The sequence below is a fragment of the Puma concolor genome, chromosome E4, assembly GCF_028749965.1.
Source record: "Puma concolor isolate L17-30 chromosome E4, mPumCon1.1.hap2, whole genome shotgun sequence".
In the NCBI taxonomy this organism is placed as follows: Eukaryota; Metazoa; Chordata; class Mammalia; order Carnivora; family Felidae; genus Puma; species Puma concolor.
Window position 1 is genome coordinate 30,206,557 of NC_141683.1, and position 233,190 is coordinate 30,439,746.

A 233,190-nucleotide genomic window follows, 5' to 3' on the forward strand; every position below is an offset into this window, starting at 1 on the left:
TGGAAAGTGAAAGAAGTCATTTTTTTTTTTCCTTTTTCTGACATAAATATAAGCCACTGTGGATAGAGGAGTTTAGTTGCAAACACCACAGTGACATGGGACAGAAGCACAGATTAATTCTTGCTGTCTGAGCATCTGGACTTGGAATCCCGAGGTGCTCGCAGGCCCGCACACCACACAGGCCAGAAGCACACGACCGAAGCTAGAGGCTAGATAGCCTCATGGGAAGAGCAGCTGGGATGCCCCAGCCCAGACACACACACTGCTCCCTCCCCAAAAGGACTCGGAAGTTTTCATTTGCTTCTTTTGAAAGCAAAACTGTCCTTTAACGAGATACAGATTTGTATTTTAAGCATTTATACACTTCCGAGGGATGACAGAACTTCACACTCATTTTATACGTGTGCTTTTCCAATGCCTGACTCCTAGGTCAGAGTATCACAACTACGTTTCTTTCACTGGATGTTATTCTTTATTACCTCTGTGTGGACAGGTTACAAAATAAAAACGCTCCTCTGCACTGCAGAACATCTTCCTCTGCCTAGTTAAGAACTATCGAGTAGCCAGATCGTGGAGCACCCTCTTAAATTATGTGTGGGTTCTAAGGCACTTTGGTTTCTATGTCCTTCTCCAATACTGCCTGAGTCTTATGATTATTTTTATTTCTGAAAATTACATTAGAAAGTATTGTGGAAGCACGGCTCTGTTCTGAGCTTTGAGTACCCTGTCAAAGGATCAAAGGTAGAGAGCCATGCTTCTGTTTAGCAATGGCAGATATTTCTTCAGGTATATAATTATTAATGAAGATTTTGTCGTTTTGTTATCAGGTCTTTTTTTTTTTTAATTGCTCCGGTCTGAATGAACAGAATCCTCAAAATCAAAGTGAAACTTACAGAGTAAATCAGGAACTGTTTTGGCTACGGTGAGTTCATCAGCCATTCAATTTCAAAGGTACAGAGTGTTAACTGTGGTACAATTTAATGATTCACCAAAGGAAAGTGATTTCACATGGACAGAATTAACGTAAGATGAACAGAAGCATTTATACACCACTAGCACAGAAAGTTATAGACTTTTTAACACTGCCTAAGTCAGTATTCAGATAATGCCTCATTAAAAGTTGCCTCTTCAGACTGTTACGTTTAAACATAGGTTAAGAGATAAACCATACGATGAGTTCACCCAAGTTCAAACATTAGGGGGAAAAAAACCACAGTTTATTCAGGAAACAGAAAAGGCGTCATTTGGTGCCATGCTTTTTATTCAAATGAAAGGGGAAAAACTACACTGTACCAGGAAATAGCAAACAGGACAGTATCTTACAGCACAGCATATCTTAAAAAAACCTGTAAGCAATGCTCTAGAGTGGACAGGTAAGCACACCATACGCCGTACATTGCCCAACAGTGTCCGTGAAACCATAATTAAAAAGCTGAATTTGGCTTTAAACAGCCAGATAAAAACTGTAACAGTCATTCTAAAACAAAACTGAAAAGTCAAGAGGAATGAAAAGCTTTCCAAAGCTGTGTCAAATAGCAGAATTTGACAGGCTGCACTGGAAACCATGACAAGTGTTTGGCAAAACCTAACTGAATAATCGTCATAGTAATTTGACCTCTAATGATGAAAGCACCAGTGTGTTTCAACAAGGTTGATGGAAATCTCCAGACTTCATGAAATGGCATAATTTTCCTTTGTATAGTTTTTAAAACATAATTTTTTTAAAAATCTGCAGACTTAAAGAAATATATCCATATTCCTTCTGTATTAATAAAGTAAAATATTATACTGAGAGCAATGAACTTTTGTAGCAATGTTCACATTCTACCTTTAGACATTATGGACATTCATTGTTGAACACACATAAATTTAAGAAAGGGTGGTCCTACTTAGTTTTAAACAGTCCCTCCACTATCTTGGCATCCAATTTTTAAAAATTTAATGGCCAGGTAATATCACAAAGAAGATGGATTTGATAAGGGAAATCTGATTGAAAAGAACAAATTTAGTAATGTAAAGTGCTTATTCTCCTTTTGACTATTATTTACCATATTTTGATTAGATTTACTATTTTTTAAACTAGTCTTAATCTAAACATGTATCTGACAATCATTTCCTTCTGTGATAGAAACTGTTGTCTGAAAGGTAAAATGTGCAATTCCCCATTCTTAATATTCATATATTATATACACAATATGTATACACCTAAAATATAAGAGTTACATATCCTGGTCTCTTACATGCAAACAGATCACAAATAGTTTTGAGCTACACATATATCTTGCACAGGTATTGGAAAAAAATCTGAAATTTTCTTTACAGTTTTAACAAATATACATAAATATAAGAACATAAATTACAGTAAAATATTGACAGCGTTTGAGAAAATGTTGATAACCCAGATGCACTGATGCCTAAAGGCCTTATAATAATAGAAAAGTACAGTTCAGGGACATCTCATTCCTATTCTCTTTTAAAATAAGTAAATACATCATATGAGATATTAGTTATTTCTCTAAACACCTCGATTAGAGAAATGTATATATTTTAGTCTCTACTTCCCACAAAAGAAAACAAACCCCGCATCTCATTTATGATACAATACTGTCTCTCCCCTCTACGTTTACACAGTTATCACAACACTGAAACATAACAGGGTCACATGATCATTCAAGTCTTTTCCTGAGAATGAAGTTTTTCCCCAACTAACCCTCCGATATACATTGTTAAAGGAACAAAGATCATGAAGAGAAGATTTCAAGTGTGTACTTTAGGCTGTTCCACTTGAAGAGAATAAAAAAAGAAAAACTCAATATAAGTAAAATAATGTGAAGCTATTTTAAAATTAAAATGTAGCCCTTTGTACATGTTTAAAAATCCTAAATATAATTTTTATGTCAGTTATAAATATAAGGGAAAGACCTCTCGAGAACTTGTGACAGAGGCCCTACATCTTCAGATTGAAAGACGACTCTCAAAGTGTCATTTACTTCTGCCAGCTTATAAAGTGACTTACTTTAAAAGAGATAGAAAGCCTTTTTTGTTAAAAGAACGATCTAAATTATTCTGAGTTGGCCAGAAGTGGTGTAAAAACAGCACTGATTTAATCAGCAATTTCTTATACACATTCTTGGTTAAGCTCATGTGGTTTAAAGCGAACCTACTAGCAGCTCTTGACAAAACCTCCTCTTATTTAACAGAGAAATGTTAATACTTGAGTGAATAATAAATACAGAATTGTAAATACTTAGAATAATTCTTGCAAATGCTCTAACACCATTAAAACATGAGGGTTATTGTGAAACTAAACACTAGTGTTTCTCTTAGCATCGTAAGAAAGGTGCAAGTTACCTCTGAAGGCGCATTTCCTACGCTCATGGTCTCCACATGAAACAAAATACAAAGGTATCTTAGAATAAACCTCCAGGAGAGAAAAAAAAGCAAAATCAACTATCTGAAGACAAGCATGTACATTAAAAGGTTTAAAAAAAAAAAAAAAAAAAGGAACAAATAAAACATACACTTTGTAATCTTAGCCGCATCTCAACCCTAAGTCCAACTAGTGTCCGTGAGAATTCAGTGCTTCAGTGTGTCTAATATCAAGCAGGTAAACCCGATGACACAAATCTCCATTTGTGAATCAAAACGTGTCCTTCATCACCTGGACTTGGACTTACCACCTACGTCAGCACCTTCTGCGCTCCAAAATACTGTGGTTTACATTCCAGTTGTTCATGACAACAGAGCTTAGTGTTCAGTTTCAATTAATAAAAGTCTTGTTGGCAATTAGAAAGATTCTCTATAGGCAGGAAAGATGAAGTGCAAATTTACCATAAATGTTCTGAAGCAGATACTTCCCAAGTCCTATGCTTTAGTGGGTAGGAGTTTTTTGGGTGTTACTGGTCTCTTGGTCTGCCATAGATGACTATGAATGGTAATGGCATCGACACTGGCAGATAAAGTTTTAGCAGGTATGTGGCTAAACTGTTTCCTGTCAGAATTATATTTGTAAAGTCCCTCAATCATTTTTTTAGTGATGGATTTAGGGCCTATCCCAGTCAGTTTATTAATTTCTTCAGTTTCTGGGCAGTAAGTATACAAAGACCTGAATTGGCAGCCTGAATCCCGGAACAAGATTAGAAAGTTGTTGGCATCTGACTTCTCCATTTCCTTTAGAATGAAACAAAACAAAACAAGAATAAAAACTCTTAAACATTTTGCTGTATAAAATTTATATAACTAATTCTGAATAGGCAAGATAAAATGTATATTATAAAAACAAACTACATTCTAATTAAAAATGTATGTGAACACATTACTACTGAGGTTCGGTTGGCTTTCTGTGAATATTATCATGTAGGAAACTTTTTGTTTGTTTGTTTGTTTGTTTATTTTGAGGCAGAGCAAGCGAGAATACTGAGCAGTCTCTGCACTGTCTGTGCGGAGTCTGATGCGGGGCTTGAACTTATGACCCATGAGCTCGTGACCTGAGCTGATATCAAGAGTCAGATGCTTAACCGACAGCCACCCAGGTACCCCTGGTGTAGAAATAGCTGCCGAATCTTGATCTTAGTCAAACAAGCATTAACAAACCAGGCACTGAGGATCTCCTTTGCAATACAGCCTCATTTTAAAAAAGGAAAATTATGTTATTTACATTTACGAAACATGAATGAGTGACTGGACAAAAAAAAGAATTTATAATTTTACATTATCATCCAAGTCCATCCCAATCTTAATGAAGCCTGCAGTCTTCTAGAAAAGTGAACTAATTCAATCTAAAATTAAAACGTAGTTACAGATCTTTTATATGCTGTCGAAATCCCAGCAGGGGATGAAGAGCATTTTCTCTTGGATTGATAGGAAAGATTCTTTTTTTTTTTTTTTTTTTTTTTTTTTTTAAATTTTTTTTCAACATTTATTTATTTTTGGGACAGAGAGAGACAGAGCATGAACAGGGGAGGGGCAGAGAGAGAGGGAGACACAGAATCGGAAACAGGCTCCAGGCTCTGAGCCATCAGCCCAGAGCCCGACGCGGGGCTCGAACTCACGGACCGCGAGATCGTGACCTGGCTGAAGTCGGACGCTCAACCGACTGCGCCACCCAGGCGCCCCAATAGGAAAGATTCTTAATTACAATTTTACAGTTGTTGCCAAATTTAATTTTTATGCAAACATGCTTACCTCCAGTATTTTTTTCTTCTGACCTTCATTTACTTTTCCAGCCAAACAGCAATGAGCTAAAGCATTTTGTATTATGTGCTTATTGGATTTTGCACTGGGTTCTTTGTAGAGCTTTGGTCCTGTAGTAAGAATTTAGAAGCAAAATAAAAATACCATTCCTAAGTGAGAAATACTACCATGTTTAAATGATACAATTGTTTCTATACTGAGGAAACACTATAACAAGAAGTCAAATTCTGTGTTTGAAGGCCTCTCCTGACCGGCTGTATACTCCATTAGAAAAGTCTTATCCACACAGGGATGTATCTTGAGGATATTCCCAAAGCTGCTCTGGGAGAGTAGTGCTGCAAATTAGACATCGCTAAGATTATCACACTGTCTGCGTCACCTTTCTCAGATCTGATAAGGTTACTGGTGAACTTCAAGCAGAATGGATCCATGAACAAATATACCTTTTAAAAAGACAAGAAAAAGCTACATCTTTTTCTTCTTCCACATATATTAGTTTTTTAAGCATTTGCTTTCTTTAACCAATGATACTCCTTGGTCTGGAAAGCACAGAAGCACTTTTTGCCATTTTCCTGGAACATTCCTACTGTGAAGGGAACTTTCTACTATGAAGTCTCCTCGCTTCATACTAACTAAACTCTATCCTGGAAGGCAGGGACTGTGCCTTACACTCAGTAGTGAGCTGAGAAACCAGTTTTTTTGGGGGGGAAATTAGCATTTACCTATTTCTGGGATATAAATTACTCCTACCATGGCTAATATCAAGCTGCCAATGGTTTTACAGCTTGCATAATTCCTGAAAATTTAACAGTTTAGCCCTACAGCAGGAGCTGGTCGGGCACATCGCTGCTACTCTGTAGCTCTAAGTTTGGAACAGCAAACCTGGTAAACATGATTGTTAAGTGAACCTAACATAGAAGCAGGGTGGAAAACCACGGAAATACTGTCCAATTCCAAGCATTAAAGGCCACGGGAGGAGGCTAGTAAAAGCCACTGAATAGGGAGGGGGAAAGTAACAGAGTGAAGTACACATGGAAAGTTGGCAAGTTCTAGCCTCCTTAGACCTTCATGGGGCTTCCATTTCCAGTGGGTCACCAGCAGATGGAGGCACTCTCCACTGCCCCCTGCTCCACCCCTGCATGTCCTTCTGTGCCTTTAACACTTCAGATCTCAACGGCTGCTCACATTTCTTCTCGTTTTCCCTCCTGCTGCACTTCTTTAAAAGCATCTTACCTACATTCTGTTCTTCAACTTGCTTTTGCTTGAATAACGCCTACCCAAACAAAGGCTGGAAGAGGACCTGATAGAGATATGTGAGGCTGGATGATCTCCTGGATCCAATGCATTCTTCTTATCTTTTAGAGCCCCTTAATACGTTTGAGCCCAACTTGGGGCTCAAACTCACAACCCCTAGATCAAGAGTCACATGCTCTACTGACTGAGCCAGCCAGGTGCCCCACCCCCCCTTAACATGTTTTAAAGATGCACAACTCTAGATACCTGAAATCCCGATGTTAGAGAGGCCTTTGTGGATTCTAGCCTTTTCTTGGTACTTAGGACCTATGTATTGCTGAATAGAACCTCTCTCAAACTTCTTCAGACCCAAACCACAACACAGAAATGGCCAGCATTTTAAAGAAGTAGACGGATGAGGTGTAAATGTTATTGCTAATTTTGTTTAGAAATTGATCTCCATTCATCTGGGACAAGTCACTACCTCCCTAAGTGCAACTGTATCATTGAAACTGAACTCCCTGTAAGGGACCATCTGCACTCAGTGTTCTTGATCATACTTTCCCATGTCTAGACCAAGAGATGAGCCCATGAAACGGTAGTATAGCCTGTATTTATTCTCATGACTGTGTTAAATTAAAATGTCTCTCTAAAAATGGACAGACACTAACCCGTGTATTCTGTTCCAGAAGCCACTGAAGAAGTTGTTGATGCATTTTCCCAGTCCTTTTCCCCATTTCGACTGCCACAACGACTTGGAGACAAGAAGCCTTCTACAGACTCGGATCTAAATGGTAAATAAAATATTTTTTATGTCTCAAACAAAAGAAGAACATTTGGGGGCCAGAAGAGTATATGTGACAGTTCATATCACCCAAATCACCCTGGAAGCTTACAAGTCAAAAGATGCTGTAACTGTCTTACTCATAGCTATACATCCAAGTGTCTGGACACAGCAGGCACTCCATAAGTCCTTGCTGACGGAAAGGATGAGTGTTTTCCACAGGAAAATTGGCAGTTACTGGCTTAGGATGGTAATGCAAAGATTAAAACTCAACGCTGATGCCTGTCACTACAAACACTCTCTTTATATATGGGTATTATAGTATAACGTAGTAAGATATGACCTTTAGTTTCTAATCTATATCTGACAGAGACAGTAATACAAAAGAGATCTTTCCTAAGTCAGGCAACCTACTTCAGAAATATTCTAAGGGGAAAAAACTATATTGCATGGGAAATAAACTAGAGAGGCTGGCACTGACATAAAACATGTACTATTTCTGCACACTGATTTTATCACAACCATATCAGCAATTACTGTCAATGTTTTACAGTTTATAAAAAGTACCTTATCAATGTCAGGAACTAAAATTCTAAAAGATAAAAAACAGTCAAATATGAATAGACCTCTTTATATGTAAATTTCTTTTAACGGAAACACAAATAGTCCCAGTCAGCAAAACTATAAAAATTTGTGCTATGATTCATTCATTATAAAATATAACATAACTGTGGGGAACATATTCTTTCTATGAAAAATGTTCACATTATGGATTTACCTTGGTGTCCTCTTGCCTGAATGCACACTCTCGTTATCACCTGTGTTCAGTGATGCCAAAGAAAGGCTAGAGACTGAAAAAACACGATAAATTCGTGATCCTGAATAAAAACAAAATTAGAAATTTAAAAGGAGCAGCTAGAAAAGAGTCTGTTCATTAGAGAACACCAGCATATGAAAATTGAGCTTCTATAGTTTTTTTTTCTTTTAATCTAAACACATGATATGCTTGCATGCATATATACACAATTTATATTAAATTAGCACACACAATTAAAATTAGCAATGAACTGGGGCGCCTGGGTGGCTCAGTCAGTTAAGCATCTGACTCTTGATTTCAGCTCAGGTCGTGATCTCACGGTTTGTGAGATCGAGCCCTGCCTTGGGCTCTGAGCTGACCATGTGGAGCCTGCTTGGGATTCTCTCTCTGCCCAACCCTCCTGCTTATGTGCACATGCACTCTCTCTCAAAATAAATAAATAAACATTAAAAAATAAATAAAATTAGCAATAAATAAAATTAGCTTTTAAGAAATAACAGTAAAACTAACTGTTGTTAGGATTTATTCCACAAGGAAAGTGGTAATATACATTGATACTTTAATCATAAGAAAAAAGTTAACAAAAGAGGTCTCTTTAAACAGTCAATGTTATGTTATTTTCCCTCAGTTTTAGAATCACTATGGGAATACTCTAAAATTCTCCAGTGTTTAGTTTTAATGCAAATTTTTTAAAATGTCTATGCATGTTAAATTTTAAGAAAAGACACATTCTCTAAGTTCCAAAAATTATAGATTTGGACGTTTGACCATTTCTGTCTTAAAGGAGGGACTCATGAACTCGTTTTTATATTCCTTATTATACCAGTGTGTTTCTACATATTTCCATGCACACAATGTTTATCCTTAAATGTACGAGTATAGAGAGGGTAGTTAATAATTCAGAGAGATTATATCTGAGGGCAGAGTTCCCTACTAGGTTAGTATTTAAATTGCATGTTTCAGCATTCACATGTGTTCTATTGAATATATGCATGCACACATAACACATCAAGTCATTAATGTGCTCATTTGCTTTGCTCATTTTGGTTTTCCAAATAAGGAGCATGCATCATCTCAAATAACGGATCCAATTTAGCATACCAAGGCACAGTTGAGTTAGTATGACAGAGCAGGCTGGTGTTTTTTTTTATGAACAGACCCTTCATGGTAAGCTGTGTTACCTGGAGGACCTTTTATTGGTGTTTTGGGAGATTCGATATGGTCTCTGTGAATAGATTTGGGACGCTGTTTTTTTTGTTTTGCTATTTGAGGACGGGGTTTAATTACTGTATCCATGTCTTCCATCAGCTTCAGTTGTTTTCGCCTCATATATTCTTGTCTGATAAATTCCCTGCGTGCTCTCTCGTCTTCCTTCTTCTGGCGCTCTTCCTCAGTTTTACGCCTAAGAAACCAAATGGTTAAATTTCTTATTCTGTATACTAAAGAAACCAGACACTGGAGAGTATGTGGTGTGAGAAGGGAGAATTATTATATTTCAGCACCTTGGGAAAAAATGGTTTGGTTAAAATATGCTTGAGATAATTTAGAATGTTAAAATATACATAAACATACCATAAGTAAATGACTGCTTTAAAAAAAAATATGTGTGTAAAAACCAGTGAAGTTATCTTAAACCAACATTTCTGGAGAACTTTACTTTGAAATGCCTCAAACTGAGGATAAAAATGTACAAGCAACCAATACTCTGGGAAAAGAAAGCACCAGAAATCAGCATTAATTCAGTTGTCTATTACCTTGTCTCTTCTTTCTTATGCTCCATTTCCGCTTCCAGCTGCTGCTTCCGAAGCTGAGTCTCCTTCTCCCTCCGTAGTCGCTTCTCCAACAAAGCTGCCCGTTTCATTGCCATATCATTTTCTGCTTTTTGATCATCCTAAGTAGGAATTCATTGAAAAACATGAAATGTTGTAGGCACCTGTATTCTTATTTTCAATTGTGGTCACATTTATAACTGAAAATATGAACTAACTATCCTATTCCAACCCCACCGTACATGGACACATTGCAGAAATTATGGAGGAAGAAATGAATTAAACTTACTTAATTACATGTTTTCAAAACCTATTAAGTTCACAAAGAACAACCATAAAAAGGAGATAAAGACAAGATTTTTTTGGACCCTAATAAATAACTTAAAAGTAGGGAGTTTCCCCTCAGTTTTTAAAATTGCATTAAAATTGGGCGCCTGGCTGGCTCAGTCAGAAGGGCATGTGATTCTTGATCTCAGGGTAGTGAGTTTGAGCAGTCCCACGTTGGGCGTGATTACTTAAAAATCTTAAAAAAAAAAAAAAAAAAACTGCATTAAAATTTTGCTTAAAATATATACTCAACAAAGAAAACTCAAGTAAAAGCACCAAAAAATTACCTACACAGTTCTATCACATAAATGATGGAATGGAAATGAAGGTGTAGATGTGTTTGCCCGTTGGACACTAAAGCATTTCCTCCCCTCTGTGTTCCTTTCTCTGCAAGGAACAGAGGTAACAAGGGTCTCCAAAATTAGTAAACTGTATCCAATCATGTCTATAGTCGTATTCTACTAAAAAAGTCATCTTGCATGGTTAAGAGACAAAATATGACTCATGTTCAAATTTCTAAACATTAAAAGAGGCATAAAGGGCAATCACCCTGAGATCAACTTTAAAATAAGTTACAAATTTCCAATATTAAATAACCAAAAGTAGAATTAGCAGTTGTAATCACTTCAATATTCTTGGGTTCTTATTCCAGTAGGATTTGCTGTTTCAATTTAAAATCTTTTTTTTTTTTAGATTTTTAAGAAACAAACCTAAGGAAAGATGTTGAAAATTAAGAAAAAAACAAAACCTAAAATACGCTTACATACAATGCCAAGTTATGTGCTTTTCACAAACTGGCAATCTTTGAAGAAATCCAAATAGCTGAACATTTTTTAAAAGGCTTTTGTGAAAGTGAGCAAGAGAGGCAGTGGAGCAAGAACAGTGTATCTACACACGTCTGGTGGCTGTGGTGAAAGGAGGCCTGTTCGCTGTGCTTTAATGTTACTATGGTCCACCAAGGGGAGCACCAAAGTGTATTTCAGGGTTAATGGCAGCTTGTAACAAAAGGGGCTACAACGAAAAAAGCTACACCCATCTAATGATAATGCCTAAAACTGGGAAGATTAGTATTACCTTAAAAAAGAACCCACAGCATACTTTCTGGTCATCATCAAATTGTTCCTTATCACTTTCTCCATCATATTTTTCAAGGGATACATCAGTCTTTTCAGGAGGTTTCAGATCTGAGAGGGAAACTTCAATCAGATTAACATTTTTTGGAGCAGCAGGTGGGAAAACAGGTTTAGGAGGAGGCTCTGAGGGTTGGTTCAGCTGGTCCTCATTTGGTGTCAGACGTACTGTCTCTGTGATAGGCTGCGACAGGACTTCAGAAACTGTGGACTCAAGAGGCTTGATCTCCTTTTCTTCTGGGTTATGTACATGCTCTCCCAAAGTCCCTCTGGGTTTCAATTCCTCCTTTTTAACTTCTTCCTTAGGTTTGGATTCCTTTAACTGAGGTTCTCCATCATCCCCAAAACACACAAACGACCTAGTCTGAATAGGAACTTGACTTGGTGAAAACCTCCGTAACCGAGGAAGACTATCCACAGACCGAGGGGGCGTCAGTGTTCGATTCAAAGGTGTTATTTTTAATTCATTTGGCCTAGGAGTCCTTTGATTCTTAACAGAAAAAGATGTGCTCTTCCTGTTGGAAGACTGTGGAGATGGGTGGGTAGGACGGGGAGAGTCTGACGAGAAGGGTGCGATGGTTGACGACAGGCCCGCCTGCCTGGAGGGTTTAAAATCTCGAATCTGTTTTTGTGGAGAGGGTTGAGGTGGTGAAATCACCCAGGACTGTTGCTCCCTCATCTGCATTAACATCTCCTGCTGAAGGGACAAGCGCTGCATTTCTTGTTGTAGGAAATGCAGAGATGAATTTAACTTTTCAATGGACTTTGTATATTCTAAGATCTCGCCTTCGTTTAAAGTTTCCTCTGAGGGGCTTGCCAGGTTCCACTGCTTCTCTGGATCAACGGGTGTGGTTGGAGACTTTAGCCATTTGGCTTGAGGATTCTCCATGCTTTCTTTGATATCTGCCAGAGACTTACTCCTCTGTCCATTAGCCTTTTGCAAATCCTTTTCTTTTGCTCGATCAGTATATACTTTCTCATCTTCTGCACCGGCTGCTTCCTCTCGAAGAGGGGAAATCCCTTCCCCTTTCTTTTTCACAACAGTAAGAAATGCTGTCCTTCCCATTTTCTGCCTCTGTTTAGTAAAAGCGGCTTCCATTTTCTTCTTCTGGGCTTCTATAGCACGTCTCTTTTCTTCAAGTTTCATCCTGAGATGCACCATTTCAGAGGCCAACAGCTGGGTAGTGTCCCGTCCTTGTGGAAGGCCTGTTTCTTCTGGAATTTGTCCCCAAGCAACCACGTGAGGGATATTAAGTTCAGAGCCCTCTGGTGTAGTTTTCTGAGAACTGCTTCCGCTACTTTTCCCATCAGTATGGTTCAGTTTCCTGAATTTCTGTTCTGCAAAGCTGGTCATTTTAACTCCAGAACTAGAAGAAGCACTGCTACCTGGCTGAGACTTGGTACTTACAGTACTTGGACAAGGACTCAAAGCTTCTCTGGGATTGCAGGTTCGAATATCATAATCCTGAAGAAATTTAGAGGCATCGTCCATGTCAGAGTCTAAGCTTACAGTATAATCTCTCAAAGAAGAATCTTCATCCATAGTTTCAGGGATGTCTTCAGAAGGAACATGAATTCCAGTGTCTACTTCAGTATTGTCAGTTATGGGACTCAAGGCACCTTTTGTATCAGTTATGTTATCAGGACTAGACTGATTTAGCTTGATGTTTGAATTTAGGACACTCATTTCCTGGTTATGAAGAAAGAAGCCATTGGCAATCTGATCTGGCTGAGATGTATGGGGAGATTTTTCAGTATCATGAATTATTTGTAATGCTTCTTCAATGCTTGGTGTCTCAATCTGATTGCCAAACTCATCCAGAAGTACTCTGTTTTGTAAAGCTCCATTTGGAAGCTTATAATGAATATTCTCATTAGAATTTAGTTCATTTGTATTAAGGGGCATGTAAGATTTGAGGTCACTGTGACAGTCTGTATTAAGTTCTTCTTCAATGCTTTCTGCTTCCTCTTCTCCATTTACTGGCTTGAAGGACAAATTTTTCCTAATATTTTTAGATACACGATTATTGTTCAGAGTAAGTCCTTCATTACTAATAGAACGAGTGATTCCTCGGTTTGGAGTGGATCTGTGTACAGTATTTTCTTTATCAAAAGAAATATCAAACGAAACTCCATGCACTGATGATCTAAAAAAAACATTGAAAGAGAAAATCCTTAAACACTCCCAGAAATGATTTGGTAATCCTTTAATAATTATTTGAAGTGAAACTTCCTTTCTTTTCCCATTTCTCATAATCCTATTGTCCTCAAGGTAAGCATAGGGCTACCAGGCGACCTTTAACAAATTTAGCCCCATTTGCCTGTACTGCCCTTTTCAAAATTAGGTACTAATTAAAAGCCTACTGCAACTTGGCTATCAACAACAGCTATCAACAGAATTAGCATTTCTCTCTTTTTTTAATTACTGAAGTATAGTTGACAATGTTACATTAGTTGCAGGTATACAATATAGCAATTCAAAAAACTGCACTTGTTGATAATGTGAATATACTAAAAATAATTCCCTCTGTTTACCTTTTCTCTTTGGGCCACGTCCCTATGAAACCATCAACATAGGACATAGATGAAGACCTTCTAATTCCTCCTTCAAATGCAAAAAAGAAAAAGTCATTGAAACTATGTAAAAAATTTTAACTTACAGCAACTTAACAGATTTCAAATATTTGCAGATTAATAGCACTAAAAAGTAAGTAGTTATATATGGAGAAGCAGATATCATTTTATTAAGAAAAGCAAGTACATCCAAGGGATACAGGTGTGCTGTTTTGAAGGGACACATACACCCCCATGTTTATAGCAGCACTATCAACAATACCCCAAGTATAGAAAGAGCCCAAATGTCCATCGATGGATGAACGGATAAAGAAGATGTGGTACGTGTGTGTATACACACACACACACACACACACACATATACACACATATATACACAATGGAGTATTACTTGGCAATCAAAAAGAATGAAATCTTGCCATTTGCAACTACGTGGATGGAACTGGATGGTATTATGCTAAGTGAAATTAGTCAGAGAAAGACAAATATCATATGACTTCACTCATATGAGGACTTTAAGAGACAAAACAGATGAACATAAGGAAAGGGAAACAAAAATAATATAAAAACAGGGAGGGGGACAAAGCATAAGAGACTCGTAAATATGGAGAACAAACTGAGGGTTACTGGAGGGGGTGTGGGAGGGGGGATGGGCTAAATGGGTAAGGGGCACTAAGGAATATACTCCTGAAATCATTGTTACAGTATATGCTAAGTAATTTGGATGTAAATTAAAAAAAAATTAAAAAAAGAAAAGCAAGTACAGAGAAACAGATCAACCTATTTGTGTGTATGTAACACTTCAAAAAAAAAAAAAAAGACTGGATATTTTTATTTACATTTATTCTCAATCATTTCCCAGTTAACCAAGGCTTTTTCAAAAATATTACCTGAGGCTGAAGAATGAGCTTGGGGGTGTGAATGTCTAGAAGGCAAATGATGATGAGAGTGTGTAAATGCAGCTCCTTCCCCACTGCAATGTAAAATAAATTAAAAATGTTTTAACATGTTTTAGTTCTTTTATATAAACTTTGCATAAAATGGCTGAAATTAGAAACATTATCACCTCTGATTCTTTATCCTAAATAAAAAAAATTAAGAAAGCAATATATTGTTTAAACCAAAGTAGCAGTGCATATATGTATCTATATTTTATGTCTTTTAGTCAAAGAGCCTGAAATATTTTCATACACACCTCAGTGTCCTTGTGAGGTGAAATATGGCATATTATTTTCATTTTACAAATAGAAAAACCAAGAAATGAAGAAGTTAAATGAAAGTCATCCATCAGTTTGAAATATCTTGGTCAAATTTAAATCTCTTGAAAATACAAGTGTAATAAAAACCCTTGCAAAAGATCCTGGAAGCCTCCCTGCTCACATACCTCTGTCTGTACATCTCTAACAATTATATCAAAATCAATATCGCGAGCTGCACCTTGAAGACTTCAATTCCTATAAAGATATGAAGCTTTCCTGTTATTTCTTCCTATTTAATTCCACCCTATTCAAACTAACACAGGGGATTAGGTAGTCTAGTTCTCCAATTAATAATGACATTTGGCCTAAATTTTTCTCCAAGTTTCAAGTGTGTCGTAGCCTACCATGTAGTCAAGTGCACAAGTTAAGCATCCCCACCCCCAATGAGTTGAGAATAAATTGGGGGAACAGGTTGTATGTAGTGACTCTGTAGATCCCTCAAATCACATTATCTTTTGGCTATTGTAAACTAAGAAGATGCACTAGTCAACCAAAAAGTTCAAAAGTAAACAACAATGAATGCTCAATCAGTGAGCAAAAAAAAGCTCACTAAAGGCAACAAGACCTGATGAACTTGCGTGCCTTTGTTCTCTCCAAAGCAGATGTTTATCTGCTTCCCTGTGCCTTTCCTCCCTGAACTGCAGACCATATTTTCTCTCAGTTTTGTCTGTGATCGTTTGTTAGGGACTATCAGGGAATACTCAATTGCCCCGTCGTGTTTGTTTGTTAACCCTGCCTGTAAAATCACCCAGTTTCTACTCTCCCTTACATCTATGACGGGAGGCTAATCCTGAATATACAAGTTGGTAATTAAAATATATTCACTCTCTTCTTCTCCAAATAATGGCTAAAGCGTTTTAAATTCCTATTAATTGTTTCACTTCCACATCTGCATAGAGACTTTTGGTCTGGTGTAACTGCTGAGCAACTTAGTAGCCAAGTGTGTGGAGTAGCTGCTACAAATGTCTTTTGCTTTTTCCGTCTTCGTTTGTTTTTTTTTTTTCCCCTCATAACTTCATTATTTAGAGGCAATCCTGTTTGTACATGTGACTGCATTATTATCAGAAAGTGTTGAAACTTGACTCCTTCCTGAAAAGCGGTTTATTTTTATTTTTTTTAGAGAGACAGTGAGCAAGCGTACAGGCAGGGGAGGGGGCAGAGTGAGTGAGTGAGTGAGTGAGTGAGTGAGTGAATGAGAGAGAGAGAGAGAGAGAGAGAGAGAGAGAGAGAGAGAGAGAGAATCTTAAGCAACATGGGGTTCTATGCCACGACTCTGGGATCATGACCTGAGCTGAAATCAAGAGTCAAACACAACCAACCGAGCCACCCAGGTGTCCCTCCTTCCTGAAAAATTCTACAATGGGAGAACTCCAGTGAACCACATGGAGACTTTGACAGGATTACTAGGATCCTAGACTGACAGCTACACAGTATCTCTTCAAGGAAAAGAATTTAGACATCCATCTGTAGGGAAAATGAGTAAGGGTAGCCACTCAGCTTATCCGAGAAACAGAAAAGAGAGTTTTCCAGAGGGTCTTAAGACATTTTCCAGGGTCAGAAATGTGAAAAGTGTCCAACTCAGATTCCTAGAAATAATAATTATGGGGTAATCGAGTCTTGAAGTGGAAAGTTTTAGAGATTTTATTTTTTTAATGTTTTTTTTTTGAGAGAGAGAGAGAAGGAAAGGGGCAGGGAGAGAGGAAGAGAGAGAGAGAGAGAGAGAGAGAGAGAGAGAGAGAGAATATGAGTGAATGAATCCCAAGCAGGCTTTGGTGCCGTCAGTATGAAGCCTGACACGGGGCTCAAACTCACAAACCGTGAGATCATGACCTAAGCCGAAGTCAGATGCTCAACTGACTGAGCCACCCAGGCACCCCATAAAGATTTTAAAGATTTAATAGTACAAGAGTTAGAACCTAGAATACTGAACGCCTTCTAAATTTTCAAAGAAAGGAAATGTCACTATGTAACCAACCCAGGAAAACAATGAGGAAATGAACACGTAGAAAAATGTTTCCCATGGGAAAAAACATGCAGAAGCTCCTAGATCAGCAATATCTTAACCTCTTCCTGGAAAATCTCAGGCATAGTTACAGAATAGAAAACTTAATGGAAGTAGTAAGACAATTCATAGTAGTAAATCAGAGGGTAAGGGAAGGAAAATGCTTTCTTAATTTGTAGGAAGTACTTCACAGACATCAGCCAGTTCAGAGGTAAGAAGCCCTCACAAAGGGATGAGGGTGTTCTGAGGGTTCTGTCAAGGTCCCAGTTTCACACTCATTTACACCCACTTGAGAGAGTGTGTGAGCAGTGGGTGACAGCTCAGTACAAGCTCATATTTTTACATTAAGCCAAGAATTCATAAAGTATTTTCAATGTCTTACTCATCATTTTTAAAATGTATTTTAATGGATTTGCTCGAATTTCTAAAACACCACAAAATACATCGATTTAAAACTTTAAAAAATCAGATAAATTAGGGAGTCCAAAGTCAATATAAATGTTAGGTTCTGATAAATACACATAAAAAGCTACTTATAGGATCTGCTGAAAAACATTTTTAAACAAACTAATGTCTTTACCACATGTTTGGGTCAGAAATCAGGATTATCCTGATAGTAAATTTTTACTTTGCTTTGAATTCAGTTCCTGATATTGAAAACTAAAACATTGCATATAAAGATTCAGTATTACAGTAAACATTTTATTGTGATCTTTGATTAGCTATAGTAACCAGCAAAGAAAACAAGAGAGAAAATTAATGTCAAAGATTTTAAAAAATCATTAAAAAGTTTTAAATACAAACAGAATTTTAAAATTTCCCCCTGAGGCCTAAAGGTTGCCTACATTTAAGCAGTTCTCAATTATAAACAAGTTCTACAGCGAAAGTATGGTTTTAAGCTGGTTATCTGAACTCAGAATGTATTCTCCCACTTTTCAGTGTGATTCATAAAAACCTATTTAAGAAACACTCATTTCTGCGTAAATTTCAATTACATTTAAGTTAAAACAGGCTATAATTCCGTAAGTTAATTAAAACTTATTTCAAAGTGCAACTGAAATTTTAAAAAGTAACAAAATTTTATTTTTATTTCATTAGCAAGTAGAATGGAAATAGTGAAAATAAAGTCACTCTGGAATCTACCTTGAAGTGAAGTCAGAACTACACGAACCGTCCACAATGTTTGTTTTGGCAGCATTCAAGACAGGAACTGAAGGCATATCGTTCATAGATTCAGCTACAACGAAAGATAAAAGCCTCAAAATTATGTACTTAGCATGTTCCAACATTATTTCATGAATTAATCCCAATTTTTCTTTATTTAAAATTTTCTTCTTAAATAATTTTCAAAGGTAAATTTTAAAACTCTTCCTAAACTGTTCTGGCTTAAAAAAAATTCACTTGATTAAGGCTAACTGATGGGGGTAGGGCAGGGAAGAGGCCTAACATAAAATAAATACAGATATTTAAAAAATAAATCTGAATGTCTAATTTTGCTGAAGCTCTTATAGAATCTGTTACATACAGTCATTTTTGTCCCTTTATGAAATAGCTGGTATTTTGGTAATCAGGAGACAGAATTTCACTGGTCAATAATTAAACCCATTGGTAGAGTTTACATTTTTGTAAATAACTCGGGGGAAGACTCCATTTACTTTCTGCCTTTGAAACCTAATGTAACAGCTGTTGAGTATTTTGAATAGTGGGCTTCACAGATAAAAATCACAGAAAGCAGGGGCGCAGGCCTGGGTGGCTCAGTTGGTTGAGTATCTGACTTCGGTTCACTTTAATGTCATGATCTCACATTTCGTGAGTTCGAGCCCCACATTGGGCTCTGCACCAACTGCCTAAAGCCTGGAGCCGGCTTTGGATTCTGTGTCTCCCTCTCTCTCTCTGACCCTCCCCTGCTTGTGCGTGCTCTCTCAAAAATAAATAAAACATTAAAAAAAAAAAATCACAGAAAGCAGTGTATGTGAAAATTCTATATTAATTGTAAAAAGTTGGGGCGCCTGGGTGGCGCAGTCGGTTAAGCGGCCGACTTCAGCCAGGTCACGATCTCGCGGTCCGTGAGTTCGAGCCCCGCGTCGGGCTCTGGGCTGATGGCTTAGAGCCTGGAGCCTGTTTCCGATTCTGTGTCTCCCTCTCTCTCTGCGCCTCCCCCGTTCATGCTCTGTCTCTCTCTGTCCCAAAAATAAATAAACGTTGAAAAAAAAATTAAAAAAAAAAAAAGTTGTACAAATACTGGTTATGATAATTACTAAAGACACCTGAATTCACTTCATGGCCTTAGGGAAGATCTCAGTTTATCTGTAGGTATTCTTTGATACAGGATGGCTTAATATTCAGAGTCTGCCTTAAGCAGCTTAGAGATGGAACAGATGAAATACTCTTTTTATTGCGTATTTCACAGAATTTTGCCTGAGATGGAAAGCTGGAAGCAAGCTCATTCTACTCACTAGAGTTACATGCCTCTCCCATCTTTTTTCCTTTTTCTTGATCTCCTTCTTTTAATTTTCTTAGAAGGGAGGATACAGGGAAGAAAACAAGGTAATGGCGAGAAAAATACCAAAATCTGGAGCCAAGGAAAGGAGCTAGGTAGCTGGGATGCACAGTAATCATGTTTTGTGTTTGGCAGGACACCCACTGGCAGCAGAAAGAACTGGTCCCATAGTTATGCTGGAAGAAAGTTCTTTTTATTTGTTTTTTGTTTATGTATTTTTGAGAGACAGAGAGACGAGCACAAGCAGGGGGGAAGGGCAGAGAGAGAGAGAGGGAGACAGAATGTGAAGCAGGCTCTAGGCTCTGAGCTGTGAGCAGAGCCTGACGGGGGGCTCGAATTCATGAATTGGAAGATCATGACCTGAACTGAAGTCAGACACCACCCAGGCATCCCTGGAAGAAAATTCTTTAGTGGAACTAAACTTATAATTTAGGATTCCTTTTTCCCAATAGAAATAAACCTCTGGTTTCATAATGGAAGCCAATGGAAAATCTGTTTGTTTAGAAAAATGATTTTTTTTGTTCTTTATTTCTAGGGATCTTTACGGTGACCCTCTTATTCCGTATTAGTTTCCTTATGTGCAATCAATACAGCATGATACTGTAATAATCATAAAACATACCAGGCTTTATATATAATATATATATAAACCTTTTTATGGTTTAATGGTAAATTCAAATTCTAGATTAAAGCCAAGCCATCATTTAAGTGGATTCTAGGGAACAATATTAAAAATTCAGAATCTAACGGGGAATAAAAGCTAGAGATGGGGATAAAAGATACAACAAGAAGTAGGCAAACAGCTGAAGCTAAAAGTTCCACCACACAAGGCTTCAAATTCAGAGCCGTTCTCTCCTACATCACCTGTATCTCAGAAAATTTACCTGTTTTATAACAATAATAGGATTCTCTCAAATAGAATAACCAGGTGAGGTTATATAAACTTTGTTTGTTTACAGGAACACTTACTACCTCCTTGTGGACGAACAACACGAGGCTGAACAAATGATGGCTTCACAACTTCAAACCACCAGAAGAGTTCTGCCATGAACACCAAATAATTACTCTACATAAGAGAGTTAAGAAAATCAGAAAAAAAAATAAGTAAAACTTGACCAAGAAAGTAACAATAAATATAATTTTATTGTTTTACTTATTAAAACACAGGTTTAAATCTCATTCATCATTGGACTAGATTTACTCTAGGTTATTAAGTCTGGGACAGAGTATTAACACTTTTAGGTAAAATTTATCACAGCTATTCAAAACCTCTTTGCTGCTTCTCTACATTTCCAGGATTGCAGTCCAATTTATGTGGCAGGCATTGATACCTCTGTGTAGAACTTTTAATATGTAAGATACTCTTCATCCAAAGTCGGTAAAAAGAAAAACAGCCTTTGACACCAAAGAGTGTCTATCATTTAAAAAAAAAAAAAAAAAAAATTAAGCTCTTTCCAGATCCCTAGAAATTTCTCCAAACCTTAATCAGGTATCTGTTGGCTTGATGATGCTAAACTCAACAGTAATTCAGGTACTAAATAACAAAAAGATTCTAGATTGTTAAAATTATTAATTTTGAAATACGTTATTTATATAATATATCTACCTAACTTTGAAAAGGTAATAGTAAGTTAACAAGGTCATTTGCCTCTAATGATTTATATTTGAAAACGTGAGTAACTTTTAAAATAGCTTAAAATTATAAGAAATACAAGAAAAGACTAAGAGGGTCCTCAAAAGCACATTTCTACTACAAGCTTATATTTTAAGATGTATATATCCTGAAAGCTATAAACCATGAAAAGTTATTTTAATTGTAGGCATCTGGCAAGTTTAAAATATAGCACTATACAAAATCTGTTTTTATAATACTTAAAATAGTATGCCTTTAAATTGTGGGTATTTGGCATCTTATTGTTACTACTGATTAATATTTAATGAGATCTTATTTCATATTAAATTTCAGTTTTCAAAATTATCATTGGAAATATCGGTGTTTTCCAATGCCTTGCCCTCCTCCTACCTGTTAATTATGAATAATCCTCAGAGTTCTATATACTGTCATTTAGAGTTCATCCATTCTCTGTTTTCTCATATTTAAGCTGGTGACTTTCAAATATCCGTCTCTTACCTGACAGTTCCAGAAGGCTACTATGTGTGTAGGAAGCGAGAGAAAGAGAAGAGTCAAGGGTGACTTAGGTTTTTGTCTTCAGTAACTTATAGTTTCCCATTTAATGAAATGGGAAAGATTGGGATAAATAGGTAGTGGAAGGAATTCTGAGTTAATACTCTTAGATGTTCATTAGACATTTAAGTGGACTTGTCAGGTAGGTGGTTGAATGCAGGAGTTTGGAGTGTTATACAATATCAGGCATGATTGGTGAAGAGAATTTGGTAAGTTTCCTACTTTCAGCATTTGCTTTGAACTATAAATTCCCAGAATATTCAAACATATACAATATATACTATTTTAAGCAGTCATTAAAATTTGATATTTTTAGAAAGGAAATGAGAATGCTCATAATCCCTAAGGCTATGTGTTGGATCCCATCCCTGCTTACCTCCTCAAAAACTTTACATTCTTAATTATATTTCTTTCTCCTATATATTTATCCTTCCCCTCAGCTGAATCCTTCCTACTTGGCTTTTAAACATGCTCAAATCTCCCACATGAAAAACAAAAGAAAACCTTCACTCAGTAACTCCCCATTCTCCGGTTTTTCCTTACTCCCATCTTCTTACCTCTTCACACACTTCTCTATGGTAGGCCTGTGCTAACGATCTCCTTTCATCCTTCCTGCTCCCTAATCCACTCCAGTCTGGCCTTCAGGTGCATCATTCCTCCAAAACAGCATTTGCTCAAGTCACCAATGATTTACATATGTTGCTAAATCAAACAGATTTTTCAGTCTTCATCTTACTTGACCTCTCAGCAGCATCTGATATTCCTGATGTCTCCCCTCTTTGTAAACTGCCATCCACGCCCATCAGCTACCAAATAACTCCCATCTGTACTTACATATGCAGTGGTCTACAGAGCATTCTCTTGGATATTCCAAAGGCACCTCAAATGTCCAGAACTGAACTAGTGATCTTCCCCACAAATCTGACCTTATTCCAGTCTTATCTCACTGAATGGCATCACTATCCCAGTATGCAAGCCAGAAATCTAGGAGTCCTCCTTGATGCCTCCTTCTTTCTCCCTCCACATATCCAGTTCATCACCAAAGCCTGCAAATTTTGCATATCCTAAATATTTTTGGAATCCACCTACTCCTCTCCATATTCATCATAATTACTCTGATTCAAACTGTTTCCACCTCTTGTTTAGAACACACTAGCTTTCTATTAAGCCAAACAAACTTTTCAAAGTATAACACCCCTTCCTCTACTTCCACTGCTCTTGGGAAACTGGTTATGGGCTTTAAGAAGGTACTTGATTGGGTCCCTTTTTAATTTCTCCAGCTTCATCTAATACTGTATTTTCCAGGGTTCCTCAAACTATCAGACTATAAAGTCTAGAAGGACAAAGCTCATGTTCATCATTACATCTTCAGTTTTTAAAACAGCGCCTGGGGGGCGCCTGGGGGCTCAGCTAGTTAGGCTTAGGACTCTTGATTTTGGCTCAGGTCATGATCTCATGGTTGTGAGATGGAGCCCCACATCAGGCTTCACTCTGAACATGAAGCCTGCTCGGGATTGTCTCCATGCCCTTTCCCTGATCATGTGCTCTCTCTCCCCAAAACAAAACAAAACAAAAACAATAAAAACCAACCAACAAACAAAACCAGTGCCTGGTACATAATAGATGGCCAATAAATATTTATTGAATGAATAAATATATAACAAAAGGTCACCTGGCAAAATACCAAACTGTTGACAGGCAATATCTCTGCGAATAAGATCACCATGATTTACAGTTTTTCTTTACACTTATCTCCACAGGGTATTTTCTAAAGCCAAAGTACAAAATTATATTTAAAGTATTGGTCCTAGGTTCCACTCTACTAGTGTATAGTTAACTGAAAGCTGTCTAGATCTTTTGGAAAAGCACTAAGTGTTCAACTAAATTGTCAATTGATAAGAAATTAGTATTTTAAGGACTCTGGTGTTCAGCATCACTAAACATGGGAGAAATGCAAATCAAAGCCACAAGGAGATAACTACCTCACACTTGTCAGAATGGCTATCATCAAAAAGACAAGAATAATCTTATCTTGGCAAGGATGTGGAGGAAAGGGAACCCTTGTACATTGTTGGTGGGAATGTAAACTGGTACAGCCACTATGGGATGCAGTGTGGCAATTCCTCAAAAAATTAAAAATAGAACTACCATATGGGTCTAGCAATTCTACTTTTGAGTATTTACCTGAAGAAACGGAAACCAGGATCTTGAAGAGAAAATCTGTATTCCTGTGTTCATTGCAGCATTATTCACAATAGCCAAGATACATACATACATACATATATAATATATATGGAAACAGCCTAAATGTCTGTCAATATCAGATCAATGGGTAGAGAGACTGTGATGCATATATACAGTGGGATATTATTCAGCCATGAGAAAGAAGGAAATCCTGCCATTTGCAACAACACTGATGTACCGTGAGGGCATTATGCTAAGTAAATAAGTCAGACAAAGAAAGACAAATTCTGTATGATTTCACTTATCTGCAGAATCTAAAAAACCTGAACTCAGAAACAGAGAGTAGAGTGGTATTTACCAGGGACTGGGCGGTTGGGGAAATGGGGAAATTTTGGTCAAAGGGTAAAAACTTCCAACTCTAAGTGAATAACTGGGAATCTAATGATTATAGTTAATGATACTATATTGTATACTCAAAAGTTGCTGAAAGAGTAGATCACCACAAAAAAGAAATGGTAATTATGTTACGTGGTGGAGGTGTTAACTAATCCTCAGCGGTAATCATTTTGCACACTTTAAACTTATACAATATTGTATGTCAATTATATTCAATAAAGCTCAGGGGAAAAAATACTTTGGTATTTTTTTTGGAAGATACCATGTTTGACCACAAGATGTCAGCATAGTAAGAGACAGTTTTCCCAGTAACTAGAGCTTAAAAAAAATCATTTCTTTCTGGATTTATGATAATTAAACAGCAATAAATCTGTTACCATATTCCAGGCATGATACCAAATTAATTTCACTTAAAAGCTTTTCTTTCCTTTTAGTTAAGACAGACAACTGTAGGGGCGCCTGGGTGGCTCAGTCGGTTAAGCGGCCAACTTCGGCTCGGGTCATGATCTCACGGTCCGTGAGTTCGAGCCCCGCGTCGGGCTCTGTGCTGACAGCTCAGAGCCTGGAGCCTGTTTTAGATTCTGTGTCTCCCTCTCCCTGACCCTCTCCCATTCATGCTCTCTCTCTGTCTCAAAAATAAAATAAACGTTAAAAAAAAAATTTAAAAAAAAAGACAGACAACTGTATATTAACATTCTTAAACAATGTAAACAATGCTAAAAAATTAAGATACAAAAAACACAGAATTTAAATTATGCTTTAACTACTCTCTCCTAAATTCTAATCACACTCAGAAGAAATCACTGTTGGGGCGCCTGGGTGGCGCAGTCGGTTAAGCGTCCGACTTCAGCCAGGTCACGATCTCACGGTCCGGGAGTTAGAGCCCCGCATCGGGCTCTGGGCTGATGGCTCAGAGCCTGGAGCCTGTTTCCGACTCTGTGTCTCCCTCTCTCTCTGCCCCTCCCCCGTTCATGCTCTGTCTCTCTCTGTCCCAAAAATAAATAAAACGTTGAAAAAAAAAATTAAAAAAAAAAAAAGAAGAAATCACTGTTAACAGTTTTGTGTTTATCTTTCTAATTGACCTTTTTCCATGCATTGATTTGCATACAAATACAAAAAAATTGTTTTTAATATATAAATTACATCATACTATGGTACTTTAATAACATCTTGGAGGGCTTTCTGAATCAATAAAAAATACCTACACCTCCTTCCTTTTAACCAGCTTGGCTATATGACAAAATATTTTAATTATGTCCTTCCTAAGATGAATTGTTTCTAACTATTCACCATAAACAATCCTCATACATGACTTCTGTGCATTTCAAATTTGATTAGACAATGGCACACTGGTGTCTAAAAGGACCATACCAGTTTATACATCCACCAAGAGGGGAAGAGAGTGCTCACTCCCTTTATTCTCATAAACACTTGTTATTAAAGTTAACCAAGTAACAAGGTGCCCAGTATCATAGACCAAGCAATCCCTTAAAGGTTTGAAGTCTTCAAATATTCAATGTAAGTCAAAGTTGTGATTCTAATAATTTACCAAAGAATACGGAAAGTGACCAAAGCCTTCTCTGCGGTTACTTTTTTTTTTTTTTTTAAGCCCCTTTATTTTACCCATCCTTCCACCTACCTTCCCTCTGGCAACCACTAGTTTGTTCTCTGTATCTAAGAGTCTGGGGGTTTTTTGTCTCTTTTTTTCTTTGTTCATTTGTTTTGTTTCTTAACTTCCACATATGAGTGAGGCCATATGGTACTTGTGTTTCTCTTTTTTATTTCATTTAGCACTATACCCTCTGGGTCTATCCATGTTGTTGCAAATGGCAAGATCTCATTAATTTTTATGGCTGAGTAACGTGTGTGTGTGTGTGTGTGTGTGTGTGTACACACCTCATCTTTATCCAGTCATCTATCGACAGACATTTGGGCTGCTTCCAAATCTTGGCTATTGTAAATAATGCTGCAACAAATATAAGGTGCATATTTCTTTTTGGATTAGGGTTTTCATTTTCTTTTTTAACAATTTTTTTTAATACAGAGAGAGACAGAGCGTGAGTGGGGATGGGGCAGAGAGGGAGGGAGACACAGAATCCGAAGCAGGCTCCAGGCTCTGAGCTGTCAGCACAGAGCCCGACACGGGGCTCGAACTCATGAACTGTGAGATCATGACCTGAGTTGAAGTTGGACGCTCAACCGACTGAGCCACCCAGGTGCCCCTTAACAATTTTTTTTTAATGTTTATTTTCGAGAGACAGAGAGAGACAGAACATGAGCTGGGGAGGGGCAGAGAGAGGGGGAGACACAGAATCTGAAGCAGACTCCAGGCTCTGGGCTGTCAGCACAGAGCCTGATGTGGGGCTCAAACCCATGAACCGTGAGATAATGACCTGAGCCGAAGTCGGATGCTCAACCGACTGAGCCACCCAGGCGCCCCAGAGTGTTTTCATTTTCTTTGGTTAAATACCCAGTAGTGGAATTACTGAATCGTATGGTAGATCTATTGTTTGAGGAACCTCTATACTGTTTTCCACCGTGGCTGCAATTTGCATTCCCACCGACAGTGCACAAGGGTTCCATTTCCTCCACATTCTCTCCAACACTTATTTCTTGTCCTTTTGATTCTAGCCAGGTGTATCTGTCAGTTATATATTTTAAATATGCCTGATGTAAGAAAATGTCTTTATATCTGGATCATGCCCAAGTTGATTTAAACATCAGGGCTACATGTTATTTGTTGGCAGTCCAAGGTAAACAACTTAAACAAATGTTCTTGATCTTATGTCACCATGTATTTAATGATATGATTTCTTTGTGATTACAGGGGTAGTATTTAAATTTTTTAACAGACAAGTTTAAGAAAAGGCATTAACAAAATATATATGGAAATAGTTATTCCCCAACTTCCATTTTGATCAAAATAAATTAACGTTTCTATTCTGATGCATCAGATAGTGGGGAGTGGGCACTATTTTTGGTCAATAGAAATAGTGGCTTATTTTGGAAATGCCTTTACCATTGGCTCTATCTTCTACCTGTGGTAATCCAGAAATGAGTGAAAGAAAAAATAGGTATCAGAGAATAAGAATTTAAAGAACCCCAAGGCACTAATCTTATGGTAAGAGGGGTCCATTAGCAGTTTCTGTTAAGGCTGACGCTGTGATTGGAATGATAAAAAAGCTGTTCCTCTCAGCCAGACTTAAAAAAAATCTATCATCAGATGATTTATTCCTAAAATCCTGAAACAGAAGTGGTCAATTTAGGTCTATAAAAGACATAGAAGAACTTTGTAGCTATGGGCTGCTGGGAATAATGAGGTATTGTGTCACATCATGAAATTCTGGGACAAGTGGCTGCTTTTTAACTCACTCAGGAAATTCTGGGACAAGTGGCTGCTTTTTAACTCACTTAGAAGCAGTTATGCCTGACACACATCTCTCTTCACTACTACAAAGCAAGTTCCACCGGAACAGGGATCTTTGTTTTGTCCACTTAATTATCCCAAGCACCCAGAATACTACTAGGTGCTCACTAAATAGTTCTTGAAAGAATGGCCGTAAGCAGTGGCCTGAGACTCACAGGCAGTGTGTGTATGATATTCTGAAGCAAAGCACACACTCATGAAATTGAAGTCCTTTTTAAAAGGTTCATTTCCAGACTATTTTCACATTTCCTTCCCTTCTTTCTTTCCCTAGGTTTTGTCTCAAGTCCTGGGACCTGAACGATTCCTTCTTCTGGACATATTCCATGGTCCTGTTGAGCGGTGAAAGTGACCAGAACCTCCTTTATGCTCCCTCCTTTATGCTGTACTGGCATCTACCTAAGACTCAGAAACATGTAGTGGCTTATCCTCCATTGTGCTAACATTAGGGCAATAGATCAATTTTGTACTATAACTTTAAGTTTAGCTTTATATTGTAAAAGAAACCTATAGCTAACAGTGTATTTAAACACACACACACACACACACACACACACACACACACACACACAGAGACATAAAATAAGCAGAAAAATAAAACTTTTTTCAAAAGCTCTTTTGACTAATATTACAGTTAATTTCTAACCTTACTATGCCATTTATATATCTAGTTATATTTTTTTTCCAAAAACTTAAAGCAAAACACCCAAAAAAACCCAAGAACAAATTACCTTTATGGATGAAGCAGCATACAGCATGTCTTCCAGGGTAAAATGGCAACACTGGTTCAAATATTCTTGGCAAAATTCTTGAATCAGCTGCAGATTATACAGGCTATCGGCCAAAGACATGGTTTCTTTCAAACAAATATCTTCAAATAGGAAAAGAGCAAGGTGATGACTTGGGGCTAATTTGATATTATACATTTCATATTCATTTTGTAACTAGTGGCTTAGAACAAACACACAATTACGTGGAATCTGGTTTACACACTCATACAAACACAGTGGTCACTCCACAAAGAGACTTAGCACTACCACACCTACTCAACTATCTTCCTCAGGGTGATACGTAAGGAGGTTCTTTAAGAGCCTTCGTTACTTACTAAATACTGTTACTGTTGTCTTAATATCTGTTACCATCTTTCTGTAGTCCAGCAAGATTTCACTGGAACACTTACCCTCTAATCTGACCACACCGGGACAATAAAAATGAATAAGAGCAGCTAAAGCACAGCCATCTGTACCATCTTTCAACAAATTTTCTACCAATGGAATGCAAGGCAATTGCTTGAGCAATGTTTGCTCCTTCCTATAACGAGCCTACAATAAAAAAAAAAAAGAGAGAGAGAGATGAAAATCAGTAACTAGCAGCCAACATACAGGAAAAAAAACCAGTATTGTAGATTATATCAGTAATACAAATCCAGAGAAATAAAAACTACTCACCAACATCCTTCTTTTCTAAATAATACCAAATATTACCAAAGTAAAATACAGAGCAACAGCATTATAGTTCCAAAGTACTTAATATAACATGATATTGCCAATTTATATGAAATGACATTTAGCCTAAACATTTAAATATAAAAGCATCACAAAATAGATTCTGAACACTTTGTATCCAAATTGTCAGTTCTGTCCTTTTGCAGATAATAAAATGCATTTATTTTAATGCTAGAATTTAGACCACAAGCTATTTTATGGGAAGAGCAAGAGTGCCACTTGAGCAGAATTGTAAGAATTTTCAAAATTGGGGAGCAGGTCTAAGAATATGATACTATTCCTACAGGAAATTTGGCAATAAGAAATATCACTTTGAGGAACTGGAATATCACCAAGATATTCTGGCTTGGTATCTGAATGTTAAGATAACATAAATGAAGTGTAGTAACTGTGGAACTGAAAAAACCCTCCCAAGTGAGGTTTTCTTCAATGACAGAGCAAATGTAAGGATTTCTGTTCCCCCTCAGAAAAACAGAAGAAATCTTTGTTTTCCAAAGAGTGCCTGGTGTGACCAGATACAACTTTACAAGAGTTTTCTAAAAACCGAGATGTGCTATAGAACTCAGTGGTGACAAGAACAAGCCCTTGAGTCAGATGACCTAGGTTCAAATCCTGTTTCTGACATTTACTGGCTCTGTGATCTTGGACAAATCATTTAAACTCTCATTTCTCAGTTTCCCCATAGGTAAAATGGGGATAATAATAGTACCTATTTCACAGGATCACTGAAGGAGGAAGTACGGTGACGCCCGTAAAGTGCCATGCACACTGCTGGGCACATAGCCAGCAATCACGAAAGGCTGGCCTGCTACTAGCATTAGCTCTCCTAAAGCCAAGAGAATAATGCTGATGACTTGAGGATGCATACCGAAGTACTTTATTAGGAAAATGTATGATTATATTGGTTACTGATATTTTAAGTTTTTTAAAAAGTAACCAAAACTAATTTTTCTTCTAACTCCATCTGAACTGGTCATCTCTACATTTTATAATTCAAATATAATTATGAAATAAAATACTTTTGTGAGAATAAGAACAGAAAAATAATTTACTGAAAAAGAATATTTACTATTAGGTGGTGAAGTGATATCCCTCAGCAAAGTATATGCATTAATGAAGAATTATTTATTCCTATTTCTGTCTACCCAAGATTCATGGAACATTTTTTCCTTTTGAAGATTTTCAGAGAGCTTGTTCTTTTTAATCAGTGCACACCAGGCATCCACACTGAATGGTATGTTCCAAACTCAGAGTACCTATATTCAGAAAAAATTTACATACATGCATTATATAAATTCTTCAATGGATTATTGATTTTAATATCCTTAGAAAACTCCCTTACTCTGCTGCTAGTAGACAGTTTAAAATTCAACCATGAAAAAAGAGGAGAGAGGAGGTGAAGGGAGAGGAGAGAAAGAAAGAAGAAATCAACCAGTAGCATCTTCTAGCCTTAAGCCACCCTTCTCACATTTGGTAAGTAAGCCACAGTTCCAGATCCTTACACCCCTTTCTCTGGCCAGCTAGAAACAAAATAGTCTCCCTCTCAGAAATCCTCCAAACTGGCTGGGCTCATTCCCAAACTTCCCAGATCTCTAGGAGTAGCTTGTTTTCAGCCTACAGTCTGAACTGGACTGAGTCGAGCGCTCAGGGTCATGAAACAAAGAAGTGAATTGTGTAACTTGTCCTACTGCTTGCTGCCAAGTAGCACTTCTGTACAAGGCACACACACAAAGCCTTGTGAGGCTTTAGCACTAAATGCCAATGGTTTAGAATAGACTATCAGGGATTTATGAGTGGTATGCTAAAACATTTTCCTGAAGCTTATATCCTAGAAGATGTATCAGGTAAATCAACTTAATCCTCAAGTCCTGTACAACTCCCATTTGCAGTTCATGAGAATCATAGAGTCTTTTGCACTTTATCTTACTATATGGCTTTATAAAGTTACTGCATGGAGACATTCTGTATTCTTTCTACAAACTGAGAAATTTAGCATTTAAAAGGGCATCATATTTTCTCTTTCAACATTATATTGTATTTCTAAGTTATATTTTTATTTCTGAGGGCATAAAATACTTCTTACGTGGTCTATCCACCCAGATTTAATCCTGAAAGAATCACCCTTCAGGTCAAATCAGAACTGAATACAGTTTAGGTCCAATACTGGTAGGACCACAGGGAATAAGTCACTTTTTATCAAACAAAAAATGTACCCTACAACTCAGGCTGAAAGTAAATGATTCCTTCAAAAATATTTTAAAATACAAAAAATTTACATATACAATTCATACTCACTTTTCTCCTAAAGTTATTAAAACTAATGAGAATCTCTATCCATACATTTTTTTTACACCTATTTACCGACAGTCTGTAAATATCAGTAGGACTACCAAAATAATGGTTACCTTAAACTATTTTTAAAGCTTCTAATCCAAATTTTGGCCAGATTTTTTTATCTCTTTATTTTACATTATGATCAAATACCATAAAATCCAATCTCTATGCAGCAACTAACAGAATTACAGGAAATGATTATACCAGCAAGACATAAACAATACCATTCTGTAATTACACTTCTGGAGAGCAAGTTGAAGTAGTTGGGCAAACTTACTGGAACCAGTTTCCAAAACCATTTGGAAGGAGACTTCAGAGGAAGCAGCAGGGAAAAAAGGGAAAGCAAAAGGTAAAGGGAAAATTCATCAGAATGGTTTTTAATTAACAAGTGACAGTAAAGTTTCTGAAAGTGGAGTTCCAAGTTATAGTTCTCATAGTATTTTTTAAATGTTAATTAATACTTTAAATATACAGGTTCCTACTAATAAAGACCTCCACCTTCTCCCCTCATCTCCTCTCCCAATACAAAAATTCATTTTTCAGATATTCAGGATATTCTGTATACTTTGGCAGCAAAGAATTTTATTTCTGAGTTCTAGAATCACACATCACATTAAAAAATAAATCCAGGGGCACGTGGGTGGCTCAGTCAGTTAAGCATCTGACTTCTGATTTTGGCTTAGGTCATGATCTCACAGTTCATGAGTTTGAGCCCTGCATCGGGCTCTGTACTGACAGTGCAGAGTCTGCTTGGGATTCTCTCTCCTCCTCCTTCTTCTCTCTCTCTCTCTCAGTAAATAAATAAACATTAAAAATAAAATAAAAATAAAAAATAAAACTGTATCACAAAAAGGCAAGTAGAAAGATTCTAGAGCTAGATTTGCAATCATTATCATTCTTAAACATTAGTAAAGCAAGTCTGATCAGGCAGTGTTTCTTTCCCAAGGGAAAAGAAGAAAGACTGTATCAGTAAATATACGAATAAAGCAAACCGCATTGCAGACTTGAAAAACATAGTTTCTTTCAACTATATGACAATTTCATTTAATTAATGGACGGAAGACTAGTTGGCAATTCTTACTAAGATTTTTACAGAGTCTCTAGGGCAAGTAGCTACTTACATAAAGAGAATATAAATGTTATTAATTTTACTATCTGGAGGTATCCCAAAGAATATAATTTTATTTCTTCAAAATGATAAATACAATAAACCCATAATTTCAGTTAATATGAATTAATAATTTGTGATTGTTTAACTCTGTATTTCCTAGCACAATTTCTAACAGCCCTGAATAAACATTTGTTGAATGAACCAAACTAAATGGGGTCTGAATTAAAATTCATATTCAACTTTTATGTAAAAAGTTTATCCTACAGGGGCTCCTGGCTGGCTCAGTCAGTGTGACTCTTGATCTCGGGATTGTGAGTTCAGGCCCCACACTAGATGTAGAGATTACTTAAAAATAAAATTAAAAAAAAAAAAAGTTTTTCCTACATAAAATTAACTGTAAAAATAAGACTATTTGGAAAATAATATGAATAAAGTATTTTCAAGAACTTCAAGAATCAGAAAAAATGTCATCTCAAGACTCAGAAAAATTCCAACTTTCCATAAAGAGAGAACATGTCCAGTAAGTTTTTCTTATTGCATCAGGAAGAATAACCTTAACAATTTTGTTGCACATATTTTAATCTGTCATTTAACCAGAAGTCTTTGGCAACTGCAGTTATGATAACCATAAAAAGTATAAGAGCAGAAGCAAAAAGAAGGAAGCCACTGATAATGTGTCAGGATTCCAACGGATAACAGAAACTTCAAAAACGGGTTTTCTTCTTTTTGAGACTAGAAAAATCCATTATACGGAAACTGATAAAAAGCAATTTATTGCCAATTATTCAAAACAGGAGAGGTGTAAAGGTTCAAGTTACTCCATATATCTTGTAAAATATTCAATGTGACTTTTCACTAATTCAGACTGCTCTGGCCTTCTTCCCACCTCTCCACTGACCTAATTTAGTGATAGCGATCGTATTCAAGGGAACAGGAAAACCATATGGATTGGCTATTTGAAGGAAATATGACTAAAAAAAAAAGTAAATATACTAAAAGAACAAATAAATATCTATGCTATTCATGGTTATAAACTCATACTTCAATAAGTTCAAATATACAGCAAAATTTCCTTGCTGAAGGACAACTGTATTTCTGAAGTGAATAGCAACTTCCCCTCCTTTTACTTTTCAGAGAACTAGGCAAACAGCAACTTCAAATCCTGTTTTAAGATGTAATTATGAGACCAAAACATTTTAAAAGGCCACAGACAACAAGTGAAAAATTTCTCATTTTTATTAAGTCCTTACTGATGACAGGGGCCAACCTGGGCAGTTCAGATTTTCTGGAATAGTTCCCATTTCCAGCATTCCTTTGCACTGTCTTCAACACACATATGTATAACTCATCGTAAATCCTGGTTAGTTGTTTTAGGACTTGCCATTAATACTCCCCAAATAGCTCTATGTCATCCTCCGGGTATCTATAACCTCTCTGGGATTTGGGATAATTCCTGAACTTCTTCTAGGTGTTCTCAAGCCACTTTGGGAGGATGCTGGTTTGACCGGGCCTTTCCTGGAGACCTCACAAAGTTGGAATTCTTTAAGGAGTTAGAGCTGTGACCTGTCACCTCATGACTCGTGAGACCGAAATGTCTTCTCTTTTGTACGTCTGAGAGCTATGCTACATTGCCAACAGGAGTGTAAAATGGTACAAACCCCTTGGACACTTTGGCACTAGCTACCAAGACTACAAATGCATTTACCTTCCAATCTAGCAATCCAAGTCCTAGGGTATTTACCCTGAAAATCCAAGAATACAGAAGGACATTATTCTTTGTAGTATTATTTGTAATTGCAAGATACTAGAAAACACTTAAATGCCCATAGGAAAGTCGTAGAATAAACTATGGTACATACACACAACAGAGTACTGTGCTGCTGCAAAAAAAGGATGAGGAAGGTATCTAGGGACTGTATGGAGTAATTTCCAGGATATACTGTTAATGAACAACACAAATTGCAAAAGATTAAATATATTTTGTTAGAGGAGAAAAAACATATATATATATAAAACAGTATATATATCTGTTATATATCTGTTACCTGTATATAAAACAATATATAATACTGTGATACATATATATATATATGTAGGTAACCAACTGGTTACCTACAAGGGTTAGCAGGGAGTGAGGGGTAGGAAAGAGGTAAAAGAGATACAGGGAGGGAGTAATACCTTTCTGATTATCACTTTTGTTGAGTTTTGACTTTTGGAATTAATATAATTTGGAAATCATATAATGTTCTATATATTCAAAAAAACAAAATTAAATCAACAGGATGGTGCAAAAAAGTCACTACAACTAAATGAAAACAGAAACCAATAAACCCAAATATATTTCAAAGGCATAACCCAAGCAACTTCAGAACACAGTATTTTGACCATATATTATCAATCTAAAGAAAGAAGAATTATATTGTACTACATGAGATGACGGATGTTAACCAATATGCAGTGCCATATGTCAATTATATTTCAATAAAACTGGGAAACATGTAAAAGCATTATAAGGGTAAAACAAACCAAAAAAGAAGAAGAAAAAAGAATTGCAAACAAATCTTAAACTCCTTAGTGGGTTTCTTTTTCACATTGGTATACACATAGAGACTCTGAAACTATTATATACATATTGTAGTATTGAGCAAATTAAAATTAGTACAGTTGACCTTGAACAATACAGGCTTGAAACTGCACAGGTCACTTCCACATGGGTTTTTCTAATAAATACAGTACCATCTTGGAAATGTATTTTCTCTTCCTTATGATTTTCTTAATAACATTTTTTCTCTAGCTTACTTTATCATAAGTATTCAGTATAAAACACATATAACATACAAAATATTGTGTTAATGAACTGTTCATGTTATCAGTAAGGCTTCCAGTCAAGAGTAGGCTATTAGTGGCCAAATTTCTGGGCAGTCAAAAGTTATAATCTGATTTCTGACTGCATGGGTGGTTGGCACCCCTAAGATCCTGCATTTTTCAAGGGTCAAATGTAAATATCAAAGTATGTCATCTCAAATTACTTACTGTAAAAGTAAAAATAATAACCATGAAGTTAAGAAACCAGACAATATCTTAACCAACTAATGAAAATCAACATCACCTAGTAGGGGCAAATGGGTATCATGTGCCTCTTGATATAATACTGTGAGAAGGACACAACTTATATAGCATTCCAGTCTAAAAAAAACAACCCCTCAATTTAATTATGAGGAAATATCAGAAGAAAACAAATGGAGGGATTTCTTTAAAAATGTCAAGGTCACGAGCAAAAAAGAATAGCTAAAGAACTAGTCCTGTCTAAAGACTATAGATATGACAACTAAATACATGACATGATCTTGTACTGAAAAAAAATTATAATGTACAATTGAATGCAACTGGGACAAGTGACGAAAGTGGAATATAGGCTCTAAGTCTGATCAAAGTATGATACTGACATTAAATCACTTGTACTTTGATTATATAAACAAACAGCCTTGTTCTTAAGAAATACACCTTGAAGTACGAAGGGGTAATGGGATATGATGTGTGCAACCCTCTTTCAAATGTTTCAGAAACATTTACATACATATGTGTTTGTGTATGATGTATATGTGTGTGTGTGTATACACACACATACATACCTGCATACACACACATATAGAGAGAGAGAAAAAAATTTTTTTTTTTTTCAACGTTTATTTATTTTTGGGACAGAGAGAGACAGAGCATGAACGGGGGAGGGGCAGAGAGAGAGGGAGACACAGAATCGGAAACAGGCTCCAGGCTCCGAGCCATTAGCCCAGAGCCTGACGCGGGGCTCGAACTCACGGACCGTGAGATCGTGACCTGGCTGAAGACGGACGCTTAACCGACTGCGCCACCCAGGCGCCCCTATATAGAGAGAAAATTAATGTGGCAAAATGTTAGACTGATGAATCTGGGTCAAGAGTATACAGGGTTCTTTTCTATCTTGAAACCTTTCAGAAGTCTGAAATATTTCAAAATAAATGTTCTTAAAAAGCTACATTAAGGGGGCACCCGGGTGGCTCAGTCAGTTAAGCACCTAACTTCAGCTCACGTCATGATCTCACAGTTCGAGAGTTTGAGCTCCATGTCAAGCTCTGCGCAGACAGCCTGAAGTCTGCTTTGGATTCTGTGTCTCCTCTCTCTCTCTGTCCCTCCTCTGCCCACACTCGTCTCTCTCTCTCTCTCTCTCTCTTCCTCTCCCTCTCTCTCCCTCTCTCAAAAATAAACATTAAAAAAAAATGTTATATTAAGTCTATACCAGTCCAAATCTTTGTTGAGTCTGTATCCAAATGTATCCAACAACACCTATATATCTGTTAAAGAAATCTGTTCTACAATGTTCTTAGGCAAAGATGAAAATCATAGTGCTAGCATACCTAACTCATATTTACATCTCTCTAGGGCAAGCCATCTTTGTAAAATATTGCTTGGAGAAAAAATATCACGGTACCATCTCTGAATTTTAAATATGTTTAAAATGCTAAGTTCCTCATTTAACTATACTAAATAGGTTGATAATACAACAGAGGCACATTCTAGATTGGGAAGTTGCTTTACCAGTAACCACAAGTAAATGACTATGAAAGAAAAATAGTATATTGGCAATAGGTATAAAGAAAGAATCAGCATTGACCACAGAAGTCCACACAAGAATAAACTATGATTATAGAATAGAATCTTAGGGGTAGAATTCCTTAAAAATGATCTAATTTAGGCAGGTGAAGTCTTCAAAATTATTTGACTGAAATAATGGTATGAAAAAGAAACCAGGTAAATAAGTCTAAGAATCAAATCAAATGATGTATCTGAGAATGATGTACTATATTAGAACTTTAAATGTTTTATATATTTATATATGAAATAGGCAACTTCATCAATTACAAAATTATAGGTTACAAATCAATGTTCCCCAAAGCATGCTGCAAATAACAGTAATTCCACAGGATGTTAGTAGAAATCATTCACAGAAGAGGTCAAAGATTAAATATATTTGAGAAACAGGCTTCTTATGTAGGCCTTCAATGTACTAAAATGGGTTGTAACATTTTTAAAGGGGCACAGACAAGGCAGCATTTCCCAAATGTATTTGACTTTAGACTCTTTCTTCTGGGGTGCCTGGCTGGCTCAGTCAGTAAAGCATGTGACTCTTGCTTGATCTTGGGGTTGTGAGTTCAAGCCCCACATTGGACATAGAGCTTTAGAGCTTACTTAGAAAACAAACAACAAAAACAACTGGATTTAACAAAACTTTTAAAAAGTTGATGTTATTTAAAAAAATTTCTTTCCAATAGTATCTAAAGTACTGTTTGAATAAAAAGAATTTTAAAAGTTGGTCATAGTTTTTAATTGCTAAGGAACTCGGGTCAAAGTGGAAATTCACATAGGCTGAGGTAATCAAGCAAAGATGTAGAAGCATTCACCTACTGTCTCACTGGGGAAAGTGTGGTCTATTTTGAGACTATACCTTTAAATGAAAAGCAACTAGAACTCAGTTAATTTCTATTCTCCAAAGGCAATTCCTTAACCCAGTTCCCACCCTTCTATAAAATATCTCACCAGTATTTCTGTTTTAAAAGTGAAGAATGTTGCACCGAGTAGACATGTATCTTTTAATACTGTGAGAAACAAACTTTACTCTCTATAGAGCTACTACTGTAAATTTAGGAATATAAACCCATGAATATCCAAATGGTCTACTTACCAATTCCTAAATATACATTTTACTTGTAACTTATGTTATTCCCTATGACCTAGTGTCCTCCTTTGCAAATATCATAAAACCTACTAAGGCCATGTTCAAGTCCCACATCTTCTAGAAAATCTTCTTAGGTATTCCACAGTTATCATAAAACTACAAGTAACATATACATATATGAAACTTTATGATAACCAACTGCTTAATATTTTCACTAACCTTTTGCTTTGAATTCCTTACTTTTACTAATATACTGAGAAGGAAAAATTTGAAAATCATTTTAGTCACAGAATTTAGAAGCCATTTAATTCAACTTTAAAATTTTTGCAGATAAAGAAAATGAGGCCCAGAGAGGTCAAGTGCCTCGGCAAAAGTCATGAATTTAATCAGTGGCAGAACTATTCTACTTTGTCTATACTCATTTTGCCATAGCACTCTGTACAAACCCCTTAAGAGAATGAATGTTGGGCTTAATGTCATGGCTATAAACTTTAGAGATCTTTTATGTAGGGTTGTCAGATTTAGCAAATAAAAATATGAGATGTTCATGCAACTACACCAAAAAATTTTTGTTTATCTGAAATTCACATTTAACTAGGCATCCTCTTTAGAATAAAAATGAATATTAGAAGCAAAAGAGCAACTTGAAAAAAAAAAAAGAGAAAATAACATTAGTAAACTTTTTAAACAAAACATTTTCCTAAAACATGGCACTACTTAAAATGCCTTCCTTTTAAGGACACCAACCAATCCAACAGTCAGAAATACACCATTAGCAGATTTAACAATCTAAAGAAATAGCTTTGGAATTCTACTTGTCATCCAGCATTAACAATATACAGTGCAAGTATCCCTCAACATATGTATATATTTTACCAGGAAGATGGTTGTAAAAAAAAAGTTTCATAAAATAGATTTTATTGAACATCTAAGTTGGGAATAGGTGGGCAAGGACAAAAAGTAAGAAATATCATCCAACACCATGGGCTCTGTCTATAGCTGGATAAATCATAGAAAACATGGCTAGCATCTGGGTCACTAGGCAAGCTAGCTTAAGTAGGTGGAAGGCATGGCAACTTCCTACCAATCGTATAGCAATAAGGAAGAGCAAGTCATTCTCTCATCCCTAAAAACAGGACAGGGTCAAGAATGTCGCTTTTGTAGGAATAAAAATCAAGAATGAAATGATTAAATTTCCAGCCAAATCAACTAGTTCAAATGCCAAAAATCTCACTGTTAGGTAATAGAGACTGCTTTCCCTAGTTTATGCTGTCACAGAGTGATTCTTCATGATGATGATACCTACTCTGCAGTAAGACTATGTAAAATTGACATTGTCAATTTCACATAGATTTCACAGAGATTCTATCAATGGGAAAAAAAAGAAAATTCATTTGAAAATAAAAACATGTGTTGTGCTAAGATAAAAATATGTATTAATCCACATATTTAAAAATGAATCACATTCATTCCTTCATTTACTCAGTCATTCACTTAACAAATATTGGTTGTGATGTTAATATGTGAAATTGCATGGGGAAGTGCTATTATAACACCAAAGTGGTAGTGGCGTCCGGGTGGTTCAGTTGGTTGAGCATCCAACTCTTGGTTTCGGCTCAGGTCACAATCTCATGGTTTGTGGGTTCAAGCCCCTCGTCAGGCTCTGTGCTGACAGTGCAGAGCCTGCTTGGGATTCTCTCTCTCTCTCTCTCTCTCTCTCTCTCCATCTCTCTGCCCCTCCCCTACTCATGCTCTCTCTCTCTCTCTCTCAAAATAAATAAATAAACTTAAAAAATAGTTTTAAAAAAGTCAAAGAGGTATAATACAAGTGGTGTCCAGATTCCATATAGCTTTTAAGAAAAGTAAGGCTTACTTACTCTGTTCGGAATACAAATGGCATTTTTCCCCCAACAGAAATAATGTTTATTGGGTCCTATGCCAGCATATAAAATCCCTATTTAGTTCATGATGTGTATGCAATACTATAGGATTTAATCATTTAAATAATCATGGAAAAAGGCCATTAGTATTATAATTTAGGATGATGCCATCTAACTTACTCCCAATTAGTTCCAGGCACAAAACTGGGGGCAGAGGTTTCAACTCCTACGGGATGAGAAAGAGAAAAGGAGGGAAACTAATAGGGAAGGACGGCAATGGCGGGAGGTGGGGGAGGGTGAGGAAGCAGGAGGGAAGAGAGAGGCAGAAGCTGGTAGAAGGCAGGGAAATGGAGTATGTGATCTGGGTGATGAAAAAAAATATTTCCATTCTCATGTACCTTTAGGGGGAAAGGACATCAACAAAGTTAGGATGAAGAATCAAGTACGGATAGTATTTTCAGGAGCTAGTCAGTAAGCTAAATGAGGGAATTCACTGTGATGCCGAAACATCAAGTTCTGACAAAATTTTAGGTGGTGTCCCACAAAGTTTTCTGTTGAAGTTGATAATACACAAAATAGCTTTCCCTTTCCTTCCTTTTTTCTCTTTCTCTTCTTACAGAGGTATCAGTGACCAGGAGCATTAGCCCAAAATGGATAGAAAAACTGTATATTAATAAACTTTAAATAATCCAAATTGGAAAATAAGGTTGCTGAATAATTATAATTTCTTACACCTCAATTCAAATGCTACACAACATGATTAAAGAGCTCTCATTATAACAAAAACACAAATTTTCAAAGAAGGAAACTCTAAAAGCCACACGAATTTTTAAAAAATGAATCCATATTAATGTTGCTTCTTTCTTCACAGAATAACCACATGTACAACTTACAATTACTGGAATATATTTAAAAGGCTGGTCTTAAGAGAAGTCATTGTAAGGCTGGTACACTGAAAATGTTTTCTGTTGTTTCATACGTTTTGCCAAAGGCAAAGTCATTATTTCTGCCAAGTACTCCACAAATTGAGTTCTAATCATTAACAATTTTTCCTAAATACCTCTACCCGATTAACCTTCATTTTGCACTTCTACTCACTTGGTATTTATGACCTGCTTTCTAGGGCACACAACACCACCAAAAAACAATTTAATGAACATATCTATTAATTAATATATGTATTTCCCAAACAACACATACATGTGAACATAGTCTCATAAAGACACCTTATTTTCTTTGAAATATATACCTTTTGACCTCCTGGAGCTTCAACTGTGTGATGTTCTTTCAATTTCTGTTCTTGTTCCATAATGTCTTTCAAATGCTCATTTACCTTAAAATATAAAAACACTAATTTGAATTTATATTCAAATATGATGATAAAATAACATGCACCTTGAAAGGACTGTGGTCAGATCTCTGATGTCAAATATCAGTACTATTCAAATGAGAAAGTTTCATTTTCCCAACCAGAAAAAAGTATTTTACAAGTGTTTCATTTGATATTCTGAAATTAATTCATTAATTTATTAAGTATTTGTTGACTACCTACTATATGTCAAGAGTTGCTTAGAGTGCTAGAGAAAAAAGGGTACTCAACAACTTCTAACTTTAATGCTTAGGAAACAATAAAACTTTATTTTTTTAATAAATTTTTTCTAATCTCTTATAAAAGAGATTAGCAAAAAAAATTACTTTCCCTAAAATTAATGTTTTCTTATCATTAGAAAACACTTTAGGAGGGGCGCCTGGGTGGCTCAGTCAGTTGAGTGTCCAACTCTTGATTTCAGCTCAGGTCATGATCCCAGGGTCTCGGGATCAAGTCCCGTATCGGGCTCTGCACGGACAGCATGGAGTCTCTTTAAGATCCCCTCTTTCCCCCCGCCCCCTCTGTTTCTCCCTCTGCCCCTCTCCCCCGCTTGCACTAAGAAAGAAAAAAAGAAAATAAAAGAAAAAAAACACTTTAGGGTTTTTTTTCAAATGGCACAAAGCATTATTTTATTTTATTTTCAATTCCAGTGTAGTTAACATACAGCATTATAGTTATACTAGTTTCAGGTGTACAATACAGTGATTCACCAATTCTATACATTACTCTGTGCTCATCAAGACAAACTTTTTTTTTTTTGGGGGGGGGGGGGCGGGGGAGGGAGGGAGAATCCCAAGCAGGGTCTGCACAGTGAGCACCGAGCCAAGGCTCAGAACCGTGAGATCATGACCTGAGCCAAAATCAAGAGTCATTTAACTGAATGAGCCACCCAGGCACCCTAAGATAAGTATATTCTTAATCCCCTTCACTTATTTCACCCATTCTCCTCTACCCCCTGATAATAATCTGTTTGTTTTCTATAGTTAAGAGTCTGTTTTTTGGTTTGTCTCCTTTTTTCCTTTGTTTACTCTGTTTCTTAAATTCCACGTGTGAGTGAAATCATATGGTATTTTCTCCGACTTATTTCACTTAGCATTATACTCTCTAGATCTATCCATGCTGTTGCGAATGGCAAGATTTCCTTTTTTTTAGTGACTGAATAATATTTTATTGTGTGTGTGTATATATATATTATATATATATATATACATATAAAAAACCCTTTGAATCAAGTTCTTAATCTGTAATTTCATAGATATGTCCTTGAACCATGAGCGGGTTTTAGTGTGGTCATAATGCCACAGCTAAATTAGATGAAAAAAATTTCTGTATGAGAACTTTTCTGGGAGAAGGTTTAATTTATCTCCCAAAGATTATTCAAACAGTCCATAATCCAAAAAGGTTAAGAAACAGTCTATGTACTGCATAAAATATTTCTTAAGAATAGTTTAAACAATTCTGGATTTTGAGCTAATAATTTTAAGGTCACTCTAATAATAATAAAGTTCAAATTTATTAATTCTGGCACTCTGGAAAACATTATGCCATTATCAACCACTATAACTCTAAACTAAATCAATAATTTTCTGAACTCTTCTATTGCCTAAAATTCAGTTCATTGGCTAAAAACAAATAGAGAATTTGAATTTATGATAAATTTAATGAACAATAGTCACTAAGAGTCTTCTATACTCATGATATTTCTAAGGGGTTGTAAGGAATTTAATCAACAAATTTATTTTGGTACGTGAATCTGCAGCATTCTAAGATTTCCTAGTTGCTCTCTTACTTAGATCATCGGTTTGGTTAAACAAAATAGAAGAGACAGCAGAATTAGAAAAGACCTAGGTTAGATTCAAAACCTGTACTTACAAGCTGTGACCTCAATAATTTCTTGATACTTCTGAGCCTTAGATACTTTTTAATAAAAGCTATTTCATAAAGCAGTTGGGATATTATGGCTCTAAAATGGTCCCCACTGATCCCCTGGAGTGTGGGCTGGACCTATATTTCTAACCAACAGGACACAACTAAGGTGATGGGATATCACTTCAGAGATCAAGTTACATAACATTCTAATTTCCATCTTGCTAGCCAACTCTGGCTGGCTTCGATGAAGCACGCTGCCAAACTGTTAGCTGCCCTGTGGAGAGGCCCACATGGCAAGCACCTGCCAACCTTGCGTTCAGCCTAGTGACAGTAAGAAACTGGGGCCCTCGGTCCAACTGCCTGCAATGGACACTGCCAACAACCACATGAACTTGGAAGTGGATCATTCTGTAGTCATACGTTGAGATAACACTACAGGTCTGGCCAATGCCTTGACTGCAACCTGGCCGGACTCAGAGAGAATGCAAGGAAGCAGGGCCTGGATCTGTGACCCACAGAAACTGATAATACTGAAATAATTAGAATAAATAGGTAATTAAATAAATAAGCAACTGAGAAAACACAGAGGACAGCAGAAATAATATATAAAATATACCAAGTAAAGTACATGATACATAGCACATGTTCCATAGATTCTTATAAACAATATATCCTCAAAGTTATACCAGATAGTTAAATCTCTATAAGGGCTTTAACAAACCTTAATAAAATACTTTAAGGTGATGTAATGGTATAAGTCATCCTAAATACTAAAATCATGATTATAAGAAAATTTTACATGTTGATAATTCATTAACTTTCATAATAGAATAAAAGAAAACTACAAGACATGTTGCAGACATGACAAGGCATGACATGCTACTTAACCTACTTGGGTACCCAAAACAGTTAAGTAAAATAATTAGCTTATTATAATAATTAGCTTTATGAATATAATAATCAGCTTATTAATAATTATTAATAATTAGTTCCCAAATGCTGGTTAGAAAGTTCTACTACTGAAGTTGAATCATGATATTTTTTTGTACATCTCAAGGAAAAAAATTAAAGGGATGTGATGGATTAGAGAGCTCATCATGACTCAGAGGGAGGTCACCATCTGAACAAGTGCTGAGGACTAGTGAACTAGAGAACAAAAAACAATATTTGGCTTTAGTAGTATGAATTAGGTAAAAATAAATTTGTTAAAATGATATATTAGATTTAAAATATCTATTAATTTAAAAATATACATTAGCTTTTCATTTTTTTCATTTTATTTATTTATTTATTTATTTATTTATTTATTTATTTATTTTTAATTTTATTTCAAGTGAGTTAATATACAGTGTAGTCATGGCTTCAGAGGTAGAACCCAGTGATTCATCTCTTACATATGACACCCAGTGCTCATCCCAAAAAGTGCCCTCTTTAATGCCCATCACCCATTTAACCCATCCCCCACCCATCTCCCCTCCAGCAACCCTCAGTTTGTTCTGTCGGGAAGCCTGACTGACTCAATCTATACAGCATGTGACTCTTGATCTGGGCGTTGTGAGATCCACCCCCACAATGGGTGTATAGATTACTTTAAACATTTTTTTTTTAATTTAAAATACAAATAGTAATGTGTATCCTTGCCTTAGTATAAGTCTAAAGTTATTCAGTATTTTACCTTCCTCGTGAACAATACAAAAACCTCAGAAAGCCTTTAAATCAAATCATACCCTTTCATCTCCATGCTTTTTCATTCAGAATTATAGTTTGCTTCTTATGGGCCTCAAAATGAGATATTATGATTTTTCATAATACTTATTTAGATTTACACAAATGTGTAACAATTCTGCTTTTTATCATCGCTTCCTACATCCCACCTCTTTTTTCTAGGTTCAATTTCTTTCTTACTGAAGTACAATCTTTTAGTAGTTCTGCAAAGGTGAGTAATGAACTGCCTTTCTTTGTTTGAACAAATCTTAGTATCACCTTTAATCTTGAATAAAAGGTCTAGAACCCTAAGTTCATTATTATTTTTCTTCAGCACTTTGAAGACTTTGCTACATTGTCTTCTGTGCGCAAATATTACTGCTGAGAAGGCTACTACAGTCTAACTGCCATTCTTTTCAGAGACTCTGTCTTGTATTTTTGTGGAGTTCTGCAGATTTATGATATGTATCGGTATGGATCTGTATTAATTTATCCTGGTTGGAACTCATTGTGATTCCTAATTTTGAAAGTTTATATCTTTCAATGGTTGTAGAAAATTTTGTATTTCTTCAAATATATCCTCTCTTCCCCGCTTCTCTCTGGTAATCTCTTTTTGGAATTCCAATTAGGAATTCCATTAATCTTGATTTCATATATTCCACCTCATCTCTCTGGGCTTCATTCTGGGTAACTTCCTTTCGGCAAGTAATTCCCTCTTTACATCTAATCTTCTATTTTAAACTTTTGATTTTTAATGAACGACATTTTTGATTTCTGAAGTCATTTTGGTTATTTTTCCGTTATGTCCCCATGGGGCCTTATTCTTTCCTATAGTTTTTATTCCATGTTTTATTTCCAGTCATTTAACCATTTATTTTTGGGGCCCCTGGGTGGCTCAGTCAGTTAAGAGGCCAACTTCGGCTCAGGTCATGATCTCACAGTTTGTGAGTTCAAGCCCCGCATCGGGCTCTGTGCTGACAGCTCAGAGCCTGGAGCTTGCTTCGGATTCTGTGTCTCCCACTTTCTCTGCCTCTCCCCCATTTGTGCTCGCTCTCTCTCTCTCTCTCTCAAACATAAATAAAATGTAAAAAAAAAAAAAACAAACCCACACATTTATTTTTTATAGTCTTTTTCAGACTGTCCTTACTCTCTGAGGTTCTTGCAATGTAACCCTCACTTCTCCATGTGTTTCATAATTTTTGATTGTCAGTACTTTTGAATTTGCAGCAAAGACTCTCCCTCCCCCGCTGCCTTTGGGTGTGGAAGTGAACTTTCAGAGTATTTTTAAATTTGCTTCTCTGACAGGTGTCAGAAAGATTATTACTGGCCTAGTACTAGTATTTTGTTAATTTGTTGCCTTTTCCCATTTTCCTTGATCATCAGCTGAGTGCTCATCTTCCTGCATGTTCAGTTAAAGAGGTCTCTTTCCCAGACCTGGAGGGAAACTCATAAACAGCCTAAGAAAATCATGATAGCCTCATTCTTCTTGCTAAAAGATGGTTTAGGTACAGGCAAAAGAATCTATCTTAGACAACAGGACCTCCTGGTGGGAGGACAATCTGAGGGCAAGTTTTCTTTGTAAACCAAAGAGTCCAGAAGACCCTCTCATCTTTGCTAGACATTATTGTGACTGGGTATGATCCCTGGAATCACTGGTGCCATTATACAACCACAAATGGAAACACTGTATAGAATTAAGAATAACAGAATAGAGGGGCGCTTGGGTGGCTCAGTTGGTTAAGCATCTGACTTCAGCTCAGGTCATGATCTCGCAGTCTGTGGGTTCGAGCCCCGCATCAGGCTCTGTGCTGACAGTTCAGAGCCTGGAGCCTGCTTCGGATTCTGTGTCCCCCTCTCTCTCTGCCCCTCCCCAACTAGCACTCTGTCTCTGTCTCTCAAAAAACAAAATAAAAACGATTAAAAAAAAGAGTAACAGAATAGAAAAGAAGGAAAGCCCCTATATTCTTGTTGCTGCTGTTGAGTCCCTAAATTAACTAACCCTGGATATGTCCCACCTTCAGATATGTTGCTATGTGAGATAATAAATCCTTTAAGCTACTTGTATTTGGATCTTCTGGCAGTTAAAAGCATGGCTGATGTGCTCCCTTTCACAGAGGGTCCAGCTTTCTGTGCATCTTTTGTGGGTCTAAATAGCGGTTGCAGTTCCTACTTCCCACAGCAGGCAAAACCAAGGCCTTTCCTTGCGTCCAAATGACTTTAAAACTCTAGCATATGCTTGACAGCCCAGTGGGAGAGCCACCAAAACTTCCAGGCCCCACTTTTCCTGGCACCTGAGGACTTCCTTTTCCTTCTTTAAAGCTCACCTCTGTAATATAAACTTTTCTAATTACAGTTTATCAAACATATGTCTAGGTGTTTATAAGCAGGAGGTTGTAGTCTTAATCCAACATGTTGCCAAAATCACTAACATTTTCTGTCTTGGTAATTTATGTGCTACAAAGCAGCTTTATAATTTACATGCATCTTGACATATTTTGATCAATTTACCAATTGTGTGGTGGGGAGAGTTAGGCAGAAAGAGGTGATGGAACTAAAACCTGGGACAGTTTATAAGTTATTCTGTTGTTTTTGGGGGGTGGTGTGTGTGTGTCTTTTTTTTTCTAGGTTAAAAAAGAAATACTTTCTAATTCACTGCTATGTAGTCACAACTGATCTATCAGTTTGGAAATGTCTTCATGATTTTTTAAAAAGTTTTTATCTAAATTCTGTTCAAAAAGCAAATCGGTCATATATTGATACTTTAAACCATTATTCATTCATTTATTCACACATTCAACAGCTATTTACTGAATGCTAGTTATGTAACAGACATTGTATTAAGAGGCTAGGGATACAGTGATATATATAAATCCAGAATGGTCCCTATCCTCATAGGACCAAAAAAAAAAAAAAAAAAAAAAAAAAAGGGCAAGAGATCCCCAACTCCACCCCGCCAAAAAGTCAATTTATTAGGAGAGCTGTAAATAGAGAGATAAGAAGAAAATAATGGGGGTGAGAGGGAGGACCTATTTTAGGAAGGCTGGGTGTGTCGGAGAAGGCCTCCATGAGAAGTAACTTAAGCTGAGACCTAAAAATGAGAAGCTGGCCACGGTAAAAATAGAAAAAAGAGTATTCCAGACAAAGAATAAACAATATAAGCTAAGGCGTTGTGGTGGGGAAAATCTGGTATGTTTGAGGAACTGAAAAAACAGTATGGCTGAAACATGGCAAGGAAAGGAGGGGTTACAAGATGAAACCGGAAAGAGAGGTAGAACCAAATAATGTTAAGGTTCATGTATTCATAACTTGTGGGTACCCCTGCATGAGTCAGTCATTTAGTACAATCTTGTCTTCTGTGATTTTGCTTATTTTTAAATTCAAATTCATTTTCTGCCAATCATGCTATTTTAGCCATGTTATTCTCACTTTTCTATGGTAGGTTTTTTATACCTATGGGTGTATTATCCAGAAAAAATGGCAACTGAGTTAGGGTAACCCAAAATAAGAGCCAAAAGGAACAAGGACATACTAAATCTGAGAGGCCAGAGTGAAGTCATGATGAGAAAATAAGTAACAAAGCTGGTGTTCGTAGATTGGAGCAAGAAAAAGTACACTAGGAGGTTCAGGTTGAATCAAATGTTTTCAACCTCTATCTAAAAACTGAATAGGATGGATATGGCCGCATAAAGGTGCTGAACATTCTTAATTAAGTGATTTCTTTATCCTTCTATAAATTCCCAAAGTTCCAAAAGGCCTAGCTTAATTCTGTAGCTTTACCTACCTCTTTTATTTATTACACATCATCTCTCTGCAAACACTGCACTAGTCTAGGCACCAAGACTAAAAAAAGAAAGATGGGCATTGTACCTATCCTCACAAAGATTATTCTACTTAGATTTCTTTTTAGTGTTCTCTTTTTTAAATGTGTATTTATTCATTCTGGGGAGAGAGAGACGGAGAGAGAGACAGAGAGAGAGAGAGACAGAGACAGAGACATTGTGCGCGCACAAGCAGGGGAGGGGCAGACAGTGAGGGAGACACAGAATCTGAAGTAAGCTCCAGGCTCCAAGCTGTCAGCACAGAGCCCGAAGTGGGGCCTGAACCTATGAACGTGAGATCATGACCTGAGCTGAAGTCGGGCACTTAACCAACTGAGCCGCCCAGGTGCCCCAAGATTATCCTAGTTTGTTTAAGCAATTAAGCAAAATAATTACAAACTCTCGGAAGTGCTATGATGAAAAGAAGACGTGTTGCAGCAGAAAATAAGACTTGACAGGTGCCCACTTCAGACAAGGTTGTGAGGAAAAAGTGCTGTCTAAATTGAGAAATGATGTGGGGTGCCTGGGTGGCTCAGTTAGTTAAGTGTCTGACTGCTGATTTTGGCTCAGGTTATGATCTCAAGGTTTGAGAGACCAAGCCCCACATCGGGCTCTGCGTGGAGAGCATGCAGCATGCTTGGGATCCTCTCTCTCCCTCTCTCTCTGCCCCTCCCCTGCTTACTCTCTCTCTCTCTCAAAATAAATAAACACTAAAAACATAAATACACTGAGATGGGGCAGCTGGGTGGCTCAGTCAGTTAAGTGTCTGACTCCTGATTTTGGCTCAGGTCATGATCTTACAGTTTGTGAGTTTGAGCCCCACACTGGGCTCTGTACTGACAGTGTGGAGCCTCTTGGAATTCTCTCTCCTTCTCTCTCTACCCCTCCCGTGCACTCTCTGTCTCTCAAAATAAATAAAAAAAATATTTATCAACAAAGAAAGAAACAATGGAATGGAAGCCGTGCAAAAACCGGGAGATGAGCTGCCCAGGAACGGGACACATCATGATCAAAGGCCCTGTGGGGAGGCAGACAGCTAGAATGAAGTGAGTGAAGTGTGAGAGGAGAACAGTGGCCCCAAGCTGAGAATGGAGAAATGCACAGGATGTAGGCCATGGTGCATTCTGCATTTTAAGTGTAAAATGAAGCCCCTAAAAGTTTTAATAAAGGAATGACATGATTCAAGTTACACTGTTAAAAAGATATTCTGAGATTTTGTTCTGATAACAGTGGAATAGCATGTATCACACTAAGCTCCCCAGAACAGCAGTTATAAACTGGACAAAGTACAAAAAAAGCAACTGCTGAAGGTATTGGAGAGCAATCAAAAGCAGACAGAAATGGGAAAGGATGTGACCTTTGAAAGGAGGCAATATGCTGAGTGAAATCTATGTTTTTCAAGGGCTTTCTCCTCAATTCACACAATGCACAGTGGATAGAAACAAGCAGAAAACTAGTTGTGTTGGATTGAAGAACTGAGGGAGAAATCGGAGACTGTCAGAATGGCTGGATATTGAGGAAGATCCTGGAAAAGAAGGAATCACGGTGGAGGGACACCCCAGTTGCACATCTAAACTGCCCTCAAATCCTTGGCTGAGCTCTGAACTATGCACGTGTAGGAAAGACTCAAAAGAGTCAAGGGGGTGGTGGGGGAGGGGGGAGGAAGGGGGGGGGAACAACTGCTGAGAGGCTGAAGAAGCTGCCTGCTACGGGGGAGCTGGTGTGGCACTCGAGTCCCACACCAAGGTAAACACCTTGGGTTCTCCACCAAAACTTTAGAAGGGTCACACATGATTTAGAAGTAAAGGCTGAATTTAAGAGGAGTACAGAGAAGTATTCACTCGATTTGTCAAGATGAAAGCCAACTCCCAAACCAACTCAGTATAGGGGTGGGGATGAGAGAGAATGCAGAGAAGTCCAGTGAATGAGAAAATAACTCTTTGGAGAAGTTCTGTGTATGGAGGAATTGGGTTGGGGAAGTTTTATCAGAATGGGAAACACTAGTGTAAGTCTGTATTCTTGTAAGAATGGTCCAATAGGGAGGGAGAACTGGATGATGCAGGAGAGTGAGGGAATCACAGTGTGGTCCACAGACCAGTAGCATTAGCATCACTGGAGCTTCTTAGAAATGCAGACTCTCCACCCCAACCCCAACCGCAACCCCATAAAGTCAGACCCTGCATTTTAACAAGTTCCCTGGGGACTGTAACGCACATGGAAGCATGACAAGAACTGAACAGAGGACCAATGACAAAGACAAGGGAAGAAAGCAGAGTTCTAGAGTAATAAGTAATGAGAAACTGGTCTTTGACAGGAAGGGGGAGGGGTCACTTTCTCCACTTTAAAAGCAGGAAAGAGGGGCGCCTGGGTGGCGCAGTGGGTTAAGCGTCCGACTTCAGCCAGGTCACGATCTCGCGGTCCGTGAGTTCGAGCCCCGCGTCGGGCTCTGGGCTGATGGCTCAGAGCCTGGAGCCTGTTTCCGATTCTGTGTCTCCCTCTCTCTCTGCCCCTCCCCCGTTCATGCTCTGTCTCTCTCTGTCCCAAAAATAAATAAACGTTGAAAAAAAAAAATTAAAAAAAAAATTAAAAAAAAAAAAAAGCAGGAAAGAAAGACAGACAATGAATACTGATGTGGAAAGGTTTACAGATTTGGTAGCAAAAAGAAAATTCCCACCTGATGACTTCCCATCTCTGGTCTCAAAAAAAGGATGAGGCAAGGTCCTCAACTGACCGTTAACAAGGGACGGGCTATGGAAGGTCTGAGGATTAGAGAAGAAAGGATGAAATAATTTTCAAGTGTGGGAAAGTGAACTTCTTAGGGACACACTTGTTGGCCTGGCAGTAAGCACTGAGTGTTTATCTGAAGTCTGTGCTTATAAATTTAAAGCGAAACTAGCTTCCTTGTGTAAATTTCTCCTTTATATCCATAGCTGCACCCTAGAGAGAAAGCAGGTAACTGAGCTCAACCAGGGTTGTGTCACATAAATCACAGGGAGAGAAAAGGAGGCAAAGTAACTGACAGTACTTGCAAGAACCTAGTTCAAAAAAGAAATCTTTTTTTTTTTTTTTAATTTTTTTTTTTTCAACATTTTTTTTAATTTATTTTTAGGACAGAGAGAGACAGAGCATGAACGGGGGAGGGGCAGAGAGAGAGGGAGACACAGAATCAGAAACAGGCTCCAGGCTCTGAGCCATCAGCCCAGAGCCCGACGCGGGGCTCGAACTCACGGACTGTGAGATCGTGACCTGGCTGAAGTCGGACGCTTAACCGACTGCGCCACCCAGGCGCCCCCAAAAAAGAAATCTTAACTGAGACTGTAAGAATTAACAGCCGCAATGGTTTGGAACTCATGATGAAGCTGAACACTGTTAACAGTAGGCGTATTTGACTAAGTGAAGGAATTATTTAAGAATGAGATGTTTGTGGGGTGCCTGGGTGGCTCAGTCAGTTGAGTGTTCAACTCTTAATTTCAGCTCAGGTCTTGATCTCACGGCCATTAGATCAAGCCCCTCCATGCTCAGTGCAGAGCCTGCTTAAGATTCTCTCTCTCTGCCCCCCTCCCTGCTCACACTCTCTCTAAAATTAAAAAAAATAATAATAATAATAATTAATAAAAAAAAAAAAAAAAAGAATGAGATGTTTGCAATAAGATGTGAAGGTTACATCCTGATGATTGTCCAGAGCTAAGGAGGAAGAAATCAAGGAACTCCAGGAGCAGAGTATTAAATGGGCTTTCTACCTTGATACTGATAACGATGATAAATGAAGTTTTTTACATTTAGCTTCTCATTATGCAAGCATTCAAGGAAGGATACCTGAAGGTACAATTTCTTTTAGATCTGCTCAGGTCTTGCTCATGGGTAAGGTTTCATTTTTTTCTGGAGTGATAGTTACAAACAAATGCAAATCAGGAGGAATTAACTACTCAATTTGGCAAAGGGAGTAATAAGCTGACAATTTAAGCATCTTCAGAGCATAAATAACTAATCACAGTTCCATAAAAATTTCCAAGAGAAATCTACAATCAATACAGTCTTATGCAACTCAGTCAAGCAAACCTAAGAATCAGAGAATAGGAAATAGGAATTACTTCATTATTAGATTCAAAAAATACTCACTGAACACCCACAGTGTATAGAACACTCTACTCTGAGTGCTGGAAATTTTCTAATAATCTGATATGAACTAAATCATTATTAAATGTAATTACAGATATTGTAGAATATACAGAAATCTATTTTCATCATTTTAACAGATTTTTTAATCAAAAGGTAATGGGAAATTTTAAGTAACTTAAACAACTTTAGCTTTCATTTTGATTTAAAACAAAAACAACAATGGAGTGTGCCTTAGTCTGTTCAGACGGCTGTAACAGCAATAATCACAGAATAGGTGGCTTATAAACAGAAATGTATTTCTCATAGATCTAGATGCAGGCAATTCCAAGATCAAGGGACGAGCAGGTCTGGTGTTTGGGGAGGGCCTGCTTCCTGGCCATCTTCTTGCTGTGACCTCACATGGCAGAACGAGCAAGGGAGCTTGCTGGGGCCTCTTTCATGTGGGCATTAATCCCATTAATGAGGGCTATGACCTAATCACCTCCCAGAACCCCACTTCCTAACACCATCACATCAGGGGTTGATTTCAACATAAGAGGGGTGTCTCAGTGGCTCAGTCAGTTGAGCATCCAACTTCGGCTCAGGTCATGATCTCATGGTTCATGAGTTCGAGCCGCATATCACGCTTGGAGCTGTCAGTGCAGAGCCCACTTCAGACCCTCTGTCCCCCCTTCCCATCCCTCCCCCGCTCACATTCTCTCTCTCAAAAATGAATAAACATTAAAAAATATATTTGAGAATAAGAACTTGGAGCAGACAAAACCTGCAATCTACAGCAGAGTGGCAATATATGATTAAAGATTGTACTTTTTCTGGTTAGGAGACTCATTTTTACTCAAGTGAGCATATTCCTACCTTGTTTATCCAGTACATGACAGCATCCTCAATATCATAGGGCAAATCCGTGGCTTGAAAAAAAGCTGAGTACTGTTGAGCACAGGCAATTACTTTCTCTATACTGACCATTTCTACGGTATAAGCCATCATTAGGGTATCTATCATGGCCAAATGAGCACTCTGAAAATATAAAACAAGAACAGAGTTTAAAAATTACACTTAGAAACTGCTATTTATATATTTTACAATATTAGTAACAATTCCTAACAAAAAGTAACAGAACTAAAGACTACAGAAGATAAGCCTTAACAAGAAAGCACAAATGAGAGATAAGCTAACTGAACCAAACAAACTTATCACTGAAATAATTAGTGAGGATCTTTAAGACACTCATTTTCTTCTATTCAGGGAATGTTCCTTTTCCTGTTTTTCCTATTTTTGATAATGTTGTAATCATTTACCCATAATACAATTTACAAACTTCAGAGCATCTTTGACTATGCTCTTTCCTCAAGCTTCATAACCACATAGTAGAAAAAGTTTATAGATCCTGCTTCTTCTAAAATGTCTCTCAAATCTGCCGTCTTCCTCTTTCTGACTGCCACAGTTCCCGCGCAGACCATCAACATTTCTCACACTTGAACAAGGCAAAGGACTCTCTGATTCTCCTGGGTCCAGCTTTTTCCTTATCCTATTCGTCCAGCAACCCAGGACCTCCAGTCTTTCCTTTGCCTTTTTGTGTTGTGCGTGTTTGCTTGTTTTTAAATACAAAAGTGTTGTTACACCCTGATGCTTAAAAGTTCCAAACATTACAAAATACATAAAGTAGAAACTACCCCTCCCGGTCCTCCTCCCCTAGCAATGTGAACAGTTTGGTAAGTATTCTTACAAAAAAAATTTAATGCACACCAAATAGATAAACATTTACATCGTTTCCTATTCGCTGGCATTATAAACAATTCTACAACACTGTATTTCCCCAGGGATAATTCTTCACTGTGGGGCTACTGGACCCAAGAGCAATCACATTTTAAGTGTTCATAAATAACCATTAATCTGCTCCCTAGAAAGTCTGAAGCAACCTTTATCTCCCACCAAGAATGTTATCACTGTGCCTGTTTCCCCACATTTTTTTCTTTGTCAACATTTGGTACCATTCACTTTTTATCATATGTGTCAGTCTGAAAAGTTAAAAAAAAGAAACACACACACCCTCATTTGACTTTGCATTACGCTGAATAATGATGAGCATCTTTTTACATGTTAAGCAACCAACTTGTATTTTGTCCCTTGGAAAACTGCCTGTTCATATCTTTTGCCTATTTTTCTCTTTGAGATGTTCATCTGTTTTTATTTCTTGATTTGTAAGAGCTCTTTATATATTAGGTATATTAGCTCTGTGTCATTCAGATAGCAAACACATCTTCCTAGTGTGCCTTTGGATTTTCAACTTTATTTGGAGTATAGTTAGCTACAGAGAAGTTCTAAATAGATACTTGGTAAAATCTGTCAATCTTGCTATTCTCCTTTATGACGCAGAACTTATCTCACGTTTGCAAAAGGTTTCCCCACCCCACAAATACAGAAATATTTTCCTCTATTGTTTTCTATTGCTTTAAATCTATCTAGAATTTGCTTTTGAAGATATTATAAACTAGGGACTAGTTATTTTTCCAAATCAGAGATTTCATCATATCACATTCTCTCATGAAGTCTACCTCATTTATTTTATATTAAAGTCTATACTCCTTAAACAGAGGTAAAGTACTTTAACAGCTGGTCCCTACCTATTACTCCAGCCTTTTAACTTACCATTTCCTTCCCCCAAATCACACTCCTTTCAAAATAGCCAGAGAAGGCTGCCATTCCCCAAATCTGTCACCAATTTTCAAGTTTCCATGCCCTTGCTGTTGCTGTCCTGACACTGGCCTGATTGTTATCTTCATTCTAAAGGCTTTTTCCAACTCACTTTCCAATCAAAATGACTCATTTTTCCTATAGAATGAGTACAGGTTCCTACAAAATAGTGTTTATACCTGCATTAAATTCTGACTTATCTCAAGTAGGGCATGAGCACTGGTATTTTTAAAAAGTTCCCCAGAAGCCAGGGCTGAGAATCACTGACTTCTCTCATCATAGTACAGTTACCCATATACAACCCTGTTTCCCTCGTTAGACAGTAAGACTCTTGAAGGCAAGGACATTATCTTAGTTATATTCATACTTCCTACACCTAACATGGTACCTGGCAACTAGTAAGAACTGAAGAAAGTTGGAAGGGAAGAAGCTAGTCTGGGGGGTCACCATAAGGAATGGGGAGCTAGCTTTACACTGGAGCTTAAGAAAGTGGTTTTGACTAGGAGGTAGTAGACTAGCCTATCAAAAATTTAGCACTACTTATAGAAAGGCAGATACTTTATCTTAATAACAACAATCATACAACCAATGGTGACTCCTACTTATTAAGTCTAACTTATGTACCAGATACTGTGCTAAGTATGTCATTAATATATTAGTTCTTTCATGTCAAATCTCTTCTGAAATAAAGCCGGAGATAATATACTTTCTACAACCCTCACAACTCTCTAAAGGAAATATCACTTACACATTTTATATGTGAGGAAGCTGAAGTTCAGACAATTAAATAGTTTGTCCAAATCTAATGGGCTCTTTCTATTGTATCATGCAGTTGGCAGAAATTAAGTTATTTAGTTAGGCAAGAAATATGTTTTGGAAATTCTAAATAAACATATGCACGAAAGAAAAATAAACATAAATAATTGTTTCAAATTCAGATATTTTCATGTTCTACTCTATCCAGTAAGTCTTTTCCAGACTGCTACTGCCCAGGTAGCCCAGTTATTCCTTCAGAGTCGAAGCGGCACACTGTTATCACTTCTAGCACCTCCTTTCACTCAAGTCATTTATTTGTATGTGTCCTCTCCATTCAACTCTTCTGGCCCTAGTGAGCAGACTGTCTTTCTCATCTTTGTTCCTAGCACAATGATTTAAGGAAGAAAGTTCTCAGAAATCAGTATTTGATAGCATTAAAAAGCATAATTTGAACAAAAAGGTGGGAAAACATTTCAAGAGCCACAAAACTATTTATGTACTCTTTACCAAGATTTTTTCTCTTGGCAATTTATTCTACAGACATAATTTGAGAGGAAAAAACAGCTATGTGAATGAAAGTGACCATTACAGTATTATATATAACAAAAAGGAAGGAAACAATGTTACAACCATAATGAGCTATTTATGGTATCCTGAACTATTTAACAATAGGGATATGCACAATACAATACTGAGTGGAAAAAACACCGTACCATAATAATGTTCAAGATACACACACACACCCCTATACATATACATACATATATGTATATACATACAGGTATGGATATATACATACAATATATATAAAAAGAGGAAAGGAAAAAGTGCAAAGAAAAAACTTACTTAGAAATTACCTTGTTATAGTATGCAAAACATAAAATCTATAGTTTACTTCAAAAATTAGGATGGTAAACACTAAGTATAATTAGTAATACATTTTCAAAATAAAAACATTTTCTCATATTGTCCTTATAGTTATGTCTATATGATAATCACCCACTTCTTTAAACTTTCAAATTTTAATATGACTTTTTTTACCTTTTAATTTTACAATATGAGGTACAGATAAATTAAAAACTATATAAAACAGAAAGTAATGAATCTAGAAAAGATCAGTAGTAAGAAAAAAATAATAAGCTCTAGGTCACAATCAATATACAGTAATTTATATGTCTAGATAAAGCACACATATTTAATTTCTCACCTAAAGAGTTAAGATCAGAATAACAACAACTACAGCTAACACAGATACTATGTGCCATGTAATATTTTCAGCATGCAATGTTTTCAGCACTTGTATTAAACTCATTTAATACAACAACCCTGTGAGAGGGACTATTATTACACCTGTTTTCCGGATGAGAAAATTATGTAACCTGTTCAGGGTTACTCAGCAAGGAGGTAGTGATGTAGGGATTCAAACCCAGAGGCCTGGCTCTAGAGCCCATAACCATCTCACATCCACACTGCAGACTCCTCCCAGTGCCCCACTCTATGGGGCTGCATACTGCAGCAGGAGGCAAGACAGAATCTTGCAGTTCCAACAGCCGTGGCAGAAGCAACAGTTGTGCACTGAGGCCACCGGGGGGCAGAGCAGAATATGCTAGGATCAGCAGTATAAAGACCGCTTACGGAATAAAAAGCAGTTCCAATGAAAAAGGAAAGGCTACAGAATTCCACTGAATTTATTGAATAGAGCTTAAAGTATCATACAAAGGCCAGTATTAGGTTCTGTATCTGTGTTACAAAAATCGTATTTTTGTTACCTCCAATCAGTGGACTCTACACAAAACAAGTTACATTTATGTATTAGAAATTAAAGTTAATGCTATTACACAGAGGCATCTGGGTGGTTCACTTGGTTGAACATCCACCTCTTGATTTCCACTTCCAGTCATGGTCCCAGGTCATGAGACGGAGCCCCGTGTGGAGCCTGCTTGGGATTCTCTCTCTCTCCCTCTGCCCCTCTTCCCTACTCATCACATGCTCTCTCACTCTCTCAAAAAAAAAAAAAAAAAAACAATTAAAAAGAAAATTAAAGGGGCACCTGGGTGGTTCAGTTGGTTAAGCACCCAACTCTTGCCAGCAGCTCAGGTTGTGATTTCATATTTTGGGGAGATTGAGCCCTGCCTCAGACTCTGTGCTGACGGCACAGTGCCTGCTTGGGATTCTCTCTCTCCCTCTCTCTCTGCTCCTTCCCTGCTCTCTCTCTCTCAAAAATAAAGGTTTTTTTTAAAAATATATTTCTTTTAACATTTATTTACTTTTTGAGAGACAGAAAACAGTTTTTTTTTAATATAAAAATAGCTATTAAATAAGGAGAAGCATTTAAGTGTTATAGGTGAGAAATTTATTAGTCTCAAAAATTAGTAAGATGTAAGTCCTAGTATTGCATGTCTTTTATTATTCTTATATCAGATTTAGACATGGACCTTAAAAAAAATTCCTAAGAAGAATCCAGGTCTTGGCCTACTGTGGTATAGTAGCTCTAAGTGCCCATGTCCAAGTAGTCCTAGAAGGGTATAAGAAGGAGCCAAGACTTAACAAATCAATCATGAACATGAAGTATTTGAATCGTTCTGCTAAAGTGATATGCACAGCATATACATATCAGACTGGGGTTTGTCAGAGTTAATTCCAATTCAGAAAATTATACTTTATCATTTATTTATAAAACAAGCTTACTGTAAGGTTCATTTATCTTTAATTAACATGGAGATAAAAGTAAAACAGCACTTATAACCCTACTGAGATACCACTACATATCCATTAGGAAGGCTATAATTTAAAAATCAGATAATAACAATTGTTGGCAAGAATGTGGAGAAATCAGAACTCCTATACACTGCTAGTGAAAATGTAAATGATGTAGCCCCTGTGCAAACAGTTTGGCGTTCTTCAAAAAGTGAAACAAAGGTTACCATTTGATCCTGTTATTCTTTTAGGCCTATATATCCAAGAGAAATGAAACTATGTGTCCACACAAAAACTGTTCACAAATATCACAATAGCCAAAAAGGTAGAAACAACCCAAATGTCCATCAACTGATGAATGGATATACAAAATATATACATTCTATACAATGGAATATAATTCAGCAATAAAGAGTGATATATAGAACACAGAGGAAACCTGAAAATAATATGCTAAGATGCCAATCACATACACACAAAAATACATATATTATTCCATTTATATGAAATGTCCAGAATAGACAAATATATAGAGATAGAAAGTAGTTAAGTAGATGCTTACTTAGGGTTGGGGGGATGGGTGGGTGGGGAGATAGGATGGGTGACAATAAAGGGTGTTAAGTAGATGCTTGGGTCTCTTTTCAGGGTGATACAAATTTTTTTAAATTGTGGAAATGCCTGCACACATCTGAATATACTAAAACCCACTGCACTATACACTTCAAATGAATGAATTATATGGTACGTCAATTATATAACACAAGCTATTGCCAAAATAAAAAATCAGATTAATTTCTGATGCTCTCCTCCCACGCTTTCAGTATAAATACCCCATAAATCACCATTTATGGCTTTAAGTAATCCATTCCATATGTTTGCAAAGTATCTTTATAAATATTTCAAGGTGAAAGGTGATTTATTTTTCTAGGTAGTGAAGTATTTTAGTATTTTAAGGAATGTCTAAGAAAGATCATAAAAGATCTTTAAAAATAAACTATATATATTTTATCTAGATTAGTTGGAGCCATAAGAAATTGAAAATAAAAAACTGCAAAAGGAAAATAGAATTTAGCATATTTATTTATTTTTCTTTTTATCATCAATATATAGATATTTCCTGCTTAAAGATAAGCAGAATGCAAACTTATGGAAAAGCAAATGTTATTTTTAATAATATCTAAAATAACTCATTGTTTAGAAAAATAAATCACCCTTCAACCTTGAAGTAGCCAGAATCTTAGAGATAGATGTCTATAGTTGATATGAAAATTGAAATTTTCAAGAAAAAAAATTATGCCTTTTAATTGTTTTTTTTTTTTTTTTCAACGTTTATTTATTTTGGGACAGAGAGAGACAGAGCATGAACGGGGGAGGGGCAGAGAGAGAGGGAGACACAGAATCGGAAACAGGCTCCAGGCTCTGAGCCATCAGCCCAGAGCCTGACGCGGGGCTCGAACTCACGGACCGCGAGATCGTGACCTGGCTGAAGTCGGACGCTTAACCGACTGCGCCACCCAGGCGCCCCTGCCTTTTAATTGTTTTAATGTTTAGTTTTGAGAGAGAGATAGAGACAGAGTATGAGTGGGGGAGGGGCAGAGAGAGAAAGAGAGACACAGAATCTGAAACAGGCTCCAGGCTCTGAGCTGTCAGCACAGAGCCCAACGTGGAGCCTGAACTCACTAATCGTTGGAGATCATGACCTGAGCGTAAGTCAGATGCTTAACTGAATGAGGCGCCCAAAAATTTATGCTTCTAAATCATAAGGTCTGTCCTCTGGTATAAGGAAATCTTCACATATCAAAAATCCAGCCTATCAAAAGTAAGTTGATCCAAAGAGCAAAAAGCACTAGCTTTAAACACAAAGTCAGGAATATACGTTGACCAACAAAGATTTTAGTTGTTATTAGGGCACTGTTGTTCCTGACATACTGATGTTGTACCCAAGCTGTATTAAACATGGTCAGGACCAAAAGTGCCACTGTTGCTCTGCTATCACCAGATGGAATGGTGAAAACGGCAGCTATGCCAAAGGAGACGATGTCCATGGGATTCAAAATACCCCTCTCATGAGATTCAACATTAGTTCTGCCCAAATTTAACAAATCGAGCACACAGCAAAACAGCTGAGAGTTCTCTATAATCTGTTTCTATAAGGGTAGTATGAGCATCTGGTTTATATTCTGTCATTTACATTTGGTGAATTTGACAATCACAGTACCCAATGGTGAACTATTTTCAAGATCACTTGAAGCAAACTGATACTAATCTTTACTGAAAAAGAATATATACAAAAAAAACAGTACGGCTCAAACATCTATTAAAAGCCCCTGACCAATGAAAGATATTATGTGTCCTGAGGAGTTCCATCAACTTCATCTGGAATACGTTTAACGTCTAACAGCAAGTATACTTTTGCTGGGTGGACATATAAAGGAACAGCATACCAGTAGTCAAATAAATATGGTAAACAAAGGAAATAGTTTACAGCAGTGGTTCCAAATCTGGCTTATCATCAAAAAATTACAAATTCCCTAGCCCAAACCTTAGAGATGGTGATTCTTTAGATCCCCAAAGAGGCCCCAGAACAACATCCTAACTGGAATCTTGCCTCCAACAGTCTCCACAGCCACAAGAAATTAACCTTCTACAGCACATCTCTAATCACAACATTCTATAAGCAAAAGCCTTCCATGACTTCCTAGAGCCTACCAGAAACATCCAAAATTATTTGATTAATGAACTTCTTCATGGTCTTAAAATAACCACTCATCAGGTCTCATCTTCTACTACATCTTATTTAAACCCTATGGTCTAATAGCATAAATTAAGAGCTATTTAAGTAGAGTGCCTGGGTTCAACCTGGACTCTGCCACCTACCATATGGTTTGGGGCAAAGTCCTCAATTTCTCTGTGCTTCAATTATCCTCATCTGGAAAATGGGGTAACAATAGTACAAGGCATTTCATGCTCTAAAAAGAACATGGTTTTATGTTAAGAATAGTGTTGGGGTGGACTACTCAAAAGCCATGCCATTTTGTAACCAGGAGGTAACCTGGATTGTCCAAGCAGACAGCTCATCCTGGCTGGAAGTAGCTGCAGTATACATTGAAAAATGCACAAAAACAACTGTAGAAATGCTTCTGGCACTCTAACTACAGCATGGCTGGTGGACGGTGAGATAGTGCTGATGGAGGTAGATCTCAGCTGGTAAAGCTGTATTAAGGTGGGCACAGGTGGCAATGCAACTGTCCCCAGGCAAGAGCTGCATCAGGCTGGGGGTGCACCTCTCTGGGAAGGAGTCCTGAGGGCAGGTAGTTATTTTAAGATTCAAATATGGAAGAACCCTATGGTTTCAGTTTTGAATTATAACCAATAAAGAACTCATGATTATATACATCTATTTTTCCTAGCCTTAACTTGAATAAAGGGCCTAGAAGCAATAACTACTAAAGTAGCAATAAATACGTTTGTGCCCAGATCTTGGTATCTAAATAACAGTTCCCCATTAAAATAAAACTAAAGCTCTTTAGAAAATGGCTGATTCCAAGTCAGAGGCAAAAAAAAAGAAAAAAAAATACAAAGTGAGCTTGGAATATACAGGCGTGTCAAAGAGAAAAAAATATTCAAAGACTGATGGGGAGATGTCAAAAGATTATACAAGCCAGCTTGCATGGGGCTCCCACTGGCCAAATATGGGCCCACATGGGTATAAAAAAGATTCATGACAAGGGCACCTGGGTGGCTCAGTCAGTTGAGCATCGGACTTCGGCCAGGTCATGATCTCACAGTTCGTGGGTTGGAGCCCCACATTGGGCTTTGTGCTGTCAGCGCAGAGCCCGCTTTGGATCCTCTGTCTCCCCCCACCCCCTGCCCCTACCCGGCACATGCTCTCTCTCTCTCTCTCTCTCTTTCTCTCTCTCTCTCTCTCTCTCTCAAAAATAAATATTTAAAATAAAAGATAAATGACAATAATGAATTATAATACAAGGAATTAAAAACAAAAAGCATCCATGAGTTCATGATGATAATCATTTAGGGAGAAAGAAAGACAAAGCTCTTCTTTACAGAATAATGCCAAGTAAGAAATGTAAAAGGAATGACAGTATTTTAAAAATCCCCATATTGCAACCACCAATGCTGTAATTAATTTGGCACAGATCATCAACAGACTATGAAACCACTAGATGGAGCATTACTGGGAACAATATGCAATCAACTCCACATAATGCTTCCCAATTACAAAAGAAAATATGGTCAAACTTAGTATCACCAATAATGGGACCAATTGACATGATATGCCTCCTGATGAGATTCAACTGAAAGTATACAACATGACATATGTAGCATTCATGCCAAAAAATTTCGATCTGAATCTAATTAGGAGGAAACAATCAGACAAGTCAGGATTAGGGTATAGTCTACAAACTAACTTGCTTCCATTTTATGGAATATGAATGTCATGAAATAATAAAACAAGGTGGGGGGAGACAACTGTTCTAGACTTAAAGAGAACAAAAACATGACAGCAAAAAGTAATAGATGATCTTTGATTGGTCCCTGGCTTGAAAAAGGAAAAGAAAAAGCTATAAAGAACATTTTAGGCATGATAATTGCAGAAATAAAAATATGGACTATGTGTTAGATAATATTATTGTAACATTTAATTTCTTGGTGTAATTACGGCCCTGTGATTATGCAGAAAAATGTTCTTGTTTTCATAAGATTCTGGAATGACTGTGTGTGTGTGTGTGCACACACACACACTAGCAGAGACTCTAGAAAGAGAGAGGAAGGGAAGGAAAGAGGAGAGAAGATAAAAGCAAATATGGCAGAATGTTAGTGTCAAATATTTTTTAACTTTTTAGCAAAACAAAGTTTTGCTAAACATAAAACTCATATTCATTTTTCACAGAAATCAGTTAAGTACATTTTATACATACATCCTTATATATGCTATGCCTAAGTCAGGTAAGGTCTAAAGATGAATTTACAGATCTTGTACTGATATTCTTATCCCAAAACATTATGTTTATAGAGCAAGCTCTGTCTGAGTGATATCTGGCTAAAACTGGAGCTGCTAATACATCCACAGAATAAGTGTTTCTGTTTACTTCTTTAATTCCTAGGTTATTGGTGGCTTTCTTCCCAAACTATACCTCATAAGGAATGTATTTCAAATGTTTATTTGTTCAAAAAAGAAGTCATTAGATGGGTACAGGAAAATACAAAACCTTAATGTAGTTCCAATTAAGCAATACTTGTCAGTCTTGTTGCTACCATCAGATACAGTACCTGAGAAAGTTTCAATAAGCCAAAAAAAAAAAAAAAAAAAAAAGAAAAAAGATTAAAAACTCAAGAAAAACAGCTTTAAGAATGAAATGCCTTCAATTGGGGTTTCAAAACAAATAGAAGCCACTTTACTGCAGCACCTGAATTAAGCATCTGACTTCAGCTCGGGTCTTGAAATCACGGTTTGTGAGTTCAAGCTCCACATCGGGCTCCACGCTGGCAATGCAGAGCCTGCTTGGGATCCTCTCTCCCACTCGCCTCTCTCTATATATCTCAACATAAAACTTAAAAAAAAAAAGAAATTCAAGCCACTTTACTGATACCATAAATATATGGAAAGCAAGACACAAATGTTTTTAGGTCACAACACTGTCCTGGCATCAGTAACATCCACATGAATCAGGTTTCTTTCCAGGAATCCTTCCAAGACCAATTTTATTCTTGTGCAATTTTAGATCTGAAGTGAAAATAAATTGTATTCCTTTTAGCTATTATTTTGTTTCATCATATACAAGTAATCATTTTTTGTGAGAAGACAGAATTACTCTCAGCAACTTTCAAATATAAAACACAATATTTTTTAAAAGTATAATTGACATAAAACATTAAATTAGTATAATGTTAGCTATGGGTTTGTCATATATGGCCTTCACTATGCTGAGATATGTTCCTTCTATGCCCACTCTGTTCAGAGTTTTTATCATGAATGGATGTTTAATTTTGTCAAATGCTTTTTTTGCATGTATTGAGATAATTATATGATTTTTATCCATTTTGTTAATGTAATATATCACATTGATTGATTTCCATATATTGAGCCATCCTTGCTTCCTGGGAATAAATCCCACTTGATCATGGTGAATGAGCCTTTCAATGTATTTTTTAATTCAGTTTGCTGATATTTAGTTGAGGATTTTAACATCTATGTTCATCAAGGATATGGGTCTGTATTTTTTTTTTTTTTTTTTTTTTTTTGGTAGTGTCTTTGGTTTTGGTATCAGAGTAATGCTGGCTTCATTGAATGAATGTGGAAGCAATTCTTCCACTTCTTTTTTTTTTGGAACAGTTTGAGAAGGATAGCTATTAACTCTTCTTTATTTTTTTTTTTTTTCAACGTTTATTTATTTTTGGGACAGAGAGAGACAGAGCATGAACGGGGGAGGGGCAGAGAGAGAGGGAGACACAGAATCGGAAATAGGCTCCAGGCTCTGAGCCATCAGCCCAGAGCCCGACGCAGGGCTCGAACTCACGGACCGCGAGATCGTGACCTGGCTGAAGTCGGACGCTTAACCGACTGCGCCACCCAGGCGCCCCTATTAACTCTTCTTTAAATGTTCAATAGAATTCACTTATAAAGCCATCTCACCCTGGACTTTTGTTTAAGTAACCATTTCTTATATCAATACATAGAGGGGTGCCTAGGTGGTTCAGTCTGTTAAGTGTCTGACTCTTAATCTCGGCTCAGGTCATGATCTCATGGTTCATGGGATCGAGCCCCACCACAGGCTCTGTGGAGCCTGCTTGCAATTCTCTCTCTTGCTTTCTGCTCCTCCCCCACTCACGCACATGCTCTCTCTCGTTTTTTCTCTCTCTCAAAATAAATAACCTTAAAAACAATACAAAGCTATGTTATTTTGAATTAATTTGTACAGAAATAAATTCAACTTTTTAAAAACGCTAGGAATAGAAGTCGGGCAATAAAAACCCATCATAATTACTAAAGTTTACTGATCTCTTATTATAGGTCAAGTACATTAGATGCTTCACAAGCACTATTCTATTTAATCTTCACAGTCACAGAAGGTAGACAATATTTTCATTCTTCAATACCAATAAAAAAACCATAGCTCCAGTTTTAGAACTAGTCCAAAGTCAAACAGCTAATTGTGCAAACCCTAGTCTGTCCTACTGTAGAAACAAAATACTCAATCACTACAATTCAGCCTCGCTGGCAGTGAAGCATTTGCCAAAAGTCACTGAAATTATTTCTGCTCCAAACTGTGGCATTTCTTTTTAATCTTAAACATCTATTCTTCAAAAACATTTTTGTGATTAACTTTTTATTTTGAGAAAACATGCAATTGTAAGAAACAACATAGAGATTCCATGGACCCTTTACCCAGCTTCCTCAATGGTAACAACTTCCAAGTCCATAGTACAGTATCACAATCAAGATACTGACAATGATACAATGAAACTACAGAACCTTCCATCACCAGGATCTCTCCCTGCTGCCCTTTGCTAGCCACATGTACTTCCCTCCTGCCCTTCCCTCTCCTTAAACCCTAACAACCATTAATCTGTTCTTCACTTCTACAGTTTTGTCATTTAAAGAATGTTACATAAATGGAATTATCCACTATGAAATTTCTGGGGTGTCTTTTTAAAACAGCATAATTCTATGGAGATTCATGTAAGCTATTGTATATATCCATAGTTTCATTCCTTTTTTACTGCTGAGTAGTATTCCAATAAGCCTCTTAAAACACTGATTTGAAATTACAATAATCAATACTTTTATAAGTGTGAACACATCAGCTTGAACTACACATTAACATGCAACACAAACTATCTCACTTATACCTTTAGAAGACTGCTAAATATAGTAAACTGAAGTACTAAATTATTTAATATAATGGGTAGCTCAATTTTCCCAATTTACCTTTCTTGTTTAAAGTTTTAGCTGAATTAAAGTTTTCACTCTCAAAAAGAAGAGCCCCAAGTTATAGGCACAGTTAAAATTAAAAAAATAGTGGGGCACCTGGCTGGTTCAATCCATGGAGCATGCGACTCTTGATCGCAGGGTCATGAGTTCGAGCCCCACATTAGGTATGGATCCTACTTAAAATAGTTTATTTTTGGTCAGTATTAATTTAATTTTTAACCTAACTAGTTCATACACAAAGTAAACGCCTGTGAGGGTCTTTCAGGAAAGGAAATAATCACAGGAGGCAGCTGCCCCAGAATACACCTTTGAAGGAGAACACAAGAATAAGACCAGAAATATAAGCCTTTCTTGTTTTCAACTTGCAGTAATATTTCAAATTATCAAAGAAGTAGTAATATGAGGCAGCCTACTCAGAGATACTCATATAAGCACAAATACACATGCATGCATGTACACACACACACACACAGAACTGCCAAACCATAAAAGTCTAAAAATGTTTTTAAAAATTTCACAAGTACTTATGTGGCAATGAATAAAATACACATCTTCTTTTCTGTGCTTTTAAATGGAATCATCAGTCAACTATTCCTTTTACCCATGAGAAAATTTTAAGCTAATTTCTATGCATTTCTTTAGTTTTTAGACAAAATATCACAGTATCCAGAAAGTTCCCTCTCACCACTAATCCCTACCTCTGACTAGATTAGGATTAGGTGCCTTCTGATAGGTTCCACAGCACTTAACAGTAGCAGTTTCCATAAAGTAACTGCCTAGTTTCTTGTCTGCTTCCCCTTCCAGATTCTAAGTGTCCTAAAAGCAAGGAATGTGTTCCCATGATGAAGCTCCACATTTAACACACATTAGTGATCACATTTGCTGAATGAATATGCATGAAACACGTATTATAGTAATGACTAGAAGACTTAGAAACTAGTTCCATGACATTGAATACAATGTGCTTGTCCATGGTACCCATTTTGACAAAGGCAATCATTTTATACATATATATATATATATATATATATATATATATATATATTAATGTTTACTTCTTTGAGAGAAAGTGAGCACAAGTGGGGGAGGGGCAGAGAGAGAGTGAGAGACGGGGAGAGGGGGAGAGGGAGGGGGAGAGGGAGGGGGAGAGGGAGGGGGAGAGGGAGGGAGAGAGGGAGGGAGGGAGGGAGGGAGGGAGAGAGAGAGAGAGAGAGAGAATATGCCAAGCACACTCCATGCCCAGCACAGAGCCCAATATGGGGCTTGATCTCACAACTGCAAAATCATGACCTGAACCAAATCAAGAGTCAGATGCTTAACTGACTGAACCACCCAGGCACCCCTTGCTGGAGACTATTACTATTTTTAAATCAGACACCTTAAGATATAATGCTATGCTTGAAAAATAATTACTATCATAAAAAGAATAAACACCACTCTACCTAAATCCTCTAGAACCAAGTCATTTTTCAGTCTAACATTCACTTACCATGTAGACTGGAACGTTAAGAACTTTAGAGGAGGGGCACCTGGGTGGCTCAGTCAGTTAAGTGTCCAACTCTTGATTTTGTCTTAGGTCATGGTCTCCCATGTTGGACTCTGCACTGACAGTGCAGAGCCTGCTTGGGATTCTCCCCTCCTTCTCTGTCCCTCCCCTGCTCGCTTGTTCTCTCTCTCATAATAGAATAAACAAACCTTTAAGAAGGTGTAAAAAATATACAAAAAATGAAAGATTCCTGGATGAGCTTAACAGCAGAGGAAGCACTGAAGTAAACTTGAAGACACATCAAGAGAAATTATCCCAAATAAAGCACAAGAAAAAAAAAAAAAAAGCATGAAATAACAAAAAAGAACAGAGCCTTAGTGACCCAGGGGACAACAGCTATGTAAATGTAGTACAAAAAAGGGGGGGGGGGGGGGAGACAGATATATTCAAAGAAATAATGGTTGAAATTCTCCCAATTTTGGTGAAAACTACAAACTCACAGATTCAAGTAGTTAAAAAAAAATCCCAAACAGAAAATCTCATTAAGGCATATCATAACCAAACTGTATAATAATAAAGAAAGAAATCTAAAAGTAGCTAAAGAAAATGGCACATACATACAGAAGAATGGTGATAAGAATAACATCTGACTTCTCTCAGAAACAAGGCAAGCCAGGAAGTAGAATGCCATCTTTATTGTTCTAAAAGAAAAAGTTGCCAATCTAAAATTCTATAACTAGCAAAAATATCCTTCAAAAATGGAGGAAGAATAAAGACATCTTTAGATAAGGAAACACTGAGAAAAGATGACATCAGCAGATATGCACTACAAAAAATGTTAAAGGAAGTTCTTCAAGCTGAAGGAAAATAATACCAAATGGAAACTAAAATCTAATCAAAGAAATGAAGGCACCAAAAAAGTTTACATACACACAAATATGAAAGATTTTGCTTCTCTAGTTTTTTAAAACTCTTGCCAAAAAAGAAAAAAATTCTAAGGTTTATAAAACCTGTACAAATCTCATACAAAGGACAAAACAGAGGGGTTCCTGGATGGCTCAGTCAGTTAAAGCATCTGACTTCAGCTCAGGTCATGATCTCATGATTTGTGAGTTCGAGCCCCTGTATTGGGTGAGCACAAACCCCGCTTTGGGTGAGCCCTGCTTCCCCCCCACACCCCCACTGCTCTCTGCACCTTGTGGGAACTCTCTCTCTCCCCCCTTCCTCTCTGCCTCTCCCCACCCCACATGTGCATGTGAACATACGCTCTCAACAAAAAGAAAAAAGAAAAAACTAATTGGCCTCCATCAAAATTTAAAATTCCCTGAAAGAAGACACCATTAAGAAAATGAAAAGGTAGGGGCGCCTGGGTGGCTCAGTTGGTTGAGCATCCAACTTCGGCTCAGGTCTTGATCTCACAGTCTGTGAGTTTTAGCTCAGAGCCTGGAGCCTGCTTCAGATTCTGTGTCTCCCTCTCTCTCTGCCCCTACCCTGCTCACACTCATGTCTCTCTTTCTCTCTCTCAAAAATAAATAAACATTAAAAAAAATTTTTTTTAAAGAAAATGAAAAGGTAAATCACAGATTAGGAGAAAATATTTGCAATAGATGTACAGTATTTGACAGAAGACTTGTAGTCAGAATATATAAAGAACTCTCAGAGTAATAAGAAAATAAAAAGCCCAATAAGAAAATCAGAAAAAGATTTAAACAGACACTTCACAAAGGAGATTTATGAATGACCCAATAAGCACATTAAAAAAAACACTAAATTACATTAGTTAACAGGGAAATGCAAATTAATTCACAAGAAGACACTAATTCACACCAGACTGGCTAAAAGTAAAATGATGATACCAAAACTGTTGGCAGGAATCTGGAGCAAATGGAACTTTCATACACTGCTAGTGGCAATATAAAAAGCATAACCACTTCGGAAAACTGCTCAGCAGCTACTTAAAAGTTAAATATACACTTACATAAATATGGCCCACCAATTCAACTCCCAGGTATTTACCTAAGAGAAACACAAATGTTCGCTCACCTACTTATAATAGGTGAAAAACCTGGAAACATCAATGTCCAACAACAACAGGTGAATAAACAAATTGTGATATTCACACAATGGAATAATACTAAGCAATAAAAGGAACAATCTACACATAATATGGATGAATTTCAAAAATATTAGCAAAAGAATCCAATTTTAAAAGAATTCATACATTATGCTTTCATCTGTATGATATTCTAGAACAGGCAAAAATAACCTACAGTGACAGAAAGGAGATTAATGGGATCCTGGAGTAGGGTGATGGTCCGAAGGGAAAGAGACACAAAGGAATTTGGAGGCTGATAAAAACATTTTATATCTTAACTGGAATAGTAGTTACAGGAATGCATACATTTGTCAAAACTCAAAACTATTTACTTCAAACAGGTATATTTTATTTTATTTAAACTATGCTTCAACAAGGTTTGTTTTTAAAAGGAAAGATCTGACCTTAGGAAGTCATTTAGACCTCATGGAGTTTCACCTTCCTCTGTTAAATGTGGATAATACCTGATTTATCCCCTCACAACATCACTTGAGATGTGTACCAAAGTAGTCAAAAAAGTTCTAAGTGATATAAAGATTTACAGTGTTTTTATTACTTAAGGTATTAGTCAGTATATGACTACGGAATTAACCTACAGAATAGTCTATTATTTAAAGATAATCTTCTAACTTCATTGTAATCATTTATTTTTATGTTTTCCCAAACAAACAGTATTATCCATTAATAGTTTAAGGAATTAAATTAGGAGATTTCTGTAACATCACCTTCACGTGCCTAGTCCATTAATAAAGGAGTTGTCAATGAGCCATCAAAGACATGTAAGCAGGAAAGAAACAACCAGCACCAAGATAATAAAACCCTGTCTTTATGAAAAAAACACTAGAATAGATTATTATATCCAAAAGATGCAGATTTAAGTACAGAATATATGTATTTTCCAAATGTCCTAACCATAGTGACCTGGGCAAGATTTATTTTTATGATAGTTTATACATGGCAGCTCAGGCCTGTCCACCACCACTCAACATAATTACTGCCACCTTATGCCAACAATGTAAAATGACAGCTATGTTCTTTCATTTGCTAACCAAGATGACATTCCTAGTATATTTTAACCAGTCACATGTGGTGTACTTCAAAGTATGTTTGTGCTTTACAGCTTTCCAGATTTGAAAGTTTCCCAGGCATATGTGATGCTGAGTCAAAAACTGCTTCAAATCTCAAATCTAAAACAAGCTACATAAAATACACTGAAATATGCTTTATCATATGAAAATAAGCATCAATAAAAGCTCCACTTAACCCTGAAAAAACTGCCTGAAAGGAAGTCTGTCAGCAGATTTCTTTCAGCTGGGAGTGTATGAAAAATGCTCCCGACAGTACTCACTTTACCAGAAAAAAAAGAAACACAACACAATCATAGCTGTCTCTAATTTGGCCCTACTACCCAGTCAGGCTTCATTTCCCAACACTACCTATGAGAAAGACAAAAAGGAAGGTCACGATGTCTTCCTTGGTAACTACCAATCCTAGGTTTAAGAAAATGCAAAGACAATTTAAGACAGAGAAACAACAGGGGAAGTTTCACCACATTTGAACATAGCTCTGGCAGAAACTCAAACAGCATAGTAAAAGCACAAATACCTTTCCTCCAACCTACCAAGTATCTAGAGGTCACCCACTTCCTTCTAGATGAATGCCCGTTGGCAAGCAGTGCCCAGACTAACATGGCATAGTGGTGGGACTAAATGATTACATTTTACCTAAGCCAGTCTCATGGCCTCTACACACAGACACTGACCAGAGCCCACAGAGCAACAGCTGTCAGAAAAAGCAAAGAGCTACAGATCTGGGAGGTACCTCACCAGCTAAGTTGCAGGGATGCTCACTTGAAAGACGTTCAAATACCTGAACCAGTGTGCTTAAAATGGATGCTAGTCAGCTACAAAGCTATTTTCCTTGCCCCCCCCCCCCAATAACCTGATGACATAATTCTCAAGAAATGCTCTTACCTACAACAGAACTGTCAAATCTTTACTCTGTGAACTCTAAGGTGAAGAAAAATGCAAAGAGATCAAAAGTCTCAAGTTTTATTTTACCCTCTTGGATGGCAACACATGACTAGCACAGCTTCAAAAAGTGGACAAGTACTGCCCATATAAAATGTCACCTTCATAATTTGGGTAGACCAAGATATATACAAATCCATTAAAACATTAATTTGTAATGAATCATTAAATATTGACATTATTAAACTTAAATTCTAATTTAGATCATTAAAATTCAACAAATGATGATATTATTTAATAATGTTATTTAATAAAAGATTAAAAATTAGTTTTCCTTGCATTTTCAGGCCTTCTCTAAGGCCTTCTTCTTATAACTATAGGGAAGCTAGTGGTATGACATAAACTTTGTTAAAGATGAGAAGGAAAAGCTTATTATACACAAGTGGTACCAAGACAGTATTGCAGGTGATAAAATGTCAAAATATCCCCCAAATTTCTGAACCTATGTGCTGCAAAAATTTTTAATTAAAAAAAAACAGTACTGTTAGTTTTTATTTCAAAACTACTTTAGAAAAATCTGTAAGATTACTATACATATATCCTGATGTTCTGTATTTATTAAACAGGTTGCTAAAATATTTTCCCTATCTGAGATAAAAAGACCAAAAAATGATTAGCAAACTGGGGGAAAAAATCAGAAGTAGGTATCATATAGATCAAGAAGACTCTGATACAACTCAGGGTTGTTCAATTTTTATCCTACACTTTTGACTCTTCTCCACAGTATCTTCTATTCTATGCATTACTTAAATATTTGTGTTTCTATCCATGGCCTTCTTTTCATTCTGAAATATCCCCTCCCTGGGAATTTTAACCCCATGGCTTCAACTAACCATTACTACTCAGGTGGTTCCCAAATCTCTGTCTTCAGCCCACACCTCATAGGGCATGTCTTCTTAGTGGAAGTCCTGAAGGCATTTTAAACTTAAATCTGTCCAAAACTAAATCCATGATCAATTATTCACTCTACCATAGCTATCTCCCCCATTTCAATTCCTTCCTCTCCTCTTTTCCCTATTTCAATAAAGGTCACTACAATATATACTCAGCCTGCTTAGCTAGGTAACATAGCCTCATTATTTCTATCTTTTAAAAATTGAACTCTGATCATGTCATTGTTTTGCTTAGAAACCTTTTGGTGTGAAGAAGTCCAAAACATCATCAACAAAGGATTAGGCAACTAAATTATGGTATTTTCATGCCACAGAGTATTGGGAAGCCTTAAAAATGAGTGTATGAATCTATATTCACCAATATGGAAAGATGGTTATGAAGCCTTTCTAGGCACTCTCCCTATCCCTAACAACATGGTTTGCCATGGCTCCTCCAGCCCTAACTCTACCTCAGGACTCTGCTTAATTTCCTAATTTGCTAACAAATAAATTCCTCCCATGATTTGTTCAGATTTCTGAGGTAAAGAATCTGATCAGTGCACTCATCATCTTATGCAGGGCAAGTGAGCAGAAGCCACAGGTCACTTACTACTCTTTAAATTTTATCTATGCTTACAAAAAATGGCTCTGGCCAAAAAAATAAAACTCTGTATCAGCTTTTATAATTAAAATATTTCTAGATCAATACAATGCAACTACATAATGAAAGAATATGAGCAAAAATTTAAACTATATTGTAACTGGATTTAGTTCCTAAAATACATCCTTAGTATTAATAGACCTAATTATATATCGTGCATGCTTCACTTCATGAAAACAAATTGGTAAAAATACAGGTGTTACATATGAAACAGAATTGTTAATTTTTTTTTTAATTTCACCTTCATTGAAGAATAACTGACATATAAAAGTGTAAGAAACTTAAAGTGTACATTGCGGTGATTTGATACACCCATATTAATTGTTATATTCTAACAACACAGCTGAACACAAAAAGCAAAGGTAGAGAGGGGCTACTGAAACCAAAAGTCTATACTCTTTTACTGATGATTATCTGAAAGTGGATAGACACTTATTATGTTAAAACGATAAAGTAGAAAGCTAACAATCTAATCACTTAATCAAATTCTATTATAAACTCCCTGAGTTCAGGAGCCTCCCCCAGAACACCTAATGCTGGAAACTCAATAAATACTCACTTTAGAAATAATTACAGTTCGCTCTATTCAAATCTCTAGGAAAACCAAAACCAAATCTCCACTGCTCTCTTAGTGGTAATTCTAAATGACTTCTCTTTCAAAATATACTTAACTCTTCATTTAAATGTTCACTAACATCTCTTATTCCTTCACTGATTCAGTTATCTTCTATGGCCCAGGTACTGGAAATAGGAAAAAATGATCAACATGGCCCTGTCTTTGTGAAGCTGATTCTGTATAAAAAGCATACTTTCTATTAGCCTTGCTTGGGTGGAACAACTGTAAAGTAGTAAACATTTTTCCCTATTAAGAACTTGATTTGAGGAACTGCACCTTGGCTCGAACACATATAAATAAACTGAAATCTATAATACACCTTTCCTAAAAATGACTTCTAGAAGTTTACAAAAACAGGCTTTAACAGATAAAGTTTTTTAGTACTTATAGTGTATCAGTACCATCTTTCTTCATTTATCACAGAAACAAAAGTCTCAATAATGGAGAAATAACAAATGTGGTAATCATTTCACAATATAGTAAAACCTTGGTTTGCAAGCATAATTCATTCTGGGAACATGCTTGTAATCCAAAGCACTTGTATATCAAGGCAAATTTTCCCACAGGAAATAATGGGAATTCAGATGATTCATTCCACAACCCAAAAATATTCATATAAAATGATTACAATACTGTAATGTAACACAAAATAATAAAGAAAATACAAAATATAAAGAAAAATAAACAAATTAACCTGCACTTACCTTTGTAAACCTTCGTGGCTGGTGTAAGAGAGACAGGAGAGAAGGGGGTTATTGTGTAGGACAACTTTCACTATTACTAACAGAATCACTGATATCTATTGGTTCAATGGAAATCTTTTGCTGCATGGGGGCCATTGTATACACTTGCACAGATGTTGACTACAGTACAGTATTAATAAACTCTTGTCATATACTGTATTTAATGTAACTGGCAATAAGGCAGCAGAGGAAAGGGTCTCTGTCTGCAGGTAGCCAGAATGACCTAGAATGAAGCTTACTCTTGCATGGTGAAACAAATAACTGTCCATAGGTGCTTTGAAGTGACAAAAAATACACTATTGCCAGTTGTGGGCACCTTCCAATGCTCTGAAAAATCACTGATTTCTGCCAAATGCTGCAGTCTGAGACCAAGCATCCGAGCATGGGAGAGGATCACTCACAATCCCTCAGAGAGAAAGAGAGAGAGAATAACCACTGGCTCAGTTGTGATCATGTGACATTCGCCATCATGTACTACTCATGTTGCAAGACATCGCTCATTTGTCAAGTTAAAATTTATTAGAAATGTTTGCTTGTCTTGCAGAACACTCACAGAACAAATTACTCGCAATCCAAGGTTTCGCTTATATACATATATCAAATCATTATGTTGTATACCTAAAACTAATACAGTGGTATATATCAATTACATCTCAATAAAAACAAGACACTAAAAGAAAAAGCAGAGATAAATGCAATATTCTATATCCTTTCAGATTATTACACAAGATGTTTCACCATGTCTCCTCCAACTAATTTTAAGTGTTTTTTTGAAGTAGCTTTATCATATAGACAAAAAATTTAAAATCTGAATCCTTTTGACTTAAGGAGAAGGAAATATTCTTTCTCTTCTGAGCAACCCCATCCTTTCCTTTACTCCATACCCAAGAAAGAGAAATACTGGTAAGAAATACACTCCAAAACACTGACTAGGCCCCCACATTTTGCAGGGATGGTGTATTTAAATATCAATGTCACCACTAGGTCATGCACTGCCTCTTCTCTGTTGGCTGCCCATGTGTCAGCAGTGCTCATGAGCTCAGGACCTGCTCCCTGTAAAGGAAAGGCCAGTCGTCCTTCTCTTGTTCTCTCTTCTCTATGACCAGTAAGATATGAAGATCATCTGTGACAAAAACCAAGTTCTCTCCCTCTTCTTTAGAGATTTTCCAAGAGAGCTAGAGGCAGCACCTGCCTGGATGCTATCTTCTCCCCACTCCAGCTCCTTTCCCCACCTTCAGTCCTCACTGCCTGTCCCTCCTTCTGCTTCTCACTCAAGTTCTCCCACTCCTTCCACCAATGAACAGTTCTCTACTTTTTCCTGCCCTCCCTGCACCCTTGCCCAGGCTTCTCTCTCTTATTCTCAGGTTCTTTTTCCTCTGAAACAGGCAGGATAGCCACTGCCCTACTGGAGTAATCAGTCCAACGTTTGGTTGTGACAGGAAAATAAAGGACATCTTATTATTACTTGGTTCTAGGCCAACATAACTAAGGACAAGAGCCCTTTCACTTGGGCCAGTGTAGCACCCGAATTGTGTACTGGGGGCCAGAACCAAACCTGAGCTAACACATTTTAAATGTTTTCTCTGCCTTGCTTTGCTTTTTCTGCCTTTTCTTTCAAGTATTTCTCTACAAAGCAATCTGAAGTCTTACTCAAAGGACAACATGAATGTTCCTCAGCTCCCTGACCAAATACTAAGATAACAGCACCCAACTCCTTGCATTTTCAACACTTAAGACTAATTTTTTCAAAAGAATATGCTTGGGAGAACTTTATGATAGGAGGAAGAAGCTTTTGAATGTTCTTACCTGTTAACTCACTGGTTCATCACATAAGAAATAGTGATTTTATATTAGCACATAGTACTATGTACTTACTAAAGTTCTCACACACGTGTCTTTTCTTTATAGTCTTTTCTCAAATTATTTTGTCTTACTATAATGTTACTATATTAAAATGCTGACAATCCTGAGAAAGGAAGCTTCTCTGCTATAATTACTATAATGGCTTTTAATGATTCTCTATTCACATTCTTTTCCTAAGTGCTTTCATTCAGTCCCATGGACTTCTAATGCTCATGACTCTCAAATTTAAATCTCCACCCAGGACTTCTGAACTTCAGACTCACATATTCAAGTACTGACAGCCAAAAGGCACTGAGAACTTAACATGTCTAAAATACAATTCCTGATTCTCCAGACGCTTCACCCCACGCTTCACCCCAGCCTTCTCGCTGCCCCCAACCTCACCTTCTACACCTATTGTCTACAAAGCAACCTGAAAGCACTTTTTAAAAAGTAAACAAGATCAAACTCATCGTCCTACTTAAAATCCTCCAATGATTTCCATGTACACTCAGAATAAAATTCAAACTTCTTATCGTGGTCTACAGGGCTCTACCTGCTTTGGCTACAATCTTTAACCAGGTCTCATACCACTCTCCCTATCAATCTTGCTCATGACTAACCTCACTGGCCTTCTGTTCCTAAAACATTCCAAACTCACTCCTACATCAAGGCCATTAACCTTACTCTATTCCTTTTTGCCTGGAATGTTCTTTTCCCAGACTGTCACATGCCCATTCCCTCTGGTATTCAGGTCTCAGTTCAAATGTCAACTTTCCGGACAGGACTTCTCTAACTACCTCCTATGAAAATATCGTGTTCTGCTTCTTCTAGCCCCTTCTTCTGGATTTATTTTCTTAACAGCATTTTAACTATCTGAAATTGTTGTGATTTGTTTAGCTTTTTACTGCTTGTCTTTGCTACTAAAATATCAGCTCTGTGAAAGCAAGGGCTTAGTCTGTCTTCTCATTACTGCATCCCATTGCCCACGCCAAGAAATTTTCAACAAATGCTTACTGAAACATGTACTTCATATTATACAAATTATATAAGCTTATGGTAAATAAATGCAACCCTAAAACTTCAATTCCTGAAAATGTTTCCTCCAGGAAATTCTCAGTTAGGAATCTTATCACCCAGACATGAAGTTTATTTACTTTTTGGACAACCTATCAATTCAGGGCCTTTGAATTTGTTCCTTCTGTCAGCAATGCTCTTTCCCCTTATTTTTGCCTAACCGGATCCTCATCTAGACCTCTGCTTGAATACATTCCATTTAAGGGTGCCCCTAACTATTCTAATTAAAGAGAATAGCATACAATTCCCTCAGATCACATTATCCTGTTTTTACTTTCTTCATAGTCCTTACCATTCTCTAAAGTTACCTTGTTTTGTTTACTTGTTTGACAGCTTAACCATAAAGTAAAATGTACAGATTCAGGCAAAAAATAATCAGCATTCTTACATTCCTGCAAGTTTATCAGAAGAACTTCCTGAAAAGAAACATCTCTGGGACAGCTTTGTAACATATCTCACTTTGTAACATAGTTCACTGTAACCCTCTTCAGCCACAAAACAGTACAGACTCGGAAGGAATCTGAGTATTATAAAGATTGTTTTTTTATTACAGAAGCTCATTTATCCAGGTGTCTGAACACAAGCAAGCATCCAAATGGCACAGTTGTTAAAGTTTTTTTTTTTTAATGATCGTCTATTCTTTTTAAATCCACATCACTGACATGAATTAAAAACAATTTGTTAAACTGCTATAATCCACCAAGCTGCAAAAATGGATTGGTATCACAGGGTTGAGGTGGGAGATCCCTCTGTTCAACACACGGGGGAGGGGGGAGAGGGACACCTACAGACAACTGCTATGAACACCCACTGCTCTATAGCAATGGACTATAAATATGCAAATTAGAAAAATCTACATTTCTATATCAAACCTGCTGAAACATCTCAATCTCTGTGCTCCAATTATATAAGTATATGTATAATTACATAGTAATAATTATGTATCATATATAAACTATCTTCTACTGTACCATCTACTGAAGCTTAGTAACCAACAGCAAATATATACTTATCTTTCTTCTTGTTTCAAAAGATGAAAAGTCCTAGCTAATATATGTTTAATCTTCAATAAACATTAAAAATTATTGCTGGCAGGTCTGTAATATCAGACAACATCCTAAGTATCTTAGCTTTTGCTACTTCGAATGAGTTACAAAGATGGCATTAATTACAAACAAAAAGAATATAAAACTTTCATTATTGCAGAGTGAATTATCAAAACATTAACTGGAAAAGATATATGTACTCCCATGTTTATTACAGAATTAATATTGTAAATACCAAGATACAGAAACAACCTACATGTCCATCAATGGATAAAGAAAATGTGAAATGTGAACACACACACACACACACACACACAATATTATTTAACCATAAAAAAGAATGAAATCTTGCCAACTGTGAGAACATGGATGGATTTAGAGGGCATACGCTAAGTGAAATCAGTCAATCAGAGAACAAATATCATATGATCTTACTTGTATGTGACACCTAAAAAACAACAACAAAAAAACAAGCTCACAGATATAGATGACAGACTGGTGGTTACCAGAGGTGGAGGGTGGGGAGTGGGCAAAATGGGTGAAGGGGGTCAAAACGTATGTACAAACTTACATGACTTAAGTTATGAGGATATAATGTATAACATGGTATCTACAGTTAATAATACTGTATTGTATATTTAAAAGTTGCTGAGAGTAAATCTTTTTTTATTTATTTTTGAGAGACAGAGTGTGAGCTGGGGAGGGGCAGAAAGAGAGGGAGACACAGAATCCGAAACAGGCTCCAGACTCTGAGCTGTCAGCACAGATTCCGATGTGGGCCTTGAACCCACAGACCATGAGATCATGACCTGAGCCAAAGCCAGGTGCTCAACCGACTGAGCCACCCAGGCGCCCCGCTAAGAGAGTAAATCTTAAAAGTCCTCATCACAAGGAAAAGAAAATTTTGTAACAATGTACGATAATGCCTGTTAACTAGACTTACTGTGGTTGTCTCACAATACATACAAATATCAAATCATTATGCTGCACAACTGAAACTAGTATAATATTACATATCAATTATGTAATAAATAATTCAATAAAAAAACAAAAAATATTTTAAAAAGTTTTCCATCATCTTTAGAGGCTAACTATGAAAAGGCAAACATATTAAAAAAAAAAAAGGAATGATTACAGTTTTTGAATTGAGAAATAAGATAGATATCAAGTGTCATTTCACGAAAATTAATCTGGCAGCAGTATACCATAGAGATTAGATAAAATAAATCTTAAGAAGGCAAGTCTACATACAAACTCTCTTCCCATATTTTCTCTCATTAAAACAGAAGCCATTGACAACGGCATATTAAAATGCAATTAAAAAATTTTGTTTACATTTATTTATTTTTGAGAGACAGAGAGAGACAGAGCATGAGTGGGGTAGGGACAGAGACAGAGGGAGACACAATCAAAAGCAGGCTTCAGGCTCTGAGCAAGCTGTCAGCACAGAGCCTGACAAGGGGCTCAAACCCACAAACAGTGAGATCACGACATGCACCGAAGTCAGATGCTCAACCGACTGAGCCATCCAAGAGCCCCAAAATACATTTTTAAGAAAAACATGGGAATGTTATTTAGTTTTCAATACCAAGACTGTCATTTATTGCTCTTCTCTAGAATAATAAAGGAATTACTGAGTTGGTTTTTTTTTTAATTTTTTAAAACAATTTTTTAATGTTTATTTTTGAGAGAGAGACAGACAGACGGCAAGCAGGGGAGGGGCAAAGAGAAATGGAGACACAGAATCTGAAGCAGGATCCAGGCTCTGAGCTGTCAGCACAGAGCCCCATGCAGGGCTAGAACTCAAAAATGGTGAGATCATGACCTGAGCTGAAATCAGCCGCCCAACCTACTGAGCCACCCAGGTGCCCCTAAATTGGCTTTTTAACGTGGGTTTATAATCCATTCATGGGTCATAACATAAAGTCAATTCAGTTAGTCACAACTAATATTTTTTCCAACTAAACTGAACAAAAATCAAGTCACAACTATAAATACTTTTGTTTCTGTAATATACATATAACTAACTAGACTATGGTAAATACATTTGCAGTAAAATGTACTTCTGTGAGTCACAGCCAAAACAATTTCAAAACTCCAGACCAAATGATTGCTAGGGTCTTTCGGCTCTAAAATTTTAGGGGCAACTGGGTGGCTCAGTTGGTTAAGTATCTGACTTCAGCTCAGGTCATGATCTCACTGTTCATGAATTCAAGCCCCGCGTCAGGCTCTGTGCTAATAGCTCAGAGCTTGGAGCCTGCTTCATATTCTGTGTCTCCCTCTTTCTCTGCCCCTCCCCTGCTTACGCTCTCTCCTTCTCTCTCAAAATAAACATAAAAAAAAAAAAATTCAATTTTACCCCTATAGCTAAAGTCAGTCTTCAACTGGGGAAAAAAATCAGTGAATGGCTTTTTCTTTACTTAACGTATAGCTACAGTTCTAATAGCAAGCAACCAAATATAAATGTTGAATTAACTATGCTAATTTAAACAAAAATTGGGACTTATTGAGAGGACACTAGAATAGTTCATAGAACCTACAGAAGAGCTGAACCACTAAGCTCGGAACGACAGACACTGAGCAGTTCCAAGGAACTCAGCAGCAGGGGCTCACAGATTTCTCTGCCTAGGGCACTGCCTTGGTATGACGGGGTAGTTCCAACCACCTACTATCACTGTGCTGTGATGTGCTCTCCATTTAGGGTTTCAGAGATTCTCAGTAAACAATCCAATCAGCCCACCATACACCAGGTATCTTCACCCTTAGATAAATCAGCAATGGCCAGGAGCAGGGTCAGAAGTATATACATGGTCTCTGGAGAATTAAAAAGTTGTCCATCATCCCATTCGTCTAAAACATCTGTTCTTTGTGGCCAGAAATTAGCACTTCATTTATTGAGCCCTTATGAACCTGACACAATACTTGGGTCAATATGATAAATATATACAATATGTATACTAAAACATTAAGTTGTGCACCTTAAATATATGCAGTTTTTGTCAATAAAGCTAGATAAAAAAGGGGAACTACAAAATATGTTTCAATATATAAAGAAGAAAATGGATTTGATATAAGAACAAAACTTGAAATACAATGAAAATATACTGAACGTTACAATATTTTTCATTTCACATGTTTTTAAAAACTTAGATATTGTAACTTCTATTTTTCTAAACCAGCATTATGAAAACGAATCCTAAAATATTTTTAAAATAAAAACAGTATTTTGCAAAGTGAATCACTCTATTTCTTAAAATATGTAACTTTATATGCCAATGGTCACTAAATGAGATACATCACTTATATAAGAAAAGAGTACCTGCTATGGTCTAGATGTTTGTATTCTCCCCAAATTCTTAAGTTGGATCCTAATGCCCATGGGAATGGTATTAAGCGATAAGGCCTCTGGCAGGTGATTAGGTCATGAGGGCCGAGCCTTCATGAATGGGATTAATACCCATATAAAAGAGGCCCCAGAGAAATCCCTGCCCTTTCCACCATGTGAGGACACAATGAGAAACTGGCAGTCTACAACCCAGGAGGCCTTCACCAGAACCCAACCTGCTGATCCTTGATCTTGGACTCTAGAGCCTCCAGAACTGAGAAAAATTAGTTTGTTCTTAAATTACTCAATCTGTGGTATTTTTGTTACAGCAGCCTGAACAGACTAAGACAGTCCCCTTAGTGACCAAAACAACCTCCTTTCCCCCCTACTACTCCTATTCTTGGGATTCCCCTTCATTGCTGCACAGTCTCTCACTGTTATGACATTGTACTTCATGCTGACATTCTCTGCAGACCTCCCCAGAATCAGTGCACATTATAATCGACAAGGACAAGGAAAAGTATGGCAGCACAATTTATCTGTAGGACAAGTATTGGGTTAGGAGTCAGGAAGACCTGGGAAGTATCTCTGCTCTGTCACTAACTAGCTATTTGATCATGATCTGTTCACTTCCTCTTTCTATACCTCTTTCAGAAGGAACTAAATAAGAATCGATTAGGGGTGCCTGCGTTGCTCAGTCAGTTAAGTGTCCGGCTTCAGCTCAGGTCATGATCTCGTGGTTCGTGAGTTCAAGCCCCGCATCAGGCTCTGTGCTGAAAGCTCAGAACCTGGAGCCTGCTTTGGATTCTGTGTCTCCCTCTTTCTCTGCCCTTCCCCTGCTCATGCTGTCTCTGTCTCTCAAAAATAAATAAACATTACAAAAAATTTTTTAAAAAAGATCTATTAAACAAATCCATCCATAAAGTTTCCTCACTTGTCAAAAGGAGATGATAGTAACTGCCCTATCTTTTCCGTTACAGAAAAAACAAAAATGTAAATGCATTATAAACTATTAAGCACCATAGAAACAGTAGCTTTTTTACCTGAGGTCTAAGTGACATATAATAGTATATTAGTTTCAGGTGAGGTGTACAACATAATGACTCAGTATTTGTGTATATTGTGAAATGATCACGATAAGTTCAGTTAACAACTGTCACCGTACATAGTTATGTGGGATTTTTTTTTCTTGTGAGAACTTTTAAGATTTACTAACTCAGCAACTTTCAAATACATAATATAGTATTATTAACTGTAGACACCATGCTGTGCATTACTTCCCCATGTCTTACTTATTTTATAACTCTAAATTTGTACCTTTTGATCCCCTTTGCCGCTTTTGCCTACACCCTACCTGCCACCTCTGGTAACCACCAATCTGTCCTCTGTATCTATGAGCTTCTTTGTTTTGCTTTTTGTTTTTTTAGATTCTATATACAATCTCACTTGTTTTCCTACTTGTTAGCCTGGCTGGACTTTTTGAAAGGCCATGTGGTATAAATGTTATAAACATGGCTTTGGAGGCAGCAGACACAAGGTTTAAATCCTACCATCATGCTTTATCACCTATTTGGCCTTGGGCAAGTTAATGCACCTTAAGGGTGTTAGTTTCCTCACCTAGACAACTTGTAGCCACTTCTCTCACATGTTGCATTAACAACTGACATTTGTCAAATATGCTCAATTCTGCTAATCCCTCATTCCATCCTCACAAATCTGCACCTTCGGTCCCATCCCAGTTCCACACTGCAGCTCTTTCAATCCCACATAACCCCTAGGGCAGAGATCATCCAACTTCTTCACCAGTGTCTAACCTAGTATACACAGTAGGAACTAAATATCTGTTAAATAAATGAATTCCTATCTGTCCTCATGGTACATATATAACATAAACTAAAAAAACAGCAAGATATTCTAACAAAATGCATATCAATCTTATTTCATTTTCTGTATATACAAAGACTCACTTTCATTTATGTACAACCTTTTTTTTTCCCCAATGGTCACTAAGAAGAAAAAAGAAACAGGACAAAACAGAGTCACCTCTATCTTTCTCATCAAAAATAAGAGATTTAAGATTTCTAAACTTGTAGCTGTCCCTTTACTTGTTTGTTTGTTTGTTTGTTTGTTTTTACCATCATTATATGAAAATATCAGGGTTCAAAAGCACCAGGAGCAACAGAGGATGGAGAAGCTAACTAACATCTAGACCCTTAGCCTCCCAGAAGAGAGTGAAACCAAGAAGCTATTTTTTCTCAGCTTCTAGTAGTTAATCACCAATTAATTAGAGTTGATACAAAGGATAAAATCTTTCTGCTGGTCCTATTCTAGCTTCTCTTTTCCTTCATTTCCCAGCTCTGATGAGTCAAAAATCTTCTCTACCTTAAAAATGCTTCTCCCAATCAAACTGTCTTCTGCATCTCAAAGGCCTCTGCTTTAGTTCAGGTCTCTAGTTATTTTAACAGCCTCATAAGTGCTATCTCTTTCACAATACCACCAGAGTGAAATTCTGTAACACAAATCTGATGGTATCCCTTCTGGTTTAAAACCTTATACTGGTAGCTCCCTATCATTTCCAGGATAAAGTACACACTTGGCATGACATAAAAGGTCATTCATGCCCTGTCCCCATCTAACTCTCTGGTCTCATTTCTCATCATTCTCTAATACGTACCCAATTTCTAAAGCTACAATCAAACAAACCCCTTGCTTTTCCCTAAGCATATCATGATGCTCTCACATTTCCTTTTAACATCCTGTTATATTTTCATATAAACCACCTTATAACATGCCCTTCATGTGCCTACCTAGTAAATTCCTTCAAAACTCAGCATTAAGAGGACCAAGTTTGCTGCCTCTATACTCCTAAAATATATGTATTATAATTTGATTATTTTTCTATAATTCCCAGTAGAAAGTAAGACCCTAGAGGACAAAAACTCTTTTTAGTCACAGTAGATAATACACAGTACATAGCAGAAGCTCCATAAATAAACTAAATAAGTTAATAAAAGGCCTGAATGACTTTAGTTTTATTATGAATATAAAAGGTTTTTGTGAGATCATCTGGCAAAATAAACACCAGTCATCACGTTATTCCTACAAGAAAGTAAACCTGGAGTTCTAAATAAATTACTACAAATAAACACTAATTCAAACATAATAAACATGGTTATAAAATATCAAAAGATAACATTAATTGGTAACTAAGGTGTATATAATATGTTACCTAGAAATAATGGAATCCAAATTAGGTACATGATTTTTGGGAAAGAGAAAATTGAGATCCAGCACCACAGGTGAATTTTAAAAACCCTCTTCACCAACAACTAGGAGCATTCAAAATAATTTTTCACAGACAAGTTCTGCTCATAACTTTGCAAAGCATTACACAAGGGTGACTAGAAATTAATATCTCAACTACTATTGTAATGTTACATTTATATAATCCTCTTCCTCTAAAGCACAATTTTTAATCTTCTTAAATAGGAGGAATTTTTTTTTAAGCCTCTACGTGAGTAAATTACACTGGGTTCCAACAAATGATGCCACCATGGAAATCCATAAGAATAGCTCCCAAACAGGTTCAATATGTTGGAAGGGAGAAAGGCAGAAAGGAAGACAAAGAAAAAAGGAACAACACAATGTTCCTGAGATCAGCTTCTCTGTTCTCAACATCTTTCATATGTCCAGCAAAAATAATGGTAACTAGGTAACTTCAACATTCTTAAAATCAAGACACTCATATCCACCCAGACAGGCTCTGTCGTAACTCTGCCTCATCATCTATTAACAGTCAAACAAGTCAAAGGCTACAGTTACTCCCTACCAGAGGAAATTAATATAACCTTCAAGACAGGAACAGAATGGGTAAGTTACTTTGAAAAGAAGCATGGACAAATAACCAAGATTTAAACCACCAGTCAGATTTCCTGGTAGCACACCATTTCTACTTCCTTCTTCCTCTCCACTTTCTACTTTCCTATTACCTATTCCTACTATCGTATTCTAATTACCTCCCCATTACCCAGGCAAAGACAATCAACCAATAAAATACATACACACACACACACACATACACACACACACACAACACACGTAGTACTTAAGAACTAGGATTTATAGTTAAAACAGAGATGGTCTGAAGACTGCCTTCACTGGTTACTATGATTGCTCTGTGACCTTACTTAGGTTCTCAAAGCCTCAGTTTCTTCATCAGTAGAACAGAGACAATATATTTTCCTGTAAGGGTTATCCTAAGAATTAAATTATGTGAGATCAGTATATAAAGTGTAATCACACTGCCTGACACAATAAACTAAATAAAAAGAACCACCAGAAAGTCTGAGAAGTGAACAAGTATACAGACAGATGTAAACAAATCAGAAAGATCTGAGAATTAATAAACTGCAATATTTTACACTAAGTTGACACTATAAGAGCTCACAAAGTATTCCACAGTGTTTTGCAATGTTTATTTACTATAGGCAGAGAAAAAACAAATCAACAAAGCACCACTACCATCACCACCACCATCAACAAAAACCAAAGAAAAAAATATGAAAACTTACATCTTGATTTGTAACCGAAAAGAAGATTTAAAAATCCTTAACTTCAGCTCATAGCCTCTTCATGATCTAACCCCAACCTATTTTTTAGCCTCATCTCACTTTTATGTCTCCATGCAGTCAACACTGTAACTTGCAATACAGAACCTAATTGCACACTTCAAACTTGAGTCAAACAACTCCTTCAACCCAGTTACCATTCTTACCCCATCCCTTTTCCTACCCACTGAAACCCTATTAGTCATTCTGTCCCAAGATGCCCTCCCAGATCCTCCCTAGCAGAAGTCATCACATCCACCTCTCAGTTCCCTGTTGCTTAAACTTACGTTTAGAGCACCTACTTCATGCTAATGAAGTTTTCCTGGAGGCTTCTTTCTCAGTGTCATTCAAGGGAGACATTAATGGTCAGCTGAATACAGACCACAAAATGTGATAAAATGAAATAACACCTCTTAACATACAGGAATATCCTTCTTTAGGGTAAAAAAATATTTCTATCATCTTTCTATGTTTTAACCACAGCTTCACTGCCCTTCCCATTACAATAAAGCAGTTTAATGGCTAGTAGCACAAATGTACAACTTTTTAGCTTATATTTTCTAAATATCCAAAAATATCCATTATAACAATACTGACACTTCATGAGAGAACATTTTATGCCTTACTTATCAAGTGGCCTAACAGCCCACTCTAATCTCCATTAGGCAAATAAAATATTCAATCTTTTTTTGGTAATCATTAAAAGAAAGCAGTTCAGGGGCGCCTGGGTGGCTCAGTTGGTTGAGTGTCCAACTTCGGCTCAGGTCATGATCTCACGGTTCGTGGGTTCAAGCCCCGAGTCAGGCTCAGAGCCTGGAGTCTGCTTCGGATTCTGTGTCTCCCCCTCTCTCTGCCCCTCCCCCATTCATGCTCTGTCTCTGTCTCAAAAATAAATAAACATTAAAAAAAATTTAAAAGAAAGCAGTTCAAAATAAATTTTGTTTATATAATGATTGTTCCAAAACAAGATTTGACTAATGTTATTTTGCAAGTCATACGAAAATCAATCTCATTATTTCATACCACACATACTATATACAGATTTACTTAATTGACTTTTGCAAATATCAACTCTTATTTCCCACATATGCAAAAATGGTTGGAAAACTGATTCACAATCAAGAGTTTGATTTGTAACCAGGCTAGACAGCTAGGTAAACATGACTTCAAATACTTAATTGCACAAACTTACTTCAGATTACAGCACTGTAAATTAGAAAGTCACAATTCTAGTTCATGCAGATTCTTAGTTTTGCTACTACATAACAGTTCTACCTTAGGCAAATTACTTAACCTCTCTAAATTCTAAGTATCACATATACAAAATGACCCTGGGTTAGATAAAATTTCACATACATTCTTGATCATAAAAATCACCCACAACACCTGTTTAAAAATACATATCCCAAATCCTCTTCTAAACGTCCTAATTTCGCAGTTCTGACAAGAGGACTGGAGAACTTAGTCAAAGTTCCCAGGTACTCATGTTCCTCATCATTGGGAAGTTTTATACATATACTGGTTTCTGATTTCTAACATTCTTTCTGGCTATAAAATTCTGTGAATTTAAGATTTTATGACACTGATCAAATCCCCCAGCCCAACCTGACTGAATGCAATTCACATGCAAATTCATTTTGCTATGGAAGAAAGTTCAAAATCTTCTCTGTACTCTTAAGTTGTCTTTTTCAGCATTTGGCTCCATTTGTTATAATCCCTCAATTTTCACATTATCCTAAATACCAGTATTTATTTTGGCAAATAATTTGACAGATAACATGATTTGGGCTACAATACTTTTGGTTGAAGGATATTCCCCTATGATTTTAGTGTATACAACTCCTCCTCTGGTAACCATTCAGTCATACACTTAATGCTGATTCAAACACACATTAAGGTCAGTTCTCAGAACAGTATGCATTCTAACACTGTGTATATTCTTTTCATTTGTGTCTTACAATATTTATAACATTCAACAGGCAAATCATAACTACAATCCCTTCTAACAATCCTACAGATGATGATTATGTGCTGAATGAATTTTAATACACTATAATTATTAACTGGCTTTAAAGCAGTTCTGAAATACTTTCCCATTGATGTAAATATGGAAGAAAACACTTTAAAGGTTATACTCTCAAAACAGGTCTATAAAAGCACTGTGATAAAGAAAAAAAACAAAACATGTTCTCCAACATGTGTTCTCATTTTTCAAAAAAAAAAAAAAAGGCATTTTTCTCAATCTTCACCTACCCAAAATTAATAAAAACTGCTTAGTCAAACTTGCCTTCTAGTTACGTTGATACTTTTGCCACCACCACGCAACTCTTTTCACAAAAGTCTGCAAAGCAACATACAGCGATAAAAAGACCCCAAAAGCACTAAGATAATTTGGAGATGAAAGTGGGGGGCAGAACTGGCAGTCAATACACCCAGTGCAATTAAACACACCATTTTTCATTATACTTCCCAAAAGGCAGGACAAAGAAGGAAAACTGAAACTTACTGCTCTCATCACTCTAAAACAAAACAAAACAGTTTCTTAAAGAACAGTCTTTAACAGTACTCAGAGACGTTTTCTCACATACATTTTAGAAAAATGGTAATATAATATTACACTGTCATCAATCAAAATTTCACAGCACCGGAGAAGCTTTAAATCAAATTGTGAGAAAAGCTGAAAGTATACACCTAAAACACAGGTCAATAAAGGTGACACTGTAAAGAGTCAAGATGATGTAGTCATATATGAAGTGTCCTAAAAACCCACGGAGAGAAGTTAAAAGCAGACAAACAGCAATTCTGTATCACTTAAGTCACATTCCTTAAACACTATTTCCTGCAATCAAATTTAAATGTGTTCATAGCTATCACCAGGATCAATATAGTGTGAAATAAACCTGATGGTAATGCAACTGGCAGTCTTCCGAACCCCTCATTTTTTAATAGATTGTACAAATACCTTCATATTTTATCTTCACATGCACAAACTGCACTAAGAAAATAATGTAGAAAATGTTAAGTTTGTTTCTTTCTCATTAAAGAGGACCTGAAATACAGAATCTATCCTAAGGACAACTAAGTTACCTGATAGATCAAATGGTGTCTGAAAGGGCAGCTACTAAGCAAACACAGATTCACAAAGTCATTGATGTGCTTTAAAATGATCTACTTGGCCTTGAAATAATGGAAGCGGAAACAATCATAGCAGGAGCATCCAATCCGTGCAGTGATTCTGGAGAGGTCAAACGTGAGGTACTGCGAGGACACTAAGTGGAATTCTGCTCACCCCTAGTGCTGGCAAACCATTCACATATGTGATATGGACACAAAGCACAATATAAAAATCAGAGGGTAACCCATGAGGTGAATGTAGAGTCATCAATGCAAGTTGAAAATCTCATATCAGCTAATAAACATTCTTAGTTATCCTTAATAATTCTATTATGAATCCATAAATTTATTAACTAAATTTTTCTTAGGACATTATTCGCTATTCCTCTTAAGTAACAAAACAGTTTTGTTTTTTTTTTAAAGAAGGAAAATAGGCAGAAAGTAGGTCACCACCTCATTTAGTACTAGATTTGGTAAACTAATTTTTGTTCATCCTTCTTCAACTTCATAATTTCATATATTTCTAAATATATTCTTCTACATATATCCCTCCCTTTCTATTAGTCTCATGTAAGAGCATGATTTAATCAAATGTGTTTTTCCTTCTAATACCCTGCTTGATGGTGCTCAGCGTTTTGTGAACTTAGGCGAAAGTAGCACACCAAACTGAAGCAACATACAATGAACCTAAACTTTGAATTTGTCTCCAGACACTCATGACAAAGCCCCTGCATGCTTGTCCCAGGCCAGCTTAGAGAGCGTCATTCTGTATGTTGTCCACAAGAATGTATTACTAGTCATTAAATAAACTAAAATCTATATGATATGCAGAAATTCACCAAGAGGTCATTCAAGCATGCAAATGAACACTCACAAATCTCATCTCTTTCCTAACAAGAATAAAATCAAGGACACATTTTCTATCTCCTCTAAATAGTCTCTATGATGGGAAAATTAAATTTTTAAATTACATAAAAATCACTTTAAAGTAGCTGGAAAGAATTTAATTGTTTCTCCTGGTTATGAGAATGGTACCAAACATTCCAAAATAGTTTATTAAAATCTTCCTTCATTTGGAAACGAGGTTTATAAGAAAATGTTAAGTTTTTAAACTCTAGGCAGAGAGGACAATCCAATCTCAAAACATAATTTCCTCCATTTTACAATACAATTCACACTCAAAAGTATACACTTCAAACTAAGTAACCTTGGGTATACAAAGACTCACCATCTGTATGGGTTTCTTGTGCAGATCTCGTTCAGTTACCAGTTTTTCTTGGTCAGTTACATAAAGACCTTTCTGCGCTAAAGCCTGGATTACAGCATCATGGCCCAGAAGGGGTTTCGCAGCATCACTCTTGAGAATGAGACTCCCAGCACGACAGTATAGTTCAGCCGAAAGAAGTAAATTAACCACGGGTGGTTTGATGTGTTCCTGGTCATACTGATCTGTGTAAAATGGTTCTCGAAGTTCCTCTGGCACATTTTCTATAAAGATTAAGGGGAGGGGGGGGAAATTCTTACAATATGTTTATAAAGAAACACAATTTAATAATTATTATGTCACAGAAGATTCCTTCCAAAAATAACAATACCCTTTAACTGAAAAGGTAATTTATTAGAGCTTGGCAGCTAATCTGGAATGGAAAAGAGAAATTTGCTTTACAGAAAATATTGTTCCGAGTATACTCTAAAACAAGATTACAAAGCAAAGAAAAAGTTTTCTAAGTCTAATGACTCTGGGGAAAGTATTCCCACATGCACACTCAAATCCATAGAATGTGATAAAAGATTCCTAAAAAGTAATTTCAGCGAATACTCTCACATACAAGCAGTCAACCAGAAAACGCACTCTAACGGCTATTACAGGGGAAGCTAGGCCTTGCCAACTGACAGCATAAAATCACTTAACTGAAGTTGTATAGCTAATCACTTGTAAAGCAGAAGCTGCCTAACTTATTCTCTCCCTCTATCTCAGGCTGTCTGGTCTCTCACCCTTCTTGCTTAGCCTGATGAATCTATTGAGGGGCAGTTACAGCTATAGTTTAAGGGAGAACTACTCTCAAAAATACCTTAAACTAAGGGTGCCTGAGTGGCTCAGTTGGTCAAGCGTCCAACTTCGACTCAGGTCATGATCTCATAGCTTGTGGGTTTGAGCCCTGCATTGGGCTCTGTGCTAACAGCTCAGAGACTGTAGCTGCTTCAGATTCTGTGTCTCCCTCTCTCTGCCCATCCCTGGCTCATGCTCTGTCTCCTTCTCTCTCAAAAATAAATTTTTAAACGTTAAAAAAACACTTTTTTTTAAATCCCTTAACCTAGAGGCACCTAGGTGACTCAGTCAGTTAAGTGTCCAACTCTGGACTTCAGCTCAGGTCATGATCTCACAGTTCACAAATTCGAGCCCCACGTCAGCTTCTGCACTGGCAGGCAGTGTGGAGTCTGCTTGGGATTCTCTCTCCCTTCGCTTTGCCCTTCTCCCCACCCCCCTGCCCAACTCTCAAAAATAAACAAACTTTTTTTTTTTTTAATCCCTTAACCTAGTAAATCACTGTTCTCTCCGCCTTACCCCAAAAATCCCTCCTGGACACCCAACTAACACATTCAGTGGAGACACAGAAAGGAGAGTCTACAAATGGGACATGAGAAGGAAACCAAATTCGTCTGAGTTTTTTTTCTGCTAGCCATTTCCCTTGAAGAATGTCAAGTCCCACTCTCCCAACATCTACTTCTAAATCAACCTCAGGAGCTGCTTTTGCATCTGATGGCAGCCAGATCACTAAAAAGGCAAGACAAACAAAGCACTTCTTACTGTTTAACAAGGTATCTTGCCTTCCTCTTCCCACTCCTTACCTGTGAGCTGTGCTCTTAATCAAAGCCAACACAAGAATGAGGTTTGTCTTCCAAAAGTAAAGGCAGGCATCTAAGTTAAAAGTTAACATGGAGCTACAATCATAGAACCTGATAGCTCTGGCTAGTCTGGCATGACACTTAGCCATTTCCTTGCCTGCCTTCTCTTTGAAAAGTGAGGTTTTGAGGCCAACCATCCCCCATCACTGATTTTAGGAGTCTTCTGAATAGGCAGCTTTAATATAAGCTCAAAATAAGCCATAGTACTAATCAAAGTGAACGTTTTTTAAATGTATTTACAAAGTATTAGTATACTTCTTAGCAATTTTCATCCTAAAGTTTTTGAAGCGTTCCTATTATTTAGAAAAATATTTTCATCATGGGGTGCCTGAGTGGCTCAATCAGTAGAGCATATGACTCTTGGTTTCAACTCAGGTCATAATACCAGGGTCATGGGATTGAGCCCCTCATTGGGCTCCACACTGAGCATGGAGCCTGCTTGAGGTTCTCTCTCCCTCCCTCCCTCCCTCTCTCTCTCCCTTCCCCTCTGCCCCTCTACCCTGCTCGTACTCTCTCTCTCTCTAAAATAAAGAAAAGAAGAAGAAAAATATTTTCATCAAATATTATAGTAATGATTGCATGTTCATTTTATATACCAGCATGGTTCTGAGGAAATCCAAGGAATTAGAAATAATCCGTACCTTCAAGAAGCCAATAATGTACAAAAAGACTAGACAGACAAATAAAGTTAAGCAATTCAGAAACAATGAATGATTGAGCACCAACTGAAAGAAACTAAGTGCTAAATGAACAATTGTTCTAAATGAACAATTAAGTGCTTAAAGTTCAAAGCAGGAAGCATCATACTGGGCTGACTTGACTTCATCTTAAAGAAATAGGATAGGAAAAATAGGCAGAATTTGCTTAGTCAAAAAACAAAAGTCTATCTAAACAAAGGGAAGAGCAAGGAGAGAGTGGAAGGAAGGAAGGAAGGAAGGAAGGAAGGAAGGAAGGAAGAAAGGAAGGAAGGAAGGAAGGAAGGAAGGAAGGAAGGAAGGAAGGATGTGAAGAGATACCAAACTGAACAATTTGGGTGGAGAAAGGCATTCATGTAGGATAGGAGTAAGCAGGAAAGCTGTGATGGGAGGTTCAGATAAGACAAAAGTAATATCTCTTTTAAACACATATATAATAGCCAAACATTTATTTAATAGCTAACAAGGAATTACTTTTAGTTTTAAAGAAGAGTGATATGACGTTTGGGGACAAATAATCTGGTCTTCAATACTGATGGAGGTAAATATCAGACATAAATAAGGAAATGAAGACAAGAATAAAAGACATGAAAGACTGCTTAGGGGTGCGCCTGGGTGGCTCAGTCGGTTGAGCACCAGACTTCGGCTCACATCATGATCTCAGCTCATGGTTCTTGGGTTCGAGCACCGCATCAGGCTCTGTGCTGACAGCTCAGAGCCTGGAGCCTGCTTCAGATTCTGTGTCTCCCTCTCTCTCTGCTCCTTCTCGGCTCTTTCTCACTCTCTCTCAAAAATAAATAAATGTTAAAAAAAAAAAAATGTTTAAAACTGCTTATAAAACAAACCCAAAAAGGACTCAGGAATAAAGCAAAGGGAGGGGGTGAAGATGGCAAAAACCATTAGGCCTGGGTTACCTGGGAAACAGTGGTATCATTAATAGAAAAAAGAAAATCAGGAAGCACTAATTCTGGAAGCAAGATCATAAACTCGGTTTTAGACATGCTGATTAGAAACGACAGCAAAAATATCCAAAAAGCAGCTGGGGATATAGGACTCTGGAAAGAGGTCAAGAGTAGATGTATCAATTTGGGATTTTGGTGACATCTAAAAATATCATCCTCATTTAATAATTGAAAACACTTCTTCCTTCACAGCCACATTAGCCAGTAGTGAGCCAGCCTTAATAGCTGCCTCAGCATGATACATAAGCCCAGTATAAACTACAGAATACAGTACTGGTAAATTAAATTTAGTATCATAGGAACTAAAAAGAAGCTATTTAGTAGTACAACTCTAAAAGAGAATTTATTTAAGGTAATTATTATCAAATGTAGGCCTAGTAGATTTTTATTTACTGTAACAATAAAGAAAACGACTTATATAGGTGACTTGGTATCTAAACATTAGGTGTGCAAAGAAAAGTGACTACTAACATCATCAGGATTACAAATTTCTCTACCATACCTGTACATCTACCTAACATTCATCTATTGCTTTTACTAATCTTTCTAACAACTTGGTGAAAGCGGCAAATCAGACAATATGCAGATATATATTTAGAATATAGTAACACTAAGGACCTTTGTGTGTCAAGACACTGTCCTAAACATGCCTTCTGTCATTCAATATTAACAATTCTCTTACCCCTATTTTATAGATAAGGAACCCAAGAAAGGTTATCTTGCCAAGGGCACACAGCTAATAAATGCAGTCCTAGCTCTAAGCCATCTAGCTAAATAGCTTAAAAAGTAACAATGGTTGGGCACCTGGGTGGCTCAATCAGTTAAGGGTCAGACTTCAGCTCAGGTCAAGAACTCGAGGTTCAGGAATTCAAGCCCCACAATGGGCTCTCTGCTGTCCATCAAGAGCCTGCTATAAGATCCTCTGTCTCCCTCTGTCTCTCTGCCCCTCCGCCACTAGCTATATATATATATATATTTTTTTTAAATAACAATGGTTGGCCAACATCACATGGCTAGAAGGTAGAAGACGTGCAGCTAGGGGCTACTTCCATTTTATTATGGCATACCCACAAACCCAAGTTATGAAGGTGTAAGTTTTAAAAAGATCCCAAGGCAGGGTGCCTGGGTGGCTCAGTTGGTTAAGCATCCAACTTCGGCTCAGGTCATGATCTCACAATTCATGAGCTCGAGCCCCACAACAAGCTCTGCACTGATGCTGCAGAGCCTGCTTGGAATTCTCTCTCTCCCCCTCGATCTCTGCCCCTCCCCCACTCATGCACATGTGTGCTCTCTCTCTCTCTCTTAAAATCAATAATAAACTTTAAAAAAAAAAAGAGTTTAAAAAGATCCCGACACAAGAAAAAGGGAAAAGATCCACAGCAAGCCAAAGAATATTTCAAAAATATGACAAAAACAGATATTCCCACCCCCCCAAAAGAATGCAAAACTGCATATTGAGTAATATAAAATAGGTCACTTTCAAAAACAAGTCTTAAAGAACTAAACATGCTTAAAAGACGACTTCAAAAATATCTATCATTTTGCTAACTATACAAAACTAATTTTTTTAAGTTTGGAACTGTAGCACATTGTGAAACAAATGAACTGAAACAGCATTTTAGGAAACAGACAAAATCAAAGATAAAAGGTTTCACCCTCTCCCTCACCTCCAGAACACAAAAGGGAAGAAATTAATGCTTAAGGAATGGGTGAGTGAATCACCACTCCTAGAATTGCAAAGGATAAGAGACAAGTTTTTCTTGTGTGCCAGGACTTAAGCAGAACTTACCTTAATCGTATCATAAATCCTAACCAGATCTAAGTTTTGAAATTAACAATCACCTGAAATGCTTGAAGTACAAGTAAAGGGAGTAGACAGTAATTTACTCAAGGCAATTTTCTATAAAGATGGGCTAGTTACTAGTTGCATACATATGCCAGCAAATGATACAGATTTCTTTAAAACAATGAAGAGTAGAGAGGTAAGAGGGGAATGCATTTCAGAAATTATCATAATGCTCGGTCATGTGAATACTGCCTTATTTTCCAAACCTAAAAAATTATTTCTAAAACAATTACTGAGAGAGAACTAGTGAGTTTCAAAAACTCCAACTGAAAATAATCCATAGACCTTGAACTTGAAATTAACCAAGACCTAAAAATGATCAATAACATGGAAAAAAAAAAAAAACCCGACACTACCAGTAATCAGAGAAAGTTACAATGAGTCATTTTTTACCTACAAAAATGGAAAATTATTTTTAAAACCCACTATTGACAAAGATGTGCTAAAATGAGTACCCTCATACATGACCAGAAGGCAAGGACCAGGTCTATCTTATTCACCAGGATATAAATCCCCAGCACCTAACTTAATGCCTGCTACATGGTAAGCACTCAATACATACCTGACAAATGAATGAAAATGTTATTCTTTAAAAAATATTAGTCATTAGTCTTGTCCTAAAACAACTCTAATATTTCAAAACTCCCCTCAACTCCCAGATTCTGTGCTAATAATCATAATTCATTCCTTGCACCTGCTTGGAAAACTTTAAAGTTATCTCCTAGGCCACGCTTTACTTCTGCAAAGAAGTAAAACGCTCAAAACCAAACCTGTTTTCAGTTAACCTACATTCACTACCATTAGGAGGCAGCACGATATGGGGTACCTGGGTCACTCAGTCGGTTGAGCAACCAACTCTTAATTTCGGCTCAGGTCATGATCCCAGGGCTGGGTGGGGATTGAGCCCCATGTCAAGGGCTCCATCTGGGGCTCCGCACTGAGCATGCAGCCTGCTTAAGATTCTTTCTTTCTTTCTCTCTTTCTCTCCTCCCCTTGCTCTTTTCCCCTGCTCTTTGAAATTTAAAAAAAAAGGGGGGGGGCAGCATGATATAGTGGGGAAAATTGGGGCTTTGGGAAAAGTATGGGCAATGGAGTTTAAAAGGTTGAGTCTGAATCTTAGCAGTTACTTGCTAGGGGATTTTGAGTGCACTAATTAACTTCTCTGAGTTCAAGTTTCTCCATATTTTGCACACATACCAGCTCCTCCTCCTCCGGCTTCAACTTCCTCTCCCTCCCCCAGCCCACTATGCTCCAGACACCCAAGTCTTTCTGTTGCTACAGCATGCCAAGTTCACGCCTTTTGGTCTATGTGCTCGCTATTCCCTCTGCTTCTAACATTCCTCAATCTAACCTTCACATAGCTCATTCTATTCAGATGACAGCTAAATGTCACTTCCTCAGATATACCCTCCCTGACCACCCAATCAGTCATCCTATTTTAATTCTCCATATAACAGCTATTACTATCCTATAATATATGTTTGTTTATTTCTGCCTCTTTCCACTACAACGTAACCTCAAGGGGAGCAGGATACTTCTTTGTCCTGTGTCACTAGTGCCTAGAATAATAGTGCCTGGAACACAGCAGGCACTCAAATGTTTACTAAAAGAATGACAAGTACCTAAACACTGAGCTTTGCCTTCAAATGAGATGCCAATTAAAAGTGAACTCCCGGGGCGCCTGGGTGGCGCAGTCGGTTAAGCGTCCGACTTCAGCCAGGTCACGATCTTGCGGTCCGTGAGTTCGAGCCCCACGTCAGGCTCTGGGCTGATGGCTCAGAGCCTGGAGCCTGTTTCCGATTCTCTGTCTCCCTCTCTCTCTGACCCTCCCCCGTTCATGCTCTGTCTCTCCCTGTCCCAAAAATAAATAAACGTTGAAAAAAAAAAAATTTTTAAAGTGAACTCCCTCTACCCTTCCACTTACCAAATGACATGTTAAGTGCTGTTCAGCATTCCTGAGCTTAAATTACCTCCTCCACTCCTCCCACTACCCTGTGAGACTAAAGCACCTCTTCCAAGCCCCAGATCCTTATAAGCCAACTACCCTACCCAACTCTTCACTTGGATGTCACAAAGAAACCCCAAATTCAAAATGGGTGCCAAGTTTCTCACTGACAAGGGGAGCTACAAATATAGGAAGGGACTAGAAATGAACTAGAAAGACTAGAACGAACTCTGTGGTGTTGGGACTAAAATGCCAAGTGTCAGTATGAACACATGGTGTTATGTATCCATCTATATACAGAAAAAGAAATATATTTACTTTATGCTATGTATGCATATGTGTGTTTCCTAGCTCTGTCTGCTAAACTCCAGTAGCAATCAGCCTAGCACCTATATCTTGGTTAAGGAAATGTCCCTCTGGCTAAACATCTGTCCTTGGGGGCTACCTAGATGCCAACTGGTTTCTGGGTGCCTCCCGGGCACTCTTGCCCAAATCCTATGGGCAGTGCAGAGATGGTTCCATGCAAGGGGGCAAGAGGGTATATCTGTTGGTGGAAAGACAGGTGGTGGTGGCAGCAGTGATGAGAGGGGGTACAAGGGTGGGTCAGCCAAGGGAGAGAAGAGAAAAGGACAAGAAAAAAGAAAGCCAAAGAAGATGGAAGGAGGAGGAATGGATTGGGAAATGGTCTCTAGTTCCTGGATCTCCATCAGTTTTTGCCTGGGAGAAGGTACGTCTCTGTGCACTTTGTTTTTCTTCATACTGTCTGGGTATTCTTGGGACACTGCCAGCACCATTAGCCATCATCCCAGTCATTCAGACCAAAGGCAGAGGGGATATCTGCTAAATAGGGGCCCACACTCGAAAGGAGGGTATAAGAACCTAAAGAGGCGGGGGCAGCCCAGGTGGCCCTTGCAGAGAACTGGCTGCCTGTACCACAGGCCAAAGGAGGTTTGGCAAGAGCTAAGACAGTGCCCAAGGAAGGGGCTTGAGCCCCAGCTCAGCATGCAGCTCAGGGTGCTCAGTCTATAAAAGTGTCAACATCATGAAAGACGAAGACAGACTGAAGAACTATTTCAGGTTAAAGGAGACCAAAGAGACAAGTCAACTAACTGCAATGCATGATTCTGGACTGGATCTTGGAATGGGAAAAAAAAATTGCAATAATGACATTAAGATAATTGGCAAATTAGAATTTGGACTGTGGATTAGATAATAATATTGTATCAAAGTTAAGTTTCCTTATTGTTATAATTTTACTGAGATTATATATAAGAAACATCCTTCATTTTAGGGGATAAAGTATTTGGGGGCAGGGGACACAATGTCTCTCATGCATTCTCAAACAGTTCAGAAAATATTATGTGTATATATATATACACACATGTTTGTGTGGGAGGGAGAAAGAGAATGATAAATGGGACAAAATGTCTGGCTAAAGGGTACTCAGGAGTTCCTTGTACTATTCTTACATGTTTGAAATTATGCTGAAAACACTATGAAACCTCAAAATGTCCCAAATCAGTCTTTTCCTCCACATTTGTTCATCTTCCAGCATTCCCCACATCAACAAACTATACCACAATCCATCTAGTTGCCTAAGCCAGAAACCTAGGAGTCATCATTAATGCCTCCTTCTCCTTCAACTCCCAAATAAAATCCATCCCCTTCTCACAGTCTCAACTCACATCTCTTGGGCCCAGGCAATCAGTGCTTCTCATGTGAATTACTTCATTTACTCCTAATTGTCTTCACACATCTACTCTTGTCCCTACTCTTGTCAAAGCATTCTCCACCCATTGCTTATAGGCAATAAGCAAATTTGATCATGTCGCACACGCCACCACGAATTCTAGGGTTTTCAATGATTTCCAACTTCTTTAAGGATTAAAATCCTCCCTCCGACCTTAGAAGGAAGATCCCTGTCTCCACCCACCACCTTGTATTATGCATCCCTGCTAGCCACATTCAGTTCCCAACAATCACACTTTCTTACACTTCAGAGCCTTTGCCTTTGCATATTCTGGTCACTATTTAGAATGCTCTTTCTCCCTATTCTTTACCCTTTCAGATTCTTGGGGGCCAGTGACCCACACAGTTTGGCGCAAATTCCCCCCAGTTAAGGGAAGGAAGTAGCATTTATTCTGCCTTCTCTGTACCTCAGTGTAATGTACTTTCACTTTCTAGACTCTTCAATTCTACAAAAGAATATGTTTGTAGTTTGTAAAATATAGGTGAAAGCTTTTAAGTATAGATAAGCACTAGTAAGCAAAAAGTTTGTTAAACATAGAATTCAAATATGTTAAATAAAGGTAAGTGGATTGTATCATGTATGTTTAAAAAGAAAAAAAGAATGAAAAAACCCCAAAAGATACCAAATATTCATGAGGTATCTAGACACTAAATATTCATGATATACTAAACATATATGTAAAGCCCTAAATACTCATGCTATACTCAATATGCATGAGACAAACGAACAAGAGACGATGAACACTAAATATACATGAATACTTAATATCCACGAGTCCTTAATTTGGCCACCTACTGGTAACACCCATTCTGGCCTACTTGTCCTCTGACCAAGTAACACAAAGTCCAAGGCTATTCATCAGGCTTATTGGTAACCCACAGCTGTGCCAGGCATGCTTGTTGGCATGCTTGTTCCCTGTGTCTGTCTGATAGAGCAAGTGTGTATCACTGGCCTATGTGTCACTGTGGGCCTCCTTGTTGAAACTTCAACTCTGGTCCTGTGACCATACCATCATCATTAGGGAAGGCTAATGTAGCAGAAAGAGATGGACATATTTTTTAATATATGGGCTCTTCCTCTGTGTCATTTTGTCTTGCTTCCATTTATTTACTGGAGGAACCAGAGTGTTTGCCCTTTAAAATTTCCCTGTATATTGCAGGATTCAGAGTATGGTTCTTTCTCCCTGCTTGCACTCTATCTTAAATGTGTTAACTTACCTGATCTCTTTCTCCTTGCTTCTCATTGTAAATTGATTTAACAAACCATAGCATTTAACCATTTTAATTAGGTCTGTGAGCTCTTCTTTTCTGTGACCTCTGGAGTAGTTTGCCTGGTAATTTACTTGGAGGCTATCATTTATGAAGGTAATTTCCCACAAAGGGTAACCATATACTAAAAGTTTCTTTTTCTTTTTCTATTTATTTATTTATTTATTTATTTATTTATTTATTTATTTATTTATTTTTAAGTAATCTTAATGCCCCACACAGACCACAATGTGGAGCTGGAATTCACGACCCTGAGATCAAGAGTCAGATGTTTAACCGACTGAGCCACTCAGGCGCCCCAAGAGAAGTTTCTATTTAAAAGACCTTTCTCACTAATATATGAAATCATGATAGAAAAAGAGACAACTAGACATTAAGCACCTCCTGGTAAAAATACACACCACCTGTGAAGTATGCCAAAAAATAAACTTGAATCTACAGAATTTTTAGATCTAACTGCCAATTTATGGAAACTTATTAAATAATACCATGGAGATCCAGACTTGGGAAATTAAAAAAAATTTTTTTTGAATGTTTATTTTATTTTTGAAAGAGAGAGAGAGCGTGCGTGCGCACGAGTGCAAACACGGGGAAGGGGCAGAAAGGAAGACACACAATTGGAAGCAGGCTCCAGGCCTGAGCCATTAGCACAGAGCCTGACACAGGGCTTGAACTCACGAGCTGTCGGATTATGACCTGAGCCAAAGTCAGATGCTTAACCAACTGAGCCACCCAGGCGCCCCCAGAATTGGGAAATTTTAAAGGGCAAACACTCTGGTTCCTCCAGTAAATAAATGGAAGCAAGACAAAATGACACAGAGGAAGAGCCCATATATTAAAAAATTTTCAAAAAAAAAAAAACCTTCAAAAAAAAACCTTAAAGAGACATACCAACCAACTGCAAAATATGACCCTTATTTGGATATAGATTGGAACAAATGAAGTGCAAAACAAAAAAATAAAGACGATTTATGAGACAATCAGAGAAATCTTAATACTAAGGATACGGAGTGGTATGACAGACAGTGCTGTGATGATGCCAGTACCATGGTTATATTTTTTTTTTTTAATTTTTTTCAACGTTTATTTATTTTTGGGACAGAGAGAGACAGAGCATGAACGGGGGAGGGGCAGAGAGAGAGAGGGAGACACAGAATCAGAAACAGGCTCCAGGCTCTGAGCCATCAGCCCAGAGCCCGACGCGGGGCTCGAACTCACGGACCGCGAGATCGTGACCTGGCTGAGGTCGGACGCTTAACCGACTGCGCCACCCAGGTGCCCCTTAAAGAGTATTCCTGACTAGAGATACATACTAATATATTTATAGATGAAATGATACAATGTCTGGGACTTGCTTCAAATAATAAGTATGGCCAGAAAAATCAATGTAAATGATAAATCAACATTGGCTATGAGTTGATGATCATGGAGGTTGGGTGAAAAGTACATGGTAGTTTACTGTTACTGGACATATTTGATATTTTCTAAAATCAAATGGCTTTGTTTATTTCAAGAGAAAGAAAAAAAAGAAGAGTACACAACTTACAATGATTAAGAAAGAGCTCTGAGTAGTGTGATATATGGACGTGGATAGATGTGAGGCCTGGAACTACTACAGCCATTTGCTACCATGAGAGAAGACAGCTGGAGAATGAAACTCACACATAAAGAAGGGCAGAGCTAGGGGAATCACAAAGAAATGGAAATGGGACCTGATCAAAAGTCCAACTTATCTCAGAATTTTTTTGGTTATATGAGCCAATAAATCCTCTGTATTGTAAGCCGATTGGAGTTGGATTTTCTGTTACCACAAGTGAAGATACTCTCATTAACTTTCAACCTACTGTAGTCACAGTTTTGCTTCTACATTGCCCTCAACATGTCCTCAGCCAAGTCATCAAAAACTTCATCGGTGTTAACTCAATGGAATTTTATGAGACTTCTTGCTTAATCTGTCTCAGCAGTACCTTATACCTTCCCTCATCTTCAGTGTTCTCTTCCCTATGCTTGAGATTCCATACTTCCCTGCCTTGTTTTCCTCTTCTCTGGTTACTCTACGTCTGGCTCCTTTGCTGGCTCTCCTGTGTTAGGTCCCCTTGTCTCTCCTCTGTACTTTCCTTCAAAGTGACTGGCAGTTACTCTTTTTATAACCATGTATGTGTCTCATCCCAAAGATCTTCTAAATTCCACATATGAATTTTTAAGGCCTAATGCACACACCACCATTTTAAATATTCCTCAAACTCCATGCTGTTCTTTGCACATACACACAACCTGGCTCTCTTCCATTATTCCCTCAGTAAACAGAAGCAATCTTAACACTCCCCACAATCTCATCTTTGTTCCCACATGCCCAATCACCAAGTCTTATCTTTTACATTCACCCACTTCTTTCCATATCCACTGCTGCAATCCAAATTCAAGTTGTCATCATCTCTCACTTGGACTATGACTTCCTACTTATTTCCCCTTTGCAAATCTTAGTCTCTTTTCAATACATTTTCTACTGTTTTTAAGAGATTTTTTTTTAATGTGGTAAAATACACATAACATAAAATTTATCATTTTAATCATTTTAAGTGTACTTTAAGAGCTCTTTTAAAAAGCAGACTTCTGATGATGGCACCTAGCTTTAAATAAATGGCAGTGACTCTGGGTCCAGATGGAAAGGAGACTTTTCACTAGAACTACCCTGACATACCTTTTGAGTTTTCAATCTGTGCCTGTCTCATCTGTTCAAAAAATATTTTGGGGTCAAAAAGTAAATTTTCAAGATATCATCACAATCTTTAGTATGTATTTTTAAAAAATGGAGGTGGCTGGAAAAAAAGACAAATTTCTGCTATTTCAAAATCTGTTACATTACAAAGTTCTACAAAACTATGAATTAGAGAAAAATTAACAAGGTCAGCAACCCCTTTATTTGAATGTCATCAAAAAAGAGAAGGGAAAACAAGAAGACAGCTGAAAAAGAGAATCTGGAGAGCAGTAGAAAATGCCAGCAGAAAAAAATGAAACCATCTACATTTGACCCTCGAACAACCCAGGGGGTTAAGGGTACCAACTCGACCCCCCCCCCCCCCGCCATGTAGTCAAAAATCTGCATATCACTTTTGACTCCCCAAAAAACTAATTACTAAGAGCCTACCGTCAACCAGAAGCCACACCAGTAATATAAACAGTTAATAACACATTTTACATGTTGTATTATATACTGTATTCTCATAATACCTAACTTTTCTTAATTTTTTTTCAGTATTTCTAGACTATGCAGTTCATCTACAAGTTTTTTCAAACTGTCACAAATCTCCAAAAAGTTTTCCTATATGTTTATTGAGAATAATCTATATATACGTGGATCCACGCAGCTCTAATCCATGTTGTTCAAGGGTCAACTGTACTTTGAAACTTACCGTGGTTGATGACAAACATCTTTTAAAATATTTCAAATGTTTCATCAAATGTCTTTTATCCAAGAGCCTAAAGTACTCAGAATCTGCATGCAATTCCCATATGAAAAGATTTTTGGGTGTTTTTTAATGTTTACTTTTTTTAAGTTTACTTGTTTATGTTGAAAGAGAGAGAGAGAGCAGGGGAAAGGCAGAGAGAGAGTGAGAGAGACAATTCCCATTTTAGAGACAGAAAATGGTGTGGGGGCACCTGGGTGGCTCAGGTCATGATCCCAGCTTGTGGGAAGGAGTCCCACACTGGGCTCCACACAAGAGGGTGAATGAAGCCTGCTTAAAATTCTTTCTCTCTCTCTCCCTCCCTCTGCCCCTCTCCCCTGCTTCCACTCTAAAATTTAAAAAAGAAAGAAAGAAAGAAAGAAAGAAAGAAAGAAAGAAAGAAAGAAAGAAAAAGAAAAAGAAAAAGAAAAAGAAAAAGAAAAAGAAAAAGAAAAAGAAAAAGAAAAAGAAAAAGAAAAAGAAAAAGAAAAAGAAAAAGAAAAAGAAAAAAGAAGGGGCACCTGGGTGGCTCAGTCAGTTAGGTGTCCAACTTCAGCTCAGGTCACATGAGTTCGAGCCCTGCATCAGGCTTGCTGCTGTCAGCACAGAGCCTGCTTCAGATCCTCTGTTCCCCTCTCTCTCTGCCCCTCTCCTGCTCACTCCCTCTTTCTCTCTCTCTCTCTCAAAAAGAAATAAACATTTTAAAAAAGAAAAAAGAAAAATGGTGTGAAGGAGAGAGCTGGGAATTGGTAATATGGCACTTCCAAAATACCTTTTTAAGATCATACACGCACACTCCCAGGAACCTATGTTTATGAAATATGGAGTGCACAGATGAACACTTATTCCGGTTAACGGAAATTCCATCTCTTTATCTTAAGAAAATAGAATACTCCACAAACATTACTAGGCATAATACCACGGAGTACAGCTGTAAGGATTACAGAACGAGCTCAGTGGCCTCCCTACTGCTATATGCCCAGCCTCTAGTTTGTCTAGTTTGTAGTGAAAACTACTTTCAATAAAAATAATTCTCTGAAGTTACTATAAGAAATATAATCCCATTCCACACTGTGCACAGAATATGTAAAGGTAGCCTAAGTGCGAGACTGATAAATTCTAACGCTTCCCAATTTTTTCTTCTAGTGAACTCAAAGCAGCATACACATGCTTATTACCATGACTATGCAGCAAGTAGGGAAACCAAGACAAAGAGTACTTCAGGAAAATGCCCCGGAAAAAAAAGGGAATAAGTGGTAGTACGAGAACTGCAAAGATACTACTGTACAGGCCTTTAATCTAAAATGTCATGTTGATGAAGAATCAATGTTAAAGAAGGAAAGGAAAAACCATGCAAGGCACAGGATGGAAAGTGATCAATGTCATAAATGAAAACAACTTTTATCTCAGCTAAAGCACCAAGCTTGTCACTACTAATAAATATGTAACATTTAAGTATTATTATTTGTTGTCCATCGATGAATAAAGAAGATGTGGTATATACATACAATGGAGTATTACTTGGCAATCAAAAAGAATGAAATCTTGCCATTTGCAACTACGTGGATGGAACTGGAGGGTATTGTGCTAAGTGAAATTAGTCAGAGAAAGACAAATATCATATGACTTCACTCATATGAGGTCTTTAAGAGACAAAACAGATGAACATAAGGAAAGGGAAACAAAAATATACAAACAGGGAGGGGGACAAAGCATAAGAGACTCATAAATATGGAGAACAAATAGAGGGTTACTGGAGGGAATGTGGGAGGCGGGATGGGCTAAATGGGTAAGGGGCATTAAGGAATCTACTCCTGAAATCATTGTTGCACTATAGGCTAATTTGGATGTAAATTAAAAAAATAAAATTAAAAATAAATAAAGTATTATTATTTGTAATGTACCAATGGAAAAGGTCCATAAACTAGTATACATGGAAAACTAGATAAAGAGATGGAATTTCCATTAACCGAAATAAGTATTCATCTCTGCACTAAATTAGGGAGGGGGAGGAGACTCTGAATGACAGACCAATGCTAAATATATTTTATATTTCTGTACTAATTTATCAAATACCAGGTTTGTTGAAGATTAAATAAACTTTAAAAAATTTTTTTACATTTATTTATTTTTGAGAGACAAAGACAGAGCACGGTGGGGGAGGGGCAGAGAGAGAATGAGACACAGAATGCGAAACAGGCTCCAGGCTCTGAGCTGTCGGCACAGAGTCCAACACAGGGCTCAAACCCACAAACCGCAAGATCATGGCCTGAGCCAAAGTCGGACGCTTCAGGGACTGAGCCACCAAGGTGCCCCAGATTAAATAAACTTTCAATTCTGCAAAACAAATTTAACACTTATATTTGAAAGGTTTTCATGCATTCATGCCTTTACTTCCAATACTATACAATTGTAATGAACTACTGGAGTTCCTGGGTGGCTTGGTCAGTTAAGCAGCTGACTTTGGCTCAGGTCATGATCTCGCGGTTCATGGGTTCGAGCCCCACATCGTGCTCTGTGTTGACAGCTCAGAGCCTGGAGCCTGCTTCGCATTCTGTGTCTCCCTCTCTCTCTGCCCCTCCCCTGCTTGCACTCAATCTCTCTCTCTCTCTCTCTCAAAAATAAATAAACATTAAAAAAATAAAATTGTGATGAACTACAGAAAGCATATATAACATAGAGGTTAAAATACAAATTTTAGTATCATAAAGGCTTAGACTATAATTCTGGTTCCACCACTTACAAGTTGATCAAAAGCAAGTTATTTAAGCCCTCTAAAGCTGTTTGCTCATTAACAAAAAGGGCAAACTATCCAATTTCCTAAATTCTTATGTTCCATTTGAATACTTCTGAAATCAGGATGTCTTACAATTAATTTGGACTTTAATGTACAAAAACCCTTTTTAAATTGCATGTATATTTTAAAATCGTTATGGCAATGGTTCTCATGCTGGGGTCATTTGGCCTCCCAGGAGACATTGAGAAAATCTGGAGACATTTTTGGTTGTCACACCTGGAAATGACGGTGGAGAATACTACTGTCAACTAGGCCAAGGATGCTGCTAAAATCCTACAATGCACAGGACAGCCCTCCACAAAAAAGAATTACCCAGCCCATAGTTCTGTGGTTGGGAAACCTTGCTTTAGAGTTATAGAAGAAATAAAATGGTTTCCACTTAATAGGGTCATTCTCAGAATTAAAAGAAATAATAAATATAAAATGTTCAAAATTGTACTTAGCACAAAGTATGTGTTTAACAAATTAGTCATAGCACTTTTTCAATCCAATATGCCTAGAATAATTTATCTACAAAATAAATACCAAATTCCTTAACCTGGCTCTTCAAACAATTCTGTTCCAATCTACCTTTCAAGCTGGATCTCCTACTACACTTCATTACATAAACCTCCCCAATCCTACTGGTCTATGTTGGTTTCAGAACTCCATGCCTGCACAAACTATCTCCTCCATCTACAATGCCTACTTTCCATTCAGCCTGACTCACCTCAGGATCAAGTCTAACTACCACCTCCACTTCAGAGGTCTTCCTTCACAGATCACTGACGCTGGTGGTACCCTTTCCCCCTCCCTACCTCTCCCTCCCTCTGAATGTCACCATTCCAGTTACATGGCCCTTATATATTTCCTGAACTCTACTACAGTCACAACCTGTATCACATCTCCCTTATCAGAACGGCATGCATGGTTTAAAAACCTATAGGCGCGCCTGGCTGGCTCAGTCAGTAGAGCATGTGACTCTTGATCTTGGGCCTGTGAGTTCAAGCCCCACACAGGGTGTAGAGATTACTTAAAAGAATAAAATCTTTAGGAGTGCCTGGGGGGCTCAGTCGGCTAAGCATCCGACTCGATCTCAGCTCAGGTCTTGATCTCAGGGTCATGAGTTCAAGTCCCGCATTGGGCTCCACACTGGGCATGAAGCGTACTTAAAAAAAAGAAAAAAGAAATAAAAATAAAATAAAATCTTTAAAAAAATAAAAACAAAATAAAAACCTACAGCATTTGACACTGTTAATGAGACCACCCCCTTGAAATTTTTCCTTCCAGGGCCTCAGTATTATTATACTTTCTTAATTCTCTTTCTCTCTGATTGCTTTAATTCTGCCTCCTTTTCTTCAGCACCCCCTCTCAAAGTAAAGTGTTCACTACCCTACATTCCATCACCCTCACATCTACTACAATTTCAGTTACATTTTATGCACAGAAGACCCTGAAATTATTATTTCTATCCTCAACTTACCAATCATACTCCATATCTACATTATTAGCTACCTACTTTATTGGATTTCTCAGATAAGATATTTGGGCAACATGGGGCTGCCTGGGTGACTCAGTCAGTCTGTCCAGACTCTTGATTTCAGCTCAGGTCATGATCTCATGGTTCGTGGGATCAAGTCCCAAGTTGGGCTCTGCACTGACAGCCTGGAACCTGCTTGAGATTCTCTGTCTCCGTCTCTCTCTGTGTCCCTCCCAAGCTCTATAAACTGAATGGCTCTGGATGAGTTCCCTAAACCTCTGAGCTTCATTCTCCTCATCAGTAAAATTGGAATGATTAATAGTTTCCATCTCTTAAAAGCTGTTATGAGAATTAAAATTATGTAATACATGCAAAGTGCCTGATACACAGCAAGTACTTAATAAATATTAGCAGCTTTATCATTTCCACTCTACTATAAGCTTTCTTGATATCTTGCCTTAACTCCTGCAATAACTTCCCTAACTGGCCTCTCTGCTATTAGTCTTTCTTAACCACAATGCCACCTGTTGTCATCACAACCTACACATGTATATAAATTAGAGCTTACATAGGATTTTGACAGCAAAATGTATTTGGACAAATGATTTTATACTACTAAACTAAATAGTATGAAAAGGAGAATGATTTTTTTAAAAAGAGAGAATAAGGGGCACCTGGGTGGCTCAGTTGGTTAAGTGTCCAACTTCAGCTCAGGTCATGACCTCACGGTTCCTGAGTTCAGGCTATGTGCTGACAGCTCAGAGCCTAGAGCCTGCTTCAGATTCTGTGTCTCCCTCTCTCTCTGCCCCTCCCCTGCTTGTGCTCTCTCTCGCTCTCTCTCTCTCTCTCTCAAAAACAAATAAACATTAAAAAAAATTTTTTTAAAGGGAGAATGATAGTTGATAAAGTTGAAATGATATATTAACACTAGGAAGTGGGCCTTAAATTCCATGTTAAGAATTTCAAATTCAAGAATTTCATAAAGAGGTTTTGTACCCACCATTTTCCCTAAAAGATTTAGAGGAGCAGAACATTTAAAGCAAACTCAGCAATATCATTGCTTAAATGGGTTAAGCTGTTCAAATACAGCAGAGACAGTACAGCTTAACTTGCCCTTTTGGAATTTGCTTCAAGTAATGAGCATCTGTTTATTAAAATTCATCTAAACAAACTTATTCTTCATTTGATCAAAACTGTATCTGTGTTATTCTACAAAATAAGCTATTAAGATTTGGGCTATTTGGGCTATTTTCAATGTAATGAGAAGAATATAATTCAAAGCTTCAGAAATAAGTCTTCAAATGAAGTAAAAACTCCAACTGCTTTCTAGGTATTACAATACTAGTGCTTTATTTATTTTGTATGGTTCAATAACTTCATTCTATGTCCATCATTGATTTCTAGCTATCATTTTAAATGACTTTTCCAACACATATGATTCTAAAATTGACTACTTTTTAATATATCAAAAGTTAGAAAGTTTCTCATAGAAAAAAACTAAATTAATAACTGAAGATTCTTATATCATCGTTAAAGAAGCAATTTGGTAAATCACAACTTCAAGTTGGGCTAATATTTTTGAAAGATTAACTGAATACCCTTAGGTAATACCTTTGAAATACATTGTCTGTTAACATTTGCTGCTTAAATGTTTGCAGAAAATGAAGAAAAAAAATTACATAAAAAAAATGAAGTGACTTTTCTTCTGTTCACTCCATATAAATGTACACTTTGAAAGTCTGCTGATTAAAGAATAAACAAAATGTACAAACATAACATTCTCAATAACGTATTAAGTTCTGTTACTAAGTCACCCTCTTAAGGTCTTCTAACTTTGGTTCTCATTCCATTTTGAGTATGATCTTTTTATCCATTCCAACTGTTGCCAAGGCAAATGTAACCAAGTACCAATAATATTCATCTAAGCCTTCGGAGAGTATGTTAAGAGTTGCCCACTCTTTAAAGAAAATAAAAAAATAAATAAATAAGACTTCTAACATGTACTATGTGCACATTTTTCACACTCTGCACAGTGGTATAAAGAGCAAAGACTTCAGAGTCAGAAAGACCTGAGCTGGCATGCAAAATCCACCACCTGCCAGATGTTTAATCTCAAACAAATTAAAAGCTCTGAACCTGTTCCCTCATCTGTAAAATGAGAACAGTATCTACCTCGAGGGTTGCTGTAGGAGTAAATGAAGCAATGTACTTAAAGTACTAGGCATACAGCAGGTATACCCTGCCCCCACCAATGCCATACCCTTGGGAGTCAGTCAAATGAAAACGTATCTCCACCCTTACTAAAAGTGTGATAGTAGGAAAGTTGTTTAACCTCCCTGTGCACTGGCATCCTCATTTTTTAAAAATGGGGAACAAACTCCTACATCCCAGACTTGCTGTGAATCCCTAATGTATAATTTCATGCAAAGCATCTAGCAGAGTGCCTGGCACACAACAGATTCCACTGATATTAGATTCCTTTCACTTCCTTTCTTTTTAAGTGTGTTCAATGTGTTCCTCAAGCGGTCCAGAATCTGGCAAACTTGCCTGACATATATCCCGAAAGTAGGCCATTTTCTGGTTAGTAGCCTTTGTGAATCGAGGGCAACATTCTGACATCTGTACTATAAGCATCCTCTCAGTTTCAGAAGGAAAGAAAGTATCCGTGTTATTCCCCTACCTTCCATTTCATACACATTGCTTTTCCACATAGGTCGCCACGTAAATTTCCCTCTGTCTTTCCAAAATACTTAAATAGCTTTCATTTCTCCTCCAAATGGATATCAGCTTCAGCATGCTGCTTACGTTAAAACCAAAATACATCTATTATTCTCATTGCTGATATCAATGGTGCCAGAAAATAAAAATACACGGACACTTTGTGCTTCTTCCTTCCTATGTGTTACTCTACACATTTAGTTCCAAATAAATCTTTAAAATGTAAATTATTTCAAGATGAGTTTCAATTACACTTACTCCTGATGCCAGTTTTAAAACCTTAACATCTTTCTACTTCAATATCAAAATATGAGAATTTAAATAAAACAAAGTTGTCATAAACATAAAATCACGTTAAAGTTTCCTTCAAAACGAATTAAAATAATTTCCCAAACACTGAGATTCCTTTGCTAGTTAACTAAAATGTGCAGCTCTGAAAACATCCAGCTATGGATGATGTTTAAGAAGAATGAACGAAAGCATTAACCCCCATATTTTCACAGCCTTCAGGGTGGAAATAAGTCATTCTCCTCCCACAAAAAATTAAAAAAAAAAAAAAACCCAAACTTAGATTTATTTAACATCTGGAGAAATATCTGCAAAAACTGAGAAACTTTTCAACCAATATTTTACACATCCAAACTTTATTAACTAGGGCAGAGAAACCTTAAATGATCCCTGAAGTTATCAGAGGAAATTTCCTTACACGAGCATCTTCCTATGAAAAGCTCTCTAATTTTTTCAGGGCTCTACAACATGGGCTCCTGAAGCAACAGCTAAGGAATTACAACAGGAGGCCCTTTTCCTGTTATTTTGCAAAGACTGGGTAACGGAGAGAATGTTTAATTGCTACCCCACTGTACAATCTGTGTCAACAGCACATGCCCTCAAAGAAACTCGACTATTAAAAAAAAAAAAAAAATCCCATAGTAGGGAGTGTTTGTTTCTCTTAATTTATGAAACCAAGATACCGTTGGTAAAAGGAATATATCTCACCGATAACAGGGAATGAAAATAGCATCGCACAATCAGCAAGCTGAATATTGGTTTTAAGTAACTGGTTTAATAGAGCCTGGAATGTGTAGGGAAGGATGATACAGGCTTTGAGAATGACAACAAAAATCAACACTGCACTTCGACACAGGCCACCTTACATTCTAGGAAGCCTGAACAGCAGCCATCATTACAAATGTCAAAATCAATACAGTACTATGTGCCGTCCACGTCCTTCAATAATCAAACCAGCTCAAATTTCTTGGTGGTGTAATCACGATTATGACCGAGGGGGAAATGTACGCAGCACGACGAGGCAAATAACCACAAAACCGCCCCAAGTAAAAACAAGACAAGACAGCTTACTGAACACAACAAAACACCTCTGCTACCCAATAAAAGAAATCTGGGTAAAATCCCACCTGCCCATTCAGGAGCACCTGGCCGAAGACCAAACCTGCCTAATTTCTCCTTTCTTTCTCGTCCTCCCAGTCCCCCATCATCTCCCTGAACCTGTGCGAGAACACACGCACCGAGGGGGCATCCGCTGATCGGAAACAAAAAACAAAAAACAAACAAACAAAAAAAAACAACCGGGATGTGTACATCCTAAGGAGAAAGACGGAAGGGAAGACGCCACTTACCTGTCCCAAAGGCTTTGGCCACCAGCCAGGCCAGATTGCAGGCGATTTTGGCCCTGGAGAAATCATAGTGGTCAAAGGGCTTGATGGCTGGAACAATGAACGTCTTTCTCATCTCCCTGGGGTCTGCAGCATCCCCCATCTTTCACGGCGGCTCGTCGGGAGGTCCGGGCTCTAACCTTCACATGGTGTGGCCGCGCCGCCGCGGGGGTCGGGAGCGGACGAGGGAAGGGCTCAAACCATCGGGGCCGGGGCGAGGCCCGCCCGGGCGGCGACGGGGGAGGAGAAGCTCAGCTGTCCGCGCCGCGAGCCTGCCGCCTCCCGCGGGAGCCGCCGCCGCTCCTCCCGGGCATAGGAATGTGACGGCGCAGCGTCCGTCCGTCGGTCCGTCCGCCCGCCCCGCGCCGGCGCCCCGCCGAGCCACCCGCCCCGCGAGCGCGCGTGTGAGCGAGGCCGCCTCCCCTTTGTCTCCGTTTAGTCACACGGGCTGGGGGGGAGGGGGGAGGCTGGAAGGGCCCGGAATTTTAGGGAGGGGGGGGGAGGCTTTAACAATCACGTTGTGGAAAATGTCCCCGCCATCGCGGTGCCCGCACGCCCCCGCCTCCCCCTTCCCTTCCCGCGGAGCGCGGAGACCCCTCAGGCCCCGGCGGGCGGAGGGACGAGCCGGGCGCGCGGGACGGGGTGGGCGCCCCCTCCCCACCCCCCCGCAGCGCAGCCCGGTCGGGGGCCGCCGGAGACCGAGCGGAGGAAAACGTCAAAATCACTGCGGCTCCCAGGCCGCCGGCGGCGCGGCCCCTCCTCTGCGCTCCCCTCCCGTCGCCGTCTCCTCCTTCTCCGGCCGCCGTCTCTGCCGCCGCCGCCGCCTCCCGGGCCTTCCTCCCTGCGGACGGCGAAGGCGGCGGCCCGCGAGAGGCCGTGAATCCCGGGCTCTCAGTCCTGCCTTATCCGCTATGCCCCCTCGTATTTTTTCCCCCCTTCTGCCGCCCGGCTCGGTCGCTCCCCGTCAGCCGCCGCCGCCGCCGCCGCTGCGGTTTTCCGGCTGCCGCACTGGATGGAGCGAGCAGATGCGGGCACTGAGCATGCGCGCCGGCGCCGCTCCGGCTTGCGCCCCCGCCCCGCTTCCCTCCGGCCGCCCAGCTCCCGGCCGCGCGCCAGCCCGGCCCTCTGAGCATGCCCAGCCTCGCTCCCGCCCGCGCCCCGGCTTCGGTGCGGCTGTTTTTTAATCATCGCTTCGGAGCGCTCGCCTGAGTGGACATCCTCCTCCTCGTCCCTGGCGTTTGGCTGCTGCGGCTGCTGCTTACACTGCTGAAAGAGGAAAGGGAAGGAAGGGAGGGGAGGGAAAGGCCTAGCAATCGCTCTCGTACTTTAGCGACCCGGTGGCGAGGCAAAGAGCGCTGACATTTGTTAAAATGCTTGTTATGGGTCACACAGCCTGCTGCGAAGCTGAGGTGCGTGAAGCCCGCTTAGAGCTCGAGGTGACCCTACAGGGTTAGGCGTCCTCGCTGGTTGACCACGAAATTATAGAGATGAATGGCGTTGGCTGCGTTGATGCAGTCACACCCGGACGGGGCTTCGCCAGGATTGAGAACCTGCGAGGCTCCACACCTGTGTTAGTTTCATTACATCAGGATAGTCTTCTTGACTCCATGCTCTCCGTTTAAGCGCTCTCTCTAGGTGAGGGAGCGCATCTGCCAATGCCTGTTTCCTCCAAATAAAGCATAAATTCTTTCACACAGCAAACTGCCACCCACCGTGATCTGGCATCGACAAACCTGTATGGCTTCATTTTGTCAGAGCTGCTCTCCATTTTCCCAAAAGGGCACGTGTTCTCAGGTCTCCGTGTCCTCGGTGTGGTCCCTCTGTCCACCTGGCCTACTCCTTCTTGACAAGCCTCTTCACAGTGATCACTTCCTCCAAGAAGCCTTCCCAGACAGTTCCTGACACATCCCAATCAGGGCTGTCACATAGGTTCCCCTACTGTTCCCAGAGCACCCTGTTCTCATGGGCTGTCTTTCCTACTGGTGACAGGGTTTTTCGCCAGCACCTGTACATTGCTCAGCCCCCATAGTAGTTGCTCAATTAACATTTAGGGACTAAGGATGGATGTCTTTGCAGTTAACGCTTAAGGTGATGTGACTCACTAATTCCTCCTCATTTTGCATTTAAAACATTATCTAATTTTTTTTTAAATTTTTTTTTTCAATGTTTATTTATTTTTGGGACAGAGAGAGACAGAGCATGAACGGGGGAGGGGCAGAGAGAGAGGGAGACACAGAATCGGAAACAGGCTCCAGGCTCTGAGCCATCAGCCCAGAGCCTGACGCGGGGCTCGAACTCACGGACCCCGAGATCGTGACCTGGTTGAAGTCGGATGCTTAACTGACTGCGCCACCCAGGCGCCCCAAACATTATCTAATTTTAATTACTGAAAAATCCTGTGTTCTTCATTTTTCAGGTGAGAAAACCAAAGCTCAGAAAAATTTAAAAATTAGCCAATAACGCACAACTAGTAAACTGGCAGATCCAAGATTTGAACCCAGGACTGTCCTTCTGCAAAGCCCGTGTTTTAACTACTAGGGCCTCCCTGACATTACCTGCCCTTAAGATAGAAACAAGACATATAAAGTATGAGGGGAAGGGCGTTGGACCCCACAATCCAAAAGGGTAGCTCCGCCAGCAAGCAGGCCCCTTTGATCCCATTTAATCCCTGCAATTACCCCACCCTAAACCTACTAGAGCACTACCGATAAGTCTTGCTAATAATGTGGGCTAGGAAATGAATGTAAGAAGGAGAATCCACCATAAGGTGGTTGATGTCATTTTGTAATAAGTTAATGAATATTAAAAACATATTCCTCATAGGCAAGGCCTTTTGCTAGGTCCCATAGGGGATAAGAAAATTAACATGTTAATACTAGTTTACAAAGCACATTCACATTAACTACCTTAATTTTCATATCCATTCTGCGAAATAGGAATTATTATTATCTTGTAATTCTAGATGCAGGAATGAGGGTCATAGAGGTTAAGATTTCATGGCTGATTCATATCTGGGTCTGCCTTCCCAAACAAGCACCAGTCTTCTGGCTCCACTCCTTGGGCACCTTTCCCGGTTCCTGTTCTCTCCCTGGATTATGAAGGCTGACATGTACATAGATAAATATAATACAATGTAAAAGAGGTAAGTGCTATAAGAGTTATAAAGTGCAGAGAGAACATCTAGCTGAGGGATCAAGAAGGTTTTTTTCAAGACTTCTGTTAAATCCAATGTACTCAAATCCACCTTCAACTGAATTCTAGAGCAACAAATCAAATTAAGAGAAACCTATAGCCTGGACATGTTGAAGAGAGATACTGAAACATTTTGCCAGTCATAATAATCTGCAAGTCAATACAAGATTCTCAAGGCCAGAAACCATGCCTAATTGACTTTATGTTGCATATGTGACCTAGCACAGTGCTTTGTTCACAATGGGTGCTGGGTAAATGCTTGTCAAATTTTATTGAAAACCATTTCAACCTAAATAAACATGATGAGGAAGAGAAGGAAACAAAGACAGTTGCTCTGACTTGTCCTTTGATTCAGTGGTGATACATTTAGTAGCAATGGCATTACCATGACCCCAGTTGGGGAGGAGTGTGTTTGGGGGGGGGGGGGAGGGCAGCCTACACAAAGAGCAGCTTTTACTTTCAGGGAGGCTGTGAAACTTGGGGTCATCGTAGGAGGCTATTATTAACAGAGAAACACCCTGAGTACAAAGAAGAAGGATTCATTTTCAGGGAGACGGACACTCTAATAGGGTGTTCTTTGTGACACCTGCAGAATGATCTCTTTTAAAAATTGGAAATCTCTGCAGAATACCACTGTCAAAATCGAGTGCTCTCCACTACCTTCTTAAGATACCTGACTTCACTAAAAACAAAAACAAAACCCAATGATTCTTTGGGCCAGCATGTCCAACTGCACAGCTATTTATTTTTTTTATCTCCAGCAATTGACTCTTTATCCATTAGGCAAGTTACACTATTCCTACATATATAATTCTCTTTCTCTCTATTTCCTTTCTCCTGGAAAAATCTATGATGTGAGCCAGACTTTCTTCTTTGTGGCCATCCTCCGTTTCTCTGGCTTTGGACAGATTTCATAAATGTATTCATTCATTCATTAGCTAATATTGATTGCATACCTGGGTGCTGAGAAAGCAATGTTGAACAAGACAGCCGAGGAAGCAAAATTTTAATGATAAAACATGGGGATCTCAGGGCCAAGCAGTCCAGCTCTCCTTCGTTGTCTTGTCTCTATCTCTATAGGCTAGAAGCCTTGTTTCTTCACTTACAGAAACCTTCAGGGGCGCCTGGGTGGCTCCGTCGGTTGAGCGTCCGGCTTCGGCTCAGGTCATGATCTCACGGTTTGTGAGTTCGAGCCCCGTATTGGGCTCTGTGCTGTCAGCTCAGAGCCTGGAACCTGCTTCAGATTCTCTCTCCCTCTGCCCCTTCCCCACGTGTGCTCGGTCTCTCAAAAATAAATAAATGTAAAAAAATTTTTTTTGAAGAAAAAGAAATCTTCAGTGTATCCCCTCAAAAACAAAGAAACAAAGAAACCATTAAGCACTACAAAGTTATTTTTTAATTGAATGCATGTTTACATATACTATCATCCACTTTCAAATGGTTACAGCCATAGAGGGTAACTCTTACTGAGTACTTTGTATCAGGCCCACTTCTACATTTGTGTAATCCTCACCACAATCTACATATCTTCATTTGGCAAATGGAGAAACCAAGGTGCAGAGGATTTAAGTAAATGGTGAGGACCTTGTGTGATTTTGAAACTCAAGGAATTAGAATAAGTAAAAAAAAATAATAATAACTTTGTAGTACTTTGTTTCTTTGTTTTTGAGGGGACACACTGAAGATTTCTATAAGTGAAGAAACAAGGCTTCTAGCCTGTAGAGATACAGACAGGACAGTGAAGGAGAGCTGGGCTTCTTGGCCCTGAGATCCCCACATTTTCTCATTTAAAATTTGCTTCCTCGGCTGTCTTATTCAACATTGCATTCTTAGCGCCCAGGTGCACAATCAACCAGGTTAACGACCAAAGAGGGGCACCTGGGTGGCTCAGTCGGTTAAGCATCTGACTTCGGTTCAGGTCATGATCTCATGGTTCATGAGTTCAAGCCCTGCATTGGGCTCTGAGCTGGCAGTGTAGAGCCTGCTTGGAGTTCTCTCTCTCTCTCTCTCTCTCTCTCTCTCTCTCTCTCTCTCTCTCTCTCTCTCTCTCTCCCCCCCCCCCACCCCTCTCCCACTTTCTCTATCTCTCTCTCAAAATAAGTAAATAAACATGTATATATGAATGACCAAATAGAGGGGGAGAAAAGATTAAGCTGATGACAATAAGATGTTTGGTTGGCTGAAGTTTTGCAGCATCTGATAAACCAATATGGGATTGAAAAGTTTATGCTGTATATCCAGCATTCTATCATTTCTGGACACAGTTGTGGCTTCCATCTGAATAGCTAACAGAATTTTATAAGGATTACCTCATCAACCTTCACAACAGTTTCTGCATGGCCCATGTGGTATGAGGCCAAATGTGTAACTGAGCAACTGAAACTCATGACTTCCCCAAATCAGTACTGTGAATCAGTCCAAACTGGAAAGTGAATGCTGGCTCTCATGTTCCCAGGCACAGCATTATATTTTCCCAGATCCCAAAGACATTTTTCCTTTATGTATCCCCTACTTAAACCAAGGTCTGGCTCGGGGTCAAACACTGGTTTGGGAGTAAAGACCCTGGGTTCCGTTACTGTTCTGCCATACGATTCGGGGGAACATATGTCACTTCTCTGCTCTCTGGTTCCCGCTGCTGTAAAACAAAGAGGTGGGTTTGGGCAACTTCTAAGATACTTCCAGGGCCAACAGTCTTCAGTGGGAGGCTGGCATCGATATACTTTACGAGATCATAACTAAAAGCTAAATCAATCAGATGCCTCGCATTCAGGATTTAAATCTTTTGAGCAGGGGTGACTTCTTTATTTCCAGAAAGCTTTATGATGAGACTATTGGGAAAAGCTAGGAGGGGTTACAGAGCAGGAAATGGAATCCTTCCATGAAGGCAAGAACCAAATCAACACTGGGATGAGAGAAGAGGATGGGTGTAGCTGTTTGTTAGTAAATACAGGAGTCCTACCACTTAAGTCATCAAGATCTAGAGTTGTAGAGTATCACCTAGTCAACCAGGAAGATTTCGGGTTGGGTTATCAACTTCTTGATGGAAAAAATTTGAATGCCCATCAGTAGAGGAAGGGAGCGACCCTTCACGTAAGGATCCATTGCAACAAATGGAGAGATTTCCAAGACATATCTCTCTCTCTCTCTCTCTCTCTCTCTCTCTCTCTCTCAAAAATTAAAAAAAAAAAAACATTAAAAAAAATTTTTAATAAAAAAATAAAAGTCATATGTATTCATGGAATTACCCTGGATATTCCTAGAAGAATGCACAAGAAACTGAGGAGTAGTCGAGAGACCTAGTTTTCTGTTTTTATGCTTTGGTAGCTTTTGATTCATAAGCATTATTACTTATTCAAAATATAAATTAGCATATATTTTTAGCTAACTTCTTCACTTGTTCCTGCAGTGTAACTTCTGCTCCTACCACACTACTGAACTGCTCTCACAAAAGTCCTCGATGAGCTCCTTGTTTTGATCCTTCTGCTCTTGTGTCTTTGGCCTCCGCGGCATGTGGCACTTATGAGTGCTCCTTTGTTCTTAAATCTACCTTCCCTCAGGCCCCATGGCCTTCCTGGGAACACCTGGCCTTTCTCACCCTGGTCTTTCTTTCCTATTCGCCTCTCTGCTGCCTTTCGCACCTTCTCTGTTTGCTCACCCAGCCAGTAGAGGAGCTACTCAAAACTCAGTCCTTGGTCCCCACCTTCCTCGACACTCCGCTCTTGCCATTGCAATGGTGTCTTTATGGCTTCAATTCTCACTCATCCTTATGCAGGTGACTCCCTAATCTATGTCTCAACTTCTCACTCCTCTCCTAACTTCCTAACCCTGCTGGCCATTTCCACCCAGATACAGCCCTAGGACCTCAAATTGAACAATCAAAAACAAACTCCCCACACTGCCCTCTCACAGGGCTTCTGGCCACAGTCTCCCAAATTCTGCAAAGAGCACCATTCCATGCTTAAACGTCATCATCCTGAAGCTCTCCTCTCTCCATGCAAGCCATCCAAATAGCTCTCACTTCCATTTACTCATTTCTCTTCCCCCAAATTTCTCATCCCCTCTCTTTCACTCCCATTCAGTCTCTCTCTCTCTCTCTCTCTCTCTCTCTCTCTCTACTGTTTTTATGGAAGCATAGATGACACACAATGTTACATTATGTCAGGTATACCACATAGTGATTCAGTAAGTCTGTATGTTACCCTGTGCTCACCACAAGTGTAACTACCGTATGTCACCACTGGTCACTACTACAATACCCTTGACTAGATTCCCTATGCTATACTTTCATCCCTGTGACTTATTCATTCCATAACTGGAGGCCTGTACCTCCCACTCTCCTTCTCCCATTTTGCCCATCTCCCACCCTCACTCCTCTGGCAACCATCAGTTTGTTCTGTTGTTTCTCTTTTTGAACCCACACATTCAAACCCATCATCTTCCTAAACCTGAATTTTGATGATTCAACAATATTCACTTTAATGGTTTCAGACTGCATGTCCAATGCTGTCCTAGACCATTCAAATACTGTATCATATTTAATTTCATTAGCATGTAAAATAGCATGTAACATAGGGATTAATCTCATTTTACAGATGGGAAATTGGGGCTCCGAGAAGTTAAAAGAATTTCTCAAGCCTCCATGGGAAGAATACAGCTAACACTGAAAGTCACAGCTCCTGATCTCAAGTTCAGTAGTCTTTCCATCCCCATTCATCTGCTTGGTGGCAATGCCTTGCTTCCTAGATGTAGTCTAAACCTTTGCCTTGACTTTGAAGATTCTCTGCAAAATAGCCTAACCGTATTTCCCCAGTACTCTCCTATTCATAGCAAGCCAAATTACTCTCAAGATCTTCAACATATTTGATCCTTTCCAAGCTTTATTGGTTTGGATAATTTTCACCTTCCTCCGTAATGCCCTCCACCAGACCAACATAAGCCATCAAAATCTCATCTTACAATTAAACCTTAAATGCCACCTGTGCCGTGTAGCTTTCCCTGCCCTCTGTCCCTAGGTTTCCCTGATCTATTTGTGCTCTGTTATGGTATGTTTGGGCTCGAATTAAAACTTTTTCTGTGTACCGTAAGAGAAGAGACAATCTTATTCTGCTTTATAATCTCCTTCAGTGCCTAATATATAATAGAGCACACATAGTATTTGTTGAATAGTTGAAAGAATCAGTGAATTAACAGACAAAAAAAAAAAACATATTAACACACATTCTAGACCCACGGAACAGATCAATATAACGTAACTAGCTTATATGGGAATAAAAAACGGAAAGTTGATCTCCTTAATACTGTAGTGGTTCTCAGGGGTTCCTGAATACTAGTCTATTATGTTTTATTAAAATATGTACTGAGAAAATGTAATAATTTTTTCATAAAACTAATTTTTTCCTCTTAAGGATTATTTTATTTTTTTGATTATGAGGTTAGTCCCTTCTCGCTTTTTTTTTTCCTGTTAAAATGTCCTTTCTCTTGTGAAATAATGGTGATCATTGATTATGATGGTGTTTTATTGTATCCTCATTGGTAAAATAAAAGGTTAATAACCCTATGTTCATTACTCTCCAGTTTATTTATTTATTCATTCATTTAGGAAACTTGGCTGCTTTGTGAAACCCCAAAGTCTGGAGGCCACGGCTCTAGTCAACTGAACTTCCAGATTAGCTTCTTAAACAAAACTGGCTCCAAACAGCATTCAGAAAAACAAAGCCAAAATCTGTTGTTTTTGTGTATCATATTTGCTATGGAAACAGTTATTATTGTAATTTCAAATATGTTGGTATTTTCAAACATGTTGGTATTTGAACAAGTCACGGCCTAAAGGCTAAGTTGTTGTGGGGGGTTTTTTGGCCACTAAATATGTAAATCAAATCTTCCTTTAAAGCACTAGTTAGCTATGCTTAAACTTTTGTGGACCTCTTTCAAAATAGATTTAGAACTACTGGTAGACACAGGCAATGATCATTCCTTTCATGATGATCTACAGACAGCTGAAAAAATATACTGTACTTCTTTCTGATGTTCGGTCTTTTCAGTCAGGATAATAGGAGAATTCTGAATGTATGATTTTGATTAACGGGAACAAGATATGGTGGCTTCCCTCTCCTACTTTAGTTTTCTCATCTGTTGCCCATCTTCCTCCTAACTTTCTAGATCAGAGAAATGTAACTTCCTGTTTAGTTTCTTATGTTGCTAATTTAAAGGTTCTGGATAAAACTAGAAGAGGAAAATTACAGCTTGACTTGGGAATTAGAAAAGGCAAAAGCTTGTGGCATGCAAAATGGTATTCTTTATGGAAGCTAGAGAAGTCAAAACGTATTTTTGCCCTAAACATTTCACTTTTAGGTGATTCAAAATGAAAGCTGGAATTGAAAAGGAAAGAAAAGCAAATGTGCTGAGAAAGTCGTCCACCATTCCAAAATAAAAGAGGTTTCCTTAAAAATAGAAGCAATACGGGGCGCCTGGGAGGCGCAGTCGGTTGGGCGTCCGACTTCAGCCAGGTCACGATCTCGCGGTCCGGTAGTTCGAGCCCCGCGTCAGGCTCTGGGCTGATGGCTCGGAGCCTGGAGCCTGTTTCCGATTCTGTGTCTCCCTCTCTCTCTGCCCCTCCCCCGTTCATGCTCTGTCTCTCTCTGTCCCAAAAAAAAATAAACGTTGAAAAAAAAAATTAAAAAAAAAATAGAAGCAATACTCTCGTGCTTTCGCTAATCCACTTAAAATCTGCTTAAACCTATATCTTACTGTATTTTAAAACATTTTTTGTTATATTACACTGGTGGACATAATTCAGAATAATGACCACTTGTAAATAAAATGGAATATTTTATTTGTTTGGAATTGAAAGTACTAGGAACCACCTGGATGTGCGCAAACAGAAACAATTATCTCCCCCACTGAGTCTTGTATGTTTTTGTGAATATCCACATAGAGCGGTTGGTTCAAGCGGGTTGGATACCCTTACACCATTTAAGTTTTTATTTCACTGGAAATAAATGTTACTGTTTATCTTCCATGGGCCACTTTCGCTAGTGCGGTTAACTTTTTAGAGTTGGGGTGGGGGTGGGAAATGGGAGCAGAAATGTGGGGGCGGGATCAGAAGAAGGTGGACATAACCGCAGCCTGTTCCCAAATCCTGGCCAGCACTTTTTTTTTTAAGTGTGTTTTTTTCTTTTCATTAAAAGCAGGAAAATACCATAAATAACTTAAGGAACACTATCTCAATACAAAAAAAAAAATTAGAAAACATCCTTCTAATTGCAAGTGAGTGCATTTTTTATACCTAAAACACAATTTTTCTCTCATGATAAAAGGAATCCAGTCATTTCTTAAAAAAAATATATATATATGGGGGCGCCTGGGTGGCTCAGTTGGTTAAGCGTCCGACTTAGGCTCAGGTCATGATTTTGGAGTTTGTGAGTTCGAGCCCTGCGTCAGGCTCTGTGCTGACAGCTCAGATTCTGTGTCTCTCTCTCTCTGCCCCTCCCCTGTTTGTGTCCTCTCTCTTTCTCTCTCCTCTCTCTCTCAAAGAATAAACATTTTTAAAAATTTAATTAAAACAATGCAAAATGTACAAAAAAAGCTGGAGCATTTGGGTAGCTCAGTTGGTTAAGCATCTGACTCTTGATTTCAGCTCAGCTCACAGTTGTGGGATCAAGTCCTACAGTGGGCTCTGCATTGGGTATGGAGCCTGCTTAATATTCTTTCTCCTGTGCATGAGCACTCTTTCTCTCAAAAAATGAAACGAAACAAAGGAAAACAAAAAACAAATGAAAAAATAAACACTTATAATTTCATCACCCAGAGACAGGCTTTGTTTATCCTTGCATTCATTTTTTACTAAAACGAGCTTGTATTGTACATCCCATTTATAACTTGTTTCTTTTATGTAATACTACAGTTAATAGACCTTGATATTAATATTATTATTTTTTGAAGTTTATTTATTTTGAGAGAGAGAGAGAGAAAGAGAGGGGGAGGGTGGGACAGAGAGAGAGAGAGGGAGAGACAGAGAATCCCAAGCAGGTTCCCCACTGCCAGCCTGGAGCACGATGCCAGCTCGAACTCACGAACCATGAGATCATGACCTGAACTGAAATCAAGAGTCTGACTGAGCCACCCAGGCACCCTGATGTTAATATCAAGGGATATTAATAAATACTCATCTAAAACATCAACTTAATGCATAATAGAATTTCATCATATGGGTGTATTGTTTTTAATTTTTAAAAACTTTTTTCTAGGTTTTTTATTTGTTTTGAGAGAGAGAGAGAGAATGAGCACACGTGGGGGAGGGGCAGAGAGAGAAGGAGAGAGAGAGAATCCCAAGCAGGCTCCACACTGTCAGTGCAGAGCCCAATGCAAGACTCAGTCTCAGGAAGCGTGAGATCATGACTTGGACTGAGCCATCCAGGCACCTCTACGTTTTAGGTTTTAACCAAGCCTCTATTATAGGATATTTTTGTTATTTCTATATTTTTTGTCTTTAGGAATACTGCCATAAGGAATGCTCTCAAAAGTATACCTTTGCCTATTTCACTGATTATTCTTAGGTATGGATAAATTAAATGTGAATTGCCAAGTCATTTTTGTATGTCTTTTGATATATATGCTACACTGCCCTTCAGAAAGATTGTACCAAAGATTTATTATTAGGGTGTTTGTCTTCTTCTCATATTGATTTGTGAGAGATAGACATTAAACATATTAACTCTTTTTCTGTCAAATACAGTCATCTTTCCAAGTGATCATTTCTCTTTTGATGTAATGTTAATTACTGCATCTTTTGGATGTACTTGTTTTTCTGTAGTGAATTCTGTCAATCTTTTCATTTCCAGTTTCTGCCTTAGATGTTAAACTTTAAAAAGCTATTCATCCACTGCCACCCCACCGAAAGGACATGTAATGTAGATAAAGTGTCATAGGCATTTTGTTGTTTTCAAGTAATTTTCACACCCAATGTGGGGCTCAAATCCACGACCTCAAGATCAAGGGTTGCATGTTCTACTGACAGAGCCGGCCAAGCTCCCCTGTCACAGGTGTTTGGTCTGCAGAACTATTGAGCCTCCACTGTTTTGATCTCTAGAACATTTTTACTCTATGTACTAACACAAGCATTTTAATCAGAATTATACCAACAATGCTGATTGTGAAGATAGTGTTTTCAGAGAGAGTGTCATTAGACTAATTTCGTTCTTTGGTCAACCATCTCTGCTCTGTAGTTAAACCAGTCCCAATTTTGTTTTGATTTTTTTTTTAATGTTCTCCTGAGATTATTTTCACCGGAATTAGTTCTTTTCCATGTAAATTTACAACCAAGATTTTTTTTTTTGTATGACTCTTTTGTTTATATCAAATTCTAACAGCAACTTGCTACTGTAAGTTTTCTTCTGTGGCCATTATTTTTAACAGGTTCAATTTCCCTGAGTCACATTTTTATACCTATAATTTTGTTAAAAAGATGTGATTCTCTAAGGAATTTTTTATCCATTACAACTTTGACTGTGTGCAGTCCAGGCCATAGTCTGTGTATGTGTGTGTGTGTGTGTGTGTGTGTGTGTGTTATTATTTCTACTAGTAATTTTCATTATGAATTGAATAAAAGAATGATGGGGTCACAGTGATGTAAATGTAATACCTACCATACAACACAAGAGAGCAGAGAGTAGAACGTCTTTGCCAGCCCAAGGAGAGTAAGTGACATGGTGGCTTAAAATATGTTCAAAATTCTTTAATTTTCCCTTCAAAAGATAGAGCCTGATTCCCTTTCCCTTGAATTTGGGATGGAAAAAAGAGACTCAATTCTAAAGAATAAGAAAAAAGCACAAAGGACAGTGTCCATAAGCTAATCATTGGAGACAAGGTCATAAAAGGCATGGCAGCTTTCTGCTTCTTCTCTCTTGGATCTCTTGGTCTGGGGAAATCCTGCTGCCATGTTGTAAGGACACTCAAGCAGCTTATAAAGAGGTCTACCTGGTGAACAGCTGAGGCTGCCTGCTAGCAGTCATGTGAGTGAGCCATCTTAGAAGCTCACCCACCAGTCCCTGGCAGGCCATCAGAGAAAGTGAACAGCCTCGTGGGAGGCTGAGCCATAGTGACTCCTAGACTTTCCCTAGACTTCTGACCCTGAGAAACTGCATGAGATAGTTTTGGGTTAATCAATTATGCAGCAATAGTGAAAGGATATGACAGTGCATTGGGGGAGGGGTCACTAAAGTCTTCCTGGAGATGGGACCTGGGGAGCGATTTGCTCTCCACCAATGACATTATAGCAAATGTTCCTCTCTGTTTTGCTTCTCCAACCCCCTCTACACACTTTCTACTTTCAACCTCTCTACCCTCCTATCCTTATCCTTCTTCCCCTCCACATTCTCTCCCTCCCTCTCCTCTTATCTTCCCAATCAAATAGCAATAGGAAGGGTTGTATAAACCACTCTGGATCTTTGGTAAGCAGCAAAAAGCTTTGAGGATTACATTTTACTCCCTCTAAGAAATACTCATTTCCGTGGTTTATATGACTTATATAAACACAGATTTATATGTGATAGACCGATACTCCTTCTCCTCCGTCCTCCCAATCCTCCTAGAATGTTTATTCATTTTGTGCCCATTGTGGATGGGCACCACAGAATTTCAAATGAACTCTTTAGGAAATGGCTATTTTATTTATAGCTGAGGGAATATTTAAAAACAACTACAATATAGGGCGCCTGGGTGGCTCAGTCGGCTGAGTGTCTGACTTTTCAGCTCAGGTCATGATCTCAAGGTTTGTGAGTTCCAGCCCAGCATCGGGCTCTGTGCTGACAGCTAAGAGCCTGGAGACTGCTTCTGATTCTGTGTCTCCCTCCTTCCTGTCCCTCCCTCCCTCATTCTCTCTCCCTCTCCCTCTCCCTCTCTCTCTTTCAAAACTAAATAAACACTAAAAAAAATTTTTAATTAAAAAAATAATAAAAACAACTACAATATAAAAACAGTGATTCTAGACAGTCTAATTAGATACTTGGTTTTTACTGACGAATAGAACTAAAAGAATGGATCCACAGCCCTAAATGTCTTTTTCCAAGAAGAAAATTTGCTGACAGAGACAGGATGAATCGCTGAAAACACAGAAGTAAAGCCTATTTGTCCCACTTTTCAGAAAGTTTGCATTTTGAGATTTTGGTAAAATTGCTTATAGGGTTGTCCATTCTACTTAGAACTCTCTTGGCCTCAGTTGTTCACCAAGTGGGCCTCTCCAAGGCTGCTTGAGTGTCCTCACAACATGGCAGCAGGATTCACGTGGAGGATTCTCTCTCCAAGAGCAATAGTTATAAAAGACAGAAGATGTAGTTTGTAGTTTAAGTGATAATAAGATTTTCAGTTTGTTTATTTACTCCTGTTGCTCACAAATAAAACATTTTAACTGTCTCTTACTTTTGGCAGGGGGGGGCGGGGGGTGGTGGATCTTTATTTCGTTTAGTAATTGGAATCATGCTGCATGTACTGTTCTTTATATGCTTGTTGGAAATGTTCCCAGACCAGCACATTCCTTTTATCACTGCATAATATTCCACAGAGTTAGTGTTACCATCTTGATGGACATTTGGGTCGCTTCATTCTGCTGTTATCATTATGCCCACTTTTGTGCACAGATTTGAGTACAGGGGCTGGAATCTGAGAGGGAGAGTCTCAGTTTGAGTGCCTGCTGATCTGAGGTGATGGTGCCTCTTACTTTTTTAAATAGCTCTCTTGGCAAATACTCTTGGGGATCCATCAGCTATAACGTGTTTTGTGCCTCAATTTCTTTCCTTCAAGAAACTCTTTTTCACCAGACACTTCCAGCTGAACATCTAAATGGATAGTAAATTATTTTGTGGAATAATTGCATGTGATAAAGCAATAAAAACTCAAAAATAGGATCACCTCATTATAGCATGACTCTACACAGAACTGTCTCTTCTGAAACATGGTAACTAATCACAGTAAATGTTGGAACTAATACTTAGTCTATAAATTGCCTTCCAGACTAATAAGCATCCCCAGACAGAATTCCAACATTAAAAGGAGTGTCATCGCTTTAAATTTAAATCTAATGAAGATTAGAAGCAACATTCAATTTAGAAAAATCATTTCTACTCAAAGCTGCCCCAGTTGATGAAATGCTAAAATAACAATTGTAATTCAAAGGACTGTATTGTGTTTCTTTAGACATTCCAAAGGGACTGGAGAAAGTGCTGAGTAAAAGAATGAAGGGAACAGTCCTGCCTGGAGGAAAGATGGGCCAAGTGGCCTCAGAAGCCTTGTCGAATCTTTGAGTTCTGTGACACTTCCGTGATTATGCACAATTTCCTGGAACTTTTAAAAAACTATTTTGTCAAAAAAAAAAAAAAAACTATTTTGTCATCATCTTTTAAAACGTATATATTAATAGTTGTAGTTTCAGAACAACATTATGCAGTTTTCACTACAAGGTGTTTTTTTTTTAACTGATTCTCTAGGATCCCAGATTCTTTTTCTTAGAGAAAACTCTCTAAAAGGAAACAAATCACCACACTTTTCCCAAAGGGAATGTCCTAGCTCTTCCTAGGTTCCAAATCTAGAACTAAAACTACACTATGTAACAAATACTTGCCAAGAGTATGATTGGTTTTTGATCAAAGATCTTCCTGAAGCATCTACTTTTCCAATTGCATCCATTCCCCAAAAGTCTTAGAATAAAAGGTGAGAACATAATTCGTGAAGGAAGAAAATCAGTTTCTACATAAAATGTGTGGTTTGTTTTACTTGGTGTGTGTTGTTTTCAGAATTTGTTTAAAAATATTTAAAGAAAAAAAACCTAATCCCTTGACAGAAGGCTGTATGATGAATAAAGCGTTCCAGCCAAGTTATAAACCTCAGCAAAGGGAGGTTTAAATGGCAAGTGTTGGGCAGGACAGCGTCCTCACTACGGCACAACTCTGTGCAAACAAAGAGGCATTCATGAGTCTTGTCAGCCACTTAATGTTCCAGTCTGTCACCAGCTAAGCATAAGGTTCCCGGAGCTGTTAGTGAAGTTTATCTGGAAAACTCCAACATGACTTTGGCACTTATTTCATTAGGTAATAATGTGCATTTACAGTTCAGCAAAACTAAGAAACTTCAAGCTCAGTGTATCCCCCAACCAAGCTGACTTTTGTTTGCTGGTTTTCTTTAGCTACCTCCTGACTAGACAACCATTAAAAAAAAATAAATAAATAAAAGACACGGTTTGCTGTTTAACTGTGATATAATTCACTTTAAATTAAAAAAAAAAAAGAAAATCACAGTAATCGCAATGGAACTGTGTGTAGGCAAGTTCCTCCTTTGTGGGTTGCAAGCCTATTTTAGGGCCTAATTAGAGAAGATTCTTCTTTGATACTTTCTCTACTTGATTTTAAGGAATGTGTTACAGGGAATGTTCTGCTGGAAAAGCAGAAATAGAAATAGTACAAGAATGGATTAATACAATAGTTCTCAACTCTCCATTTTTATGTTCTCCATGTCACTTATCTATTAAAACACCTAAAGCAGAAGAAACATGCCTCATTTTATTATTTTTTTATGTTTTATTTATATTTGAGTGGGGGGGGGGGGAAGGGACAGAGAGAGAGGCAGACACAGAATCTGAAGCAGGCTCCAGGCTCTGAGCTGTGAGCACAGAGCCCAATGCAGGGCTTGAACCCACAAACCGTAAGATCATGACCTGAGCTGAAGTCAGAAGCTTAACCAACTAAGCCACCCAGGCACCCCTCCCCATCTTGAAATAAGGGTGTTGAAGAAGGCATTAGTAACTGTAAAATTCTGTGGCCTCAGTGAAATTAAATCACATCTGGCATCTAAATCTGCCTGTTCAAGTAATTTCTATAATTACATAAAGAATTACCCACTCCATTACTTTTCAATTTACTCCCTTTATTGTTGGTCTTTAAATTCTTTTCCTCTTTCCTCTTATTTGTGTCTTCTCCTGTTTCCTTAGCAGATTCCTCTTTCTCTAACCCCATTTTCTACACCAGCCTGTTTGAATTTCCTTTATCATTCCCTCATTTTCATTAAATACTGCTGTCTTCACTCTTTTACCCTAGTGAAGCAATTTCAGAAGGCACTGTTTGATTTTAAAGGATTTCTTCATTCGCTGTAAGTAGAAAACACTGTTATGAAATCAATGTATAAGAGGCATCATTACTCAAGTTCAAAATGTTAGAATAATATTTCTAACATCATGCAATATGTAGTTATCATATTAAGTAACTAACATAACAATTCAAAGTTATAAATCAGGCAACATTGGTTTTACTATATTAAAAAATTCCTTATTTCCAAATATTTTTCTACTGGATTTTAAGGAATATGTTACAGCGAATATAACAGAAAGTTACAGAAAATAATACCATAAAGTGCTGACCACTGATGTTTGTCAAATTTGAATATTTTGCCATATTTGCTTCAACCTAAAATTTTTAAAAAATTTTTTTCTTAATGTTTATTTCTGAGAGACAGACGGAGAGAGAGACAGAGAGGCAGAGACAGAGAGACAGAGAGCACGAGTGGGGGAGGGGCAGAGAGAGAGGAAGACACAGAACTCAAAGCAGGCTCCAGGCTCTAAGCTGTCAGCACAGAGCCCGATGTGGGGCTTGAACCCACGAACTGTGAGATCCTGACCTGAGCTGAAGTTGAACGCTTAATAGACTGAGCCACCCAGGCACCCCCCAAAACTTTTGTTCTTAAGTAGGCTCCATGCCCAACATGGGGCTCAAACTCAGGATCCTGAGATCAAGAGTCCCATGCTTCCTGGGCTGAGCCAGCCAGTCACGTCATGATTCAACTTTTTAAAAATACAATGTTACAGATGCAGTTAAAACCTTCTATATATTCTATCCCCATTTCATCCTCACCCTCTGCCTCCCACGGATGCAGTTACACACCAACTGTTTTTCCTCTGTGTCTTTTTATAGTTTTATTACATATGAATATGTAATAAAATACAGTACTGACATACATTTTTTAATTTTATATAAATGATATCATGCCATCTTTCAATGCTGAGAGTTGCCCATGTTCACTCGCTTAGCTCACATTCATTCATTTTGATTGTTGTATGGCATTTTTTTGTGTGAATATACCACCATTTATTTATCCATTTTATTGTTTGTGGATATCTAGGTGATTTCTAATTGTTCACTGTTGCAAAAGGTGTTAAAATAAATATTCTTCTGCCTATTTTCTCAGGCATGTGTATGAGAGTTGCTGAGGATTGTGAAGGTGCACCCTTCAACCTAAATATGCATTTCTAAATTGCTCTCAGAAGTATGCGAATCCAGGCTCCCATCAGCAGGGTATGTGTCTCCTGTTCCACATCCATACCAGCACAGGGTTTCACTTTTTTTTTTTTTTTTTTCTGACCTAATACGTGAAAATGCTAGCTTGGTTATAATTTGCATTTGTACCATTTGTATTTCTTTTATTACAAGTGAGTTTTCTGTGTGTTTGGTTCACCGTAATTGAATTTCTCCTTTGACTTCCCTATTCATATCCTTTGCCCATTTTAGTTTTAAGTTCTCTTTATTCCACTTGGAATTTTCCTCTGTGGATTGTGTGTGATACGCATGGAATTTTATTTTATTTTTCATATGACTGATCAGTTTTTCCTCCACCAATTATTGAAAAGTTCACGCTGGAGCGCCTGGGTGTCTCAGTGGGTGGAGCATCGGACTCTTGGTTTCGGCTCAAGTCTTCATCTTGCGGTTTTACGGGTTTGAGCCCAGCATCGAGCTCTGCATTAGTAGCGCAGAGCCTGCTTGGGATTTTCTCTCTCTCTCTCTCTCTCTCTCTGCCCCTCCCCCACTTGCACTGTCTCTTTCTCAAAATAAATAAATAAACTTTAAAAAAAAGTTTGTGTTTTCTTTACTCATGTACTCATGTGTAATGCCCTATACCTTTTTCATGTATGAATGGTTCTATTTTGCAAGTCTTTATTTCTTGCTATTTATCTATTTTCCTATCGTTAAACTAACATTAACTCTAATAGCCACAATCTTTCTTACCGTAGCTTTATAATACACTTTCTTACATGGGAGGGAAACTTACTTTATTTTGTTCTTTTGCCTCAAAACATCTCTTCATGTAAGTTTTAGGATTTACTTGTCGAAACACTATAGAGATTTTGGTTGGAATGACAGTGAGTTCAGAGATTAATTGGAAACGAATGAACACTTTTTTTTTTTACAATGTTGAATCTTTTAATGAGTAAAATATATCTCTATGTTTATACATGTCTTCTTTTACTTCTTTCAATTAGTTTCAGATTATTTTCTTAAAAGGTCCCTAACATGTTTTGCAAGGTTTACTCCTAAGAATTTCAGGGATTTGGGTACTATTTTTTTTTGTTACAGAGAAATAAAGTTCACTTTTTTAAAACTCTCTTGTTCTCATAACTTACTGATGCTCTGAACTTTCTATAACTGTGATAATTAATCACGTGCAGTCTTTTATAGTTTAGTTTCTTTTTAAAAAAATTTTTACCTTTCTCTTTCTTCATGCCTTACCACTGTGGTTTGAACTTCTAGTACAATGGTGACTGTAAGCTGTAATAGCTCGTATCTTTGGTTTGTTCTTGACTTTAAAAGTAATGTTTCTAACTGCACAGCTAAGGACCATGCTGGCATAGAATTTTGCTAGATACCTTTATCAGATCAAGAAAGTTCCTTTTTACTTCAAGAGCTTGTAGTTTAGATTTGTTTTAATTAAGAATGACTGAACATTATCAGTTTTTATAAGGGCTACTTTTACATATTTTTGCATTTATATTCATGATTGAGATTATATACATTTTCCTTATGTTCGTTCTTTCTTTGTCTGAATGTGACATGAAGGTGATCTCAGCTTTATAAATTGTGTTCATATGCATGTGTCTTTTCCTAGTAACCGAAAGAGTTAGTGTAAAATAGAACTAACTATCTTCTTGTTGAAGATTTCGTAAAACTTTCCTGTGAAACTGTCCATGACTGAGTGTTTTTACAGGAAGAATTTTAACCTTCGAGTCAATTTATTTAAAGGTTGAAAGTCTACTCGGGCTTTCTACTTCTCTTGAATCAGTTTTGATCAGTAAAGTTTTTCTGGGAAAATTTTCCATTTCATGTATGTTTTCTAAATTTATTGGCATGGACTTCCGCATAGCATTTTCTCATTATTTCAGTCTTTCTCAGTATTTGTCTGTTTTTCTTGTTTCCAAAACACTTCTTTGTGCTTTTTCTCTTATTTATCTAATCAATTTTGCCAGAAACATAGCTATCTTATTAATCTTTTTAGGAACCAACTTCTGTCTTTATTGATCTATTGTCTCTTTGTCTTCTGTGTTGTTAATCTCTGTTCTTTTGTTTTCCCTTCCTTCTACTTTCTTTGGATTTACACTATTGTTCTCTTTATTCATTGAATCCAACTCATTCACTTTTAATTTTTTTTCTTTTTTAATGTGACTATTTAAGGTTATATATATTTTTTCTAAGAACTCCCTAGTCTTTGGCCCACAAATTCCAATGTGTAAGATATTCATTATTTTTCAGTTATAAGAATTGTATTTTTATGTTATTACTTTTTTGACCCTGGAATTATTTAGAAGGGTGTTTTTATTAAGAAACATTTTTAACATACAATGAACAATGACATCTAAAGTCTAACAAAATTTTGCCCAACATATAGGTACGTGTTTTTAAATCTCCAAGTGTAAGGGTGCCTGGCTGGCTCAGTCCATGGAGCATGTAACTCTTGATCTTGGGGTTGCAGGTTCAAGCCCCATGTTGGGTGTGGAGATTGCTTAAGAATAAAATCTTTAAAGGGCACCTGGGTGGCTTAGTCGGTTACACGTCAGACTTGGGCTCAGGTCATGATCTCACAGTTCTTGAGTTCAAGCCCCACATCGGGTTCTGTACTGACAGCCCAGAGCCTGGAGCCTGTTTGAGATTCTGTGTCTCCCTCTCTCTCTGTCCCTCCTCGTCCTGTACTCTATCTCTCTTTCTCAAAAATAAACCTTAAAAAAGTTTCTTAAAAAAAGAATAAAATCTTAACATTAATTAATTTCCAAATGTATGAGATTTGTACTTTTGTGGTGTTGTTAGTTTTATTAACAATGTGTACTTAACTGCTTTGTGTTCAGAGTACATCCAATGTATGATGTTGATGATTTGATATTTGCTCAGATTTTTCTTGTGGCCTCCTATGCGATGTATTTTATATACGTTTCACATATGCTTGGAAAGAATGAAATTTATCTAATTATCATAGAGGCCATTTTTAGGCAACAGGCTTGAGCAATGGAAACTTGATCGAGGCAGAAGGGCCTGAGCTGACCACCACGCTACATGCAAACAGGCTCATTAAGCAACCCACCTGGAGATAACTGTAGGCCTGAACTGACCAGGTACAACCAGGCACAGTTCCTAAGATTACCAAAAAGGGGAAAATTTATATGTTCCCATATTCCCTCATGCCACCCTATAACTGTGGCCCCTCACCACCACCTTGTCACAGACAGTCTTTCCTCTGCTGTCCTGCCCACCTCACTGTATCCAATAAACTTCTCTTTTGTTCTGCCCCGAGTGAATTCTTTCACCACCCACGCCACCGGCCTCCACCCGGTCGGGATGCCCCATAATAACTGGTGACGAATTCTTCATATATCCATTTGATTAAGTTTGTTGTGTGGGTTTTTCAAATATCTGTAGTTTTTCTAATTGTTGTCTGCTTTATATATCAATTACTGAGCGAAGAATATTAAAATTTCTCCTCCATGTTTGTTGACTTCTCAGTTTCTCCCTGTAGCTTGGACCACTTTTTGCTTTGCATAATCTGAGACTATGTTATTAGGCGCACACAAGGTTAGAGTTATTATGTCTTTCTGGAAAAGTATTTCCTTTTAACATTGGATAATTATCCTCCTTGTGCCCAATAACGCTTTTTGGCTGGATTATGGAGCTTTCTTTTTGTTAGCATTTACCTGGCATATCTTTTCTCATCTTACCTTTTCAAACTTGGTGTCCTTATATTTTAAGTTTCTTGCTTATTGACAAGAGACAAGGAGGCTACCCTTGAGGCTCATTACCTCCCTACATGAGGTAGCTTGCTGTGAAGACAACTCAGCCAAACAGCTCAGTGAGAGCTCAGGCTGATGCCGGCTCCTCAGTAATGCCAGCTTCTCTTCCTCATCTATTCATTTGTCCAATCAAGAAGATCCCAGGGGACCTGGCTGGCTCTTGTGACTCTTGATCTGGGGGGTGTGAGTTTGAGCCCCACATTGGGTGTAGAGATTACTTTTAAAAAAGTGTTTTTTTGGGGCGCCTGGGTGGCTCAGTCGGTTAAGCGTCTGACTTCGGCTCGGGTCATGATCTCACGGTCCGTGGGTTTGAACCCCGCATCAGGCTCTGTGCTGACAGCTCAGAGCCTGGAACCTGTTTCAGATTGTGTCTCCCTCTTTCTCTGACCCTCCCCTGTTCATGCTCTCTCTCTCTCTGTCTCAAAAATAAATAAATGTTAAAAAAAATTTTTTTAAGTGTTTTTTCATTAAAAAAAGCCCCCATTGTTTTATCCTCAACTAGATGTTCAATGTCTCTCCTTCCAGCTTTCCTGGAAACATGTAGAATGATTTTTTTTTAATTTTTAAATTTTTTTTTTAATGTTTATTTATTTTTGAGACAGAGAGAGACAGAGCATGAACGGGGGAGGGGCAGAGAGAGAAGGAGACAGAATCGGAAGCAGGCTCCAGGCTCTGAGCCATTCAGAGCCCAACGCGGGGCTCAAACTCATGGACTGTGAGATCGTGACCCAGGCTGAAGTTGGACGCTTAATCGACTGAGCCACCCAGGCGCCCCAATTTTTTTTTAATTTTTAAAAAAAATTTTTTAAGGCTTATTTTGAGACAGAGACAGTGAGAGTCGGGGAGGAGCAGAGAGAGAGGGAGAGGGAGAGAGAGAATCCCAAGTAGGCTCCGTGCTGCCAGTGCAGTGATGTGAGGCTCAAACCCACAAAGCCATGAGATCATGACCTGACCTGAAACCAAGAGTCAGACGCTCAACCAGCTGAGCCACCCAGGCACCCCAGCATGAACTTTTCAATGATTGGTGGTGGAAAACTGATCAGTCATGTGAAAAATAAAATAAAATTCCATGCCCGTCACACACAATCCACAGAGGAAAATTCGAAGTAGAATAAAGACAACTTAAAACTAAAATGGACAAAGGATATGAATGATAAAGAGGGAGTCCCTGTCTTTGGATTTTTTAAGTGACACATTTACAATGCCCCCACTTACACACATGTCTCTGCAGGATAATGAAAGACAGGAAGATCATGTACCCTCTGCTGCTCTCTGCCTCTACGTTTCCTCAATGAACAATACTTTAATTTTACGTCATGTGTAGCTAGTGGTCTAATCAGTCTGCTCGGGCTGCCATAACAAAACACTTGACTGACTGGCTTAAACAACAAAAATTTACTTTATTTTATTTTATTTTATTTTATTTTATTTTATTTTATTTTATGTATTTATTTTTTTTTTATCCTTCATCAGGGCTCCTGCTGACTCAGTTTCTGGTGAGCGCTCTGTTCCTGGCTTGCAGCCAGCAGCTTTCTTGCTGTCTCTTCACACAACCTTTCCCTGGTGTGTGCATGCCCACACACACAAACACAGGGAAAGAGAGATGGGAAGCTCTCTGCTCTCTCTTCTTCTAAGGATACTAATCCTATTACACCAGGGCCCCACCTTTATGACCTCATTTAACCTTATTCTTTCCACCAAAGGTTGGACTTCCATGTGTGATTTGGGTTGGGGGAGGGGGGGAGACATAGCATTCAGTTTATAACACGTGTTACTTTGCCCAACACTTATACGCTGTATCAAATTGATTTTTGAAGTCTCACTGGACAATCGATGTCTGCTATTTGAGCAGATTATCTCCATTTATGTTTAGATTTATTTCTACCATCTTACTTTGTGCCTCCTATTTACTCTGCTTTTTCTATGTATCCTTCCACTTCCTTTATGTTTTTTGAAATATCTTTTTTTCATGTTTATTTTTGAGAGATAGAGACAGAGCATGAGCGGGGAGCAGCAGAGAGAGACGGAGACACAGAACCTGAAGCAGGCTCCAGGCTCTGAGCTGTCAGCACAGAGCCCAATGTGGGGCTTGAACCCACGGACTGTGAGATCCTGACCTGAGCTGAGGTTGGATGTTTAACCAACTGAACCACCCAGGCACCCCTGAACATCTTTTCTATGTGTAGGGTGTGCTGTGTGTTTCTATGCATTTTTATTTAACCTTCTTAGTACTTCTTGTGATGCCCAAATCTGAGGATTCATGTCTTTCATTATTTGGTAGTGAAAGTTCCCAGCCGTTATATCTTAATGTTACAACTTGAGCTGCTTCGCGATGTACTCCTCCTGGGTCATCACGCATATCTTGTGGGGGGACTTCTGGTAAATACATATATGAGTATAAAACATATAAAAAATGAACATCCATTCATTTTCCTCTGGTGTAAAAGCTTTATTCCTTGGCACTTGAGTACCAGGTCTATAATTTCTGTAACAGGCAGGTTACCACTGCGATGCCTGCTTTAACTCCCTTGTAAGCAATGATATCCACGAAATCATGGCTTTGATATGCTAGTTTTAGTTTCCTAGCACACATTAAAATGATTATTAAAATGAAATAATTCATCCACGTGACAAATAGTTAAAATAACCTAACATCCTCTACATGCACTTGGGAAATCTTGGCATTAGCTGAAACGTAACACCGTTTGGCAGAGTGGCCATTGAGGTTGACCTGTGGTTAATGGTAGTCACTGAACATATTTATGCAAGTGAGTAATATAATCAGGTGTTGCTTCTGGAAAGATCATATTAGACATAGAGATCATATTAGAGAATGGAGTATCAAGGTATTGATTATGAAAGCAAGAAGATACATGTGGAGACCAAGGTAGTGGCATAGGGAAAAATGATGAGCTCTTATATTAGTTCTGACTGTTCTTAGCCTGGTGGAGGTGGAGAGAGGGGAGCAAATTTCTAGGGTAGCATGGATAAAACCTAGGGAACAATTGGACAGATATGAGGTGAGGAAGAGGGCCTTTAAGGGAGATTGGTTGGAATGTGGGGCCATTAACCCATATCAGTGAACCCCATGTGATAAACAGGTGTTCTGCTTTTTATTTTTGCCCTAAACAGATGTGTCTATAAGTCATTCTCTCAGAAGGGAAATATCTTTAGTGATGAATGTTATTGTTTCTCTAGGGGAGTTGTTAATTCCTTACAGTTCCATAGTCCATATTGGAGTCATTTTCAAAGTCTGTTGTGGGAGGGTGCGGGGGGCTGGGCAGCGAGAGAGTCAGACAACTCAGGTTTTACGTTGCTTGAAGCTTGAAGCTTCTATAATTTTATAGGCACAGGAAGTAGGCAGTTGGGAGACAGAAAAAGAATACAAAAATATGTTCCTGTTTAATTTTACAAAAACATTTGACCAGGTGCGTATGTTGCCTCTCCAAGGGCCTTGGAAAGGGCTCAAGGGTGTCCCCACAGCTGAAGCTTCATTATCTTCATGGTAAATACACCTCTGCTGCTGGTGACTCAGGCGAAAGGGAGGTGGTCCCTTCCGTTATTCCAGACTCTGTTTTGGAAAATTGCTTCCTGAAATAAACAAATACTAAGCTCTGAAGAACCTGTAAATAGTTCTTTACACAAAGCCACTAGTGATAAATCCAAACCATATTGGGTTTGGAGTGGGTTGAAAAACAGGCTTTGTGCCCCTGACCCATTTTGTTCAGCCCCTTTTAGGCAGTAAGAGCACGGGGCGTTGCTGTTCAGATCCTCGCAGTGTCCCCAGTTGAGAACTCCCACTTTCTCTGAGGTTACCCTGCTCCCTCCCCACCTCAGCCCCCTCTAGTCTAACTCTTTCCCCTCCTGATGGTCTTTACTTCCTTCCCACTTTCTAGAATGTGCCACTTCTTCCTAAAAAAATCAAGTCTTCTCATGTGTTTGTTAAATTGTAGAGCCTTGATCTAAGCTCCAGGTCAAGTCCTCCTCTTCTCTGTCTGTATTCTGCGGCTGGGTACAGGGGATGGAGTGAGCTTTAGCTCAGATGAGTGTGGGAGGACAAAAGAGGAAGTTTCCCGGCCCTGGACTGCCATATGCTTTTTCTCTAAGTATCTCAAAATTTATCTTGAAGACACACACATTTTGTTCCAAAACCCTTCATATGGTCTATGAGGGATGACTACCACTGAAACACTTTAAATGGCACCTGGCCCTTCTTTCTGAACTGGGTTAACATTGCAATACCCTTTGCTATTAACAATGAAGAGTGCTCTACCCTAATTGCTAGATTTCTCCATTGACTATGGAAATTTGTGAAGGCTTAGGAAGCTGGAGGCGAGAAGGGAATTAATTCACTTTTCGATATCATGAGTTTGAGGTGTCTGTGGTACCTGTAGATGTAGCTGTTCAGTAATCAGTTACAAAATGTAATTCTGGAGCTCCCAGGAGAGATCAGGGTGGTTAATGAAGCTAAGGAGCCTCCACCATGTAAATGCTCACTTAATCTAGAGACATGGATGCTATTGCCCTGGGGAGAGTGTCTAGAGTGAGGAGAAGCACAGCAGAGAATCATAGGAAACAAAAACCTTGGGGAACTGGGGAGAAAAAGGCGGAACCTTCAAGGACAACTGAGGCCCAACGAGGGGTTCAGAGATGAACCAGAAATATGAATAGACTAATCGTAACAAACACACGCTCTTTAGTATGTGCCAGGGTTATTTTAGGTGTTTTACATGTATTTATTCATGACATCTCACAACAGCTCTTTGAGGGAGCCGCTTATTATTATCTCTATTGTGAAGATAATGAAATGGAGGCAGAGAACGTTTCAATAATCTTGATACAGGTGGCACAGCTGGTAAGGTGTAGACAAGATTCACAATTAGGTAGTCTGGCTCCAGAGCCTGTGCTTTTAAATTTTTTTTTTTTTTCAACGTTTATTTATTTTTGGGACAGAGAGAGACAGAGCATGAACGGGGGAGGGGCAGAGAGAGAGGAAGACACAGAATCGGAAACAGCAGAGCCTGTGCTTTTAAACCACAGCTCTGTATTATCTCCCCAGAAGCTAAGCAAGGAGAAAATTTCTAAACGAGCACAGTCAGTGGTATTCAGCACTGCAAAGGGCTCAAGTGAAATCAGGCCTGGAAAGTATCTAAAGGGATTAAATATTGTGAGATAAGTGGTGATTTGGTTGTCCAGTTTTCCTAGGACCATTTATTGGAGAGATTGGCCTTTCCCCATTGTAAATTCTTGGCTCTTTTGTCATAAATTAATTGGCCATACATGCATAGGTTTATTTCTGGGCTCCATACTCTGTTCCATTAATCAATGAGTCTGCTTTTATGCCAATACCATACTGTTTTGATTACCAGTTTGATATCAGGGAGCATGGTGACTCTGGCTTTGTTCTTCTTTCTCAAGATTGCTTTGTCTTGTTAGAGTCTTTTGGGGTTCCACACAAATTTTTAAGACTGTGTGTTCTATTTCTGTGAAAAATATATTGCTCTAGACACTCTAAACTGGTTTTAAAGAACCAAGGGGAAAAATGAAGGGTTGGCTGATTGATCCGTGAAATAAGCCAATGCAGATTCAGATGATGACAGATAATCCGGACAATTCAGTTTCTGGGCTTGTCTTCTTGAATGATCTAGATTATCTCATCATCTTTCATTTTTCTCCATACAGTAGTAGTTTCTCAACATAAACTATGGCCACTTGCTTCTTTTGGAAGCAAATGTTGATTTTGTGCTTAAACTGCCTTCTGCTGTTGTAGGGCACACAAGGTTCTTTGTGGAGAAAAAAAGTCAGAAAATGGAAGTTAGGATATGATTTTCAACCTAAAGTTTGAAGAAGACCTTGAGTTAAGGATTTCTTTACATTGTTTAAATCTTTGAAATGAATCATTGTTGATTCATGGTCCAGCTATTTTATTACTGAAAGACTGAAATTTTTTTAAGATTTTGTTTTATTTTATTTTTAAAATTTTTTTTTATTCTTTTTTTTGAGAGAGACAGAGACAGAGACAGAGACAGAGCAGGAGCAAGGGAGGGGCAAAGAAAGAGGGAGGCATAGAATCCAAAGCAGGCTCCAGGCTCTGAGCTGTCAGCACAGAGCCCAACAGCGGGCTCAAACTCATGAACTGTGAGATCATGATCTGAGCCTAAGTCTGACGCTTAACCAATGGAGCCACCCAGGCACCCCGTAAGATTTTATTTTTAAGTAATCTCTATGCCCAATGTGGGGCTTCAACTCTCAACCCCAAGATCAAGAGTCACATGCTCTACTGACCGAGCCAGCCAGGTACTCCCTCAAAGACTGAAATTTTGATTTCTAAATTGACAACAGTATAAAAAGTCTTCCTTTGAGAAACCAGTATGCTTTTAGAACAATTATTTCTATATCTGTCCAGAGATGACCTTGCAAAGAGCTAATGATATATAATTACCTATATAGGGCAAAGCAGGTCGCATCATCTCATTTGGTTCTACTAGTATGCTTACTGATTTTTTTTTTTAAGATTTTATTTTTAAGTGATCTCTGTTCTCAAACTGGGGCTTGAACTTACAACCCTGAGGTCAAGAGTCGCGTGCTCTACCAGGCATCTCCTCAGTATGTTTATTGATTATGTAGAGGAAAATAGATTGCTGTTCCCATTTCAAAAATGGAAAAAGTGGTACAAGCCCCTTTTGGGAACCTAGTCCATAGATCATTGGTGAAATAGGAAACGAGTCCACAGTTTTGATTCATGGTTCATTGAATTATACAGATCTCTGCCCTGCTTCCCATGAAATGACCTGATGCCTTGTTTTCTATTTTCTGGTTCTCTTTCTGTGCTGCATTTAGTTGGGATTTTTTTTTTTTTTTTAATTGGATATAAGGTCTAGTCATTCTAGCATTTTGGAAGCGGTTGTTAAGTGACTAATCCGGTTTTCTGGTTCGTATTGGGAAGTCCAGAAGATATTTAAGGGCAATAAGCACTTGAGAGAGGTCCCCAGGAAGTGGGGAAGGACCATAGAAAGGAGGTGGGCAACCACTGAATCATCAGCAACATAAACACCACTAACAAACACTCACTAAGAATCTATCGCCTGCGAAGTCTGGAGATGCAATGGGACAAAAATAAATAAACCAAACAAATAATCATGACAGAAACACAGCCCTTGAGGAGACTGTAATGAGAGGTGGGGCCTAAACATGAAAATAAATGACAATATAAAGCAGTGAGGCTAGGTGTACGGTGAACATATTTTCCAAAGAAAACTGGGGTGTGTGATCTAAGAGTACTTGTGGACGGAAGAACTTATTTTATTGCCAATCAGCAGTATGGAACTCAGAGAAAGGAATGGCTCTTAAGAATCTGGGCTGGTTAGACTTTGTGGAGGAAGTGGGGCTTGAAGGGAAAGCTTTCAAAGAACACTGGAGTATAACCAAACAGAAAGGAGGTTAGGAAGGCATATCAAGAAAAGCAGAGATGACAAGGATGTGGGAAGTTATACGTAATTGTTGTTTGGAATAGAGGGAATAAGTAATTAAGATATAAACTTGAAGATATGTCGGGGACAGGTGATGGAGGGTCTTGAATGCTGGCTAAGGACATAGGACTTCATGGGCATAACCCGGCTATCCAATGGGCTGAACTTGGATGGGTGCAATTAAGAAATGATTTTTACATACCAGCACTTCCTTAAAGCATACTCAGAGTAGGATTTCTCTTCTCCACCCCTTAAGTAACTTTTTGAGCAGGGTCCATAGTTTTTAGGGCAGATTTAGGGCTTTTGCCAAATCTCAGTAAACATTCCAATCCCTCATTCAATTTAGAATTCCTCTCTTGCCCTCAGCTCAGGCCAGACCCATAGTTTGGGAACCACCAGCGGGTGAAGTTCTGGTCTGTTCTAGTTCTACCTCCTCCCCACCATTGCTCTTGACTTCTTTAGGGTTGGAAACAGTGGTGCAGAAGGGATTAGAGGAAAAGAGGCAAAGGCTGTTTCTCACATCTGGTGATGTTTGTAATTCTTTTTGGCTACTTAATGCATGGCAGGCATCCAACGCTGGCTCTTGCACAGAGCACATTAGTAAGGTCTTTGGAACTCCCACTGGATGTCCTGACGCAGCACTGTTGTCCGGCCTGTATCATTTCCATCCTCTGGTGTGTCACCCACAGCCTCTTCTAACCCAGGCAGACAGTTCTCTTCGATGGAGTTCTTTCAAGGATATCTTTGCATGGTATCCACTTGGTCCATAGGAAACATTGCACATCCTTACTCTAGAATGGATGCCCCTTCCCCAGAATAGCAGAACGCTCTCACTGCTGCCTTTTCTCCTTGTTCCAACTCCAAGGGCACCTCTGGCAAGGCTTTTCACCCTGTAAGTTTTATGTTCCTTAAAGTAAATCCATTTTAAGCCAATGATGCCTGTCAACTATCTCCAAAATGAACATTTAGTGTATTCCTCTTTGCTATGTGTTCTCCAAGCAGATCATTGCATACGTTTGAGGTATCATGTGGGAAAACTTGGGGTTTACATTTTGTTTTAAATGCTTTATTCGATTTTTTGAATATACAGCAGTAGCCCATAGTTCTAATAACAAGTGAAATAGCATGGAACAAACATATATATAAAAGATAAAGCTGGGGAACTGGCTAGCTCAGTCAGTAGACCATTCAACATTTGATCTCAGGGTTGTAAGTCTGAGTCTCATGTTGGGTGTAGAGATTACTTAAAAAAACAAAATCTTAAAAAAAAAAAAAAAAGGTAAAGCTAATTATCCCCTCTGTTTCCACCTCTGCCCAAATACCATTTATTCACTGCCACTCCCCTGGGGTAACCAACTTTAATATTTTGTTAACACATATACAAATACATATCCAGATACACTGGGATTTCTTTACCTGTAAAGAAATATAGAAATAGATTTACAAATATAAACAAAATCCATACAGTTCCAGATTTTCAAAGATTTAATACTGTGTCCTGATTTTTTTAAAGTGCCCTCAGTCTGTGCATTCTAACATATTTTTTTCATTTGACAGGTTGTCATAGAATTCTCTGCAAGTTAGTAGATATATATCTATGACAATATTTTCTGATTTATGCATAACCTCTCTTTCCTACACACACATTATTTTACATAGAAGAGTTTACTCCATATATACTAAAGTATGTTAATTTTGTTTAGTCTTTCCATTTTATCTATTTATTTGCATCTTCTCCTTGTCTCTTCCCCTACTCCCCTTTCCTCTGTCTCACCACTTTCTCCTGCAGGGAACTTGTATGAACAATACGATGCATATTTTTCTATGTTTTCTCCAGACTCATATAACTGTACATAGTTATGTAGATCTAAAACTCATTTTTTGCTTTGCAATAATGATATTATATTATATGTTCTGCTTTCCTACTTTAGTTTTATCATGCAATAAAACCTTACCAAAATCTCTTTATCTTGGGGCAACTGGGTAACTCAGTCGTTTAAGCGTTTTACTTTGGCTCAGGTCATGATCTCTCGGTTCGTGAGTTCGAGCCCCACATGCTGTGCTGACAGCACAGAACATGCTTTGGATCCTCTGTTCCCTCTCCGTCTCTCTTTGCCCCACCCGACTTGAGTGCGTGCACTCTCTCTAAAATAAATAAACATTAAAAAAAAATCTCTTTATGTGGCCTGGCAGAATGTGAATGTGCTCTTCTTCGTGGCTGCATAATATTTCACAGTCTGAATGCGTGTAATATACCCATCCATTCCTCTCTCACTTTGTTTCAATATTTTTAACTATGAATGATGCTACAGTAAACACCATTGTGCATATAGCCTGGGGACTTTTATTTCTAAGAAATGGATTTCCAAAAGGAGTGCCAGGTTGAAGATGTGTGTCGTTTTAATTTTAATCAGTATTGCCAGATTCCTTTCCAAAAGACTTTACATTCACACCATAAATGTATGAGAGTAATTCTTTCTCCCAGGCCCAGCCAAAAATAGGTATTATCACTCTTTTTAACGTTTGACAGTCTAATTAATAAAGAGAGCATTTCATGGCTATTTTCATTTGCATTTCCCTGACCCTTAGTGAGTCTGAGAATCTTTGCATATGTTTTTTTTTGGCATTGTGCATTTTCTTTTCTATGAACATTGTCTGCCCACTTGGGGCGTGTGTGTGTGTGTGTGTGTGTGTGTGTGTGTGTGTGTGTGTGTGTGTTGGAGGGTTTCCTTATCAATTTGTTATAGTTCTTTGTACGTTATAGACATTGGCCCTGTTCTTGTCATAAGCAATGTATGTTTGCCCACTCCATCATTTATTTGTTAAATTGGTATTTGCTCTAGTTCAAAAAGTTTTTAATTTTTATATTTCCAAATATGTCTTTGAAAACAGGAATCTGGGGGCATCTGAGTGGCTTAGTCGGTAAAGCATCCAACTTCAGCTCAGGTTATGATCTCACGGTTTGGGGGTTCGAGCCCCATGTCAGGCTCTGTGCTGACAGCTCAGAGCCTGGAGCCTGCTTCGGATTCTGTGTCTCCCTCTCTCTCTGCCCCTCCCCCGCTCATGCTCTGTCTCTGTCTCTCTCTCTCCCTCTCTCTAAAATAAAGAAACATTAAAAAAAAATTTTAAAAACCCAGAAAACTGGAATCTGAATTTCCTATCCTAGTTCAGAAGATCTTTTATTCTAAGTTCATATGTCGTTGCCTGGTTATTTTTGTATAATTTTTATTGTTTTATAATTCATGTGGTCTGACACAGGATATGTCTGTATTTTTTTCCAGATGGATAACCAGTCATGCTAACACCATATGGTAATAAACTATTCTTTTCCTCCAAATAGAAATACCACCTTTGTCTTGTATTAAGTTCACACATGTCTGGGGGACTTTTTCTGGATTCTGATGGTCTTCTGACCTGATTGGTCCCACACCAATGCCACAGAAATTTGATGGCATTCTGACACTTCATGAGGCAAGTTCTCTGTCACTATTCTTTGTGTGTATAGAGCTTTATTCTTCCATATGAGCTCTAAGATATTTTGACCCAACATTCTCTCACGCTCATTTAAAAAAATCTAGTTAGAATTCTAATTGGAATTGCACTGAATTTGTATCTTAATTTTCAGAGAGTTGCCATTTTAAAAATGTCTTCCCATTCCAAGAATGTGATAAATCTATCCTTTTGTTCAGATCTTGTTTTAAGTCCTTCAGTAAGATTTTTACTTTTCTTCATTTAGACCCTTTGTGTTTTGAGGGAAAAAAAACCTACACATTTATTTCTCTCATTTTTTTGTGCCCTTTGAGATACTGAATAAAATCTGAAGTTATTTTATATTGAAATTTTAATTAAGATAATTATGGACTTGCATGCAGTTGTAAGTAATAATACAGAGACATCCTGCATGCCTTGTACCCAGTTTCCCCCATGGTAACATAGTACAAAACTATATAGCACAGTATTAAAACCAGGGTATTGACATTATACAATCCACCAATTGTATTCAGATTTCCCCAGTGTTACCTTTATTTATTTATGTGTGTGTGTATATTTTGTTCTATACAATGTTATTATACACGCGAGTTCCTACAGCCACTATCATAGTCAAGATACTCAATAAAAGGAAAAAAAGTTACTGAATAAGTCTATTACCACAAAGATCCTTCATATTCCTCTTTTATAACCACAGCTACCTCCTTTTCCCTAGCCTCTGGAGCCACTAAACTGTTCTCTATTTCTGTAATTTTGTCATTTCAAAAATGGAATACACATGGGCTTATATAATATGTAATCTTTTGGAACTGGCTTTTCCCCCCCTCAGCATAATTCCCTGGAGTTTCACCCAAGTGGTTTTGCACAGACCAATAGTTCATTCCTATTTATTGCTGAGTAGTATTCCATAGTATAGACGTACCACAGTATGTTTAACCGTTCACCTACTGAAGGACATCTGGGCTCCTTCCAGTTGTTTCGGCTCTCAGGAGTAAAACTGCTCTGAACATTCACATACAAATTTTTGTGTGAACATAAGTCTTCACTCCTCTGGGATAGAGGCCCAGGAGTGCAGTTGCTGGGTTGTACGGTAATTGCATGTTTAGTTTCATAAGAAACTACCAAACTGTCTCCCAGAGTGGCTGCAACATTTTACATTCCCACCAGCAATGCATGAGGGTTCCTGTTTCTTCACATCCTTGTCAGCATTTGGTGTTACCAGTAATTTTTACTTTTGCAATATTGAGATGCATGTAGTGAAACCTTATTGCAGATTTCATTTTTATTTTCCCGATGCTTAATGAGGTTGAACATCTTTTCATGTGCTTTATTTGATATTTATAGAGCCTCATTAGTAAAATGTTTATTCATATCTTTGCCCATTTTGTAATTGGGTTGTTTGATTTCTTACTGAGTTCAAAGGGATCTTAATATATTCTCGATGTGAATCCTTCACTAGATACGTGGTTTTCAAACATTTCCCTCTAGTCTGTAATTGACTTTTTCATCCTCTTCACACAGGCTTTGGGAGAGCAAATTTTTTAAAAATTTTGATGAGGTCAACTTCATTCATTTTTCCTTCTATGGTTCATGTTTTTGGTGTTAAGTGGGAGAACCCTGCCTACCCCTAAGTCCCAAAGACTTTTCCCTGTTTTTTTTTCAAAAAGTTTTATAATTTTACATTTTACATTCAAGCATGAAATCCATTTTGAAGTAACTTTTGTCTCATGTTTCGAGATTTAAGTCCAGATTTTTTTTCCTTTGCAGATCTGTGTGTTCCAACACCATTTATTAAAAAGGCTATTCTTGGGGTGCCTGGGTGGCGCAGTCGGTTAAGCATCCGACTTCAGCCAGGTCACGATCTCGCGGTCCGTGAGTTCGAGCCCCGCGTCAGGCTCTGGGCTGATGGCTCAGAGCCTGGATCCTGTTTCTGATTCTGTGTCTCCCTCTCTCTCTGCCCCTCCCCCGTTCATGCTCTGTCTCTCTCTGTCCCAAAAATAAATAAAAACGTTGAAAAAAAAATTAAAAAAAAAAAATAAAAAGGCTATTCTTCGTCCAGTGAATTTCTTTTGCATCTTTGTCAAAACTCACTTGCGCATATTTGTGTGTCTATTTCCAGTTCTTTATATTGTACCACTAAACTGTGTGTCTTTCCCTCCATCCATACCACACTCTCATAGTTACCACGGCTATTTTGCAAGCCTTACTATCAGGTAGAGTGATTCCTCCCATTTTATTCAAAACAATTTGTCGAGGTTGTTTTAGCAATTCCAGGACCTGCTCCTTCCTATAGAAATATTAGAATAAGCCTGCCTACATCAACAAAAAAACTTGCTGGGATTTTTATAGGCATTGCATTAAAGTTATAGATCAATTTGGGGAGAAGCGACATCTCTACAGTGTTTAGTCTCTCTATGCACGAACACCATATGCCACTTCATTTATTTAGGTCTTCTTTGATTTATAAAATTTTATCACTTTTCATAATTTTCAGAACACAGATCATGTTCACACTTTTATTTTTTTTATTTATTTATTTTATTTATTTATTTATTTAGTTAGTTAGTTAGTTAGTTAGTTTTGTTCACACTTTTAAAAAACATATGCCTCATGGGGCGCCAGAGTGGCTCAGTTGGTTAAGCGTCCGGCTTTGGCTCAGGTCATGATCTCACGGTTCGTGGGTTCAAAGCCTGCATCAGGTTCTGTGCTGACAGCTTGCATCCTGGAGCCTACTTTGGATTCTTGTCTCCCTCTCTCTCTCTCTCTCTCTCTCTGCCCGTCCCCCACTTGTGCTCCCTTTTTCTCTCAAAAATAAAATAAAATACATACCTATTTCATTTTCTTTGGAGTGACTGCAAGTGATACTGTGTTCTAAATTTCATTTTCATGTTCATTGCTAGCATGTGGAAATGAGATTGGTTTTAGTGTCATCATGCATCCTATGATTTTGTTGAAGCGTTCTAGGAAGTTGTGGGGTTTTTTTTCTTTGTAGTTTTATGGTTTTATTAACACAAACACGACATGCACTGAAGCTGTCTGTCTATTCATGTTCTTCACTGCACAGCCTGGCTTTGGGATTACTGACTCTGATGGGCTGGGTGGCTGGTCTTTGCACCACGGTTCTGCGGTTCTTGGAGGAGAGAGACGTGGTGAGCAATCTCCACAGTAAGATTTGTTGCACATTACTAACACTTCAAGCTCCTTGACGTTGAGGGCTAGGAATTTGCAGAAGCCCCTGGACAGTGTGTGCTTTGTTTTCCTGCTGTTCCCATGGGTTATCCATGCTGGACCTCAAGATCTGGCCCTTGGCAGTGCACCCTCTTGTCAGTGCCTCTGGGTTTCCTCCAGTTGCACCTAATTTTGACATGTTGGTCTGACTGATGCCGAATGAACTGCTTGGTCCTCTTTCTAATCACTATGTTCAGCTTTATATTATTTTTTACAGTTATAATATCTTCACATTAACTCCATCTTTGTACTTTGGTATATTCAATTGCTATTCTAATTTCTTAGTTCATTTTTAAATTAACTCATTAATTAGAATTTCTTAATTCTAATTTTGCTCTTTCAGTTTTGCTTCTCTTCTTTAATAGTAAGGACATTCAGTTTGCCTCTGAGTTCAGGTTCTGCTGAATTTCTTAGCTTTTGTTCTGAAGTGTTCTTTCCAAAGCGTTTTAGATAAGTTTGTGATACGGGGCGCCTGGGTGGCTCAGTCAGTTAAGCATCCGACTTGTGATTGCAGCTCAGGTCAGGCTGTCACGGTTCATGGATTCGAGCCCCACATCGGGCTCTGCACTGGCAGAGTGGAGCCTGCTTAGGATTCTCTGTCTCCCTCTCTTTCTGCCCTCTCTCTCTCTCTCATAAATAAATAAATATTAAAAAAAAAAGAATAAGTAGTTTGTGATGGGAGTGATATTAAAAATATTGAACAACCAGTATTTGTGAGCACCTACCAATCAAGATGGATGCGAGCCATTAACATCAATATAGCTGTTATCAGTGCACATTAATGAATATCCACTCCCATTTATAATTTCAGTTTTTATTCCTTCTTCAGACCAAAGATAATCTAGGGGTGTGGGGGTGTGTTTGTTCATTTCCAAGTAGTCATATAATTCTATTTCATTAATTATTATGAGAATGAAATGAATTATTACATGTAAAGTACTTAGAACAGTACCCGACATAATGAATTTTTAAATAATGCCTGCACATATATTGCTAGATATTTTTACTCCGAGTCACTTTTTTAAAAAATTATTTCATCATTAAAGATATATGTCTCTCTCTTTCTCTTTTTTTTTTTTTTTTTGAGGAATGTAAGGGTCTATGTATGTATATTCAATATAGTATATTGATTCATTTCCTCTAAGTTCCTTATTTTTGTTTATTTTGTTCCATTCTGAAAAGGATATGTTAAAATATCTCAACATAATTGAAGTTTTATGAGGTTTTCCTTGTGTTTCCATTAGCTTTTATTTTATCTATGTGGTGGTTCACGCATTTTTTGATTCTCCGAAGTCCCCATCTTTGAATGTGGGTTGGATTTAGTTACTTGTTTTTAATGAATAGAATAATGCTGTGTGACTTCTGGGGCTCCACCTGCCTCTCTCAAAGATAAGTAGCTCTGGGGGAAGCCAGCGTCAATATCCTGAGGATACTCAAGCAGTCCTAGAAGAACTGATGTGCAAAGGAACTGAGGTATCCGACCAATAGCCAACCAATTTGCTGGCCATGTGAGACCCCCAGTTTGCATGAAGATTCTGCAGCCCCAGTTAAGTCTTCAAAGGACTGCATCCCTGGCCCACATCATGAGTTCATGTTTAAGGGACTTTAAGCCAGAGCCCCCTAGCTAAGCCACTCATGATCCATGAAAACTGTGAGAGATAATAAATGCTTAGTGTTGTTTCAAGCCATACGTTTTGGGGTAATCTGTTGGGGTATCTATGCAGTCATAGATAGCTAATACTGTGCTTCTAAGCTCTCCTCAGATTAATTTGTTAGTGTGCTTTCTCAGGTCTTTTCCTCAACTGGTGGTATGTCTATGATACATTTTCTGAATGCTTGTGTAGTTACAAATACCTTTCCAAACTAACAGGTAAATGATAATTTGCCTGGGTCCAGAATTCTTGGATTCCTTTTTTTTTTTTTAAGTTTATTTATTTCGAGGGGCACCTGTGTGACTCACTCGGGTAAGCGCCGACTTCTGCTCAGGCATGATCTCTCAGTTAGTGAGTTCAAACCCTGGGTCGGGCTCTGTGTTGACATCTCTGCCCCTCCCCTGCTTGTACGTGCACACACACTCTCTCTCTCTCTCTCAAAAATAAATAAACATTGAAAAAAGTAAGTTCATTTATTTTGATATGGGGGAGGGGCAGAGAGAGGGAGAGAGCGAATCCCAAGAAGGCTCCACACCCCATAACTGGGAGATCGTGACCTGAGCCAAAACCAGGAGTCAGACGGTTAACAGACTAAGCCGGTTAGGCGCCTCTAGAACTCTTGAATTTCTGGACATTTTTCTCAGTACTTTGTAGTTCACTCCACTGGTTTTTAGCCTCCAAAGTTGAAGATAAGTCAAACGCCTGTATGATTATTCTTCTTTATAATTTACCTTTTTTCTCCCCTGGAAACGTACAAGATTTTCCCTTTCTCTTGAAGTTCAAGAATTTTACCAGTATATGCCAGGATATGTTTCTCATTGATCATGCCTGGAACTTAGTAAGCCTCTTGAATTTGCAGACACTGGTCTTTCTTTAACACAAAAATGTGTTCTTCTATTATTACCTCTCCCCCAACGACTTATTTTCCTCCTTCTGGAAGCAATCCTTTAGGCTCTATATTCCAAGCCTCTTATCTTTTTGGTTTATTTATTTATTATGACTTCTATCTCTTTGTACTTTTGCTCTGTCATTTGAGATATTTCTTCCACTGAATTTTCCACTGAATATCAACAATGACCTTCATTTTATTAAATTTTTAGTCTGACAATCATGGTTTGATTTATCTTTCGAGCATCTCTTTTATGCTGCACTTCGATCTCCTTAGGGTTCTTAATCGTTTTTTCTTGCTGTGCAGTTCCTGTCTGTTCCAACAGTTCTCTATAACGTAAGGGAACTTAATTTGGTTGTGTGATTTGTGCTTTCTCTTTGGGATTTAGCTTCTTGGGAATAGCTAAAGTATCAGTGGCCCTGAGAACGTGGAAGGGAAGCGGTCAATGATCGAATGATGGCATAGTGGCAGACATGTCCTCAGGAACGAAAGAAGCCCTCCTGCTCTCTGATCTCTTCAACTTCTCCTGGCCTCAGTTTGGTTCCTCCCCAGCTGCTTGGGGTCATGGAGAACATGCACAATTAAGCAGGGCAGAAATCAACCTGCTGGTAGGCCAGCTATATCATGACACCACCATCAAGAAGTCCAACCACCCCTCCTCGGTAGTTGGACTACCATCTTCAGGTCTTTGCATCAGGACTACCCCACTCTGCCCCCCAGCTTCTTTCCTGCCTACAGTCCAGAAAGCATCACCTCAGGCCTCTGATTCCCACTGCCCAGGTCCCTCCTGCCTCCCAAGTGGGCTGGCAGATGAAGTTGGAATGTAGGCAGAGTTGGAAGTAGAGGGAATGTCAGAGACATTAGGCTTTATCTTTCCCTTGCATAAATTTGAAATCAATTAGCTTTTCATACTCATCCAGATCATCTTTCATGTTCAACGGATAGTGTGAAAATAAAGTCTTTGTGAAAAGAAAGAAAGAAAGAAAGAAAGAAAGAAAGAAAGAAAGAAAGTCCTTGTGAGTTATCTAAACATAAAAACATACTTGGAACTATAATTTCAAGGAACATTAAAAAAATGTTTTTAAGTTTATTTATTTATTTTGATAGAGAGCGAGTGAGCAGGGGAGGGCCAGAGAGAGAGAGGAACAGAGAGAATCCCAAGCAGGCTCTGTGCTGTCAGTGTGAAGCCTGATGCAGGGCTTGAACTCATGAACCGTGAGTGAACTCACGAACCATGACATCATGACCTGAGCAGAAACCAAGAGCTTGATGCTTAACCAACTGAGCCACTCAGGCGCCCCTCAAGGAACATTTTATATATCCCTCAGAGAACTCAAGCCAACCAAATGATTTTTGTTTAGACTTTCCAATGTGAATATTTGTATGTAGACATCAAGCAGGAGAAATGTCAAACCTGGCAGAAAATCTTGACAAATGGCAGAATCTATGGTTTTAGAATGGAATGGTTATTTGATCTGTGTGCAAACCTCAGCACATTTCTTCCTCTTCTTCTTTTTCGTATCCTCTGGAAAGCTATAATTTGAATTTAAGAGCAGTAGTTAGGAGCAAAATGCTAATCAAAATCAGAAAACCATGTATTACGTGAGTGAGGCTCTATGTAAAACAGAACTCAGCATCCATCTTCGAAAATCTGAAGAACTTTTTCCAACCCCAGCATTAGTCCCGTATACATCCCAAATTTCTTCTTGTGGATCTCAGGACTTCCCAGATTGCTTCTCTTCTTAGCCATGACCAGTCTAGTTTTTCTTCCAGAAATCTTTTTTTCCCAAGGTTTGCCAAGGTTAGAGGGGGGTACTCCAGCTAGTTTTGAAGCAAACACACTAGTCTTTTCATGTTAAGGGTTTTCACTGCTACACATTGAGAAACAGGGATTACAAATAAACAGATACTGGAAAAGTTACAGAAGTTTAAGAATTTACCGAAAGATATCTTAAATACGTGTCCCTAGGTCACAGTAAAATGTATCTGTGGCTAGGAGGCCTTGCTTAGCCTCTCTCTTTGGTTGCTTACATTGAGAGTTGTAAGAGCAGGCCTCGCGGACCTTCTTCTTCCATTTTCTATCACTCTGTGTTATTGCTTTGGCCACAGCTCAGGAAGATCATCCTCTTCTTGCCCACACTCTCAGCTCCTTTCCTTTTCTATCAGGCTGAGATATGCCAATTATCTTATTTAAGTAGAACTTTTCATGTGCCCTTGTAGTCCATACAAGTGTCTACAGACATTCGAGGCGGGTCATTTTACATCTCCAGCGAAGTTCTGTGTTTATAATCGTTACACAGGACGTGTCACTTCAGGTTATTCCTCAACATATATGACAGACTGAAAGAATTATGAAGGAATTTGTTTTTACTTTTCAGTAATAGTCACACATAATTAACTGCTCCAAGTCTAAGTGGGATGATGTAGGTTTGAGCAGAGGTTGAAAGAAAATTTTAATGATTATTATAAAGGTCTGGAAAAGAAGACTATGTTAGAAAAGGTAGAGTTTGTCAATCTTGATACTGTTAGCATTTTGTGATCATTCTTTTGGGGTGTAGTGTATTTCTGAGTGTGTGTGCGTGTGCGTGTGTGTGTGTGTGCATGTGTGTGTACATGTGTATGCGCGTGTGTGTAGAACCCTCCTGTGCCTTGCAGGATATTTAGCAGCATGCCTGGCCTCTACCCATTAGATGCCAGTAGCATTTTCCCTCCAGTTGTGACAACCAAAGAAATCTGCAGACATTGCCAAATGTCCCCTGGGGGTAAAATCACTCTCAGTTGAGAATGACTGGGTTGAAGGAGTTAAAATAGTCAGCATAAAGAAGGGCTTTTAGGGGTGCCTGGGTGGCTCGGACAGTTGAGCGTCCGACTCTTGATTTCAGCTTGGGTCATGAACCCAGGGTCTCAAGATTCTCTCTCTCTCTCTCTCTCTCTCTCTCTCTCCCCCTCTCCCCAGCTCATGCAGTCTCTCTAAAAATAAAAAAAATAATTAAAAGGAGGGCTTTTAATTATAGTGTCCAAATATATGAAGGGCTCTCACGCTGATGACAGCCATCAGCAGCTTCTTATTTCCAGAAGAATTTCAGCTCAAAGGATTTGGATAAAATATAGTTGATTAATTTCTTGTGAAGCTTGTTATGTACTGACATGGGTTACTGAAAAAGAATGAAAGTCCTTTCTCTGCCAATCTTTAAAATGAGAAAAAAAAATCCCTTATTTCTAGGGTAATTCTGATGCAATCAGACCTTAGAGGAGATGTCCTAGAAGACCTTTCAGCCTGTATTCTTTGGTCTGGCACACTGCAGGAGCCATCTAGGCTGAGACCGCATTACTGAACTATAGCACCACCCCATTCATCACATGGGACTTCTCCAAACAGACAGAAAGAAGTGTGAGTGCTTCTTATTATTTTGACATTATTGGAAACAGTACAGGAATACATAAAATTGTCCTTCAGTATTTTCCTTTGAAGGCATTTCTCAAGGGATGTGGAAGAAATGCGATTAGTCCTATGTTACATTTGGTACTATCTTATTCTGAATTATTTATTCACTTTAAGTGGTAAGATGAAGTATTATTGGTGCTTTTTAAGAACCACAGAATGAGACTGTGGAGTCTGTATAAAAAGAGAGTTGGTTGCCTAGAAAAGAAGCTACTAGAAAGAGAAAGAAATTGCTTGATACCTCTGAAAACTTATTTATACTCCCACCTCATTCCGGAAGGATTTAAGGATGATTCTTGAGAATCACCAAATTTTTTAAGCTCTTGAATCTGCAGGAATATGAGTTGGTTGGTAACGTATGAGAAAGAATTCTTGAAGCCTGTAATCAAACTAGTGCTTCAAATTCTGCAAGTATGGTGTGGAACAATGATGCTTTGTGACATCTTTGCTATGTGATAATAGCTCACTCATTGAAATACATGAACTGGTCAGATATCTTACTTGATTTTTAAAAATTATTTTAGGGGCACCTGGGTGGCTCAGCTGGTTGGACGTCCGATTTCAGCTCAGATCATGATCTCACAGTCCATGAGTTCAAGCCCTATGTCGGGCTCTGTGCTGTGTCTCCCTCTCTCTCTGCCCTTCCCTTGCTCACACTCTGTCTCTCTCTGTGTCTCTCTCTCAAAAATAAATAAACATTAAAACATTTTTTTAAATAAATAAAAATTATTTTAATTCTTTATTGTATAATTTGACATTTTGGAGATTTAGAAATTGTCTCACCTGCATCACTTAGGATTGTTTTTATTGCAAGTTGCAGAAAACCCACTACAAACTAGTGTAAGGATAGAAATAAAAGAAAAAAAATGGAAAAGAGGATTTGCTAGATCTTGTAGCTTAGAAGTCCCAGTGTACAACAGACTCCAAACATGGCTGGATCCTAGACTTAAAAAAAAAAAAAAAAAAATGGTTTTGACCATCATACTCCATGTAGCAAGATGGCTGCAGAATTAAAGGAGAGTCTGCTTTTCTAGTGGCTGAAATGAAATCATGTGCCCATTCCTGAACCAGTCATTGTTGTCGAAGGAATGTGATATTCTAACTAGCTAGGCTAGTTAAGTCACAAGACACCCCTGGATTCAAGAATGGAAGCATGTCCACAGAACTACATGGACTGAAAGGAAGAATGGATTCCCAAATAAAAACCAGAATTGTCACTGGAAGTAGAGTGCTGTTAGGCAGCCAAGAACAAATGTCCATCACATATATATTACCTGTATTTGGGTATTTCACTAAAACTCTTAGTTTAGGACACATGATCATTGTGATATATGGTGTGATATATGGCTTTTATTTAGAGTTACTGGAGCAAAGATCGTCAATAGTTCCCTACTATGCATTCTCCTCTTCTTCCAAATTCTTTTTTTTTTTAATTTTTTATGTTTTATTAATTTTTGAGGGAGAGAGACAGAGACAGAGTGCAAGTAGGGGAGGAGCAGAGACAGAGGGAGACACAGATTCCAGGCTCTGTGCTGAGAGCTCAGAGCCTGACAGGGGGCTCGAACTCACGGGCCATGAGATCATGACTGGAGCCAAAGCCAGATGTTTAGCCAACTAAGCCACCCATGCGCCCCCTCTTCTTCCAAATTCTTTTTTTTTTTTTTTAATTTTTTTTTTCAACGTTTATTTATTTTTGGGACAGAGAGAGACAGAGCATGAACGGGGGAGGGGCAGAGAGAGAGGGAGACACAGAATCGGAAACAGGCTCCAGGCTCTGAGCCCTCAGCCCAGAGCCTGACGCGGGGCTCGAACTCACGGACCGCGAGATCGTGACCTGGCTGAAGTCGGACGCTTAACCGACTGCGCCACCCAGGCGCCCCTCTTCTTCCAAATTCTTAAGAGAATTTTTATCCAGGCCCATGGCTACCCAGAATAACACTACATTTCCCAGTTCCCTTACTGGTATGTGTAGCCATGTCACAAAGTTCTAACCAATAAGATGCAAGTAGAAGCGATGTATGCAATTTCCATGTCAAATCCTAAAAGGGAAAGTGGATTAGTTTACTCTTTTATATCAATATATATTTGTTACATATATAGTTACGCTAATAATATAAAATATATGTTATTTATTATGTATTTTTAAATAATATACTTTATTAAATATTATAATATATATATTAATACAGGTTGCCAACATTTCAAAGAGCAAGAAATGTTTAATCAGGGGAAGACCTAAGATAATGGCTTTACAACCATTTTTAAAAGATTTTAGCATGCATGCTCTCTTTTTAACCACTGAAATAACTTTTTAACTTCAACGAGGCATCACAGTAAATAACACTTTTCAAAACTACTAGCCTTTTCTGCTCTAAGTTGCTGATATTGTCCGAAAGGAGGGCATTCTCCTCATTCTGCTTCCACATTTGCTAGACTCCAGGTAAGAGTTGCTGCCTTAGCGGGGGATGAGAAAGCTGTCTTCAAGAATTAAAGTGCCGTTTCGGGAGATGGGCAGACTTGTTCTTGTGCAACAATAAAACTTCATAACAAACCTCACCAAAATGGAATATGGCTGAGATTTCCTATTTTGGGAGGTGTTTAAATAGAATGGATGATTATTTATGAGAGGTGCTGTTGAAGGGGCTTATGCCTTTCCACCTCTAATTTGGATTTTAAGATTCATATCCACGTGAAAAGTGACCCTGGGGCTAGCTGGGAGGCCAGGAGGCTCTCTTGTTGCTTTGGAGTTAAAACTGCACAAAATGGCTTCCTTGTTTGGTTTGAAATATTTGGTCTTGTAATCTCTCAGTTATTCATATTAAAACACTCTGGGGGGAAAGAAACCCCAAGGACAAAACAAACAAAAAACCAAATGTCACCATCTCAATCCAAGCTGTGCTGCAGTCCACCTCTACTAGCCTATTATCTGGAATTGACTGTATGAAAAATCAAATGTCTAAAGCCCAAGGATGACAGTAAATTTGTGAAACTGGTGATATTGCATTTTGGAGTTTTCCCTTTCTTTGTATGACCCCCCTTTTCTGGGCACTTTAAGCAAAAGATCATCATCTTTAAGACTTAGGTCCTTTACTGATGCCTGCCCTTGGGAAAATGAACTCACAAACTCAGTTAAGCCTAAGAACTTTTGGGAGTGCTGACTTTTGGGAGTGTTCTACCCTGGACAAGAAGGGTTAACCAAGAGGTACACCTTTTTTGATGATAGGATTTACACCAGCAAAAGTCAATGTGAGTAGGTGGGCTTGTGATCTTGTTTTTGTCTTTAATGGGGACAGCCATTTTGGCAGCTCTTGAAATTTTTGTTTCTTACAATCAGTTTGTTTAAATCAAGAACCAAATAAGGGTTGCATGTTCCTTTTGGTTTATCCATCTCTTTTAGACTGGGTTCCTCCTCTGTTTCTCTTGTTCTCCCTTTCTTTTCCTTGTCATTTTTCCTTTTCCCCCCCTAAGATCTAAATTTTGCTAATTGCATCCTACCAATGTTGTTTAAAGAACTCCTGTCTCTTACATTTTCTGTAAAGTAACACATTTCGAGACTCCATCAGATTTAGGTTCGATTTGTTGGCATGAACATTTCGTGAGCGGTTTGTGTACTTTCTTCAGGAAGCACAAAGTATTTGATTGTCTCTCTCTGTGGTGCTAAGATTGATCAGCAGATTCAGGCAAAGCCAGTGAATCATGCACTATCACGTTCTCTGTGAGGTTTTCACCTAATGCTGTTGATGATCTTTTCTTATGTCCATTATTTCATTAGAGGTCCCCACACCGTGATATTCTAATTAGATTATGCCTGCTTCATTTATTAAAAGGAAACTTTATTTCATCAACGAATGGTTGCCCTCATGTATGGTTTGTATAAGAAAGGCAATTGTTTGATTTTCTTCTTATTATTTATAAGGTTTTAGAATTATAAGTTGGTTTCTAAAAGAAAAATACTGCTCTTTCTACTCTCAACAAGGCTACATGTGGGGAGAGAAGGCGGGGAACTCTGTCGCTAACTACCCAGAGTTAGCACACAGTGGTTAGGGGCTCAGTCCCACAAGATTGCCCGTAACTTCAGCTACTAAATGCAAATTTCAGGTACTGTTACCAGCTAGACTCTAAGACTCAACATCTATGCTCACCTGCATGTACCCACCAGCCTTTGTCACACATTTTTCCTTAAGCTCTTCTGTCCCACTTATCTCTTAACTCAGGCAAAAGACCCTATGGGCACAACGTCCCATGATGGAAACTGAAACTTCCCCTCAAGCAATAATGACTGCCTGAAGGAAGAGCTCTGGGGGCCCAGACCTCCCAGACTAGTTTGAGCTAAGCCCCCAACCTATGTCTGCACAGATGGGCCAAGCAGTGACCTCTGGAATGACCCACAATTCCCTTTAGCTCCTCATAATACTAAAATCTCTGCCCAAGGGAGAGTGCAAGCCTCATTTACGTAACATACAATGTATGTAAATAGACATGCTTCCTTAAGGCTCGTGTGCAACCTTAAGCCCACCTCTACATATGATGACAAGGCTCCCTTATCTAAATACTCATCCTAGGGGTGCCTGGGTGGGTCAGTTGGTTGGACAGCTGACACTTGATTTAGTGCAGGTCATGATCTCAGAATTGTGGGATGGAGCTCTGTGTCCAGCTCCATGCTAGGCATGAAGCCTGCTTGGGATTGTCTCTCCCTCTCCCTCTACCGCTGTGTTCTCTCTCTCAGTCTCTCTCTCTCAAGCATGCATAAATAGATAGATAGATAGATAGTAGATAGATAGATAGATATTCATCATAACCCTAAATACAAAGAACCCCTTTACCCCTGTTTGGGGAAACACAGCAGCTTTGGAAGTTATTCCTAGTGATCTCCTTATTTGCTGCAAATAGTTTCCTTTGTGGGATAACTCACCTAGTGTAGTTTCTATCTGTGACTCACCAGGGAGGAAACTCATGCTATTTGGCTACAGTTCCTGTGCTTCTGACCAAATGGCTACAAATCAAGGGTTTTCACAACCCTACCCTCAGGGTCTCCCCTCAGGTCTGATAGTTTGCTATCGTGGCTCACTGACCTCGGGGAAGCACTGACTATTACTGTTTTATTATAAAGGATACAACTGAGTATCAGCTAAATGGAACGGGTGTGGAGAAGGAGTGTAGACCTTCCATGTCGTCTCTGGGCACACCACTTTCCCAGCATTTTGGTGTGTTCACCAACCCAGAAGCTCTCTGAATCCTGTTGTTTAGATTTTTAATCATGGTTTCATTCTGTGGGTGTAATTGATTAAATGACCATTGCTAATTAAGCCCATCTCCAGCCTCTCTCTCATCCCCCTAGGCCAGAGGTGGTGCTAAAAGTCTGACCCTCTAATCAGGTGGTTGGTTCCCCAGACAACCAGTCCTCCGAAATCCCATAGGTAAGGGTTTTTCAAAGCCACATCATTAACATCAATTTAGGTGTCATTGAAAAGGGCTTGTTTTAAAGAACAAAAGATGCTTCTCTTTCTCCTATCACTCAGGAAATTTCCAGGGATTTCGAGCTCTGTGCCAGGAACCCAGTGCACAGACCCAGTACATATGTCTTATTATGTCACAGTTCTCTGGCATCTTCCAAAGATGACTCATTGGGGTTTCTATTTTTCTTGTTTTTTCTTTTTTTTTCTATCATCATGAAATGTTTTTTCTATCTGATATGAAATGTTGGGGTTCAGGAGAGAATGGTCAAGAAAGAATTTTTGAGATGTCTTTGGTGCAAAAAGGGTGACTTTATTAAAGCACAGGGACAGGACCTGTGGGCAGAAAGAGCTGCACTGGGGTTGCGAGGGCTGACTGATCATATCCCTTCAAGTTGGGAGGGGGTTCGGGATAGTGAAAATCTCTAAGGAATTTGGAAGCAAGGTTTTCAGAACCTTGAGGAGCTAGCTGCTGTTAGGATAAGGTCATTTACTACTGTCTAGTAAAACCTTAGTCATGAGGACCTTAAGATGTATATCAGTGGGCCATTTGCTTGGAGGATGATTGCTAACACATATCTTGGTAGGGGGCGGGGGGAGTAGAGATAAAGGATGTTTCCAAAGAGATTTTTACAGGATCCTGGAAATTGGGCTAATGTCAAGCTAAGGTTGCCTTTTGCCTCTAGCAAACTATTAACTTTAAGGCAGCTAAGCTCCTTGAGGAAGGTCACACTGGACTATAAGTTGTAAGGAAGTTAATTTTTTTTCTTCTGCCTTTGTTCTCCACATCTCTATCTACCTATAAGTAGAACATAAGTAAGGCTAGGTAAAATTATTGCTAATACACTCTTTTTTCAATTTTTACATCATGAAAGGAAATCAATTCCATATCCAACTGTATTACACATTTAAGCCCCTATGGTGTTTTAGTCCACACTAGCTCCTAAAACAAAATACCACAGCCTGAGTAGACTATCGACAACAGAAATTTATTCTCACAGTTTTGGAGACTAGAAGTCCAAGATGATCATCATGCAAACTGATTCAGTGTCTGGTGAGGATCTACTTCCTGGCTCATAGGTCATGCCCTATCGCTGTGTCCTCACATGCTGAAAGGGGCAGGGAGCTTTCTCTAGGGTCTCTTTTATAAGAATGTTAATCCCACTCATGAGGACTCCACCCTCACGCCCCAAGGATCTTGCATAGGCCTCACCTCCTAATATTATCACACTGAGCGTTAGGTTTTCAACACATGAATTTTAGGAGAATACAGACATTCAGGTCACAGCATATAGGTTTGTTTGTTTTGTTAAGTAATTGAAAAGTAAACTAAATACTGTTTTTGTTTTGTTTTGTTCTGTTCTGGTTTTTTTAGTAACAAGGGGAAAAATTAAAATTAAGAAATTATAGACAGGGGTGCCTGGGTGGCTCAGTCGGTTAAGCATCCGACTTCGGCTCAGGTCATGATCTCAAGGTTCGTGGGTTCAAGCCTCGTGTCAGGCTCTGAGCAGGCTCTGAGTCTGTTTCGGATTTTGTGTCTTCCTCTCTCTGCCCCTCCCCCCTCTCAAAAATAAATAGACATTAAGAAAAATTAAAAAAGAAATTAGAGACATACAAATTGATACTTGCCTACTTATAGAAAGCCAAGTGAGGTCATGATGAAGCAGCCGTATTCACAGTAAAATTTTATTTGACTCAGGAAATGTAACCTCTTCACATTTCTCAAATGTGAATCCTAAACCAGAAATATTTGTAATGCCTTTTTGAGGTGTTATTATTTGGAGTAATCCAAATGGACTACTTACCTAAATCTTTTACCTTCCAGAGAAACAGGCTCTCCAGCCTCGCAGTGCAAGGTTTTGAATGACTCAACCTTATAAAAAGTACTTTAGGTGTAGGGACAAAACTAATTAAGATGGAAAATTTCAGGGGTCAAAAACTCTCTTTACCCCCCCAAAAATCTGCAAATGGCACTTGCTAACAGCTTTCATTCCTCTGAGAGCCACAGTTACCTTGAGCTGGAAAATAAATTTCAATCATTTAAACTGATAACTTGCTAGATTATTAAATGCTTGTAAGTCATTCAAATTTTTTTTAATGTTTATTTATTTTTGAGAGAGACAGAGAGAGAGAGAGAGAGAGAGACAGAGTGTGAGTGGGGGAGGGGCAGAGAGAGAGGGAGACACAGAATCGGAAGCAGCTTCCGGGCTCTGAGCTGTCAGCACAGAGCCAAACATGGGGCTCAACCCCACGAACTGTGAGATCATGACCTGCGAAGTCAGATGCTTAACCAACTGAGCCACCCAGATGCTCCTAAATCCTTGTAAGTCTTTCAAATACATATTTTTGATATGCCAAGTGCTGCAAAGGTGAAATCCAAAGTAGAAATCCAGGGTCTCTGCCCTCAAGGAATTACAGGAAAGTGGTGAGGCAGATAGGAAACAGGCAAGCAATCTCTGTAAAGGGCTCTGATAGAGCCTGAGTGTTATTTTTCCCCCTCCAAAATAATTATTACATAATAACCCTGAGTGAAAGGTGTATCTTGTATTCGACTATATTAGCATTTCCCTGACACTCACCCCACTAATCTTTTGCTTAAGCATAGTCTCCAAGAGATGCAAACACAATGACATCCTTGGCTCTTGACACAACTTAAGCCCTTCTAGAGCTAATGCTCTGACAGCAGTTTCTAGCACAGTTCTGGGTCTGCCTGCCATAGAAAGGCCTTTCATGTATCCTCCTTGGAATTCAGGGGAAGTCACAAGTGATCAATTAATTATGAAAAGATTATTTATGTAAGTGGTCACTGAAACCAGCATTAGCATCCCGAAAATATCTTTTTATTTTTCTTTCTTTAGCTCCAGACCGTGTGTTTAAAATTTATTTATTTTTGAGAGAGAGAGAGAGAGAGAGACAGAGACAGAGAACGTGAATGGGGGAGGGGCAGAGAGAGAGGAAGACACAGAATCCAGGCTCCAGGTTCTGAGCTATCAGCACAGAGCACAATGCTGGGCTCCAACTCACGAACCAGGAGATCACGACCTGAGCCAAAGTCAGATGCTTAACTTACTGAGCCACCCAGGCACCCCCAGACCCTGTGTTTAAATGAAATCAACACTTGGTATAAAAATGAAGTCTGTTACCCCCCATTCCCAATTTCGAGGTGCCTCTGTAGAACTCCTGATAATTTTTAGAACATTGAATTCAACACAACCAAAATATAAACAAAGACTTAAAACTTGAAAATTTTTGCGAGGGCTTCTTTTCATGCTTTTCAAGAGCATCTATCTTCTTGTTTCGTGTAATAATAATAGTACTAATAATAATATCTTATATTTTATAATGCTTTTCACTTTTGGAAGGGCTTTTCTATGAATTATCTCAGAGTCTGTGGTCTGTGTCCCCTCCAATTTTAATGTAGTCATTTCTAATTTCATGGTCTATGTCAGAGAAGAATTTGAAATTATAACATATTCATGGAGTTTTCTGCTTAAAGGAGTATGGCCCTTCAACTGAGTAGATCTCTTCTTAGCAAGTGTGAATGGACAGTTATTTTCCTTAAGCCCAGTTATCATCAGGTACTGCTGGATCCACCCACTTGCAGCAAAGTGATTAATCAACCTATTAACATATGCTATATGTAATAAAGAGAAAATCCCCAATTGTTTAAAATACTTTTATATAATCCCTCAGACTATTTATAATCTGTTTAAACACATCTGTTAATTCCCACAGTATATCATTATACTATCAAATTGAAATTTGTTTTAAATATGCAATATTCATTGTTATTTGTATTTATCACTGTTAAGGGATTAAAACCAAATGATAACTGGTCATGGGGTAGGGGAAGGAAAAAGAATGCAATCTGCTAAAGTGGCTTAAAGTATTAAACTCGATTTGCAAAATCACATTGAATGTATTACCATCCAAATTAAGATTTTAAAGTACAGAAGTTTCTTGCAATGCAGCAAACAATGAAAAGTCAAAAATGGAAAGGCATCCAGCCTGAAATGAATCACCACACAAAGTGAGAAAAATAGGAACACCCACAGATTCCATTATTTGAAGGGGGAAAAAAAAACTTCCTCTATTTTACAGTAGAGAACAGTAAAGAGATGAGGGAAATGGATGGGGAGAATGTCCTTCTTCCAAGGACAATTATTTAACTTAAGAATGAATGGCCTTGGGGCGCGTGGGTGGCTCAGTCGCTTAAGCGTCGACTTCGGCGTATGATCTCATGGTTCCTGAGTTCTAGCCGGGTGTTGGGCTCTGTGCAGACAGCTCAGAGCCTGGAACCTGCTTTGGATCCTATGTCTCCCTCTCTCTCTGCTCCTCCCCTGCTCATGCTCTGTCTCTATCTCTCTGTAATAAATAAACGTTAAAAAAAAAAAAAAAAAAAAAGAATGAATGGCCTTAAACCCATGAACCTCTATACTTAATTCTAAGAAGTCATCTTGTTGAGATAAACCCTGTAGCCAATAACTTTGTTTCTCTTTTCCTACAACCAGAAACACTTGTTCATTGGAGAAGATACAGATGAACAGAAAGATCAAATCAACATAAGCCCATCATCCAGAAATAGATAGTTAACACTTTTAAAAGCTTTATTGGGGTTCACATACTGTACAATTCACCCATTTCAAGTGCACAATTCAATGTCTTTTAGTATATTTACTGGGTTGTACAACCATCATCACAATATAATTCTAGAACATTTCATGACCCTATAGAGAAACCCATTAGCAGTCATTTTTCATTTTCTCTACCACACATTACCCCTCCTCAGCCCTAGGCAGCCATTAATCTGCTCTCTGTCTTTCTAGATTTGTCTATTCTGAACATTTCAAATAAATGGAATTGCGTTTTGTGACTGACCTCTTAGACTTAGCTTAATGTTTTCTAGATCCAAGTTGTAGCATGTATCAACACTTAATTTCTTATTGCTGAATAATATTCCATTATATGGATATACCATATTATGTTTATCCATTTATAAGGAACATTGGGCTGTTTTCACTTTCTGACTGTCATGAAAAATGCTGCTATGAATATCATGTTCAAATTTTTGTTTTAACACCTGTTTCAAGTCTCTTGGAATCTGGGAGTGGAATTTCTGGATCATATGTTAACTCTGTGTTTAACATTTTGAGGAACTGTCAGTCTATTTTCCAAAATGACCGTGTCCCACCTTACACTCCTGTCAGCAACATACAAAGGCTCTGATTTCTCACATCCTTGTCAACACTTATTGCCTCTTTTTTTTTCTTAATTAGTGTGAAGTGGTATCTCATTGAGGTTTTGATTTACATTTCCCTAATAGCTAATGATGCGGAGCATCTTTTCATGTGTTTATTGGCTATTTGTATATCTTCTAGGGAAAATGTCTATTCAAATCCTTTGCCCTTTTAAAAATTAGGTTATTTTTCTTTTTATTGTTCAGTTGTATGTCTTCTTTACATATTCTGGATATAATTGTCTTATTGGATATAAGCATTACAAATAATTTCTCTCATCCTGGGGTTGTCTTTTCACTCTCTTAATGACACCGTTTCTAGCACAAAGTGTTAAATTTATCTATTTTTTTCTTTTGTCTCTTGTGCTTTTGGTGTCATACCTAAGGAGGTTTTGCCTAACTCAAGGTCACAAAGATTACTTGTATGTTTTCTTCTAAGAGTTTAATATTTTTAGTTCTTACATTTGTGGGTATCCATTCTGAGTTAATTTTTGTATATGGTATGAGGTAGGGATCCAATTTCATTCTTTTGCATGCAGATATCTAGTTGTCTCTGTTCCGTTTGTAGAAAAGGCTACTCTTTCCCCTATTGAACTGTCTTGGCACCCTTCTTGAAAATCAAGTGACCATAAATGTAAAGATTTATTTCTGGACTCTCAATTCTATTCCACTGATCTATGTATCTACCTTTATGCAACTACTATCAATATTTGCCATGGATCCTTCCTCATCTTTTTTCCTGTGTATTTATTCATATATTGTTTTTTCAAGACAATCACATCATACCACGTATACAGTTTTTAGCCTGTTTTTTTTTCTTAAGAGATCATTAATATCCTCCCATGTCATTAAATATTCAACATGAGTTTCAATGGTTGCACTAATTTCCATTGTATATGTGTACAATGATAAGTTGAATGAATTCCTTGTGGTTGAATATTTAGGCTGAGGCCAGAATAATATTATTTTCAAATAATGTAATCAATACACCCCAAATACACTTTTATTTGTATCAGTAATTACTTTATAACAAAAAACCTAGAAAGGGAATTGGTAAGTATGAATATTCTTAAGCATTTGATACATACTGTTATTGTACTAATTGATTGGCAATGTACAAGAGTATCAGTGTTCCACACACTTACTAAAGGTGGATATTATTTTGAAATCTTGACCAATTTTGCATTCACGTATTACTGTGGATTCACAAGAAGAGAAAATCTCAAAACGAATAGTTTTTGCTAGATTGACTAAAAGTCAAATAACGAGCTTTTCTCCATGTCATAAAAATCTTAAAAGTTAAATGTTATTTTCCTTCCTGTGTGAAGCACCGATTGATTTCCTTCATGGAGTAAACTGCCATTGGAAGAAAACATTTCAAATGAAGTAATCAAGTGATGTAGACTCGTAGAGATGGTGACCAGTTCTAGCAGGGTCTCACTTGATTAGTTTATATTGACGTGGTCGTCAAAATTGAGGCTAGTCATACACATCCAGAGAGTAAATTTGGTCAGTATATTTAGGGTTGTTTGGTCTCTGGTGAAACGATTCACAGTAACCGGCTCACAAAAGCTGGATGTCGAAAACAGAATGCCCACCTATGAACTTCTTGTGAGTCATCTCACTGACACAGACCAGGTTGCTCATGACGTTTGCTCAGCACATGTTTTCCCTTGCGTGAGGCCTGGCACATAGAAAGTACTCGATAAACGTCAGCCCCTGTTATTACTGATATTTATTATTATTTCATCGTTATCGTTACAGCGCCATGACTATTGTTTCGCTCTTGTCTTTATTGGTAACCCATTCTGATCTTTGGTGTGGCTCGATGTTTTGGGGTCATGCTCACTGGAGAATTGAATGAAATGCATGCACAGTTTTAACAGGCAGAGGGGTTGGATGGGAGGAGAAAGAATGTATGTAGATACGGACAATTTTATGGGCCAAAATCTATGCTCTTTTCTCACTCTGGTCCCTTTCTCTTTTTGCCTTTCCAAGGAAATGATGCTCAGATTTGGGTGAGAGTAAAATGTATTTGAAGTTCACAATCAGGTTGCCATGCCAGAAGACTGGGTTGGGACAAACTCTCTTAGCTTTTTCCTTTCATATTGTGTTTGGTCCCTTCTCTTTTTTATAAATATCTTCCCCTCAGGAAGCCAAAGAGTGGAAAGACCAGGCCTTACGTAAGGCATAATTAGTCCTCATCCCACCTGCCTCACTGCTCTCCTTTTCTTTTCTCTCTCTCTCTCTCTCTCTCTCTCTTAGTTAGAAATTTCCATTTTCATATGGATGGTCCATTTGACACTTTGGTGTCTCAGTTCTTTAGCCTTTTTTTTTTCAATTTATTTTTGACATATAGACAGAGAGACAGAGTGTGAGCAGGGGAGGAGCAGAGAGAGAGGGAGACACAGAATCGGAAGCAGGCTCCAGGCTCCGAGCTGTCATCACAGAGCCTGACGTGGGGCTCGAACTCACAGACTGTGAGATCATGACCTGAGCTGAAGTTGGATGCTCAACCGACTGAGCCACCCAGGCGCCCCTACCTTTTCATTTTCTTAATGGTGTCTTCTTTCAGGGAATTTTAAATTTTGATGGGGGCCAATTAATTTTTTCTTTTTTCTTCAGACTGTGAGATCATGACCTGAGCTGCAGTCAGCCGCTTAACTGACTAAGCTACCCAGGTGTCCCTCAGTTCCTCAGCCTTCTTGGCCTCTAAAAATCCAATCCTCTGCCAGACCTCACTCATCAATGGTCACATTCCTTGCTTTGTCATGACAATCACTGCACTACCTCTGAAATTCTGACTTCAAGAATCCCACTCTCTGACCACCATTACCCATCCTTCGGGCTCCCCTTCTGTAGAACTCCTGCTCCAGCAATTATTCGACCTCATCAAGAACTCCCATCCATAAATTCTATCATTTTCTCAACTGTAATCATCTACCCATATCATCACATCCTCCTCTTCACCCTGCCGAAAGTCTATAGTTAACATTTATAATTACTTCCTGAAGATATCCTTAAAATCCTTGCCACTCTTTCCCTGAGTTCTACCTGTTGTATTCATTAGGAAAGTCCCCAACTCTGGTCATACCAAACAATCTGCCTACTTTGGGTCTATACTAGAGCAGCTGAATATAACTCAGCTGGTCTTATTTACCATGTCTGCTAGACTTCTTTAAATTCATGGCCCCAAATCTCAACTGGGTGCTTAGTATTGCTTGACAATCCTATTATATGTCTTGTAATGTTCTCTTTCCCACTCTTCGAAACAACTATTTCACACCTTCTATCTTTTGAAACCTCCTAAATTATGGTCATAAAAAAGTAAAGAATAAAGGAGAAGCCTAGGCGATTCAGTCGGTTAAGCCTCTGACTTCGTTTGGCTCAGGTCATGATCTTGTGGTTCGTGAGTTCGAGCCCCACATCGGGCTCTGTGCTGACCGCTCAGAGCCTGGAGTCTGCTTTGGATTCTGTGTCTCCCTCTCTCTCTCTGCCCCTCCCCCACTCATTCTCTCTCTCTCTCTCTCTCTCTCTCTCTCTCTCTCTCTCAAAAATAAATAAACATTAAAATAATTTAAAAAATAAAGCAGACCATCCAAACTACAACTACAACCACTCAGACTACAACTTACCTTCATATACACCCATGTGATTTTCCTCCTAATTCTCTGGATCAAGTGTCCTAGTTCATTTCTAAGGTCAGTCCTTCTACTTGTGTTCTGGATTCTATGTAGTTTTTCATCGTCAAGGACCATGCTTCGGTAATCATTTCCTCTCTCACATATATCATACATTTTCCCCTTTCTAATGGCTTATTTCCACAAACAATATATCACAATACCTTCTATAAGAGAAAAAAAATTATCTTGACCTTATTTGTCCTTCATTTCTAATTTAGTTTCTCTGATCCTCTTCTTAACAAAATTTCATGAGTTAACTAACCATAATCACTGACTTAACTTGTTTCCTCACATTTTCTCCATAGTCCATCCCCCCGGCAAGAGTCCTCTTGTCCAGGTTATTAACAGCTTTCTTCTTGCCAGACATAATGGTCACTTCTCTATTCTTATCTTGAATCTCTGAGCATTAGGGACACACTCTCTTTTTCTTGAAATGTTTTCTTCATTTGACTTCTAGATCAAAACAATCTCTGGGTTTTCTTTTTATTTTAATGAAGTTTATTCTCAAACCCTTTGCAGGTTATTTTCTGCTCAGCTTTGAAATAAGCTCTCTGTCCTAGGGCCCTTCTCTCTATATACACATGCTCCTTAGGGACCATTTCCTGTGGCTTGAAATTCCATTTATAATCTTGCAAGAGGAACAACTAGAAAGAACTAGAAGAACTAGAGGAATATTGTACAATTGGTACACCAATTTTTACCTTTGAACTTTTGTACAATGACTGTTATGTATTCAAACAAATAAAACTTTAAATAAATACGTGGCAGAGAAATTAATTTCTCTCCTGTTTAACTCACAATTAATTAGGGTCTTCTTTACATCTTGGCTGATGCAGAGGGATGGGTTGAATTCGTAGGGTAGAATAGGGGTAACTACTAGTGTTGGGGTTCTGGGAAGGCAGGAGGGTTGGGATCCAAACTCCCAGGGGAAGAATCAACCTTTGGTAGAAGGCAGGGCACATCCTCTATTGGCACAGAGTAAAGGAGTTAAGAATCAGTGTAGATATGGGAAGGTTATGTGTTTGATAAGAATCTGAAGCAGTTCTTATGTGTGGCTTCATGTTGTCTATGAAATAGGAGGAAAGTTTCTCTACTCAGAGTGAGGGAATGAGATAGTGGAAATTGGGGGAAGGGACCCTTGAGGCTTGGAGGTAGGGATGGTTTAAAAAAATGGTCACTGGGGTTCCTGGGTGGCTCATTTGGTGGAATGACTCTTGATCTCAGGGTTGTAGTTTCGAGCCCCACGTTGGGTGTAGAGATTACTTAAAAACAAAAATCTTAAAAAAATAATAAATAAAATAATTGTTGCTATGAGTGGAAGTGCAAGTTGACCAGAGAAAAGCAATAGAATTGTTGAGGGCCTGATTGTAGCTGGTGATCATAAATCTATAGGGTGCCATGCAGCAGATATATATGAGTTGTGACTTTCTTGCATGAAATCTAGGTTCTGCCAGTAAATAGTTGTTTGATCTCAGGCAAGTTAGATCAACTTTGTAACTCAAAGTTTCCTTCTTCATAAAATGGAAATTTATTCACTCATTTGTTCATTCATTCATTCATTCATTCAACAAATATGTATTGTCCACTACATGCCAAGCATAGTTCTTGGGTTAGGGATAGAGTAAAAGGCAAGAAAAATTATCTTCCATCATGGAGTTCATGATAATTGTACCTCCCTTTGGGATTTCTGTAAGGGTTACACGAGATTCTAATTTCATCAATTTTAAGATGTACACTATTCCCTCCCCCACCCCCCCACCCCCCCCCCCCCGCCCCTGACAACATTTTAAATCTCTGAAACTGAGATGTATCTTAGGACTAATTTGACAGGATGTTTTTCTTTTCTTTGTGTTACATAAAGTAATGGTACCTCTTATAATCGACAGAGTTCCAGATTCAGTGAAATATGATCAGACTTGTAAATGCTTAATAAAGCGTTTAGTAAACTATGCATTGCAGAGCTACTTTTAATAGCAGAGAATTGGAAGCAAGTCAAATAGTTATCAACAGGAAACCAGAGGTATAGTGCAAACATCCAATGGAGAAAGGGAAAAGAGTAAAGAGTATTTCTATACACTATTATAAAGTGATCTCCAGGATATGTTGCTAAGTGAAAGCAAAGTACAGAAAAGTGTCTGTTGCAATTACTGTTTCTCTAAAAGGCAGATGTACATATTTGTGCACATATATAAAATATTTGCTTATATTTTCAAAACTGGAAGCACAGGCAAAAAATTTTTTAAATTTTAACAATGACCTGGGGGCTCCCTGGGGGCTCAGTCGGTTAAGTGTCCGACTTCAGCTCAGGTCATGATCTTGCAGCTCGTGAGGTTGAGCCCCACATCGGGCTTGCTGCTGTCAGCCCAGAGCCCGTTTCAGATCCTCTGTCTTCCTCTCTCTCTGCCCCTTCCCCGCTCACGTGCACGCTCTCTCTCTCTCTCTCTCTCAAAAGTAAATAGACCTTAAAAAAAAAAAAAAAAAACCTGTGAGGAAGGCAGGAATAGGGCAAAAGAACCAAAGATAAAATCTAACCTTTTCAGAACATACACTATTTTTGAAGGGTGCCTGGGTGGCTCAGTTGGTTAAATGTCTGGCTCTTGATTTCAGCTCAGGTCATGATCTCACAGTTTGTAGGTTCGAGCCCTGTGTGGGGATCTGCACTGCCAGTGTGGAGCCCACTTGGGGTTCTCTCTCTCTGCCCCTTCTCCCCTCAAAATAAAGAAATAAACTTAAATAAATAAATAAACATTAACAACAGCAACAACAACAAGGAAACTGCTTAAGTATTAAAAAAAAGAACATACACTACTTTTTGATTTAATTTCAAATCATGTAAATGTCTTACATAATTACAAAACAGCACTAAATCAAAATGGAAAAGAAAAACAATTCCTAAAACTCAAAAGCAAAATGAAACAAATGAGCCCACCGGTACGTTGATTTCATGTCTTAACCACACAGAAAAGAATTATTTTACCTGGATTCAAAACACAATAATTTGACTATACATACCTAGTGGAATAGATGTGAAATTTTTTTTAAAACTTGAAAGACATTTAAAACTGTTTTCAGTAATCATATGATTAGTAACAATTTTGGTTGTCACTCTGAAGTTATTCAAATATTATTTTTTGCAAATAAATAATTACATTAATATTCTTAGAAACCAAGATTTTTGGTATAAAAATGATACCAGTATAAAGTCAAAGGAGTTAAATAAACTTGTAATCTTGTAATTCTAAATTTGAATTGAATGAACTCATGAGGAAGAAGAAGAAGAAGAAGAAGAAGAAGAAGAAGAAGAAGAAGAAGAAGGAGGAGGAGGAGGAAGAGGATGAGGAAGAGGAGGAGAAGATGATCATCTTGGTTCTGTCCACTAAAAAGGTCTAAAAGACAATAATCAAGTTAGTAGCAATTAGCATTCCTAATACTTAGACTGTGGCTTATAAATACCATTTTCTATTAAAGGGAACCCAGGGAACCAGGCTCCTGGCAGAAATATCTTCCCAATCTGGGGCAAAAATATGTAAGATGATTCTGGACTAGGCTCTGTCATACCAGAAAACAAGGAAACAAAGACTGTTGGGACTAATTATGTCTGAAGGACCCAGAAGCCAACTTAAAGAGATTCCCACGTCAAAGATGGCACAATTTCAGCTTCAGAACGGAAACAGTAGTGACATGAGCTGAAATGCATCAAATATGTTAAAATCTTTGAGTTCATAAAGATTAAAGAAAAAACCCCAACACCTTCATAAGGTTGTATTTGGAGGACGCTAGGGAACCAATTTCTCAGATTCTTGGTCATAAAGCAACACCATTAATCAACACATTTCATGCCTTGACAGGAGTCTGTGTAATTCTGGTACATTTCTGATCTCAGTGAAACAGCTCAGGCTTATTGTAGGCATGTTGGAATTAACCCTCACAGTACAGTATCTAAATTGCATACGATGAAAAAGGAAGACAGAGATGGCAGAAATGTTGGGAGAAAATAGAAACATTAATAGACTATCAGTCCCTGCGTGGATGAAAAATGATCACGGTGGGAGAAGCTAGACAAGTAAAGTTAGAAGGAAAGGAGGCTATTGCCAGATTTAAAAAAAAGAAAAAAAATACACATCTGAATCGGTGCTCTCAATTTGTCCCACTGCTGAGAAATTTAGAGTTCCTTGGAAAAACTTAAGATGCTCTTCTCTTTCTCTTTCAAGGATTTAATGACCCAGCAACATCCCTAACCTTGAAAAGGAGAATCCAGTACAGCATTTTTACCTCTGTAAAATGAATCCATACTGGCAGCAGGTTTCTTTTTTTTTTTTTTTTAATTTTTTTTTTCAACGTTTATTTATTTTTGGGACAGAGAGAGACAGAGCATGAACGGGGGAGGGGCAGAGAGAGAGAGGGAGACACAGAATCGGAAACAGGCTCCAGGCTCTGAGCCATCAGCCCAGAGCCTGACGCGGGGCTCGAACTCACGGACCGCGAGATCGTGACCTGGCTGAAGTCGGACGCTCAACCGACTGCGCCACCCAGGCGCCCCACTGGCAGCAGGTTTCTAAGTGTTCTGATGGTCATAGCTCTCATATGGTGTCTTCAGAGTGTGATGGCCTTACAATGTTGAACTAGTCAAACCTGTATGTATTTCCCTTTGCTAAGGTTTACAAAAGAAGACTTTATAGCTCAGCACCCACCTATTTTTCCTTAACTCCCCAATGACATCTTTGTGAGTTCAAGTTTTAGGATGAATGTCAAATTATAAAATAGACATACTCTTAACAAGGCATCTCCTAATTTGGCATCCCACAAGCATCACTGTCAAGAATTCTGTACTTCCGTGAATGCATCTGTACTAGGAACTTTGGCAGAAAGAACAATAGTAATCACTGAGGTCATAAACTCCATGCTGTATTTGAGATTAGTAGGAAGATATTTCTAAAATTATCAATGATAAAATAGCTATCATGCTATTGTATTTAGTTCATCTATAAATGCTTTTATCTTCATGTTATGCTTTGTGGTTAAAGCTACGTAGTATATAGGAGCACCTGAGTGGCTCAGTCGGTTGAGCGTCTGACTTCAGCTCAGGTCATGATCTCATAGTCCATGAGTTCGAGCCCCGTGTTGGGCTCTGTGCTGACAGCTCAGAGCCTGGAACCTGTTTCAGATTCTGTGTCTCCCTCTCTCCTCCCCTTCCCCGCTCATGCTCTGTCTCTCTCTATCTCTCAAAAATGAATAAACATTAAAAAATAAATAAATAGGGGCGCCTGGGTGGCGCAGTCGGTTAAGCGTCCAACTTCAGCCAGGTCACGATCTCGCGGTCCGTGAGTTCAAGCCCCGCGTCGGGCTCTGGGCTGATGGCTCGGAGCCTGGAGCCTGTTTCTGATTCTGTGTCTCCCTCTCTCTCTGCCCCTCCCCCGTTCATACTCTGTCTCTCTCTGTCCCAAAAATAAATAAACGTTGAAAAAATAAATAAATAAATAAATAAATAAATAAATAAATAAATAAAAATAAAGCTACATACTATATATTGAACTTGGGTGTCAACTTGACTTCTGTTTCATGCTCCATATCCAATCCATCAGGAAGAGCTATTAATCTAATTTCTACAAATCTCTTGATTCTATCCACTTCTCTGTCTCCACTGCCACTACCTTAGTTCAGCCTACCATCTTTTCTGGCTTGAATCACTGCCTTAGCCTTCCTACCTCAGTTTTACCCCCCTACAATCTGTCTTCCACATTTGCAGCATGAGAAAAAAACCTTTGTTGTGCCACTGGCACTGAGATGTTGGGGTCTTTTGTTACTGCAGCATAACCTGACCTAAGTAGACTGACACAACTGACTCCTTTCAATTCCTTGGATGTGCCTTTCCCTCCTCTTTTCTTTCCTGTTTTAATTGTTCCAATTCCTATTCAGCCTTCAAATCTCACTTAAAAAAATTTTTTTTTAACATTTATTCATCTTTGAGAGACAGAGAGAGACAGAGCACATATGTGGGAGGGGCAGAGAGAGAGGGAGACACAGAATCTGAAGCAGGCTCCTGGTTCTGAGCTGTCAGCACAGAGCCTGACATGGGGATTGAACCCACGAACCGCGAGATCATGACCTGAGCTGAAGTCAGACACTTGACTGACTGAGCCACCCAGGCGCCCCCAGATCTCACTTTAGATGACATTTCCTCTGGGAAGTTTTCCCTGATCCCCCAAGTCTGGATTATGTGCCCATACTATACATTCCTAGGACATCCTGTGCTTCCTTTCTCATACCTAGCCCTCACTACTCTGTAATTGTCTCCCCTCCTCTACTGTAAGCTTGGGTGAGAACAGAGACTACATCTTTCTTGTTCATCACTGTATTCCCAGGTCTGCCACATGGTAGATGCCACAAATCTATTGAATGACTAAATAATTCAATTTTTAGAACTTGAAGGTGTTGTCATATGACTTATCAGGAAACTGCTGTAGAGTTTGAGCTGTGGTCTGATTCATTGTGATGGTACAAGTGAAAAAAATATCAATGACAGGCCAGTAATTATCAATCTGTGCTTGACTGTCCTTACCTAGATGTAAATTTATACAGGTTTTCCAAGCCTCCCTATTAAAAGAGTAAGGAGTAGTTATAAACTAATAGGTGTGAGACAGAAGATTCCTGGGATGAAAGAATGGTAGGCATTATTATTTCCATACATGTCTCAACAGCACCTGAGAATAACATACAGGTCAGCTCACATCTTTGCAGCATTTCCTGTTCTAAGACACAGCTTAAGGCAAACTCTCAGAATGGTTACGGAGGATGTATGCATTCCACAACTCTTGTCTAATTGAGTCACCCTGGATATGTTCCTGTCCCTCCCTGCCATAAAGCATAATGCATAATAGGAATGTATTAGTAATGCCATCTGTGATTTCCATGTGAACTACTATAGGGAAGGTTTTCTGCGGTCCCACAATGAAAAGACCCTCATAAAATCATGTCAGTGAAGACTTTTTGTGAAGAAACCAGAAACAGCAGTTTAGATTATTAGATAGTGCTCTGGGAGACCTAAGAGGAAATTTGAATCTGAGCCCTTGATTTTTTCTTAAGTTTATTTATTTATCTTCAGAGAGAGAGAGAGAGAGAGAATGAGCAGAAAGAGAGGGAGAGAGAGGCCTCATAAGCAGGCTCTGCATTGCCAGCACAGGAACCCGATGTGGAGTTCAAACCCATGAACTGTGGGATCATGCCCTGAGCCGAAATCAAGAATCAGACGCTTAACTGACTGAGTCACCCAGGTGCTGAGCTCTTTATTAAAGAACATACATCTGAGACCTGCATGGTTCTGAGGTTTGACTTATAAACCCTGGAAGATAAAAGACTTGATGTTAAATATTAGGCTTTGTTCCTCAGGCCTAACTCAGGAGCGGAAATGAGTTGTATCTCACTAAGCTGTGCATTAAGAATGAAGCATCCCACATGGAAAGACTGACTAGTTTTCTGAAAGTAGTAGTAAAAATACATGAAGGTGGGGCACCTGGCTGGCTCTGTCGGTGGGGCGTGTGACTCTTGATCTCAGGGGTCATGAGTTCGTGCCCCATGTTAGGCATAGAGATTACCTGAAAGTCTTAAAAAAAAAAAAAAGAATACATAAAAAATACAAAAAAAAAAAAAATACAAAAATACAAAAAAAAAAAAAAAAAAAAAAGAAGGCATATGGCAAAGGGCCAAAGCCTCTAAGAGAAAACTGAGGAAAGCTGAGCAGGGTTATGGAATGCATATTAGCTGCAGTTGCTTCTGAGGCTTCCAAGGATTTGGGAAGTGCTGGGAACATTAACAATAGTGGTTAGAGCGACATGATTTGAGACCTAATTAAAAACTTAGGAGTGTTGGGGAGCCTGGCTGGCTCAGTCTGTAGAGCATGTGAGTCTTGATCTCTGGGTTGTGAGTTCAAGCCCTACATTGAGCGGAGAGATGACTTAAAAAACAAACAAATAAACAAAACCTGTAGTCTAGTAGATTTAGGAGACAAACCTGGGCTTAAATTTCTGCTGTTCCACTACTACCTGTGCAACCTGGAGCAAGTTGCTTCATTACTCTATTTCCTCATAGTACAATGGGAACAAACTACCTACTTGATAAGTTTGTGTGAGAATGAAACATGATGTTTGTAAAATGCTTTACATACTGCCTGGTCTTAGAGTCTAATTAAGTGGGGACTATAATCAAGCAAAGATCTCCAAGGAAGAACTGGGCTGCCCTATAATGTAGGAAGCTGGCTGCCTCTAAAATTATTCAATAAGTCCACTGGCTGTGTGGCAGCGTGCTGTGAAATCGTTCCTCCTGTATGGGCATGAAGAGTGTCAGGGGTTGTGACTGCACTCCAATGAATGCATTCAGATCTAAGATCCTATGACATGCTAGTGCTTAACTAACTTTATAAATATTGATTCTAAAATAAAACGGCCCCAAAATACACACAACTAAAATTGCAGGAACTACAGGGGGAAATAGACAAATCCACCGGTATAATGGAAGACTGACTGAACTCTTTTATTTATTAATGGGTAAGAGGACTACTGATGGACAAATGTGAACATGAACATTTGAACTTGAACTCCTAAGCTTGATTTATTTAATATATGCAACTATATATTTATTAGAAATAAACACTCTTAGGGCACCTGGGTGGCACAGTTGGTTAAGTGTCCAGCTCTTGATTTCAGCTCAGGTCATGATCTCATGGTTCATACGTTCGTGGGTTTGAGCCTCACAATGGGCTCCATGCTGACAGCCTGGAGTCAGCTTGGGATTCTCTCCTTCCCTCTCTCTCTGTCCCTCCATGCTCACACATATGTGTGCTCACTCTCTCTCACGAAATAAATAAACTTTAAAAAAAAGCATTCTTGTCTGACTTAGAATATTTGCAAATCTGATCAGGGACTAGTTCATAAAGCAAATCTCGAGATATTTTGAAGAACTAATGTCCTACTTCTTTTCTGGCCACAATGCAATAAATATATATTTTAAAAATATACATATAAAAATATTTACCTTGAATTCCTGAGAAAGCCTGTTTAGTCCTATTACTATTAAAGACAATAAATCTCAATGTAACAATTTTTCCATACACACAAAAAAAACCCTCCATGCCCAGATTATTTAGAGGAAATTTAGAGAGATTATTTCCAAGTTTAAAAAAAAAATTGTTGGGGCGCCTGGGTGGCTCAGTCGGTTGAGCGTCCGACTTCAGCCCAAGTCATGATCTCGAGTTCCCTGAGTTCGAGCCCTGCGTCGGGCTCTGTGCTGACAGCTCAGAGCCCGGAGCCTGTATCCGATTCTGTGTCTCCCTCTCTCTCTGACCCTCCCCTGTTCATGCTCTGTCTCTCTCTGTCTCAAAAATAAACATTAAAAAAAAATTTTTTTTCTTAAATTGTTTTTAAGTAATCTCCATATCAAATGTGGGGCTTGAACTCATGACCTGGAGACCAAGAGTCCGATGCTTTACCAACTGAGCCAGCTAGGTGCCCCCTTGATTATTTTAATCTTATGTATGTTATTCCAGAGAATGGGGGCAAGGAAATATTCCCCAACTGAGTGTTTGATGCCTGTATGACCATGAAGAGTGTGAAAAAGGAAAATTATAGATCCATCTCACTTATATGCACAGATTAAAAAATGTTAACATAAAATATTAGGTATATGAAAGGTAACGTATTATGGCCAAATGAGGTTTATCTCAGGCATACAAAGATGTTAAAATTTGAAAAACATATAATTTTTCATCCCGATAGCTCAAGGAAGGAAAAAAAGCTTTTAGAGTGTATTTGAGAAACATTCAAAACACATCATTCTTAATGAGGAATCATGTGAATTAAAGGCTTTTATTTATTTAATTTGTTTAAAATCAGGAACTAGACATGAATGTTTTTTTTTTTTTAATTTTTTTTAACGTTTTATTTATTTTTGAGACAGGGAGAGACAGAGCATGAACAGGGGAGGGTCAGAGAGAGGGAGACACAGAATCTGAAATAGGCTCCAGGCTCTGAGCCGTCAGCACAGAGCCCGACGCGGGGCTCAAACTCACGGACTGTGAGATCATGACCTGAGCCGAAGTCGGCCGCTTAACTGACTGAGCCACCCAGGCGCCCCTAGACATGAATGTTTATTAACGTCGCATTTATTCAATACCGCACTGGAATTCTGGCCAGTATAGTCAGGTAAGAGAAAGAAAAGGAAAAGAAAAGCAAAACTAACATTACTTAAAATTACTTATTTTTAGAAAACTGAAACTAAAAATCATTAGAATATGAAAAGCATTTAGTGAAGTGATTTATAAAATTTGTAAAAATTAAATTATATAAATTTATAAAAAGTATATAAATTTTATTTTATAAACCAGCAAACAATTGAAAAACATGTTTTTATTTATTTTTTTTTTCAAAAAAAATTTTTTTTAACATTTATTTATTTTTGGGACAGAGAGAGACAGAGCATGAACGGGGGAGGGGCAGAGAGAGAGAGGGAGACACAGAATCGGAAACAGGCTCCAGGCTCTGAGCCATCAGCCCAGAGCCTGACGCGGGGCTCGAACTCCCGGACCACGAGATCGTGACCTGGCTGAAGTCGGACGCTTAACCGACTGTGCCACCCAGGCGCCCCGAAAAACATGTTTTTAAAAGGGGACCATTGACAATCATAATATAAAGTATAATGAGTCCAGGAATAAATCTGATGAAAGATAGACAAGCATCTTTGGAGAAAATTAGAAATTTCTATGGAAATCATTAAGAAAAGCCTAAAAAACTAGAGATATATAGGAAGGTAATATTGTAAAAATGTCAATTTTCTTCATGAGTTGATGTACAGAAAATGTATTTCCAATCATAATCACATCAGGACTTCGTGGAAACTGATATGTTGGTTCTAAAATGTGTATGTAATAACAAAGGGCCAAGAATAGTAATAACAAAGGGCCAACACGCTCCTGAAAAAAACTTGCTCAACTGGATAGCAAAACTTACAAAGGTAAAGTAATTAAGACAGAATGGTATTAGCACAGGGATAGAGAACTTGGAAGAGAATATAAGTCTGGAAACAGACTTGCACATTATGAAACCTTGTTATATGACCAGAGATGTCATTGTAGATCACTGGAGAAATTCTAGTCAATAAACGGTATTGGAAACATTGGCTGGCCATTTGGAAAACAAAGAAATGGATTCCTATTTTGTACCAAACAAAACCCGATTCTGTGTGGACTAATGATTTGAACATGAAAGGCAAAACTTTTAAAGTTTCCTCCCAAATTCTAGGAATTACTTGACTTTAGGGTAGGCAAGAATTGTTTCTTTTTCTTTCTTTAAAAAAAATTTTTTAATGTTTATTTTTATTTTGGAGAGAGGGAGAGAGAGTGGGGAAGGGGCAGAGAGAGGGAGGGGACAGAGGATCCAAGCAGGCTCTGTGCTGACAGCTGAGAGCCTGAAGTGGGGCTCGAACTCATGAACTCAGAGATCATGACCTGAGCCAAAATCTGATGCTTCGCCAACTGAGCCACCCAATGTGTCCCTCTGAAGGTTTTCCATAAACCTACCTGCCCACTCATGCATAGTCTCTCCCTTTATCAACATGTCCCAACATGTTTCGTGGTATGTTGGTTGCTATTGATGAATCTATGCTGATTTATCATTTTCATCTAAAGTCCACCATCACCTTAGGGTTCACCCCTGGTGTTATACATTCTATGGGTTTGGACAAATGTACAACGACAGTATCCACCATCATGGTATCATACATAGTGCTTTCACTGTCAGAAAAACGTATTCATCCCTCCCATCCCCCAGCCCGGGGCAGGGCAAGGACTTTTTAGATGCCCAAGTTGCAAACTACAGAAGAAAAGATGGACACTTTCAGCTACATTAAACTTAAGAACTTTTACTCATCCAAAGATCCCATAAAGAAAGTGAAAAAATCTTGGACTGGAGGCTGGATTGGGGGGAAAATTGCTCTAAAGAACATTATCGGAACATCTGGGCTGAGTTTCAATATAAACTGTGAATTGGATGTTAGTGTTCTATCAGTGTTAAACTACCTGAATTTGAAAACGGTTCAATGTTAACTATCTAAATTTGGAAATGGGTACGTAAAAGAATATTTTTGTTTCCAAGGATACATGCTACAACTTAGTCCCAAATAGATGAGCAAAAGTGCTGTGTATATTGTCTATTTTATACACAAATATAGCAAACTGTGAATTGATGTGAATGGTATGTACACAGGAGTTCACTGTATTTGTCATGAAGCTTTTCTGTAAGTTTGATATTTTTTCCAAAATAGAGTAAAAAGGTTTTTTTTTTTTTTTACCGTTTATTTATTTTTGAGACAGAGAGAGACAAAGCATGAACGGGGGAGGGTCAGAGAGAGAGGGAGACACAGAATCTGAAGCAGGCTCCAGGCTCCTAGCTGTCAGCACATAGCCCGATGTGGGGCTCGAACTCACGGACCGTGAGATCATGACCTGAGCCGAAGTCGGATGCTTAACCAACTGAGCCACCCAGGCGCCCCGAGTAAAAAGGTTTTTTAATGTGTGAAAACCCATGCTATAAACAGGGAGAAAACATTTCCAACACATGCAACTGACAAAAAGATTGGTATCAAGAATATATTTTTATTTATTATTTTTTAAATGTTTTATTTATTTTTGAGAGTGTGAGCAGTGGAGGAGCAGAGAGAGAGGGGGACAGAGGAGCTGGAAGTGGGTTTTGTGCTGACAGCAGCGAGCCTGCCCAATACAGGGTTTGAACTCACAAACCGTGAGATCGTGAACTGAGCTAAAGTTGGACGCTCAACTGACTGAGCCACCCAGGTGCCCCTCAAGAATATAGTTTTTAAAAAGTAAAACCCTTCAGGGCACCTGGATGGCTCAGTCGGTTATGCATCTGACTTTGGTCAGGTCATGATCTCATGGTTCGTGGGTTTGAGCCCTACGTTGGGCTCTGTGCTGGCAGCTCAGACCCTGGAGCCTGCTTTGGATTCTGTGTCTCTCGGACTTGCTTCGACAGCACATATACTAAAATTGGATTCTGTGTCTCCCCCTCTCTGCCCCTCCCCTGTTCGTGATCTGTCTCTCTTTCTCGAAAAGAAAAGGAAAGGAAAGGAAAGGAAAGGAAAGGAAAGGAAAGGAAAGGAAAGGAAAAACTCTTAGAAGAAGAGAAATAGAAATGGACAATCAACATATGAAAAAATGCTCAACATTATGGTACAGATTTATTCTCAATAGACTAGCAAAAATTAAGAAGTCTGATAATAATAAGGTTTGGAGAGAATGTGGAATAATAAGAAAGGGCCGATCAGTGCTGCTGGCAGCATAGATTGGTACCACCACTTTGAAAACATTTCAGCATTACCTTTTAAAGTTGAATACCCCATACCCTCTGACCTAGAAGTGGTGCTCCTGGGTTCAAATGAAACTCAGGCACATCCACAGGAGATGTGCACAGAATGCTCCCACCAGCCTTGTTAGTAATTACGAGGGGAAGATTTGAGTTTTGTGAGGGCATGAGATTACATAATTGCAGAAAAAACACAACAAACTACAAATGTGACAAAACTGGGTAAAGTACCATACTATTTTTTTTAAGTGTTTTACACACCTGTATACCTTTTCCTTTTCCTTTTTTTTTTTTAAACTGCATACTCTTTGATCCGTCTTCGTGACCATGATTTCTGTAATGTTGTTTATGTAGAGAGAATAAAAAAGACTAAGTCTTTCTTTTACCATGGTTAATTGAGTTTTTTTAAATTATTAATCTTTAAGATGTAAAAAAAAAAAGTCTGGACAGAATCACTGTCTGTGACCTACAAACTCAGGGATTCTGATAAATTTTACTTTGAATGATTCCTATCAATAAAGGAAAAATGTAAAGTGCATTTATAATGATATAATCATGAATACATTCCTGATGGGAGAGAATTTCCATTTGACTTAAGCATTGGTCAGAACACCATTCTCTGCTTACATTTTTACAGATCTAATAAATTTTTACAGACCAGCTTCTAGCTCCCTCCATTTCAAACTATATATTTTTCCCTCAACATGCATATACTTCTGATGCTGGATGCCATAGGACACATTCATATCCTGATATGACATTTGTCCCTGTCCCTTCCTACTCTGGGATGGGAAGCAAAAGCCTAACATTAACAGACTGCAAACCCATAAATACATTCCACTGAACTCAAGTAAATGTATCTGCAACTCAACCCACCTTGGCTGGATCCCCAAATGCCTGCTGCTATCTATCACCACCCAACTTGAGAAGTGTTGACGGAGGGGAAGCCGGAGTATAAAGAAAAAGTGGTCCTAATCCATCCTGGTTTAAATACTTCTTTAGAAGATTTTACAAAAACATATGACTGTGTGAACACATGGACAAGGCTCCTCTTTTAGGGCTTTGGAAGGGACCCATGGGAGTGGGGGCCCTGAAGCTCAAATTTCATTAGCTTCACGGTAAATTTGCCTCTAATAAATACAAAATACTGAAGACAATTCAAAAGTACATAGGAAAATACACGTAAACAACTTTACAGATACAAAATATTATAGCAGTAAAAATGAATGCTTTACTGCTTGCTTACGCTTAACAACTTGGAGGAATCAAAGAAACAAATGCTGAATGATAAAAAGTGAATCCCACATGGCTAGATATATATTGTTTTTATAAAGCTCAAAAAGAAGGAAAAGGAAACAATGTATCAATTAGGAATGCATCCAACTCTGATAAAACTACCAAAACGGAAAGGAGAGAGAAAAGAAATCCAGCATAGTGGTCGCTGAGGGAAGCAGCAAGGTGTTCAATCTGAGATGAAGGGATATATGTTTATACTAATAACGTGGCGGAGTCACAGACTTTCGTATTATCAGCACGCTTTAAAACTTAACGTTAATTGCTCAAAATGCTATTTTGTATGCACCAAACATTAGATTGAAAGTATTTCTGAATCGGTAAGAAAAATGTTGAAGTCGGCAAATTTGGCTTTCCTCCTTCCTTCCCCCCTGCTTTCTCCGCATCCCGATCTTTTAACTAACTACTAGCTGCTGGGGGCATGTGGCTCCAGAGTCTAGCAAAGCAGAGAAATGGCAATCCATGGGGACCAAAACCGTGACTTGTGTTATTTTCTGTTTGGTGATGGGTGGGGTGTGGTAGTATGGAAATATTATCCAGCGTATCAAATACATCGTGTTAAACTTACTGCATTTAGTTTTAGAGTTATTTTGCCAGCTAAAAGCAGAACGGGTTTTCAGGCCTCTGGGGCCTCTGCCCCTCCCTTTTACACTCAGACTTCCCACTTTCTAAGTGTACCAGGCCCCCGCGCCACCCGCTTCAGTCTTTCCGGGCGGTCTAACTGTTTTTCACCAGTCCTGGCCCACTCGATTACGTAAATTCTTCCAAGAGGATCCCCAAACCCGCCCCGCCCTGCAGAACTTGGCCAGCTCCAGCCACGCTCCGAAGTTTACCAGCAGCCGGGAACCGGGAAGGGCAAGGAAAGGCGCGGAACTTCCCAGTCCCCGCCCCTCCCTCGTTCCTCCCGCCCCCGTCAGCTACTAGCCAAGCTCCGCCTCCGGCGGTAGCCCCGCCTTCTCCGTCGCCCTAAGGCGCGCCGCGGCCTCCTTCCAAAACCCGGAGAAGTGGATTCTGCGCTCCGCACGGCCTTTCCTAACCGTGGTGTGGCCGAGCGGGTCCAGGCTTGTCGGCAGGAAACTGGGCCCAGCGCCTGGAGGGGGAAGGCGGCCCCGAGCGGGAGCGGACGCGCAGCAGGCCTGCGCGAGTGAGCGTGCTGCGGGCCCCGGCCGCTCGGGCCTCTTTCCCGTCGTGCTCCCTTGCCTCTGGGACGCGGGGCGCTAGGCCGCGGCGGTAGGATCCCCCCCCATCCCGTACACAGTCCCCCTCCCACCCTTGCAGTCGCGGGGTCCCGGGCCTCCGGCCGGAATCCGGCGCCCCGCCCTCCCCGTCTCCTAGCAGCGCCGTGACGTGCGTGCGCCTTTGGGTGCGGGGGTGCCGGGCTGCGGGGCGGGGGTGAGGGGCAACGCCCGAGGGGAGGGTCTGGGAGCGCGCCCCGGGAGGGATCCGGCGACTGGGAGGCCGCGCCGCTCCCCGCGCCCTGCCTGAGCCGGTTCCGTTTCGCCATTTGAGGACCTTGAGTTCCAAGCTCTTCCCTGCCGACACAGAGCCGTCCCTCTCCCCACCTCCTTGACATTCGCGGAGACTTGGGATAGTAATTCTAGACCTTCAGTTGCATTTTTGTTGGAATTTTTCTGGAAAAATTGAATCTGGTAACTTATCCTAAGAATTTTTTTTTTGAGAAAGGTGTTTTAGTATATCTAATAGGCTCAAAATTAGGTTAAAAGCCTTGTTTCACAGCCCACAGTCATTTTGCAAAAACATTTTTGGTGGAGATAGGCATAGCAGTGGTTGAGAGCTTGCACTCTGGAGCCAGAATGCCTGGGTTCTAACACTTGAGAATGGTGTGAGCTTGGACAAGCCACTTAATCTCTAGCTGGCCAAGTTTCCTCATGTGAAAAATTATAATAGAATACATAATACATCATAATAAATATCTATATATGTCCGGGGGGAGGGGTGGTGGTGCTAACCTACTTTCCAAGCTTGTGAAGATCAGGTTAACAGGTCTTGAAGCGCTAAGCACTGTGGAACATAGCAATACATACGGGTTACTTATTACATCAAAATAGCATTTTTTCTCTATGCCTTGTGGTTTTGATTTTCGAGATTCCAGCTGTGAAGTGTTTCTCCTGTTTTGTGAAAACGTAATAAAAGGATTTACTCCAGAATTTCTGTAATATTTGGTATTTCAAAGTGCAAGTAGCCAGTAAACAGAAGCAGGCAGTATGCACAAGGCTGTGCTAAGCAGTGTGCAAAGTTTCACCACTTCCATGTGTAAGGAAAAGGGCTGTTTGTTTTCACCAGAGGAAATTGATGAATGGCAGAAAAGCTTGCTCTAAGTAGTGTCGTGATGCCTTCCTCTATTCCTTTCAGGTAAAGCCCAGGGACACTAGGCTGACTGCAAGATAACCATACTTTATATGTGAATTTTATTCTTCATTGAGGGTTAAATAAATCTCATTATATAATTTCCTCAACAGAATATCAGAGGATGTTTGTTCCAAGATCTCTAAAAATCAAGAGGAATGCTAATGATGACAGCAAAAGTTGTGCAGCTAAGAAAATTAAATCAGATGCAGAAGACCTTCAGCAGGATGAAGGCAGAGATGATTCAACTGATGCTTTAGTTACAAAAGAAGCCACGACGTCAGACAGGCCCAGCACAGAACCATGCCCTTTCCCCAGCACAGCTGGCCAGTTGGCTGAGGTTTGTTTGGTTGGACCTGAGCAGGACGCAAAGGATAGCGATCTTTCTGAAGAGCCTGTAAAGTCATTTTCCAAAACACAGCGCTGGGCAGAACCTGGAGAACCTGTCTGTGTTGTTTGTGGTCGTTATGGAGAGTATATCTGCGATAAGACAGATGAAGATGTGTGTAGTTTGGAGTGTAAAGCCAAACATCTTCTGCAAGTAAAGGAAAAGGAAGAGAGATTAAAACTCAGCAGCCCTCAGAAAGCTGATTCTGAGCCCGAGGCTCCACTTAATGCTTTTTATGTCTATAAAGAGCACCCCTTTATTTTGAACCTTCAGGAAGACCAGATTGAAAATCTTAAACGGCAGCTAGGAATTGTAGTTCAAGGGCAAGATGTCACCAGACCTATTATTGACTTCGAGCATTGTGGTTTCCCTGAGGCCTTAAATCTCAACTTGAAGAAATCGGGCTATGAAGTTCCAACCCCCATCCAAATGCAGATGATTCCTGTAGGACTCCTGGGAAGAGACATTCTGGCCAGTGCGGATACTGGCTCAGGAAAAACAGCCGCTTTTCTTCTTCCTGTTATCACTCGAGCTTTATGTGAGGTAAGAGTTCACATGTGTTACTCTCAGAAGCAAGTCAGGTATATACCAAGTTTCAGCCTTAATTACATTAAAGCTGCAAACTGAACTATAATCTTAGTCGTTAGTGCTCTTAGTGGTTTTGCTTCTGATGGTAGTTTGTATGAAGAACATAATTTTAGGGAATTTTCCTTTTATTAGATTGGACCAAAGATCTTTTCCTTGAAGGTCTTAAAAATTGCCTTCCTTACAAAATATCTTCAACAGATTTTCTATTCAAGAAGTAAACTTTTGCTCTGGGGAAAGAAATGCTGCTGACTGGGTGACCTGCAGTTTTTGTGTCCATTTAGCCTCCTTGGATTTTGTGTTTTGAAAAAACTGATTTATACCAAAGTTAGAACGCTATCATAGAGTTCAAAAGCTACCCTTGAATGTGATTCGTGGTTCATCTTAAAATAATGCTGCCTTACTTTACTTGTGAGTTTATAGTGCATAAAGCACCCCCCCACACACACACACATAATTACTTTAACCACAATGTTTACCAAGTACTATTGAATTTGTGGGGTCTGGAGTAGGGCAGGAAGGGAAACCAGTGGAAAATGTAGGCAAAGAGGGGAGAGGTAAAGGAGGAAATTTTGGAAAACTAAGAATTGTAGAAGATAATGGGAGGAAAAAATGAAAGCACCTCATGTTTAAAATATAGGTAAAACTCACTGGATGTCCAAAACAGAGCTATAGTGCAGGAAATAGGACATTTGTAACAGTAAGTGAATCCATAGGAGAGCCAAGGGTGGGATGCCAAGCTTTAACCAGATCTTCATGGTTTTCTCTTCAGAGGAGCATGGCTGGAGATTGCAGAGTCCATTTGACTGGGAGCAAACTTTCAGTTTTCCCACCTTGGTTATTGTGGGTGCTCCTCCCTGGCCCCAGTTTTGATTTTTCATTGTATGTCTATGTTTTATAAGAAATGGGTTCAATTTACACTTGATCTTAGCCAAAAGGCCGAGAAGCGATAGAAATGGGTTCAATTTACAACGGTTTTTGGAGAGAACATCTGCGGTGAACAGAAGGCAGGAGAGTTCATATCCAGTTGGGCTGACGGGAACGTTCCTAGAATCACTTTGAAGATTTAGTCCACATCTGCAGGAATTAATTGCCAGTGCTTTTAGACTTGTTTTTCCCATCTTTGCAGAGCAAAACTCCATCTGCACTCATTCTTACGCCAACAAGAGAATTAGCCATTCAGATAGAGAGCCAAGCTAAAGAATTGATGAGTGGTCTGCCACGCATGAAAACTGTGCTTCTGGTAGGGGGCTTACCCTTACCTCCACAGCTTTATCGTTTGCGACAACATGTTAAGGTGAGCACCAATTTGGTAAAATGCCTTTGAAAAGCATTGTGAGCAATATGGGAGCTAGTTGTTGTTCTGTTTATTTATTTATTTATTTATTTATTTGCCCTTAAGGAATGTGATTTTAGGTTAAACCTTTTTTTTAACTTTATTTATTTTGAGGGGGTGGCTGGCAAGAGAGAGAGAGGGAGAGAGAGAATCCCAAGCAGGCTCTGTGCTGCCAGTGAAGAGCCCAGTGCGGGGCTGGACCTCATGAACTGTGAGATCATGACTTGAGCTGAAACCAAGAGTTGGACACTTAACTGTCTGAGCCACCCAGGTGCCCTTAGGTTAGCCTTTAAATTCTTGCCAAGCAAGCCTTAATTTTTTTTAAGTTTTTTTTTTTTTTAATAAATCTTTTACTGTTTTTAATGTTTATTTATTTATTTTTGAAAGAGAGAGAGGGAGCAGGGGAGGGGCGGGGTGGGGGGGTGGGGAGAGAATCCCAAGCAGGCTCCACACTATGAGTTTAGAGTCAGATGTGGGGCTTGAACCCGTGAACCAGGAGATCTTGACCTGAGCTAAAATCAAGACGTTTAACCGACTGAGCTGCCCAGGTGCCCCTTAAGTTTGTTTCTATCAGAAAGGGACACAATTTATTGAGTGTCTGTCATATGCCAAATCCTGTTGGATGTTTTCACCTGCATTATCCTATTCAGTTTTCACATTTGCTCTTGAAGGTGGGTTGGCATATCCCATCTTCTATCGTTGAGAAGTTGAATCTCAGAAAGATGGGATCTATCTAAGGATCCATAGCTACTATAAAGTGTGATTTCCTTTTTTGTTTTTTAAGTAGGCTCTGTGCCCAACATGGGGCTTTCACAACCCTGAGATCAAGAGTAGGATGCTTTACTGATTGAGCCAGCCAGGTGCCCCTAGAGTGTGATTCCTACAGAGAAGGAGGTTATCCCATGTAACCACAATACAGTTATAGAATCAGGAAATTAACATGGATACACTGGAATGCATCAGGAATTAATGTTGCTGCCATCTACTCTTCAGACCCCATTCATGTTTTACTAATTGTCCCATCACCTTTTTTTTTCCTAATAGCACAAGAATCCAGTTCAGAATCATATTTTGCATTTAGTTGTCATGTCTCTTTCATCTCCTTCAGTTTGGAAGAGTTCTTCAGTCTTTGCTTTTTTTAAAGGATTATAAACTGCTTAGTTTGAAGAAGGCCCCTCAATTGATTAGATTCAAGTTACCCATGTTTGAAAGGAATATCATGGAAGAGATGCTTTGTTTTTTTCATTACATCCTTGTAGATGATACATAATGTCAGTTTGTCCTTTTACTGGTGATATTACCTGTAAAGTAACTGTAAAGTTTTATTTTTCCCTTTGTATTTTGAGGAGTATTTTCATACTGTAAATTTCTTGTGCTTTACCACATTTCAAGCTTATTCTTTATATATATGTATACATATAATACATGCATATATATACTTACATAATATATAAGTATATACATATAATATATACATATATATATATACTTATATCAGTATAGACTCATGATTTCCTATTTCATTTAAAGGATTATAATCTGGGGGCACCTGGGTGGCTTAGTCGGTTGAGCATCCAACTCTTGATTTCGGCTCAGGTCATGATCTCACAGTTTTTGAGTTTGAGCCCCACATCGGGCTCACTGCTGTCAGCACAGAGCCCACCTCACTTCGGATCCTCTGTCTTCCTCTCTCTCTGCCCCTCCCCCACTGTGCATGTATGCTTGCTCTCTCTCTCTCTTTCTCAAAAATAGATGAACATTAAAAAAAAAAAAAAAGCTTGTGTCTCTCCCTCTACCCCTCTCCTCTGCTCTCTTTCTCTCTCTCTAAAATAAAAAAAATGAATTAAAAAATAAAGGATTATAATCTGTTATTACCATTATTTGTTTTGATTCTCCAGTAGTCCCCAATTTGAGCAGTGGAATCACCATCAAGTTGGCTTCTGTGTCCTTTTATTATATCCCCATCATTTTTTGAGCACTTTATTTCTTTCTGTCTGAAGAAGATGTTCATGCTTCCATTGTTCTTTCCTTGCCTCAGCCCTGGAATCATGCTTTTCTCCAAGTTGCCATGATTCCTTTTGCTACAGGATAGTATTTAGAAACCAAGACCTGGGCTCTAAGTTGGGCTCATTGCTGTTGGCTTTTGCTATTGAGTTATCATTGCTTCTAGGACCTCTTAGTGAATAGAGGGAGGGAATTACTCCATAATTGGGTATTCTGCATCTGTATTTATCGGAGACCATGAGTTCATGTCGATACTTCCAACTCTAATTAAACACAACAAAATTTGTTTTGGGGTTTTCTGTCTCCGTGTTTGTAACCCTGGCAGTGAGAAACTTGCTACCCATTATCTTTTATATATTTGTTTACTTGACCAGTCCTCCTCTATGTAACCCCTTGCCCGTCCTCATCTCTGTCCACTGCCACAGAGTGATGCCTTCTTACTAGGCTCCACCCTGTGCCCTCTTCACCCCCTGAGACCACCAACACCCTGTGCAGGGCCACCTTTCTATGAAGGCCCCTTCTCACCCTCCTATCTCTCCCACTCCCTATGCTGGGCCATGTCTTTCACAGATGCCCTCTGAGAAAATGTGTCTGTCAAGGGGCACCTGGGTGGCTCAGTTGGTTAAGCATCTGACTTTGGTTCAGGTCATGATCTCACTGTTCAGGGGTTTCAGCCCTGCATCAGGCTCTCTGCTGTCAGCGCAGAGCCTGCTTCTGATCCTTGGTCTCCCTCTCTCTCTGCCCCTCCCCTGCTCGTTCTCTCTCCTTCTCTCTGTTTCTCCTAAAAATAAATAAACATTTCAAGAAAAAAATCTGTCCAACAAAGTGATCTTTCAAAAGCCAGGGCAAAATAGCCACCTTTTCAGATGAACAAAGCTGAGAGAGTTTATTACCAATAGAGTATCTAAAGGATCATTAAACTAAGATATTCCACATACAAAGAATCTGATTCTGGAAAGGAAGGTTTAGGATCAAAGAAAGAATGGCGAGCAAAGACAATACTAAGCATATGGATAAGTGTAAACAAATATTGACCAAATAAAAAGTAGTCATGAACAATTTGTGGGTTTAAAAAAAAAAGAAGAAGGAAAATACTGGCCAAATGTAGCATATAAGTGCAGAAAGGTTGTGACTGGTGTAAATCAATTGCCCTTGATTGTTCAAGAAAAAGGTACATATGTCAATTAATTTTAGATTTTATTAAATTACAAATATTTGTTAAAATTCAAGGGAAGCGCTAGAAGAATGGGAAAAAAAAAAGTTTCTAACTTCCAAACCGGCAGAATGCAGGAAAGTGGAAGAGGAATAGAAGGGATGAACTCAGTTCAAAATAATTGAAATGGATTTAAATGCTTACAGTATTTCTGAAGAAACCAAGCAGAGCTCTATAGCTCTATGGATACAGATCCTTATAACCCTGAAATTTATCATTCTCTGTGAGCTTGCCGTTGTGTTGCTGTGTTCTTGAAAAGTGGAATACAATTGAATTTATTAGATCATTTGTAACTCGACTTTTCGCCAGGCACCGTCTCATTCAATCTTTATAATAATTATCATTTCCATTTTATGAATGTGAGAAAGAGGCTCACGCCATTTATTAAGTGCTATAGCTAAGACTCCTACTGAAGTTTGACTAAACAGCGCCTACTTTTAACTACTCCTTCAACTATTATAAAACTGTTAAGAGCCTTGAGCAACTTTAGAAATCATTGTGCCCAACCTTTTAATTTAAAATGAAATAGCAGGCCCAAAGGGGTTTAGGGATTTGCACTTGTTTACGGAGCCAAATAGCGGTCAGCCTGCCTGCAGAGCCCTTCCTGGTCTGGTCTCTGCCTACTTTCAAGCTTCATCCAAGTCTTTCTTCCCCTTTTTTACCTCGCGGAAGCCTCTATGGCCTTCCAGCCACAGAAGGTTCCTGGATGTTTTCCTTCCACCTGGTCCTCTCCTTGCTAGCTCTCACTACTTCTGTGTTAGGGTTTAGCTTATATGTTAGCGAGGACTGGACAGATGCCTCCGTTTATTGCATACCATACTGACCTCATGAGTATTTATCTGATCCTTCCTTTGTGTTACAAGTTTCATGAGAGCAGAGACTACATCTGACTTAATCATCATTGATTCTGAGTACCTAACCTCAGTGACTGGCACATATTAGCTACCCAGTAAGTATACATAGAAAGAATGAATAAAGGAAGGAAGGAATATTATCTAATTTATTATCTTTTTCTCATTTATTTAGGTTATCATTGCAACTCCTGGGCGACTTCTGGATATAATAAAACAGAGCTCTGTAGAACTCCGTGGTATAAAAATTGTAGTAGTAGATGAAGTAAGTAGTGTTGCTTAGAACATTAGTTACATAATTTTATATAGTTTATGAAAAATACATTATAGTTATATAATCTCACTGTGTGTTCAGGCATTTTCTCCCCAAAGGAAAAAAAAAAATTAGGGATTTTTTTAAATTGCAGTGGTCATTCTTTTTTTTTTTAATTAAAACATTTTGAGAGAGAGAGAGAGCGTATGCACACTCAAGTGAGGGAAGGGCAGAGAGAGAGGGAGACACAGAATCCAAAGCAGGCTCCAGGCTCTCAGCTGTCAGCACAGAGCCCCACATGGGGCTCTAGCTCAACAAACCGCGAGATCGTGACCTGAGCCGAAGTCAGACGCTTAACCGACTGAGCCACCCAGGAGCCCCTAATTGCAGTGGTCATTCTTAATCTAGTTCCTATGTAGCATTGCAACTACCCTAAGGTATAGTGCACTGAAATTAAACCACATTAATAAATAAAATTAGCTGTCTTTTCCTAATTGACAGAAAACACAAATCCAACAGCTACTGTATTCTCAGTGATAAGTTTTTTAAACACTTGACACTGGCTATCATTTGTCTACAAAAATAAATGGATCAGTGGCAAATAACTATTAACAGGGATTTTGGAAGTAGCTGAGAATGCTTAATTGGATGACCTTTTGTATTTTTTCTCTACGTGGTCATAGGCATTTGTGGTTGTGATTTTCAGTGGTACATAGAGCAGATAAGCATTTTTATATTTTTGGTTTGCTTACAAGATAAAATAAATATGTTAGTATCTGCTGATATTCCACCATGTGAACAAGCATGAGGACACAAAACCATGTGTCAGCCCAGGCTGGACATGTGCCGGTTCTGCCTGCAGGGCATTGCACTTCTGCCTTCACACACGTCCCAACAGCAGTAACAGAGCAGAGGCCCAGCAGGGGTCACAGATGTGGGGTCCAGGTGCTGACCAGTGATGGCAACCTGGCCTGCCTTCTGTGGGGCCCAGTAAGTAGCAGTAGGGTGCCAGGGGGTGTGGAAAGAACACCTGGATGAGACTGCAAGACTGGGATTTGAGCCTTTACTCTACCTACTATGGGATGCTGGGCAAGTCATTTAATCTTCCAGACATTGTGAAAATGTCTCATAGACTGAAAAGTCCTGTAAAAATGTAAAATAATGTTATTCAGTCCTTTATTATTTTTTTTTTCTGTTTTTTTCCCTTATATATTTACCTTTTTTTTTTCCAGTGAGAATATTTAAGTTCTACTCCCTTAGCAAATTTCAGTTATACAGTATAGCGTCAACCAACTATGGTAACCACATTGTGCATGTCAGACCTTACCTGTTTTATAACCAAAAGTTCTTTACCCTTTTATCCTAAACCTCTTCCTGTTTCACCCACTCTCTAGCCCCTGGCAATCATTTTTCTACTACTTTCTATGAATTTGACTTTTATTTTCTTATGTTGAACTTTTTTATTTACTTATTTATTATTTTTTTTTAATGTTTATTTATTTTTGAGACAGAGAGAGACAAAGCATGAATGGGGGAGGGTCAGAGAGAGGGAGACAATCTGAAACAGGCTCCAGGCTCTGAGCTGTCAGCACAGAGCCCGATGGGGGGCTCGAACTCACGGACCGCAAGATCATGACCTGGGCCGAAGTCGGCCGCTTAACCGACTGAGCCACCCAGGCGCCCCATGCTGAACTTTTTTAAATTGCACATATAAGTACTATCATACAGTATTTGTCTTTTTCTGTCTAGCTTACTTTAATGCCCTCCAGGTCCATCCATGTTACTAAAAATGTAAGAAGTTTAAGTCTGAATAATAGTCCATTGTGTATACATACACCAGATTTTCTTTATCCATTCATCTGCCAATGGACACTTAGGTTGTTTCCATACCTTGGCTATTGTGAACTGTTACTCAGTCCTTTAAAAGGTGCTGCTAGGTCAGCATTTTACTGGTGTGCCTTTTGGTTCAACTGATTTATTGCATTGGATTATCATCAGACTTACTGCCACCCTGCAAGTATGAATGGGTTTCCCATTGTTGATAAGCCCATGTTCTTAAGTTCTTGCCATCTTATGAGCCTGAGAAACGGATCATCACATTGATTTTAAAGTTAATTTCCATTCCTGTTTGCTTCTCTTCACGACATTTCCATCTTTGCCAATTAATAGGGTTTCACAGGACACCTCAGTGCTATGCTCAGAATACAAAAGGAGTATTCATTCAGCAAACCTATACTGAGTGCTTGTTATGTGCAGCCTCTGTCCCAGCTCCTCAGCATTTAAGGAAATGAGCTGGTAAACAACATAATTGGTCATGTACTGAAACTGAAGTCAGCATAGAAGTGCTATTCAGAGTCCTTGGCTCTGAAACCTTCCATCAGTCCCCCAGATAGACTTTAGGTCTTCTTTCCTCTCTGACCTGTATGTAGATTGAGCAGCTCTAGATGAGTTTGGATGGAATCACAAAGAAATTTTAAATACTATTCAGGCCTACAAAGTACTGAAACCTTATTGGAGAAAAAGACATATACACTTGAAATTAAGCAAGAGCATTATCATATATACTGAAATACAAAGTACTAAAGTGTGTAATGTAGGCCAGGGAATGGCAAACTCGTGCTGTAAAGGACCAGGTAGTAAATATTTAAGGCTTCAGGGGCCACTTGGTCTCTGTTGAAACTGTTCAGTACAACCATAGACAGTAGGTAAATAAATGGGTATGACTGTGTTCGCATAAAACTGTTTACAGAAACACACAGAGGTCTGAGTTTGTCCCAAGAGCCTTAGTTTGCTGACGCCTGATATAAGCTGTTAGTAAAAAAACAGGACTATGTATGATATGCTAATTTTTCAGTGCAATTAAGGTCAAGAGAAAGAAATAAGAGATTGTGTGAATTGGCACTGTAAAAAATGGCCTCTCCGAGGTAATGGGATTTGACCTGGTCGTCCACAGATGGAAAGGATTTAGAAAACTAGAGAATGTATCCAGTATTCCAGGTGAAGAAGCTAACATAGGCAGAGGCAGAAAGGCCAAGTACATGCACTGAGAGACCAACCAGCTTGAAGCATTCTTCCTGAGAAATAATAGGAAGTAAAGTTGGGTAGTTAGGGTGGGGTCAAATTACAGAGGGCCTTGAAAGGGAGGAGGAAGATCTTGGATTTGATGTGGGAAACAATGAGGCTTTCAAAATTATTGAGTTGGGGTGTCACAAGTGGAAAGTGGTGGTTGAGCAAGGTTATTCTGCTGCTCCGTGCAAGAGAAATTAAAGAAGAAAGAATCTGTGGGACAGAGTGGCTAGCAACCCAGACAAGAGGTGAGTAGGGTCAGGGACAGGGCAGAGGCAGTGGGAGTCATGAGGACATCTGAGAACCACTGTAAATCATTCATGAATCTTCTGATGACTGAATATGAGAGAGGATGGAGAATAAGGTGGTTGACGTGACTCTATAAATGCTGGTTGTGCCTCAAATTTTAAGTAAAGGGCAAGTGGGTAAGAGTTGGAGCTTGGCAATAATATTTGAGTTTGGTTTTAGAAATGTCGAATTTCTTGTGAATGATGGATGAAATGCTGTGTGGATATGAGAAATGTGCATTAGCATCCATGAGACACACTGGTTTCTCTAAGGGAGGAAGGTTGGAGAGGGACAAGGACTGGGGCCAAGTGTCTGCTTGTGGAGTTTGAAGATGAGTCTGTAAACATGGTGTAGTTTGAGAGACCAGGAAGGAAGTGAGAACAAGTAATATCCCTGAAAAGAGAGGTCTCTGTTCTTTTTAACAAAATTTTTTTTTTGAGTTTTAATTTTTTTTTTAACGTTTATTTATTTTTGAGACAGAGAGAGACAGATCATGAATGGGGGAGGGGCAGAGAGAGAGGGAGACACAGAATTGGAAGCAGGCTCCAGGCTCTGAGCCGTCAGCCCAGAGCCCGACGCAGGGCTCGAACTCACGGACCGCGAGATCGTGACCTGGCTGAAGTCGGACGCTTAACCGACTGAGCCACCCAGGTGCCCCAAGAGAGGTCTCTGTTCTAAGAGGACGATGAAGATAAAGGAAAAGGCATGGAAACTAAGATAATTCTTTTGGAATTAGAAAATCTGCTCTGTCTTCCTACCTATTCTTTGGCCTAGAATTCTCTCCCACCCCATCCACCTGCTCTTCCTTTATGTGTCCATGGCTCTGAAACCTTCTGTCAGTCCCCTAGATAGACTTCAGGCCTTCTTTCCTCTCTGCTCTGTTGACCTATATGTAGACTTTATAATTTCTTTTATGTTCCTTGCTTTATCCCAGTAATCAAGCACAGTGTTTGCCCAGGTTTCCCTAATGGTAAGAATTACCCAGTGTACTCAGCGAATGTAATAAAAGACCAGACCTCTTATTTGGATATGCTGACTCAGTAGGTCTGAGTTGGAGTCCAGGAATATTTAAAAACTCATTCTGGGTGATTCTTTAGGGAGATTTGGGACACACTGACTAGTGAACTGCCTGACAGTGCTTTTTCGGTGCTTAGACTTGATGAATGCTTGTTTGTTTATCAGATGCATTTTTGGGGCTTTTTACATGCTAGACACTGTCCTTGGTTTTGAGGATACGATGGAAAGTGAGATAAGCTCTGACAGATGTATGTGCACAGGTAGTGTGACAGAGACAACAGGGGTTTTCTCAATTTGGTATGGGAGGAGGGCTCTCTGAGTGACTTTGATGCTGAAATCTGAACAAAAAGGAGCCAGCCACACAAAAGTCCATCTGGAGGAAAGACTGCTTCCATCAGTCTTCAGCTAGTGTTCAGGAGCTGATGTGGGAGTGATCATGGGGTAGTTGGGGATAGAAAGAAGGCTGGTGTGGCAGGGTCGTGGGACGTGAGATGGGGGAATGGTAGGCGATGAAGTCAGAGAAGTGGATGAGGATGAAAACTGGAAGACTGTGCTTAACAATTGGATTTTATTCTACATGTGATGGGAAATTACTGGAGGGTTTAAGCAGAGGAGTAACAGATCTGATTGATGTTCTAGAAGATTCTGGATGCTTGAGGTAGATGGCTTCTGGTGTGGGGGTGACAGGATGAGGAGGAGTCTCACAAATGTGAGCTGGAAAGAAGTAGCTGGATTTGGGGGTGTGTTAGTGTAAACAGATTAGATGCAGGGAAGCTTGGATGAAAAGAGAAACTGAGTGAATTTATTTCTGATGGCCTCTCTATTTTCTGAACCAGGAGAAGCAAGGCCATCTCCTGAGATGAGGGGGGCTTAGTGGGATTATTGAAGAAAAGCAGGGGATATTTGCAAGACATAGCATGGGTGTGCGCGTGCTCTGTGTCTCATAGTAAATTGAAACATTGAGACTTACCATGCTGTGAACGTGGTCCCAAGTGTTTTATATATTTTATACTCATAATATATCCTCATTAATGCTCATAGCAGCCTTATGGGGTAGCTGCTATTATCATTCCCATTTGTAAAAGGAAAAACTGAGGCTTACAGCCATTCGTTACCTTGGTTAATTTAAGGTCATAGGTAGAGTCAGGTTCAAACCCAGACCATCATGATTATTTTAGATTTTTAAATGTCACAGAATGAATATTAAAATGTGTGTTCAGGGGCGCCTGGGTGGCGCAGTCGGTTAAGCGTCCGACTTCAGCCAGGTCACGATCTCGTGGTCCGGGAGTTCGAGCCCCGCGTCAGGCTCTGGGCTGATGGCTCAGAGCCTGGAGCCTGTTTCCGATTCTGTGTCTCCCTCTCTCTCTGCCCCTCCCCCATTCATGCTCTGTCTCTCTCTGTTCGAAAAATATATAAACGTTGAAAAAAAAATTAAAAAAAAAATGTGTGTTCATACTTTAATAGTATGTTAGTGGACGCTTAAAAATACAATGCCTTAGTCTAAATACTCTAAAATAGTTAAATAACTTATTTTTCAAAATTATAGATAGCTAGATTGTATTTAAAAATCAAGATAGCCTTAATCTTTATTATTTTGAAGCAGCTTTAACTTAATTTTTTTCCTTCTGTTTGCTTAGTAATACATAAATTGTTTTTAAAGACCAGCAACACAGGAGTATATACCGAAGTGGAAGCCCCCAACAGTAAATGTTTTTACTTATTTAATATTTTATTATAAATATGCATCCATGGTTAAAAAAAAAACAACTTTGCAAGAAGCTATAAAATGAAGAATTAAATTGCACCCCCTTCTACAGCCTGCAAGCCTTCTCCCCAGAGTCAACAATTGAGTTTCTTGAGTGTATACACAACTGGTATCATGTTATACATAGTGTTCTGTACTTTGCTTTTTTCCTGCTAGCAGTGATTCATTATCACTTAATAAAAGGCTTTCCAGTCATAATTAATGATAGCAGAGGGTTGTATTATGTGGATCTACCATAATTTATTTACTAAATTCCCTATTGGTGGATATTTAGGATATATACATTTTTTTTGCCACTGTTAATGCCATAAAAACCTTTGTATATCATTGAAAACCTGTAATTACCCAATATATAATTTTATATAAATATGTATTTTCCCAATTTATCCTTTACCTTTTGACATTGTGGTATATTCTTCTGTGTAAAAGTTTTTAATTTTTCATGTTCATAATCATTTCAGTTTTTCCCTTGGGTGGCCCAGGGTTTTAATGTCCAGTAGGACTAACTTTAAAATGATTTTATTTTAGGCTGATACCATGTTAAAGATGGGCTTTCAACAGCAAGTGCTTGACATTTTGGAAAACGTTCCTAATGATTGTCAGACCATTTTGGTTTCAGCTACAATTCCAGCTAGCATAGAACAACTAGGAAGCCAGCTTCTGCATAATCCTGTGAGAATTATCACTGGGGAAAAGAACCTGCCTTGTTTCAGTGTGCGCCAGATTATTTTGTGGGTAGAAGAACCAGCCAAAAAGAAAAAATTGTTTGAAATCTTAAATGTGAGTAGTTGCGCAACCCTGTTTTGTAGATTGTGTTTGCATTTTTCACAGTCCTTAAGATTGTGATTTTTAGATGCAGCCTTTGGGGAATTTAGTATAGATACTTAATAACTAAATTGCTTTACCTCAATTCTGTGGGATCAGATAAATATTTATTTACATAAGCTTACTGTATGGATGCAGAATTGCCCCTTTTTTCCCCCTATTATAGAAAGATGTTTAAATATCAAGACTATTCTTAAGTAATATTTTTTGTTTGAAAAATTTTTAGTAGTTTTATGTATCGGGTTAAAGACAAGTTCTTTCTTGATCATTCTGTCCTTGGGAAATAGAATCTTTTAGCGGTAACTTGTTTAAGCAGAAATTTGTTAAGTGGGTGATATGTGTAGCACAGTTACTTAAAAATAAGGTATTAAGTTAAATATGTTTGTATTTACTTATGAACAGTATTTAAAATTTTAAATTGAACTCAAAATTTTAAAATTATTTTTGCAATATTAATGAAGTATTGGAGAAATATGAACAAGCAGTAGACTGTTGTGCTTCTGTTTGTGCATATTTAAAAAACATTCATTTTAACACTCATTTTTCCTCTATAAGCCTGTTGATAACTAGCTTATACTAATGCTTTCAGAAAAACTTCCCATTGTAAATTATGTTGTATGAATAATTTGAAACATATGTTTTTCGTTTTTCAGGATAGGAAACTCTTCAAGCCTCCAGTGTTAGTATTTGTGGACTGCAAGCTGGGAGCAGATCTGCTGAGCGAGGCAGTGCAGAAAATCACTGGTCTAAAAAGTGTGTCTATACATTCAGAGAAGTCACAAACAGAAAGGAAAAACATTTTGAAGGTTTGGCACTCAGCATTCTGTTTTCAAGGGACCCCCTATTACCAGCTGGTTTTTAAAGCGACCTTTTTTTAATGACTGCAAGAACTTCAGGCAAGCAGTGACTGTCAGCTAATTGTTCCTCTTGCTCAGGCTTCTGTGTTTTGGGAGCAATAAGCCTGTTCCCTACAGGGTTATCTGCTAAATAGATTACTAATTCAGAATCTACCATTTCTGAAATCAGGTCAGTTTAGATGGGGGCAGAGCAGTAGTTCACCCTTGGAAAGGGTTTGCTTGAGTACATTAAGAGAAAACATTTGATGGGGTTGGGCGGGGGGTGGTTGGGAAGAATTTAAACCACACAGATTTCTCAGGTATTCTAAGACCTTTACTTACTGAAAAGATACTGCAACAACAATGTTGAAGAAAGTATTAAAAGAAGAAAAGGTATCTGAATTAGATAAAACCACATGAGATAAATTCTGAATAATGAAGTTTGTTGCTTTTCGGGGAAGGGATTACTTGAAGGAGACTATGAAGTTGTGGTGAGCACCGGAGTCCTGGGACGAGGCCTGGACTTGATCAGTGTCAGGCTGGTTGTCAATTTCGATATGCCTTCAAGTATGGATGAGTACGTGCATCAGGTAAAGAGATTTTATGTTTCCTCCCTGAGTTCTCTTGGGCAAGGCATTGTCAATAGAGTGGTAACTAAAAAATAAAAAGTTTTGGGGTGCCTGAGTGGCTTGGTTGAGCATCTGACTCTTGATTTTGGCTCAGGTCATGATCCCAGGATCCCAGGGTTGTGGGATCAAGCCCTGGGTCAGGACTTAAGATTCTCTCTCTCTCTTTCTCTCTCTCTCTCTTCCCCCCCCCCCCTTCTGCCCCATTCCCCTGCTTGCTTGCTCTCTCCTTCTAAAATAAAATAAATGAAAAAAAGTGAGACAGTATTCTAAAAAAGAAAAAATAAGTTTTATCATAGACCTAAAAAGATTTTATAAACTTTATATAGTTTTTCCTTTTAAAACATACATGTATGTTTAGTACATACATGCTTTGTCTCTCTCTGTCCCAAAAATAAATAAACGTTAAAAAAAAAAAATTAAAAAAAATAATTGGAGGGGCGCCTGGGTGGCTCAGTCAGTTAAGCGTCCGACTTCGGCTCAGGTCATGATCTCATGATTCTTGAGTTTGAGCCCTGCCTTGGGCCCTGTGCTGGCAGGTCTGAGCCTGGAGTCTGCTTCAGCTTCTGTGTCTCCCTCTCTCTCTGGCCCTATGCTGCTCACACTCTGTCTCTCTCTCAAAAATAAACATTAAAAAATTTTTTTTCTAAACAATTGGAAATAACCTAAAATATCAGTTTAATAAAATTTTAAGTAGTGGTTTTTGTTTTTGTTTTTAATTTCCTTTCTAGTTCTTACTTAGCGAGCATATTAAATAGCGTTTATAATCAGGGGGAAGAAAAGGCTTTGTTTTAAATTGGTCTATCTGGCCGAAATAAAATTGATCCATTAAAGTATTTGTTTTTTTAGGAATCTTGTCTTCATCTCTTCTTCATATCCTTATTTGTTCTAGTCTTTCGCCTATTAAAGTTTTGTTTATTTTGCTGCCAAAGATAACAGCAGGCTCTTCTTTCTAGCAGAAATAGAGCTTTCTCTTAGCGTCGTGTTATCTCACTGACTGCTACCTGTCTTCCTTCTCCGGCATCACTTACAGACTTTTCAAGTAAAGCCTTTCTGTAATGTTCTTAGAATTCCCTCTGAATGCCACATTTACTTGGATCACCCACTGAAACGCTTTTAGTGCCTTTAATGCATTGTTGCTTTTATTTTTACTTAGACTTAGTAATATAGCAGTGCCTCTCTCTCTCTTTCTCTCCCTTTGGTCCCACCTCATTTACCTGTGCATCAAGGAATTGAGTATTACACAGGAGTTGATTGTTCAAATAAATGAAATTTATTTTCTTTTGAATTTTTAGTAATTTTCTAAAAATACTAAAATACTTAAGAAGCTTCTCTGCTTCTTAAATAGAGCATGCTGATTACAATTATGTAACTTTTTCTTGCTATCCCAAAGTCAACCCTATTGCTCTCAGTTATTCATGAGTTATCGTTCACATTCACAGTGTACCCTGAGCAATGGCCTCAGGGGGTGTTGAGTATGTAGAGTTTCTAACCTCTACTCAGAATGGCCCCATATCCTTCTGCTTTTCTATTTCTTATATCTGGGTATGTTTTGTTTGTTTGCTTCAGTAATTGAACGGTACATATACACAATAAGAAATAATACAAATAACAAAAGATATAAAGTGAAAAATAAGTCTCTGTAAGGTAACCCTCCTATTTTTGAGTGGTTACAACAGTTAATGGTGCAGAAATTATAAAATGCATGTTTATGCACAAGTACACATGTATATGCGTACCATGTTACGCTTATTACGTAAATGGGACCACATTACTCCAACTGTTCTATGCCTTGCTTTCTTTATTAAATATATCTTAGGCATCTTTCCTTATTAGCACACATAATAGGTACCATTTAAAAAATATTGATATGTATGGAGTGCTTACTATATGACCAGGCACTGTTCTAAACTCTTCAAATGTTTTTACTTGCTTTCAATTGGGCTTGATCTATTTTCATTGCTACATGGTAGTATATTGTATGGATTACCATAATTCAATAAATCCTTTACAATTTGATAGATAATCAAATATTTCCAATATTCTGTTGTTAAACAATGCTGCAGTGAACATCCATCTATACATTGTTTCTCTCATGCAGTATATTTATAAAATAGACTTGGAGGAGACTCGCTAGGTCAAAGGAATGTGTATTTTATTTTATTTTACTCTATTTTTATTATTGTTGTTTAAGGATATGTGTATTTTAAATTATAGTAGGTATTCCCAAGTGTTTGCTTTTAACTTAGGGGGCAGGGACTTCTGGGCAAATAATTTGGAATTTGTTGAGTCAGCTTTTAGAGTCTAGAGAGTATTGCAGTTATGTTCTTGAACAGCTTATGTTACAGTATAAAATATCTCAGAATAAATATGTCTCAATTGATAGAACTCCCATGCTATACAACTCACCACTTGAAAGTCAATTTACTGGTTTTTAGCATATTCATATTGTTGTGCAGCCATTACTACAGTCAATTTTAGAATATTTTTATCCTAAAAAGAAACCCCATACCTGTCCCTTCAGCAGTCATTCCCCATTCCTTATCTCTCTCTCTCTCTCTCTCTCTCTCTCTCTCTCTCACACACACACACACACACACACACACACACACACACACACACCTTAAGCAACCACTACTCTATGCCTGTCTTTATAGATGTATCTCTTCTAGACATTTCCTATAAATGGAATCATAGGTATGTACTCTTCTCTGCCTTTTTTCACTTATCACAGTGTTTTCAAGTTTCACTCAAGTTGTAGCATGTATCTGTACATTTTTTATTGCTACACTATATTCCAAAGATATACTGCCTTTCTTTGTTCATTAGTTGCTAGACATTAAGCATGTTTATACTTTCTGTTTGCTATGAACAATGCTGTGTGTATCCATGTACAAGTTTTTTTTTTTAATTTTTTAATGTTTATTTATATTTGAGAGAGAGACAGTGCACGAGCACGGGAGGCGCAGAGAGGGAGAGATGGAGACAGAATCTGAAGCAGGCTCCAGGCTCTGAGCTGTCAGCACAGAGCCTGATGTGGGGCTTGAACTCACAAGCCATGAGATCATGACCTGAGCTGAAGTCGGACACTTAACCGACTAAACCACCCAGGCGCCCCATGTACAAGTTTTTATGTGGATGTAGGTTTTCATTTCTTTTATTTTAATACCAGTCTAGTTAACATACAGTGTTATATTAGTTTCAGGTATACAATATAGTAATTCAACAATTCTTTACTTTAGTCAGTGCTCATCATGATAAGTGTACTCTTAATTCCCTTCATTTATTTTACCCTTTCCCTTCCCCGCTCTGGTAACCATCAGTTTGTTCTCTATGGTTAAAAGTTTGTTTTTTGGTTTATCTCATTTTTTCTTTGTTCATTTGTTTTGTTTCTTAAATTACACATATGAGTGAACTCACATGGTATTTGTCTTTCTCTGACTTATTTCATTTAGCATTATACTCTCTAGGTCCATGTTGTTGCAAATGACAAGATTTCAGTCTTTTTTATGACTGAATAATATTCCATTATACACACACACACCACATCTTCTTTACCCATTCATGTATGGATGAACATCTGGACTACTTCCATAATTTGGCTATTGTAAATAATGCTGCAGGGGCGCCTGGGGGGCTCAGTCAGTTAAGCGTCTGACTTCAGCTCAGGTCATGATCTCAAGGTTTGTGGGTTTGAGCCCCGCATTGGGCTCTGTGCTGACAGCTCAGAACCTGAAACCTGCATCAGATTCTGTGTCTCCCTCTCTCTCTCTGCCCCTCCCCCACTCATGCTCTGTCTCTGTCTTTCAAAAATAAATAGATGTTAAAAAAAATTTAAATAGTGCTGCAGTAAGCATTGGAGTGCATATTATCTTTTTGAATTAGTATTTTCCTGCTCTTTGGGTAAATACCCAGTAGTGGAATTACTAGATCATATGGTAATTCTATTTTCAATGTTTTGAGGAAACTCCATGCTGCTTCCCACAGAGGCTACACCAATTTGCATTCCAACCAACAGTGTACTAGTATTACTCTTTCTGTACATCCTTGCCAACATATGTTCATTTTCATTTCTGTTGGGGACACACCTAGGAATGGAATTGCTGGGTCATATAGTAAATTTGTGTGTAACATGTTGAGGAACTGCTAGACTCTTTTCCAATGTGGCCTCATGATTTTACATTCTCACCAGCAATATATAAGGGTTCCAGTTTCTCCACATCTTTATCAACATCTATGTTATTTATGTTTTTAAGTATAACCATGCTAATGGGTATAAAGTGATCTCTCCTTGTGCTTTTGATTTGCATTTCCCTAATGACTAATGAATATCATTTCATGTACTTACTGGCCCTTTGTGTATCTTCTTTGGAGAAATATCTTTAAATTCTTTGCCTATTTTTTAATTGGGTTGTCCTTTTATTATTGAGTTGTAAAAGGTATTTATATATTCTAGAAGATCCTTATCAGATACATGATTCGCAAATCTTCTCTTCCAGTATGTGAGTGCAGCTATATTTTATATTAGTTTTTAGTTTTATTGGAAAAATTCAGTAACATAAATAAAGCAACATTTCTTCTCTTGTGCCCAGTCTCATTCCATAGATGGCCATGTTTTGTTTTGTTTTTACAACGTTAAAAATGTCCTATATATTGGCAGCAACGATCTAATCATTTAAATACTCTGAATATAGACTTTGTTCTACATTTCAGTTAAGGAGCAGAAATTGACCATGACTGTGTATTTACCCCCTTCTTCTGAAGAGTTTCTCAGTATATTTGGAGACAAGTAAATTTTGTTCCTTATCATGTATTTCCATCACAATTTTGTGTTCATTTAATTTTATCAAAATGAGAACTTTATGCAAAAATGAGTTCACTTAAATCTTACATTTCAAGGCACTGAAGTACTCTAAAGAGTCTTCTTGCTCTAAAAGCAGTAGCTTTCAGAAAGTTTTTACCTTACCCCTATCCACAGTAAGAAACATCTTCATGTCATTGGCCACCCCCTCACAAGATACCGGAACTGAAACACAGGGTTCACAAACAATCCTTACTGGTATTATATGTGATCAATTTCGTATTTTCTGTTTGAGCTATTTCATTAAAAAGATGCTGGTGGCAGTCTACCTAAATTGATTTCACAAAATACATTGAGATGTACAATACAAAAAGTGCTATGGGAATGATGAACGTTAATCTTAGTAAAGCCTCTTTAAATACTAATCTTAATTTTCTTGCAAGAGACATTAAGGTTTTATATGAACATTTTGAAAATGTCCTTTGCATTTCATTTCAGGTTGGAAGAGTGGGGAGATTAGGCCAAAATGGAACAGCGATTACTTTCATCAATAACAATTCAAAAAGACTCTTCTGGGATATTGCAAAAAGAGTAAAACCCACAGGATCCATTCTTCCCCCACAGTTACTAAACTCCCCTTACCTTCACGACCAGAAAAGAAAGGAACAACAGAAAGATAAACAGACACAGAATGATCTGGTTACAGGTGCTAATCTTATGGACATTATTAGAAAACATGATAAAAGTAATTCTCAAAAATGACTTGTTATACCACTGAACAATTTTTTATTGTGTATGTTGTCCATGAAATTTCTGTATCTTATTACTGTATGGTTCGAATCAATGGGACATGTACATGAAGCAAAAAAAATTTAACATAATTTAAATTTTTTTAAATTGAATATCAGATTTATACCACAGTATTATATTTATTTCCCTTTAGCTCTCATAAATTAAGAAAAAATCGGAAAATGAATTGCTAAATAAAATAAAATTTTTTCTGTCTAGACAAAGCCTTTTTTTTTCCCCCAGTACTCTTGGAGCTGCTGTCAGAGCTGGACACCTGCACAGCGAGCAGTCAGACTCAGAATGGTGATAGTTTTGTTTAGTGTCCCCAGTGTGTTGCAGGCACATTGGCACTTGGGTCATTGTTGAATAAATGAATGTTAGGAAGAAAGTAAATGATGAAACTGGAAGAAATGATTGGTGCTTCTTTAAAAGATCAGTGTGAAATATGTTTTATTCTCAGTTGTTTTCCCTTCAGCTTGGTAAACATTTTTTTTTTAATATAACTTACTGTCAAATTGGCTTACATACAACACCCAGTGCTCATCCCAACAAGTGCCCTCCTCAATGCCCATCACCCGCTTTCCCCTTTCCCCTGCACCCCATCCACCCTCAGTTTGTTCTCTGTATTTAAGAGTCTCTTATGGTTTGCCTCCCTCCCTCTCTGTTTGTAACTATTTTTCCCCTTCCCTTCCCCCATGGTCTTCAAGATCCACATATGAGTGAAAACATGATACCTGTCTTTCTCTGACTGACTTATTTCACTTAGCATAATACCCTCCAGTTCCATCCACGTTGCTGCAAATGGCCGGATTTCATTCTTTCTCATTGCCAGATAGTATTCCGTTATATATATAAACCACATCTTTATCCATTCATCAGTTGATGGACATTTAGGCTCTTTTCACAATTTGGCTTAACATATAACATTCCACAGTGTTATACTTATTATGGGCTGCTTATCAAAATAATGTCAAGTTATGTTAATGCTGAATTGCACTTACAGTTTTATGTCAATGTCAGTTTGCTAATTCAATTGATAATATTAAATAATGGAATGAAGGATAGGTGTTTTGCTTTGATACATCAGTACTTTCATTTCTTTAAAAACTGTTAGTTTCAGTTTACTTGAATGATTTAGACAGTATGTTACATAAATATTGACACTTAAGCTTTATATCCTAAACATCCTCCCCAAAGGGGCGTGGCAGAGATTTATGGAACTAACTAGAGTCCCTCAGTAGGTAGTTTCTTAATGTCCCCACCCAAAGGAAAGTAAGAGGTCAGAGGTTCCCCAAAGAATGTGACCCTCAAGACTCTGGCTTTCTCTATCCTGATTCTACGTTTGCTAACTGTTGAGTGGTAAGTATGTCTGATTTCAAGGATGAGGCAACCATTAAGGTCCCACGGTGCTGTAGCCGGTGCATTGGGAGGCTGAAATTCAAGCATCACCACCATGCTCAACATATAAAAGGGCCTTAAAAGTGTTGATAACAATAGAGAAAGGGCACTTTTTCAGTAGTCTCAAACTTGTGTATAAATAAAAGCAGTATAGAGAGATGAGAGCTTTGCAAATCAGTATTTTTAGAAGACTGTATGTATTTAAATCTTCAACTTTTTAAACCATCACCAGTGGGCACTAACATCTTTTTTTAAAGTAATCTCTACATTTGATGGGATTGAACTCACAACCCCAAGATCAAGAGTCACATGCTGTACCACTTGAGCCAGCCAAGCACCCCTAGAAGACTATATTTAAACAAAAATAAATAGTGTTGGGCTATAATGTAACCCCACTGGTCAGCCTCATTGGCTCGTTGACTGGCTTCCGTTCCCACTTCTATTCATGCGTCCTTCAGTTGCCTTCTTATGTTCTGCCTGCTCTCACTTTGAACTGTTTTATCGCATTGGGCAATAGACCACCCTCTTTGAAATTCTCACTTCCTTCAAGGCAGCAGGTGAATGAGACAGTGGTGGGGGAAAGAGTACCTAACTCGCAGGCTCATCATGAGGATTTAATCAGATTTAAAAAAAAAGCCAAAGTGTTGTTTTTGTGTTTTTTTTTTTTTTTTTGGCTTCATCACATCTTCGCAAAGAACATTGCCAGATATTTAAACTATGACTCACACTGGTTAAGTAAAAAGTTAAATCTAAGTTGGACCCATGAACTGTCGTATTTTCTGATAAAACTGTGTGTGTGTGTGTGTGTGTGTGTGCAGGCTGAATGTTACTCAGCTTGCATCCTTCTATGGAATTTATATACACCTCTTACTGCCTTGTTATATTTTCTGCTCACCACAATCAACACAAAGTTTGCTCTACAAATGTAGGGAGGCATGGTCTGAGAAGTGATGTGTCATTCAAGGTGACTTTCCTGGCAGCCAAAAGTAAACTGACTCCAGACAGATAGGACCCTTTTGTTGTCTCCAAGGCACACTTACAGTGACCCCGGAGGCTGGAGGGCCACGGTATGAAAACCAACAAATGATAATTAAGTAAGCAGTTTTCTTGTTGCACTGTTAGTGTGAGAGCCTATGTTGTCGTTCTATTTTAGGATGTATGGCACCCTGTGGTGTTATTTGACAGAATTACAAATGAAGTGAATACAAGACAAACGTTAACTTCATAAATATGTTTACAAAGAGTAATTTGTAAAATGTTTACAAACAGTAATGTTTTGAATTTTAGCTTTCTGAAGAATTCACATGTCATCCTTATTTTTCTCATTTCATCTCAATGATGAAAAGTTGACAAAACTGTTTGCAGAGAACTGGGTTCCAGTTATAGCTCCACAGTTGTATTTTTTTTAAACTAGTGGAAATTCATTACCATCTCTAATCTTTAGCGTTGCTCATTTGTAAGATGAGAGGGTGTCCTTTAAACTTCTCTGCGGTCTTTCCAAATCTATGTTTTCTGTGCTTCATACTTTTCTTTTTTATTACATAATCTGTACACCTGACCTGGGGCTTGAACCCACAACCTGAGATCAAGAATCACATATTCTACCGACTGAGCCAGCCAGGTGCCCCCTGTACTTCATACTTTTAAATCTGTCTCTCCATGTCTGGAATATGCTTCAGAATAATATGGGGTGGAGAGTCTGGATGAAACAAGGTTGGCTAAGACCTGATCATTATTGAAGCCAGGTGATGGGGTTCTTTACTGTTTGGTCTATGTCTGATGTATTTGAAATATTCTATTAAAAAAAAAATATATATATATATATATATACACATATACATATTTTACATATATATAAAATCTTCAATCCTATCCTTTGACTTGTGCCTTAGTTACACATCTTCAACTTTCCACCAAACTTTTGGCTCAAATTCACCTGTCTGGAGCCAAATTTATCAGGTTCCTTACAAAAAAGTCAAATTCCCTCCTTGTGACTTCCTACTGCCTGTGTGCTACCACTTTCCAAGCCATGTTCAGAATCGTGGTGTCATCATTGACTCATCTCTCTCCCTCTTCTCCATTTCTGCTTAGTCACCAAGTCCTGTCTATTTTTCTATCAAAATGTCCACACTTTTATGCTGCCACAGAAGCCTAAGGCTCCACCACCCCAAATCTGAATTTTTGGCCATTCTAATTCCTGATCCCCTGCCACCCAATGTTCCTCCAATCCAGAGCAGGAACATACTTTTAGAGTATAATCTCAGAAACCTTCAGCAGTTTCCTGTTGACAGCAACATTAAATCTGAGTTCTTCTGGCTGGTGTCCGAACCCCTCCTTCATCTGAGTCCACTCTACAGCTTTCTACCTACTGTTCACAAGCCGGAACCATCTGCTGTGGCTTTCTCTGCCTACTAGAACAGTACCGAACACCATTGCTGAAAGATTAAACGTTCATCAGAACTTCCATGAACACATTCACAGTACTGATAATTAACCGCTGGCAATCTGAACTGTTATGTCACTGGTAAGCTCTCAAACACCCAACACAACTAAAGGAAAGCAAAGAATCTGCTAGTGGAGGGACAATTTTAATTAAAGAGGGACTGTTGCTAGCATTTTTTTTTCCTATTTTGAATCCTGGTAATATTTTCATTGGAATTCTGGAGAACCTTAAGTGCTTGGAATCAGATAATAATAGTAAAGTGAATTCTGAGACTAAGGCAGCATTTTAGAACTGACAGAGTTGCTCTGACATACGAGTCAGGCAACTGAGTGCATTTCATTAAATGTGGTGCTTTAGAGAAAGGAAATCAGGATATTTTTAAACAGTTGTTATGATTTTTAAGACATTTCACACAGAACAGTTTATGGTTTCTATGAATGCGAAAATATAAGACAGAAAACTCCTGATCAAAAATGCCATTTTACATAAAATGTGCACACACACACAGGAAGTATCTTTGGAAGAATATTAGGAAAGTAAATGTGATAGCCCATGAGGAGGAGAGAGCTGGGACTATTTGTCTTTGATTTTTTTTTTTAAGTTTATTTATTTTAAGAGAGAGAGAGAGAGAGGTCAGTGGGGGAGAGGCAGAGAGACCTAGAGAAAGAGAGAGAGGAGAGAGAGGTCAGTGAGGGAGGGGCAGAGAGACCTAGAGAAGGAGAGAGAGGAGAGAGAGGTCAGTGAGGGAGGGGCAGAGAGACCTAGAGAAGGAGAGGGAGACAGAATATCCTAAGAAGGCTCTATGCCTGTCAACACAGAGCCCGACTCAGGGCTCGATCTCACAAACCGTGAGATCATGACCTGAGCTGAAATAAAGAGTCAGAAGCTTAACCAACTGAGCTACCCAGGTGCCCAAAACCTCCATAGCTCTTCTTGATTAATTTTTGAGTGTGGTTTCACTCTTGTATACATAGTATTCTCAAATAACTAAGTTATTAATCCTCATTCTGTTTTGCAAAAATACTGCTTTTTCCAGTCTTATTAAAAAATTAAAGGCCTCAGTAGCCTTTGTGAGACTAACAAACTCAATCAATTTATGTTTTTAAAAAAACGCAAACACAAAATCAGATGCATGTTTATGATAACTACTTTTTCTAATACCAAAATATGGACACAATCTTACAGAAGGTTTTTTTCCCTAATGTATAAATGCATTCATATGGTCAGTCTTGCACAGGTTTGAAATCCATCATATTAATTATACATTTATTAAATTGCCAGAAATCCAGGCCATGTCATTGCTGCACAGCTCTTTGTTGATAGACAATGATGGTGACATTTTATGATATTCTAGACCTTATGATCCTTAGTGCTAATGATTAACATACACTGAGGTCTTTTACAGAAAGTCAAGCTTCTTTAAAGATCTGAAAACATCAGACCAACAGCTTTGAAAGCAAAGACCATGTCTCTGAGATTTGCGTGAGCTTTATTATCTGCTCTTCTAATCTTGAGAAAATGCTGGTAATTGGGGAGTTTTAGTTGATTGAATTCTTTTTTTAGTCTCTACAAAAGCCAACCAGGATGGACAAATAAAAGAAAATTCATAGGGCTGCCGGGCAGCATAACTACATGAATGGTGCCCCCGCCCTTGAGTTGTGCAAGAAGGTCACTGTGAGTTTTTGAGCGTTTCCTGCAACTAGTGAAGTGAATGTTGGGTTGAACAGTTAACTCTTCACATGGTTTGGCATCTTCGGTAGCAATGCCATTCCTCGTGGCTTCTCTGAGCTCCTTGGTTACAGTGCTGTACAGGCTTACGTTTTAGTATTCACGGTGCATCCTGACAGTGCTGAACACAGCATGGAACACTGGTGTTTCCCTGCAGCTGGTGGTGGGTAGGGGTGTGTATGGGAAGGGCAGACGTTATTTGACAATAACAAAGGAGAACAAGTTTATCATGGTTTCATGAGCATCAAGGCTTAGCTTTGTGCTCATAATGTTTCTATGTCATGAGACGGAGCAGGATCCCCCCAAATAAATATGAAGACAGTGTTTTAATTGGTTGAAAGAGCAAGATAGTAGCCACTTACTGTAAACTTTTATGCTGTGATGGAGAAACACTATTTCATTACCCTATTGCATTTAAAATGAACGTGCTAGGGGCGCCTGGGTGGCTCTGTCATTTGAACGTCCTACTCTTGATTTCGGCTCAGGTCATGATCTCACGGTTCATGAGGTCGAGCCCGGAGTGGGGTTCTGCTCTGACAGTGTGGAACCTGCTTGGGATTCTCTCTCTCTGCCTCTCCACTGCTTTGCATGTGTGTGCATGCTCTCTCTCTCTAAAAATAAATGAACTTAAAAAAAATAAACATGCTAAAAAGTAAAATGGTAATTATGAAAATGGGTCTGTGAATTTAATAGAATTTTTAATAATGGCAAATAATCATCAATTATTAAGTGACCAGTTTCTAAGCTTTTAATAATACAAAATGAAACCAATGATACAATTATGTTTTGAATGCTATAATCAGTGAAAGTAGAGGTGAGTGAAGACATCATCAAAGGTCAAGAAAGGGAAGAAACAAATCAAATAGGGATTATCTATATCCTTTCTGATTGATTTTTCTTACTAACATTAGTAGGGAGTGAAAAAAAAAAAAAGCATACAAGCCTAGATGGAGTTGTAATGGACTGAAAGAGATTGAGGTAATATTACTCCCTTTATATATATATATACATATATATTCCCTTTATATATACCTACACACACACACACACACACACACACATATATATATATATATATATATATATATATATAAAGGGAGGTAATATTACTTTATATATATAAATTTATATATATATAAATATATACACATATATACATACATATACATACACACATATATATATATATATAAAGGGAGTAATATTACCTCAATCTCCCTTTATATACTCCCTTTATATATATATATATATATTTAAACTTAAAACATTTTTTTTAATGTTTATTTACTTTTGAGAGGGAGAAACAGAGCATGAGTGAGGGAGGGGCAGAGAGAGAGGGAGACACAGAATCCAAAGCAGGCTCCAGGATCTGAGCTATCAGCACAGAGCCCGATGTGGGGCTCAACTGGTGAACCAAGAAATCATGACCTGATTGGAAGTTGGATGCCTAATTGACTGAGCCACCCTGGCAGACCAGTCTTTCTTAAATAGACTCTGGTTCTTATCCACAATGTAAAGCTACTGGAGATGATAATGATTGAATTACTTCTAAGATAATAACTTAGGTTTCCTTTCTAACTGGATAATAGGCACTGTTTCTCTGATGAGTGAAAAAGGAACTATTGTAGATTAAAATTATATAGTGATTCTGTAAGGAACAAAATAACCACACACAAACTTTTAAACTGTTTAACGGAGGCAATGAATAACAAACACTGTGCATTTCCTGGGTATCAGGCAGTGTTCTCACTACTTTTGATGATTAACTCATTTTAATCCTCACAAACGCTTATGAGGTAGGTACTATTTTTTTAATCAACATTTTACAGATGTTCAGAGGGGTTACCTAAGATGCCCAAGGTAAGTGGCAGAGCCAGGACTTAAAGCCAGACAGCCTGGATCTAGCATTTCTGTGCAGAACCACCTGTGAGTTTTTGTACAGATAAAATGACATACAAGTTCCCTCCTCTATGCCCTGGGCATTCCCATTTCTTCACAAAGCAAGACCATAGCCTCTATCTAGAAACAGAACATTTGGAGCCAGAGCGACCACCTGGTTGACTACTTCTTTTTCCCCTCTTAGTGCCCCTAGAGATGGAAAGTGTGAATATCAATGGCCTGTTGGAGGACTAGGGCAAGAGTCCAAGACTTTTGATTTCTTCCATGACATCATTTTGCAGACTTTTTTAGTCCCTAGAGCTCCTAGTACAGTACTGTACTATATTTTCAACGAATACTTAGACAAGGGTGTATATAGCCTATGACTTAAAATAAAACATTTAAAATCTATTCATATGTTAGTAAAACATAAAATAACACAATAAAAACACTATAAATAACATGATATGACTATGCCTTTTTAAAAAAACTGTGGATATATGATGGTTAAAAGGAAAGCTGAATTCAATGTATAATATTTGGCAATTTATAGAGAGCATCCATAAAAGTGAATCACTGTGTCACGAAATAAATCAGAATGAAAAATAATCCTTTCACATTCGTACTGGGCTTTATAGTTTCAAAACGCTTTCCGTATTTATTAATGCTGGTAAACAAATTGTATTATATTTTAATGTACATTCTCGGTTGTTGTTTTTTTCCTCCTAAAATATTAGGAAAGGAATTGTAATGAAATCTTGATCTGGGTTCTCTAGTTCTCTTTACTTGTTGATATATAATTCAGAAATTTATGAAAATTGAACTCTCAGGTGTGGCAGATTAGATTGCTATTCAGCCATTTCTCTCCCCCTCCATCTCGTGGGGTGTGGGGTATAACTTTCTGCCCACTGGCTTGGGCTTGGCTCTGTGACTTCGTCCAGTGGATGGAGAGCAGACTTGGACAAGAGCAGAGGTTTTAAATAAGCTTGCATGGTTTGGCTTGTCCTCTTGTGATCCTGGGTGCCATGAGAGGCACGCCAGCTAGCCACTGCCCCTTCAACCTATTCCCAGAAAGAGAGGCGCAGCCTCTACCCGCAGCCTGAGGTAGAGTCGCCCCAATAACATACAGAGCTATGAGCCGTAGTTGTTTTAAGCCACTGAGATTTTGGAGGTGTTTGCTATCCACGTTATTGCAACAGAAACCTGGTATCTGTGGAAACCTTTACGGTGGTAGAAAAAGGAAGTTGCTTTTACTAATGACCTACTATGTGCCAACTGCTTCATATTCATTAACCATGCAATTCTTACAACAACTCCATGTGGTGGGAACGATTATTATCCCATTTTTTAGATAAGGAGACTGAACACAGAGAGGCTAAGTAACTTCTCCAACATCACACAGCTAGTCTACTAAGGCATGGATTAAAGCCCAGCTCTATATGATTATGAAAATTGTGCTCTACTGCCTCACATACTATTGCATGGTTTTTAAAATCCCCGGTTCAGAACAAGAATTTTAAAAATGAAAAATATTAAAAATAATACACAAACAGTATTATTATTCCAACCATAAAACAATATTTAAAAATTTTTTTAATGTTTATTTATTTTTGAGAGAGAGAGAGAGAGAGAATGAATGAGTGGAGGAGGGGCAGAGAGAGGGAGACACAGAATCCAAGGCAGGCTCCAGGCTTTGAAATGTCAGCACAGAGCCTGACACGGGGCTCGAACCCATGAACTTTGAGATCATGACCTGAGCTGAAGTCAGATGCTTAACCGACTGAGCCACCCAGGTGCCCTGCAACCATAAAACAATATTTTAAAAGGAAAACCATCCAAGTGAGGATGGAATGTTTGATTCTATATGTCTAGTATAAATATTAAACATTAACTATAAGACAGAGGCTCATGACACACTGGAACCAGCTAGAATTCAGACACCAGCAGCTACATCTGAGGAGAGAAAATGTGTGTTGAGAGTTATTATTAAATACCAAACACCTGGTGCCTGGCTGGCCCAGTCAGTAGAGCGTCTGACCCTTGATCCTAGGGTTGTGAGTTCAAGTCCCATGTTGGGTACGAAGCCCACTTAAAAAAACAACAATAAATAACATCTGGAAGGATTGTTTCCAAGTTTCTAGAAACAAGGAACTAAACGTTTATTCTATTCTGAAACTATTGTGACAAACTGTACTTACTTGTCCCGAAAGTTATTATTTTCATTCATCTGGAGAGATCGGGCCACAGCCTATTCCAGCAATGATCCCCCTGGATGTTATGGTTGACAAAGCCTTAAAAGATGTGCAGTTTTCTTGGGAAGCCCCGAAGTGGGCTGAGATTATCGTGTTGTTCCTCCATCGGTTCGTTTCTTTTTGGTGGAAAGGAGGAACACAGGTGGAAGCCACAGCTATCAGAGACGCTGGCCACATGGGCCCTTTATTTTATTTTTCCCTTAGCTGCCACGGCTGCTCCTTCTCATTCTCTTTATGGCCAGGGAGAGAATAGGCCTGGTTATATCCCCCCCCCTGCCCAGGCCTCCTGAGAGAGTCAGAGAAGGAGAGGGGACCAGGCAGCCAGGACCCTGGCTTTCCAAGACCTGTGACCAATTCCCCACACACCTTCCTACCCCCCTGGCCGGTGCGGTGCGTGGGAAACAAAGGTAACCTTGCGTCTTCCCCTCCTCCCCCTGCACCCCTCTCCCCCTCTTGCAGTGCCATTTCTGTCCTCCCCCTGCTGTTGCCTGACTGTCTAAGCCCCAAGCCCCCTTCCTCATCAGCACCACTGCCCCACACCCCCCATTCCAGCTTCCTTCTGATTAAAATTTGCTCTAGCTCACATCAGAAGGACTCTAATGAGTTAATTCATACTGTGATTTGGGGAAAATGGCTTACTTTAATTTTTTTCCTGTTCCCCCCCCCCCCTTGAAGGAACAATTAAGTCCTATTCGGATAAACTAAATAGTGGGACTTCAGGGACCAAGAAACACGAAATGACAATAACCAAGTGTATTGAATGCTGTGTGCCAGGCAAATGAGTTTACTCATTTGATCCTTATAACAACCCAATATGGTAGTCACTATTATTATCATTTCCATTTTACAGATGGGAAAACTGAAGCACATGGGAGTTGAACATGGTGCCCAGGTCTAAGTAAGTCTTGCTCCTGATATCTACTGTGAAAGAAGCAAGAGACACCTCTCGTGTGAGTGCTTTCATGGGACCATATCCCTCAGATGATGCTTATACCACTCTGAAGACTGGCCAGTTTCTTGAAAATACATCTTACGTTGATGGGCATTGCTTAATGCTTAATACTTGTTGAGAAGAGCACAGACGTCTATTAAAGCCAAGGAGCCCTAGCTGTAGAAAGTAATTGAGGGACAGTTTGTCCAACCACATCAGTTTACAAAGAGGATACAGAATCTAACAGGCTTAACGGATTTGATTGGGCCTCCTGGCACCTCCTGACAACCTGCTCCGTGGTCTTTCAGTATCCGCTGCTCACCCCCTCTTTCCCAACTCTCATATAATAGGTTCTCAAGTTGTATTACTCCTCACCTCAAGATGTCTGTCACATTGACTGCCTTGTTTCTGCCCCTGGTGTTAACCAGGTTCCTCATTACCTCACGCTTGAACCGACACAGTGACCTTACGTGGCCCGCCTGCCTCAGCCACCCGCCCTGCTTCTGTCTGCTTCCCACAATCACACACACTTGTCTGCTCATCTTCCTCGAAGCCTGGTTCTGATCTCGACACAAGCCTGGGGCACAAAGGCCTGGATTCAAACTCCAGTTTTACCATTTTGTCACCAAACAGACTCAGCCATTGTGGTTAAACACAAAACAGGGGAGGAGGTGGGAGACGGACACCAGGTTAAAGCTCAGCTCCCCCCTCTCCCCACCCTCCCTCACCCCCACCGGCACTGAGTGGGGCAAAGCATCAACCCAGAGCACCCAGGTGAACAGCAAAATTGGTACTGAGAGGCATTACTAGCCATCATTAAAGCTGGCATTTCTGTTGTTGCTCTGAGTACGTTCAGGGGTGGGGAGAAGAGGGAGGAATGTGGAAGGGGTGGGAGGGACAGTGAAGAGAAAGAGAATCCCCATACCCACTGCGTGGATTTAATTTCTCAGTGAAAACCTCTCCCCTCCCTAGAAATGGAAGCAGAAAGGAAAGTGTGGCCGGAGCTGAGGGTTAGAGCAGAGCAAGGAGATTGGAATGAAGAGAAACCTCTGGGAATGTGAAAAGGATTCCCCATCCCCCTTACAACTCCAAGGTGCAGAGTGGGGAGAAGTCAGGAGCACAGCTCAGATGGTCCAGGGCCAGGTACCCCACATTCAGACCACACCCCCAGCCTAGAAAAGCAGGGCCCCTGCCAGCAGTGTGCTATCCTTATTACCCTGTGCTAGGTACTTTTTAACACAAAGGGAGAATTGAGTGCATTGTGCGCTCAGGTAAGAAGGTAAATTTACAGATGAACCCGTGATGAAGGAGTATCAGTTGCTACATTCCAGGAATGGGCCAGATTACTAAAGATTTAAACAGTTTAGGGAAATGGGCAGAAACGAGGCTAATGAAATTCAGTCTCGCAAAGCTGGAAGATCATGCATTAGAGTAGAATCCATAATACATTTAAGTGAAGTCTTAATTGTTAGAATTGCTGACAATAATGAGGAAAGAGTCCTAGGGCTGGATAATAAGATCATGGAGGGTCTAGTTGCAAACAGGGGATTTCCTCATAGAGCAGAGGAAGTAATGGTTCCTCTACGTAAATGAGTTTCTCACATCTCATTTAGAATCCTGGGTGTAATCCTGGGCTTGTAGATATGCTGAAATGGAACATTATGTTAAAAAAAAAAAGGCAGTCGGGCAGTGGCAGAGGGGAGCAAGAGAAACAATGGGAAAGGTTGATTTGGAGCTCAGGAATGTGCCATAATACATATATTTTTAAATAATTTTTAAAAAATATTTACTTATTTTTGAAAGAGGAGGGGGGTACGGAGAGAGAGGATCCAGAGCAGGGTCCACACTGACAGCAGGGCTCGAACTCATGAACTGTGAGATTATGACCTGAGTCGAAGTCAGACGTTTAACTGACTGAGCCACCCAGGTGCCCCTGCCATAATATTTTTTAAAGGAATTTTTTATCCTTTTCCTGAGCTCAGTACAAGAAGAATCTTTAAATTTTGGCTCAGGGCCCATGGGCACCTGTCTACTCAGTCGGAGTGTGCAACTCTTGATCTTGGGTCGTGAGTTTGAGGCTCACGTTGGGCATGGAGTTTACTCAAAAAAATAAAAAATAAAAAACAAACTTTGGCTCAGGCGTCTGGAGTTTCAGACCGGGGTCCCCACAATCCTTGTCATGCTTTGTCCTCACTCTTTTGCTGACTTGGTACTTTGCTGGGTATTTCTGCGATAAGGATACTAAATTCATGCAGGGAGAGAGCAGGGATTCTGAGCTGGGGAAAAGGAAATGGAATAATTTTGAAGCTAGCATTAATTGAGCACAGTCTGGCATACATGAGCACGGAGTGGGCTCAATTTCATGAAGTCAGAAACAGCCTCAAACCACAGACCAACCATTAGCAGGGGTATATGAAGTCCCAGGGAGGTATGAAGAGAGGCCATGAAGCACATGGTCAGAGAAATGGGGAGACATAGTGTTCTGTCCTTTTGTCATCTGGGTAGAGTGCAATCCTCTCATGATTGACTAAATAAAAAAATTTTTTTTAAGTTTATTTATTTTTGAGAGAGAAAGAGAGGGCACAAACGGGGGAGAGACAGAAAGAAGAAGAGAGAAAATCCCAAGCAGGCTGCGTGGTCAGCTCAGAGCCTGACACAGGGCTTGATCTCATCTCTGTGAGATCATGACCTGAGCCAAAATGAAAAGTCAGATGTTTAACCACCTTGAGCCACCCAGGCACCCCTGACTACATAATATTTGAACCCACATATTAGAGCCCTGCTCTCTCATTCCTGTATGCAATGAAAGAAAGAAAGAGAGACAGATCCTTTTGACCTACCCTGTTCGATATTGTGGCTATTGAGCACTTAAATGTGGCTGGTTCTGTAAGTGTGAAATACATACCGTGTGTCTGAGAAAAGGACATAATCTCACTAATGATTTTTAGGTGGATTGTGTATTAAAATGATATTTCTGATATGTTGGGTTAAATAAAATATATTATTAAAATGAATTACCCTTTTTATTTTCTTAATATGGCTACTAGAGAATTTAAAATTCACATGTAGCTTATATTGGACAGCCTGCTTTCGATTTTCAAATAGTGGAATGGATTTCTAGGGTAGCAGTTTGCATTCCTTTATTAGATTTCTGGAGAAGGGGAGCAAACCGATGAACTAGGAGTCTGTTTTCATTTTCTTTTCTCAGGAATATAATCTCAAACTGCTCAAGCTAAACTGTTGTCAATTAGAGTGGATATTTGGGGCCAATGAAAGGCTTGTGGTACAGAAATTTAATTAATAATATTTAAGAAACGCAGCTGGGGAGGAATAAAGGACAGAGTGAACAAGACAAATTATTTAGGCACAGTTTCACGTGAATTAAGCCCATACAGTCCATTTAAACCTCCACCATGGCTTGTGAAACACTGTTCCTCATAGAAGCAGCAAAATGCCATCATTTACTCATCTTTGTATGCTAGAGGAAACCGAGAAAATGTTAATCTAAGGAGAACACTAAACTCTGTTGTGCCCCAGATCATTGTGTTTGGAAAAAAAACATGTAAAACTCTTTCTCTTTGTGGATTTCTTTTTTTCCTGAGTGACTCAGAGAACAGACTGTGGCCTAAACTAAAAAAAAGAAAAAGCAAAAAAAAGCCTTATGCAAATGGGTAAAGGCATGCGGATGGGTGTGGAATTATTCATGAAGCTACAAAACTGGCGAGACACTCCCTTTTCTCCCTTCTGGAAAGACTGAGGATGTATGTAATTCTTGTAATCCAGGTGGCTTCCCACTTGGCAACTGCTCTCTTAAAACCACAAATATAAGTAGCAATCACTTGGCACAATCTTTTTCATGCTGTTTTTTAAATGAGAACACTGATTTATATGAACACACAAACCGAAGAGTGATTATAAACACAGCTGAATGTACATCATTCTAGACCATTCTAGGCATTCTAGACAGTACTGGGGTTGAAATTTAACCAATAAAAGAAATGAGATTATAAACTCTTTGCGGGTTAATATGGACAGCTGAGCGATTTACACATATTCAACATTCTTTCTGAGACCATCTCATCTTTTTTTATACTTGTCAAAAGGTAAGTTAGTCTTATTTTTCATTCCCTTTGGGAAAGCAGATACAATTTTGGGGAGAGCAACAATGTCCTGTCCCCTGTTTGGGGAGCAAGAATTCTTGTCCCCTTCATGGTCCATCTAGCTGGACTGGGAACCAAATTGACATGAGAAAATTGAATTTAATAGCATACGTACAGAGAATCTACATAGCATGGAAATTCCAAAGCCAATCAAGCAAAATGAAGTATATATGTCATCCTGAACCAAAGAAAAGGGGCTAAGGGTCTGTGATTTCAAAAAAAAAGGAATGCACTTCACAGGATAATAAGGAGAGTAGATGTTTGGTAATTAGGTGTTTGCCCTGCCATATGATGGGTTACTCAGATAAAATTTATCTCTGGTAATAACCCTTGTTCTGGAAAGACTCCCCCCCCTTCCCCACCTCCCCCCATCCATTTAGATTCATCTATGTAGTTAAGGGAAAGGCAAAACTTTCTCTTGAGCTAGCAGAGTCTTGATTGCTTTCAACTCAAAATAATCCGCACACCAAAGTGGCACATTCTGGGGGGCCTGTCCTGAACCCCTTCAAATTCTACTTGGAAGCGTCAGCAAAATTTTTTCAACAGAATGTAAACAATGACCTTGGGCCATGTTGGCAAAGTACCATGGGAAGAAGACACCGACGAAAGTCAAAACTGGCCTTTTTTTTTTTTTTTTTTAATTTTTTTTTTTTTTCAACGTTTATTTATTTTTGGGACAGAGAGAGACAGAGCATGAACGGGGGAGGGGCAGAGAGAGAGGGAGACACAGAATCGGAAACAGGCTCCAGGCTCTGAGCCATCAGCCCAGAGCCCGACGCGGGGCTCGAACTCACGGACCGCGAGATCGTGACCTGGCTGAAGTCGGACGCTTAACCGACTGCGCCACCCAGGCGCCCCAAAACTGGCCTTTTTAAAAAAATTGTTCTTCCTAAGTGAACCCTAGAGCTTCCTTTATATAAAAACTGGTTACCCAATAGGCTTCGGGGCTGCCAATGGTTTTTAAATCTTACTAATCTTCTCTGGAATGAAACCAGTATGATATAAAGAGAAAAGAGCTGCTAGAACATTTACTAATCCCTGAGTTCTTTTCTTTTTATATTAAAAAAGGATTACTAGCTTAATGTAATTGTTTGTTTTTAAATTACTGGTAGTATTGCTAAATGTATTTAGAATGTGTCTCTGAGTGATCACAGCTGAATTCATACAGATTTCATCATGAGACCATATCAAAAAGTACAAGCATATTATGGTACATACTTCCAAGGCTCTTGGTCTAACGTGTGTTAGAATTTAGAAAGAACATACAAACTATGACAGATTTTAAACTATCTTTATGTTTAAGTCTTTTTTCCCCCTTAATGTTTATTTTATTTTTGAGAGAGAGAGAGACAGAGAACAAGTGAGAGAGGGGCAGAGAGGGAGGGAGACGCAGAACCTGAAGCAGGCTCCAGGCTCTGAGCCATCAGCACAGAGCCCAATACATGGGGCTTGATTGTGACTTGAGCCAAAGTCGGACACTTAACCAACTGAGCCACCCAGGCGCCCCCGTTTGTTTCACTCTTATGCTTATCATAAAGTCACAGAAATTTGAGAACCAGAAAGAATCTTCGTAAAAAAAGAGCAGTGGTGTGGAGCACAGGCAATGGTGTCCAATTTCCTGATTCCTGAACCTGGCCCTGTGACTTAATAAGTGTACAGTATCAGGCAAGTTATTTAACTTCCTGGGAACTCAGTTTCCCCTTATCTGTAAAGCAGCAATAACTACAGTAATAGTACCTACCTTATAGGGTTTGGAGATTAAATGAGATAATGTATATATCTCACCTAAAGAAGGGAGCCAATACTTGCTAGCTATAATTAGTTAATGCAGTAATTGTGTTTCACAGGTAAGAAAATGGCAGCAGAGAGTAGTCTGGTCCTATCATCAAGTTATGACAGAGACATCGCTGGAATTCAGCTGCTGTGCTCTTACCACTTTTCCTCAACTTCCAGTTTGTCCTCTGGATTTATTTTTATGTATTTATTTGTTTGTTTGTTTGTTTGTTTATTTATTTACTTATTTATTTATTTATATTTGAGAGAGAGAGAGAGAATAGGAGTAGGGGAGGGGGCGAGAAGGAGAGAGAATGAGAATCTTAAGCAGGCTCCATACTTATTGCAGATCCCAACTCGGATTTTGATCTCACCACCCTGGGGTAATGACCTGAGCTGAAATCAAGAGTCAGAAGCTCAGGGGCGCCTGGGTGGCTCAGTCGGTTGAGTGGCCGACTTCGGCTCAGGTCATGATCTTGCGGTCCATGAGTTCGAGCCCCGCATTGGGCTCTGTGCTGACAGCTCAGAGCCTGGAGCCTGTTTCGGATTCTGTGTCTCCCTCTCTCTGACCCTCCCCTGTTCATGCTCTGTCTCTCCCTGTGTCAAAAATAAATAAAACGTTAAAAAGAAAAAAAAAAGAGTCAGAAGCTCAAACAACTGAACCACCCAGGTGCCTCTTTCCTTTGGACTTTAAAATGATTAATTTTTATAGTCTTATTGCACTTTTTTGTTACTGACCTCAAATGCAACTAAACATGAACACCTACAAAGCAGAAGAATATAGCCCATGTTTTAACAAGTAAAAAGTTATGAAATTGGCTAAATTGTAATAGATTTGTATCCTAAAAGACCATTAATTAGTACGAGTTAATCATTTTCTTTAAATCTTAATCTAGAAGTCTTCAAATGTGCTTGCTTTGCTTCTCAATTCTTTCTACCTGTTTTCTTTCAGTTTGTCTCCCTCTGGTGGATCTTAAAAAAATACTAGCTTTTCTTTTCAGAATAACTATGGATTATTTGGGACAGGTTTTGCACAAGTTAAGAGCTCATCTTGTTGTCAGCCTGGATTATGTTGTGGAATTCCTAGAATACTGTGTTGCCTGGGTGGGAGTCTTTGCAGAGACTCCAATTCAAGGAGGGTAAAGAGAGGCTAACGGCATTTGCTCCATGACACCAATAGGAGCACTGATAAACACATGCAAAGACACAAAAGTGTATTCAGAGAACTACAAGTGGTTTGAAATGGCTGGGAACAAAGTACAAGTGAATAGGGGTGAAATGCGATGGGAAGAGATGAAGTGGAAGGGTAAGCAGGGGCCAAGTCACTGGTTATGTTTGAATCTTATTTTGTAGGTAATTTGGATTAGGCTGCAAAAAACAAAATCCAGTAAGTGGCTTTTAAAAAACAGAAGCTCAGTTCTATCTATGTAAAAGAAGTCAGGAAGTAGTTTGAGATGGAGCTCCTTGTCATTGGGGATCCAGGCTCTTTCCAATTCCACTTCCTCCGTCCATAGGGTGTGGCTTTTGTCTTCATGGTCCAAAATGGCTGCCAGAACTCCAGCCATTGTATACATTTATCTAATTGGAGATCTATATTTGCACTTCAGACTCCATTTTCCCAGAAAATAAACTGATTTAACAAATTTTTTTTAAATGTTTATTTATTTTTGAGAGAGTGTGTGTGTAAGAGAGAGTGGGGGAGGGACAGAGGGAAAGAGAGACAGAGGATCTGAAGTGGGATCCATGCTGACAGCAGAGAGCCATGAACCTCGAGATCACAACCTGAGCCAAAGTTTGACGCTTAACCAACTGAGTCACCCAGGTGCCCCTAAACTAACTGATTTCTACCCCCAGACTAGTTCTTCCCTTTTGTTCTCTAGCTCCCTATGTCACTAGGAGAAAGAGCAATAAAATGAGACTGAGAAGGAGGTATAGAAACTCTGGAGCTGAGGTGAGAGAGTTCAGAAAACAACAGAGGAGTCATCTAAAATGGAGTGGTGAGGAGCACCTGGCTGGCTCCATTGGTGGAGTGTGGGACTCTTGATCCTGGGGTCATAGGTTCGAGACCTACATCGGCTGTATAGATTACTTAAAAATAAAATCTTAATAAATAAATAAATAAAATGGAGCATGGCCAATCATGCTAATGCTGCAGAGAGGTGAAGTCACACAGGGTCTGAGGTCAGCTTTTATTAGAGCTGACAGTAATGTGATTGGTGACCTTAGGGAGGGTGTGTCTGCACTTTTTTTGTAGAGCAGAGCCCTGCTCAAGCAGTGTTGAAGCTCATGGGTTAGAATTTGCACCTCTCTTGCCTCTTACTGTTATCATAAAGGTGAGATAGTGGGGGTGGAAGTTAGTTGGCAGTGAACTGAGAAGTGAAAGGAGGGATAAAGAAGTACAGAGAGGGAGTGTTGGCCTTCAAGAAACTCACATGAAGAGAGAAGTGTCCTGTGTTGATCCCTGTCATGATTTACCCAACCTCATACTGTGAGGTTAGCCTCCAAGCAGAAAGAACCATGGACATGTCAGCTGTGTCCGTGGAGAAGTCTCAGACTCCCTTATTCTATTTGCACCTTTGTTCTTAACCTTTAGCTCTATTCCTGTGTTTGCTGGAAATCTGATTATTTGGGGCCTCAACGGCCCCTGCTTCTTTCTTGGTGTTAACGACAGTCTTAAGTTTGCAGCATTTTCTTTAGGGTACCATCTTGTGTTTTCCTTCTGGCTTCTACCACTTCCAGCTGCCCAGGCCACCAGCCCTGCCTGATGCAGCCTCTTCCACATGAATCCAACGTGCCTCATACCCCTCTACATCTGCCATGCCCTCTCTAAGGGAGCACTGACGTGAAGAGGGATGGAAAGGTAGAGAAGGAGCCAGAGGGCAGAAAGAGCAACAGGAGTGGGCATCTTTTCTTTTTTTTAAGTTTATTTATTTTGAGAGAGAAAGAGAGAGAGAGAGAGAATGAGCAGGGAAGGGACATTGAAAGAGGGGGACAGAGGATCTGAAGTGGGCTCTGTGCTGACAGCAGAGAGCCTGATGCGGGGCTTATTTATTTATTTATTTATTTCAGAAGAGAGAGATGCTGAAGATGGAAGGAAAGTGGGATACTTGATGTAGGGAGGCCCCTGGGAGATGGAGAAAATGAAAGCCAGGGTACAGGTGTGAGACTGGCCCCAAGTAGCAGGAAGAACACTGATTTCTCTGAAGCCTGAGCTAATCAAGGGCTCAAATGAAGGGAAGGAAGTTTGTAGCTAGCTGTGGATGAGATTGGAAACTAAGAAAAGTATTATCAGTAGAGTTATTTTAGATGACTGAAGACGCAGTTGGTACTGATTTAGTTCACATTTATGGGGAACTTCTGTTCCTTGCAGTGTGCTTGCGATTTTCATATACATTATCGATTTTTTGTTTGTTGTTGTTTCGGGGACAGAGAGAGAGAGAGAGAGAGAGAGAGAGAGAGAGAGTGTGTGTGTGTGTGTGTGTGTGTGTGTGTGTGTGAGGGTAGAGAGAGAGGGAGAGAGAGAGAATCCCAAGCAGGCTCTGTACTCATCTCGAGTCAGAGGTAGGGCTTAATCTCACAACCCTGAGATCATAACCTGAGCTGAAATCAAGAGTCAGACGCTCAACCCACTGAGCCACCCAGACACCCTATGTTATCTATTGTAATTCTCATAAATATATTTAACAGTCAAGTGTATATGGTCAGAACACGTATCAATATAAATTTATATACAGTAATGTTTCACATTTTTCAAATTGTTTCACATGTTTTATCTAATTTGATTTTTCTAGCAATTATCTCATTTTATAGGTTAAAGAAGCCAAAGTTGAGAGATAGATGAAGCAATTTGTGTGACAAGCAGGTTTTATGACTTTAGTCTCCCAAAGGAACTATTATTTTAGTGAGCCAAATTTGGAAACAGATTTGGAAATATAAGGCATTTTAAAGGGCTGCTGTTTTGGCATTAACAAAACACTCTGCCTGAACTGGACAGCAGGGTTCAGTTGGGTATTGGAGAGTGCATTATGCCCCAAGTCAGGCAGATGCTAGCCACTGGCTCCGAAAATCCAGCCTTGAAACGAAATGAGGTTCATTCCGATTGCTCACCCTATGAGTCGTATGTTGGCCCAAAGTACATTTTCTAGATTCTCTTTTCTTTTTTTAAGATTTTATTTATTATTAAAATTTTTTTTAATATTTATTATTTTTGAGACAGAGAGACAGAGCGCAAGCAGGGAGGGGCAGAGAGAGGAAGACACGGAATATGAAGTAGGCTCAAGGTTCGGAGCTGTCAGCACAGAGCCAGCCCAACAGGGGGCTTGAACTCATGAAATGTGAGATCGTGACCTGAACCAAAGTCGGATGCTTAACCAACGGAGCCACCCAGGCACCGCTTAAAGATTTTATCTTTAAGTAATCTCCACATCCAACGTGGGGCTCGAATTCACAACCCAGAGACAGAGTCACACACTCCACTGACTGGGCCAGCCAGGTGCCCCTAGATTCCCTTTTCTTATCTTCCTACAAAATCTGAGGTTCTAAAAAAAATTAATCAAATTGGAGCAAAACTGAGATTAGCACTGCTCCCTCTTAAAGATGGGTTTTCATTGCTCTTTTGATTTTTAAGAGTACAGTGAGTCCATTACAAAATGACTGTTCCATCTTGTGGTTGTTTCCAGGGATTAAGTCATAATCCTCATCCTTCATAAAATAAGATGTGTCATTATTACAACAGAGAGCTTCTAAAATGCATGATCCCAGTTTCTCATCACTAGCCTTGAATAGGGTTTTTCAGTGTTTGGGAGAGTTCTATTAAGCTATGCAATTTAGTAGCCTACATTTACAGAGCATTAATCCTCTGCCAGGCTCTATGCTAAGCACTTTGCATACATTATCTAACTTAATCCTCATTACAATGCTTTAGGGTAGGTAGCATTATCATCTTCAATTTCCATATGAGGAACCTGAGGTACCCAGAATTAAGTGACTTTCTCTTCTGGACAGGACTTGAAGAGAGAAGTACATCTCAGTGTAAGAAATAAAAGATCAAAATTCCCCTATACAACCTGGAGATGGCCATGCCTGATGCTTGATTTTGTGGAGTATTATTTCTGTGGCTGGAATTAAATTGGGGGAGCTTCTAAAAGTGAATAAGAAGAGAGAAGTGTGGTTAGTGTTCTGTGAACAGTTCAGGGCCAGGCACTTGGGGAGACAAGAGTGAGATAGACAAGGTCCTGCTCATTTTGGGCTTATAGTCTTGGGGGACAGATTACGATTTGGTTCTGAGGCCATGCATTGTCTGTGGTCCTATTTAACTCGTAGCGATAACCTTAATGGACACTTAATAGTTTTAATAGGATTTATTTCTCATTTTTAACCACTTACCGCATTCCCTCATGGTTGGGCATTGAGAATTTTTCCAGTTTGGGGCCAATATGGATTGACAATTTTCCTGCATACTTTTTGGTTTCTACGGAAATATTTTCTTAGAATACATTTTTGTAGTACAGTTACTAGATCAAAGGATGTGAATATCTTTATGGTTCTTCTCATACATTATTATGGTCTCTGCCTTCAAGAAAGATATCAATTTCTGTCACTAGAAATGTATACTTTTTTTTTTTTTAAAGATTTTTTTTAAGTAATCTCTATAGCCAACATGGGGCTTGAACTCACGATCTTGAGGTCAGGAGTCACATGCTCTGCCAACTGAGCCATCCAGGTGCCTCTATACTTTTACTTTTGATGCTAAATCACCAGCACTGAAATTAAAAAAAAAAAACAACATTTTTTTTTTTTTTACTTGTAACTAATTTTTTTACACTTGCATTTAATGATTGGGTGTTTACGTTCTATTTTTTATATGAATTAATTTTGTGTATAGGTTGATTCTTTTGTGTGAAATACTATTGCCTATTTTCATATTGTTTTCTTTCTTATTCTACTTATAAACTTATTTTTCTTATAAAATTGAAAGAAATGTTTCCATCTTCTTTTTTTTTTTTTAATTTTTTTTTTTCAACGTTTATTTATTTTTGGGACAGAGAGAGACAGAGCATGAACGGAGGAGGGGCAGAGTGAGAGGGAGACACAGAATCGGAAACAGGCTCCAGGCTCTGAGCCATCAGCCCAGAGCCCGACGCGGGGCTCGAACTCACGGACCGCGAGATCGTGACCTGGCTGAAGTCGGACGCTTAACCGGCTGCGCCACCCAGGCGCCCCGAAATGTTTCCATCTTCTGTCATATTTAATATATTTTTCTTGTTAACTTGCATTTTATCATTTCATTGTTACTATTTTTTTTTTATTTTTTTTTTCAACGTTTATTTATTTTTGGGACAGAGAGAGACAGAGCATGAACAGGGGAGGGGCAGAGAGAGAGAGGGAGACACAGAATCGGAAACAGGCTCCAGGCTCTGAGCCATCAGCCCAGAGCCTGACGCGGGGCTCGAACTCACGGACCGCGAGATCGTGACCTGGCTGAAGTCGGGCGCTTAACCGACTGCGCCACCGAGGCGCCCCTCATTGTTACTATTTTGAATTACACATAATTCTCAAATTTTTATATATTTGAGATTGTCAGTCTTTCCTTTGCTATATCTTTTGTCCACAAACCTAATGACTATTTTCCCATAGATCTCATAAATATTATATTCTTTTTTCTGATGGTTTCTCTATAACTTAATCCTAAATTTTAGAATCTTTTTTTCTAGAGAGACAGAGTGAACCTGTGTGCGAGTGGGGGAGAGGAAGAGAGCATCTCAAGCAGGTTCCATGCCCAGCACAAAGCCCCTGGTGGGGCTCCCTCTCAGGACCATGAGATCATGACATGAGCTGAAAGCAAGAGTCAGATGCCCTACTGAGTGAGCCACCCACGCACCCCTAGATGATTTTTAAAGTTAGTTTTAGAATGAGTACTTTATCATCCATTCAGTTTTTCTATATAGTTGGAGCCACTTCTGATTTCCCTTTATATCCCATTGAATACATTTCTATTACCTGCACTTTTTGCCTTTTCTTTTTTTTTTTTTAATTTTCTTTTTTATTTTTTAAATTTACATCCAAATTAGTTAGCATATGGTGCAACAATGATTTCAGGGGTAGATTCCTTAGTGCCCCTTCCCCATTTAGCCCATTCCCCTCCCACAACCCCTGCAGCAACCCTCAGTTTGTTCTCTATATTTATGAGTCTCTTCTGTTTTGTACCCCCCCTCCCTGTTTTTATATTATTTTTGTTTTTCTTCCCTATGTTCATCTGTTTTGTCTCTTAAAGTCCTCATATGAGTGAAGTCATATGATTTTTGTCTTTCTCTGACTAATTTCACTTAGCATAATGCCCTCCAGTTCCATCCATGTAGTTGCAAATGGTGCACTTTTTGCCTTTTAAAAGATACTTATGCTTTAAAAAATTTTGAAAAGAAAATTTAAAAGAAAAACCTTTAACTGTAAACTTCATCTGGACACTGGGGATAATATTAATAGTTACCTCATAAAATATTCAGGAATAAATGAAAAAATCCCTTGTAAGACATTTAGTATACTTTCCACCTACACGCTTTGCATAGGAAATACAGCACTAGAAACGCGTTATTGTGCTAGCTTGAGGACAAATAGCCATTTTTACAACTTCATTTTAAGGTGGACAGACGATGTTTTTTTTATACTATGGATCGACAAAAGTCAACTCTTCTTATTTAAAAGCCATCTAAGGGGTACCTGGGTGGCTCACTCAGTTGGTTAAGCTCTGACTTCAGCTCAGGTCATGATCTCTGGTCTGTAGGTTCAAGCCTGCTTCCGATTCTGTGTCTCCCTCTCTCTCTGCCCTCTCCCGCTCACCCCGCCTCCCCACACCTCCTCTCTCTC

General features: G+C 38.7%; 2 protein-coding genes across 10 annotated transcripts; one reads left to right on the forward strand and one right to left on the reverse strand.

Moving 5' to 3' along the window:
• Positions 1–1,243: 1,243 nt before the first annotated feature.
• CAMSAP2 (calmodulin regulated spectrin associated protein family member 2) lies at positions 1,244–114,629 on the reverse strand. Of its 8 annotated transcripts, none has more exons than XM_086693321.1 (18): positions 114,245–114,629; positions 92,043–92,302; positions 54,055–54,216; positions 41,570–41,653; positions 31,894–31,926; positions 28,958–29,099; positions 28,509–28,648; positions 20,561–20,654; positions 18,232–18,325; positions 14,718–14,800; positions 13,789–13,858; positions 11,198–13,400; positions 9,782–9,918; positions 9,209–9,429; positions 7,989–8,088; positions 7,098–7,213; positions 5,185–5,303; positions 1,244–4,170 (listed from the first exon to the last, which is right to left on the reverse strand). In XM_086693321.1, the coding sequence occupies exons 1-18, from the start codon at positions 114,381–114,383 to the stop codon at positions 3,865–3,867; spliced, it is 4,503 nt and encodes a 1,500-aa protein (XP_086549447.1). In that variant the 5' UTR covers positions 114,384–114,629; the 3' UTR covers positions 1,244–3,864. The 8 variants fall into 8 exon arrangements, with proteins under 8 accessions (XP_086549447.1, XP_086549448.1, XP_086549446.1 ...); XM_086693322.1 differs by having other exon boundaries at positions 7,989–8,061; positions 20,558–20,654; XM_086693320.1 differs by having other exon boundaries at positions 20,558–20,654.
• Positions 114,630–186,844: 72,215 nt separating this feature from the next.
• On the forward strand, positions 186,845–209,824 carry DDX59 (DEAD-box helicase 59). Of its 2 annotated transcripts, none has more exons than XM_025920986.2 (8): positions 186,845–186,984; positions 188,235–189,052; positions 190,224–190,391; positions 194,674–194,763; positions 201,416–201,667; positions 202,366–202,518; positions 203,010–203,138; positions 208,474–209,824. In XM_025920986.2, the coding sequence occupies exons 2-8, from the start codon at positions 188,246–188,248 to the stop codon at positions 208,735–208,737; spliced, it is 1,863 nt and encodes a 620-aa protein (XP_025776771.1). In that variant the 5' UTR covers positions 186,845–186,984; positions 188,235–188,245; the 3' UTR covers positions 208,738–209,824. The 2 variants fall into 2 exon arrangements, with proteins under 2 accessions (XP_025776771.1, XP_086550655.1); XM_086694529.1 differs by lacking the exon at positions 186,845–186,984 and adding an exon at positions 187,263–187,403.
• Positions 209,825–233,190: the final 23,366 nt, after the last annotated feature.

Bases quoted from the DNA above. Each gene is read 5' to 3' on its own strand.
- CAMSAP2 (XM_086693320.1), bottom strand. From the start codon at position 114,383: ATGGGGGATGCTGCAGACCCCAGGGAGATGAGAAAGACGTTCATTGTT. The intron at 13,859-14,717 runs GTAATATTTTTG...TTGCATTTGAAG, and splicing joins AGCTCATTCTTCAGCCTCAG to GAGGAATTAGAAGGTCTTCA. The intron at 5,304-7,097 runs GTTAGTGTCTGT...TTCTTACTACAG, and splicing joins TTCTGGAACAGAATACACGG to GACCAAAGCTCTACAAAGAA.
- DDX59 (XM_025920986.2), top strand. From the start codon at position 188,246: ATGTTTGTTCCAAGATCTCTAAAAATCAAGAGGAATGCTAATGATGAC. The intron at 189,053-190,223 runs GTAAGAGTTCAC...CCATCTTTGCAG, and splicing joins TCACTCGAGCTTTATGTGAG to AGCAAAACTCCATCTGCACT. The intron at 190,392-194,673 runs GTGAGCACCAAT...TCATTTATTTAG, and splicing joins GTTTGCGACAACATGTTAAG to GTTATCATTGCAACTCCTGG.